We start from the raw sequence: 213,218 nt of genomic DNA on the forward strand, positions 1-213,218 counted from the left end.
TGTTATTTATTATACTTTTTGTTGGCAACACTGAAAATGTGCAGAGTGACCAACATCAAAAGGACACAACCACTATAAAAATTAAAAATGGCGGCTATTAGGCAGCCGTCATTTTTGTGTATGGTGGCTAAATGCATTAGCAGTCCAGGTATATCTATTAAGTTCGTGGCTGTCAGGTTCAGCAAGCAAGCGCGCGCAACTGGTAGCACGCTGAACGAGTTCCCTCTTATGCGCAGGATTGCAAGATGGCTGCCAGTAGAAATCAAATAAACTGCGACCCAATGAAAAAATTTCCAAAAATTGTCGTGTTTGTAGCCGAAACCATCCAAATAAATGATGATATGCCAACTAAAGAGGTAAGGGATGTGGTGAAGTTTGGCATCTGAAAGCGGTTTGTAAGAAGTATTATATTTCAATAGATATTTTATTGCCGCCTTTTGGTGCAGTTGGATTTAATCGTGAATTCAATTTAAAAAAAATTCAATGTAATTTTATAAATTGTACCCCTTTTCTTGATATCGCATGAAAATAGAGGAACATTTTATATCTAAAATGATTTTTTTTTAATTTTATGACAACTGAACAGGCGAAATTAGAGCTAAATTTTAAAAAACTGCTTAGAAACACTAAATTTAAATTCTAGATATACTTACTCTAAGTTGTGAGCAATTGCCGTGCTCATCTCGATCAATTCAATCTATGGCAAAAGTATTTGTAACCCTGTAAATTTGACCTTAATGTCAAATTTAAAGACCATTTCAGATTAGGGTAATTTTTTACTGAATTTTCTTGTTTTATATTGATATTAAAAAAATTTCTTGTTTTATATTGATATCTTCGTTTCGGTAGAATGACAGCATATCATTCATTCCTTAATTTTCGCGATATTAAAAAAGATCGGGATGGATGTAACAAATTTTATTTCCTTTGATGTGCTTGTTTGGTACATGCACACACATTTACAATCTACGACCATCTAGCACATTCAAGTGCCCAAACTATAATATTATTAGGGAAATACTGAAAAAGTTGATTGCAAAACTTGAACTAATTCTAGTCTCCTAGTTCCACATGTAATCTTAATTTTTTTTTTAATAATTGTTTAATCCAAGAGTTCTGAATATAATTTTTAGAGAAGTTTTGAAGAAATTTTTAATTCTTAAAAACTTTCAATCATACATTAAAATTTTCTCCTGTATCGATATGTTTTTAATCTTACAATATGTGATTTCATACTGAAGAAAAACAATATTATTTAACAAAATAATCCTTGAATGGAATTGCAGTTTTCAGTCACCTTTTTGTTACTGAGTTTACGAGACATATCCATAGAAAAATCAAATTCTGGTTTTTGATATACATTCATAAAGAAGTAAGGTCTTTAAAGAAACTATATCCAGCCATTATGAAGTGTAAACTGCCCAGTTTTACTAAAAATTCAAATTATTTATAAAGCTGTTTTTTCGGACGGGTGTCTACCATATGAGTGTATATATATAGCTTTATAAATCTATATCGGAAAGATTTGAACTAAATTGTCTTTTTGACAATAAGAATCGAGAATTTTTATATTGAGTTTCGATAAAAAACCTTCATGTAACGGAATATAAGATGAACAATGAATTATTTAGGTAACCGTAGTTTCTCAATATAGGGTCGAACGGTTAGTTTTCGACCAGGTAACTGAAACGCATTCCTAAATATACTAGAAATGTATCCTTAAAAACTAAAAAAAATTACAATTTTGTTGCTTTCTACCACCATGCTGTAATTCTTGACCATTTAAATGCCAGGTCTCGACCACACATGCACAGTTTTAAATTTGCAAGGATAAAAAAGGGAAAATGGGTTTACAGATTAATAGATCGATAAAAAAAGGATGTAAACACAAATATGAAACTAAATGCATACTGAAAAGTATCAACGATAATCTATTTCCTTTCTATTCTACAACCTGAGCGGAATATAGGTCCGGACTATTCCTCCCTCCTATCAGAATTGTTCTATAGTGCATATTTAAATTGCATATAGAAAATATGCCGATATTTTTGATGGAAAACAACACAAAGTATCTATAAATCTTTTCTGATTCCATTTGGTTCTTTCTTTTTAAAAGAGACTTTGTGTTTTTTCGCCTATTTAAAATGCGTAATCTACCTTTCGGACATTGTCATTTGTTTTGAGTTCTTTACTGAAACAATTTTATTATATAGACCACGAATTTTCACCGTACTAAGAAATGCAAATTTTAAGATACTTAAATTTTAAGAACTTTATAAATCGGATTTTTGCGAAAAGAAGTCAACTACTCAGGACATGTTATAGCCATAGACGGAGTAAAACCAAATCCTAATAAAATAGAAGCTATAAAAGTATTTTTTTTACTTAAAACCCAGAAGAACATAAAAAGCTTCTTAGCTTAGGATTAGTAAGCTACTATCGAAAACTCATCAAAGATTTTATACCTATAACAAAATTAAAAAAAAAAATCAAAAAAGAATCTAAAATATTACAAGACCATATTTTATTTCCGCCTTTAATATCGGCAAAAATCTATGAATAAAAGCACTCATACTTATTGAATATCCTGATTTTGCAATCAATAATTGCTTAAGCATCAAGAACTCTCGCAACGAAAGCGAAACCAAATACAGTACAATTAAAAAAGAGTTATTAGCCATAGTTTGGACAAGTAAATATTTTAGGCCATATTTATTCCTGAAGGAAATTTACGATATAAATGAATCATCGACCATTAGCATGGATAGCCACTCTAGAATTAATGAATTCAGTAAAATGTAATTTTTCCCCATATTTACCCCAAATTGAAAGTCAATCAAGAAAATTATGTTTAATTATTAAATTAATAATCATTGAATTTTGAAGAGATTGTAAAAAAATTTTATCTATTTTTATAAAGTTCTATACGTAAAATTTAATAGTCATTTTGCAGAAAATGACCCAAGACTTGTAAAACTTGTAAGGAGTACTAAATTACTTAATGAAGGAAAAGTAAACTGTTAATTGACTATTTTTGGATACGTTTAAAAAAAAAACCGTAACTCAATATATTTATGTAAGTGATACTTGTAAAAACCCAAATTCGAAGGAAAAAGACCATATTTACAAAATCTTTTAAATGACTCCCCATGGATGCATTTTATTATGACGATAAAATCTATTTAGTTTAAGCTGGATTTTCACGGGTGCTGTATTTGGTCAATGTTTGTCAATTGCGTACACTTGTCATATTGTGTGAATGCTTTACTTATGCAATTATTTGTCACTGGTGAGGGCTGGCCGTTTTCCCGTCGTATGTCGGTAAAATTGCGGTAAGTCAAAGGAATCGCCACTGCGTACACTTGACATGTCTGTACTGGTCTATATTTCTAGCGCATTCACACGATACGTTCAAACATTGTTCATTTACTTCGCTACTACTATTATTTCCGTATTTAGGAGCCGATAGAATAGGTGCGTGTTGGAATAACAATATTTTTTATTTAATATTTTTATGATGGAGTGGTCAAACGAAGTTATAATTAAGTTTTCGGACTTACATGAAAATAAACCCATGATATAAGGTGCTAAGCACGAAGAACACAAATATAGCAACGCGGTAAATGCTGCATGGAAAAGAATTGCAGAGAAAATAAGTATAAAATGTACCGTACAAAAATTAAAGAAAAAAGGGAATGTCTAAAGGTTGCTATCCACCGTGCTTACACTGGAATGTTCAATAAACCAGTGTCCTGGCATATTTGTTTGTTGCTCAAATTGGTAATCGTAAACGTCGTGTGAACGCTTTTACTTCTAAAAGACAAAATATATTGGTCGACTTTTCAAGAACACCAGTACTTGTAAACTTGTCAAATACACCACTCGTGCGAATCCGGCTTTAAAATAGTAAACTGCCAGCTATCCAAATACCCGATAAATTCCATTAGTATATCGAATGTACTAATTAAATATTTTTCTTATTGCGGTATACTAGAAAAACTAAGGTAATGGATCAGAATTGAATATCGATGCGATCAAAGAAATCCTAAATCTGCATAAAATTATAATCCATTTTACCACCCCTTATTACCACGAATCGAACTATAATTAAACATTTATTTAAAAAATGTTTCCTCGAGATAAAGAATAGTTAATGGATTATGCAGATTATGCTATTATAGCCTACAACAGTTTAATACACAGTGCAACACAATTTACATCTTGTGAATTCACACGTGGACCCACTAATTCTAGAGAACCAAATTAAATAATATATAGGGTGAGTCGGTAGGAACGCACCAAACACCAGGTGAGTATTGTACACGTGAAAATAATCTTAAAAACCCATATGTTCTTATTTGTGTTCAAAATATAGCGTAACATCAAACAAACCAAATTTCCTAAATTAACATGGTTTTAATTATACCGATGCTTTAGCAAATGTTTAAAAATATCGACATTAACCTCTAAACACTGAGTCGATTTAAGCCTTCTAAGTGTCGACTTAAATGGTAATACATTTGCGGTCTGATATTTAGAGCAACTTCCTGTAATAATACTTTTTACTCATTTCCCAAGAAAATTATTCTTTTCTGTGGGGCGCTTTTCTAAAATGTGTGGGCCAATTAAATAGCTATTGACCATTACACACCACACATTTACCGAAAACTTGGGAGATGAGTGAGGATTTTCGCCTGACCATATATGAGAGTCTTGAGTATTATTAATGAGAATGACTAATGAGATATATGGTACAACAGGACGATTATTATTTATCCAAGTCATTGTTTTTTCAATTACAGTTGTAAACGATGTACATGGTTTGTATAGAGAGATGTTGCTTGTTGAAAGTGTTAATTACTCTTTTTTGTGAAGCTAGTCATTGCATCATCTACCAAATTCAAAATATTTTCTACTTCTCCTAAATCTTGTTAAGTGGTTCGTTCAAATGCCGAAAACAAAAACCATATTTGCATATTCTAAATTTGAATAAATTTGTGGCATTATATACGACTTTAATCATACACACTTCAAAATAAACGCGTCAAACACACTTACACTGATATTAACATATATCAGAACAACAAAACGGGCCAAACGATCGTAGCATTGGTGATAAGAAGCGGTAAACTATTTAAAACATTTTAAGTACGTTATAATTTAAAAACAAATAAGAAGCGGATTAAAATATATGAGTGTGTTAAAATTATTTTTGTGTGTACATACAATACTCACCTGGAGTTTGGTAGATTCCTGACTCATCCTGTATTTCTATCAAAAGAATTTTTAGTGATTATACAGAAATGATTTTCTGTAAAAATACTTATCATTAATACAAATACTTCCTTAATAATTACATGTATAAGATACAAATAATAGTTTTCATATTGGTCAAACTGTATGTAAGAAAAACTGATTAATAAGAAATAAAGAGAATAATAAATTTATAGGACCTTACGTTATCCCAAAAATAGTAGATAGAAAGCGTGTAGAAATCTGTATAAAAGATCATTTACCCAAAAAATAAATCATACACCTAAAAGAATTAAAACATCCAACTAATATTGTGTCAGACAGATATATGTATACATATCCTATGCATTAGGAGAACTAAAGGGACCTATATTCCATAACATGATAGACAACTCTAGATTACTACCCTTAAAATTAAGAGCCATACGCAGTAAAGTGAACTCGTGGTCTTTTCTTGAAATATTTGACCTAACTAACGTAACCAGACACTGTCATTAATTACAAGAAATATACCATCAAATCAAAAATGGTTTCGAAAATAAAATAGATATTGCATCATCCTACAAAAAAGGGTTTCACAATACATACAACCTATCATTATCGTTAGAAAGCAAAATAATAATTGTATAATCTACTTAATTAAATCCCTCATTTAAGAACAGAAATAAAAGAGTCTTTATAAACGCCTTAAGCTCATAAAAGCCATAACGGAAAATTTATACCAAGATGAAGCACTAAAATACGACAATGCATTTCAAAAGTTATCAGACAATCAGGAAAAAATTAAAACAATTGACAAAGATCAAATTGCGTTATTTGAGACCTTCATTCAAATCTTTGAAAAAAATAATGCACCTAACAAAGAATAAATTTATATTAAAAGATAAAATAACTCAAGTAGCACATACTATTTTATAATAGAAGTAAAGTATATGAATGTTCGTGTATATAGAAAGTTTACTATTCCAAATTAATTGCACAAACTCAATCATTTTTTAATATTTTTGAAAAAATAGAGCCAGTCATAACTTTTTCTAAAATAAATATATTCTATAACTCTGTGATAAAGCCGATACGATAACGAACTTTTGAAAGAAATTAAATTTCAAGATATTTTACACACAGTAAATTACTGTTTGTTGCAGTTGAAAATATTAAAGAGATACTAGAAATTAGGAGCTATAAAGAGATTAGTCAAATTATATTTATTATTGATATGTTACACATGCATACAATTATTTTCATCCTGATCTATAATGAAAAAAGATTATTCTAATTTCTAAATATTTAATACTGAATGAGCAAAATCATGCATTTTTTGAGAAGCTTTGTAAAGAAAAAATGTCGGACAAATTAATTTGCTATAAAACCAGTCCTATAGAGTCAGATGATGATTCTCCTGTCTTGTGAAATCCAATTCCTAAAGTTTTTCCAATTGCTTTGCAATTCCAGCGTGCATAAGAAAAGAAAACTGTCTCAAATTAGAAGATAATAAATGGATTGTTCTAGCCCCTTATCACATAGTAGATATCAAAGATGCATCAACAGTATCGAGAAAACCCCAGTCTAAATTTCCAGACTCAAATGTAATCTGTTATCTTTTACCTGCAAAAAAAATAATTTAATTAAAAATATTATAATCGGTTAAAAAATTTTTAAAATAATGCCATTCTTGGAGAATATTATCAAAATCACGTGTTTTGCTAACGATGTTAGCATCTTCGGAAGAAGAATACAACTAGTTGACGAAATTTACTAGCTGGTCAAGGAGACAAAAGATTTATAAATAATTTCCTCTAATCTTGAATTTTCGCAAAATGTTAGCCCGGATTATTATGTGTAATTAAAAATATTTCTTTTTACAGGGGAGTTTTCCCTGATAGATTGGGTACGGCTTTAGTGAAACCTTTTTTCGATTACCCTTTGACTCTTCCTGTTTTCAGCTGATCTCAATGCTCTCTAAGCTCTCTCAAAAGTCTATTAAAAATAATCGAAAGAATTGTCAAAATTAGAATGACTTCATTTCTTTTTCAAGGCACAATTTATTAAATAACAACCAGTTTGGTTTTCGGAAAGAGTACTGGTGATGCAGTTTTTAATCTTTTGGAAAAACTTTATTTAGGCTTAAACAGGGGAGAGATGGCTGCGCCGATATTTTTCCAAGGCCTTTGATTGTGTGGATAGTAAAATATTGCTGCAAAAGATACCTAAGACAGAAGATACTTAAGACAGGTGGTTAAAGGCCAACACAGTACTTCATCTGTGCAGAATATCTTTCTTGGTCCTTTATTGGTTTTCATTTACATCAACAATATAGCGCCTATCAGTATTAATAAATACTTTACGTTATTTGCTGATTACACTACAATTCTGTGGCTGGGAAGAAAGAACAATACATTAGAAGAAATAATAAAAAAGAATATTAAACTTTGTTATTAAAAATTGGTGTGATGCAAACAACCTTTCTTTTAATATTTCCAAAACGAATATTGTGATATTTAAGGGTATTACTACAAATCCTTCATTTAATAGAAAGCCTATAATGAATAGAGATTGCTCCAAATTTCTAGGACTTTTTATTGGCTCAAAGTTTAAATTTAAGACCCACATTGTTGCTTTGAAGGGGAAGATTGCCTCTGCTTGTTATTCTGTTAGAGTGGTCCGCATTGAGGTTGGTATATAGATGGTTAGAAGTGTGTATTTTGCCCTAGTAGAGTCCCATTTAAGATATAAAATTCAATTTTGGGGCTTCGCTGCGAAGGGTTTGGTTCAATCATTTTTTGTCTTACAGAAGCATGCTGTGAGATATTTGTGTGCTGTAGGCTTTAAAGACCACTACAGGCCGCTATTTGTTAGGGAGTGAAAACTCACATTAACTTGTATTTTCATACTAATGACAGTAGAAATTATTCATAAAAATACAAGAGTACTAATGAGCCCAATAAAAATCTGACAACATTTAATACTACCAATCTTTGTCTACGCACCCCAAAGAGTACCCTTACTTGCTACTTATAATCACTTGCCCCTGGAATGCAAAGCCATGAGTAGTAGCAAGCAGTTTAGCAGTTCTATGAAGGATTTATTAATTAAAAAAACATTTTACTGCCTAGAAGAGTTGTATAGAAATGTTTTGTAATTTTTTTGAAATTTTTTCGGATTAAATTTTTTCAAAAAATGTTTTTCAAAAAGAGCTTATTATTGTTTTTGTCTATAAAGAATGAAGGACAGTGTGGTTTCCTTGTACGTATTATTTTTAATTCTAGACAAATTCTAATGGTTTTTTTTTTCACTTGATCCTTATCCATTTATCATTTGCATTACTCCTCTTGGTGGCTCTATACAGGGTGGCCAGATAAGAATGCAAAGTACTGTATTTTGGAAACTATTCGTCGTAGAGACTTGCGGTAAAAAATGTTTTAACTAAAGTTGCCAAAAGAATACTGTGGAAAATATTTTTAGGATTTCAAGATGGTCTCCAGGGGGCGTAACCGCCATCTTAAACCTTTTAAGTGATTTTTCACTGAAATCTACCCAGTAAATGTTACGAAAAAATATATGCTTTTTAAAGCTGAGCTCTACTCGAGTAATTTTTGTTTAACACTTTGTGACGTATCTATTAAAATAAAGTGGTAGGGGATAATTCAATGTTTTTTTAAATAAACAGCTGTAACTCCTAAACGACTGAACGAATTTGAACAAACTTGGTCTCGTTGGAAAAAACATTTATTGCTCCATCAAATCCGTCTTATCTGTGATATGTCTAGTTCTTAGTAATGCCGCTAGAGCGCGCTTTTTAATCTATTAACAGAAAATTGCAAAATTCTCTAAAAAATTAAATGCAATAATATGATATTACACCGATATTTATTGTTATTTATTTGTCTTTTTTCAAGGTTCAATGATAAAATGTCTTAATTTAATAATTTTTAAATAATTAAAATATTCTTTGTTCAAAAAATAAAAAAAAAAACTCGTAGGGGCATAATAATCAATGCATATAAAGTGCAAGGTAGGCAGATTATTGAAGAGTAGGCCATGGAGGAAAAAACAAATACCTAAAATCAACTTGTCAACAAATAATAAAGTTAGGCAGTCCAATTTGTGTTTGTTGCACACATAAGTAAAGCGTTAAAACTATTAAAATCCCTTTTACAAATGATGTCGATATGATTGCGGTATATTTTGAATGTCTTTAAAATGCGGCATTGGCTTAAAGGGTATACAAATTGGCGTTTACGCGATGCGAGAATTTTTCCGCGTTTAGTGCGAAATTTGCGTAATACTGGCAGCCTTCGACCTCAGTTGCGAAGACACTCGGCTAGAACAAGGGAAGACAATATTATTAATGTCTTAGCATACGTGGAATTCAATCCCCACGTTAGTACGAGAGCAATGTCTCGCGCGTTGGGTATATCACGTACTACTATTCTAAACATTTTAAAGGATCATAGGTAAATTTTTATGTCACAAAAAATACTACTTTACATATTTCGCAGTGTGTTTCTTTCAAATATTTAGACTGCGCCCATATCATATGGTTTTACATCAAGCCTTGAATCATGGAGACTTTGACCGACGCGACGGTTAGATTATTGTCATTGGATGTTGGGCAGTATTAGGGAAAATAGAGAATTTTTATACGAAATTCTTTGGACAGACGGGGCCACTTTTAGGAGTGATGGAAACATTAATTTGCATAATATGCATTATTGCTGTGACAATAATCCTCACTGGTTGCGGGAGGTCCAACATCAAGGCAATTGGAGTCTCAATGTGTGGTGTGGCATTCTGGGCAAAACTATTATAGGTCTCTATTTCTTTGATCAACCACTAAATGGTGCCGTATTTCTTAATTTTCTGGTGAACCAATTGCCTCTTTTATTAGAAGATATACCCCTGCAATTACGACGAAATATGTTTTTGCAACTAGACGGTTGCCCAGCACATTTCTCAAGAAATGTGCGAGAACATGTATATTTAAGATTTCAACAGAGGTGGATTGGGCGAGGAAGTCTATTTCCTTGGCCACCCCGATCCCCAGATCTCACCTATTTGGACTTCTACCTATGGGGTCGGTTGAAAGATATTGTTTACCAAATTCAATCAACAACTAGAGACATGAAAATACGAATACAAGAAGCCATTTACAGCCTAAGAGCAGAAATTGAAGCTGCTGTAATGTCTATGCATAAGCGGCTCCAACAATGCATTAAGTTTGATGGAAGACAGTTCGAGCATTTAAGGAGGCATTAGTTTTATTTGAAAATCAGTAATTTTTGTTACTATGCCTATACGCGTTTTTTTTTACTTTTTGAACAAAGAATATTTTAATTATTTAAAAATTATTAAATTAAGACATTTTATCATTGAACCTTGAAAAAAGACAAATAAATATCGGTGTAATATCGTCTTATTAAAATTATATGATAACTAGATATTCTTTCTTCGATATTTCAGACTATGAATAAAATATCGAGATAGGGTTTTCACTGGCCTATTTAGCTATCGTTTCACTACATTTTTATGAAAAAAAAGTCATATTATTGCATTTAATTTTTTAGAGAATTTTGCATTTTTCTGTTATTAGATCAAAAAACGCGCTCTAGCAGCATTACTAAGAACTAGACATATCACAGATAAGACGAATTTGATGAAACAATAAATGTTTTTTCCAACGAGACCAAGTTTGTTAAAATCCGTTCAGTCGTTTATGAGTTACAGCTGTTTAATTAAAAAAACATTGAATTACCCCCTACCATTTTATTTTAATAGATACGTCACAAAGTGTTAAACAAAAATTACTCGCGTAAAACTGAGCTTTAAAAAGCATATATTTTTACGCGGTTACGCCCCCTGGCGACCATCTTGGAAATCTGAAAATATTTTCCACGGTATTCTTTTGGCCACTTTAGTCATAACATTTTTTACCGCAAGTCTCTACGACGAATAGTTTCCAAAATACAGCAATTTGCATTCTTATCTGGCCACCCTGTACATACAGAAATAGAGTCCTGCACCTAATTTGTAAGAAGTGGTGTTTTTTAAAAAGACGCGCTTTTCCTGAAAGATTTAAATTAATGCCTTTTAAGAAGTGGTCCTTCATAAATTTGCGGTGACCGTCTCTCGTGACTTATGTAATCGCAAACGACGTTGTAACGTTCATATAAACATACCCTTAAAGGACCTTCAACTTTTATCAGCTGTCTCGTCTGTCAATAGTGTCAATGTCAATGGTAATCGTGTTTTGATGTTGATTGTTGATTAATTTTTTTTCATTCTGATTTGCTTCAAAATACCAAAATAAGGAGAAAAGTGTTTTGTTTTTTATGAATTTTTAAGTGAATTTTCATGCAATTAATAGTCATCCTGATTCTTATTGCTTTGTATCCAATAGGTATGTTGAACTTTATTTTAGAAATATGTAAAGAAAACTTTCAGGATTTCCCATGTGTTTTTTTATAGATCACCATGCAACTGTTAGAACATGAAGAAACTAATGGAAAACTATAGATTAGGACGCTAACAAACAAGTTGTAATAAAAATGTCAGTTTCAGTTGTTTCCCAGTTTGTTTCTGGTCTGAAATCAAAAAATGAACAGACCAGGACCCGAGCTGTTAAGGAACTTTTCATGTATGTCAAAAATGACCTTAGAGATGCCAGCCCTGATGAAGTCAATTTATTTCTGGATGAATTTAATCATCATATTTTTGATATGGTTTCTAGCAATGATGTTAATGAGAAAAAAGGAGGCATTTTGGCAATTGGTAAATATTTAGAACTTTTTAAGTTAATAATTTTTGTATGCTCTCAAATGCATTTTTTTTGAGTTGGCTTTTAGCTTTTTTTTTAACAGGCCTTAGCTTTGAGTATTTAAAGTTTTATTTCACTGTTGAGTTTTTTCATATAACTAATTTGTCATATTTAATCAATTTTAATCAACAATTCTCACAAAAGGGGTTCTATACATATTGAAAAATATTAAATTCATTTACAAGAAGTTTTTTGAAAACCAGAAGTTACCATCTGTTTATTACAAACCTGTTTAGTACCATTTTGTTGGTCTGCATAGCTGTCCTGGGTATTTTCAGCATTCTATAGTGTAACCACATCTGGAATGCTTCTTAACAATTAACTCTAGTGGATTTAATTGCCCGGATCTCTGACCTGTACTGCAACACTGATCATATGTAGGATGTTACCGATATGACAAGAAGTCCATCAATGGGTACTGTCCAGTAGGCAGAGCATATCGTCAAGGCTATAATTCTCTGGGAACTCTGTAGTCTTCTTCTATTGATCTGTATATTAGTTGCATTACTCCCAGCTGGTGTACTGTATATTGATGGATCCTTTATATCCTGCAGTATAGCAAACAGTGCTTTAGCTGTACATTGTCCTTTAATACAAACTTCCTTAATAATTGTATTCATTGTAGGTGCCCTGTCTATGTGAAACCTTGCACTATTTTTTTGTATACTTCTTGGGTATAGTTAAAGTCAAAGTTCACCTAACAATCTATTTACTTCTTCAAATAAAAACAGTGTATGGTTCAATGTTTAGCAGGTACTTAAATATTCAACATTGACATTCAATGTCAAATATGCATTTTAATAAGAATCAAAGAAAAACATATATTAAACATTCTTGGAGTCTGTCTGCCATAAATTTTGATCCTAAATTAAATGGTGCTACTGAAAAATTACTTGGAAAATCTAAAGAGTAGGAGGCTGTTTAAGGAATAACTTTTTTTGAGGTTATTTTTCCACTTTTAACATGGGTTAATTTTTTGAATACTACATTCTTTTTCCTACAAAAAAGGTACTCTTGTTGCACCACCCAAAGCAATTATTTTAAAGAAAATTGAAGGTAAAGAGTTTGCTCTGATGGTTAATTAACATAAACTTATGAAAGTTATGGCATTTCAAAAGAAATTAAGTAGTTAATAAATAATTAATTAAAAAATCAAAATTTTATGATTTTTTAAAACATTTTATAGCCACTAAAAAGAAATTAACCAAATACCAAAATACCTTATTAGATGCATATTTATTTGATTCATTGAAGGTATATAGTGTTATCACTTTATTTAATTTTTCCTGTATGCAAAAACATTTTCTGGTTCATAAGTATTTTTGTAATTTTATTGTTGTTGAGTGTGCTTAAACATAAAATTTGACAAATTATGGAATACATTGTGAATGAGTTGCAATAGTTGACAATTGTGGACCAGGCTTTTCTTTTACTAAGGTGAGCCATGATCTTCATGATGAAGTTCTTCAGGTGATTGATGGTCGGAAAAATAGTAAAAGTACTATTCCCTTGTATCTAAACACTAGACTTATAAAAACCATAAAAAACTTAAATATAGTACCACTAACCAAGTTAACCAATTTGCCTTAAAACTGTCAACTGTTGATTTAATAACAGCCTTTGATTGTGTTGAGCATGATATTCTTCTACAAAAATTAAATTACTACAAATTTGATGGCAGTAATTTTCATTTACTTCAGTCCTATCTGAATTAAAGAGGTCAGTTTGTATTGTTTGGGGGATTGTAAGTTGCAGAGTTTACCTTTGAAATATGGAGTTCCACAACACTCCATTCTGAAGCCTATTTTATGCCTTATTTGTTTTTCAACAATCTCCCTATTTGCAATACTGGCCCTGCATTCTATCTCTATCCTTATCTGTAATTTATTGGGCTCTGTCTCAATGGACACACTCAGGATTGCTTATTTCAACTATTTTCATTCTATAATGACATACTGATTTCTGATTGCTTGTTTGGGCTATAGAGAGTGTTGTTGTTAAAATATTAGACTAATTGAAACTCCTTGTTAGCAATTAAACTAAAGTACATATATTAGGAACATTTGATGGTGATTACAGAAATAAATAAAAGATCACATTGATCATATAACAAAAGTATTCTGCTTAAATAGCAGTAATGAGGGAGCTACTACAGTACAGAAGCGTAAAAGCATGAAAACTTACAGTCCCAAATATTAAATTATAACACTATTAGCACCATCTGTTACGCGTAGCTCAAAGCCTAATATATTCACATAATTTGAATATTTAATAATCAAATACAGAGATCATAAAAGTATAATAATATTCTAGATATTTAACACTTGTACTTCAGGAAATTGAAAATTCTCACTCTACCCTGTGCGTTTATTCTAGTGTGCCTATTATATGTGACTGACTATGCGAAATATGCTGATACCCATCAGCACTTTACCAGAAATAATGACTCTTAATTCCACCTTTCCATCGACTCTCCAGATCAAAAACTGGGGTTTCGCACTATGAAGTGAAATTTTTTAATGTTCTGCCAGCCTCTGTAAGGGTTCTGCAACTTTAAATGTTCAAAAATAACATTAAAGATTTCTCAATTAAGATCTCTCAATTTCTCAACTCTTTTTACTCATTTGAGGAATTTCTTCACTCCACTATGGCGTTTTAGGAGTATTGTGTTTTTCACATTTATATTGTATTTCTGCTTTGTATTTGTTAGTTCTACTTAGTGCTTAACGGTCAATCCTTAATGTATTTTTCATTGAATCATTGAACCATGTTTTTGAGAGGCATTGGATTTGACATGCCACAAACTTGGCCAGCAAGATCACCAGATCTCAACCTACTAGATTTCCATTTCTGAGGCCACTTGAAAACTTTGGTTTACTCAGCACCAATTAATACTGAAGAGCCACTACGGCAACGCATTATTGAGTATTCCAATTAAATTCGTACAACACCAGGGATATTCCACAGGGTATGCAGAACTTTTATGAGTTTATGTTGATTAACCAGTTAGCATCAGAGCAAACTACCAACATGAACCAACCTCTTAACCTTGAAAAAAATACCCTTTCCGATTTTTCAAATAACTTCTCAGTATAACCATTTGATTTAGGGTCAAAATTTATCCTAGAGGATTTTTTTCGAAATCTTATCTTGTTTATTAGGCCTACAATTTAAAGAAAAAAAAGTTTTTTAAATTCACCTTTTCAGTGCCCCTAACTCACTTAATATGCATTTTCCGCCCTATACTTATAGGAGTACTATAACCGCCCTAATTTTAAACATCATTTAAGTGACACCCTGTATGTCCATATATATGGCATATACGGTCAGTATTTACAATTCTTTAAATGTTCCCTGACATTTCCCCCTAATTTTAAGAACGACGCGCAGCAAGGATCGCAGGTGACCTAACTAACTATTTCAGTCATCTCATTGTGTATACCACACCTCATACTCACTCTTACTTCTCTACAACTGATTGCTTTTTATCTGGCTTAGAACTGCCAAAAATGTCTGGTCATCAAGGATACATAATTTAATTCTTACACTAATAAAACATAAAAAATTAATCTTCTATATTATAATACCGGTACAGTTATGAGAGGTTACAACAGTAATAACTGCATGGCAATGCACAACATGATTTCTGCTATAATATAAAAAAGGTAGTAAAAAATTACCCTTCATGTATATATATTTTTTGATTTGAATATGCTATGGGTAAGTCTAAATTGAGTCAGTATAGGGTAAGGGAAATTCTTTTTATTTGATAGCTAATATGGCTTTATATTAAAGTTTTTGGCCTGCTAAATAGTAACATACTTTTTATAGAATTTGCTATAAAAAGAGGAATCCTCTATTGGCATTAAATGATACAAATCATATTGCATACATATCATACATCCCTTTTAAGTATATTGGAATCTTATGACTTGAAGATGCATGTTCTTTCACCCACACGTATAACATCCTCATCTGCAACTACTATTGATTATTTGTGTACAAATTTAAATGATGTGTCATGTAGAGTACCCTCATCTGGTATTTCTGACCATGAAGCCATTCTTTTAATGCAAACATTATTCTTTATCATCAGAAATATCGTAGTCTATACAGAAAGATGATAAAAGCAGCAAAGGTTAAATATAGTGACCTCTTGAATATGTCCTCAAATAGACAGAGAGAATGTTGGTCAATTATAAATGACTTCAGGCATTCTCACAAGAAAGTTTCAGAACCAGAAGTAAGACCAAATAGTTTAAATGATTATTACCGTAATATTCCTCATTTATTGCTCAAGGATGTGAATACTAATATTGATCCTTTGCATTATATTCAACAAGTGTCAGTTCAAAATTCTTTTTTCTTTTATCCAGTTAGCCTTACTGACGTTAAAGATGCAATTAAAAGCTTAAAAAACCATAAATCAGCTGGAGCTGATGTAATATCATCAAAATTACTACTCCTTTTGCCTGACTCAGCAAATGAATGCCTTAGCTTCTGCCATAAACAATTCCTTTCATAATGGCATCTTTCCAGCATGTTTAAAGGAGGCAGTGGTTATCCCTCTTTATAAGGGTGGAGATTTGAGTGAGCCTTGTAATTTCCGTCCAATTTCTATATTATCTACCCTCTCCAAGATAGTTGAAAAACTTGCAAAAATCAGAATTTTATCTTTTTTGCAACATAATTGCATTTTATCTGCAAATCAGTTTGGATTTCAAACGGGAAAAGGGACTCATGACGCTGTTTTCGGCTTTTTGGAGAGTGTCTATGTGTCCTTAAATTCTGGAGAGTCCGCGGCGGCAGTGTTTTGCGATTTATCCAAGGCATTTGATTGTGTAGATCATGGAATACTGCTGTCTAAGCTCAATAATTATGGCTGTAGAGGTGTGGCATTGCAATGGCTGGAATCCTATCTGTCTAATCGTACCCAAAGAGTTACAGTATCTGGATGTTTATCCGATTCCAGATCATTTAAAACTGGAGTACCTCAGGGTTCAGTGTTAGGACCACTATTATTTTTGCTCTATGTAAATGATTTGGGTTCATTAAAACTGCAAGGCAAAGTGGTTCAGTTTGCTGATAATACCACCATTTTATGGAATCATAGAGATTCTGATAATGTTAGAGCCCAGGTTTTTGAGGATCTTAAGATTTTATCAGAGTGGTGTGCTGCAAACAGGCTTGTATTTAATGTGGGCAAAACCTTTATCATGGGATTTAAGTGTGACGTTCAGGGCCTTATGTTTAGTGACAACTTCCCCTTGCAAAACAAAGAAAGCTGTAAGTTCCTTGGTATTACCATTGATGGTCGCCTTCGCTTCGAAGATCATATCCTAAATCTTGCATCAAAATTATCCTCTGGATGCTTTGCAGTAAGAATGGCGGGGCATGAGCTGGGAGGGGTAGTTGCACGTTCAGTGTACTTTTCTCTTATTGAGTCCCATCTTCGTTATGGCTTGCCTTTTTGGGGTTTAAGCAACAAGGGATTATTAAACATAATTTTTGTGATTCAAAAAAAGGCAGTTAGATACCTATGTTCCGCTGGGTTAAGAGATTCTTGTAAACCTCTCTTTATATCTCAAAAAATCCTAACTCTTTTTTCTCTTTTTATCTTAGAAACAGCTACTCTTATTCATAAATGTCCTAAACCTTCCTCTAACACTGGTCATATGACTCGCCAGGTTAACGATTTTCCCTTACCAATCCCTACATCCTCCCTCACCAAGAACTCACTTATATACCTTAGCAAAAAAAATTAACAACCATGTTCCTCTATGTATCAGACAAATTTTAGAAGTTAAGAAATTCAAAAAGGAATTAAAATCACTTTTATTATCCAGGGCATATTATAACCTTGACGATTTTTTTAATGATACCTTTTAACCTGTGCTCTGACATCATTTTAGTGTTTTAGTTTTGTTTCCTATTAAATAATTTAATTTACTTCCTCTAAATTCTGTCTGAGCTTTACTTATTTTTTAATGAAATTTATCAAAAAGATGCTTTTTTTTTCTCAATCTGTTTTGTTATGATTAATTTTGGTAATGTGTGTAAATTTTATGGTAAAGTATTTTAGATGTTATGTTTGTTTGAAATTTAAAATTTAAATTGAATTTGGAATTTTTTAGTTTTTAGGATGCTTGTACACAAGATTTTGTTGTCTTACGTAATATAGCACATTTTCTTTCTTTCTTTCTATTGTACCCAGTTTAAATCAATTTGCCTTATGGTTTTAGTATGCCTTATTGGAGCTGATGTTGTCAACATGACTCCCAGAATTAGTAGATTTGCATACTATCTCAGAAATCTATTAACTTCTAATGATGTAGGTGTTATGGAATTGGTAGCTAAAACTATGGCCAGTCTAGCCTTAGTATATGGTTCAAAAGCGTTTGAATATGTGGTTTTTGAGGTTAAAACAGCTATAGAGTGGCTTACTGAAGACAGAGTTGAAGTAAGTAATATTCTTATTATATTAAAATATATACTAATTTTCATTCAAATTAATTTCAATATTTTCAAATATTTTATTTTTAGTCAAAACGTCACGCGGCAGTATTAGTTCTCAAAGAACTTGCTACTGCACTTCCTACTTACTTCTACCAACAAATATCTCAGTTTTTCGAGTCAATATTCTATGCGATTCAAGACCCAAAGCAAGTTATAAGGGAAGCTGCTACTGAAGCTTTAAGGGCAGCTTTAGTGGTAACTGCTCAAAGAGAAAATGCCAAAGACAATCAAAGAGGCTCGCATTCTTGGTAAGAAAAAATTAATTATTTTTTATAACAATTCATAAGTAAAAATTTTCAGGTATAAACAATGTTATGATAATTCAGGACGACTTCTGCAAGTCGAAAGAGGAGATCGGCTAAGGGAAGATAAAGTTCATGGTTGTCTTCTCATCCTTAATGAATTATTACGCTGCTCAAATGCTCAGTGGGAGCGTAAATATGTTGCTTTGCAAGAAAATACTGATCCCAAACCCATTTCTGATATAGACCAGTTTAGTTTCAATAGACCACCCTTTATGTATCCGATACATGCAAAGAAGAAATCAAATAATATGATTATATCAGCACTTGATCCTGTTAAGCCTGTAATAATAGAGTCAGTGATTTGCCATCAGTTGGTTGAGGAGAAGTTCGAATATATTTGTTATGATGTTATAGCCCAAAGGTATGACATGTTACAGCAATTAAATTGAGCGACTTACCTAATTTAATTAATTTTTTTAGATCATTAAGAGCAAATTTCATCCAACAAACTTTACTAAATATTTTGCCCAGGCTCGCAGCCTTTAACAAAGAAAAATTTGTACAAAATCAACTGAAATCTACAATGAACTACCTTTTGAATATTTTAAAGGGTAGAGAAAAAGACAGAAATAATGCCTTTATCACTATAGGTAACAAAAACGAGACTCGAAACAAATAATATTTGTATCAATATTTTTTTCCAATCAGGTTTGATAGCTGTAGCAGTTGAGGAAGAAATTGAACCCTATATCGATAAAATTATGGAGTTCATTAAAGCGGCTCTGCCAAGAACCGATTCTACGAGTAAACGCAGAAACGCCATAGATTGTAGTGTTTTTAAATGCATTACATACTTGGCTTTAGCTTTGAAACGACATGAAAAAATGGAAATTCCTATTATTTTGGAGCAGGTACTATAGAAACATTAATTATTTTTCTGGGATGTGGTATAAATTAAAGAAAACTAATTGCAAAATTTGAATAGGAAAATTAATTTTCAACTAAACAAAAATCAGTCTTATCATTTATTGTTTGTTTCCCCTTTAACTCTTTAATTATGTTTCATTTTGATTAAATTGTATTGTGTTATTTACTTTTAGATGTTAACCACAGGTCTTAGTCAATCACTTACAGTTTGCTTAAGAGAACTTGCAAAAAAAGTGCCCATACATAAGGAGAAAATAAGTGTCGGTCTTCTCAAAATTTTATCCCATATTCTTCTGAACACTCCTTTAACTCATCCAGGACAGCCTAAAGATGAAAATGCCGAAAAAGCACCAACGGTACACTTGAGCATGGACACTCATAATACTCAACTAATTATTTTAGCATTACACACGTTAGGTAAGAGGCTGAAATTATTTATCTTATTTTTTCTCTTTTGTGATATACATACATTTCTTGTTTTAGGTACATTCGACTTTCAGGGCCAAAGGCTTTTGCCATTCGTCGAACGTTGCGCCAAATACTATTTGGTACATGATGTGACAGAGATAAGATTAGAAGCTGTAAAGACTAGCAGTCGTCTGTTACGTAACGCCATAAAAGCCCCCGATGAAAATAATAGCGAAACAGTTTCCAACGCTCTCGCCGATGTATTACGAAAATTACTGAGTAAGTCTTTACTTTATTTAAATTAATAGAGATTAGCTTAGCATTGACGTGCTCATCGTTATTAAATTTGATAATATAATAATAGTTTTGCTATTTTTTAAACAGCCCTTCATTCTTGCCATTGTAGAGGTTTAAAACTTCTTATTAAAATTCCATTGAAGTTTCAGAAGTGAGAGCTATTTTAATATTTGGGAACCAACATTTTTATTATCGACACTTACAATATATAGCGTTCTGAGTTTGGTTACTGTCAAAAATAACAGGATATTGTGTTATTATGTATATGTGATTCTTGGACTTGAAGTATATACCAGAGTGAATGAGGGTTTTGGCAAAACATGTAATTGGATTAATTATGAAAAAAAGTAGATTTTTTTTGTAACTTTTACTTGATCATCTGTAGACCAGTCAATTTCTAGTGAAATTAATATTTATAGTCAAATAATTAATCTTATTTTAGAACACATCAAATTTATTTTGAGATATTGCATTACAGTGTGGGGATATGCTTATAATAGTCAAAATTCAAAATACAGAGGAAGCATTGAAAAACTTCGGCTTAGTAACCTAAGAAAACTAACAAAAAATAATTATTATTTTGGAAAAATTGAATTATCAAGACAAACATGGAAAATGAAAAGAAAAAACCTTCAAAACAGCTTCAAGGTGATTGATAACGAGGGCAGAATTATAGAGAGGTGGCAGATGCTTTTAATTATTATTTTAGTAATGTAGGTAAAAATATGGCCAAAGAAATAAGAAATACAAAAGAAATTAAATTTAAAACAGACAAAAACTGTATGGAAAAATCTATGTACCTAAAAGTTATGAACAAAAATTTAACGATCAAATGAACTTACCTGTGAAATTCGATCGTAATTATATGAAGCGTCCAATCCGAAGATATCACTTTACCAGGTAGTACGTCGTACGTTGCTATATCGCGCACAAATTTTAAAGAATATTTTTCCCCCCATCCGTCCTCTATCATCCATCCAACATTCTATTTATTCTGTTCAAAGTGATTTTATCAATTACAATCGTTTGGGTGAGTATATTATTATAACAATAATATGTTGATTAATTTTGGGTTAGGGTGGGAGTGATATCTTTGGATTGGATGCTTCATATAATTACGATCGAATTTCACAGGTAAGTCCATTTGATCGTTGAATATATTTCAGCGTCCAATCCTCTATATCACTTTACCAGGTAGATGTTCAAAGTAGTGACGATTGTAATTGAGTAATAAGTTATAGACACATAATTTGTTAATTTTTTATATTAACATTAACTTAATACAAAACTAAAAAAGATTTTCTCCATAGTGTTTAACAAACTCGAGAAAATAACGTTATTATGCTTAGAAAGTAAAAATACATATTGATATACCTGATGTTGATAAATCAGGTTAAAAATGAAATTATAAAGTGCATTAAAAATGAAAACAACACAAATTTATAATTCTAATGAAAAGATTTGTTCAGCGAAAGTTGTATTTTTAACTGTTTTTCTCTGATAAAATCTTGTAAATGTCGTTTCTCTAGTCCAACCAGCAGCCTGCATTATAGATTCCATGGGAACTCCACTTTTTAGTGCCGCCGAAGTTGACGCATGGCGGACAGAATGAGGTTTAAAAATATCTGTATCAATACCTGCTAATTTTAGTGTATTTTTAACCCATCTGCTTACTGTTTGCTTTGTCGCTGGTTTATGGGGACTTTTAAGAGTAATAAATAAACCATCATCAGATGCAGATCTTTTTTCCCGAGTGATTTCCAAATAGTTTTTTATGGCTGTAGCTGGGCAAATAGAAGGTTTTTCTAGGAAAAACGGTATTTGAAGACATGGCTGTAGCTTATTAATGTTAGACGTCTTTATTTGATCCGTTAATATTTGTATACCCGAAGAACTTTCTCGTAAATTAGAGGTTCTAATTAGAGAAATAGTTTGGATTCGTTGTCCCGTAATAAGCGTTAGTAAAGTTGCTACTTTATAAGATAGATGCTGAGGGCTGATTTTGGAATTGTCCCACTTTCCTAAAAAGTTTATCACTTGTTGTGGGTCCCAAGTACAATTGTATTTGGGTCTTGAAGGTCTTAATTTTGATATGCCTTTCATATATCTGGATATACGAGAATCCTTTTGTATATTTTCGTCTAATATAAGTGAGAGCGCAGACCTATGCGAATTAAATGTACCAAACTGGTAATTTTTCGCATCAAATAAACTTTGAAGAAATGAGATTTATAATATGACTTACTTCCGCTTTATACATGTGTACATCTGTTGTCTGGCAGTATTGCCACCAAAGCTTGTATGTTCCCTCATACTGCTTCATTGTTGACGACGAAATTGAAGCTAATGCTGTATCAATGGAGCATTGTGGGTATCCCTTTATGAGTAGAGCTTGCCTGATAATTTGGCCGCCACCAGGGAAAGTGTCTTTGCTAGAGGATTGTGTACTCTAAAAGGTGAGGAAAGTAAATTAATGTAAGGCGAAAAAATTATTTCTTCGATTTTCATTAATGTGAATTTTGGGAACCAGGGTTGTGAAGGCCACAATGGCACCACCAAGATTCCCTCAGCCTTATCAGTGATTATTTTTTGAATGGTTCGAGTTATCATTGAAAAAGGAGGGAAAGTGAAAAAATACAAATCTTTCCAGCAAATAATAAATGCATCTGTTGATAAAACGTCTGGATCTTGTTTCCACGAAATATATGTTTCACATTTTGTGTTGGCTTTTGATGCGAATAAATCAATATTTGGCTTTCCAAATTTTTGTAGAATTTTACTAAAAGCAGTTTTGGAAAGACACCACTCAGTTTCGGGAGCAGTTAATCTAGATTGTTTGTCGGCTATTTCATTATTTTTAGAAGGAATGTAAGAAGCGAAAAGCCAGATATTTCGTTCTTCGCACCATTGCCAGATTATTTTAGTAATTTTTGCTAGATTTGTATGTTGAACGTTTAGCTAAGCATTTTAAAGCATAGTATACTGCTTTTAATTCTAAGACGTTAATATGAAATTTTTTATCATCTTCAGACCACCAGCCGTTTGCTGTTTTTGCCTCTGCATAAGCCCCGCACCCTGTAAGACTAGTGTCACTAAATATTTCTAAACAGAAAGTATCTTGTTTTATTTCATTGTATGCACTTAAAATATTTTTCTCCCACCATAATAGGTCTATTTTTGACAAAGGTGATAATTGCATCCATGCATCATATGATCCATTATTTTTATTTAAAGCTAAGCATTTATCTCTCTCCAATGCTTTGGTGTAAACCCAGCCATATTTTAATGCAGGGCAGGCAGAGCTTAGAGAGCCGATAAATTTACCTACGTCCCTAATTTTTACATTAGTTTTTCGTTTTAAAATGAGCAAGGTTTGTAAAATTTTTTTGTTTTTTATCTTGCGTAATCTCGATTGTCATTTTTATGGAATCTAAAACGAAACCTAAAAATGTTAAAATTTTTGATGGAAAAATACAACCCTTGTCATAATTGACAATAAAGCCCATAGATTGAAGAAGCGAGAGGCTAAAAAATACGCTTTTTTGCATTCTTTTGTTTTTCCCAAAATAAAAATATCGTCTAAAAAATTAACACAGATAACGCCATTTTTTCTCATATATTCCACTACGGGTCTCATTATTTTGGTGAAACAGTGGGGTGCAGTTGACAAACCAAATGGTAAACATGTAAATTCGTATAAGGTGTTATTGTGATAAAATCTTAAATATTTTCTGTTGGTTTTTTCTATGGGTATTGCGAAATACGCGTCTTTTAAATCTATTTTAGCCAAAAACGTGTTTTTCTGCATGAGCCTCAAAGCAGTCCTATAATCTTCCATTTTGAAGTGGGGAGCACTTATAAAGGAATTTAATTGTTTTAGGTTTAAGATTAGACGCTTTTTACCATTTGGTTTGTCTCTGAGAAATATTTTTGAAATAAATTGGTCATCGCTTGGCTGGCAAATTTTTATTGCATTTATAGATAAAAGTTCGTCCAGTGCAGCGTTTATTAATTTGTTCTCTTCAGGGGAAAAGTTCTGAAACTTTAATTTGAAAGGGCTTACTATCAAACGGAATTCTATAGCCACCTATATAGGATAGAATTTGTGCGTTTGTAGTTAGCTCCTTCCATTTTGACAAAAATTATTTCAGTCTTCCTGCATATTGACTTACCAATAATGCCTCCGCTTCTGGAACTGCTCTTTTTTGGGGTAGTGGCCCCTTTGTGGTTTCACCTCCCCTCGGCGAACCGGCCTTTTCCTGTTTAAAGGAATTTGGTTAATTTTGAAGTTTGGTCTAGTACTAGCTTCAATATGCGGTCGCCTGTATGAATAGTTAGTACTAGTAGAGGGCTGAGTTGTCATTGGTTCGGGTTTCAGATCTTTTTTGGCTCTTTCGATTGATTTAGCCTCTTTAATTTTTTCCCTATATCACTCCCAAAAAGAAATTGTACTGGAATAGTATTTGATACCAAATCTTTTACTGTCTTGTTTAAACTGGGCATGATAAGGTTTTTTCTCATGGTTGAAATATTGAATGACAATATACCGAAAAAATTCGGCCTGAATCTCTCAATGAAATTAATAATTGCTCTTTAATTTCTTTGGGAATATTTTCCTTATCCTCTAGAATAATATTTATGCTTTTCCCGAGAGCGCTTATGCCGACATTGTTTTTGTATGCCTAAATGAGCCTCATCCCTTTTTATGTGGGGGTTTGAAAGTACTCCTACTACTTCCGGATTTATTAATGGGGCATTTATCTCCGGGCAATTACTTGGTAAGGGATAACCCTCCGAACTTTTTAACTTTTGATTATTATCAAGGCCATGGGACATTATATGACTCCGCCGTGTACATAGGACTTTATGCAATTCAAAATTATTTTTATTTTTTATATTAGGATCCTCTCCCAAAAAAATCGAAAATTCATCTTCTTTCATATCAATTTCTAAAACCGGCGAAGCATTCTTGGATGCAGTCGACTCGCGCCCCAGCTCCGGTGAAGTTCCCGCCACCACATCGGGCTCAGCAGCGGCATCAATGATTATTGACTTCGTTTCGCGCGGAGAACGGTCCTCAAAATCTAAAAGTGTTGGACCGCGCGGGTGCCGATCAACGCTGCCTTGTGAGCCTGAACGAGACCACCACCTACAATGTTATAGGTAAATCAAGTTTGAAGGGCAAAGCTTACCGTTTTTAATAATAGGTCACTTGCACTGTCGTATCGGGAGCAAGAGCAACATGCACGCCAGACGCACAAACGACGAATGAATAGAATGTTGAATGGATGATAGAGGACGGATGGGGGGAAAAATATTCTTTAAACTTTATGCGCGATATAGCAACGTACGACGTACTACCTGGTAAAGTGATATAGAGGATTGGACGCTGAAATATAATGAACTTATACTTCAGATAAAATCGCTAAAAAATAGGGCAGCTCCGGGTAATGATGGTATATCTGTTGAAATCATAAAAAAATATTACATCTATATCATCGAGTTACTAAAATAAATTTAATATTTAAATGTGGTTATTTTCCACAAATTTTTAAACATGGCATTATTACTCCTATACATAAGTCAGGAACCAAAGAGGCCTTAAATAACTATCGACCAATAGTACTAACTAACCTCTCAAAAGTAATAGAAAAGTGCATTAAACTTAGACTGAATGAATATCTAAATGTAAATAAAATAATATCAGAGCAACAATTTTGGTTTAAACAGAAATTTACCACTGAGGATGCGGTTGCGTGTTTAACAAATTATATAAACCAAAGTTTTGTTCAGGGGAGTAAATGTATTGGAGCTTTTCTTGGTCTAGGGAAAGCGTTTCACACTGTGACACACCATATTCTTCTTGACAAGTTAAAGGAGCAAATTGGTGTACATGGAATGGTACTGAAACTTTTTCAGTCTTACCTAGGAAATAAAACTCAAAGCGTTAAAATCAACAATTCAATGAACACATAAAGTCGGTTGAATATGGTATGCCACAGGGGACGGTGCTTGGCCCCGTACTATTTACAATTTATGTAAATGGGTTATTTGAGATAATTAAAGAGGAGCAAAGACAGTTAGTATATTTTGCTGATGACACAGCACTAATTGTTAACAGGCTTGAAGCAAAAGTAAAAGCCGAAACTGCACTTAAACATATAAAAGCCTGGTTTGATCAGCATTGTTTAACACTGAATGCCAGAAAGTTAGTTTTCCTAAACTTTTCAGCTGGCAAAACTAATTCATCCCAAGTCACACAGTTAAAAGTTCATCAGTATGAATGCCAGTGCCAGTGCCAACTTGAAATTATTTCTGTTGATGAATACAAGTACCTTGGAGTGATACTGGACTCTAACCTAAAATGGCAGGCACATGTTCAGTATACATCGAACAAAATCAGGAAATTAATTTACAAGTTTTGTCAGTTGCGCAAGTTTATGAAGTTAAAAACTCTAAAAATGGTGTATTCTGCTACTGTTGAGTCTATACTTAACTATTGCATCTTGGCTTGGGGCATGGGGGGCTTCTTGTCAATATGTGTTCGAACCATTGATTATTACTCAAAAATACTTACTAAAGATCATGCATAATAAAAATAAGATGTACTCTTCAATCCAATTATTTAAAGATTCTTTTTATTTTTTTTGTCAATTTATTTAATCAATCAATTACATATTAATTTACAATTACTATGAGATGTAAGATGCATACAATGGACATAATGTGTCTGTGTGTATGCACATCAAGCTCATCAACAATTAGTTCATAATGAACTTCAACCTAACACTAATAATAGTAACACATACCTGCTTAAATAATATTATCAAATTCAGAAATATTAAATTGACTAAATACTGATTAGTTATAATTTAATGGAAGTTAATGGCGCGCTTGATGGAATTTATGTTATCTTTAATCCATGAGTACAATTTCTTCTTTACAGTTTTGTTTTTAAATTGTTCCGGCAACATATTTAATAATTTGGGAGCTATATATGTTAGACATTTTCGAGTTACACTAAAATGGGGGATGGGTATTATTAGATGTTGATGTGTATTTGCTCTAGTATTAACATTATGACAAATAAAATTTTCAAAAAGGTTACTACAAATTGAGAATCTAAGTACATTTTTAATATAAAGTTGAGTAACAGTAAATATTCCAGATTGTTCAAATAAAAGATTGGAGGGAAACAGTATGGATTTAAATAAAATAACTTTTAAAAGATATTTCTGTACAATATTAATATTCTTTAAAGTTTCATTGTAGGCAGCACCACCATAGCTTAGGCATGCTAAGATGTGTGCTTTGTACACATTTATTATTATTTTTTTACTGAGTATATTACGTAACTCATGAAATTTATATATCAGTTTTTTTAGTTTGTTTTGAATATAATCACTATGATGCTGTCATTTTAAATAATTTTCCAAATAAACACCTAAGTATTTAATTTCGTTTGTTGATTTGATGCTGCCAGAACAAGTACAGTCAATATTCATTTTACAATCTCGGGTATGAATCCTAAGAACATGCTTGCTTGGTAATCCCACTATACTCATTGAAAAACACATAAAGTTAGTTTTTTTGACATTTACTGTCAGTGAGTTAATATCCATCCCTGTTTGAACACTACATTGCACTTTCAGCCTTTAAAAAAGCTTCATCCCAACAATCCCCTTTACATAAAAGAACTGTGTCATCGGCGAAATATATTTTCAACCACTTTTACTTCTGGAACTACATGTGGAAAATCGTTAATGTAGATTAAGAGAAGTATTGGGACAAGCACTGTACCCTGTGGAACACCACAACCCACACTTACATAAGAACTTGAAACTGATTTTAGATTTACCTTTTGAGATCTGTTTGTAAGATATGACTTAAATAGGTCAAGTACAATTCCCCTAATATCGGTATTATATAATTTATTTAGAAGGATGCGATGATCCACAGTGTCAAACGCCTTGGTAAGGTCTAAAAAGACAGCCAGAGGCTTCTAACGGTTATTAAAACAGTCTGTAATAAAAGTGCAGACTTCATTCAAAGCATCATCTGAACCTACACCCTTGGTGAATCCATACTGTGATTCTGACAAGACCCTATTAGCTTTTAAAAAACTGCATAACCGTTTTTTTATATATTTCTCGATTACTTTGCAGATAGGACTAGTAAGTGCAATGGGTCTGTAATTACCCGGTTCTGTCCTATCTCCACCTTTATGCAAGGGAACAATTACCGCTCTTTTAAATATAGTAGGAAAAGCGCCACTGGTAAATATCAAATTCACAATATGTACCAAGGGCACAACCAAAAATTCTATATTTGATTTCACAAACCGGTTGGAAACACCAAAATCATCTGGAGAAGATTTCGCTTTTAAAGTTGCAACAGCATTAACAATTTCATTTTTGGTGACAGGGGACAAAAACATGGATGGAAATTCCCTTTGTAGCTCCCGGATCACACCACGAACATTATTAGGCTTATGAATCTTATTGGCTAACTTAGAACCAACAGAACTAAAATACATATTAAGTTAGATGCAGAAGTGTTAACCGTAAACCAGATTTATATTAAGTCTATTGTTAGGTTTATCCCAAAAACAAAAATTAATGAAAACTTTATTAATCATGGACTCTCAATACGGCAGGTAAACATGGCAGTAGACCAAAATGCAACACTTACAAAATGTCAAAGAAGCCTTTTATATACAGTGCCATAGACTTTTAATACATTACCAAATGAACTTTAGTATATTTGGTAATGTATATGTGTATGTAAATGTAAATGTGGAAGGATGTAATAAGGAGCAATTTAAAAATTGCTCCCTATAAAAAAATAAACAATAAATTAAACAATTGTATGTTAATAATATTGTATTTAATATATAAACATATTTATTGATAATATATCACTTTGTATTATATTATAATTATCAAAGTGATACATTTTGTAAAAAAATATATGTAGTATATAGGTTATTAAAATTTATTATATTTAAAAATATATATATATATATATATATATATATTAAAGTAATTAGATACCCTTATACACACACAGAGCTATGCTCCATTGTGTATATTGTATAATATATATTTGGTTTGAGATGTATTGTTTTTATGAATGAATAAAGTAAGTACTATTAATAAACTAAAATTAGTGGCGACCCAACCTAACCCCCTTACTTTTTTTAATAAATTAAAATTAAAAATATTAAAAAAAATATTTATATAAAAAAAAATATTTAAAATTTTTAATAAACTAAAAATAAAAAGAAACAGCTCACCGTCACATCAAGAATGACCTACATAATCAACCTCCCACCTAAGCCTAAACTCGCAGCCGCGTCCGCGTGCAGGGAGATTTATTGGAAAGTGATTTTGAGTACCTCCGCAAATCAGAGTACAAATAATGACTGGAGGTTGCCGATGTTAGTGGTAGCTAAACTTTACTTCCACAGGGTGTCGAATCAAAAGAAAACCTATGTGACGTCACACAAAGTTCGTCGGCCACGATATTAGATCTGTGGTCGTTAAAACAACGAGCAGTGTCATGCATTTGGTATCTAATTTCAATATTTTTTAGGCAGGGAATTAAAATAACATAAAGTGCTAGAAGAATGAAATAAACTTTTATTGGAATTTTAAAGAAACTTGCGAGTGTGAAAGATATTTTTTAACTTTAAAAAGAATTAAGTGTTTTTTAAGAAGTATGGAGGCTAAGGAAATACTCTATAATCTTGCTATGCTTTCACTAGAAAAAAAACTTAGTTTAACTTTATTTTAGATTTTTACAATAAAGTGATGAAAGTATTTGCTGCGTAAAAAATTAGAAGAATCTATTTTAAATATAAACAATCTGATATGTTTTTGTTGCTACACATATTCTTTAGATACATTCTTTTTTTCTACATTCGATTTCACCCGGCTTGGCATCAGCGATAAATTCTGCTTGGCTCAAAGCCAGGGTTTTTAAGAGTACTGGAATGCTCCAAAAATGTTTTCTTTTAACGAATTCCTGTCAAAAAAACAAGAGAATCATTAATTATTTAGCCTCTTTATTAAACTTAATTTTTTTAAAGATAGGGCTACTTTAGCTACAAAATAAAATTAACATATTAATAGTTTCTCTTAGTAAAAGTATTGAAAAAATTTTTAATACGGTTTACCTCCACCTCTAGGGTTTATGCAAGTTTGGAGACGCCTGCCCATATTGTCTATGAGATTGCAGATATGCTGTTGAGGAAGATTATGACATTATTCCCGAGCAACATAAACAAGATCTAGTCTTAGTAATATCACTGCCCTGGAAAGCATGTACCAAGCATGTTCTATGGGATTCATGTCGACGTTAGTGCGGGCCAGCCCAAACGATTGATGCCTTCCGTTCTCAGATACTCATTTACAAATGTGGTACGGTGGGGTCGGGCGTTATCATCCATAAAAACGAAAGGCTCACCAACAGCTCCTCGCCATAGTCTGACGTAAAGGTCTAGCATCTCCCAGATGTATCTATTATCAGTTATTGTGTCTTGAATATAAACTACTTCTGTGCAACCGTTAGACATGATACTAGCTCAGAACATAGCACTTTCTTCTGACTTGTAAAATTCTGCAGGTAGCCGTGTGCTCTTCTGGCAATTTGAAGAACTTTGTTTTTTTTTTATAGTCGGCGTCACTTTGTTGTTGCTACGCAACTCTCTTTGGATTGCCATAGTTGCGTTTCTTCGGATAGTTAAGTGATAATAACGGTTCTGTTGTTGATTAGTTACAAGCCAGTACGCGGAAACCCACCTAGGACTATACAAGAGCTTGTTCACGCTTCTTGGAAAGAATGGCACAACCTCAATAGCATATCTCCAATCTCATTCAGGCTCTTCAGTACCTTCATTAAAAAGAGCTTAATTTAATTTCAATTTGTAATAAAAAATAGGCTTATATTTAAAAAAAATCCTAACAGTAATTTTTGTTAAATTTTATTAGTTTTTTTAATTAAAACTAATCAATTAATAAATTTTTAATCTATTTTTCCCGATTAAAAAAAAAATCGAAAATTTACGGTGGTGCAAAATATTTCGATCTGTGTATTTATAGTCAAAATTTATTAAATTGGAAAGCATTCAGTTGCAGGAAGAATGTTAAGCATATTACATATCTTGTTGTCAAATTAGATTATGTTCGAGATTTTGAATGAAATTGTTAAACTCAAATCATATATATAGAACACCCTTATACTTTTTTTTTGAACCAATTCGCAATTCATCTGGACTTATCGCCGTTATGTGATTGTTTTTTCTAGTTTCTATTAATAACATTTTAATTTTGTTTATTTCAAATTATACTTTTTAACAATATTCACAGATATCATAAAAGCGTTTTGTTTAACAGCATTTAAAGACTTAAAGATTTATAGTGATGTATTGCCTACGATTATTTAAATAACACAAAACTCAAATGTTTTGATATTCTATAATATCAAAATATTTGGTGTATTGGTTAAAACAATTCTCTATTAAAAAATAAATGTTGTGTATGATAATCTTTATTTTAATTATTGATATTGGTGTCAAAATGTGTGTTGTAGTGCAACGCATGTTATTGGGCTATCTTTGAGATAATCGTCTTGTGTGAATATTTGAAATCATCAAAAACAATTATCACAATTAACTGTACCTATAAAAATCGGAACGAGTAAAAAAGGAGCCTATAACCTATATCCTTCATAGCATATAGGATTCTTTTGTATAATAGTGGAGCGGATTTTAACATTATACCGGTGGAAGATTATACGTTCCTATAGTAAATTGTGTCTAGAATCTTACCTATTTAGTGCAGCAGATTCAGGCAATACTTTTGCGTAGAATGGCTTCTCAACATTTTGTGATAAAAGTTTAGGACTGTTTTTTAACTTCCTAACCTAAAAATGCAGTGTCTAAAATTTAAAGTGAATTAAGCTAATTCAAATATGCGACAGCTGGAACAGGCCAATTCATAAGAATGTCGCCTCTGGCTTAACTTTATCTAAAATTAGGATAGTGGAACAAAGGCCAGCATACTCTTGAAATTTCTTTGTGAGGACTGCCAATCCGGTTTGTCACAAATACGTTTTTAAACAATTTTACAAGCTATTGATAATAAACTAAATGAGGAAGTTGGGCAGTTAAAAGAGGATCTTGAAAAGAAACCGCCTACACCTACACATGTCTTGAACACCACCTCTACCTCTTCTGGATTAAATAATTATTTTTTTGTTGAACTTCATGATCGCCAAACCTGTGCAAACAAAGTTATCGTTTATAACTTGCCCGAGCAAAATACGGACTTGGACAGTGTAAATATTCTCTTAATATCTCCAGTGTAGAAGTGAAAATCACAGTCCGAATGGGAAAATCTAACAAAACCGGCCACAGAGCTCTTAAAGTAATTTTTTAAAAGTAAGAGGAAGCAAAGCTTGTTATTCGCTCCAGAACCAAACTAAAAGGCAGAAATATCTACGTAGATCTAGATCTGACCAAGATGTAGGCAGAGGCGTAGGCCACAATAAGAGTTGAATTTAGGCAGATATTATCGAATGAAGAAAGAGGCTTAGGGATTCGATATATTTAAGGGGTTTCTAAAATTATTCAAAAAAATACTAAGTCGGCCGAATTCTACTTAAAGTTTTTTGGTATATTACCAGAACAGTCAAGGCTTAACTAAGTTAGATGTGCTACAAAATAACTCACCAGCCTGCCAATATGACCTTATTGTATTTACAGAAACTTGGTTGCATAATAGCATATATGATGCAGAACTTGGCGTCACTGACTTTAATATCTACCACCAGGACCATTCTAGCAGTACCAGTGTCTTCAAGAGAGGGGAAGGGGTTTTAATTGCTATACACGAATCTATACCTATAGTTTTTATGTTCCTGATAATATTAAACAAGTTTTTGTCTCAGTTGGATCTGTTAATTTGAATATTGTCATAGTATACAGGGTGTCCCGAAAAAGTGAGAAATCTCTCGAATTCAGGTAGAAAATAAAATAATAAGGTAATTATTTACAAAACGGTTTTCAGCTTTTTTACCAATAAGCGGGATATTTCTTGTTTAGGCATTTTGTGTTAATTATAAATACTTCGTTAAAACGCGCTGTTGCCATGTCTTTTCTGGAATATTTTCTCTGGGTGTATAAATAGAGTGGAGCTGATTATGTCACATTCGAAAAAAGGCAATTAAAAAAAAACTCAAAATAGTTAAAACTATCTTGAAATAAATAATTGCTGAGTGCTTTTCAAAACATAAATAATGGCTTGTGACAGTTGTACTTTTACAATGAGGGAGTTTTTAGTCATGAGTTCCAATCGCCGAAAACTGGTGAATTTTTTAGTGAACCATGGAGTGTTGATAGGATCTATCAACTCTCTAACCCAAGTTGAATCTACTTATGAAGTTTTTATTTAATTATTTCGAATAAGCTTCTTTATTTATTACATTCTTTTTTCAGGTTGTTTTTCGTTTTAAGAAAAACATAGGTTTACATTTTTTTTATACCAAGTACTTCAAAATTCATTCAAGTAAAACCGATTTCCAGCGACGTCTTTAAGGGGCCGTATCTTCGTAGGGAGGGTCTATAGGAAATTTTTTTATAAGAAAATCTCTTATTATTTTTTCATTTTCTACCTGAATCCGAGAGATTTCTCACATTTTTCAGAACACCCTGTATGTCGAACCCAATTCGTCAGCACAATCTTACATAGCTTTTTCTGAAAAATTACACCCACTCGCCCTTCATATGGCGGATTCTACCCTACATATTATGGGTGTCTTCAATTTGCCTCATGGTATATGGGAAAAAAGCAGCTTTAGCACCACAGTATCAACGTATAGAGCACGACCTGAAGAAGTGTGAGTTCACAAGTTATGTCAAATACAAGTAATTTCCATAACTTATTTCAACTTAATTTATACCTAATCTCACACAAAAGCCTTCCCAAGTTAATAATTGTTGTTAACACAAGACCCCTCAACAGATGTCAAACAAGCAGACACCTTCAAATTAAAATATCAGATATATTTACTAAACTCTTATCTTTGAATATGAACAAGGGTCCTGGACCAGATGGTGTTTAATTTTAAACTTTAATCCTAAAAAAATGTAGCTTTAATCTCTCCAAACGCTTGTACTACATATTCAATCTCTCTTTAAACTGGAGTTTTGCCAGACTACTGGAAAGAGTTTCTTAAAACCTATTCATAAGTCAGGCGACAAAATCAGTGCTACCAACTATTAGACCGGTGTACTTTTTGTTGGATGCCTTGGAGAAGGGATTTCAAGTAGATACAATATACACAGATTTTTCCAAGGGTATTGACAGGGTACCTCACAATATTTTGTTGCATAAATTAAGAATGATTGGCATTGTTATTTGAACCTTTTTGGTCCTGGTTCAAGAGCTAATTGTCTGATCGTACTTTTCTTTGTAAAACTATTCAGGTTCCATCTGGAGTTATTCAAGGCTCATCAAGCTCTCATCTCGGGCCACTTCTTTTTTAATATTTTTATTAATGATATAGATGAATGGTTCACTATCTGCCTATTTTTGTTGTTTGCCGAAGATCTCGAATTGAGCTGTATAATCGAATCATCTGGTGATTGTGACAAATTACAATACGAAAGAAATGGTATGGTACTTTATTCAGCTAAATGTAAAATGAAGGCTTTTTCTCGTTCTAGAAATACTATTAATTTAAACTACAAGATAGATCGCTATATCCTTGAAGAAGCTTCTCTTTTTAAAGATTTGGGTGTCACTTTCGATACAAGCTCACAGTTTTCTCATCACTTAGATAATGTTATCAATAAGGCTTTCCAGATGCTTGGTTTTGTTGGAAGGTGTACTCAAGACTTCACAAGCGCATGGATGTTGGTGCCACGGTCACAAGTCAGTGTCGTTCGATGGTTATTAAATTGAAATAAATCGGAAAATGTACACATGCCATTCCTTGAACTCGACGATTATGTTCTGATTATGATTTCTTTTCACGTGTCAAGCCAATAGAAAGGCCTGAGAGCGCTTGAGGATATTTAGGCCAAAGGAATTTAGCAATGACACTCAAAATTAGTATAATATGTAAATGTTTAAAACAAAATTTTATTAAGGGTTTCCAGTTTAACTGTGGCTGCCAGAGCGGGAATTGAACTCTTAGTGAACCATTAGCCACATAAAAAACATGTACTAGTTTTTGACAAAATTAGATCATTCTTGGAGGCTATTAATATTATTTTGTGAAAAGCTCTTGGTACTTTTCTAACTAATCATTTCCCTTAAGGAGAGTTTTACATTACACAAGACTTTTCCTCTATATGATAGCCCGGAGTATATGTACCTTCTGACAAAATAAATTGCTGTTTCAAATATTTCACTAGTAGTAATCGGTAGGTTACTTAAAGGTATCATTTCAGTATTGTTGATTATAAACTTCAGATATTTATATGTATATGTCGTAGTCCTATTGTGAAATCCGCCTTTTCGGGAAGATCCTAGGATCTTCATGAAGTGCCGGTGAAAAATGATCATTTTACACTATCAGCCGGAATTTTTCCACCAGATCATGTTATATCGTTATTACACAATCAGCCTAACCTAAACAGTCGCCTCTTCATGAAGTGCCGGCTTATAGTGAATAAAGCGGCTTCCTTGTTTAATTTGTTTGGGTTTGTTTACTTAGTGTGTCCAAGTCTCAGTGTAGGTGCCAAAATGGAAACAAATAATGAATTATTATTCACAAAGCACTACGAGGAGTTTTACAAAAAATTTCCTAGGAAAAAGCCATATAGTGGGGAGCAATTAAAAAAGGTAAATAATAAAATATCGAAATTGGTTTTGTTTAGAGGTTATGTTTCAAAATTAGTTTGCAGGGTTGGGTTGGGTTGGGTCAGATGCATAATATTAGGAAGATTTAAAGTGGATGAAAATAATTATAAAATATTTCATGTAAATAAGTTTAAAGCATATTTTGCACACTTCTTTTAAAAAATCTGTCAACATTTTGGATGGCACACTTAACGTAACTTCAAGAAAACATTTTTTTAGATAGTAAATACGTTTTTTTTTGCAATTTGTATAATATAATTACTCTTTACAGAAAATGTTTATATTAGAATTTATTCTTCCTATTGATTCTTTCATTTTCTACTTATTGTCAAAATTGGAACCCAAAAATTGTCATATACTTACTATTCGATAATGGAAAACTAAAAATTTAATTAGTTAAGAACAACATATTATTTATTTTCAGATTGCTGAAGAAATCATCACTGCCAAAAACAAAAGTTTTACAACTAAAACAAGAAGAGAGTATTATCTTCTAAATAAATATGATATAGTAACAATGAATGGAGAGACATGTGTGATCAAAAAGGTATCGAATCAGGGTGATCCGGTTATTTATATTATTTCGGAAGAAGACATTTATAAAAGATTAAAAGATATTCACGTTAATTGTGGCCACGGTTCTAGAGACAAAATGATTAATTTGATACAACAAAATTGTTCTATCCCAAAGCCATGCATTGAAATGTTTCTAAAAGCCTGTGAAACTTGCCAGCTAAAAAAATAAAACTGTAGCTAAAGTTGTGGTGAAGCCAATTCTAACTCATTCTTTTATGACTCAAGGACAAGTAGATTTAATCGATTTACAATCTATTGCTGATGGAGAGTTCAAGTGGATTTTGAATTTTCAAAATCACGCCACTAAGTATATATGCCTAAGACCTCTACGATCAAACATGCCACTGAAGTTGCTCAAGAACTAATAAAGATTCTTTTACAATTTGGTGCCCCTTCAATTTTGCAAAGCGAAAATGGCCGAGAGTTTGCTTGCAAAATAATAGAAGAGTTGAAATTGCTTTGGCCGCAGTTACATATAATACATGGTAGACCCCGACATCCTCAGAGTCAAGGCAGCGTCGAAAGAGCTAATCAAGATGTAGAAAATATGATTAGAGCTTGGATGAGGGATAATAATACTACAGCTTGGTCAGCAGGTTGCTACTTCGTACACTGGCAGAAAAATAATTCTTTACACCAAGTGATAGGTAGAACCCCAGTTAAAGCTGTATTTGGAAGTAATTCCAAATTAGGTCTTCAGTCTACTAGCTTTCCACCATATATAGTACCAACTATATCCACGGAAGAAGAGCTGGAAGAACTTACCAACGAGCTAAGTTCAAATCAGGAAAACCCTGAGTATAAAGCAGATTCAGATGATGGTTTAGAAAAAACTGAAAATAATACTGCTTTATATGATCAAAATAATGGGAAAAATATGAATGATATTTTATCAGAAAAAGAAAGTAATGATACTCTTAATATTACCAGTCAAGAACACACAGTTTGCGATAATATCCTTATACCCGAAGACCCGGATATTCCAATGAGAAGCGAAATTGGTGAATTGCAGAGTTCTGTTTTATGTGTAGAATGTCAAGAGCTAATTTATAATGCGCCAGCAATTGTATGTGAAATGTGTAATTTTACTGTACATTTTTCATGCGCGATAAATAAAACGATGTGTAATATATGTAATAATTCGAAAACAATCGAGGCGCAACAGTTGCAGGTACATCAGCATTTGCAGGTCAAAAGCGCCAGGCTGATCAAATGGTAGCTGCGACAAAAAAAATGTTACCTAATGTTGATGTGGGTGAATGCGTCCTTATTAACATTGATAAAGTTGATCGCAGTCCAGGGGATCCTCAAAACCTTATTGGACATTAAAAATGGAGTGTATCAGGTTGGCACTGTCGGAGGTATTATTAAATCGTGGTTTAATAGACCAGATATAAAAAAAGCAACAGCTGGGTTTATTACTTTGGATCAAATAAATAAAAATAAGTTTATATCAGTAAGGGAGGTATCTTTAGAATATCTTTTTAAAGGAAAAGGTTAGGTTAAATGTTCATGCCAACCATCTAAAACTCAATGTAAAAGCAAAAGATGTCAGTGCTTTAAAGCAAATATGCAATGTAATTCACGGTATCACAAAAGTGGTCCATGTGCGAATAAATAAGTAAATTTTGTTTAAACTTCATGTTTTACTATATTTTAGTATTATTTTGTTATTTTTTTTTAATAAATATTTTTGTTTATATTTTTGTTATAAATACATGCACGTATCTGTATCAGATTAAATAAAGTTTAATTCCAGACGGATCATCTCATTACATTAATATTTGGGCTAATTGTAATAATATATCTCATTTTTCATAATCAGCCGGCTCTTCGTGAAGTGGCGACTATTTAAGTTAGTCTGATTGCGAAGCAAGCGAAATTACACTATATGGGGGAAAAGGCCCGGCTAATTGTGTAAAATGATCATTTTTCACTATCAGCCGGTACTTCATGAAGATCCTAGGGTCTTCGCGAAAAAGGCGGACAATAGGACTACGACATTTTTACGACAGCTTTTCTATAGGATGTATTAGTCAAGCTCAGGCATTTTCTTTAGGCGGTCTTAATGGTCTTCTAGGCTGGCCACACTTTTTATTATTTTTAATGGGATTAGATTTACCTATTTTTTTGTATTCGTTTTTTAGATATCTAGTTCTTATTACTTTTTTTTATATACCCCTAACACTAGTTTAACTGAATTTGCATTTTAGGTGTTGGCTTGATTGATAATGACGCTCAAGTTCGTTACGCAGTTTTAGCTTCTCTAGATACAACTTTCGATGAGCAGTTATCGCAAGCAGAGTATCTAGATGCTTTGTTTATTGCTTTGCAAGATGAAGAGTTTAGGATTAGAGAGGTAAATTCTACATTTAATGAGGAAAATAAATTCTAATTTGTTTGGATTAAAGGTTGCAGTTGTTACAATTGGAAGATTGTGTTGTAAAAATCCAGCATATATAATGCCAAGTGTAAGAAAAGTGATAGTACAGTTATTGACGGAATTGCAGCATTCTGGTACAGGCAGGAATAAGGAACAAGGCGCTACTCTTCTTGATCACTTAGTGGTCAGAGCCCCAAGGATGATAAGGTCTTATATGGAACCCATACTCAAGGTAAATACATTTTTAAAAACAGCCGTAAAAGTAAGTAAGATTATAGTGCAATATATAAAGGGCAGGTCGAATTAGTGTTCAGGATTTTAAAATCGGATTTATTACTGTTATTATACAAGGTATTTTCACAAGTCAATAAAATACATAGGTATATACCGGGTGACAAAGAAAAAAGAGAACACTTAATAACTTTTTTACTTCTCAAGATAAATAAATAAAATTTGGTATATCTACAGAATAGTTATAAGAGCATCTGTTGACATATTCTATTGTTTTCCATTGCTTCCGGTTTAACAGGAAGTGACACTAACTTTCTTATTTTAAATGGGACACTTGGTATTTTATTACGTATTTCGATAGAAAATAATATTCTGAAAATAATGATACTCTATTTGCTATTTTTTTTATACTCATAGAAAAAATCATTTTATAAAAATGTTAAATAGCGTGCCATGAATCCGTTGAAAGTTTTAATTTTTAATCAAGTAATCACGGAAAAATAGTTTCTATTGCATTTTATGACTTAAATCTTTTAGACGCCTATTTAAAATGCCCAAACCATTAATTTTGGCATTTACTTTATTTTTTTAAATCGGTTAATAAATAAGCCCATAAGAAGAAAAAAACTAAAATAACTGAAATAAAAAAACTGTGTCATCCGGTATATAAATAAATCGATCAATAAACAAGTCGACAAATACTCAATAAATACATAGATATACAATACTAGAATAAAAATGTTATAATAACACTATAATTATAAACTAAAATAACGTCAGTAGAATTATTAAATTTTTTAAACTTCAAATACAATATATATTGACCCACCATTCGGTTTAAGAGAGTTATAGTCTAAAAATTTATCTACCAAATAATATGAGTTTTCAATGAATATCTCTTAGCTGGGCTTTAAATTGCAAGAGAGCAGGCAGTTTTGTAACTCTGAGAGGCAGTTAATTAAAGAGTGTAACAGGCAAAAATCTCACACCATCAAATAATTTTTTTTTTATAAAAGCAGCATGCCTTCATGCCAAAATGGCATATGTTGAGATTGAATATTTTTTTTAAAATCCAATTACATATATCATAGGTGTTAGTTCCAAAGCTGCGAGAAGCAGAACCTAATCCCGCCGTTGTCCTCTCAGTCCTTTATACAATAGGAGACTTAGCAGAAGTAAGTGGAGGCGATAACGAATTGCAAGTATGGATGCAGGACTTAATGGTTAGTAGAAATTTACATTTCCATTCTTTTATATTAAGGATCTTATATTTGCTAGGACATTCTTCTTGAAATTCTCGGAGACGCTTCGGCTCCAGACAAGAGATGTGCCGCTTTAATTACGTTGGGTCAACTAGTAGGTGCCACCGGTCACGTGATTAGGCCTTACAGTCAATATCCCGGTTTATTAGATGTTCTTATGAATTTTTTGAAAACCGAGCAACATCCTTATATTAGACGCGAAACTATAAGAGTCTTGGGACTTTTGGGTACGTTAATTCATCTATTACAATTTGATTCTATTAAAAATTCAAACGAAATTTAGGCGCTTTGGATCCCTGCAAACATAAAATGCACCGGGGAGAAATGGATTATTTACCTCAAGCACCCACGCTTATACAAATGCCAGACAAAAATGCTACTGAAGACAGCGATTTAACATCTAGTGAGATGCTTGTCAATATGAGTTCGAGTACTCTGGAAGAATATTATCTGGGTAAGCACATATTCCAACTATATTTTATGTAAATGAAGTTTATTTATTTAAGACAAGTGGAAAGTATAGTAGGAATTTGAATTTGATTTCATTTATCTTTATTTACGGTTTTAACCATTTTACAAATGAAGAAACGTAAATTTAAATAGCAAATTTACAGAATAAAAATAAAGAATTTAAGTAGCAAAATATAACACCAAAAATTAAAATTAATCCAGGTAGGTCTAATCCATACAAATCAAAAGAATGCTGCATTCTGGTAATTGGACTATGCAGGCTGTAAGTATTTTAATTTCTATAGAAATCAACATAGCAAGATGTTTAAGTTTTGTCCCTTTATTTGCACAAAATTTAAGCATACTCAAAAAACTACAATCAATAGTTCCATTCAGTAATTAAATAATAAAATGTTTGTAGTCTTTAGCAGCCTTAACTCAAGCATATTTATAGTTAAAATTGATTTATAGACAGTATATCCATTAATTTTGGGAAATTTTAAGTTTAAAGGAACAATTTCTTGAAAATCTATCCTGTATTTTTTCAATGGCATCAATATGAGATCTTTAACAGGGCGACAATGAATAAAACAGGACTTAAATGCAAAAAATGCAAAGAAAAATCACCACTAAACCTATATATAAAACCTAAACTTCTATATGCGCTTTGTATGGATTTTTCAATGTGTGGTAAAAATGATAATTTGCTATCCATAATAATTCTAAGATTTTTTACGTCCGTTACTCTTTTTAACACTTAGAACCATGATATAATTAAATAAAATTGGATTGCGACACCAAGAAAAATAAAGCGAATTACACTTTAATACATGTAATTTCAAGCCATTTATATTACACTGGACAAATACTTCTGCAATAGTTCACATTGATAAATGGATTTAATAGCTAAAAACAATTTATCATCAGCAAATAACAAAAAATTACAATTCTTTAGAAGTACTGGAATATCATATAAAACAGATTAAAGAGCAATGGCCCCAAATGAGATTCACAGGAAAAAACTTCAGTTTTACACGAAATTTACTTTTACGTTTTTTTACTGAAATCTCCCAAGCAAATAACTCTCAAGCCAAGAAATTATGCTTAAGCCAAAACCCAGGCGTGCAAACTTCGCAGCAATAAGAGAAAAATTAACTCTATCAAACATCAGCTTTCGCGAAGTCTGTATACACAGCGTCAACCTGCAAACCCTTTTCAAAAGCAGCCAACAGAGAGTTCTCATATAAAATGAGGTTGGTAACAGGAGAATGGCCCACTTGAAAACCGTGTTGATGTTTAATAATCTGGCCTTTACTCCGCCAAGTTAGTTCCTTTGTTATCCTTCCTATGACTCCTCGGTAATTGGTGACATCGCTAACATCATCAGCCTTAAGTATATTATGTGTCATATACGACCTCTCCCAAAAAGTAGGACAAACACCCATCTTTAATGAGATACTAAACAAATTAACACTGGTTTAGTTAAAGTACTACACCGCACCACCAGGTGTAGTATTTTTTTATATTTGAGAAGCAAAGATCAAGAAAGGTGCCCTCTGGATTTGGGTGTTAAAAAATTTGAAAACAATCCGAGCAATTAAATACATTCCCAAGCAATGACGCAATAGCGATATTAGAACACGCATATGAATATTCAGTGTGTAGGTTATGGCCGTCATTAAGACATGTTACACCATGTTGCCATGTTGACAACCAAGCAAGTTAAAGTCACCAGCTATTGCACAAATTTTTAAAGGGTCTTAGACATATATCGAGTGGGATCAACGGTGACATGTATTTCGACTATAACGCATGTAAATCATTAGATTTACGTATGAACGAAACAACTATTAGTACTAAATACGGTATCATTCAAAATGTGATAAGGTTATGATCCTATCGGGAAATTCATATACTTGCCGTTACGGTTTGACGTTGTTTAAGTTCGGTGTGGTGAATTTTATTGTATTGATAAGCAGGAGATTTTTCATTAATAATTTTGTGATGTAAGCAAACGGTATGAAAATAACTCCACTGATTCATCTTGAGACAACCAAATTCCGCATATGCATGACTAATGTTGTAATATTTTGCTTAACTTAGAGGTAAAAATCAAACAACCTTTTGGTTCGTAGGTAGAATGTATATTACTTCTCAATTCACCTAGTTACATGTTACATCCACAAAAATAAGAAAAATATGTTTAGAAGAAAATATATAATGTTTGTACGAAACTATCAACCAGTATTTTATTTTTTATACGAAAAAGCACTTTAAAGTTAAAGGTAAAAAGATAAAAGTTATGCACAGGAGTTCCACATAGTGGAAAAAACCTTTCCGCAAACTAAAATCACATATAAGAATAGATTTAAGAACATTCAAGACTAAACATAACATACCACTTAATGTAAAAGGACGTACAATATTTGAAAAAGGGGGAGACGTAGGTACCCTTCGATATTTGTGTTTACATTATGTTGAAAAGTGGGAAACACAACGTTAAAATCGGTAAGTCATCCTACTTTTAACTTCACTTCAGTCTAGAAAATATTGACCCCAAAATTGTCAGAAAAATTGGACGTTAAAATAAAATGGTCGAACAAGCTAGGCTTCAACAGTGAACTTGCGTTTGGGTGAAGAGCCTGATAATAGTTTGTAATTTATGTAACCGTGTAAAGCCTCTTTATGTAACGGAACTTAAGGTCTGTTGAGGTTTATATTTTTGTATTTTGTTTTTATTTTTTTCTGTTCTTGTATATTTAAACAAGAGGAATCTAGTCGATTGTAATTTTTAGAAGTACCTTGTTGAACGATTTTAGAATTAGGCCTTGTGCGAAAATTATGATTACTAGATATTATATGTTTACCAAATACAGAAAAAGCTTTACTTAAGTGCTCACCTATGCATGTTTTTAAGAGTCTGTGAGTACGTCCCACATATGAACCGTCACAAGAATCAGACTGTAGCCACTAAATCACTCTTTGATAATGTATCAATTTTATCCTCGCTATTAACCAAAATCGAACCTTGTTGATCTCTTTTGTTTCAACCAAAGTTGTTCTTAGCTTTATAATAAATTCGCAATTCAAGAGGAGCCCGCACTCGGCCTCTCATTTCAACGCGACAGCGCATCTGTCGCACTTGATTGGTCGCGCACAGAACTCACTCTAGCAAACCGCGCCACAACTAGCAAAACCTAATCCGTATTATTTTAATAAATTTAATAAAATAAAGCTACATATAATATAACATACATATTTCTGTATTTTTAAAAATATATTTATGAATTTGCACGTGATGTTTCATTTTATCTGCATTAATTTACATAATGTAAATCTTGGTTAAATTTAAACAATTCAAACTCGCGCCACTCGGTGTTTAACTAGTTGGATTTACGCTACACTGCAGCTTGGTGGGGATGGAGCAAATGAGTGGAAATTGCAATAAACAGAAGCGTCGCGTTGCATCTGGCGAGAGTTATAATAAATGGATGTTGCAATAAACTTAAATAAGAATTAATAAATGGTAAATAAATAAATTTATTGTCTTTTTTAACGTTTTAACCTAACGTAACGGAAAAATTTATTTTTTTTTATTTAGCTAGTTTGATTTTATTGAAAGTATTAATTAGGTTGGAGTTATATTTGTTATTATAGGCAATTTGTTTAAGAATATTTATTTCTTTTGAATGGGTTTTCTATATATCGAAAATTCTAAATTATTAGATAACTTATGTATAGTTAAATATAAAAAAATATTATAAATTATTATTAGCTTCTATTTCTAGTGTAAAAGAAATTTTAGGAAGTGTTTGGTTTCATTTGTTTAAGAGTAACTGAGACAATCGTCAACATATCTATACGAATTCAAAATCTCGTCGTCAGTTATTATAAAATTTGGTTCTAAATCATCCATGAAAACATCCGCCAAGAGTGGAGATAACCCGCTGCCAAGCCATCTTGCTATTGGTAAAACTTGTTTAAGTTTGTTAAGTTATGGTTAAATTATGTTAATAAGGAAATAAGATTATTACTATTTTTTTTATCCTTCAACATGTTTTTAATAATATTTACACTTTCAGATTTAGGTAATGTCGGAAAAAGATTAGTTAGATCAAAACAAACCAAGAGATTGGCAATTGCAAGTTTGTTTGTTCATTTACTAGATCAGTAGAATTTTCAGCTTTTTCTCAGCCCTAAACACCAAATTTAGGGCTGAGAAAAAGCTGTTAAATAAGTTATCAAATTTAGGAGAAAGTTGGATAAAAAGGAAATTGGGGTGTTTAACTTGTTAAACGTTCGATTAAACTAACCACTGTTCTTAATAGAATATCGATTTTATGTAACTTGGGTAAACCATAAAGACGTGGGGTTGTAGGGTTGGTGCATATGAGGGTATACAAAGGTATTGTGTTCTTCAAAAAAGTTTCAAGTTTGGATATATAAAGTGTTTTTTACATAATCACTAAGCAATTTCCCTTATCTGCTTAAGAGATTAAATTATTATAAAATTAAGACTAAATTTTGATTTTTTATTTTGTTATTATTAGATTTTAGGATCTTGTGTGAAGAGTATAGGTAAGATCTTGAATTTAATAAATTCGACTTCAATTTATTTAATATACTAAACAGGTCGTTACGAAGAGACGTTTTCAAATTGTGCCATTAGATATCTGCTCAATAACTGTATCAAGCTCCACTGAATATTGAAGTAAATCACTTTCGGAAATTTCTTTGTTAAGACATTTTAAGCCGAGCTTAATAAAGTCCAGTTAAGGTCTATCAAAGTAGATGTTGAAGTGAAGTAAATTCTTATGGCTGATGAGATTATCCAATTTTTAATTAATTATAATAAAGTTTTAAGTTAACTCTAGCATACTGTTTGCAGACTTATTTAATTAATTTCTCAGATTTAATTAAGTTCTAGAGAGGATTTATGTTTAACAGAAACATTTTTAGAAGTACTGCCTTGGCAAAACTGGAGTAACTTGTTCTTTAGTCCAGTTGAGAAACCAAATGTCCACATCTATGGTTGCTCTTTGGATAGAGAGCCTCCTGTACTGCAGTCCTGTCCGCTGGCTCTGTTGCTCCAAGGAGCGCAGCGTACAAAACAATCAAACCAGATATGTTCGGAGGGAAATGTTAATTATTAGCTTAGCGATATAAATTGATAGTAATAGTCGCCATTTTTTTTGGACAGATCTGCATGACTAAATTATTTACATTGAGTATAGTCTATAGTCTCTATGAAATTATAATTATTAGTGAATGATCAGGTCAGTCAAAATCAACAGTATCGAGATGGATTTGCTTTTTTTATATAAAATAAATCCATCACGCTTATTTAATTGACTGGTTTGACTGGTTATTTAATTGACAAATAAATACCCAATTATTTCAGTAATTTTCCTTACAAATTAATTTGTGCATCATACCTTATTAAGTTATGCATTTCTGATAATGAAATTACATGAAAAGATATTAGAACAGCTTATATATGGTAGAACACTACCAAAATATTTTCTTATATGCATGAGATTAAGTTACAATGCAGAATTGTATACCCTAGGTTAGAAATGTCTCGACTATATTAACAGATTTATTTAATACAAACTCAATAAATTTAGATTACAGAAATTATAATAAAATAAAAATATTACCAATGCTTGTTTGATAGACATGTTGTTTGCTTTTGTTCTGACTATGCTGAAATACGATCACAATATATTTGATGTAAAGTAAAGCCTAAGATTTTTATTTATTAATTAACTCACAAATATTTGTTTTACATTGGGAGACCACACAACAGATGTGCTACTCTTTTATGTCTAAAGAAGTCTAGCATTGTGCTTTAAAATTTGGTATCTCAAATATTCGTTCATGGAATAAACAATAAAATTGCATAAAAGAAACTTTGCTATTTAAGTTTTTAATTTTAAAAGAATTTAGGAGGCATAGAATAAATTAGAAGTAATAAGTTCTGATTTAGTAACGTTGGCGGCTGCGATATTAGTAATTTAATTTTGATTGATATTTTCAATTTCGAAAACGAGAAAAAATCTTTTGGAAAATGATTTTATGACTTATTTTTTAAACAGTTACCAAAAAGTTAATAAAACTTTTAAACCGTTACAAAACTGTAGTTTTCATGGTGTAATTTTTAGATTTGACATTCTACGTTAATATTATTGAAGTTTATATATTTTGAATATTCCTTTTACTTATAGTAATCTTTGATAAGGGCGACATACGGGTGTCTCAAAAAAGTTTACTACTACTAAACTTAATAAAGTTTAGTTCTTACAGCGCTTTACCAAATATAGTTAGGTCTCAAAATAAGGCATTTTAAGTAAATTCGTCATTTTCTAAAAGATAATGCGGAGCGGTAAACGTGCTCTCAGAAGTACACATTTTTCTTTATCTTTTAAACGAGTTATTGGATTTTTTAAATCAATATTTTTAAAAAGATTGGATTTTAGTATAATGTATTCTTAATGTTATATCTCTGAAATGTGTTCTGATTTAAAATCTTTAACGTGTTGTGGGTTACAAACAATATACATCAAATTAGTTAAAAATGTTTAAAGTATTATATTTTACTATCAGTATTTATATATAAATTTCATATATTTTAGCAATGGCAATAGCAACATTATTAAAAATCATAAAGGATCCGGCTCTGAACCAGTACCATACCATGGTAGTGCAGGCAATAACTTTTACATTTAAAAGTCTAGGAATCAAATGTGTGCCTTATATTTCTCAGGTAATATTTAGAATTTTTTTTGCTTTTCAGGATATTAAAAAACTATTTCAGGTCTTGCCAAGTCTATTAAATGTTTTACGCACCGCTGACGTAAACTTGAGAGAATTTTTATTCCAGCAATTAGCCCAGCTAATATCCGTCGTGAAACAGCATATCAGAAATTACATTGACGATATTTGTGATTTGATTAAGGAGTTTTGGACCCCCAATTGCGCTATACAAGGTAATAACTTTAAAATATCTCATTTTTGTAAAGTTAACGTATTCGATTGTTTGGGAGCAAACGTTAAATAAAATGTATAATGTTTTGGCGAATTCATAATAAAAATCTTTTTAAATAAATATTACATTTAGAATTATACTTCGTTTATTGTATTTAGAAAATTTATTTCATTACAAGAATCTATTGGGTTAGTAAATACAAAATGTAAAGTATTTTTGTTACAAAATTTAAAGAACTAACCTAAAAGTATATAAATAATAATATGCAAAAAAATTAGTATCAAAAATTAATTAGATCTGCCAAATGTTAAGGATCTGTCCAAAGTGGTGGTCTTAAGTATTGGTATAGTGGACATTCAGAAAATAAGTGTACATTTGTTTCCTTTACATGAGAATTACACACCAAACATAGGTCGCCTATGTTTGGTGTGTAATTCTCTCTCTCTCTCTATGTTTTTAATTGTCAATTGTAAAATTCAAATATTTTGCTGGTGTAAGCATTTTTACATTGAGTTATGGGTGAAACAAGTATAGATTGCATTTCTAAAAAAATTAAGCTTAGCTTTGCAACATCTTTCTTAAAATAATTCCAATAATTCTGATTTATTTTGTTTATATATTATATCGTTATTGGCACAATAGGCAAATTTTTCGAAGTCTTTCGACATCCATTTCAAGTATTAAAAAAAAATGAATAGCTGATTTAAAAATAACGAACTTAGTATATTATGCGAGCTTTAAGCCTGACAAGAGCTGAACTTGTATTTCGAGAAAGTTGTAACAGCGCTTTGAAAAAGCTGGTTTTTATTTTTTCTAAATTCTCGGCATATCTTAGTCATCAGATTGGTAAGCACTTAAGCAGTTAGTAAATGAGTTAAGAATAGTTCTTTGAAATATCTTTTTGCTACATGCAAATGATCCCATTTTCACTCTTGATGGTAATTACTGAAGCAGCTCGCGGCGGAAAACAGGACACCTAAATAATTGTATGCACTCGCAATTTCTAGCTCTTTATCTCTTCCACAAAAACGGAACAAAAACGGATAGCAGGTTTTATTCCAGATCTGTTAAAACATAAGACCTTTGACTTAGATTCATTTATTTTAAGTTAGTATTTTAAGCACTTATTCCAGAGAAGGGAATGAGGAATTGAGTCAAAAGCGCGACGAAAGTCTATAAAGGCAGCTATTTTACTTTTCGTTTTTTCTTCTGAACCCTGATTGGGACTCGGGTATTACTAGGGTTATAGATTATATTTTTATTTAGGATTAGGTAATGAGCAATTATCAATAATCTTTGTAAATAAAAATAAAGATATAAATAATCTCCAATTCTATGGTTTACAAAAATTGATATGATATACCGTCAGAGCCTAGAGTTTTTCAATTTTACAGCCAGCCAAAACAGAGTCCAACTCGTTTAGTTCAACGGAAGTATTGAGTCAGCCACTCCAATATACAGAACATTTTCAGGAACTACACCAGTATGGATATTTGAAAAGAACTGTCCCCAAACCTCCTCACTACTCCTTACTCCAAATTAAAGCGAAAAGAGATATTCCCTTGAGAGGTTTTATTACAGTCCAAAAAGTTTTTTGGTCATTACAATTAGAGAGAAATTCTGACAGCTGCACATCATAGTTAAGCTTTTTTTGTGTGAGCAATTTTTTATATTGTTTCCTATATTCAAGAAATTTAAGTTTCAAAAGTAAATTTCGACTTCCCATATTCGTTAAAGTATTTTTTAACGTTAGGTTTGAACTCCCAACATTCCCTATTAAATCAAAGCTTATTTTTTGCTATAAAAGATTACTTATTAATGTTAGTTTTTAACATATTCGAGCTACCTGCTCCAATGAACTTATAGCCTCGCAAAAATTACCAAGATATTCGTCCACACTAACTATGCGAGAATTAGAGTTTATTTGGCCTGCCCTTCCTGATTGAACAGAGCCGGTGAAACCCTACTTGAATGGTACATGCTTTCGTAAAATGTTTGACGCTTGGTTTCGTTCCAGGCGAGGGAGCAGACTGCAAGAAAGGATTTAAATTGCCGAGAGTATGATCCGGTGTTATTTGCAATAAGCTGTTCAGTTCTATACAGACAGGAAAGTGTGATGTAAGGCAAATATTGTACATAACGTACAAGTCACTAATATGACAAAATTCAATAACACTGAGTTGCAATTAACTTGTGTTCTGTTGTAGTCACCGTACAGTACTAATGCGTCGAACAGTAGTACGTAAATAAATACCGATTTTGTTGAGTTGTGCATTCACTCTAATGGTAATTTTTAGTATCAGTAATTCAGCTGACTATTCAAATTCATTTTTTGGTGCCAACATACAAAGCATTTCCACAAGCCAACAAAACAAAAAATACATATATTATACATTAATTAATTATAAATACTGCATTAAAAATATCAAGTAACACAATAATAATTACAAAATGTGATTCAAAAAAAAATTAAACCTTAACTACAGATACACTATATAGGACCACGCTGGAAACTTTAAAAATTCATCTTTTGAATAAAATGAGTCCGAATAGTGTATTTCTCAATTGGAATTCTATAAGTCTGCCAGGTAGCTTATTAAAAAGCTTAACAGCCAAAAACCCCACACCACTCCGACATCTAGTCAAGCCTTGATATATGGGGACTAGTCTGTTCGCACTCTATATTGTGATTAATTTCTGTGTACCCATAACAGATTTTCAAATAAACAGATGGTAGGGTAAGTATGCCTAGATTGGTAAAAACATGTCTACAGTCATCCCTAAAACTCAGTTTACCCAGGATTCTAAAAGCCTTTCTCTGTAGAGCAAATAATCTCTTTATACGAGAAGTATACCCCCATGCTAAAATGCTGTAAGTTAAAACAGGATGGAAGGTTCCAAAATAGGCTGTTCTTAAGAGCCGTGGGTGAAGAGCCGCCAGAAAGACAGCGGCCATTGAAGGAGAGGCTCCAAATGTTGTTTCAAATGGGTCCCACTGTTGAAGTGCTGTCCACCTCCGACTGTCTCATAGTGAAAATGGCCTTATTTGTCTTTTCTGCGTTTAAAGTGTAGACTAGTTAGGGTTATAAGCTTATAGCTATCATCCGCAATAAATAAAGTAAATTACCACAGTATTCTTAACAACAATTTATCAACAATGGCACTCCCCACTTGCATCGTCTTGGGCAGGAAGCAGGCTGCGTTAATTTTTCAGTATGTTTCTTGAGCGCACCCGAAACTTGCGCTTGTAGCTCTCCTTAGACGAGGCGTTCCAACATTATCATTGCTAATTTTAATGAGGGCCGTAATAATATATGTGAAGCAAATCTAATACTTTCAGAAATTCATACTGTGGATGCTTTAGCTGAGACTAGGTTTGTGGGAGTTTTGCGTTCCCTACCTCAGGTCTTACCGAATTCCAAAGTCGGATCTAGTAGTGCTAAACGCGAGACATCACGTGGTAGAGCTTAGAAATTATTAGATAAATAAGTTATTTATATAATATAATTAAGTTATTTAGAATTAAATATCCTTAAATTTAGCATTAAATATCATGTATGCTCAATTATTAAACCGAAGAACGAAATAGCCTTTGACGATATTTTTTGATACTTAGTTCGATGCAAGTCCAATAATTCTTAAATACAATTTTAAAAAATCTTTAATTGAATAATTTAGAAAAAACAAAGACTTAAAATTGGTAATGTTTGTTGCAAAATCTGCAGGGAGGGAATATTAGAAATGCCTTAACGAATCACTAAGAGTGCAAAGTCAGAATCTGCTTAAAGAAATTCATATTGTGTTCAGATTGCGCAGTTGGAAACATGTGCTAATCAGGTTAAAGAAATAATGAAATCCAAATACTGAAAATTATGTTTTTTCTGCAGATTGGCTAATGAGACAATCTTACATACTGTACTTTACAAAAGTTGGTTATATAATCGGGGAAAAATAAAGGTAATCTTGAAGTTAATTTTCAAGGTGATTAAAAGTGTAGATTATATTTAAAACAATTTTTGTCACCTTAACAATGTCAAATGCTTACAAAACTACTAGGTATTTGAAGTTGAAGAAGTAGTTCATTCTTGCAGTGGAGTTAATAAATCAATGGATAACTAAAAGTAATTTGGTCATCTTCCACTAAATTTATTTAAAAAATATAAATCCGACATGTTTCGTACATATAACATGTCCATGATCAGGGACAACAAATTAAGGGGTTCTGTCAATACATCTTATAGTTCTACTGCCTAAGACAACGTTAAAAGGTTAAAACGACTAAAAATGGCATATTAAGATACATGAGAATGGGACAAAACTTGGATTTACAAAAACTTTAACTATAAGATGTATTGCCAGAACCCCTTAATTTCCTATCCCTGATAGTGGACATGTTATATGTCCGAAATATGTTGGATTACACCAAGGTTTGGCTTGGTTTCACCAAGAAAAAACTCAAAACTGGATATTAAGCAGGCTTTAAAGCATTCTACAAGGTCAAATTTTTTATTTCCTTTTGAGCGTAGAATTTTTTGCATTTTGTGAAAGCGGAATCAAAAATAAGATGTTTTAATTAAGAAACTGTTATTATTTAATTATTATGTATTTTATTATTTCTTCAATGTATTTCCCCTTCGTCCCAACTTTCTACAGGTCATTTTTTTATATTATTTGTTTTTACAGAATTACTTGCGTGGAAAATTAATTATTATATTTAAGAGTTATGCGATGAGAGTATTTTCTTAATTTAATATTTATTTAAATAGTGCCGTAATCGCCAATAAAAATAATAGCTAGCCAAATTTGCCCTTGTCAGAATGTAATGTAGTATTTCTTTTTTTTTTCAGGAACGATTATTACCCTTTTAGAAAACATAGCAGAAGCTTTAGGAGCTGAATTTAAAGTATACCTGCCCCAATTAATTCCTCAAATATTAAAAGTTTTAAACCACGATAGTTCCAAAGATAAACAACACACAATTAAGCTTCTTAAGGCCTTGCATAGATTTGACAATAATTTGGACGACTACATGCATTTGGTATTGCCACCAATTGTCAGGTTGGTAAATATTAAAATTAATTCGGATTTGGCACTTATTTACTTCTATTTAAAGATTAATCGACGCCTCTGACTATCCTACAGCAGTATCTAAACAAGCATTAGAAACAATAGATCAATTAGCTGAGTTAATTGATCTTTCAGACTACACTTCTCGTATAACTCATCCTTTAGTACGAGTTATAGATAAAAATCCCGAACTGAGGGATACCGCAATGGACACATTATGTTCTTTAGTTATGCAGTTGGGAAAGAAATTTCGTATATTTGTACCAATGGTGCAAAAAGTGGTTATCAAGCATAAAATTTGTAATAGGAGGTATGTATATTAAGATATTAAGCTTACAATTCCAAAAGGAGGATGTCTTTAGTTTTAGTAAAATATTTTTGTCTAATACTCTTGGCTTAAAAAGGTGAAACTTCTATAGCGAATATAAGAAAACTGGAGGTCGCAAGATTTTGCCAAATTATAAATAATGGCCAATCCTAATATTCAACAAATTTCGTTTGTAATATCTGCTAATGTAAAGCATTGGGAGACGATTAAATTTGCTTAATTCTTATTAACTGGGGATTAGATAATCAAACTAAACAAGCTAGGGCCAAGATTTCTGGCAACATTTTCTGTCAATTTTAAATTATTTTGCACAAAATATATATGTTTGAGTTTATATTCAGCATTACGCAAAAAAAAACGCTGCATGGTTTTGTTGTGCAATGAAACTTCATCAAATGACAATTTTTGATGAAGTATCTGTAAAAAGATAATTAATAAAATTGAGGTTAGGTTATATTTATTATTTACGTTACATTAAGTGGATGACTGAAATTAGTATTCTTATTGTTATTATTAAATCTTATAATTATTATGCCTACATTGCTCTTGGAATGGTAATCTTTAATTTTGGGTTAACGGGATACGGTTTTCGCGACAGTATGCTACTTTTTCGTAAAGCTCAAGCTGACGATAATAAATTTATTCATAAGTTTTTTAGTTTTTAAGATACAGATCATTTTTGCACAAATGTTCTATGTTAGGACCCTCCTTGTGTCTCTGTTATCCTTCAACTTATCGAAAATGAAAAACAATATTTTTATAGATTTGTTTTCCATAGAATACAATGTTGTGGGTAATTTGTGTTACATATTTACTGTTTTTGAATTATAAACCGAGCTTATAAAAAGAACACGATGTATCTTTATAAACTATAAAATTTGTAGTTCTTTTACCGTTTCAAAAATATATAATAGAATGCAGTTTTTATCATAAACACGCAAATAAATGACAAATTTCTAAAATTAAATAACTTAATTTTGTAATAAGTGAACCTTTTTTGTTGTGGTATTACGATAAAAAAATAATTTTTGGTCAATTTTTGTAGACGGGATAGCACAAAAAAGTTATGATAAGTTATTAACCGAAATAGTGTGGTAAGTGGTATCCTCTAGAAGTTTGGCCATAAAAAATAATGGAGTCTTGTTTCTCATACCAGAAAAATCTTTCTATACTGAGTTTTATGCCAAAATTTGGAACGCTTCTCAAGCAATAAAAAAAATAGAAAATATAATTCTAACCCTGTATCTCGCAACTATCAACTTTTGGGTTAAGGTATGTTTTGGATCAATTCACATTTTTTGGCCTGTAGTATCTCCGAGTTCGAGATTTCCCAACCTTTCGCAGATACCCTGTATACTTCATTTTGTATATAGCCCCACAAAAAAAACGTAAAATTAAGAGATCTGCAGATTGTGTAGGCCATATAACAGGTCCGTTGCTAGGTATACGTCTTTGAGGAAAGTTATTATCAAGAAATGCCCATGTTGCTGTAGATGAACAGCAGGTTGGGCTAATGGAATATTTTCGAGCAGTTCTGGAATAACTTCCTCAACGATTTCTAGGTGTCTATCGTACTGTAAACCCTAAAAAAATTTATAAACTATTTGACTGCCTAAAATAAAACATGATGCTTTAACTCCGAAGCGTCGTTCTTGTGCCCTCTAAATCCTTAAATATTAATTTTCTGAGAAATTCCGCAATACGATTTAGTGCCTGAAACCCCTAAAGTATATAAGCTACATTTTCTAAGATACTATTGTTTGGTATATTTCAGAGCAGGATCCCAAAACAGCTAAATATATTACAATAAATTTTTAAAAAAACCGATTGGAGGAAAATTCAATTTGAAGTATTTTTCAAATTGCTTATTTTTTGAATAAAAAACCTGTTCACAAAGATAAAAAATAAGAGGACTATGAGTTACTTCTTTGGCACTTTTTTAGAATCTTCAGAATAGCAAAAAAACTTAAAGTATTTTTTAGTATCAAATTCAGATATTTTAAGTTTGGATGAATTAAGAAGTTTGATTAATACCATACCCTAGGATGACGTCAACTCCCTTAAGTTTTAATACTGAATCTTAAAGTAGCTTACCAACGACTGACAATAAAATATTTCAACCACTAAGCAAGTCAAATTCATACGAAGGGGAGCATTGTGCTTATTCTGACAGTGGCAAAACTAAAAATATTAAATACATTATTATAGATATCATTTTACGTTTAAAAGGCTCTGATATTTTAATGCAAAACTTACAATTTGCTTCAAAATAGTTCAAGAAGGGAAAGATATAGATATTCACCCACCATAATCTATGTTCATGTTTATTTACTTTTATCAGTTCTCAGTCTCATTCAGTATCAGCTTATCAGCCTCACTCTAATAAATATTAATTTTTACTTCTATTATAGTCACTATTATCATCATTACTTTTTGTTGCAATTCATATTAAGCACTGTTTAAATTATAATGAAGAAAATAGAGAAACAGGAGACAGTATCAACATCAGTACAATACTATTGCATCATCCGCAGTGTCTTTGCTGTAAATTTTCTCAAGTCTAAGAGAAATTTTGGAAATGTTATACCTGTTTATAAAACCCATAATAGAAAACTGACTACTTGGTATTTTGTACTGCAATGAGTAATGTTTCATCTTTTAATAAACCGAGCATATTTTATCCTCCCAGCAAGTCCCCTTTTTTATCTTTTTGACACAGTTCATTCATTAAATTGTACTTTTAATAACTTGCCAATCATATATAATTTAACATAGAATTTTATTGGTAAGGTTAATAATTTAAAACCAGATCAAATATGTTCTTATCCTGATTTTGAGACAGGTCAAAAAAAAAGGTCAGGCATAATATATATTAGCTGCTAATGTTATTTTACCAAAATAACATTAGCAGCCTTTAATGATAATCCAAAATTTGTATTCACGCAGCAAATGAGTTCAGTTAATTTTTTTTCCTAGAATAACTAGCGCTTATTATGAGAAATATTCCACAAATTCAATGTGGGGTTTCTGCTTTGAAATATTGTTTTTACAAAATAGGTCGCACGACGAAGAGAATCAGTTTATTCTCTGGTAATTCTGTTTAAATTGAAGGTCTTTAACGTTATGAAAATTAATACTGCTAAATCCCATGCTGCAATTACTGCCTCTTAAAAAGGAACAAACAATAATAATGCATTTCACAGACACCAGGGAAGCTGTTTTACAATTTAACAAGCGCACGATTTTTCGAAGATTTTTAATGCAACGTGTAATTTTAATAGAAATAAAAGCAAATAAGGATAAAAGTTAAAAAGTAGTAAAAATCGCTTCTTGGTATCTATACACCGTGTTGGCAAAAATATCGGGAACATTTTTATAACTTTATATTTTTTTATGTGTTATGCCAACTATAACTTTTTAGGCAGAAAGTATTAGACAAAAATAATTACAATAAATTTTGTTCATAAAACCAAAAACGTGTTCTGTTTGATTCTAGCTAATTAATTTCTTACCTATTGTGCCAAGAAAATTTAAAATAGTTTTAAAAACTACTCAATTTTCTTTGTACTATTTATATTTTTTCAAATATTAGGTGGGAAACACTCGTTTCGACAATCGAAGCTCAGACCACAATGGCAGATGAACTCGACTTACCCATTCCTAGAAATCAGTAAGTGACCTTTGCAAAATTTTCAAATTTAATTTTATTTAATAAAATTTTCCTTAGGCAAAAACGTAGTCAACAAGACAAGAAAGAAGTTGTACTTTCCGGCGATACCTCAGTCATGTCTCAGAGATTAAAAGTGTTAGAGAAAAATCTGCAACAGACTTGGGTGCAAGTTAGACAAGTTTCTAAAGTTAGTTTTTTCTAAGGAAAAATACAAAAAAATAAATGTATTTATTTACTTTAAAATTTTAGGATGATTGGCTAGAATGGCTTAGAGGGCTCAGTTTAGAACTTTTAAAACAATCTCCTATACCCGCCCTCAGGTCTTGCTTACCTTTGGCACAGACTTACTCTCAACTTCCCAGAGATTTATTTAACGCCGCTTTTGTCAGCTGTTGGACGGACTTAAGTGAAAGTATGCAAAAGGAATTGATTGGTAAGTATAAATAAAAAGGTTGTTATAATTATAACGCATTTAATTATTATCACAATTATTTTAAACACGGAGTTGTCTCGTCAATTTTTCGAGGGGAAAGAGATAAGGGTCGGTTTGTAGGTTGTTTATATTAACTTGATTCAGAGGCAAATGGTGAGCAAATAGTGTGCATCATATAGTTTAGGGCATGCATGTCCAACTTCAGATTCGGACTTTCATTATGACTTCATAGATTAAATTTAGTTCCAAATTTTTTTTCTTAAAAATTTCCAAACTTGTACAAATAGATATACAAATGCTACATTGGATATTTTTTAAAAATAATTTTCACTGAGGTACAACTTCTTTAACTTTATAAAGAAAAATAATCAAATTACTCGCCTATTGCTTAATTTCACACGATTTCTTAGGTTGTTTTGAGAAAGCTCTTAATGTACCTGATGTCCCCGAAATTACACAAACAATTCTAAATCTAGCAGAGTTTATGGAGCATTGCGACAAGGGACCTTTGCCGTTGGATGGTCACATTTTAGGCGAACATGCCATGCATTGCAGGTATTTTTATAATTTTTAATTAATATAATTTTTTTTTAAACTGCCTATACAAGATTAGAGGCAGTGTTTTGTAAAACAAAATTTAAAAGTTAATTTTGTAACAAACTTTATTATCTTTTTTTTTAGGGCTTATGCAAAAGCACTGCATTATAAAGAAGAAGAGTTCTTAAGATCCAATAGCAAAAATCATCAAGTTATTGAGTCTTTGATTTCCATAAATAACAAATTGCAACAAAAAGAAGCTGCCGAGGGTCTGTTACAGTACGTTATGAGGCAAGGAAATGACGTTCAAGTGCAGGTAATGTAACAAATTGATGTCAGTATGTTGATTACAAATTTTAAATTTATATTTTAGGTGCGATGGTATGAGAAACTTCATAACTGGGATAAAGCTTTGGGTCTGTACCAGGAAAAACTGGCTGTTGATTCTTCAGATCAGGAAGCTTGCCTAGGACAGATGAGGTAGCATAATTTAACTATTTTACTTTTTGTTTTTTTTAATATTATAATAATAAATTAGGTGCCTGGAAGCTTTAGGCGAATGGAGTCAGCTGCATAATTTAGCAATAAACAAATATGAGCTATTGACTGGGGATAATAAGCAGAAGGCAGGCAGGTTGGCTCTGGCCTCTGCTTTTGGATTACATCATTATAAATCCATGGAGAGGTAAGAAAATTGTGGTACAATTTAAAATCATGCTGATCAGTCTTTAACAAATCTCCTTTAGGGAGTCAGCAGACAGACCTCACTTTGCTGTGTTACTGCACGTTGCATTAATGATTTGTGAGCGTTATTTTCGTGTTTTTTTCACTATGGCTGTTTATACCTCTTCCGAAAGAGTTCAACTAATTAAATGGTTTTATGGAGGCAATTCGGCAGTACAATGTAGAGATTTGTTTTCAGTGACATTTGAGAATAGATAGATAGCACGATTCCTTGTGCAAAAACGGTTTTAAATGTGGTTACAAATTTTGAGACATCTTTTTGTCTTCAAAATTGTAAAAAATGCCACACAAAACGTCAAGAACCACTTGTTGAAGTGGTCCAGGATATAGAACGGCGGGAAGAAATGGTTTGCAGTACCCTAGAACTTGATTGGACACGGTCCACCAGAAGTGTTGGAGAGGAACTGGGAATGAGCAATAAAACTGTTGCTCGTATCTGGAAAAAATATGGGTACAAATGTTTCAAGTATTCAAAAACTCAGGAAATATTTCCTGAAGACCAGTGGCGAAGAATGGAATTTTGTGAAACCATGATGGAAAAGACAAATGAAAACGAATATTTTTTAAAAAATATTTTGTTTTCCGATGAATCTTCTCTTCCATTACATGGCAAACACAATCCTTCCATTTTTCGTTATTGGTCTCAGGAAAACGAGTACAGAAGTTTTCAGTTTCGTACCCAGTATCCTCAGAAATTGGGCAGGTATTTTGGGCGACAATGTTATAGGGCCATTTTTTATTGATGGCACTTTAAACGCCCAAAAGTACCTTGAGTTGCTGCAGAACCAAGTTCTTCCTGCCATTCAAATCTACCTGATGTAGACATCGGATCGGTTTATTTTCAGCAAGATGGGTGTCCTGCTCATAACGCGGCTAGAGTAAAAGAATTTTAAACAAATATTTTTCCTAACCGCCTTATTAGTGGGACTGGCGATATTAAATGGCCTCCTAGTTCTCCAGATTTGTCTCCAAATGACTTTTATCTGTGGGGTTACCTTAAGCAGACCATTTACAAGCATGAATTTAGTAGACCAACAAATTTAGAGGAGTTGCGAAATAAAATTGTCGAAGGTGCCAATTACATTTTACTTGAAATTCTTTTGGAGGTGCGAAATAGCTTTTACGATAGGTTAAGTTTTTGTTTAGCGAAAGAAGGCGGTTTTGTTCATTGTCATGTCTGTAAAACCCGCATTAGAATAAATATTTTAAAAATGCCTGGATTTTCGCGTAATATTTTGGGACATTTTGTCGCCAAACGACGCAGCTCCCACGAAAGTCAGATGTTTACTAATCCCGTCCTCGGGACGGCCGGGGCGGTGCTCTGTCGCAGGCACTCGTACACGCGCGACGTTGCAAAATTTCGCCTCTGTGCGGTTTCCTATAAGTAACGAACGAAAACACGATCTGTATAAAAAGACTTGTCCTGACTGATAATCAACGTACAGCGCAAACGGGAAAACCTAGAAGTATGAAATTTGGAGACAACATTCCTATGGTTATGTAGGCGTCCACTAAGAAGGGATTTTTTGAAATTCCATCGAGAAGGGGTTGGAACCACCCCTTATGTATCATAGCTTTAAAACTATGTACTTTTTTAAAAAAAAATGGTGATGAATGAACATAATGTTTATTTTATTTTTTTAGGTAATTTTCATCTTTTGGTTTTTTTTTAAAGGGTTAAAACCACCCTTTAACATTTTAACATCTTTTTTTATCCTTAAATTCATTGCTTTTGAAAACAACAGATTCTCGACAATTCCGCCACCCTGAAGTGGTTAAATGGGGTGAAAACTTCTTGTACGAAAATTCTTTAATTTTAAACTTATAGCGTTGAAAATTAATATTTTTACATATTACAAGAAGGCAAAACAAAAAATTTTGTGTGCAAAGAAGTCTTTCAGTAAAACTTTTATTTACAAATTCCACGCGAGCAACGCCGCGGGCATTCAGCTAGTAGTATTATAAATAAATGCCAATTAATCCTAAATTCAGCATCCATTGTATTAAGTTGAGCATAGACATTATCTAAATATCTTTGAAATTCAGTCTCGACGCGCGGTTTGAAAACTTCCTCTGATTGGTCTGACGTAAAAATTAGTTCGGCTTCGGAATAACTTTTGACGTAATCCGATCCACGCAAACTATACATAGATGGCGTTTGTATTAGTCGCTTTTTAGTGGTTATGTTGTTGTTCCATGTATATCTTGTGATTTATTTGATTCCGATTTTGTTAATTCATTCTAAATACTACCATGACTGTTTAAAACGTAGATTCCGATTCGTATTGTGTCAACCTCGCCTTCGTAGCAAGCGAGAAAAATTGCGACGAAATCTGTCTAATCAGATAACCTTCCGAAAGAAGATTGGATAGTGATGTGCAGAGTTTTTCATGCGCAATATTTTTTACTATACACAAGCCTCTATAACATATAGTATTTGGCATTGGCTAATTTAATATCAAAAACTTCCTTCGAGTCGAAGGACTGGAACCAACTTTTTAAATTTTTGTTTCAACTTTCTTAGTTATAGTAGTGAAGGGGAAGCCCAGAATAAGAGGAAGACTATGTAACTTCTTTACGTACACGTTTATGTACAGGGTGGTAATTTTATTAGCGGCTGATCCGACTTTAACATCAGCATTTTAAAGGGGACTCCCCGTACATTTTTAAATTTTTAGGTTCCCTGGGAGAAATAAAGGTAACTTTCATAAGAACTACCTATCCGAGTTTTGTGTAGCTTAGATAGAAATTAAGGTTTTGTATTTTTTTTAGCAAATTATAAATTATAGTGTTTTGTAATGCCGGCAACTAAGACTTTTTAATAAAATGCCTACCACGATTTAAGAAGACCTCCTATCCTCTATTATCTAGTATTTTTAAAAAGAGCAAAAAAAGCTATTCATCGATATATACCGGGTGACACAGAAAAAAGGGAACACTAAATAACTTTTTATTTTTCAACATAAACAAATGAAATTTGATATATCGATAGAATAGTTATAAGAGCATCTTTTGACATATTCTATTGTGTACCATCACTTCCGGTTTAACAGGAAGAGACACTAACTTTCTTATTTTAAATGGAACACTTGGTATATTATTACGTATTTCGATAGAAAATGACATTCTGAAAACAATGATACTCTATTTGCTACTTTTTATTTTATACCCATAGAAATTTTTTTTTTTTTTAAATTTTAAAATAGGGTGCTATGAATCCGTTGAAAGTTTTAATTTTTAATCAAGTAATCACGGAAAAATAGTTTTCATTGCATTTTCTGACTTAAATCGTTTTTTTTTTTAGTTAAATTGTTTTAACACGCCTATTTAAAATGTTCAAACTATTAATTTTGGCATTTACTTTATTTTTTTTAATAGCACATAAGTGGGAACAACCGCTTTTGAAATGCGGTTTCTTTTTTCCCAATAATTTGATATGATTATTTTTTAAATCGGTCGATAAATAAGTTCATATGAAAAAAAAATCACATTAATAAACGCATTTAATTAATAACAATAGCATAGAAGGATTTGATTTCTTGAATAGGCTGGGTTTTGACGCGTTCTGCAATATTTTTCAATTGACATAATACATGACATCTTGTTAGGCGCAATTATTATTTGTTATTTAAATATATTTGCTAATATTTGAAATGTTTACCAATGAAGAAAAAGTTGATATGCCGTACGATATATTCCCGCGCATACGTAATTTCATTAGACAAGAAGGTGGTTGTTTCGAACAATACATATAAAAAGTTTATATTAAAATAATATATAAACCTCATATTTTTTCTGTTTATTGACCTCTTGTGTGTTCCTTTGTTATGTTAGGTAAATGTTAAATAAAATATGTAGTATTAAGATACTGTAAAAAATATTGCATTGAAAAATTTGTTCTTTTATTCTCAAATAGTAATATGACGTTTGACAAAATATGATGTGTTATGTCAGTTGAAAAAAATAAGCAGGCGTGTCATTACATATTGCTTCCTGTTCGTTCATTTTTGTTAATTAGTTTTTTTCTTCTTATGGGCTTATTTATCAACCGATTTAAAAAATAATCATATCAAATTATTGGGAAAAAGAAACCGTATTTCAAAAGTGGTTGTTTCCAATAATTTGCTATTTAAAAAAATAAAGTAAATGCCAAAATTAATAGTTTGGACATTTTAAACAGGCGTGTTAACGATTTAACGAGGATATACCTGAAACCTCCACCAGGCAAACCGCTTTGGAGTTAAATATCACAAGAAGCCTGATTAAATTGTTTAAGAATTAATACCCGTAGATAATTTAAATTTTTACCTGTTCAACATTTAGAAGAAAGAGACTATGATGGAAGATTAAACTTTTCAGGGTAATCAACATAAATTTTGATGAAAATATCTTTACTAAGATTATTTGTACTGATGAGTCAATTTTTCACGCACCAACACTAATTTTCAATAGCAAAAATATGCATTAGTGGAGTGATAAAAATATGAAAAAGATTTTGAAAGTTATTGTCGCATTGTTGAAAAAGCAGGGAAGACAATCCGTAAACATATGCTGCGGAATTTATCGACCAAAAATTATGGGAACAATTTTCTTTAAGAAAATTTTGAATTCAACAAGATATTTAGATATGGTAAGGAATGAAATACAACCGCTAATAGAAAAAGAAATATCGGTTTACCAACATGATGAATTAATATGGCAACAAGATGGTGCTCCATATCCTAGGACCCACAATATAAGTAACTTCCTTAGAACATTGAAAGGCTAGAAGTAGCACGCCGTGCAACTATGGGCAGGTTTGTTTGCTTGCAACATCTCTGATGCAATGATGCCACATGCTTATATAGAAATGGCGAAAATCACTTTATAATATCATAAACATTTTCAGTTGTTTCCGAAGGCACAAAACAATACTACGGCTCTCCTTTAATAAAATATTAAGCATTTTTTTAAATAAAATATGATAAGATACTCTGTATCGAAGTCAATGTACAACATAACGTTAAATAAATGTAAATAAAGTATATTAAGCCGCGTACTCATTGACGAACTGTAACTGCAACTGTTGCAGCAACCAAATTCAGTAATGTGGACGTGTACCGAACAGAGTTTGCGAGCACGCGCAGAACCGCTTGCCGCGAGCCAAATTTTGTCGGTTTTTAGGACGAACACAAGGGAATTCTCAGTTGGTTCGTGGACGTTGTTTTGCGAGGTTCGCGTGTGCCGTGCAACGCTGCAACTAAAAAAGTTTGATTACGTGGGATAAAGAAAACGTTTTGGCCTTAATTGAAAATTATAAAAAGATGCCTGTGATATGGGATCAAAAGCATAAGGATTATTATAAAAGGCGAAAATTTGAAAGAAGATGCTTGGGCTGAAATTGGTTCCGTAATAGGCACAACTGCAGATATATGCAAGAAAAAAATAATTACGATATTGGCGTCGTGGAGAAGAAAAAAAGCCAAAGAAAAAAAAGTCGTGGAACTGGACAAGGTAATTTTTTTACAAGCTTTTATACACTATTTGTACAGCGGCAGCGTGTCAATTTAAAACTTCCCACCTTGATTGTAGAAAAACGGTTCATTCAATTAATGCATCTATTAAAATAAAAGCAGCACTGGCTATCATTTCTGGTTGCGACATGGCGGCTTGAGCTCACGGCGAACAATGCGGATCGAGAGGGTCGCGAGAGCAAAGAACGTGGTTACAGTAGTTCCTTTGATACAGTAACTGTTGCAGTTACAGTTACAAGTTCGTTAATGAGTACGCGGCTTTAGAGAAAACGGTAATGGCCGCTCGATCGCATTGTTGATGCCACCGATACAAGCACTCTCTACCAGTGACTCGTCAACAAATATTTACATGATAAATATTTATTAATTATTATAGAGTTTCAGTATAAGTAATATTACAATTTATAAGCTATTTATATTTTTTTTTTAACGGAATTCATTAGAGGAAGGTGCAAATAAAAAGCATTTTTATGGAAATTAAATATTTTAATATTATAGATTTCTTCAATATATCATGTTTTAATACATAAATTTTCAACATTTTCCAAAAATTTTCTGTTATTGTTATATTAAACAAAACTCAGTTTTACATCACTTACTTTATATCACATAATATATACTTCTATGGTAAAGAGTTAAAACTACAAATTCTGAAGGAGTTGCAGGTTCTTTATAGGTTATAAGACTGTTATTATGGGTAATTAGGCTGTACAATTTGTTTTAAGACATTTAATTCTGACCTATATAATACCTAATACCAATTATATCATATTAATTTATACTAAAAAACAAAGCTTGTTGCGTTTTCTTATTTTTATTTGTAATAACCGTTCCACTTAATTCTGGGTGGCAACGTCGCATATAATGTGTTGCGTCATTATTACGTCTTGACATGCCAGACAAGAAGCATGCAATAAATTAATTATTATTTTCTATACCTTTTATAGAATTTTTGTATCTTTGAGTTTAGTAAGAAGTATCTATATATTACCGGTTATCATCATTTTGAACTAGCAATATAAAACTACAGGGAAACGGAAAGCTCCAAAGTAATGTGTCAGTAACGTAATCCCAACAAAGCTTTTTTTAAAAATAAAGACTATGTACAATAGATTAGTTTAGACAGTTTATTAGTAGTAATATACAAACAAGTACTTTTACAAGTCAAATGAAATATGTAGTATGTTGGGCTTTTTCGTAGTATTTTAATAATGACTTGAGACATCTAATTCGATTTCTTTGGTGCAAATTTGTTTGTTGCAATCTTCGAATTTTAATGTTTTGTTCTTTTTTTCCCCATAATTTGGCAACTAACTTTAGCTTTTGAAACGGTGGAATCATCAGTGCTCAGGTCCCCAGGATATCATTTTGATTTTACCCTAGAATAATGTACATAAAAATATAGTACATATTACCAACATCGAAAATGTGTATTTTTTTTAAATTACATATGAATTTATATAAAAAAAAAACTTACTTTTTGTGTGGTGGTGATATTAATGTTATTAAATTAATATCTTTCTCTAAGTATATGTCTACATCTAAAAACAAAAATTAAACGAAAAAAAAATAAAAAAGTGTATTATGATATTCCTTATCTATCTATCCTTATTAAAATGTGTGATATTATAAAGAATCTTTATAATATCACACATTTTAATGATTAATTGCATTTAATTAAACACACTTAAATTCACTTCTAAATAAGATATATAGAATAAGATGATACATGGCATAAAACTCTTATTTGTACTTAGAGAAGGAATTAAACAATAATTTTTAAATGTGCTATATTCGTGTCTATTTTGAGTGTATTTTTACCTTTTCCTTAGTGGAGTTAGGGAATGTGTAGCAGTTAAACTAAAATGGCTTAGATGAGAAATAGTAATTGTTGATCTAGACCCCAGGGTTACTGTAGAACTATTAATTTCAGATGCAGTTATTGTTGAGGATGAAATGATGAATGATCAGATCTGTAATTATACAAAATTTGGTGTATTAGGAATATTAATCTATTTTAATTATCCATACTTGTCTATATTAGCTTTACTGTTTGTACTATATACCGTTTTGGAAGCTAAAGAAGTTTTTGCACTCTTCAGGAAAACTACCCCTGCAGATTTGAGGGTAAATTAACTGAATTATCGGCCGCTATATTTTTAACCAGTGCATCAGAAATCCTAGTAAAAAAGTACTTTTACACACATACCTAATTTAATAAGTATTAGGTATAAATAAAGCTTATATGATTAAAACTAATACCTTTTGTGACGAAGCTGTTTGTTTTACAACACAGCCCAAGCACAAGTTTTAAAAGGTTGTTTTTTTGGCTTACATAATGTAGTAAATAAAAGCATTCAAACCTTTATCAATAATTCTAAGGTAAAATATAGTCATACGCTATAAATATACTAAAAAAATATATTTAAGAAAAACTACCTTTGAGGTAGAGCTGATTTTTTTAATAAAGTCTGGCTACTGATAATATCATCTCCCTCATATAAGATATCACTTCTAAGGATGTGATCTGAACAAACAAATATGTTCTTTTTAATCGTGTTGATTTCCATTAATGAAATTCATTGTTCCCTTTGGGCATGGTCATTAGGCAATCTATAATAAGTATTTTATATTTAATAAATGTACATAGGTATTATGCCTTTTTTCTGTCAAAACAACAAAAAAAAACTTAAATTCCTGTAATAAAACCATGGACAAAACTCTGGTTTTATATTTTTTATAGTCTATTAATGATAAATATTGAATTAATGTAAATTGATGAATATTTTCAAAATAAAAAATTTTAAAAAAAATATTTTTGTATTTTACGCACACTTTCACATTCAAGTTTTTGTTAGGTTTATTTCTATAAGATCCCCTATTCTACGTTTATGATGATGGTAGCCCCATAATATGATCTTATGACAGTATCTGTACTTACTTGTGAAAAGGTCGGCTTGAATCGCCTTTTTATCATGATGCGGCACAAATTACACAAGTTTTTGCCATCCTAGCAATTTAAAAAAAAAAACACTAAAATATGACCCTTTTCCTTTTTAAACCAAAAATGAAAAAAATACACAAATCCCGAATATAAACAAAAAGCCGGTTGACAGATGACACTACGCGTATGGCTCGGGCGCTTAAGCTTAGGGTGTTGTCGCTTCACATTTTTTAAAAGCAGTCTTAGGAATAAGAATGTTCATAATTTTTTTTTTGCTTAAGGATAATATATTTATTCTTAAAATAGGTTAGTTGTAGTATTTATACTTTTTATTTTAAATTTTCCTGTAAAATACAACGCAAATAAGTTAAATTAACGTTATAATGGTTGATAATATAAGTATAGCTAAAAATTTCCTCCATGGGAAATTTGTGTCGACTTGACAACAGACAATCGGCAAATATGTATATGTAAACAAAACACCTCTCTTGCCTCTGTGCACATCTTGGACTCAAACAAAGTTGTTGTTCTAAGTTGTTGTTTAAACAATGTTCTAAGGTAAAACAATAATACAACCAACAGTACAACCGTTGGACAGGACAAAATGAAACAATCCCTTGGTCAGTCTGAAGTCCAGATCTTATTCCGTTAGATTTGTTCCTGTGGGGAACATTAAAGGAAACTGTATACAAGCAAAGGCTTACTACGGTAAATGAAGGGCAAAGAAGTATTAGAGAGGCTGTAGCCTACTTAAATCAAACAGATGTTGTATCCAATGCAGAACATTTAGAAGTTGTTTATACTACTTGTATTATTCAAAATGAAGGGCATATTGAAAACTTACTTTATACTTTACTTAGCGTTATGTTGCTATTTTTTTAAGGCTGTTATGATTTACAATTATAATAAATTTATGTGACACAAGTGGTTTAAATATTATTCTGTAGCTATGGATACGACAAGCGCGGATATTAATTATTTTATTTCACATCCTACTACGGTGAAATACTAAATTAGCAAAATTTGTTAATTACCAGCATTATAAAACACTGTATGTTCAGGACATCAATTTGCTGAAAAAAATACAAAACCTTAATTTCTATCTAAACTACACAAAATTCGGATAGAAAAAGTTCTTATGACAGTTATCTTTATTCCTCAAATAATTTAAAAAATCGCTTAAAACGAAAACTGTAATCTTAGAACATTGAAAGGCCTTTCAATAAAAAAATAAATTATAAAGTCTGTAATAATTTTTTTTGTAGACCCTGTAGATTCTGAGAAAAGGTATAGGCTCCTAATGAAATGGCCGCCCTACATTACATAAATGCGCATTTTTTTATGTTTTCCGTCACGTGCGCTTTTGAATAATAAACTTACATATAATATCATTTGTTTGGCTTAAACTGCAAAGAAGATATTAAACGTTTTTTTTACTTTTTTCGTTCATAATAAACTAAACAAATTTTTATTTTGCTGATAATTTTGCCAAATTATAAATTAAATGCCTAATAAATGTCAGATTTACACTATGCACTAGTGAGTGGTAGTCCTAGAGAGTGTTTTCAATTTCAGATTCGTTGAGAGCATACCTGAAGAGTGCCAAGAGGGCTCCTTTTATAGAGCAATTCTAGCCATACATAAAGAGCAATACAAAAATGCCCAAGAATTTATAAATATTGCTAGGGATATGATAGATACGGAGCTGACAGCTATGGCTGGAGAAAGTTACCAAAGAGCATACGGAGCTATGGTACAAGTACAAATGTTAAGCGAGTTAGAAGAGGTAAGTATATACAATCTTAAATAGGAGGGGTCAGGTGATATCTTAAAGGTAATTGAATTCTCTTTTCAATGATTCTTTTTTTTTAATTGTATGCAGCCATTTCTGAGAAAATAGAAAAAAAGAATAAGTAAAAAAACAAATTAAACGAACCAATAAAATTTAAAATAAATTATATTTGGGTAAAATTTTACCAGCACCAAGATTTAAAGTCCCCTTGGAGTCGGCATAACGTAGGTCCTACATTTTAATAATAACAATAAGTAATTAAGGAGACTTACTAATAATTGGAGGTGTAAGCAAAATCGAATAAAAAATAATTCGACTAATCTAAAATCGAGTTTTTGCCTTAGATTTTTCTAAGCAACGAAAAGTAATCAACCACGAGAACGAATTAGACCAACAAGTCGAAATAAAATAATTGATTTATTTCTATTACTTATTCTTCGGAATTTATCGGGCTTAATCGCTAATATTTTTTGGCATTCTGAAGGTCTCTCATTTAAGAAATACTTTTTTTTTTAATTGAAGTTGCCTTTTTTTACATATTTTATATGTTATTTTAAACAGCGAATTTTTAGAGCCGTAATTTTTATAAAAGACAAAAAACATGAAACGTTTTTTTATCGAAAATTATATTTTATGAAAGAGCATCATTAATTTATGCAATTAAAAAATTGATTATGAAGCTGCAGTGAGTTTAAATTTGGCTATATTGATTTTTTTTAGTTGTGCTTTAGAGGGCGTATGTACCCTAGGTTTTGCCAATAGTTTAATTGCAACGATATAAAAATAGATAAAGGAGACAGTAAAGTTAAAAGCATATAGCCTGTTCTATATTATATCTCCTTCCAATAAATATAGTTCTTTGAAAAAACTTGCTGGATAATCACGTTAGTGATGCAAAAATATGGCTAAAAATGTGTTAATATATGCTTTCTGAAACTAGCCGCTTTTCCGACGTCTAATCCGCTCTCGTGATTGGTCACTTTTAGCATCTTAAAAAAGTACTTAAAAAAAACCTCACATCAGAATGAGTTGAAAATTGGTCAAAGTGTTTCTTATTCGATTCCGCTTAGATTTACTATTTTGTTTGGCGATCCGTTATAATTTACATTTTGTGATTTGCTATTATTGGCTTCCCTCGTCAGCTGTTCAGGCTGGCTTGCATCTTGGTCGGGCGTTTTCACGTCGTTGCCAGTTTTACCGATGGTATTTTATTTACATTTTATTAAATTTTAAGATAACCAGATCGAATATCACAAAACAAAATAGTGAATCTGTGCGGAATCGAATAAGAAACACTTTGACCAATTTTCAACTCATTCTGATATGAGGTTTTTTTTTTAAGTACTTTTCTAAGATGCTAAGAGTGACCAATCACGAGAGCGGATTAGATGTCGGAAAAGCGGCAAATGAGCAGGACTACGACGCCTTATTAAGTTACATCCGAGCACTTTAGAAAATATGAAAGAGCATAGCATTTGTAAAGTATTACTTTACAAATGCTATCTAAACTCCCTGTAAATTTTGAAAAGAGGGTGCGTTGATGTTGCAGGTAGATTGCATGCTGTAATCAATTATAATCGCGTGTTTAATTTAACATATCATACCTCAAAAGCCATAACTATTTAAACCTAAACTTAATTACCCGCCATAAATGAATAATAAATAGTTACTTTTAATTTTTTAATAATCATCCTTAAATAAATAATCATTCCTCCGAGAATGTTGAGACGAAAGTATCCGAAATAAATTATGTAAAACGAATACATTAAATTACTTTAAATAATGATAAATACACAATTATTTTACTTGATCGCTAATTTTTATTTTTCATTTATTGTATAAATTACAAGAAATATTTTTGTCACTAGCTTTACGATTTTACCTGAATCTCTAAAAAATGTAATTAAAATCTGTACGCTCTAAAACTAAATTGGAACTTTTTCGTTGTTGTGCTGTTTTTTTGTCGTTGGTTACTGCATTGATTGAAAGATTTATCTAAAAAATAAAACCTCATCTTTAAGTACTTGCTGAACTCTTTGCAATGATCTTTGCATCCAACGATTGGCAATTCTGTGAAATTATTCAATTTTTGCATTATTTGCAAAATTTGTATTTTAACGAGTTTTTTTATGTATCTGATGATTAGATAATTGATTGAAATGCAATAAGTTGTCTTTAAATATACCGTTAGCAATTCAAAATTTCTAATAGGTGAATTATTTCTAAGGTAATGCAATATAAATTAGTTCCGGAACGCAGAGAGTCCTTGAAGCAGATGTGGTGGCAGAGGTTGCAAGCTGGCCAAAGGCTTGTCGAAGACTGGCAGAAAATAATACAAGTTCATTCATTGGTCTTGGAACCTCAGGAAGATGTCAGGACTTGGCTAAAATATGCATCCCTATGTAGAAAAAATGGATCTTTGGTAAGAAAATGTTTATCAATTCTCTTCTTTCAATATATATAAATAATTATTATGCATAATATTGTAGACTCGTAAAGATGAATTAGATATATATGGGAATATTGGCTAGAAACAAATAATTTCTTTTAGCATTATACCAATTTATTTACAAAACAGCACCTCTGGTCACTAACAATAATAATTTTATTTTTAATGTAACATGTACACTACGGCTAATTTAATTTATCCATTTAGTGTTTTCAAATAGAATAAATATGAAAAATTATTTCAGAAATTATCGCATAAAACCCTCGTAAAGCTACTTGGATATGATCCGGAGTTAAGTCCTGAAAAACCTCTTCCAATTTCTCAACCACAAGTGACTTTCGCTTACTGTAAACATTTGTGGCAAATGGATCAAAGACAGAGAGCCTATGACCAATTACAGACATTTTTAACTAATTACGTTCAGATGGAGGGAGTAGATACTAGTTTTGAGGAAAGACAAAGACTGTTAGCTAGGTATTTTAAATCTAACAAACGTTCAAATTTCAATATAATTTTACAATGCTTTTTTAAAGGTGTTATCTAAAATTAGGAACTTGGCAAGAAAACCTGGAAGGCATCAACGCGACAACGATCCGGTCTGTGCTTAAATGCTACGAAAAAGCAACAGAATTCGACAAGGATTGGTACAAAGCGTGGCATTCTTGGGCATATATCAACTTTGAAACTGTTCTATTTTATAAGAACAAGCAAGAAAAGGCAAATGAGAATGGCCAACAGATTAGCCGAGCCGAAGAGATCGATATCAATGAGCACACAGTATTGGCCGTAAGAGGATTTTTCAAGTAAGTTGATTTCGAAAATAAAAGGTTCTGTTATCAGAAATATAAGTTGAAATAATTTATTTTACAATAAATCGTGAAAATAGAGGTCCAGTCTTGAATATTAAGAGTTTTTTAAAGTCGAAATATAAGTACTATAATTTTAACAGAAACAAATTTGATTACTTCATACTATGAATCACAAACTCTCGACCTTTTTCTTGACCATTCCTCAAAATATTTTAATGTCATCCTATCAATTTTTAGATCTATATACTTATCAAAAGGCAGTTCACTACAAGACACTCTCCGTCTTCTAACTCTTTGGTTTGACCATGGCTTATCCTCGCAAGTGTCTGAGGCAATATCAGACGGCATTCGATATGTGGATAAAAATACATGGCTGCAAGTTATTCCGCAATTAATCGCGAGGATAGATACGAACAGAATATTGGTGGCAAAGAATATTCATCATTTATTAGTTGATATTGGGAAAATACATCCACAGGTAAGAAAGGTTCTTATTGATTTAATGGAACAAAAATTGCTTTGAATGGTATGTAATATTAGGAAAACAACAAGCCCATGTTATAACTAGTTTAGAAGTCTAATAAAATATATATTGTCATTATTAATTGTTAATTTTGCACGGTAATCCTCATTCATTTGATCATTTTCGTTCAATGAGATGCTGTTTTTTGGAGCAGTAAATTCAAGCCTCCCAAACTAGGAAAAAAGTGCTAAATTTGAGATTAATAAAGTAGTATTACTTATTCTTTTTCAATGTCATATCATATCTTAACATTTTTATTATTTTTGACATAAAGTATACAGGATGGGCAAATAAGCGGCTGTATGTCAGGACCTGTAGAAAAACCATGAGAAAATTCTGGAAATTGTTTTCTTGTTCCGTGTTTCACCGCTAGAGGGCGTAACTAAAAATTAAATAAGGAATACTTCTTTTTTTCCGAAAACAAGTTTTCAGCAAGTTTCAACCAGTTTCGCTAACTTTTTTAAATTCAGGATAAAAAATTAATCAAAGATAATCTGATATTACCTCGAACCGTTTCGAAAATAATATTACAAAGCTTCAGGAGCTTCCACTTTACAAGGCTGCAGCTTTTTACCATTTAATTCCCTATGTATATGTTACCGCTAATATCCAAAATCCGCTAATATGCATAATAACTACACATATTGGAAATTATGCGTAAATACTAAAACCGTCGGTGACTATGCAAAATAACGGCGCATATCAGAAATTATCGATAACTACTAAAATCATCAGTAATTATGCAAAGTATCGCCATATTTTTAGTAAATATTGATAATAACCCCGTCACAGCTAAAGTCAAGGGAGTGTCGAACGGGCAAACGCTGATATTGAGACAATGATAGCTACCTGGATGTCCGACAATAAAATTAGAGGTCGAAAGGTTTATCTACGATGCAATTTATGAAAAATAGGTCTTTCCATGTTGGAGTGAAAATGTCGCCATATAAAGCTTTATTTGGCTGTGAACCGAGAGTTGGCCTTGCAACTGAAAATCTACCCGCAGAAAGTATTCAAGAAATTGTTACTGAGGAGTATTTGGATGCTCTTTTGCAAAGTTATGACTATGAGATAGATATACAGGAAATAGATAATAACCAAAAATAGCCTAAAGAATATTCCCCGAGTACTAGAGAATCAAAATACAAAAATTTTAGAAATAAGAAGTGAAGCATCACAAAAATCTTCAACAGCAAGCACTTAAAATGCTTAAGACATCCAATTCAAAATATTCACAATGTTTAGAAGGTATTAATGTAACTGTTCCTATTCCGGATGTCGACCGTACTCGTCGATCTTTCCGCAATGTAATTGCTGTTGTGATGGAAGTAGATGAAGATAATGGAAATTATTAATTTGGAACAAAGGATGGGATATTACAGCAAATATATGTGCGCTCGCACTTTGAACCTTAGACTTACTCTTCCGTTAGAAAAGCAGCTGCAATTGCTTCTGGTACTAATCAAGGTGATCAACGACGCAATTGCACACAATTTTGCCGAAATAGTACCTGCCGCTGTAAAAAAAATCTATTATGCAATAGTAAGTGCCATCAAAGCTCTATTTGTTCTTATAAATAAATACTATTTTTATTATCATTTTTATGTAGTCGTTTGAAATGTTACTGTTATGTTTTTGTTCTGTTTTGATTTCTATATCTATGCATAGCATACATGTATTTATGTTATGCCAGCCATTCATGTTCCAAATTCCTTCTTCTTTATATCTACAAACCTAAACGAACTCGAGGATATTTTGCATACTGAAAAAAATAGAAATTCAACTGGAGAAGACACGTTCAGCTAAGATTTTTCTCAACCTTCCAGAAGCGGCGCTAAAGGCACTAGTTGACGCAATTAACCTTTCTTGGAGCAAGGGGATATTTCCATCTTGCCTAAAATCAGCTAAAGTTATCCCAATTCACAAGGGTGGAGCTCTTGATAATCCTTCCAACTTTCGTCCCACCTCTCTCTTGTCTACGCTATCAAAGGTAATCGAAAAACTGGTTAAAAATCGAATAATGTCCGTTTTAAAGTCCAAAAACATCCTCACCAGACTTCAATTTGGCTTCCATAAAAATACCAGGACCAATGATGCCATGTTTAATTTTTTTCATGAGCTTTACTCCCAGATAAATGCTGGTGGAGTTTCGGCGGCAGTTTTTTGTGATTTGTCGAAGGCTTTTGATTGTGTCTGCCACAGGATTCTGCTGCGGAAGCTTCATCATTATGGTTTTTGGGGGAGTTTCATCTTCTTGGTTTGCTTCCTATCTGCAAGATCGGCAACAACGAGTGCTTGTAGGATCTAAGTACTCTGATTACCATCCTATCACACACAGACACAGATACTCTGCAAACTACATTAGCAACTGATCTTCAGGCAGTAAATCTCTGGTTTGAATCAAACTTGCTGTCACTAAATCCTCAAAAAACCAAATTATTGTGTTTTAAGTGTGCTCTAGACCACGTGCCTTTTTCTAATTCAGTAGTTCAGCAGTTTGATAATACAAAATTTTTGGGTATATTCATTGACAGAGAATTCAGATTTGAAGAGCTTATCCTCGGTACTTGCAAAAATATGTCTGCAAGTTGTTTTGCAGTCAGAGCGGCTACCCTGGAGCTTGGCATGGAGTTTGGAAGATCTGTATATTTTTCATTAATTGAATCCCACCTTAGGTATGCCATTTGCTTCTGGGGTAATGCAGCTGGCCACCTTCTACAAATGCTGCTTGTTTTACCGAAGCGTACTGTACGTTACATCTGTGGGGCTAAATCAAGAGATTCCTGTCGCCCATAATTTGTTAGGCTGGGCATACACACTGTCTTCTCCCCCTACATTCAGGAAGTGGCCTGCTTACTTTTTGCAAATCGCTTTAAATTTATAACCCCAAATCCAAGATACTTAACGCGTCAAGTGAGCGATCTAAATCTTCCAATCCCCTCCTCCACATTAACTAAAAAATCTATTTTCTACGAGGGAATCAAAATTTTCAATCGTTTACCAGGTGGAATCAGGGAGGCAACATGTATTGACACAATTTTTAACGTAAATTGAAAATACTTTTGACCGAAAAATGTTACTATTCACTGGATGAATACTACGTCGACACATTCTAATTTTCCCTAAGTGTAAGTTTACAGTATTTGAATTTCATTTGATTTGTTTGTATGGTTTGAATTCTTTGCTGTCTTATACTTGAGGGGATAATTATGGAATTTAATTTACTTTTTATGTATTTTTTTTCTGCTGTTCTTATGTATTGTTTTCTGATGTTTGTTTTAGAACTCGAGTGTGTATGGCGTGTAGTGGTTAAGTTTAGTGGTAGTAATTTAAGGTAGCTTTGTTTAGAACAATTTTTCTTTGTTAATAACAATAAAGCATGTTTTTTTTATGTAGAACTATATATTGAATGTTATGTAATATATAATGTTATATATACTTACTTATATTATATTTCTATTTTATCGTAACTTAGTTAATGACATTACATGATATTATGCTTAATCACTAAACATAAGATAGTTATTGATAGTTTCAGTATCTACGCATGATTTCAAATTTGGACAGTGAATATGCATAGTATTATTAGCGGATTTTGGATATTAGCGGTAACATATATATAAACTTTTTATTTTTATCCCTAAAAACTACTGGTAAAGTATTGCATACCATTCTCGGGTAACCAAATTGTGCTTAAACAGGGTGTGTATAAGCACAGTTTCAGCAGGTTCCAAAGATCCGTAAAGTTAACTTATTTTTTCTTTACTAAAATTCGAAAATAAATTGTCCGTTTTTCTCCACTAAATAATAGTTGTGGGTCAAATTATGTAGCCAACTAACTTAATCTAAATTTAGTACTTTTAAAATATTGAAAGACTAGAATTAGCATTGCCGTAGAACTATGGAAAGTGTGTTTGCTTGCAACATCTCTGATGTAATGATGCCAAATGCTTTTGTAGAAATAACAGAAAAAACACGTTATAATATATATACAGAGGCATATATTATCCTAATCTTCTATCTTGTATTTCGAAAGCTTCCTTGCATATTTACCCGCGTGTAAGTACGTTCCAGTTTTGCATCAACAGATGTGTAGGCCCGTTTAGGATTAATTCAGGATGTAATTCTAGCATATTCAGGACTATAAAAACATTATTTTAAATAATAATCTAAGACTCCTGTCACCACCATTTACTATACAGGGTGACCCATAACGAAATGTCAATACTTAGGACTCAAAAATAAACATAAAAATGTATACAAATATGGCTCCGCAATCGTAGGTCTTCGTTTCTGAAATACAGGGTATTAAAGTTCTAAAAGTTGAAAAGTTAACCTGGGGATTTTAAAATTACATAATTTAAAACTTTCTGCACATTTGCGTTTGCTACCAACACGAGTTATAATAAATAAGCTCAAATTTTAATACTGTCAAATTCTGTTCAACATGTATTATCATTTAAGAAACATTAGATATAAGTACTTAAGACTGCAAAATTCATATATCGTAAATATATTCGGCTATGGCTTCTGCAATGGGGTCTCAATTCAAGCAGTCCCAGACTAGCAGCGCGGTGTCGGGTAGAAGAGTTTTTCAACAAGTTAAGCAATCGTTTGTTGGGAGAAATCTTCACGTCAATTGTTTACATAATGTCATTTAATTTACATAATCCATTATTTGCAGGAGGATGATTTTGAGTTCAGAATGCAGTTCTGTAATTGGATTAATAAATATCGAAGGTTGTATAGGTATGTTTTATTCACTGATGAAGTGCAGTTCACGCGTAATGGTAATAAATCTATCTAAAAAATAATAAATCTTCACATGAACACCGGAGGGATTATGTAAACCGTCACAATACAGTAGAAAATAATTTTCAACATAAATTTAGCATTAATATGTGGTGTGAAATGTTAAATGGTAATTTAATTTACTCTTTTATAAGCTACGGTAGTCTTAAAGGAGAAAAATATTTAGACTTTCTTGAAAATCATTTGGGAATATAATATAAGACGAAATATTTATTTTCAGCATAATGAACCCCCTGTACATAGTTTACGTGTAAGAGATTTTCCAAACCAATGGATTGGTTATTTGTGGTCTGTATAATTGGCTACCTAGATTGCCAGACTTTAATCCTTCGGATTATCGTCTTTGGGAGGTGGTTCAAATCACTGGTATATTCCTATAATATTATATGAATGAAAGTTCTGTACACAGATTAATCTGAGCTATTCGCCACAGAGGTAACATGTGCTTAAAAGTAAATGTTGGGATTATTGAAAATTATAGAACCTATGCTTAATGTTTTGTTAGAAAATAATTTACGACCAATAATTTCATTAAAAATTAAAATACATTTTAATTTTGCTAAAATAAAATGAGGTGCGTTCAAATATCTCGAAAACGTTGCTCATATAAACTTTTAACAGTATACCTTTTTGACGTAAAAGTGGCAAAAGAATTATTTAACTTACTTAAAACTGTAATAAAGGGCCGTACCATTATTATGATCGTTCAAAATAGTAAAAAGACGTGTAGGTGGAGCCCTCTACAAGTAAGAGCCATACTAAGTTTAGATTCCAATTCGTCATACCAAAAAACTCCCGGATACCATTTTTTAATGCAACATTATAATATATATATTATAATAACAATACCTACATTATCATAGATTTTATTTAAAAAATAGAAAAAATAAATAAAAACTTTAATACCCATATTTGTATAGACTTTTATTTTATTTTTGGGACCGGTATACATACCCGAAGTATTGACATTTCCTCATAAATCACCATGTATTTACGTAAATATTTTAAAGACACAACAACAAGTTTAATAATTTATAGGCCCTAGTATACCCGTTAACAGTAGCTTCGAAGAGTAATTCACCAATCAGACGTAGCGCAGCCAATAAAATATTAAAATCAATGAGTGAACATTCTCCCACTTTGGTCAGACAAGCTCTGATGGCTTCTGAGGAGCTGATCCGGGTTGCCATCCTATGGCATGAAATTTGGCACGAGGGATTGGAAGAAGCATCGAGGTAAACAACCCCTGTTCGTATTATTTAAATAACATCGTACGACTTATATTTTTTATGTTAGATTGTTCTTTGGTGAAAGGAACGTGGAGGGTATGTTAAGGATCTTAGACCCCCTCCATCAGATGATGCAGAGAGGGCCTCAAACTTTAAAAGAGACCAGTTTTACGCAGGCGTACGGTCGTGATTTGGCTGATGCTCATGAGTGGTGTCAGAGATACAGGCTTTCAAGTAAGTTATTTCTCTTAGTACGATAGTTCTTTTTAAATACTTTAAAATAGTAATTGCATTAAAAAATTCCTCTATATGCATAATTTTTAGGTAAGTTTGTATTTTTTTAATGGCATTTTATAGTGAAGGTTAAATCATATACAGGGTGTCTCTCAAAGTCTGAACAAAATCCTAGGACATATTCCTGAGGTCAAAACAGGAAGGATTTAGAGCAACTTACCTTAGTCCAAAGTTACTTCGTTTCTTAGTTATATGGTGTTACATTAAAAAAATAAAAATCGATTATATTTAATTTTTTTAACATTTTGCGACATATTGCGGCATCTTTTTACTGTGGCTTATATAGAGGGCGCTCCATACTACACTGTTGATAGTGTAAAATGGCCATAACTTTTTTGCAAGTGTGGTTTTTATTTTGTAAAGGAAACAATTTCTCTAACGCTTTTGAGTTCAAAAGGTACTCTTGTTAAAACCCGCTAAAATTAACCGTTACCAAAGTATTTCGTATTTTAGTATTTGATGCCGCATCGGAATAATAAAAAATTGGAATGAAATTTTTTGTGTTGTTACTTTCAACCTAGTTGCAATTCTCGTAATTGTCGTAATGGCAATTCTTCTGATAAATCTGGCAGCGTATTTTGTAAATGTTCTGAATAATTCACATCAGTTAGCCTTGGTAGTAACATTACAGGACCATTATAAAATTGCCAATGATTTCCGCCCACACATTGACCCTAAACTAATAAAAATTAGTTTAGTGGCATTGAGATTCTCATCAGCATAAACATGTTCATTATGAGTTACACCACTTCTCGTAAAGCATGCGTCATCTGTAAACAAAATTGTCTTAGCAAAATTTAAATTTTGTTGTCTGTTTTCATTGACAAATTGACAGAAGTCCAAACGTTATTCAAAATCCGTAGGCACCGCTCAAAAGTATTTGCCCACCATGTATTCTTTTTAATATTTTAAATTAGATACAAAAATCTTATCTTTATACCTATATTTAGATTGTATCTCTTTTGTAAATTGCATATATGCTTAAACAACATACCCATCAACTATGGTTCGTTAAAAAACCCTGAGTATTTAAAAATAGTCTTGCAAGTAACAAACAATGTAGTGAAAATATGCACTTCTTCTACAAAACTAATCTGTTTACAGCTCGTTTCCGATGAAATTTGAAACATTTAAAGGTGTTTAGTCTTCAAGAATTGATTTTGTGTAACATTGGTAAATAATTTCGCTTGCTTATTGACGATTGTCACCGTTTCTTTGCTGGTTTTTCAACAATCTTTTAAAGGGCTAAAACAAAAGAGTTATCGGTAGAAACAAAAGGTATTATCATTGGACTTCATAACGCTGGAAAGACTAACCGTCAAATTTAGACGGATTTGGGAATTTTAAGGCGGACTGTCGATTATAATGTTAGGAAAAAGCAACAAACCTCGATCGGGAAGGGCAAAGGCAACAAGTTCAAAGGAGGATTGAAATATTATAATTACAAGCAAAAGCAATAGACGCCTTACCGCACCTGAAATCACAGCAAAAATCAACAAGGAGCGTAAAAAAGCTGTGTTTCGACAGTAAAACGGCGACTTTATAATGCTGGTCTTAAAGGACGTTTAGCTGTATCAAAACCGCTACTGAAGGATGTTAATAAGAAGAAAAGACTTGAATGGGCCCAATAACACAAAGAATGGACCATTGATGACTGGAAGAAAGTTCTCTGGAGTGACGAGTCGAAATTCGAGGTTTTTGGAATGAAGAGGCGAGTTTTTGTTCGCCGTTATGCCAATGAAAGGGTCGTTGAGAACTGTACGGTGGCCTCAGTTAAACACGTGTGGGGTTGTTTCGGAGGATCTGCAGTGGGCGATCTAATTAGAATAGAGGGAATTCTTCGAAAAGAGGGTTACAAAACAATTTTAAGTGACAATGTACTTCCTTCTGGTACTCGAATAATTGGGAAAAACTTCATCTTTCAACATGACAATGACCTCAAGCACACGTCGAAATTATGCAAGCAATATTTAGGTCAATTACAAAGGCAACATCTGAAAGTTATGGTATGGCCCCCACAATCACCGGACCTCAATCCTATCGAATTACTGTGGGATGAACTGGATAGACAAGTGCCAAAATCATGCCCCACATCAAAAGAAGACTTGTGGAGGATCATCCAAGAAGAGTGGCACAAGATACCTCGGGAAACTTTGGACAAATTAATTAGAAGACTACCGAAACTCTGTGAAGCTGTTATTAAAAATCGAGGCGGACATGTAGATGAATCCAAAATTTGATTTTCTTAAATTTAATTAATTTAAAAATGTATTGTTTATATTCATTTTGTTATAAATAAACCGTTTCATAAGAATAACTGATGGGTTTATTATTTTTAGTTATAACTTTAAAACAGTCATGTGGACAAATACTTTTGAGCGTTGTGTATTTAAGCCAATAAACTGGATTTAAATATAAATAGGTCCGTACACGAAATAAAACTTTTTAAATACACGGATCCGATTTATTTGTCAGTACACTACCAGTTTTAGCCGGGAGCGGTGTTTTCTCTTAATGTAGGCTATGAGCGGGAAGTGTGAAGTAAGTAATTGCTTTCCAAACCCTGGAAGTTCCAGTACTTCTAGTCATATTAGTCACTTAGTGCCAGAATCGAGAAAGTGGCGGCCAAGTTTACAATGGATAAATTTTTATTATCTCCTTAATTGTTCCTAAATTAGTACGAGTATTTCTTGCTAAATTCTCTAATTTATTTAACTTCGTCTACCTATCATCCTTTATAATATTTTTTCTAGTCGTATATATTACTAGGTAGGGTAGCTTATGATGAGTAATGTTATAATTTTTGTTTCATTCAAAAAACATTCGCCCTACCATTTTTTTTTGAAAATCCTCTAATGACCAAAAATTAACAATACATAAAGTTTTTAAAGTAATATCAAATCAGTGCTTGAAACCCCTGCTTCGGCAAATAAAAACTTACATTAACAGTCTGCATCACAAACAATAAGCCATTGTAGTAATATATTTATCAGATTATTGCTTATAATTACACTTAGCAAAAATAAAATACAGTTTCTAAAATATTAATAATAATAATATCTAAATATTAATAGTCTACATAATTTAACACTTTACCTCAAAAAAAATTATATCTCATTTACATACGCTTTTAAATTCTATTTTAATATACAGTCAATAAATTTTAATATTTTAATAAACACTGTAATAGACTGTACAGAAATAAAGAATTTTCACACAGGAATAATTAAATTTTATTAAAATAATATTACCAGCCTCTCAACACTTATAAGCCCAAGATACCTTATATGTTGGACCTGTTCTTAACTTTTATTTCTTATTTAAATGTAAAAATTTTATTTTATTTTATTTTTTGTCTAAAAGAGTTTAATTTAACTTTTAATATGTTAAAAAGTTACCGATTTACTTTAAAAGTTTTATTAATTTAAAAAGTTTTATTTTTTTAAGGTTAAGATTGTTATTAATAAAACAAATTAAGTATATCTACATTAACAAAGCCAAAAGCTTTCTTAAGGCTTATGAGTACTACTATAACAGTTTTTTCTCATCTTGAACTTCTGAAATTTAATTTAAAAAATCAAATGTAGCGCCCAGTGTACTACTGTTTGTCATAAAACACTTATTAAGAAAAAAACACCTATTATAGAAAATTATCTGTAATTACTCATAATTTTTTATATCTCCGCTTTTAGATATTGGGTGTTATTCTACTTTTGTTTAACCCTTGTAGTTACACCATTATGAAAAACTCGTTTTTATAGCTTTAAAATATTATGATTTATTCGTGTTATTTTTTTTTATTTATTTCAATAAGTAAGCAAATTAATAGCTATAATTTTCTTAGAAAGATCGACCAAGGGGTAGAGGAGTTGGAGACTGAACCTACAAGTTCAGATTGTGAGCATTGATCTTTTTACTGAAAGATTCATGTGTGTATGTATATAGTTGTATTGTTCTCACACCACTTACTTAGTTTAAAAGATTATGAGAAACACAGAATAAGCGATTTTGGATTACTGGAAAAAAGTTGAATACTGTACATTCTACTAATTTCTTCTAATTTAAATGATGCTAATACATTTAATTCCTCTTGACTCCTTTACCTATTGTCATAATTCCATGATAGTACTTCAAATGTCCTCATTCATTTTTATCGTAATAATATTCAATTGATTTTCTTTAAGCAATTTGCGCGATCTGCAGCTCTGAGGAAGAGCATTTTAGGACACATGTATACGACCTTTATAGGAAAAAAAGTCTAATTTTGACTTCACCAATAAAATCATTTTTTCTTTCATATCTCTTTTTTTGTACACAATTTAATGATTATCCAAATAACATTTCATAACGTTGTGATTTTCATTATTGAAGATTCTGAACACAATCTTCCTCCCCAATTCAGGTGAGAGTGAGACGCCGTTTGGCATCTAATCTGAATAATAATTATGATAATAGAAAAAAAATTCTGGTGAAGTAGAAAGTGCGTAATACACGCCGGTATCGGTGCGGCTATAAGAACTTCTGCTCTCCTGGTACGCTAGCCTGGGACTGCTTTACACATAACTTCGAGGTAGCTTTATACTAACCTTTTTTGCTCCGCCATTAGGGCTTTTCTTTTCGGGGGTATCAGCAAATCAGGAGTGGCGGAAAAGTGCAAAGAGATAGGGGTGCCATTTTTTTTATTTCATGCTGATCCATGATAATGTTGGTGGTACAGACAATCCGAGCTGGCGACCTTTCCTATTTTGTGTAAATAGGTTCGAAAAACATATGTCACGAGACAAACTGGGTAACGAAATCAGCTCCACCAACAAATTGAACGTCTTTCTACCCACGTTCGATTGCTCGCAATAAGTAAGGCTACCGACATTGAGTATAAGCCTGACTAGAGCAGCAAATGTCTCGGCTCGGTCAATAGCTTTGTTGGAAGTGCGCTGAATCTGCATGCCGAAGGACAGCTTGTTGTCGATCATGATTCCAAGATATTTTGCTTCAGGCTTTGTTTCCATCTGTCGCCACACATATGAACCTGGATAACGGTTAGGATCCTGTTCTTAGGACAACGATCTCAATATTATTCATATATTATCAGCAGAGACCAGCCATTATCAAATCAAGCTTTGGTGTTCCCTGTTGAGTGTTACACGTAGCAATTAGGGCTGCCACGACATTAGCGTAACCAACCAGGTGGAACACATCTAGCATGTCGACTCTTAGTACGCTGACTTGAGATATATTCTAACATAATGGTAATCTTCAGTGCTGTCGTACCAGGTCTATCAGATATGCCTCCATTATTCGCAGCAGATAAGCAAAAATATTTTAAAAAAATTCTTTGATACCTTTAAGCATAAACTTTTTCCTTTGGGGATCGTTTAAGAAGGTATCTACAAATCGTTAGGCAACCCGAAAACAGGATTCGCTAGCAAGCCCATTATGGTTTTGCGCCGCTAATGATGCAGGCCCAATAATTTATATGAATGAACTTAAGTTGATAGCGGCTACCCGAAACGACTTAGACCAAACTTTATTTGGGGATAAATTCCAACCACATAATTTTCAGATGGAGAATGGCAGATCATCGAAGCAATGGACTCGGAAGAAATCTATAGATATTTCAAAATAATACAAACCCCAAAACAAAAACTTCTTTAAGGACATAAATAGTTGTGGTATTATAAAACAACTTTCAATAATATCGTTATCTCTAACAACATCAACAACCACTTGGTTAAATATAGAGATTTAAGAAACCAGACTAGAAATCAATGGGAAAGGAGATAAGTGCAGATTCAGCATTATATCAACAACAGGAATAATTCCGAGAAATCCGATCGAAAATGTTACAAGGCTTTTACAAATTAATACAAAAATCAGGACTGCTTTCCACATCACTTGTCGTCTGAAACTTTATCGGAGCAGCTTAGCTTTAAGTTTATTGTTAGTGAAGTTATATTATGTTATTTTGATAAAAGTAAAAAATCCCCTACGAAGGATCCCTTACAATAAATTTAATAGCAATTTCTTTTAAATAATGTATTACACTGATGATAGGGACAACATGATAGGGCTCATATCCCAGCCAAAATTAAGTCGGCATTTGAATGGCCACAAAACTGATACTGAAAATAATTTACCTGTGTAAAAAAATAGTCTTTTATAAGTTTAAATTACACATAGTAATATAATTTTGTTATATATCGTTATGATGCGACAAAAGTTACTGGGGAAAATGTGAATGTTCGTTTTGTGAAGGATTGTCAGAAGAATTTGGTAGCTGTACTTTGTAAGGTGATATACAGAGTAACTATGTAACAAAATAAAATGGAAATTCTTGGCGTTCGTGGTATTCGAAACTTTTGGTATCAGAACTATCTCAGTACACTATCTTGGGTTTAACCCTGTTTCTCAATTAAGTGAACTTGATTTCAAATCGAGTGTAAAAAATTAGATATGCTGATCTAATACATGTTAAATATCTGAAATTTTTGTTTGTTTTTGGTTTGAGCAATACATTGATGTTTTAAAGAATAAACTATACACCAGCACGTAGGTATATTAAAACGACTTTCATATACAGTTCTTCAGTATGTACTAAGATATTTGTATTTTGTTATTGTCAGTGTCAAATTCAATGTCTACTCTTTGGTTTCTAACAGATTAGTTATTAATACAACTAATCATAATATCCAGAATACTATTTATTATTGAAATGGAGAACACTTTGATTGAAGTTCAGAGATACTTAGAAATAGCATTTAATAAAATAGATCAAATTATGAATCTCTATGAATTGTAATCTGTATTTTTATAAACAAATAAACGTGATATTTTTTTAACTGAATCTTTAAGTATTTTTTGTCTTTGTTCAACTAGCATGAATCGAAAAAGGAAACAAAAAACAACTCAAAAAGTAATTTTTATCTGTTTAAACTTAGCGTTTCTAATAAATTTAAGTGTACTATATAAAAGTTAGTTAAAATTTGAATTTTTATAAAGTCAAAGAATCAGGATTTATTATACCATTCCTTTTCTTTTTTTTATATAATTTTGTTTAGACGTGAATACAATAATTCATTGTTCGACGATTTTGCTGCATTTTTATCTGAATTAAAAAGTTAGTTTATATGTGAGCGAATATTTCGAAAATATCTTGAAAAAACCCAATACATTTGTCTGTAAACTTTTAGTTTCATTTGTAAGTTTTTAAAATTGCTTTTTTAATTATTCACGATATATATTTACAGGTAACATAAGAGATTTAAATCAAGCTTGGGATCTCTACTATCACGTGTTCAGAAGAATTTCCCGACAGTTACCCCAACTGACCTCGCTGGAACTACATTATGTGTCGCCCAATCTATTGAAATGTCAAGATCTTGAACTGGCTGTACCTGGTAGTTATGTACCTGGCCAACCACCTGTTAGAATAGCGTATTTCCATCGTTCATTAGAGGTATGTTATTATTTTGTTAAATAATTTAGTACAAGCTGGAAAAATATTATGTGCCGAGTATAATTTTTTTTTAGTATAATTATATCACGCGCTTTTTTCTTACTTATTAAACCATAAATATTTATAACTTAACTTAAGACAACAACAACTTTTTTACTAACCTGTATTAAATTTTCATTTTCTTATTAATAACAACCTTATAATCACATACTTCTTAAGTCTTTAGATTACTGGTCCCCTAATTTCACGAATGTTTGCATTAAGTGTTTTTATTATGATAAGAAAGTTTATTGAGGATATAGTTGTAGTTTATAGTATCATTCAAGTTTCCGTTAAAATATGTTTAAAATGTTCTTTTCCGCCACGGTTTTTATATATTTTATGTTTTACCTATCTATTATTGATTTATAATACCTTAGAAACGGAATATGTTATGGTAGCAATAATACCTGCTATCACACCTAGGGCATTATAAGCGGGCATTATGATAATGCCCGGAAATTTTATTGCTTATCCAATTTTATTTCTCTCATAATAAAGAATAAACATCCATTTTATACAAAAAATAATGTTTCTTTAAATACTAAAAATTTCCAAAATAAAAATTACAATTTTGAAATGTCCTGGAAAATGTAGCTGATCCCACTATAGAATGGTCGGTGTTTTTTGTGATGGTAGAGGTGGCAGCACTAACGCTATTTTGTATAGTTTGTAAATTGTCCATTAAAGAATTTTCAATAGTCGATACGGAATTAACCTCGGACATGGGCGGAGTTAGGGGGGGGCTTGGGGGGGCTTAGCCCCCTTTAAAATGAAATTAGCCCCCCCAAAAAAATTGTTCAAAACGTAAAAAAACAGAAAGTATAAGACTTAAAGAATATGTGCTTGAAGCTTCCACTTCCGCAGTACACGAAGAAACGTTCTTAAATTCACCTTTGATAAAAAATGAGGCACAAAAGTTTTGGCTAATTTCAATTTATTATAGGTCTCTCGACAATATAATAAATTATCTAAAAATAAGATTTTCCTCCGAAAGTCAGAAATTAGCTAAATCTGTCTTCAATTTTTTGCAGATGGATTTTGATGGTAGTTTGGAATTCATTAAATTGTATGGATATACCTTTTTAATCGATAAGGAGCTATTAAAAGCTGAAATGACCGTTATTGGGAATTGCATAAATAAAAGCCAGAGCCACAACATTACTATTTCTGATATTAAAGATGTATTAAGAAAAGAGACTTTTCCAAATGCATATAACCTTATGCAAATAGCATTAGTTTTGCCAATTTCTTTAGCGTCTTGCGAACGCTCTTTCTCAATAATGAGAAGAATTAAAAATTGGTTTAGGTCAACGATGGGTCAGGATCGATTTAGTTCTTTAGCACTAACCACTCTTAGTATTGAAAGTGGTCTAACAAAGTCATTGTCGCCAGATGAAATTTTAAAAGAGTTTTTAAAAAAAGGAAATCGAAAACTTTTATTAGAGTAGTTATAAGATAATTTTATTGGATTTCATTTTATTTAAGGACATTTTAAATAAATTTTGCTTTTACTATTTTTGAAGAATTATTGCGTTTTATTAAAATGATATTGGTTTTGAAGATGGCAGACAATGGAAAAGTAATATCTAATTGTCGGAGTTGCATTGTCTTAATTAATTTAAACAAAGTTAAACACGACGTTTTGGTTGGTAACTGCTGTTTTGGTTAAACTGCTAGTTTACACTTAATATAACATTTTAATATAATAATGGTTGGAGATACTTACCAACCGAAACGTCGTGTTTAACTTTGTCTAAATTAATTAAGTCCGACAATTAGATATTAAAATGATATTATTTTGAACTTTGAAATTTTTCTTGAAAGTTTAAAATTTTTTTTAAAACTAGCGACTTTTGACGTGTATGCAATATACTCCAATACATATACAGAATGGTTCATACATTATGGATATTGCAATAAAATTCAGAAACGTGTTCCTTGGATGAAATCTAATATGAAAATAAAAGTAAAACAAATTCATGATATTATGTATATAGTACAGCAAATTAGAATAGAAGCTGTTTAAGACTATTCTTTTTTTTTTAATAATTTTAACGGCTTATAAGTGAAAATGAAGGTGCCCACCAAAAAATTTGTTACCTCCGGATGCGCCTGCGGCGGACTTTTCTTTGATGGCCACCCCCTCACCTCTTCGTGTAACTCTGGCCCTGGATGGGGGCTTTAGCCCCCCCATTTTTGAGGCTCTAACTTCGCCCATGACCTCGGAATTAACTGAATTGGCAATCATTTTGGCTACTTTATTTTTGGATGAAATACTTTCTTCTATATATCCTTCAGCTACTGAAGAGCTTTTCCATTTCCCATGTTGTTTTAGCATTTCAAACGAAGCACCTGCCTCAACAAGTAAAGTTGACGATGTGCGACGCAAACAGTGGCCGGTATAAGCTTCTGCATTATCCAGTTTTAAAAATTTTGCGATCAATGTTGGGACGCTTCCTATGGTATTTTTTCCAACAGGTTGTACTGTATAGCGACTCTTTCTATAGGTAAGAAAGAATCTTCGCTCCTTTATTCCAGCTGGTCTTAATGCTGCGTACTTTTTTATCAAATTTAAAGCGCCTAAATCTTCTTCAATGATAGTAAAACTTTTTGAAGTTAAAGTTTTAGTTTCTGGTACCTTTATAACCAAGACCGTTCCTCTATCTTCAATATCATCAATGGTCATTGTGACCAACTCATCTCGTCTTAAACCTCCAACTCCCATTACCAATATGAATTTGTGTACCAAGTAGATATTATCATCAGGAGCCTTCTTAATAAATTTTATTATTTGTTCTCCTTCCAAAACTTTAGACTTCTTCGGAACATATCCTTTCGACTTAACTTTTAAAAAAGATATGAGACGATGGTATTGCGAGATGTCTATATTTTTATAGACCATTAACGTAGACCTTAGGGTAGAATACTTGGTCCAGAGAGAGTTCGGACTGTATTTTTCCGACTAAAAATATTAAAATTTGTTAAACATATGTACCTATTAAAATAAAATCAATAACTTACCAGTTCCTGAAAATATGCCATTAGAACGGTTTCGGTTATTTGAACAATTGCGTTGGCATCTTTCCAAATACCAAATATGCTATACTTCCGATCATACTGTTGCCTTGATTTAACTGGAAAAAGATTTTCGGTCGCTTTTATGGCATTTTTTCTTATATTTTGTGGATTTCTTCCATTTTAAGCAAATATTTAAACAAAAAATGCCAACTGACTAACTGACAGAAACATCAAAGTCAAACTTAAATAATCACTGCAAGTCACTTGATAAATTTCTGTAGGTAGGTATGTACGTATACCTTGTTATATACATGTACATATTACCTGTACAGATAGATCCTATTTTTTAATTAATATTAAAATTATATTTGTTCATAAAAATCAATTTTTAGGTAAAACAAAGTATTGTATGCACCACGGGCATTGTTAGACTTTAATGCCCATCACGCGGAAACCCGAGGGCCTTTGGCCCGAGGGCTACTATTTCCACCTTCCGGGCATTATCGTCCTTACAATGCCCTTGATACATAAATAGCTATTCTATCCGTTCTTTTGCATAAGAAAGGTATGCATTATTAGTGTCGTAATAACAGAATCTTTCAAATAATTAACAATGTTTTTAAAAAATCCTATTTAAATTGAAAAAATATATATATACAAGCAATAAGCCCTGAAATTTTCTTTTGTTGGTTACCATGTTCGTTTTAAATTTTTTAGGTCTGATGATGATGCTTTGTTTAAGGCGAAACATAAACTTTTTTAATTTTTACTTTTTATTATACCTTTTCTTGAGACCGAGACTTCGTTTTTGATTTTTATTTTAATTATAATAAAGGTCTTTTTAAGAATCATAAATGACTCTTTCAACTTTATCTAGCTTTTCGTCTATTATCTTATACATCTCCCAAACAAAAATACAGGGTGTGTCACCATGCAGGGTAGAGCAAAAATTTCTTTAGCCAAGTTGTAGGATTGGCAAAAATCTAAAAATTATGATAAAATATGTTTCTTTTATCAAATGAAATATCCTGTGTATTAGTTCACAAAATGATTAGGCATGAAGAGAGCTTTAGTTTGATAAAACACTATAAAATTTGCATGCGGTGTTGCCAGAAATTTTCCTTCTTATTTTTTTGCCTTTTGAGAGTTCCTTTAAAAATTTTTTAACTTAAAACCAATTCAGACTAGACTTGCGAAATTTGTACCACAATTAGTCTAAATACCGGCAATGATATATTGTCATTTTTGTATTATAGTGTGTTTGTTAAAAATGTTCGTATTTACCAAAATTGAATAATATTTAGTTTTTCTTATATTTTCACTTTTGTGTAAGTTAAGCATGAAAGCGTATTTTTAAATCCTTTTATTAAGATTTATTATTAGAGATTTACATTAAATACTATTGCTACAATTAAGTATTGTTATTGCTATTACACACTTAAAAAAGTAAGTAGCTAAATAACCTAATTTACCTTAAATACTAAAATTAAACGTTATAATTTATACTATTTTTTAATAGGTATTACATTACAAATTGTGTATTATATGATTTCCCAAATTTTGTGCGCAAGCATTAATTCTTTTTGAAAATGAGTCACTAACCTTTCTCAACTTAATTGGCATAACTGTTTGATCGCTGTACGCTAGATGTGCTACATACATCTCCCGAATTTTGATTTTCATATTTTCACTCGTGGTAGGAGTCGTTTGGTATATTTTTTCCATCACATATCCGAACAAGAAAAAATCCATTTTGGTCAAATCGGGAAACCTTCCTGGTCTAGGTAACGGTCCACCTCTACGGTTGATACTATCTATCGATTATCGAAATGCTCATTGATTAAAAAATTCCAATGACATAAAGCGATCCTATTTTCATAATCCTGTGATTGTAATTTTTGTAATATTTCGGTCGGTTAAGGATGAAATGTTTTGCTTCGAAGCGGGAAAGTGATGTGTGAACTGTCTAGTGCTTTTTTGAGGATCCTTAATAACACTTAAAATTTCTTGCCATCTTATTCTCTTCATTTGTAACTGGCTTCACGTATTCATGTTTTTCATACAGTTCATTTTCCTGTTGTTTCGAATTTTTCATTTAGATTTTAAAACACTTATGGTTGGGGATAATTTCTTTTATGATACAGTTGATCATACATATTTACACACTAAAAGAGTATTTCTTTCAGCAGCCCCCAGTAGGGTTAATGTCATATCAATAAGTTCCTCTCGTGGAAAATTCAGCACAAATAACTAAAATTAAAAACTTAACTAATTTAATAAAAATTTATAATAGATCGATTAATTAGAGGAGAAAAAAAGACTTAGTCGTAAAAATGGCTATTAAAACGATTGTCAACGATAGTTTTTAACACAACTGCACACCAACAATGTTTTTTTTTTCTAAGCAATAAATGGTTTAGGGCATATTTAACAAAAAAAAATTAATAACATAAATATACATCGGGTGTTTCATTTAAAATTTTTGGATATTGCTTATTTAATTTTGGTAAATTCGAACATTTTTAACGAACGTTCTGTAGTACAAAATGATAAAATGTCACTGCCAGTCTTACAGGTATCTTAGAATAACTGTAGTACAAATTTCGTAAGTTTAAGCTTAATCCGTAAGTAAGTAAGTTCTAATTTTTTAAGCAAATCCTCTAAAAGACAAAAAAAAATCACAAAAAAATATCTGGCAACGCCGAATACAAATTTTAAAAATGTTGTATAAAAGAAAAGCTGGTTTTATGCATAATTATTTTGTGAGAAATCTCTAACTTTGCTATAGAACTTTTTGCTCTATGTCGTATAGTTTAGACGCTATCTTAGCCGTACGCCTTTGTTGACGAACGCTGTATAAATGACATAAATATAAATATTTGTAATATGCAGTGCTTTCATTGCAATACAAACCACCTTTAATAACTTATTTAAAAAAAAAAAAACAAGTCAATCTAGATATACATGGGGACGTTTAGTTTTATATTTGACAAAGTTTTGTCAATCACCTCACGTGACATATCCCAGTCAAATGGGACCATCCATCGTGTGACACATCATTGTAAGCAGAATTAAAATTTAATTCAACAGTGCCAAAAAAAATGTAATTGGTTCGCGTACCAGCGAATAGTGAGCTAAAATGTTTGGTAATAATGAATATTTTATCGACGTCATATCATGATTCTACATCATTTTAAAGGGCATACAATCTACTACCCAACGCTGTATAAAAGATGTAAGTCTGTGGACTTACAGTCCAAATACCAATACAACTGGTACAATGTACTTGGACAATACAATATAAGTCCAAGTACAATAAACAGTAAGGGTGTAAAAAGGTATTTAAAAAATAATTTAATCAGTTCACAGATTTTATTTTATTTTTTAAGGTCTCAAAATTATTTTTTAGTTATATTTAAAAAAAAATATTTAGGCCTAATAAACCGTTTATTACCATACGTTTTTACTGGTAAATCGCTTGCACCAATTTGTTTGGCGAAGAAGGATTGAAGATTGTTTGCGCTTTAAAATAATGGGTGACACTATGAGTGACTTTTATTACCACACATTTTTCTTACTCTTCGCTTACATGTCAACAAATTTTGTTTTTTCGGTATGATTAGATAGGAGATTGCATGCCTTTTAAAACGATGTAGAATCATGATATGACGTCGATAAAATATTCATTATTACCAGACATTTTTGGTAACTATTCGCTGGTACGTTAACCGATTTAATTTTTTAGCACTGTTGAATAGACATTTTAATGTGTGAAAAATAATACTCCTTAGTTGGACTATACCATTTTTTTGTGTGTATCTTAATATATGAATCATTTTAAGTAGAATTATTATGTTTACTTTCTATTTTTTGTTACTATATACTTATTTTTTTACTTAATTTTATATTTGTCAGTTGTTAAAAATTTTAATATAATAATTATTACATTACTATGAATACATACATTATTATTAATTTAATAATTAGCAACAATCACCTCTTGTAAAAACATGTTCTCTGTTAGGAATCTCTAAAAGGTACAAAAGGTTTTTTTCTACTGCAGCTTTCTAACCTTATCTAATCATTAATTCACGCTGGTGCCACAGCGTCCTGTATTGACAATTTTATTTATACTGTTCATATGAACCTTTTCTTTTTATGTCTTATCTCATATAATTTTTTTACGAAATATTGTTTCCTACTTTAAAATTTTACGACTTACCTTAGGTAATAACTTCTAAACAACGCCCAAGAAAACTAGTAATCCGCGGTAGCAACGGCAAAGACTACATGTTCCTGTTAAAGGGTCACGAAGACCTTCGACAAGATGAAAGAGTCATGCAACTGTTCGGATTAGTCAATACTCTCTTGCAAAAAGATCCTGATACTTTCAGGAGAAACTTGACCATACAGCGATACGTTGTCATACCTTTAAACACAAAAAGCGGACTGATTGGTTGGGTGCCGCATTGTGATACGCTACACACACTCATCCGAGACTATAGAGATAAGAAAAAGATTCTGTTAAATATTGAACACAGGATTATGCTGAGGATGGCTTCCGATTACGATCACTTGACAGTGATGCAAAAGGTTAATATGGATATTTTTGCACTTGGATTTTTTAAATTTTTTTCTATCAGGTGGAAGTGTTTGAACATGCTTTGGAACATACGCACGGCGATGATTTGGCAAGGCTGCTGTGGCTTAAGAGTCCTTCCTCTGAGGTGTGGTTCGAACGCAGAACGAATTACACCAGGTCTTTGGCTGTGATGTCCATGGTTGGATATATTTTAGGTTTAGGGGATAGACATCCCTCCAATATTATGTTGGACAGACTGAGTGGCAAGATTTTGCACATTGATTTTGGAGACTGTTTTGAGGTAAGTTTAATCTCTTTTAGACCTTTACCAATCTAAAGTATAGTTTCGTTTTTTTATCTTAATGTAATTATCTTTATATAGAGGGTGAATGATGATCAATGGGACATTAGGCATATATGGAAAAAAAAAATTTTCAAAAATTTGTTTCTATGGTACATCGTTCTAAATTATTTTTTTTTTGATTCTCTACTAAGAAATCATATTAGAAATATTTTTATAATATGACTTTTTATCCCTATTTGCAGTCGTTTCAAGATCTATCGAATTACTGATGCGCAAGGTGCCCGACCTTACTGAATGTGCTCAGCGAATGAGAGTTGACACCTAAATATATGCATTGCATCGTGATTAAAATTTAGCTTTCAATATTAAACTCATACATACGCGGTTACAGGCAGTCAGGGAATGGGAAAATCGAACTTACTCAATAGTTTAGTCTGAAATCAAAAACTCAAATTGATTTCGTTTTCGGATGAGTTATTTGTGTACTTTGTGTAAGATTTTCCGAAAGATTAAAATCCCACAAAATGGCGGCAAAATCAAAATTTCGAATTATACATAAAAAAGTGTGACATTGTCGTTTTTAAAGAGGAAGCTCGTACTTGATTCAATCAAAAAATCCTTCGACCAAGTACACAAGAATTATGTAAGGAATAATTCCGATAAATTGAAGTCGATCGGTGCAATAGTTTTTGAGTTGTTTGTCACCTATTTGAAATGCGTCGTTTCTAGAAAAAAGCGTTTAAAGATTGAGGAGGATGTTTGACTAAGAAAAAAAAACTTTTTTTTTAACTTCTATTCCTAACCTCTATATAGAGATCCTTCTAAAGTGGAGGACTTTTCGAAAATATCCTTTTTCAGCGGTCTGCGGAGCATTCTATGCTCGCGAATATTTTGTTGAGCTCTTGTCTCGGCAACTTGGACGCGCTTCTTGTCTTGTCGGTTCAAGAAGTTGTGTGTATACCATTTAATACTCACACCCATACCATGCACCATTCATAACATTGATGACAGACCCTCATTGTAGATGGATGTTGCAATTAATGCAGCCAAGTCTACTATTATGGAGCCACTTGCAATTATTTTTGGGCTTATTTTTCAAATGAGCTGATTTTAGGATTGATTGGTATTTTGTGTGACCTACCAACACCAATGGTAAATAACCATGTTTGAATAACTAACTCGTTTGCTGTATAAACTCGCTTTCGAATGCACCACGAGTCAGCTCTAGGTTGACAAATGCTATGACGAGGATTTTCTTCGGTCAAACTATAGGGATCATATGTAGATCATATCCCATTACGTATATTTTCGAGTGGGTCACTATTTCGTCTTATTAGCAATTCATAATATAGTGTCAGCTTGTCTTTATCGCCAAGAGTCGTTGTCCACTTGCCTTCTTTTTGACCCTCTATTTCCACGTGTTTTTTTTACATTTTCGTAGAGGAGTTTAACATACTCGACACCATATTTTTCTTCTGGACGTTGAAATTCTGATGATTCCAGGCACCTCGATGTTACCAGCAAATCCCTTCGTGAAATCGTGATTTGCACAACACTCTTTGTGGTGATTGTTTAACTATTATTCGAGCTTAGTAGTGTTTTTCTTCTCTTTCCAGTATTCATACTGTTTGCAGTAAGCACTTTTCAACATAATATCGACCACTTTATCTGTATGGTGTCGACGACGAGACGACATAGAGGGAGTTGAATCCACGTTTCGTCCACGTTCCATGGCCTGAAAGGTTCAGTTCGGTGATTGTTTCCAATTTTGGGACTGAGAAGTCTGCGGGATTTCTATCATCACAGCACGTTTAAAAATATTATGAGCCACAACTTTCACACAGTCGTGTATTTGCTTGAGAAATTATTTGATACGTATTTTGGTCTAAGAATTGCGGCATATTCAACGGGCAACAAAAGACGCTAAAGCGGAAAAATCGCTTTAGCGGCTATAATATACATTCTGAGTGTTTCTTAATTCGCGAGATATTTTGACCCATGATAACCAAAAAACACGGAGTAACAAAATTAAAGCGAACGCCTTGAAGTATGTAACAATACTGAAATAGCTGTTGAATCTCTTCTTCAAAACGGTTGTCAGCTGTCCAAGGATATACTAATCGTCCTGCCACTGACTATGAAATACACAAAATAAGATATTACGAAGGGTCATGGATAATGAAAGAAATCTGTTTGGAGGTAATGGTGCGTCATTCTTCGGCGCGACTTGTTACCGCTTGGACGCGCCGGTCTATAAATACTGATAACTCTGTCAATGATCATCGTATCATATTAAAATTTTCAGATAATATTCTTAAAACATCATACTTTAAAAATATATAATTTAAGAAAAATCGAAAATTTCAAATTTTCGGACTGCATGTAACCCTTTACAGGAGTCTTTTTCCTGCAGACATCACTGAACTCTTACAAAATATACAAGACATTTTATTTATCAGTTCAAATAAAGCTTTTATCTAAAACTCATCCTTTTATGATTTCAGTACATACCCTTGAATTATTAATAGTAATTTTTTGATGTAGAAGTTTTAACTAGTTACGTCTGTACACGGTGTGTAATAGATATATTTTTTAAATATAAGATCGCCTTTTATTATAAGACTAATTTAGTTGCTTCACTTTTTCTTGTACTACATGCGATTTTTGCTTAAAAAAAAGCAAAAAACGTTTTTTCGCATGAATTATTCACATCCTGTAGGTATGCATCTTTTTCTGATCTAGAGGTACATGACTAAGACTTGCCACTAATTTTTTTCACTGTCCACGCATTGTTCCAAATGACTGTGTCACTAAAGAAATAAGTGGGGTTTTTGCTATCGAAAATTGTACTATTAAATTAAAATTTTCATTGCACATACGAATTAAATGAATTTTGTAGGTTGCTATGGACAGAGAAAAGTTCCCGGAAAAAATTCCGTTCAGACTGACGCGGATGCTCATCAATGCTATGGAAGTTACTGGTATAGAGGGTACTTATAGACGAACATGCGAGAGTGTGATGTCGGTGCTTCATAGAAATAAAGATAGTCTTATGGCTGTGTTAGAGGCGTTTGTATATGATCCCTTATTGAATTGGCGGTTGATCGAAACGAATTATAGAAATAGGTATTGTTTAAAATTCTAAGTGTAATTATCTATATTGACTGATTTGATTGTTAAGAACTTTCCAAAAAATTTTAAACTGGAATATTTTTTATCAGGTCTAACACGGGTGAAGTGGGCAGCTTTTCGACCGGAACCTCTCAAGATAACGAAATAACGGAGTCATTGAGTGTGGTTCATAGAAGGTCATTATTAGCAGAGATTTCCAATGATGGTTCTCAGCCAGAGACTGTTAGCAAGAAGGCTGTGAATATTATAAATAGGTAAATGTTTATATGTGTTATTTAAAATTTTATTCAATAATATGAGAATATACATTAACAATTTAATTTAGGATAATATAGTAACCAGAAAATTTAAGATTATATTAGGGAAAAAGTCAATTCTGAAGTTGAGTCAACATAATATTGAAAAGTTAGTAAGGGAAGTGGAGAAAAGTTCACCGTAACTGTATATAATCTAAAGAGAACTGCACAAAGCCTCGATCTCAAAAGTATTTATTAATTCTAACAGTAGGTTACACCAGTCCTGGATTTACACAAGGGGCAGTCGGGGCAAGTGCCCAGGGCGGCAGAATTTTGAGGGGCGGAAAATCTCAAGAAAGAAAAGAAAATATTTTCAACGGTTATACTTATAAATTACCATGGGGAATGTTTACATGTCAAATATTAAGAGTAAAATTTGCTATGATTAAGTAATTGCGAAGATATCATCGAACAGTTCGCAACACAAAAAGTCAGACGCGTCTTTCAATGAAAACGACACGCTCATATACATCTTTAGATTTCCATAGCTGTCAGATCGTTTTTCGAAACAGTTAATATTTTCCTTGTCTACATCATCAAACAAGTCTGTAATTAAAAATTCATCTCCATTTTGCAATTGTATTAAATGACAGAACATTTTACGTCTTTCAATTCTTAATAAAAAGTATTTTCCGCCTGTTATTTTATATATTTTTTGTCTTAACCTCCTCTATTATTATTTTGTCTAATCTCCTCTCCCCTTCGTAATAAAAAAAGACGAAAGGAAATCATATTTAATTGGATACAAATTAATTTCTAAAATAAGGATTTTACTAGTATTTCAATATGACAGTTTTAGATAATATGCAATCTAATATTCAAATTGATCTAGCAACCACACTCGTCAGGACAATAAAACATATATAAACACCTTAAAAAAAGAATGATAAACTAGGATGTTGTATTACCATAGAGGTCAGATACAGAGTGTTCCTTCAACTATAGTAGTACGGCACGTTATTATGTAGTGTTACAGATTTGTGAGTTCTTCTTTCAAGTTCTTCAAAATTTATGTTAGTTTTTTCTCAAAGTTATCTTAGGTTAAAAAGGAACGTTTGAGTCTTAAAAGTGTAAAAAAAAGATGGAATAAAAAAATTATTTATTCAGCTTATTACAGATCGTATGAAGCAAAAGATAGATCGAACAATAAAATATAAGTTTATTTTCATAAAAGTATTTTTATCTGTAGAAACTTGAATAGAATTTGCTACTTCTAGATCGTTATTGATAAGGCACAGTTCACAGACCACAAATATAATCTTGTTACTGTTTATTTTGCTATTCCTGTTTTGCAGAAAACACAATAATATGTACATCTGTGATATAAACGTAAATGTACAAAATAAATCAGTTGACCAGCAACAAATAACAGACCTCAGCATACGATTTTACATATCGTAACTTTGCAAGCTAAAATCACCTCAAAAAAAAAGGGCGGCATTTTTCACAGTGCCCAGGGCGGCATTTTTTGTAAATCCGGGCCTGGGTTGCACGTGTTCATATTAAGAGCATTAATAATACGATATGGTTTTTTCTCAATTGTTGCGAAGGTGTAAATTATTTGACACGAATAAAGTGCTAATAGAAATGCTTAACAATCAACATGAAAATCGACATCCAACAATCGACAAGTCCATTAAAAGTTTATTTTGGAATTAGCCCAACAATTTCGAGAAACAGAGTTATTAGCTAACAAAAAAAGTGAAATAGAAAATATATTAGTAAATAAAGCTACAGGTGGCGATTTTAGATCATGTTATTAGAGAACCCACAGTGAGTACAAGATTGGCGACAATATCTTATGTTAAGAGAAGCAGCGTTCAGATGAGTAAAATCATAAGTTCCATCCTTACAATAACTTAATGAAGATGATGATCGGCGATTATAAATATGTGAAAATATGTCTGGACGGTCAATAAATAATCAGCACTTCCTTTTCAGCGTATTTTTCTGATAAATGTACATTTTTTCTAAATGGTACGATAACATCGTCATTCTATAATATATTCTCATAATACTATAGCTATTAGGTCCATTAAAATCAAAAAAAAAAAAAAAAAATTCACAAAGTGCGCTTACGCACACCCGGAAAAACTGAACGTTTGGTCTAGCATTTTTGATAAATGTTTAATTGGCTCCTTCTTTTTTTACCTTGAAATGTAACAATGGAAATGTATGTGAAATTATTAGAAAACTCCATTTGTCTAATCCGCACTTAAGATTTCTAAAATCTGAGGGCCATTTAAAACATTTTAATTATACTATAAAAAAATCAGATAAGAACATATGAGTTTTTTTAAGTTATTTTCCCGTGTATAATACTCACCTGGAGTTTGGTGCGTTCCTCTCGACTAACCCTGTATATACCTTCAAGCTGTTGACCGAAACTCTGGAATTGAGACTCAACGCTACCCCAAATTAGGTCTCCATGAATTTCGGATGTAGTATTTTTTTTAACATTCAGATTTGGTAATAAGTTTTTCGGTAGATTAGATTGTTTTGAAAGTCAAAGTTTTGGTTTATAACTTTAATTATGATATGAATATGTTGAAGATTTTGGTTATTTCAATTATTTATTTTATTTTATTACAAATTAGTGTTTTATTATATTATTGCATAGAATCATAGATTAAAACTTATTTAAAAGTTATTTTGGGAATTTTATCTTGTACTTTAATTGGGAATTATTTGTCCACTGATAAATAAATCTTAATTACATCTGCCCATGATACACAGTTTGCGGATGATTTTTGGTGGTGAAAAGCGTTTTGTGAATTTAGTTAAAGTTGCCAGAGCACAAAAGTCTTGAAACTTCTTCATCTGCCAGCCAACATGCAACTATAATTTAATACCATGAAAGATTCAAACTATTTTAACTATTGAAAAATACTCTTGCACAAATGTTATTATATCGTGGATGCGAAAATAAACTGCTCCACAAAAGTTAAGGATATTAGTGTTTTTTATTTGGGGAAAAAATTATATATATAAAATATATAAAAAAGAAAATAATTATTTTTCATGTAAATATAAATTTAATTTCTTATAACTATCCTGGAATCTTATGTATTATAATTAAAAATAAAAAATACTTTTTTTTAACAAGAAATTTTTAATATATTTTTTTACATTTTAAATATAAGTTTAATATGTAATATAGCCCCCATGTGAATCGATAACAGCTTGGCAATGCGTCTGCATGCTGTCAATCAGGTTGTTAAGCATTTCTGGAAGAATTTTATTTCAAAGTTGTGGTATAGTGTTCCCAAACTTACTTGAAGCAGCAAAAAATATATTTCTCAGACAATTCCGTTGTGGTCACCGCCGTACCGAAATAATTTATAATCAACTTAAATTTAATAAATATAATATTAATTAATTCACCTTATGATTAAATATTTTTTCGGTATTTTTTTTTGAAATATGCAAAAATATATAAAATAATATTATAATAAATTAATAAAGTGGTAATCGGAATAATAAATCGAGTAAAAGTCTGCGGAACTGGAATCGACAGGTCAATTATCACTGAAGGTATCGGTGGCAAAACTAAATATTAATGAATATTGCTAAAAAAAGGAAAATGTTCCTTTTTATCACATGTTCACACAATTTCTCCAACATACATATTTGTCTGGTTCACTAATGAGTTTACGAATACTGTCGCACTTAACGTTGGAGTACTATTGCACTTTCTTAAGCGTTTTTTAATAGGTCCCACACCATTTCAATTGGACTGAATACGCAGTAATACGGCGGCAATCTTAATACTGTAAGCCAATGTGATCTGCCAATATTGTCAACTACGTCTCTTAATAATGGTTAATAAATCTTTATTTATGGGTATCTTTTCTGGGATTTCCATATTTTTAATTCTCGTAAAATTTAGTATATCCTTTTTTTTAGTCGCTGTATTATGAATTTTGTTCAGGATTCTGGAGTGGTATGATGCGTTATCCATTACAATGATTGAATTTTCTGGAATATTAGGCAGAAGTTGTTCAAAAAACCCCTTTTCAAACAAATGTGTCATGTGTTCCTGGTAATCGGCAGATGACTGAGAAATATTTTTGGCTGATACAATAAGTGCATTTTGTATAAAACCATCTTTACTACCAGCGTGCAAAAAAAAATGACTCTTTTCCCTGGAACATACGGAGTATCTAACACGCATTTTTTTTAATTATCTACCCAACCATATTTTACCACATCATGGATATCAAAACAAAAGTCTCATCCAAATAAATAATGTTTTGACTTGATTCTCTCTATGATTTTATACTCCTTAAATGTCTCAAATCAACTATACGCCAATATTCCATAATTACCATTCTACCTCCAACTTTTTGTGTCTAAATCCACACTCTATTAAAATGCCTCGAAGTGTCTCCAAACTTTTGTATGAATAGTCGGGGTACATACTTAATTTTTCACGAATCATTTTTGATTTTGGCACTAAATTTGCTTTGTAAAAATCGTAAAAGATTCGCCAAATAACATCTTTAGTTGAATCGTCAACTTTACGGAACTTTTGATTCACTTTTTTCTATTTTAAGGATCCGCTATAATAATACGATATATTGTTGACATCGAAATTAAAGTTAATTGTTCAATACGCTTTAAGATAAATCTCTCTGACTGATCAGAATTTTCTCGTTTTAGATATTAAAGTTTAAAATTATTCTTTGGCATTGCACATGAAGATCTTTATGTTCAAACTAAAAATCTCCGCAATTTCAATACTGCAACTGTTCAATCCAGTCCCCCTCTGGCGAAGTTTTATCGACCCTCTTCCTCCACCTCAAACGGTCGCCAAAAAGCCATTATAATAAGTCAATACAATTAATAACAACAACAAACACATATTAAACTTCTAAAACGAACTATAACCAAATAACAACAAGAACAAGTAACAATTAGCAACGAAGTAATAAGAAACACTACGAGAAAAATCGGGAAACAAATCTAGCCGGTTTAATAATTTCGCCAGAAATGCGACTGCCACTGTTTCGGTATTAAAAATCAAAAATGCCCACATGCCACTTGCGCCCCAAACATTAATTTTTTGACATTCCGGCTTAAAGAAGATTTTTTTTTATGGCGACCGATGCCGCCGTAAGCCCTCGCACTTTAAAGATATATTGGTGTACTAATAAACACCAAAATTAAAAAAATATATTATTATATCTCACTCTATTCCCACTGCTTTGGCATTCGACCCGGTATATCGGCTTTCGGGCGCTGCCTTTTATGGTTTGTTTTTTGCTGCTTCAAGTAAGTTTGGGAAAACTATAAAAGGGTCCTTAGCTCAGCCATTGTTTTGACAGCGGGTCTGTGTTCATCTAGCCTTTGCTGCAACATGTCCCAAGCGTCTTCGATGCAATTCAGATTTGGAGATAATGGCGGTAGTGAAAGATGCGGAATTCGATTCATTTCTATCGCATCAATAAGAGCTTTAGCCCTGTGAGGTCTCGCATTATTATCTAAAAAATGAAAGTATGGACCGATAGCAGCATGAAATTGTGGTAGAATGTTATTAATGACATTCCGCCTGTATTGTTCAGGGTTCATGTTTCCATCGCAAATGAAAAGGTCAGTACGACCCTTAAAACATATGCGATCCCACACCATTATTGAACCTCCTCGAAAGGGGTAGACACGTTGAACAGGTCGTCGATTTCTTGGGGTTCTAGGTAGGATAACTCTTCGACTATCCAAAAATCTGGCATATTTGGATTCATCTGTGAAAACCACAGACCTCCATCCATTGACTCAACTTACGTGATCTCTTGCCCACTGTAACCTTTGCTGCATATGGTCTTGGGTTAGTAGAATCCGCCTTAATAGACGGCGGGATCTTAAATTTACACCATTTAATCGCCGCCTTATTCTTTTAATTCAAACACTTGTTCCTGTAGCATTAAAAAGGCGCCGCGAAAGTTGTCTACGCGTAGATAATGGCTCTCTCCGCGCACTTAATTAACGTAATGCGCACTTGTTTAATGTAACAAATATGTTTAATTAAATCGATTATTTGATCTACTTATGACACTTTGCGATACATTTAAGCAATTAGTAACTTCTTGTTGAACATGACTACTTTTGATCATGCCAATAGCCTGATTTGCTTCTTTAATTGTTAGTTTTATATTTAATTGTCGCACCATTACATTGAAGAGATATGCACACTACAATATTACCAAAGACATAATAAACCATAAATCCTTGACTTGTTTCATTTTAATAAAATAGCAAAAATGCATTGTTTACCAAAATGCATAAAAAATTGTTTACCAGAATACCAATGGAGTGTATTCTGTAAATGTATGGGTCTATTTTGTGTTACACTGATCGCCAAAAATTTATTTTATTGGAATTTATTTACAATTTTCAGCAATATCCTTAACACTTCTGGAGCAGTTTATATGCCTAGGAATGTAGTTTTTTTATCATTTATTGCTTTTTTTAAACTATTTTTTTAAATTTTTAAACAATTGTATATTGCTCTTAGACGACCACATCGGATTATACTACCTTAAGTGGAATAAATACATTTTAATTTGAACATTAGCTATGGAGATCCTATATAATATGCTTGATTAGATACAGATATAAAACAAGGAGCTCAATTTGGTTTTTTTCTAAATTAATTGTTTTTCACTTTTTTTGTAAACTATCTATTATAAATTATTAAAAAAAACTATTCATTATTACTTAAAAAAAATATCTTCATTTTTAGGGTAAGGGATAAACTGACTGGCAAAGATTTCCACTCCGAGGAAATGTTGACGTTCCAGAAGCAAGTGGACTTGCTTATTCAACAAGCCACAAGCAATGAAAACCTATGCCAGTGTTACATTGGGTGGTGTCCTTTCTGGTAGATGTCCTCTGAACTTTTCTTCTAAATCGCAATTCGCTAGATATTCAGCAACCATCAGCCTTTTGTGTCAGAAAAGAAGTGATATAGCATTAGATAGCGAGTTCTCCTGACTATATCATATTTCCTCAAATTAAAATATGTCATATAATTCACCCTTAAGCCCCAGATTTTACCTAAACGGTTAAAAAAGAATGAAGGGAACAGTAAAAGTCAAGTTAATTATTTACTTATGATTTCTCTGCTAACTTAGCAGATCATATTTTCAAGGTGTTAAATTTGTATTTTACACTAATGCTAGCCATTTGCTTACTAATTTTAGTGTTCAGTGAGTACTGAAATAAGCGCAAATAGTTTTTAATTAAACGCGTTGCGTTCTGGCCACTTTTAAAACAACATGCACATTATTCTTATAGCAAGATTTTTTAATCGCTATCATTATTACATGTGTATCATGTTTGACATATAATATCTATATAGATATTATATGTTAAACATGATACCTACGATATCGGGCGTGCATTTAGCAATTAATTATGATTAAAATAAGGCGCAAATGCTATGCTTTTTATTTAATGAAATACTCGTTAAATCCATTTATTAATGAGGTTTTTAGGTTTGAATCAAGCTTAGCAGTGGGATAAAAAACCATTTTGCAATTCACAAGCTTTATTTATGAGAATAATAAATTCTCAACGCGTTACTCCTTTTGACTCATTTTTAGGAATTCTGTAAATAGGAAAGTTCAGTATTATGGACAAGAAATAAAGATTTTGACACCAAATAAAATGAGTTAAATCTTTCATAAAGGTATATTGATAACGGTAAGTTAGTTTTATGTAGAAAATAGGATGTAACTTTTTTTCTGAAAATTTGGTTGCTGTGGTAATATAAACGAAATAATAAGATGGAAAATCGTTACAGATCTATAATGAAAAAGTATCATACAAAAATTGCTAAATAAACAACTAACCACAAAAAATAAACCACCTTGTTAGTGGTAAAAACTAAATATTAAAAAAACATTATTCAGAACAAGGTAAATTCTGAACTCCTCCCATTTCAAACCAAAATATCATAGCTAAGAAAGAGGATATTCTGTAAGTGCTGAGTAGCGAATTTTATCATCAATTTTAACATCGAATATTAACAAATTAAGAAGAGAATCAAATCAAATTAAAAAGGGAGTAGAAGACCAAATGGCATGAAAACTTTTTCGTTGTGTTAATTTAAAGTTATACTATTGAAAAAAAAATTAGTCTGATTCTGACGCGTTGCTTTTAGATATAAGTGTGGCTTTTATACTCTTTTATACTTTAAGGCAAAATAAATAATTTCACTCGTGGAATAAGTCACTAGAATCGTCAGATTACATATTCCAACGCTAATGCAGAATTTAGCTTAATTAAGAATAAAATGTTGAAACTAGCTTGAAAAAGGCATCCTCTATCGACACGCTTTTTCTGAACCGAAACTGATTTTAAGAATGTACTTTATGCTTTATCTCTAATATTGGATTTGTAACAGTTAATTTTGCAGCCTCTATTAATTTATTAAGCATATTTCGATATGCCCTAAATCCATTGGCCAGCACATTGTTATTTGGAGATTTATTTTTTGATTTATTTATCCAAGGCTTTTTATTAACTTTATTGCACATATACGTTTTGTACTTGTATTTATATCAATTAGGTTTTAAATAGACTATATAAAATTTTCTGTTGCAATGTCAAGGTTCATGATACCAGTTGAAAAAATGGTGGTGAAGCCAGATTTTTCAGAAATTTCATTAAATTTTCTTATTATCATTTGAACATATTGCTCACAAAGAATGCATCGTTTTGTTCACACCAAAAACCTCGTTTGAGTAGTTATTTTCTTCCATTTTTGATTTTTTAAGCAATTTCTTTTTAAATACTGTAATTAAAGCTATTCATCATTTTTTAATCACGGTGATTTAATTTTTATAATATTCCTAAAATAATCTGATGATCCGTTCGGGAATATGCTTTTACTTGAGAAATGTTGACAAAATATTGAATAAAATACGGGGTGTCATTTATATAATATAAACGATTATGAATAAATAAATGTACAGGGGTTTTTAAGCAGTAATTGAAATTTTAACTAGTGGTTGACTTTAAAAATTCAACTATGGCTGATAAATATTTATTTGAAATTCTTTGAGTAAAAAATAGATTATTTTATTTAAAACCATTATACAAAAAGATTCAAGAGGTCTTTTGTCTTAAAATAGAACAAATGTGGTGAACAGTGACAATATCTTAAGTCATATATCAGTGATAGGTATATGGCTTAATGCAAAACAAATTGGTTTTGAGTACATACAATTTCTGAACGGAAATTATATTAAATACATATTTGTTTTATTTATTTTTTTTAACTTCCCGTATCTGGGAATGTAGTATTTTTTTATTGTCGACTGGGGTTCAACTATAACTAAGCATATTTTTACGTACATTTAGTATTACGTAGCTTTTTGACTTTTTCTTCTTAAGGATAGATAAAAGTATTTGTATGTGTATGAAATAATATGATATTGTATTATATGCATATTTTCTTTATTTTAAGACAAGATTGCTAATTTTCAGTCATCCTTGTGTTTCATAAAAGGTGCTAATGATCTCAGCAGGTTTCTTAGCATATTAAGGACTATTCTTATACGCTCTTGCAAAGCGGGCCGCGTGCCAGTCAGGAATATTCAACAATTTGTTCGTTGTCTAAAATCCCATTTTTAAGTGGTTAACCCACTATTATGCAAGACATTCGCCAAATTTTCAGAAAATAACTTAATTCCATAAATAAATTCTAATTTTGTGAATAAATAAATCTTTTTGAATTTAATTCATTTTGCAAGGAAAATCGTTTTGTTTACTTTTATGAATTTTATTACGCAGTAACAATTCTTTTTAAAGGTTGGTAATTATAGTACTTATTTATTTAAAATATCATATATTAGAATAAATCTTGACCATTTTTCAATATAATAAAATTTTGCGTTTAACGATTAGATTTTTAAAATTTTGTCATTTCATTTATAGTTAGTAGTACTAAATAAAATATAATTTTAGTAAACCAGAACTGTATCAAGAAGGAGGGAATGCATAACTTGTAGACATTATTTTATCATTGATAGGCTCGTTTTTGTATTTGGAATAATGAATTTAATAAAAACAGACAAAGGTCTTTTGATCTTTAGGCTACTTGAGTAACATCTAAAAAATTAGATTAGGATGAAAATTTTAGTTTAATTTAGTTTGATTTACTAAAATCAATAGAAAAAGTTAATTATAAATTATATTATATATTATTAAAAATCGCGCGAGTAAATTTTATTTAAATTTGCTTCTAATAAATCAAACTATAATTATGTTTTCATTCTAATCTTATTTTTTAGTTGGCACTAAAGATGGTCCAAAGGATTTTGTCTGTTTTAATTACTCGAAATACGAAATCCAGGATATTAGGATTTTTTTTTATCGAAATTAGATTTTTTTTTATCGAAATTAGGATTTTTTTTTATCGAAATTAGATTGTTTACCTAAAAACCACTTTATTAATCCAACGTCTGCATTGAAATTTCTACCGCAGGTTTAGAACTATTTACTTTACGTAAATGCGAAAACCTACCTTAAACAAGGCTGAATATTTTTGTTGCTATTTAACCTACATTGTGTTTAGTGTTTAAGTTATAATGTAATTTGTTAAGTTGCTATTAGAATTATATGTACATATTTAGTTTAGAACAAGTGCCCAAATATAGAGTATTTGTAATTTGTTTTAATAAGTTGTATTATTTAAAGAAACGCAATAATATATTGAAAGCAATATATTTCTATAAAGGTTTTAGAAAAAAAAACTAAACTTTTCATTATTGTCTTAAGCTTGGGGAGTTAAGGTTAGTTCCTCCGTACTTGAAATAACCCTTTCGACCACTTTCTCCTTATTACTTGAGGACCCAGTCATAAGAGGCAGTTCCCCTGATTGCGCTTTCTCCCACGCAGTCTCGAATTCAAAGGAAGACTCAATACCGGGTTTGTCAATTAAATGAGGCTTCATTTTGAAGGATTCTTGGAGGGCCATTAGGGCTATTTTGTCTGCAAACGGATGACCGACGATTTGTTCAAACAGTTCTTCTGGCGTAAGAATCTTTGACACATTTTTTTTTGTGAAGAACTGGAAAATTAAAAAAAGGTAACATTAAAACAAATACATTTATATTGCATATATTTAATTTAATTAGACAGGGTGGTTGTAGTATGATACCTGACAGAACAATAAAGCGTTTCAACTTAATATGGCTTGGAATATTTTGGGCAGAAAAAATGTGGAACACTTAAATAATAATTTAGGACCAGGAGAGCGAAGATAATACTTATTTTACCATTTGTATTAGATAAAGCCACACACACACATTTATTGAGTAAAACAGTCTTAAATTTATAGGCGCATTCACAAAAGAGTAGATCTTTCCTTAATAAATTTTCATACCTTTCTCCATCACAATTCGCAAAGATACTAAGACATGCGTTGATTGAAAAGGCATGTTAAAAATAGTATCTTGGAAAGCTATCCCCGCACTTTTCACGTAACTCCTGGTAAACGTGATTTTATACGTAAATAAAATGTTATTGCATAAGATAATCATTCAGTTTGCGTTCTTTGAAAAATTGACTAAACTAAAGTTTTGCGTAAGATTCCGAACTAGTAATTTAAGCTCAAACTCTTTATTTTCATGTCAGGTATCATACATCAAACTAAGAGTTAAAGGTTTTTAGATCCAAATTCCGATTCAATATTGCAGTTTCCCTACTGATATAGTTGTTTCTTTGTCTAGAATTTTTGCGGGGAAAAAATACAATAATTTTACAACGTCCAATTCTTAAGGAACCAGATCAAATATAAAATATATGCATAATAGTCTTTCTCCTACATCCCCTCCACTTATTAGAGTTCGACCTGAATTGAAGATTGAGAAGGTCGTAACTTCTGATCTAGTTTTGTTATGTTCGGCGATCACTACGTTGTGTTTCTCATCGATGACAAAAACTAATTAAAACTCAAGATAAATCACCTTTCACACGTGTTTATGAAATTTATATATTATGAAAGTCTTGATGTCTAAAACTAAAAACTTGATATGCTGTAAACAATGGGGATTGGATATCCTATGTAAATGAAAAATTTACATTCGAGAGCTATCTAGTATTTAACAACGTAAGTTATTAGTCTTAATTTATTAAGTTAACTAGCGTAAAAAGTTTTTTGATGAGTTCTCCGCTGTAAAATTATATTTTCCCGATATTTTAAAAGTTACTTATAGGTCTGATAACTGGCGCGAAACGGCACCCAAGAAATAAATTAAGCAGCCGTGTAGATACATTTATTATAAGTTTTTATTTGATTTTCTACAACGAAGGTTAATATATCTGTTCTTTAATACTTTATATAGGGTGTCCCAAAAATCAACGAGAAGCGGAAAACGGCCAATAGACCAGAAGCTCAGGAATTAAAAAACATATATTAAAAATATCTATCTTAAGTAGTTTTAAAATTATAGGCATTCATAGAAAACCGAACAAAATTGGCACCCACTGTTGATCTTTTTAGTACTGTGGGTACAAATTTTTGAATTTCTTTACAATTTTTTTATGTAACCCTGAATAACTCTTAAAACTACCCGATAAATTGCAAAACTAAATTCAAACAACTGTTCACATTTTTAAGAAATTATCAGATTTTTGCTAAACTTGTGTTGAAAATCACGTCTTTTGACCATAATTTCTCAACTTAACTGTCCTGGAAAAGAAAATTACTTCACTCTTTGGCAAGTGATTTCGAAAGTTGACGTATCTAATCTAGATTTCAAAATGGTAAGATACTTTCTAGATTATTGGTTAAATAGGGTTGTATTTTTTTTAGTACATAGTCAGATGTACGCCGCTACTCTATGCTACGTTAATAATTGTACAGTCAAAATGAAAAAAAAAAAATATATCGAAATAAATAAAATAAAACTATATTAGTCACAACAAATGCTCAAATTGGCTGACCTCATTCTTAATACACATTCTCCAGCTTTTTAGAAAAGATCGCGTTATTAGTCGGGCGAATATTCTATTGTAGATCTGTTCAGCGGTTGCCTGGGAACTTTTGAAATCACTTGTCAAACTAAAATAATTTTCATTTTTAGGACAGTTAATTAAAGTTGGGAAATGATGATCAAAAGACAATTTTCAACACAAGTTTAGCAAAAATCTGAAAATTTCTTAAAATGTAACAGTTGTGTTTGAATTTACTTTTGTAATTTATCGACAGGTTATTTAGGGATACATAAAAAAAATTGTAAAGAAATTCAAAAATTTGTAGCCACTGTACTAAAAAGATCGACAGGGAGTGTCAATTTTTTTCGGTTTTCTATGAATGCCTATAATTTTAAAAGTGCTGAAGATAGATTTTTTTATGCCGGAGCACCTGGTCTATTGTCCGTTTTCCGCTTATCGTTGATTTTTGGGATACCCTATATTTACAAACTGCGTTATCACCATTCTCTCGGATATATAAATTTCTACATCACATCTGATGTTATCAATGTTATATCTAACATTATTATTTTGTCATGATATGACAACCTGTTTGGAGTTTGTAGTGATTTCTTCCTCTATTTTTTTCTACTCTCTTCCAAAATAGAAATCCGTTTCCAACCGGTTTGAGAGCAAATTCTTTAAGTTTCATAAATTTTCAAAAAGTTGGTAATATTTATAATTTTATAGCCATTATATATTTCATATTTTAACCAAAGATTTATAACAAAAAGATTCGATAATCTCTTCGTTCTTTTTTAAAAAATATAAATCTAATTTTTAATATTTTTTCGATTTTTCAAACCTAACAATTTCGACTACTTAAATGTAATACAACTGCGATAAGGCATCAAAAGTTCTTTTCTTTTAAAATTGGGTAAGAAAACTTACATTGATGACGTTGCAGCAATCCCTGTATAAAAAGTGAAAGGCATTTTCATGGCTCGGTTCCACAGACTGGCTGACGTCTATGAAGTAACACATATCGTTATGCCATAAAATATTGTACTCTGACAGATCGGCGTGGATAAGGTTAGCTTCAAGATATAAGGTCTTCATTGAGCCTATCACCTAAAAGATATGATATCTTAACAACAAACTTTAATGTAAGCTATTGATTACAAAAAATAACGGAAAAAAAGAACTAAAACGTTCAGCGTTTTCTTTGTTGGGTGTTTTAACAAGAATAGTATTACAATAAGCAGAGAGGTAGGGTGTAATAATTCATACTTTATTTTAAACCGAGTGTTATTTATATTTTAATATAAAGCTGCAATTCATCGTGAAAAATAATATCTAGTAAATAACCGCCTCGACTTAAATACGTAAGTATTAAAAGACTCCTATTCGTTTCGAGAAATATTCAATTACGTTTCGACAGAACTGTGGTCGATCCTACAGGCCAGTTCTGGTGTCCATTTTATGAAAAGACACGACAGAGACTTTGCTTGCAACAACTGAGTAGCGTCGCGTGTAGCGTGACTTTTCGCACCATCCTGTTAATACCACATACCTTCCGTATCCATACCATCTAATCGAGGCAATAAAAATTTAATAAGCATGTTACGATAGCGCTCACTGTTCACGGTACCTGCCTCGTTCTCGAATACGTACAGTCCAACTACTGCACCTGTCTTAAGTCCGCACCTATTAATCCAGCAGTGACTCTTAATGGATGCATTTTCTTCTCATAAATAACTAGGATTTTCTTCGCCCCAAATCCGGCAATTTGGTTTATTAACAAAGTTATTAAGATGAAAGTGTGCCTCATCGGCAAACAATATTTACAAGTAGATAATAAACTAAAATGTCAACAACATATTGAACAACTGGATAGAAAACTTTTATCAAACTGCTTTGCAATTCCAGGATAATTTCCAATGAATTAGATAAAGGTACGACTAAACAGGCATAGTTTGCCTTAACTGAATCCCATTTACAGTATGGCATGTTTTTGGGCTTCTTGTTCCAAACACTTGATGCATACATTATTTGTGTTGCAAAAAACGGTAATTAGGCACATGAATAAAACTAAATCTACAGATTCATGTAAGACTTTCTTTGATGAGGACAAAATTTTAACATTGCCCTGTTTCTTTATACTTGAAACAGTATCTTTGATACACATGTAATATGAGTCAGGATTTGTCTTTTTTCTTCACACGGAAGACACATAGGGTGCTATTGCCCATTCCCAGATCGTCCCTGGTGCATGACTGTTGGGCACTTTTTAACCATAGCCTATCAGAATAAGACAGATTTCTCAGACTCATAGATTTAAAAAGGAAGTCAGGAAATTACTTGTTGTAAGACCTTATTATGATATGGAAGAAAATTATAATGATACCTTTCAACGTATTTAGTTCCTACTGGTAGTATTATACATTTTATTCAAATATCACAAGTATAAAAATTCATATAACAACATTAACACTTTAACGACACTGCCCGCGCATCCTTCCCCTTACGGCTTAAAATTCAAAAGGTAGTCCCTCAACTGGTGGGGCAAATTCCATTTATTAATGTTCAACCCCGGTCTGTGTTTTTTTTTGAGGTTTTATCAGCACTTTATTTTATTTCATTTTTTTTTGTGTCATACAGTTTTGTTCACAACAACAAATGTTTAGAACAATAAAGCATATTTTGAATTTGAAGTAGGCAAAGTCTTCAACAAAGCGAATAATACGGTGACGCCCTTGTTTTTTTATAATACACAACCATTTTGCTCAAATTTGTACTATATGGATTATGAAGTTCAAGAATTGAAAATTATCTGTGATTCCGCATGCGGATTGAATAAAAACTACACGATATTTAGATTCATTCATTACATAACGAGCAATCAAATTCATGGTCTCACAGATGTTAAAATTATAATCCCTATACATGGACAGTCATACTTGTAGTGTGTTAAAAATTATGGGTTATAGAACATAAAGGTACCAATAGGATATACCAAAAGACATGGTGAAATTATCATGATTGAAACCGTCCCCTTTTACTGTGGTCATTGTTACTAAAAGAATTGTATTGAATTGGAATGTTGCTAACAAAGTATTCCGCTAAATGTCCTTTTGAAACACAGCCTATCAAAGTCACACAAGCTTTTATTTTAAGTTATCACAATATCGCACGACGTATGTTGGAGAAATACTGAGAAGCATTATTAAAGCACTGCAGCAAAGTCAATCATTGGCAAAGGGGTTATTTGAATTTCCCTCTCCAGCTTACAATGGTATTTACAAGTAAATAATATATTTTTTAAATAAAAATATTAAAATAGAAAAGTAGCTAGATGAATAAGTATTACTCAGTTTTAACAAAATCTTCTTCTGCCAATTTCCAGAGTCAAATTCAATTATTTGCAACGTGTAATGAAGTTCTCTCTCTTTCTTTGACAATCTACCCCATGACTAACCTAATATAGGTGAAATAATTTAATATAAACATCTTGCATGACTTTTCTAGATTAATGAGACTGACAAATTTTAAATTAAATATTTTTTGAAAAAATAGTGTTAATTTTTATCACTAGCACGTAACCATTGTATTAGAAAAGAAAATTTTCAATTTTAATCCTTTAATGCGTAAAAAACGTTTTTTGATTTTTTTTTGTATTTATAAGCCCACTGAACATAAAAAATAGATGTAACTTTCCAATCTTACTTGTTCATAAGCATCAATATAATCGGCATCACTCATAAAGGCATCTTTCAATTTGGGGGCTGGAACATGATTCTGACCAATAAATGACATCACTAAGACGTGCTTTTTTAAATTAATAACTTCAGGACAGTTTAAGCCAGCCCGTTTCAGCCTCATTAGATTTGCCATTTCCTTTTCCGCCCATAAGTGAATGGTCTTTTTCGATGTTTGCTTACCTACAAGTAGATTAGGAATTTCAAATGTGATGTTACAAGTCATCTTAAAAATATCAGCCTACCAACTCTATCTTTAAATCTATGATCATCTTTGATATATTTATCCCGCTGCTTGTATTCAGATAAGGTGGTTTTAAATACTTTAATTGCACATTCCTTTGGCAGTGAGATTTTAGCATCTGGGAAATCTTCATCTGTGTCTGCGTGCAAAATGACTGCTTCTTTTCCTTCAAATTTATGTTAATGTTGATTTAAGTTGAGTTTACAAAAAGAATTAAAATATTTAAAATTACTTACCTATACTGATCACACCATTAACCTGTTTTAAAAGTTGAGCATTAATCATCTTATAAATATAAAGTCGAGTTGCTGCATCCATGCCAAACTCTGCCGTTGCCTGATCTTCTTTTTTATCTTGTACTTTATGTCTTCTTATTTGTTCCTTATTCGAGTGCCTTTTTAAGCTTTAAAAATATATTTATTTTGTGATATAAGAGTTGAATATGTTTTAATATAGTTCACCTATTAAAAACTTTGTTGGAAAGTTTTAAATCAAAATTTTCACCATCGCCTGTTTGAAACTCTGGTGGAAATGACAACAGCTTACAGGCATTCTTCCTACCACTATTATCTAAATCATGCTTGGTAACCATTTCACCATTTTGCTTTACCTTAAATTTTGTTGCAATTATATACATAACATAAATATCCACTTATTTGGATACATTTTTACCTTGTATCCGCACATTGGCATTGAGCCTATATCCCTCATTAAAGCATCAAACCGATCCCAATCTTTTCGGTCAAGGATATCCTCAATTTCGTCTTCTTCCAGATCACTTTCAAAATCTACAAAATGTACTTTTAAGGCAATTCCACTATTTATTTTCTTTACTAATTTTTTAATTTACTAACTCATTTATTAGAATAGCATTCATATTTATTACTTTCTCACCAAAATTTTGTGGTGCCCGTCGATAATTTTCAAATGATACAGAAACTTTAGATGACCCATTATATTTTTGCTCAGTTTTCGTCAACATATTATCATATTCTTTGTCAAACTGCATTTGTAACATTTGAGCAATAAGGGCATCGCTTTCCAAGGAATCATTTGATATAGCTTTTAACACATCTTCTGGAATATCGTCTATTACTTGAATATCATGCACAATGGGAGAGCATGCAGCTTCTTGTAAAACTAAAATAAATATATTTTTAAAATATTTTGCTTAGAACAATATAATTATTTGCAATTATTAACGATAAAATTACCACTCAATATAAAAAAATCACACAAAAAAAAATTATAAAAAATGGTTACAGTATTTGTCTCAATGAGAATTCACATTGGGAAAAAAATCACAGAAATTGCTAATTCATTTTACAAAAATATGATAACTTACAATAATACCTGTAGTTTAATTATTATACTCCAGATGGTGCAACAACTAAATTAATGCCTTCCTGCCAATATGTTCTCTCAAAAAAACTAAAAATTCAGCAAGCCTACAATGAGTTGCAGCAAACTCTTCATGAAAAATGTACTGAAGTCGGTTGACTGCATTTTGACCAAGTTTTGTAATTTTAATTTTAAGTTTTATTTTCCTTCATTTTGTTACTATTGTTGAAAGTCACTTCTTTTAATACATTTTTTTATTTTCGTTTTTGTTTTACAAAAAAAACCATAAAGGAGATTCTAGAAATAATTTTTGATAATAGAAAAACCAGTGGCACACCATTTCTTTTATTAAATTTTTTTCAAAGATGTGTCCATACACTCACTACTGGTTGAAATAAAATAATATTTTTTTCCATAAAAAGATGTATCCTTGCAACTTATCCAACCAAATTTCAAAGTCAAAGTCAAAAATGCTTTATTGTTCAAGAAAAACCAGTTTCTCCTTACAAAGCAACATGTACATTTATATATTGCAATATATATTTAATTAATTGATTGATTATATATTTAATTAATTTTCCTGTAACTGGGTATTTGTAACTTGTTGGAAATAAAGCTTGTTATTATTATTATTAAAGAGTACTGTAGCAGATTAAGTTTAGTATATATATAGTTATCACTAACATTATGTACAAGGTAAGTTATGTATAAGCTTAAATGTAATAAAAGACTAGGTACAAGTAAAAGACAAAATAAACAATAATAAGATCATAAAATGGCATAAAAACAACTCTTAAAAAAAAAAAAAGATCTGATTTTTTGCTTTAAGAGAGAGAAAAGCTTCGTTTTGTCTTTAAGCTGGTTAATGGCATGGTTAATGCTCCTGACCTTCTATCTAAAGTGGGTCTCAATGTTCCAAATAGAACTCTACGCAATTTTGACCTTTATCATGTTCCTATGCACAGAACTGAATATGGCCGTCATTCTCCTATCGATAGATCTCTGAGTGTCTTAAAAGCTCATAACATTGATTTATGTAGTAGTTCACTGTCCGTTTTTAAGAATAGCCTGAGCAGACTATGCCTGTAATGGTGTCAACTCAGTTCTTAGATTATTATTATGTTTCACTAAGTAAAAGTTTTTTTAGGATATTTCTAAACTGCTAATTAACATTGAAGTTAATACTGATTTTATTGAATTTGAGAGATGATTAAAAATCTTTATACCACCATATTATATAATATTTCTTTTATTAAAGTTTTTTCAAAGATGTGTCCGTACACTTGCTACTAGTTGAAATAAAATAATATTTTTTTCAATAAAAAGATGTATCATTGCAACTTATCCAACCAAATGTCAAAGTCAAAAATGCTGTATTGTTCAAGAAAAACCAGTTTTTCCTTACAAAGCAACATGTACATTTATATATTTAATTAATTGATTGATTATATATTTAATTGATTTTCCTGTAACTGGGTATTTGTAACTTGGAAATAAAGCTTATTATTATTATTATTAAAGAGTACTGTAGCAGATTAAGTTTAGTATATATATAGTTATCACTAACATTATGTACAAGGTAAGTTATGTATAAGCTTAAATGTAATAAAAGACTAGGTACAAGTAAAAGTAAAAATAAACAATAATAAGATCATAAAATGGCATAAAAACAACTCTTAAAAAAAAAAAGATCTGATTTTTTGCTTTGAGAGAGAGAAGAGCTTTGTTTTGTCTTTAAGCTGGTTAATGCTCCTGACCTTCTATCTAAAGTGGGTCTCAATGTTCCAAATAGAACTCTATGCAATTTTGACCTTTATCATGTCCCTATGCACAGAACTGAATATGGCCGTCATTCTCCTATCGATAGATCTCTAAGTGTCTTAAAAGCTCATAACATTGATTTATGTAGTAGTTCACTGTCCGTTTTTAAGAATAGCCTGAGCAGACTATGGCTGTAATGGTGTCAACTCAGTTCTTAGATTATTATTATGTTTCACAAAGTAAAAGTTTTTTTAGGATATTTCTAAACTGCTTCAAATACTGATTTTATTGAATTTGAGAGATGATTAAAAATCTTTATACCACCATATTATATAATATATCTCCTAATGAATTCTCTTGCTAATGTAGGTAAGAGGAGATTGTCAATTTGTCACTCTTGCTGGTTGATAGTTTTGGGAACCAGACCCATTCTTAAAAATGAATGAGGCAGCTTCCAGGATATAAAGGTATAAGGGACAAATATAAAGGGTGAGAATATTAAGATCTAAAAAGAATTGGCTACAAGAGGTTCTTTGCTCAATATTTATACTTTTGGAGATATTGTGAGCTTGAATTTCCCCAAAAGGAAAGTCCATTTCATAGATGGGATTCAATGAGTGAGTAGTAGACCATTCTGGTTAACTGGTGGCCAAGCTCCTGCCGCATCACTCACAGCATTACTCATCATAAATTCATTCAGAAGACAATTTTTTACTCAATTCCAACAAATGATTTTCAAAATGAAGCTGTTTGTCAACCAAAATCTCTAGAAACTTAGTAACCTCTGATGACTGTATAATACCATTATTCAAATATAGGTTGCCTAAGTCACAGTTAATCTCTAAAAAACTTATCTTCTCAGCATTGAAAACTAGTCTATTGGCAATGCACAATTTTTTTATGATATTCAGATCACCTACAATAATAGTGCTTACATTTCTGATAAACTGTAATGGTATTGATATTTTTAATTTATTTTTAATTTATTATATTTTTAATTTCTGAACTAATTTAAAAACATAATTAGTGGTATATTCTAAATTCTGTAAATGTGAATTATTATAAAATCATATTTTTTATTTGTTTTGGTAATTATTATTATTATGATAGTTTAATATTACCATCTTTATAGTAGTTCAATTTGTTCACATGTCCAACAAATCTTATATCTCTTGAATATTAAGATACCAACGAAGTAAAATAAATATTTGGGTACAAAAAATCATGCCAGAACAGCATTTTTTGGTACTTGCACATTTTGTTGAAATAATGCAGATTATAATTTTTAAATTCTAACGCAATATCGCATTTTCTGTGGTTCCAACCGAACAATTGTGATTTAGTTTTTATTCAATAAAAATGGAAAGATGACATTTAACTCAAGAGGAAATGCTAAGATCAGTCGGAATGCTTGAGGCAGGAACAAGTCAAAGAGATGTTGCAAGAGCTTTGGATACATCTCTCAGTGTAATTAACCATTTGTGGACAAGATATAGAGAGACAAATGATGTTATAGAACGGCATCAAGGCCCGTCGCGAGTTACCACACCTGCCCAAGACCGTTTTATAACTTTGCAAGCTCAAAGAAATTCCACAGTAACAGCCTCTGTTTTGGTTCAGCAGCTCTCGAGTGCATAACGTCGAGGTTTCAGGTCAAGCTATTAGAAACTGTTTGCATGAGAGAGGACTTCATGCCAGAAGACCCCTAAGGGTACCTCGGTTAACTTTAGGAAATCGAGGTGCAAGATTAATGTGGTACCAAGAACATGTTAATTGGAATCAAGAAAGATGGGCCACAGTTATTTTTACGGATGAGTCTCGATTTTCATTTTATCTGATTCTGGTAGAATTCGTGTCTGGAGAGAGGAAGGAAATTAAAGGCGTTTGCGTCATGCCCGGAAAGTAGTAAGGCAATGTGGTGGATCACTAATGTTTTGGGGTGGCATTAGACTTGACGAAAAAACGAACTTCATTTTTGTGGAAAATACAATGACTGGAATAAGTTATAGGGATAATATACTACTGCCTGTAATTGTTCCATATTTATGCAAAATGAGCCCAAATTCGTTGTTGCATCAAGATAATGCCCCACCACATCGAGCACAGCTTGTACGCATCGCTATTGAGGAAAATCAAATCAATCTTCTACCCTGGACCTCTACCTCACCGGACCTTAATCCAATTGAGCATGTTTCGGATTGGTTAAAAAGGCAACTTCTTCAACGATTTGACATTTTTCAAAGCACTCTGGAGCTTCATCTTGCTGTGACACATGTTTGGGAGGAGTTGCCCCAAGAATTTATTAATAATTTAATTTTAAATATGCCTAGGCGATGCCAAAATGTTATTAATAAGAGAGATGGACCATCTGGCTACTAGTTTAATTTGTATTTGGTAAATTTTTATTTTTGTAATTTTTTTTAATAAATGGTAATAAATGTGCTTCGTTCTTTATTTTTATTTAACTCCTTAATTATGAGTAAATTATAATCTACAAAAAAAAGTTAATAATTATATTGTTATTTTATTCGAATAATGTAAAAAAATTGCAATAATTAACTTTTTTCCAATCTTCTCAAAAATATTAACATATTTGTATGTGTTCCCTAGACCATTTTGATGTGTGTATGTACACAAAGAATATTGTGTTAAAATTACATTAAGATATTAAATTTGTTACCAACTTTTATTTTTCTTTTGTTACCAAAAGTATAAAGACTTATTTTATTTTATAAATTGATCCCAATATATTCATATTCTTTTATTTTCTTATACAGGGTGTTATTTAGGAATCTACTTCAAGCTAACTTCAAGAGATGACTCTTTGAGCAAATATAATATAAATAGTTTTTATTATAAGTTTGTATGTGATATCAAAGTTCAAAAAAATAAACTTCTGCAAAAAATTCAATGCATATAACGTTGGCATTTAAACTTTTCTTAACTTAACTTTAAAATCACTCAAAGAATCATCCCTTGAAGTTTGGCCATATCCTACTCAACACCCATTATATTATAAATCCTACATTGATTAAGTAATGAAAACATATGATACCTATCTAGTCAAAAAGAAAGTACAAGGAAGTTACCTGAATTTAAAGTTCCCTGGACTTTTTTGTTCTCTTTTTCCTGAAGGTCCTTCGCCACCTCTTCAGACATTATTTCAGCAAAATCGACAGGTTGCGGCTTGTCTATTTTTGCCCAAGGACACGACATGTTGTCTAATGTTTGATATATTAACTAATACTTATAACAAAAGTAAAATAGTATATTTATTTGAAAATAACTAATTTAGAAAATGTTGTGAAATGTTTGGTAATGATGGTCAATCCTGACAAAAAATAAAAGGCAACAGCTGATTACTTTACAGATTTCAACGTTGCCAGGCTTCTTCTTCCTTAATTAGAAATAGCGAAATCGTTAAAAATAGGGTGCGTCAATACTTGCAACAAATCAACGAATTGCACGTCTCTACATTTTTTTATATTTATATTAAGATCGTTTACCTATTTTTAATATTATTATTGAGCGGCGTGTATTTTGAAAAAAAATTTATCTACACTCAATGCAACAGTAAATATTTATAACATAAATATTGTTTTTCGATGCTGATGGGGATTAGGAAAATGTCTTGTTACATTGTTCATATTGTACGGGGTCGAACTCATAATGAGATTATCAATTGATTAACAAGACATAAAGTCCAGTTCAGAGATCTATTAGAATCTTTGATGTGTCGCAGATGCCGCACTAACTAGTCTGTGCGCCTATGTCGTATTAATTGTCGCATGATATATTTTTAATTTTTCTTTCGAAAATGTCCATTTTTAGAATGAAAATAATATCAAAAAAATGACCGCGGACTAAAATCCAAGCATCTTGCACCATATTTTAAACACTTCCAGCACTCACAAACTTCTCACCTCTTTCTAGCCAGTCTATTAAACAAAGATAAAACACCTGCGTTCTGGCGATTCCTACCTCAGACTGTGCAAGTGATGTGTGTATCTCTCTCTATACCACTGATTTTGAGGATTACGGGGTCGTACCCAGATACATTTTTGGGCTGTTTTTGTAATATTTTCGTCGCGTTTTTAAAGAGATATTTAAGATCCCTTTAAAAACGCGACGTTAGTGTTAAAAACCAGAATCTGCCTTGGCAGAATTCTGAATTTGTCGGCCTTTTATTTGCATAAAATAATAAATGTGTATTTCTTTCTCTTTTTTTATGTACTTATGTTGAGTTTGCAAATAAAAAATATTTATTATTATTATTATTATTAAGAATGGGTCTATCGCCTTTACAATAGTGTTGTTGGATGGGCCTATCACCTTTAATAGTTGGGAGGAGAGCAGATGTTGGTACTAAATATAGAGATGGGGTTTTCATGGGTAAGTTATTATAATAATATATCATAATATGTATAAATTTAAAAAAAAAACAATAATAAAGGACATTGAATGTGGTAGCCAAAATCCCCTAATAATATACCTACCAAATAAAAATAAATCTCAACTCTCAAAAAAAGGAAATATATAAAATTTGAAGACAAACCAATACATTTTACCCTTTTATGTCAAAAAGTAAATCTTTAATGCCTTAATCCACAGAATAAATGGGCCTAAGTAATTTGTACCACCTACTCTCTCATCACTTATTATAAACATCCCACGTCGCTAAAAACTAAACTTATTAAATAAAAATTTTTGGTTAAACTGATTTTACGTACTTAAATCTTACAGTTAAATTAAATATTATCTTGCCATCAACTATCCTGAATTTTTAGCTTTATAAAACTAAACCCAAAAAACCCGAAAAAATTTTAAATACAAACAAGGCCGGACCTGTGCAACTTTTCACGCTTAAGTGGCCGGAACTGAGGTCAGATGTCTAACAAAATAGTACGTGGGCGTCGGAAGTCAAATTTTATGAACCAAATGTATAAATTTAAAAAATATGTTTAAAACATTTATTTATTTAATGGATTCATTAAATATCGCTTAGAATCTTACTTTATGACTGTTTCCATGTAAAAGTTTGCGATTTAAACATGCATGCCAATTGCCATGTGACAATACAGGCAACACCGGTACACGGACTATTCGCGGCACATCAAAGATTCTAAAAGATCCCTGAATTGAACTTTACATATTTCAACTACAACTCTTTAACGGAGCGGCCTTAAGCTTCACTTTTTGGTAATAATCGAAAGACAAATAGGATGGAATTGCTTGTGATACATCTTTTAAAAGAGCCATTAATTTTCTTTAAAATTTATTTGTGTTTTCTTATTAGGTATTTAAAATATCTACTATTGGCTTCTCAATAATAGTTCAACCACTGATCAAAGTATTTTACAAAATTTCAGGTGTCATTCGTTGCTACTCCTTGGCAATGAGGCTATGTAAATTTAGCACTTTTCACAATTCATCTCACAAAACGTTTAAAAAAATCGATTTTTCTTCAGCCTTAGGTTGACATAAGATTCTCCAATCTTATTAATTATCCCTACTCCTAATTTTTATGGAAAAAACACATTGTTTGCAAGTGACACCACAGTACTCTGACATGACCCCAACATTGGTTTTCTGCACTTGATCAGGGCGCTCATTTTCAAGACTGTAAATCACTGTTAGTCAAACTTACAAGCCTTATGCACCCTTGATATTATTACTATTGGCTCTCGTAATTTTACCCTTAGCACCAAAGTCTAACACAGAGTTTTTTGGAATAGTCATTATCAATCAACTCAAGGATTTTTTAAACATTTTTTGCGTATACTAATGGTCTCGCATGATCATCGAACAAAAATATAATTTGAATCAAACTTTACAGGTAACTTGAAACTTCGTTTGATCCTGGAATTGTAGTCCGACGCCTCGTCTCAAGAAATCATATTTTAAGTAAAAGGGAAGCTGAAAAATGGAGATACGTACTTAGACCTTGTCGAGAATGCCGTTAACCCAGCATTGATTGAAATTATGGAAAACGACCAACGCTACTATGAAGAAAATGCGATATTTCAGCAAGACGGGGCTCCTCCCCATTATGCTTTATGCCACCCAATCTGAATCGTTAGATTTACGAAACCGCATCATTCATGAATGCCAACAAATCACACCCGATATTCTTCACAATGTCCGGGAACATTTTAAACAGTTACTGTACTATTGTATGGAGATAAACGGTGGACATTTTCAACATTTTATGAGATAATGCATAAGTACTAATCAATAAAATTAAATTAGATTTCTCTGAAACCCGCAGCTCAAATTTAAAAAAAAAGCGCTATTGTAAAGAAAATTTAATGCCCTTTGAAAAGATGTACGACAACACACCTTGTCCCATTTAAAAAATAAGGGTGAGTGTCGCTCCTGCTAAGGGGTTGAAGTTGTGGGGTTCAAAATTTAAAATCGTTTTTCTAAAATCAAAAATCGATGGGTGCAAGCGTTTTTGTTTTGTAAATCAAGAACCTCTAAAAACTACCGCTAAAAGTATTAAACAATGGTATTGTTTCAAAATCTTTGAAAGCTGTCATACTGCGAAAAGTCAAGTTAGCAATTTCCAGCTTGGCAGCTGTAACTAGAATAAAAAGGCCTTCAAATAAGCTATCACTTAACCCCCACTCCTATTTAAGATTTTGAGGGTGGTTGCAACCCCCGCCAAGGGATTGATATTAAGGGGTTGAAAGTATTTTAAAAAATTGTCTCCCTAAAATAAAAAATCGACGGGTCCGAGGATTTTTCTAAAAAGGGCCCGAAACCTTGCTGGACTGTTTTCGATGGGAACTACACCCTATGTAGTTCTCTTTGCTGATGCATTTTGTTGGTACAGCTGTCGTCTTTTGTGTACTTCTGTGTTTACACGGTTTTGCTTTAATATTGGAATAGTTTTCTTGATTGTATTAATATTGTGGTTCTTCCGTTCTTTTTGTTTTATTCTTAGGCTCATAATTCTTTCGTATTCGAGTTCCTGCCTCATACGAAATATTTTCAAAAGCCTTCAGTTTTACAGGCATGATGACCGCGTGTTAATGCATGAGCTTGTTTGCAGTATACACAGGTGTAGTTTTTACTTCTGCATGTGTTCTCTGTATACCTGTATCTCAGGTAGTTGAAGACAGGTGCTACATAGATATTGACTTCATTAATTCATTCAGTTTGACTGCTTTTGGAATGCCTCTTATGACTCCTTTGCTGGTGACTAAGCTAGTAGGAATAAATGATTTGAGGTTATGTTTAGTAAGGAACTCTTTATTGTCTATGAAATCGTTTGCGATTTTTACAGAAAAAAATATCTAACCTTAATTTACATTTTCGGGTTATTTTATTGATTCCTTATTGGACCTTAGGTTTTTTTAGCTCTCTGCCTAATCTAAATGGGTGGATATTTTGTTCATTATTGCCTCACTTGAGTTGCTTTCGATTTATGCTAAGAATAGATCTGTGTTTCCATAGGTTCATTTTTAATAACTAGTCTATGGCTGTAGATGCTACTAGAGCCTTCTTCATGTCTGGAACCCAGGCAATTAAAAAATTAGCCAATTATGTTGGTGATTAGAGGCAGTGGTAAAGGGAAATTGAAAAATGGCAGTTACCAAAGTAGTAGGAGGAATGTTAAAAGCGTAGCATATGCCGCAATTTGCGTCGGGGATATTTATGTAATGTTAAATAAAACCATGAGGTGGTGTTGCCAACATTATGCGTCTTTGTCCTTGCATTTTTTTGTCACAAGTAGGTGCGCAGCATCAAAAATGAAATATATAAGCGATTCCAAGCGGTCTATCGGTAATTACCGTTGCTAAATGGTATTAACCAAACACGTCCAAGCGGTTATAGTTATAACCGTGTTGAGATACGTGACGTCACCAGTTAGCCCTTTATACGTCATCAATTTGGAAAAAGTCATGACGTCACCGTATAAGGCGCTTTAAGCGTCGATATGTCAGAAGGAAAGATATACAAACAAAAGTAAACAATAAATTGATGTTTTCAATATTTTTTTGAGTTGAAAAACATTACATTCTTTAGTTTATTCCTCTGTGTTATAAAGTTTATTTGCCTTGAAAAGCTTATTGAGAATGAGAAATTTGGGGTAATTATTAATTACTGCGATTATTGTTTTTCCCTTAGTAAAAGTAGTACTAAAAGTTAATTAATTAAAGAAAGTAGGTAAAAGATATATTTTGTGAAATTTCGGTTTAAAAATCAGTGACTAATTTTCCCAGGTATTTATTGCAATTGTTTATGCATTTTGAAAAATAGTCGGAATGAGGCAAACTAATTTGAATCTCGTTAGGATCTAGATCCGACCTTAAAAAATTTATGGATATGAGGTTGGATTTAACTTCAAAATGTTTTGAAAACTGATACAAATGTTTTCATGGTTTAATTCTGTTTTCAAACAAATTCAATACCAACGAAAACGTAGTAACAGTTTAGACTCTGACAGCTGTTAGACATGACGTCATTCGAGCGAAAAAATATTATGACGTAACGCTTAAGACATCGTAAGGCAACCGAGTAAGGCGCTTAATCGCTAAAATATGGCTTAATTACCTACGTCCGGAGCTGTTTTATAAACGTCAAATGTCAAAGATATTGAAATAAGTGCGGGAAAAAGTAAAAACAACAACAAATTATTTCCTTGTTAAAGATGACACAAAATTTATTAGGGCTAATAAGTTTTCTTTTTTGATATTTTGTTTAAGAACTAATTACATATAACATTACTGGCGTCTGGGGTATTATTTACAAACAAACAAAATGATGACAGCGACAGCTGACAAGTTACGATGTTACTTCAACCAAACACGTCCAAGCGGACACGATTGGTTATGTTATAAAGGGACTGTTCAAGGTCAACGGAATCAAGTCAGGAATCGGTTTTAATAAATCCATACTTGCTGACATTTTATAAGACTGGCAACATGGGTAATTGCCGGTGAAATTCAGATTTTTTTCTAATTTATTTAATTTCCAGAATTGTTCTGCATGTATTCAAAAACCGTGGTCAAAACAGGGATTTTCTTGTGTGCATTACCTCACAACTTATATTATTAATATTTATATTTGACACCAATATACTAATATTATATTAACCATTATCACTTTTTATTAACTTAAGGTCAACAATAAAAATCTTAAATTTTATTGCACATTTTACTAGCTAATAAGAATCTTAATTATGTAATTATTAAAATTATTTTTCCTTCTTGTGTGGTTTTAGTTTCATCTCACTCCCACCCACAACCCATCCTTTACCTGTTTCCCTCTATAGGAATTTCATGGAGCACGTGGGTGGTCGCACATTTCTCTTTCTTTCTATAGTATTTCTCTATGCAGCTATTGCTCTCTTACATTTTCTGCCATGTTTTGTAAACACTGAAAAGTTTGTGCTTTCAAGATGTGATTCGAGCTACGACAAACTGGAATTATCTTGTCTTTGTCCGAGTTATCAAAGAAAGATTAAGAAAAAAGTCTGAGTGTTGTAGATAGGTGCAGTTTGAGGTGAAAATAATAGCCAACAAAACTCAAATTGCATATTGTGAAGTGATTTCTTGAGTGTTTCTTTTGTTTGTTTAAGTTTTCTTTGAAATTTTCTTATTTTTAAATATGCAGGAATAAAAAGGATTGAGTTGTTAGTTACGCCGAAACTTTTGACACAATAAAAGCTCCCAAACTGTCTCCAAGCTCAATCATGAAGCTATTAACTACTTTAAAATCGTTTTTATACTATATTATTTTATTGCTATTACAATCAGCTGCTTGTGAAGAACATTATAAAAAAATATCTGTTCAAATTTATTCAGATGATGTATCAAATAATAATAATAGTCTATCAATATTAAACCAGCTTACAGATACACCCTACATCCGCCATAAAGAACCTTATAAACCAAAAGGGGAAAGGTATTTAGACAATTCCCTGTTTGATATAAATCCAAAATACTGTAGAAGAAATGCCAGTTGTGAAACTCTGCAATATGGGAATTGTATGGGAGCCAAACTGCCTTATCACACTACAACATTGGACCTTACTGATTTAAACAGTCAGGCCATGGTACAGGAAAAACTTCAAATGTATGAGCAGTATTTACGTTACATACCAAAATGCTGGGCAGTTATACAACCATTTTTGTGTGCTTTATATATGCCAAAATGTGATAATGGTACTGTTGACCTACCTTCACGGGAAATGTGCAAAATTACATTGCAGCCATGCAAGATCATTTATAACAGTACAGTATTCCCTGAGTTTTTTAACTGTGAAGATGAAAGGTTATTTCCATCAAAATGTAGGAATGAAATACATGATATGAAGTTTAATATTACAGGATATTGCATGGATCCTTTGACAAAAACTGATAAGCCAGATTGGTGGTTTAAAGGTAGGAAATAATTATGTGCTTTCTTTAATTATTTTAGAGTTACATTATTTGACAAAATGATCTAAAAGTTTTAGATAAGTGTTTGTTCCACATTAGTTGTTTTTGGTTTCACATACATTTTTATCATCTTGGACAAGTGCTTTTTATAACATCAATAGATACAGGGCCGAGCCTAGGGTATTTGCCGCCCGGGTGCAAGAGCTAATTTTGCCACCCCTGCAGTGATTTTTATAAAAGTGTTTTAAAAAATGCTCTTACCAAAAAAAATCATATTGAATTAAATTCCAAACACACATATATTAATCAATATATCAGTATTATCTATACAAAAAATATACATAAAAGCATATATTATTTACTTATATAAGTATTTCTATATTAAGTAATTTCTATATAATGTAATTACATCGATATAAACACCTAAAGAAAATATATTTTACTTACATACTAATTTAAAGAAATTAAAAAAAAGTAATTAGAACTCTGGTTTAAATGCTAACATTTACTTTTCTTGCCTTTTTATATGCAAATTCCCTAATTAGGTCGGTAACATCTAGATTAGAAACAATGTCTTCCTCAATACTTATTATTGATAAATTTGATAGTCTTGATTGGCTCATTGTGGATCTTAAGTAGTTTTTTATTAATTTTAGTTTGGAAAATGAGTGTTCCCTATGAGCTACAGTGACTGGCATTGTTAAAAATATTCTTACGAATAAATTTGGAAATATGCCTTTCAAATCCTTAGCAACCAGATATATTAATATTTCTTTGGCCGAGAAAATATTTCTATCATTAATGTAAATTGATAATATGTCGATTTCATTATAGAGGGCCAATCCATTTATGTCCATATTTTTTGTTTCAGGGTCAGTTAATTTAGCTTCTAAATTCTTACAATAGGTCATTATTTCGGGTTTGGAAAATGCTTTCAAATTGTTTAAAAAACCAAATAATTCAATATGTTTTTGTAAATTGTGAAATCTCTCATCCAATTTTGAGGTTGAAATATCGAGAATATTAAAAAAAAAATTACTTTAAAATTTATTTCTGGAGATTGGATTGGCTCAACCTTGTGTTCATCATCAAAAAACGTTTTTTTTTCCTTGGTCTTATTAAGTGAATGGCTGGAAAGGAAATTTCGGCGTCTACTTCTTCCGCAATTTTCTTAGATTCATTTATCATGTCTAAAAACCCGTTTTCCGATCTCATTTGTGTCAAAAATAATTTGATTTCTTTTAGCCTCTGTACAGCTTCTGGTCAAATAACATTAGACTTTTGCAGTGTTTTGCTTACTATATTAATTTTTTCCAAAATGTTGTACCAAATAACTAACAAACAAATAAATTTAATTGATTTTATTTTATTTATTAGGGACATTGCAATATTCTTTGTTTCATTATCTCTGCTTTCATCATTAAAAACCGTAAACAGAGCATCATATACTTTTTCTAACTCAAATCTAAGAGTTTTTATTGCCTCAATATGGCTTTCCCAGCGGGTATCCGATAAGGGCTTTAGTGTTAGCCTGGGCAGCTCTTTTAAGAGAGCATTCCATCTGTAAGTTGAGGCCAAAAAAAAGACATATATTTCCTGAATAGTGCTAAAAAGTTAGTTACTTCTAGAGAGCTTTTTGCTGCATCATTAACTACTAAATTTAAACTATGGGCGGCACAGGGTACAAAAAAGGCTCTAGGATTTATATTTAAAATTTTTATTTGTAGGCCATTGTGCTTGCCTTTCATGTCTGCTCCGTTGTAATAGCCCTGACCTCTCATATTGGCAATATCAATATCCAGTTCTTTTAAATAATTTAGTAAAAAATCTGTTAACCCTTGACCAGTAGTGTTTGTAACTTTACAAAATCCTAAAAAATGTTCTCGAATTTCTATACTTTTAGAACAATCATCAATAAAAACGAATCTAACAATAATGGTAATTTGTTCTTGGTGACTAACGTCAGGTGTACAGTCAAGAATAATTGAGAAATATTTGCATAATTTTGAACATTCAACAATACACTTTTTTACTTTTTCTCCTATTAAAAAAATCAATTCATTTTGTGTTTTATCTCCCAAATAATGCGGCATTTTGTTCCCATCTTTTTCGACTCTATCAATATGTTCAGCCATTACAGAATCAAATTTTACAATCGTCTCAATTAGTTTCAGAAAATTACCGTTACCCTTATCAAATAGTTTTTGACTATAACCCCTAAAAGTTAAATTTTGTCCAGCTAAAAACTGGATAACAGATATTATTCTCTCTAAAATCGAAGTCCATTTTTTTTTCCATTTGAAATAAATTTTGATTGATAGAGTCCACAGTTAAACCTTTTTCTATTGATTTTTTTTATTTCAAGCCATTTCCTAACACTTTCAAAATGCCCCTTACTGGTTTCGTTTCTTTCTAAAGTCCGAGATAAACGTCGCCAGTCACTATAGCCATTCCCCTCATTAAAACTATTATCAGAAACTTTAAATAATTTACAAGGAAAACAGTACACTGAATCTTTAGATTTTGAGTAAATAAGCCAGGTTCTAGGAACTTTTTTATTGTTAGTTAATTTCTTTTTCAAAGTAAGCAGCGCTAAAACATCTATTTAAATTATTAATAGGATAATTAATATTTTTAATTTGGACAGGTCCTATTCCTAAAATCAATAATCTAATATTATCCGTTAATATTTTGGGCCAATATGCTTGATCTTTAAATCGTTCTTCATTTACCTGAATAGCTTCAATGTTCTCAGTTTGCGTATTTGCTGGCGTATTCATCGAGTGATCATCTTGTTTCAGTTAATCTCCTGATGGTTGTTGATCTCCATCATTTGGTTGTTCTACATCGGCATCGGCTTCAGTTGACGTCAAAGGTTGAACATTCGTCCTTTGACTTGTTGAAGGTTGAGGTTGTGCCGGTTGTGGGTTCATTGATGACGCAAAAAACTTTTTTAACGAACCTGCTAACCGCCTGTCATCTTCCTCCTTTTCTAACTTCCTTTTTCGGTATTGGGAACCAGAAAGCCTCTTTCGACCATCAGTCACCTAAATCAACAAATATTTTTTTTAGAATTGGCACAAAAATCAGACATTACTTTTTTCAATGAAAAATTGCATGAAGTTCTAAATATTTGGAAGATATTAATAAAATATTTTAAACTTATTACCGTTAACAACACAAACACAATTTTTATATAAAATGTATTAAAAATAAACACTTTTTCAAGCTCGCTTTAAAACTCGCAAATTAAAATAAATTAAAAACAAAAGGGTGGAAATTTCTAAACATTACACCCCCGCTTATTTCTGCAGTTCCAAAATACATATTATTTATTACCCAAAAGTATTGAAATTCCGCAAGAAATAAATTTCGATGAATTATTGGTGGTACTTTACGCGGCTCTTTTAATTACGCCGCCCTTATAACATCATCAGCGCCGCCCTGGCTGAACCCACCATAATTGCGGTGCTATTGTTTTTATTACCTGGTCCTGGTACCTATTTATTTATCTATATAGATTATTATTATTATAGCAACGATTCGGGGAACAATGCTCGGTTTCAGTAAACATTGTATTCTGTTGGCGCTTTAATTATAAGTTTTAAATTTTATAAATTTTTGTTATTCATAATTTTTTTTTCATTACTTGGCGCTTTTTTATTTTATTTTTCGGATATTTTGCCGCCCCAAATGAGCGGCGCACCCCTTGCACCCCCGACACGGCTCGGCCCTGAATAGATAAATCTAAAAAAATCTAGAAAATATCAGGATGCAGTATGCACACATCAGTCTTCAGTCAGTGCAATCCCAAATATGTTTAGTAAATTTGTTACTATATGAATTTCTTTTAATTATCTTAAATACATTATCATTCTTCAACAATATGAATTTATCAAATGCTTAAATAAAATTGGTTAAAATGAAATTAAGGAAAGTGGTGAATGTTAATAGTATCAGCCTTGATTACATAAACGTCTTTTTGCAGATGATATCAAAAAGTACAGGAAAATTCTAAAATGATCTAATATGATTATAAATAAATAATAAATGTATAAATATTCTATAGCCACTATTTGTCATATCTTAAACTGTGATAAACTCAAACCTTATAATGTAAATCACATGATATTAGACAGACAGTCAATGAAAGACCCAACCTCGGAATATTCTTTGAGTCTAAATTAGAAGATTATATCTTTTTCTTAAAGAGTTTAAAATAATTGTTAAATGTTTATTAAACTGTAACTTGTAAATGTGGTTTTATTTAGTAATGTAATCTATGAACTAAAAAAAATGGGAAAAATTAGGCAAGGTTCATTATTGTTCAGTTTATCAATTCTTCAATATTACAATTATTACCAACCATTTAAATAGAAAAGAACAGAAAGCTTAGAATACAGTTAGTTTTAAAACTTATGACTCCTGTTGCTTAAAAAATAGTCAATTCTAAAATAAATGCATCTTAAAAGTGCAACAAAGAAGTAGATTGAAATGTTTTATAAAATGGACATATCTTTACAAAATAAATGTGAAAAAAAAATATATCAAATAAAGATCTATAGTACAACATCTAAAAACATCCTTAAAAAGAAAAAGGTTTTGCTTAAGGATTAAAAACAAATCATTAAAAACATGGATCTCAAAAAAAGTCATTCAAATCAAAAATTCTTACCAAGAAACAAGTAAAAAAATTAAACTGGAAAAAGAGTAAAAATTGTTTTTTTATGGAAATACCCAAATTTTAAAAAATTATCACACTTGCCGATAATTTGTAATCTTAACTTAAAAGTTTAGCAATTGTACATATTTAAAATGTGAAATTAATATTCTGTGCTGACTGTGCTAAAACTTGACTTGACCATCTTTGTGTTAGATACAACTTTTTTTACATGATATTAAGAATAGTTTAAAAAATACAAATAATTCACTTTAATGTAATTTACTTTAACATCCTTTTTTTTTCAGATATTGAAGGATGTGGTCTGCATTGTAAAGACACTAAATATACAGAAAATGAGCATTACCAAATTCATAAATTGATTACATATTGTGTACTACTTTGCATTATCTTAAATATCTTTACAGTAACAACTTTCTTAATTGATTGGAAGACTGCAAATAGATATCCAGCCAAAGGAATATTTTATGTTAATATCTGTTTTGCTATTTCTTATGGAGGCTATTTGATGCAGTTTTTAGGTAAATTAGGTTTATTTATCATTTTTATGAATTTATTTATTTGTTAATTAAAAATGATATTTGTATGCTTTTCATGACTTGAATAATAATATTTTAGGTTATGACACCAGAGAAGATATTGTATGCAAAAAAGATGGTACTTTAAGAAAATCAGAACCAAGTGCCACAGAAAACTTATCCTGTGTCATTGTTTTTTTTATGGTTTATTATTTTTTAATAGCTGGGCTGGTTTGGTTTATGATTTTTAGCTATGCTTGGTACATGAGTTCTTTGCAAGCTCTTGGTAAGAAAAGCAAAGTTATACAGATACAAATAAGACACATCCTAATAATATTTTAGGTAAAATTCAGGATAGGGTTGATAAGAAACATGCCTATTTCCATTTAGCAGCTTGGAGTTTACCTTTAATGCTAACCATTACAACAATGGCTATAGGGGAAATAGATGGAGATTACATAACAGGCATCTGCTTTGTTGGCTTTGCTAATATGGCTGCTAGAGCTGGATTATTCTTAGCTCCTTTAGTTGCCACCATGTTAGTTTCTATTTATATTATTGTCAGGGGTAAATCACTTTACTACCAAAAGTACTTCATATTAAATGTTTGCACATATTTTTCTAGGTTTGATGCTTTTAATAAAAGTGAAAATAGAAAGCCGGGAGGTAATTTCTCAGCATTCAGCCCGGAAAATACAGTCAAATATTGTTAGAATGACTGTTTTCACCATTTTTATGGTGGTGTTCTGTATAGTTACCATTGGTTACCATATTTATGTAGCATCAAATAATGACTTGTGGGTCCTAAGTTTGGAGAAATATATTTTGTAAGATTTTTTTATAAAATCCCTTTTCTTAATTGAATTAAGGCTCAAATATTGAAACATTAGATAGCATTGGATATTTTTAAATTCTACTCTACTAACAAATTATTTGACAAAAATTGTAGATTGGTAGCTAACTCCAATTAACATTTAATGCATGAGTTTTGGGATTTTAGGTTTTATCTGGTGGATTCTATACAGTATGTTCGCACTTCTAGCATGCTATAAATTGAACTTAAGGTATGTCCAAAATATTTAATATAGTCTTAACTGTAGCATACTAACATTGATTTTTATTATATACCACAAGAACTATAAATTTAACCGACCGACATGCTATCCAACATAATTGAAGTATTGTAAAACTAAGATAAAAATGTAGATGTTTATTTCTATTTTTAAGTTTTGATATTACATGTGTTTGTGTGTTCATTAATTCTACCTTGAATCAACTTAATTTTTATTAAAATGGATTAATTTTATAAGTATGAATTTCTGATTCGTTAAAAATTACTGCAAAGTAATAACTTTTGAACTTTTAACGTATTTTTATCTTATGCCTTTATTTATTTCTATACAAATTCTCTGGAAATGGCAATGTAATGCTTAATTCACTGTGGTCCAATTCCAACAATAAATGAATGGTAAATCGCAAAATGAAATTCAAATTGGAGGACAATATTTTAACATCAGCTCAGATCTTCAGATGTAAAACCCTAAAATTTTTAATTAAATAATTTTCTTTTCTCAAAATGGCAGCATCTAATTAGTTTATTTCATAATGAAAACAGTAGTTATAAATTCTCTGTGAAATCTGTTAATTATCTCACATACAGTATTTAACCAACAGTTTTTTCTTTAGGTGTAAACTTACAAGTTTCAGCACAGACTACTCTCATTGCAAGCAAACCGAACGACCTAGCGTTGCAATGCTACAATTGCAACTATTAGCAGTTTTTGGTAAAGGAATAGCGATGGCATCCTGGGTTTGGTGTGATGCCACCCTACATGCATGGGGAAGATACATCAGAAAGTAAGGACTGCTATCTATATTTTACTTACTACTTAGGGATGAAATTATTGAAATTATATATACAAACAAAAAAATGTTCTTCCTTATACTAGAGGTTAAGACCAATGTCACACTAGAATATTCTGTTTCTCAGGATATTTTGGATGTCTAGTTTGGATTAGTGTTTGTATCATTTCAACACAAAATTACCACCAGACATATCAGAAAATATTTTTAATGTTGATGCTCCATTAATACCTTACTCTTTAGCTGACAAATTGAAATTTATTTCTTTATTTATTTTGGCTTATATAATAAAATACTTAATAACAATAACTGACAAAACAATAATCAGTTATATTAAAATGAGCAAGACTATAGCAAAAATGAAAAATAAAAAAAACACAAAACATGACCCTATAGATAATTTTAGCACTTTTTAAGTCTTAATTTAAATGAATTAACAGACTACGAAGGGGTCAAGATTAAGCTCAGTGAATGCTTTCCTTAGCATGATAGAAAGGCAAAAGAAACATAGGGATTCTGACATCTATTATTCATATTGACAATGAATGTATATCTTTCAAAATATCAGGGCAATAAAAAAATCACTTTAATATTTTATAAAATGTGAGCAAATCTGAACGAGTCCTTCTTGCTTTAAGACTATAGATGTTAAATTTATCCTCTATTATCTTATAATTTGTCAATTGCTGCCATATGCTTAGAATAAAAAGGTGATCATACAGGGGAGGTATATTGAAGCCCAGAACAAGAATAGTAGAGCATCTTGCAACAAAAGATAGATAATTTACCAGAGTTACACATAACAAAACCAAGATTACGCATACCATTGATGACCCTAAGGTCAATTTACTATCTAGTAACACACCCTATTTTTTAACAGTAGTAGTAGATTTGAGAATTAAGCATTTATTGTGTTTAATGATGTTCATTTAAATCACGTATTCTCAAAGAACGAACCAAAAGAAATGCTAACGTATTTTTTAATATTAAGCGCCAAACCATTATTTACTGATGTGTGGCCATAGTTATAGCAACAAGTACATTTTTCCTTCAAATTATATGATGTGGTAGATTAGAAAAAAAAACTGGTATATATTATGATGTATTTTTTACAAAGCTTTTTATTTATGTTTATTTTTTTGTTACTTTATAAAAGAAATAAAAAATGGGAATTTTTTTTAGGAAACGGGTTGGACAAAATTATAGCAACACATTTTAGAAAAATCAATTTATTTATTCTCCAAAGTCAAAATAAGATTACAATACACTAATATTCTTCAGTATTTAGTATAGTACCCTTTAGCCCTTATAACGGCAATGCATCTTTTTGGCATGGATAAAATAAGTTTGTTTATAACATCATGATCGATTGACAACCAAGTATCCTGAAGAGCTTCGAAAAGTTCTCCAGCATTTTTGAAATTCCTGGTTCTACACCTGTTATCCACAATTTCCCAAAGATTTTCTATTTGATTTAAATCCGGAGATTGGGAGGGCCACTTCATAACATTAATTTTTTCATCATGGAGAAACTCTTTTATTAGCCTTAAAGAATGTTTTGGATTATTGTCATGTTGAAATTGATATAACAGCGGCATATTTTCTTCAGAATAGGGTAACATAACATTCTTTAATATATCCTTGTACATAAATCGATCCATAATCCCTTCTATTCTGTGAAGAGGTCCCATACCATACCCCGAAAAACAGCCCCACACTAAAACTGAACCACCACCATGCTTAACTCTAGGAGAAGTGTACCGAGGATTAAATCTTTTGCCTACAGGACGTCGAACGTATGCAGCACCATCACTTTTAAATAAATTGAATTTTGATTCATCGCTAAAAATAACTCTGCGCCACTGATCAATAGTCCAGCCCTGGTGTTCTCGAGCAAATTCAAGTCGGGCCTTCACGTTCTTCTTGGAAAGAAGAGGCTTTTTTGCTGGTCTGCGTCCAAACAACTTATTTTCAAATAGACGCCGCCTTATGGATCGTTCACTAAGATCGGAACACCCACTGCCATCCAAAAGCCCTTTAATTTTTGAAGAGGACAAAAATGGGTTTTGCCTGGAAATCCGAACAATCATTTTGTCACTTTTTTTTAAAGTTTTCCGGGGACGTCCCGAATTTTTTTTGGGTACTACCAGCCCTGTGTTATTGTATCTTTTCACTATACGTGATACAACTGATCTGTGAAGAGCAAAATTTTTTGCAATGGATGACTGTTTGATGCCTGACTTATACTGATTAATTATAAGTTGCCTCACTTCAACAGACACGGTTTTACCACGACTCATACTGTTATTTAAATAAGTTAATAACTACCAAGAAATCACAATATAAATTGTTTCAATATTGCACTTCAACAGATTGAAAGAGCACTAAATTTTAAATGTTGATATAATTATGACCAGGTGAAATATTTGCAATTACAAATATTTATTGTCAGCAAAAAAACAGGTAGGCTTTTTTTTATTTGAATGAGAAATTTTGTTTAAATATTAAGAGGCCATCTAAACCAGTAGCGTACTTTTACGATTAAAACATACATATAATAGTTATTATTAAATATTAGTAAAATTCAGATTTGTTGCTATAATTTTGGCCACTACTGTATATAATTTATGATATACGGAGTGTTCCGTGGATCATGTTACAAACTTCTAGGATAAATAGAAAACGGCAACAAAAAGACAAGTTCATATGAACATGGGCCCGGAAATGCTTACTTAGGGAGCTACTTTGAAGATAACCTTTAAAAACTATTTTTTCGTTTTATAGCTTTGGAATTACTTTAGCTACCGCAACCAATTTTGGGACATACATTATTGTTAGTATCCTTTTTAACCTATTAAAAAAAAATTATTTTAACCAGGGACGTGCGAACCAAGAGGGGTATTGTGTAAATTTAACCTCATTTCTCTAAGCATTTATTTTCTGTCCGTTTGGGCATCAGATTATGATGTTCTTATGCATTTTGCATAAAAAAGGTGCTCTCAGTAAAAACCGTTAATATCACCGTTCTTGTGAAAATTGGCTAAAAGCAAGTAATAAGATACAAAATCAATTATACTTAAAAAATTAAATCTGTGTCGTAAATAAAAAAGAACTGTCTTAAAAAAGTTAAGGTAGCACTTGGTTAATTTGGTAATAAATTAATTTAAGGCATTTTTAAATGATTTTAAGTGTAATAAAAAAAAAACAAAAATCAACAATTTTATAAACTTAAAGAAATAATAATTGGAATTACAAAAAAATTTAAAGTAATAATTGCTCAAAATTCCGGCCACCATGCTTGATACATTTATTGTATCTACGCAGAAGATTGAGGTTGACCTGGTTAAAAACATCAGGCATGTTTTGTATTACTTCAGCAGCTGCGGAAATTCTAGCCACCGAATCTTCCTCTGATTCGACTGGAGTTTCATAATCGAGACTTTTCATATGCGCCCAAAGAAAAGAATCTAACGGTGTTGAATTTGGGGAGGGCGCTGGCCAGGTGACAGGGCCTCCGCGGCCAATCCAGCCCCTTCCAAAATTTTCATGTATAAACTCGCGAATAAGTGAAAAATGACCAGCTGCTCCATCATGTTGTAGCCTTAAGCTTTGTCGTATATTTACTTATTTATCTTCCAATAAGCAGTTGCCCAATTTACAACAATATAAAACATTTTACAAGAGAAAAAAAACCTAACCCACACTACACATTGCACAAAAATCATAATAATACCTGATAAAAACCTTAAAAATAGATAGGGTGCAATTTGACTAAAATATTTTCATATCACAGAATAAATTCACAGAACATTGGCTTTCAACAGTCTTAAAAATTCTATTCTATTAGTAAAACAATCCAACTGATCCGAGTACTGGTTAGCAAGTTTGCCTGCCCTGGTAACAAAGGAATTATTTCCATAATTGGTTCAGTGGGATGGAATATGGAATGAGGGTGTCTGACGGGTCTGCTTATAAGGAACATGTAGACCAATTTTACTGAGTAAATCTGGGCAGCAAGATCCAGAATGGAGAATGTCATAGAAGACTGGCAGGTCACGATGTTTACGACGGGTTTGGAGAGTATGGATATTAAGTTCAGACTCAAACTCGTGGTAGATGATAGGAAGTGGAACATTCCTTTTGAACGCAATGTATCTTAAAAATGTGTGCTGAACCTGTTCAATCATCTGAATGTGATTGTTATAATGAGGTGACCAAATACATAAACCATACTCTAGGTGAGGACGAACTAGTGCACAGTACAGAAGCTTAATAAAAGCAGTGTCCTGGAAATCTCTGGTGCACCTCTTAATAAAACTTAGCATTTGCATAGTCTTTAATACAGTTGTTGTGACATGAAGAGAAAAATTTAACTGGGAGTCCAAAGTTATGCCAAGGACTTTTACACTAGATAACACTCCCAGACGAGTGCCATTAATAGTATAATATGATTAAGATGGCCTGTTGCGGTTAACCTTAAGGTTATCCGCAAATTTTAGATAGTTGCTATTCATGAAACAACTTCCAATATCATTGATGAAGATGTTAAAATGCAATGGCCGCCAGAATGGAGTCTGTACTTCATTTTCAAAATTGCGCAGTTTAACAATCTGCCTACGGTTAGATAAGTAGCTTTTTAGCCACATATATAGGGGACCGGTAAGGTCGTACTTGCTTAACAAAATTGCATGGTTGACGAGGTCAAAAGCTTTACTGAAGTCCGTATACATTGCATGTCAACCTTCCTTAAAAGATTGGATAACAAACTCAGTAAAAGTTAGAACATTCAGCTCAGTAGACCGCTCTGACATAAAACCAAATTGTCTGTCATTAATTACAAAACTCTCAAACAGCTTTGGGATAGAACTAAGGATACTTATTGGTCTATAATTCTTGACCTGAGTGCTGTCACCAGACTTTAAGATAGGCGTCACAAAGCTTGATTTTCAAAAGTCAGGGAAAACATCTGTCTTTTGAATTTTGAAATCGAATAATACAAACAAAGGTCTTGAGATAATAAAGCTGCAATGCTTTAAGAAGATAGGAGGGAACCCATCGGGGCCAGGACCGTTGCAAGCATCCAATGTACTCAGCTCAGAATAAATTTCAGAGATTGTTATGCTTAACTTAGAAACATTCAAATTATTTGTAACTTGACTTACAGATACTGAATCGTTCCAGTTAGGTGGTGCATTGCTATACATTTAAGAAAAATACTTAGAGAACAGAGTGACTATATCAATGCCAGAAGAGCATTTAATGTTTTCGTAAAATATCTCTTGAGGGACTGCACTGTTGCCTTTTTTATTGTTTACAAATTTCCAAAAATTTCGCAGATTATTCCTAAGAGATTGCTCTGTAAGAAACACATATTTATCATAGGAGTGTTTTTTTTTTTAATTTTACATCTTAGCCGTAGAACCGAAAAAGCACGATAATTGTGATCCAATTGTGAATTTAAAAATCTCTTGTGGCCCTCTTCTTTGCAATCATTAACTCTGTCAACTCTGATGAAAACCAATATGGAAATTTTTTAGTGGAATATTTCTTTAAAGGAACAAAGCAGTGAGTACAATAATTTCAAAGAATACCTTTAACATATCGTTTAAAGCTAAATTCGTTAACTGTGTCAGTCAAACTGCGATAGAAAATCCAAAATGGTATTCCAGTCGACCGAATGAAAGTCCCTATAGGAACCACAGCCAGTCAGTTCACTTGAATTTCTGTTAAGACCACACTCCACGCAACAGTACACTGGAGGGTGGTGATTGTCTGTTGGAAGCAATGCAAAATCTGCCATGGAACCAACTACATCCGAGGAAGGTGCCAATACAAAGTCCAGAATTGAGCCAGTATCGTTTGAAATATGGTTGACCTGAAATAAATTATATAGAGCACAAAGGCCAGGCACCATCTGGACAGACTCGACTTCACCAGGTGATGCTGAGGCCAGAGAAACAGCAGTTGATCCGAGCTCCTTATCCGACCAACGGCAGTGAGGTAGATTAAAATCGCCGTCCACCAGTCCCTCTAAAACATCCACAAAAATAGCATACTTGTTAGAGTGGCTTCTGGGCGAAAAATATGAATTAGCCACGAATAGCTGATGGCTTCCTGAACCTACACAAACAAACAGTGCCTCCATTTCCTTACTTAACGATAAAACCCGACTGGTTACCCTCTTATGCACTGCAATTAGCACTCCCCCGCCACGAGAACATTCACTAGTAAAAGCCTATCTATCCTTTCGGTATACAGTATAATCGTATAATTGGAATTCATTATCAAAGTACTCAATGGTTAATCAGGTCTCATTTAAGACAATTATGTGATATTGAGAGTTGTAGGACACATACAGGTGCAACAGGTCCAGCTTGGTTCGTAAACCCCTCACGTTTTGATAATTTGATTTCTTTTGCTTCTCAAAATGCTTACTACTTCCTCGTTGCTACTTAATTCAACTCTAAGGGACCTATGCCCCTATTCTAATTTTTTTACCAAATCTGGTCACACTACGAATCTGTGTTGGACATTTAGGGGCAGATCATCTAACAGTTCTGGCAGTATATGTCTTAAAAAAATGAGATAATTGTTACTGGTTAGACGAGGAGGCAACCAACATAACTGGACCAATAAATCATTCTCCAACAATGCCGGCCAACATATTAACCGAGAACCTATGTTGATATCCCCTTAAATAAATACCATGTAGGTTTTCCTCAGCCCACATATTATTATTTTTAGAATTAAAAATACCTTCTTTCGTAAACATTAAGTAATTTTTAATTCGTCAGTAAAACGGAGATATTTTGGAAATTGAGATTCTTCTATACACCGGTCAAGAAACCACTGGCAAAAATTTACGCGGGGCATGAAATCATTTGGTCCCAATGATTGTACTTTTCGCAGGTGGTATCGCCGAAGAAGCTGTTCATCAACAACGTTGCATACTCTAACATTATTTACATTCACGGCATCAGCTACTGCTCGAGTACTTACAGATGGGTTATCTTCAAATCGTTAAAGAGAACGAATCGTCGATGAATCTTCTTCCTCGAAACCCGGGGTCCGGATATTCCTTTGCGCACCATTATCTGGCCGTTTTATTTTTACGGAGCCAGTCTCCCTGAGCCGTTGATTGACCCTTTTAGAAGTGTGTGAGCTGGAACTCGCCTTTGGGGAAACCGCTCATCACATAATAGACAAGCAGCTCTAACATTGCATCGAACTTCCCCATAATCGGTATATTCAGCCACAGTATAATCTTCCATTGCTTAACCCTGATAAAAAGGGAATTAATACCGTATAGAACCGGTTACTGAAAATGATAAATTATAACAATGAATGTTATTCCTTTGCCGAAAAGCGGTAGTAATAGGATGCGTCCTAAAATACAAATCTTTTTACGGGTTGTAGCTTGTTTCTACTTTAGAACTGTATTAAGAAAATTTAATTGAATCTATTTATATTTAAAACATGAAATTTTATTAAATTTTAAACATAAAATAATTTTATAGGGGTTGAAAGAATTTTTGATGGGGTAAATATAAATTTATGTAATTTTGAGAATTACTTGATTGCACTGTATTGTGGGACGTCCAGCAAAAAGTTAGGGAGTTCAGTCCTGATATTAATTATTCACCTGATTCGAGAATTATCTCGAATCTTGTAAACATGCACTATCTCTTTTGAACTTTAGCATTATTAATGAAATAATTAATTCTGGTATTGTATCCTAATTTACTTTTAATCAATGTTTTTACGATACCAAATTGGGCAGAAATTGAAGTCTTAGAGAAATGTGGTTAAATTTACAAAATATCCATCCCCCTGGTTTCCACGCCCCTGGTTAAAATTGTTTTTGTTTAGTAGGTTCAAAAGAATAGACGTACTAACAATAATTTATGTCCCAAAATTGGTTGCGGTAGTTCCGAAGCTATAAAACGAAAACTCGTTTTTAAAGGTTATCTTCAAAGAGCTCTAGCTCCCTGAGGAAGCATTTCCGGATTCATGTTGAACACCTTGTATACAACAAAGGCCATTAATAAACAGAATGAATAAAATAGGCCATGTACATACACCGGCAAAGACTTGAATTTCTGCAGAAATTATGTTCTTTATACGCACCAATTGAATTCGATTCGATATCGAACGATCTTCTATTAATCTATCATCCTTAAAAATTTCTCTTTTGATTCCTAAGCTTTTGTCTTCTCTGTTCTTATATTTGCATTTGCATTTATTGATCTGACATAAATAATTGTAGGTCAGCTTGGCGTAATAGTTTTGAGTAGATTGATTATCATTGGTTGAATTTTATATGACTCCAGCAAAGTCAAATGCTTTTTGATCGTCAATGAAGCAGCTAAAAAGCTTTTATTATTTGCGTTATTAAGAATAACCGAATTTATAATTAACTGTTCCTTACATCTTTTCATCCTTTTTCTGCAGCGTTTTTGTTCTGCTATCATAATGTACTAAAATTCAATATGTCTATATGAGTGCTACACGATGTCAAGATCTTATAGAGAGTTGGCAAACAAGTTATGGGATGGCATCAGCAAGGATCAAATTTCAAACATTGATTTTAATATTTTTTTGTTTAGAAAATTTCACTGTGAAGTAGAAGAACCAATGAAGATTCAGAAACACAAGATAATAGCTCGTGCTTTTGCGGGGAGGCAGAAGTTTAATGCAGGCGATAAAGTGTCGGTTTTTAGTCAGAACCATACTGATCCCGTAGGGCTGCGATTTGAGTTAAATAGTGCCGCTAGCAATGAACTGAGTACCACCTGGGCAAAAAACTTGCCCAGATTAGTGAATAGGCGCCTGGCTGTTCCCAATGACGTTGGAGTGGATAACAGTTATAATCAGAGCATTGATAGTGATTATAGTGTCAATTATAGGTGAGTATATCAAATATTATTTTTATAAAAGTTAGTTAAAATAACGTATTTCAAATTAAAAAAACGTTATATTCCCAATCAAAAAATATTTAAATCTTGAATCATTATACGATTTGGTGACCTAATCCAAGTATTTCTAATAATATTATATTCTAGCATTTCTAATATTTTTGTATATTCTAATATTAATGTCGTATACTCGAATTTGGCTTTAAGTTGTGACCAATAATTATTTTATTAATTTGGATGAATGTTAGAGATATATCAAAAATCCAAATTTTTTAGTAAGCTATAGATTCTCCTTTCCAAATTTTGGTTAATTTCTCTTTGGTCCTATTATTAACCAGATAGAGTCCTATAATCAGCAAGCTTTGTAACAAATGTTTTGGACAATATTTATGAATAGTGTTCGCCTTTATACTGCACCTCACACTACACTGTACTTGCTGCTTTATTCATGGAACACTAAGTTTCCTATCCTAACCCTGATGTGGAACACTAACCCTGTTCTTTGCTTTGTAAATATCTCTCAAAGACTTCGAATAAAGTATCATATCAAATCTTTTAAAAATATCTTCAAAATTAGAATGGGAAACAATATTGAAAGCCTTCGTCATACCACAAGGTTTTTCATAGATTATTGATAAATTTGAGGTAACACTAGTGGGTTTATAATTTTAAATATCACCCTTACAGCCAGCCTTATCTATAGGAGTTACAACAGTGATTTCCAAAGGTGATGGCTTTGCTACATTAAAAAATTCATTTAATGCACACTAGGACTTGAGAATTTTTAAAATTTTCTATTTTTGTTACCTGATTAGTAATTGTTTCTAAAATTGCCCATATAACGATATATCTGTTTCAATTTGACAGAATGGCGTTAAAAATATAATAATTGAAACGCTGGCTCAGATTTTTTAAAGGAAGGTTTTTTGTGTCTTGTGACCCACTTAACCTTCTCATAACTTAATACAAGAAATATGTGAGGCAAACCACCACCCAAACCTTCGCAAACAAAGGTGTATTTGTTGGTCATAAAAAAATATTTTGATAAAATGGCATCCGATAAAGTTAAATAACCGAATTAGGTACCTCGGAGACCAAATGAGGACACTTTAGATATACTTAGCTCACTTCTTAGTAAATATCAATTTCATCATGAAACTGTTGTCAAACATTTTCGCAGTCACATCCTTTTTTATGTGGCATAGACCAAACGCTCTTTAACTTAAATTATTATTAGAATATTAAACTGATATATGAATAAATGAGGCTTAACAATAGCGCCTATGGTTAAATAATAATAATGACTTTATTTGGACTTCAGATTACTTATTGTCAAACTAAATTAAAAAAAAACATAAGTGAATATTCAAACAGGCTAGGATCAGTTTGTCAACCATTCACTAATCCAAACTTAAACCTCATTCGTAAAATATAATTATTATTAATATAGTAGACTGTACAAAAAATAATAATGAACTCTTTAATTTATTTAATTTTTATTATACAATAAAAGGAAAGAAAAAAATATATGCATAATTACAGATTACCATTTATAAACTCTCTTAAATATCTATACATTTTGCTCGTAACTTGTTAATTACGTATTTTAAAATTAACTGGAGGCTTACCAACTACAACTGCAGGAAAATCATTTAGACTTTTCGCAATAAGATATATAAAAAGGATCATTCAAACAGTGTACTAGAGTGCAATGGGATTTGACTTTCTACTACTTAAACCTATTTTATTAATAATAATAATAATAATACTACATTTAGTACAAAACAAGTACATTAAAAACAGTGCTAAAATTAAATAATTATATGGTAGAAACGAAATATGTACTATAAACGATTAATTCAGACTTTCAGGACCATTTAACAAAATAGTATTTAAATTCTGTTGAAGCCTAAGAATTACTTTAAAATACTACGGATTATATATAGTTGATAATAAATAATACTAACATCAATAATAAGTTGGAACTTGGTGTGGAACTTGTGACAAAAAGAAACTACAAAACTAATTCGGCATTAGAGTTGCATTATAAGTACGGCGCAGATTTAAGCAATAACACATTATGATATAAAGAAACCATAAGGTGGTCGAAAGCCTGACTAATATGTTCATATTTGCGAATTCCATATATTAAGCGAACACAGTAATTTTGCGCTTTCTGTATTTGGTTCGATACCGGTGCAGCTATGCAGGGTCCATAAACGGTATGACGGTAGTTTAAGTTCTTCATAACTGTTTTTATTTCGAAGCTGCTATTTCCTAATTTCATTGACCTAATAAAATTATGTAGAAAATTTAGTTTATTATTAGATTTACCAAAAATCATATCCAACGATTTTGTAGGAATAATTATGAGGTTGTGATTTTTTGCTTTGTTACAAAATTCACTTAAGTCAAAATTAACTACTCTGTCCGGATTACATTCTTGGATCTTGGAAGAATGCCGGATTCTTGGAAGGAAAGGCAAACATATTTGTTAATTCAAATTTGTTGACAAGTATATTTGAACATTGTTTTATTATTAATTTTTATAGATTTTGAGCTAATTTTTAATGATGTGCAATTTCTAAAACTTGTATTACTTTGAATAACGGAATTATTGAATTTCGAAGTTTGCTATTTCCCACTGTCTTTCAACGTATCGCTACAAAGCGATCTCTTTCCCCCTTCCACTTAAGTCTCCTGTGCATGTTCCATCTATGTCTCGTGTGCGTATACGGCCGGTTTCTTCCGGTATGCCCATTCGAGAAATTATGTGACCTTTTCACGGTCGTCCTGTAAAACTTCTGTGGATGCTTAGGTGTGTTTCTTCGTGCGGCGTCACGTATGCTTACAAGACAAAGGCTTCAGGGAGTTACATATAAGTTAAATAGATGTAGACCATTTATGGCTCCTTTAAAATACCGCTCGTTGATACGTTTTTCGAACATATTGAAAAATAAATTTGCATTGTAGAAAGCTGATAGAAATAATCTTAATCTTAATCTGAAGAAAGAACCTAACCCTTAGGTTATTCCAAACCCTTGTCTTCAGTTAAGTTCATCAATTTTTGGTTTCTGTTAAGCAGAACTCTATATTTTAATTAAACAGAAAATGAATTAATTTAAGCCACTTTTTTTTTCCTAATGGAAAATTCATAAGCTCAATATTAATGAGTTCTATTACTATAGTGGTGAACTTCATTTTCAGGCATGTAAGTATTGAATCCAGAAGAAATTCAGGAGACAGCCAAGTATCTGTCCAAATAGCCGAGTTAAAGGCTACCAAACGTGTAAAAGGCAGAAGAACAAGACGAAATGAAAAACATCAGTTTAGAAGAAACTCAAGACATATTGGTATGTTAAAGCATTTTCAAATTTTGTTTATCTTAATTTATTACCTATTTACAGGTACAAAACAAATATTTTTAAATTTTATCTATTGTTTTATATTTTGATATGTTTAAGTATTGAGAGGTATTTTTGTTCTTTAGGTATCTCACCCTTAGCGTGAACTTAAGCTTAAGTGTTTTCTTATAATAAACTAATAAATGATTATTATAAGATTATTATATTATTAAAATGGTAATTTAATGTGCAGTGCATCTGTGAATTTATTCGCTACATAAATTTAATAAAAATGAAATGGATCGTTTCTAAAAAAATGCCCGAACCCGTCGATTTTAATATTTGGTTTGGGTTTTTTCTACGTAGAAATTAAATATACAGGGTACTGGGACTCAAAAAAAAGATATGATGTCATCAATATGTTTTTTTTTAATGGAAACCACCATTGTTTAATGCAGAATGAGAAAGAATGCATTTTTTACAAAGGATGTGGTACAAATGAATAGTAGTTACATACGCAATTTTAAACGAAAAATTATGATAAAATGTAAAATTAAAGAAATATCTATCTAAATTAAATGTTCGAATTGAGCACCGTTAACAATCTGACAACCAAGGCGATTTAAAAATTCTTTTTGAACGTGGTCAATGATATCTGAAGTACTATTTCTAATTTCCTGGCGTATTTGTTCTTTTAAATCTTCTAAATTCACTGGTTTAGTGACATTCACTTTACTTTTTAAGTATCCCTATAAAAAGTAATCGAGGGGAGTTAAATCTGGCGATCTGGGTGGCCATTCAATAAACTCTCGTCTATCTATTCAACGATTTGGAAGAACTTCATTTAGATAATTGCGAACGGGTAAAGCATAGTCTGGTGGGACTCCATCTTGCTGAAAAAAAGATCACGTAGGTGCATGTCGGGTTTTTTCCAAATCCGGATACTAAGTTATCGGAGCGGGGATAAGATCATTTTGAAGAAAGTCGAAATACCTCTCACTAGTGAGAGTGTCATCAAACAAGTATGGTCCTAAAACTCTTCGTTCCACTATACCGCACCACACATTCACTTTTTGAGGGTTTTGTTTAATGACATTCTGTGAATCGATGAGGGTTTTCAGTCGCCCAGTATCGACAATTCTGTCTGTTTACATCGCCGTTTAAAGAAACGTTGCTTCGTCAGAAAATATTATCTGTCTTACAAAATTATTGTTATCATTACATTATTGCCGCATTTGCTCACAAAATTCATTTCGGCGATCATAATCATCTTCCGATAGCTCTTGAAGTAAGAATATTTTAGAAGAGTGGAACTTTGCTTTTGCGATATACTATGCACAGTATATCGCAATAAATTAACATTAGAAGTCGTGCCTGTGATTGTGGCTTTGGGATTATCTTGGACCGTTAAGCTCATCTTCTTCAGTTATTGAACCCCGACCCGCTTTTTGAGTATCCCGAACATACCCGAATTCACGAAACTTTGCTCCATCTCTGCTTACCATGCTTTGGCTAATAGGCGACCGATCAGGATGAGTTGCATTAAACAACTGAATTATTATAGTAGTGTAGTAAGTGTAGTTACTAATAAAACGCCGGATGACACTGCTTTCGCCTCTCAAAAGAATAAGCCGCACTTGCAAATGTAAACATACTTCAAATAGTTGCACCAAAATATACTCACTTTTTGACAATGACAACAACAACGACAAAATACCAACATTTAATTTAGATAGGTATTTGTTTAATCAGAAACGGTCCATTTCATTTTTATTAAATTTATGCGCTACTTTACGGATGCATTATATACCGGGTGACACAGGAAAAAAGGAACACTTAGTAACTTTTTTACTTTTCAAGATAAAGAAATTAATTTTGGTGTATCGATAAAACAGTTATAAGAGCATCTTTTGACATATTCTGTTATTTTTCGTTACTTCTGTTTTTTTTTAAATAGCAACTTATTACGAACAACGACTATTGAAATGCAGTTTTGCAGAAATATAGTCAGTAAACATACGAAATATGAGGAAACACTAAAACTGCAATTGACGAGATAATAATAATAATAATAATATAATAATATTTCCTTTATTGCCAACAAAATCAAAATAAATTTGACAAAGCAACGTCAAGCAGAAATGGTGAATTCCCTAAAATAGATTCACGATGAATATTGCATATAATAAGTAACATGATACAATCAAATACATATAGAATAAAATGAGATAGACTAACAAACAGTAAAAGTTAAAACAGCAACTACAAAGTTAAAATTACAATATCAATAAATGAAGTTCAAAATATATAGAATATGTACATATGTGTAACAGGTTCACAGGTCTGGCACATCAAAATCTAAATTTAAAATCATAAAAGCACTTATCTAAAAGAAACTGACTAGTGGCTTTCCTAAATTTAACACTATTATTAATGGATTTTATTTCTGGTGGTAATAACTCATATGCTTTAACTGCCATATAATAAGGACCCCTTTCAAAAAGCTGAACCATGGGCTGGTGCCCGAAGATCTTCCCTCCCCCTTGTGATTACTGCAATATCAGTGCCATAATGGTCACTGTTTACTGAAAAAAGGTGTGGGTGCCTTTTGACAAACATCACTAAGGACATAAAGTAGATTGAAGGCACAGTCATTATGTTCAGTGATTCAAAATGTGGTTTGCATGATGTTCCAGGGCGCAACCCCAGCATAGCTCTAATGATCCTTTTCTGAACTACAAAAATTTGAGGAGCCACAGAGGATGTTCCCCAAAACATCACACTATAGGCAATCAATGACTGCACCCCTGCAAAATAAAACTGTCTTATGGAATTTACTGTTAATGAATATTTTAGTCTTCGCACTAATGCACAAAAGATATTTAGTTTAGATTGGAGCACCCTCACATGTTCCTCCCAGCCAAGAGCAGTGTCCAAGGTGACCCCTAAAAATTTAACTGTGTTTTCCACAGGCACTGATTTGCCTCGCATTTTCAAATAAACAGACTCTGTTAATTTGGGATTTTTCTGAAATAGCATTAGACCAGTCTTTTCGCAGTTCTTAATTAACCCTGCCTCATCACACCAATCCTGCATTGTCCCCGCTGCACATGAGCACTCGTTAGCCAGGCTCCCAAAATCCTGCCCCACCACGACAGCCGATGTATCATCAGCATACTGACAGAGGAGTCCCGCAGCCACCTCATCTGAAAGTGAATTCACATACAATAGAAACAGCACAGGACCGAGAATCAAGCCCTGAGGTACACCTTGCGAAACAATAACTGGCTTAGAATAATAATTTCTATTGTCCTTTGAGATACACACAATTTGTTTTCTTTCCTCCAGATAAGACCCCAGTAAAGCACCAGACAATCCTCTCAAACCATAGTGTTCCAATCTATGCAACAACATCCTATGATCAATGGTGTCAAAGGCCTTAGAAAGATCAAAAAAAAGCCCAGCCACCCTCCTGTTACAGTCAACATTGTTTATTATATGATTTATTGTTGTGAATATTGCCAATTGTGTTGATCAATTAGGTCTAAAGCCATACTGTTTATCAGAAAGTATATTATACTGATCTAAGAAGGTCATTAATCGGCTATATATAGCTCTTTCAAAAACCTTGGACAAGGAAGACAGAAGAGATACAGGTCTGTAATTCTCTAGTACCTGGGCATCTCCCTTTTTATGTACCGGCACAATTCTTGCAGCCTTAAGGGCAGAGGGAAATGTACCTGTTTGAAAACAAAGGTTTACTATGCTTGATATTGGTTTAGCTATGAATTTGGCTGAATGTTTCAAAATTATAGTTGGAATTTCATCTAGACCTACAGAAAATTTATTTGGCAAGTTGATTATGATACGAAAAATTTCCAAGCTATCTACAGGATCTAAAAATATGGTTTGAGTTATGGGGTTTTTTAAAGGTTTATGACTTGAAGGGTAGACAGTTGGGATATCAAATTGATTTATAAACAAATCCGCGATTGTTTGTGGATCTTCAGTTATATTTCCATTATGAGATATTTTAATTGTTTTATTGTTTTTTATGTTTTTATTGCACTCTTGATTAAAAATGGTGCAAGCAACTTTTGTTTTATTATCAGAAATTGCAATTTTATTTTCATTTATTGTGGTTTTATAATTTTGTAGATATTTGCGATAATTTTTCTTTTCAGTTTTAAATAATTGTTTATGCCTTTCACAATTTGTCATTTTTGACCATACATATAGATCTTTAATATACTTGGGGAGAATGATACTGGAGGAAATGATTTATCAAAGTAGTAATAGAGTGTATTATAAAAACTTTCATATTTCCTGTTTGGATCGTTTATAGTTAGGATATCGTCCCATTTTTCCTCTTTGAGATAACCTACAAAACTTTGTATATTAGAAGGTGTAAAAAATCGTTTTTTAATATATAAAGCCTTTGTAATAGGCTTATCATATTGATATGACATGATTTGCCCATAGTGATCTGAGACGTGAGTTACAAAAATTTCAGATACTGACTGATCCAAATTACTAAAAATATTATCGAGCTGTGTACCTGAGTTAGGCCTAGTTACCCCATGAACTTGCGATTTAAGCCCAAAGCTCAGCATTAATTGTGATAGCAAAAAAGAATTTTCATTATTTACCAAAAAGTTTACATTAAAATCACCACAAATTATATAATGTTTCTTTGCTGAGTATGTTACTGTCAAAAGATCATTTAGTTTAGACAAAAAAACTTCAAAATTACCATTTGGAAATCTATAGATACATATAATTATAAAAAACTTATCCTTAATTAAGACCTGTGAACCTGTGTACTCAAAATCTTTTTCTACAATATTTATTTCCGTTTGAATTTTGCTTATGTTTAAGACAGGAGATAATTTATTTCTAATAAAAATTGCAGTTCCTCCTCCCCTAGACTCAGTCCTTGAAGAGTAATTTAGCATCAAATAATTATTTAGGCTAAACAGTTCCATAAAGTTATGCTGGAGCCAGTGTTCAGAAATACAAAATAAATCTGGCTTTACCTCATCTAAGATCACCTCAACTTCCAGTACTTTATTATTTATACTTTGGGTATTTAAATGCATAACTTTTAATGTAGATATAGGGGTATTTGAGCCTCCATTTTTTTTTATTGAGGGTCCACTTGATTTATTTGTGGCACCCTCCTCTTCATAAAAAATCTCGATATAATGGCTCCATTCGGCCAGATCTCCTTATTCCATGCCTTTTTAAAGTTATCTTGATTTATTGTGACTTTCATTGATGTATAAATACCTGGGTGTTTTGACTGTACTGGTTCGCAAACCACCTCGGGAAATTTATCTATTAAGATGGTTTTTAAATCCTCTGGCTTAGTATTTGGGGCAAGTCTGGTAACATGCAATGCCGCGTATTTTGGTATTGTTTTTATGGCAGTTGTATCCCCCGGCCAACTACAAATTTTCTATTTCTGTTGCGATTTTGTTTATGATCAACCACTGTCCAATCGTTATCATATTGGTCCTTTCCAAGTTGCCGAATTTCCTCCATATAATTGATTTGCTGTGCTTGGATCACAGCATTTCCCACGGCTTTTCTATCAAAAATTACTTTGTTATTGTTTACAATGTATTCTTGGCGGGAATTTGATGATGTTGACGTTTCGCCTAACCTCATATTGCCATTGTTGACGTCTAATGTCACGCTAGAGCTGGGCATGGGCAATTTTGAAGTTTTACTGTTGGTACCAATGGCGGTAGATTTGGCAACACTCACAAAGCTTTTTTGCTGGCCTCGGAGAAGTTGGTTTTCTTACTGTGGCACCATTGCTTACCACACTCGATGTTGACTGCGTCACTGCATCGCTGCCGCCGGCAACCTCGGAGGAAAGCGGTGGGCGCGGGGTAATGTTTTGATTGTGGTACCGCCTGGGGCCTGTTTCATAAAAAATATTAGTCCAATATTATTGGCAAAAATCTAGTAATATTAGTTTACATTATCAATTTATGTTTCATAAACTTATTAGATAATATTATTAATTATTAGCGTATTGGTTAATAAATTAGTACATTTTATTAGGATAATTTGAGAACTGTTTCATAAATACCTAGACTTCATAAATTTTACTAATAAAATTGATGTATTTTTATGAGTGTTTTTAGCATAATAATGTGAGTTAGAATAATAGAGTTAATTTGCAAAAGTTTACAAAATGGGCGATTCTGAATCAAGTGACGAGGAAGAGAGAGTTTTTGTGAGAAGACCAAGAATATTTAGGGAACGAATTTCCTATTTTTATATAGAAGATACTTATGAATTTAATGAACGATTTAGGTTACCTAGTGCGAAGTTCTACGTAATTTTAAACAGAATAGAACAACAACTAGCCCACGATACAAGGCGAAATTACGCGTTAACGCCGAAACAGCAACTAATGGTTGCTTTACATTGGCTTGGAAGTGGCATGCAGTATCACAGTGCAGGAGATATGCATGGCATCTCAAAAGCTACAGTATGCCGTATAGTTCACAAAGTTGTTCTATCTATTAACAGAACCATGCTTAGAGAAACCGTTTGTTGGCCCGATGATATTGGAAGAGTTATGTATCAATTTAAACAAATTGCTGGTATGCCGCTTGTTTGTGGAGCAGTTGATGGAACACTTATTAAAGTTGATGCCCCTAGTTTACATGAACCAGCTTTTGTTGATCGCCATGGAAACCACTCTTTAAATATTATGCTTGTTTGTGGTCCTTCGTTAAAATTTTACTACGTTTCCGCTAACTGGCCTGGTAGCGTAAGTGATGCGAGAGTTCTGCGAACTAGTTCATTATTCCAAAGAATGGAAAACGGTTGGCGACCATTTCCAGGATCTGTATTGCTGGGACTGGACTCCATTTATCCACTTAAATCATGGCTTATTCCACCTGTTTTACGAAATGACGGTGACGCTTCGCAAATGCGATTTCTAAGAGCTCATAAAACGACTCGCAGAGTAGTTGAATGTGCTATAGGCATTTTAAAAGAAAAATTTCCTTGCCTCAATTATGTTCGACTGAGAAATACAGTGTTTGCTTGCGAAATGATAAAATGTTGCGTCACTCTTTGCAACATATCAAAAGCAGATAACGAACAATATAACATAGAGGAGGAAGAAAATGCCAATGATGACAACATAGATGCAGAAGAACAAGATGAAATAGATATAGGAGCTGAGGAGAAACTTAACTATTTTTACAATTATTTTCGTAATAATTAATTAAAATATAGGACAATAAAAGAAAGGTTAGGACGTATAAAAGAAACTACAATATATTTTTTTAAATGCAAAATTGTTCTTTATTTACCTTTTTTATTTAGATAGATAAAATTTTTTTTTAAATCAGTCATAGTTTTTCATTAATACCGATTACATCACCTTCTTCATTTAAAATATATTCAGTAATATTTTGTGTGTCCTTTTGCTCTTCAATATGGCTTGTAAGGTTACAGTGACTTACATTAAGTGACCTTTCTTTATCCCACACTTCCAACTCCAATTTTCGGACTTCTAGTTCAAGTTTTTTTCTCTTGAGGTCCTCGAGGTATTTTGTTTCATTGGAATTTTGGACAATGATTTTTCTCTTAAGACATCCTGCAACCGAAAACAATTAATTTTAGTAAAAAGGTCAAATCAAATGATGGAAAAAGGACAGTGTAGGGAATGATAAATACACGCTTGGAAAACTTACTTGGAAAGGTTACTTTCTATGCACAAAAATAAACGAGTTTTTTGGTGGAAAAATAAAAAATATAAGTAATAATCTTTTTATGAGGACAGTCTTTATCGAGGTCTTTATCTAATGGAAATGTATTTTTGTCCAGCTGTAGCCTTCTATCCAAAGCCAGCTGGAATTGAAAATTAATTTAGGAACTATCGATAATAACCTCTTGTTAACTTTTGGGACTTCAGCGGTGGGCTTACGACATCTTCAAATGTATTTCCCACATCCTCTTTTATCTCTGTTACATCAGGTAATGTCTCAGTATTAGTCGGTAGAGTTTGGGTTACAACCTCTTCCTCCATTGAATCCGCGACCCCGATTCCTTCTATAACTGGAGAGTTTTTTCCAATTATTTCAATTACTAGCTTGTCGGTGTCATCAAGTTTCGAATCGGGGCCGCCATCTGATCCAGTTTTTTTTGCGTTATCAAGTTTGATCTAAAAAATATCTTCAATTAAAATACAAAGTATATTAGTTTTTATTTTAAATTAGAGCGTTAGCACTGCATTGTAGCGTAATAAAACAATTGCATGAATATTTTTTTAATAAAATTGCTGAGCAAGAGTAATAAAGTTCTATTTTTTTAAGTGCCTACATTGAAAAAAAACGGATGCTAATGAAATTAATACCATCATGCGATCCCTTCAAAATAAGAAAATAAAAAAATATACAAAATTGTCCAAAAATAACTTAAAAATTGTTTTTTTCCCGTTTTTTTGGACCAAAAAACAATTTTTTTTTGTTTTGGGTAAAAATGGTATTATCACTTTCGTTATTTATCATGAATAAAATAAAATTTTCCTCTCTTCCTCTTAAAGCCCAATTCATAAACTTTGCGCCTTGCGTTTAGTACGTAAAGCTCATGAACTGGATCTGATTCGACTCACCCCACTTTTGAGATTTTACTCATAGGCAACGCAAAATATTAAGCCGTTTAAAAGTTATTACTTAACACGCACATACTAGATTTTTAGAAAAAAACAGACACGATTTTTTTCCTCTAAACCGACTTTTACGACGTTTTAGGACTTTGTGAGATATCTAAACCACTTATATGGTTACGGATTATTATAGTGTATCTTAATACACTATAATAATCCGTTTGTATACAAACGGATTATAATGCGGAAGTAATAAGTTACTTACCATTGTTCGGTTCCGAATATTAGGCCAAGTAGCATCACGCACGTAGGTGTAGTCTTTCTCGCATGTAATCAATCCAATAGAAACCGCATAGTCCCTAACTTCCATCCATGCGGATCTTTTTGTTTCCTTGGTCAGTGTGGTAGAAAACTGTCCAAATAGACTATCTTTCATGTCTTTAATTTTTCGGAGAAAGTTTTGTTGCTTAACTTGCTTTTCCGATCTTTTACTTCTTATTTTAGACATTATGCAAATTTAACGCCACTTAATGGAACCGCACCGCAAATTATGACATAACCTCACTAACTTGTAAACAGCTGACTAGTAAAATAATATTATTAGTCTTCACTTTTATTAGTCTAATATATATTTTTATGAAACAGAAAAAAGCATACTAATATTATTAATTTATGAGACTAATATTAATAGCTAATATTATCAGTATGGTTTATGAAACAGGTCCCTGGTTTCACCTTCTTTACCTTGTTTATTTGAATGATTTAATCGATCTTCTTGCAAATAAATAATATCTTTTTGAAGAGACACTGTGTATTCTAATCCCTCTAATAGCTTTTTAGTCAGCTCTCTTTCTCTTTGTAAGCACTCAATCTCCTTTATTAGCAGGTTATTTTCACTGCAAGCACTAACGGTTGATGACCACTTCCCGTTGCACTTATCGCAGATCCAGTGAAGATTTGTGTTTTCGGTAATTATTTTTAGCCACGCGTCTTTAATACTAGCACACATCAAATGATTTTTAACTTCACATAGATTACATTTAATAAATCTTGAGTTAACGATAAAATTGTCGGAGCACTTCGAACACACGCCTGTATCGGACGCCATCTTGATTGAGATGTAATAATAATAATAATAATGTCATGTATTATGTCAATTGGAAAATAATTAAAGAACGCGTAAAGAGCAGCCTCCTATCCAAAAAATAAAAGCCTTCTATGCTATTTTTAATTAATAAATGCGTTTATGTATGTGACTTAGTTTTTTTCTTATTTATCAATCAATTTAAAAACTAATTATATCAAATTATACAAAGAAAAAAATGCATTTCAAAAGTGGTTGTTCCCAATAATGTGATATTTAAAAAAATAAAGTAAATGCCAAAATTGCTGCTTTGGACATTTTAAATAGACGTGTAAAATTATTGACAATGATAACACACTCTTATTATTTTATTGACAATGATAGTAGTTGCAGAGAAGTTCATGTTTTGGAAAAGTTAGTAAAGACAAAAAACTGAATAAATTATGAGGATAAAAAAATTGGAGTTATTAGAGGTCTTCGAAATCATTCGAACAATCAAATCATTAATTCACACAGTCCTAGAGAATATAATTTTTCACACTTTCGTTTATCAAATAAATATGTAGAAACCTATTATGGCCTTCCATCTTTGGAGCAGATATTCGTTTTTTGCACTTCTATTTACATTTTTTTAAATAATCTTCATGTTATATTTTTATAGGCAATTATAATTCAAGAGGTCCTTCTCGCGCCAACACAAAACGGGGTAGCAGCACTAGTCTCGATTCTCATTTACAAATGTTAACTGCACTGACCAATGGTACGGACGTACCCAACTTTGCTCCAAATCTTAACAGAAGGACCGCAACTGCTGGATTGGACGGAACTAATATTGGTCAACTAATTGCTAAGGGAAAATTCGGTAAGTATTTCATTATTTTAATGTATTCCTAAGTAAACTATAAATAACTTTTTACGATTATATTATGAATAACTTTATACGGTTAAAATGTATTATGATCCAATATTTTTCTAGTCGAAATGGCTTATTTGTCGGGCTTAGGAATCGATGAATACAGATTCAAATTTGTTTAAAATGGCTGTCTTAGCCAACTATGTTGGCTTTCTCAGGATATTATATAATACATATTACAGTGTAATTATAAAATTTTTGTAGTTTTTTATACAGGTGTTTCAGAACTATGGGATCAAACTTGTAGGGGTTATTCAGTGCAACAGTAGAAAAAATTTGAGTATAGGACCCCATGTCCGGAAAATGGTCATTACGGTATTACGGCCCTAAGACTCTTTAAAATTTAAAAAGACGATAAATTGTGTAAAAACAGAATGTTATTTGAATCTATTTTCTTATATAATTAGATTAAAAATTAAGTACTTAAAAGAATTATCCGAAAACAGTTTTAACTGGCCCCAAAAAGTTGACATTAATTATGTGAATCAAAAATATGTGTTATATATTAACCAACTAATCTGATCGGCAATGGACCGTTTTCTATTCAGTCTTAAGACAAATTAAAATTCCAAAAAATTTAAAATAGAAAATCCAACATCGTAGGAAATTTAGATGTAAGATCTTTAAATGTTTCTGTAGTTTTTTAACTAAATAGTTAAAAAAACACTGACTAAAAAGTTTTTTTTCTAAATAAAATTATGTAAAAATAACTATTGGCAATTATTTTGGCAACTATTTGAATTATTCCAAATGCTGCTATAATTTCGTCTAATTAGGTAAGCCTTGTTCTGTTTCTACTGGGGTTTCGTAGACCAAAAACTTTACATTTCCCCACAGGAAAAAATCTAGCGACATTAAATCGGGTGACCTAGGAGGCCAAGAAACTGATTCACTGTTATAGTTTTTAAAGATAACAACACACAAGCGCTGGTAAATTGCTTAAAATCTCCAGCTATAAAATTTTTAAACATTGACATTGACGTTCACATTTTAAACAATTGTTATGGTAATATCATGTACAAAGGGCAGAAATTAAATGGATTAAATCCTCTTTAAGCAATTAATTGTCTTTCTAAATTTTAACGCGTCTTAGGGCCATAGTGCCGTAGTGACACTTTTCCGGAAATGGGTCTCTATACTCAAATATTTTCTACTGTTGCACTGAATAACCCCTACAAGTTTGATCCCATAGTTCTTAAACACCCTGTATAAAATTATCTATAAATAACATTAGATATATCTTATGTGCTTGGAAAATTAAATTACTAAATAGTCATCATAGTCATCCGTTGACGTTTTTTTCAAATGATACGTGGATGACGCAATTCCAGTTAATCAAGATCAAACTGTTTTAACTATTTCAAAAATTCAATAGCTCGAAAATTCAGGTTGTAGAAGGAACTTAATAAATTATCACTTATTAGGATTGTCTAATAAAATTATGGTGACGCTTTACATATATTACGTAATTAAAAAAATATTTTTTTTAAAGTTACCAAACAGAAAAACTAAAAGCATCAATTCAAAAACACACCACTTTAGACCAGATTCTCGAGTGAACAAATTATTTTTCTGAACTAAAAGCAAAAACTCAAATCCTCTTAAAAGCAAACATTATTTATCGAATTACATGTAATATATGCGGCAAATGTTACGTAGGACACACATCAAGATATTACAAATCAATTATAAAAAAAATCTAATTTAAATCAAACACCCAGTGCACAGATACAATACTGAAGAAATTAACATTAATAAAAGAGGAGACAACGATTTACTGATTTCCACCGCAGTGAGTAGGAAATTTGGAAGGGAAGTGCTCACCCACCGCAAGAGCACGAGCGAAAATATCTGTGTACATACTGCCTGCTGTTCTCTTAATTCCAATTATATTTGTCTATATTTTTCCAAACATTAGGAAAAATATTCGTGTTAAATACATTTTAACTATGCCTGAATGGATTGACGAAAACTAAGAAAACAGATAGTTACGGTCTCACAACATATAATAAATGGCTACACGTGTTTTGCTCTAGCTAACATCATCAGGTTTAAAATCAATAATATCAGTATAAACGAAATGAAATTTAAATAAGATACACATTTGCAATGTTAACATTTTGTAAATAAATAAAAATTAAAAAAGTAGAACTTAATAATAACATAGACTCATCCAGAGTCCAACCCGGTACCACAAGATTAGACGTATGAGTATAAAACCTTTGGACTATCTAAATACTAATATTAAATTACTTATATGTCAATATAATTATCGAACATAAGGTGAAGATTTCGACTTTATGTAATGGGAGGGACAATGATAAAAAATATTAAATTAAATTGTAAAACGTGAGAATTAGCGCGAAAGTAAATACACGGATTAAATATAATTGTATGCATTTTATCTGTGGTAAATACGTCATTTAAATACACGAGAACAGGATTCTTTTCGCAATTTCTATTTTCTCCAGAAGATTAAGCTTTTTATAAAAAATTATGTAAGTAGTGCATATGGTTAGCAAACGCTGATTTTGTATCACTGACCTCGGAATTTTTATATTTTTTTTAAACAACACTTCCTGCTCTTGAATGTTTGTAGACATTTTTCTACCAGATTGGACACTGTATACTGTTTACAATCCCCACACCTTAATCATTAATAATCTAATTAATAATTAAACCAAAAAAAGGACGGGAATCTTTTTGCGTTTTTATTATGAACTACATTCTATGTCAATTTATATTTATTTAAAATTTTGTAATATAATCTATTTATTAAGTGTAGGGGAAATCCGTTGTTTAAAGCCACATGTTTTATTACAATTATTTTGCGAATGCTTCTTTAGACAGTGGTCTAGAAAAGGCAGAGTACCATCTTGTTCTTCTACCATGGTGAGAAAAATATTTGGATTTAAGGAATTTATAAAGCTAAGAAAATTTGGTAAGTCTTCCTCCCTGCCATTCCAGACTATAAAAATGTCATCCACATACCTTTTATATACCGTGAGACAATCCCCAAACCTACGGATTGTCTCTCATTTAAACTATTTTACCTTCTAGGTGACTGAAGAAACTCTCGCTCAGAAGAGGGGAGAGACAAACCGGAGATTTTATTGTCACACTGGAAAAAAACTGGTTGATTACTATTTCCAGCAAGTCTAAAAATCCATCAATGACCATTCAACTAAGAGATGTTTTTAATAAAAGAATTCTTATTTACTTTAAATAGTCTATAGGCCGGATGCTGGGAAAAAGATTTTTTACATCCAAAGAAATAAATTTAGATCCTCACGGGTTATTAAGACTTTTTAGACTGATCAAAAATTCTTAGTCGAATGAACCCTGTTAAATTATTAAGCCTTCTGTAGAAAATGGAAATTTCGAAGGCTAAAGAGAGTCCTGTTCTAGTGTGTGTAAATGACTTATTTATTTTCGAGACAAATCTCATTTTTAACAATTTAATATTTTTACGATTGTCCCTAATATTAAATAAAGATTAAATCTTTAGCTTAGGGTTGATAACTATATTGACATTTAAGTAATTTAGTATTGGTGTCTAGATAATCCAAAGGTTTTTTAATCATACCTTTAATCTTATGGTGCCCGGTTCGATTCTCGGTGAGTCTATGTTTTAGCCTAGAATTTTTTGTTTATTTACTTAGTGGGGATGTTGTAAAATAGGTTTTAAAGGCATTTAAGTTTCATTTTGTTTAGACTGATATTTTTGATTTTATGCCTGATGATACTCTAACTATAGCGAAACAGTGTGTGTAGCTATTTTTTATATGTTGTGAGACCGTGACGTATGTTATCTTTGTTTTCGTCAATTTTAAGGGCTGGCTCTTTTGCGAAAATTGGGTGAGATTTTTTTAATATGGATGAATAGAGCTATGGCCATTCTCGAACTTTAAACAAAAAGATAATTAAAAGCAGTTATTAAGGCATGGCAGTAGGCAGCGCGAGTAGCAGGGGTTGCATGTAAAGGGAGTATTAGAATAATATAATCCATGTATCTGTCATTCTATATATACCTAATATATAATAATATACCTAAATATTTATCTATCTTTTTGTTAAGCTGATAACTGATTTCCCAATTTCAATTTGTATCTTTTGTTTATGATTTGCAGTTCTATAATTTTTTTACCAAATTTTAGTATTTTTTAACCAATTTTAATGCTTTATTTCTAATGTATAAATAAATAAAAATCTTGCATAATCACACTGTATTTTAGTGCGCTGATGCCAACATATTGGTAAAAACGTCTCCAAATTTAAATAAATATGGACTTTTATTTATTGATTCCTAAACCCATTGATTCATTGGGTTTAGGAATCAATAAATCAAGAAAAAGGAATCACTTCGGCTAAAATATATTAATTTACAGTTTTGCCATCATCTCCTCTTACGTGTTCAGAAGACGAGAATGTTTCTGTTACGATCTCAGAAAGGGCCGTTAATATGAGACTCGCAAATCAAAACCTCGACCTGAACGATCAAATTACTATTAAGCAATTGCGAAGAGGCTTAAATATTCGACAAGTGAGTTCCTCCGAGAGTGAGGAGGAGAAGATGAGCAATAAAGACTATGAGCAGGAAAAGCGTTATTCGAGAAGTGGAAGGGATTCTCATTCTAGTAAAAAGTCGAAGCGGTCTAGGAGATCTCGGTAAGTTAAAAGATATGAAAATCAGTTGCACTGTTTAGTTAATCACAGAATAGCCCGTCTAGGACCACCTTATCCAAAAATATTTGGTTCAGTTTATACTCAAAAATACACAGAGAAAAATACTTTTGTACAGAACATTTTTGGCTTGAAACAAAGTTTTATTTTATTATATTTATTACATTTATATTAATATAGAAGTTAAGGAATTGAACCGCTAGAGACGTGATTAAAGGCGAAATAAATTTGCACGTATGCATTTCCTGCGCTGCGCTGCTCCCTCGCTACGTTGTTGTCTTTCCGTATGACGCTAGTCAGCGTCTTACTTTGATGCGGGTAACTGTATTACTTGCAATAAATTTTTGCAAATATTACACGAAAGTTCGGCATTTCCAAAATATTTTTCTGACGCGACCTTTACATACATACATCAATATACAACCCACATAGAATCGTAATCTCAAAATGTTTTATTATGCTCTATGTTGCATGTTATTTGGGGACAAATCTGGAGATCTAGGAGGCCATTTAATAAATTAATTAGCCGATTAGGAAAAATCTTGTTAAAAATAGACCGATCCCAGGTCTAAATCAGGAAAGATTTGATGGCTGGAACTACTTACTTTTGCAATAACTAAAGGATTTTGGCGCTAAATGTACCATCAATAAAAAATGGCCCTATAATATGGTCGCCCATAATACCAGCCCAAGCATTCAATTTTTGAGGATACTGAATACGGAATTGAAAACTTCTGTGCTCATTTTCCCGAGACTAATATCGAACAACGCAAGGATTTTGTTTCCCATGTGAGGGAAAAGAAAATTCATCTGAAAATAAAATATTTCGTAAAAAATATTCATTTTCATTTGCCTTTTCCGTCATAGTTTCACAAAATTCCATTCTTCGCCACTGATCTTCGGGAAATTAGAGTTTTAGAACATTTGAAGCATTTGTACCCATGTTTTTTAAAATAGTGGTAACAGTTTTATGATCCCAGTTCCTCTCCAATACTGCTATTTGATCGTGAGTTGAATCTACTGCTAGAACTCTACAAATAATTTATTCCAGTTCTTTCTCCTAGACCCTTTCAATAGAAGGTTCTTGCATCGTACTGCCAAATGGCCTTCATATAAAACCATTAAACAATTTGAACTCTTTTGGAAGGTGTATAGCAGCCCTAATAAGTTGAGAAAAAAATCATAGCGCTGTAAATTCAAGAATCCAGCGTGATGGTAAGATAAGACATGCTGCTATTATTATTGTTCTTCGATAAAAATAAAAACAGCAAATTTCTATCAGGAGTCGGTCGCTCATCGACGAGAGAAAGGAATGTTGCGATTATTTTGGATAGTGCGTAATCTTTAATTTCTTAGCCTATATATGAATGTTATACCACAGATTAAATATAACCAGATGCGAAAGAGCGGCGATTTGGCGATTCAATTTGTTTTGGCTTTGGTTCTTTGTCTTTGGGCTACTTGCACCAATGCATTTACCGATTCAAGTCTTATAAAAAAGATTGCGAGCACCAATTTTTAAATTTTTTGTATAAAATAGTGTGGAACTTTTTAAATAGAAGACTTGATGAAAATATCAAATTTTGTGAAAGTACAATATTTTTCTACAGTTTTACAGCAAAATTGTCGTTCTCTGCGTTCTTATTAAGAATGAATATGAACATTCCTATTTTGCAACTAAATATGCTCAATTTGCTTCTAAATGTATGTTTTCTATTACCGTGCGAAACCAAAAGTACTCACTTTAAGCACGCTTTTGGATCCGTAAAGTTTACCTGTTGAATACAGTGAACTAAACCTATATTTGACACTGACAAGTAGTGGATTATTTTACGCAAAAATTAGAGGCTGCCCATAAACCAACACGGTGAGCTACGTATGGGGAGGAGGAGGGTGTCTTGGCCTGGGCTACGTCGTTTTTTTTTTCTGGAGAATGAACATTTTTTTAATACAGTTTTCTAGTTTTAAGTCAGAAAAAATTTAGATTTATGTATTGAAGCTTTTAAAAATGATTAAGAGGCGTCGGGAGCGACCCGCATTTACACATTTCGTGATGTTCTCTTTCGGACTGTTCTGGGGCTGGCCGATATAAAGATTCTCTCGAGCGCATCATGCTACCGAGATACAGTGGCGTAGTTTATTAACTAATAGAAATAGGCTTTTTTGGGGTTATTGTTTTTGGAATTTTTAAAGTAACAATTTTGTAACAAAGTAACAAGGTTTGAACGAAATTTTTTCCTATTATATATGTACAGCAAATTCCTGATTATGTTATTTCTTAGTTTCTAGTAAAGGCAAATTAAACCACCAATAAATTATAACATATCCTTTAAATTTTACTAACTAATAAAAATGGAATGTGAATGAATTATATAGTGCATCCGTAAAGTAGCCGATAAATTTAATAAAAATGTAATGGACATTTTCGGAAAAAATGCCCGAACCCATCGAGTTTAATATTTGGTTTAGGGTTTTTCTACGTGGAAATTAAATATACAGGTTGACTCAAAGAAAAGATCTGACCTCATTAATATGTTTTTAAATGGAAATCACCATTTTTCAATGCAGAATCAGAAAGAACGCATTTTTTTACAAAGGATATGGTACAAATAAATAGTGGTTACGTAAGCGATTTTGAACGAAAAATTATGATAAAATGTAAAATTAAAGAAATCACTATCTAAATTAAATGTTCGAGCACCGATAATAACCTGACAATAACTAAGGCGATTTAAAAATTCTTTTTGAATGTTGTCAGTGACATTAAGTTCTTTTAAATCTTCTAAACTCGCAGGTTTAGTGACATACATTTATAAAGTAATAAGTATCCTCATAAAAAGTAATCGAGGGCAGTTAAATCTGGCGATCTGGGTGTCCATTCAATGAACCCTCGTCTACCTGTCCAACGATTTGGAAGAACTTTATCTAGATAATTGAGAACGGGTAAAGCACAGTATGGCCGGGCTCCATCTTGCTGAAAAAAAGATCACGTTGGTGCATGTCGGGTTCTTCCAAATCCGGATACAAAATTTTCAGAACGGGGATAAGAGCATTTTGAAGAAAGTCCAAATACCTCTCACCAGTGAGAGTGTCATCAAAAAAGTAAGGTCCTAAAACTCTTCCTTCCCTTATACCGGCACCACACATTAACTTTTTGAGGGTGTTGTGTATGACATTCTGTGAACCAATGAGTTTCCGGTGGCCCAGAATCGACAATTCTGTCTGTTCACATGGCTGGTTAGAGTAAACGTTGCTTCATCAGTAAATATTATCCGTTTTTCAAAATTATTGTTATCATTATATAATTGCTGCATTTGCTCACAAAATTCATTTCGGCGATCAAAATCATCTTCCGATAGCTCTTAAAGTAAGAATATTTTAGGTAGGAAGAGTGAAACTTTACTTTTTTTAATACTTTATACACAGTAGATCGCGATAAATTAACATTAAAATGTGATTGTGGCTTTGGGATTATCTTGGACCCTTAACAGAACGTTAAGCTCATCTTCTTCAGTTTATCAGAGTATCCCGAACATGCCCGAATTCACGAAATTTTGCTTCAACTCTGCTTACTATGCTTTAGCTAATAGGCGACCAATCAGGATGAGTTGTATTAAACAACTAAACGACCTCCTTTTGAGTACGCGACATATCTCCGAAACCAATCATGCACAAGATTTCGATTCTTTCACGGTTAATTTTGTCATATTTCATACAATTACAGTAGGTAATAAAGTGTATTTACTAATAAAATGCAGGATGACACTGCTTTCGCCTCTCAAAAAGAATAAACACCTTTTGCAAATGTAAAAATACTTTAAATAGTTGCACCCAATACATTGACTTTTTGACACTGACAACAACAAAGACAACAACTAAAAAACCAAAATACCAGCATTTAATTTGAATAGGTATTTCTTTAATTTTACATTTTATCATAATTTTTCGTTGAAAATTGCTTATGTAACCCTCTATTCATTTGTACCATGTCCTTTGTAAAAAAATGCGTTCTTTCCGATTCTGCATTAAAAAATGGTGGTTTCCATTTAAAAAACATATTGATGACGTCATATCTTTTTTTTAGTCACCCTGTATATTTAATTTCCACGTAGAAAAACCCTAAACCCAATATTAAAATCGACGGGTTTGGAATTTTTTTTTAGAAACGGTCCATTTAATTTTTATTGAATTTATCCGCTACTTTGATGCACTGTATAATTACATAAGACGCGGATCGGTCAACAAAACGAATATATCAAGGAAACACCGACCGCGATAATTCACACTTTTGAGCTTCTTTGATGATTAAAATTAGCAAACTTTATAAGCCCTATACCTTTTGTAAAAAAAAAAGAAAATGTCGATGAATAAAAGGAATTTCCCAAAATTAAGATTTAAAAAATGGCTATTTTTGCTTAATTTTACCCTACATTTATACTATATACATAAATAAATTAGAAATATCACAGACTGAATCGTAATTCTAATATATATTTCTTAAAATTACATATGCATTTAATTTAATTCGTAAAAATCAACATGGCGGAAATAAACCTAAATAAATGTCATTAAAACATGGCGTCATTAGATAAATAATAAATTTGGGGTTTGTACATTAATTAATTTTACATAAAGCGTATATAAATTTAAATCAACTTTATTAACATCGCCAAATCCTATCAAAAAAACTTAAAACAATGTTGTGTGAAGCCTTTTTTTGGTCTCAGGTAAACCCCTGCGATATAGTTTATGGACTATGCTGCGGCAAGCCGATGCCGACCAACACGAAATCAGAAAATATGATTCTATTTCTCACACTCTTATACTCACCAATTGGTTGAATATGCATCATAGGCGATCCCAACATTCTGTTACTCTTTTTCTTTAATATTTACCTTTCAGACTTCACCCTACTTAAATGAAAAGGTATGTTCTAGGACAGATGTTCATAATTTAAATTGAAGATTTATGGGTTTGTTTACCCCTACCAAACATTCATTGGAACTTTTTAAATGCTAAATTTTTACTTTACACAAATCATCATGGGTATAATAATTGCTGCCCTAATTACAGCCAATGAGGAATATCCCATTCCTGATAATATATCCCCGAATGTTATAGCAGGATTAGTAGACATTTTTTTAAACATTAATCTTTTCAGAGAAGAATTCCTAGCTAACTAATCCCATTCGTTTCTCTTTTACAAGTTCCATATCCGCAATCGAGCATCCAAAAGAAAGATGTTTATTGTCGAATATTTAAGAGAACAAGTGTTGAAAGTCAGATAATATCTGACTTTCTGAAAAATATTATTCTTCTTCCCAATACGGTATTTTCTATCTGAATCGCTAAAACGATTTTTTTATTCAGAAACATATGCATACCCAAGTTTGTAAAATTACACCTTTTATTTAGAATTTCGTTACCAAATTTGATATGCTCCAGAATTATATCAGGCAAGGGCGTACCCAGGATTTAAGCTGGGTGGGGAGGGAGGGGGGGCTCATACCTGTTTTGAGAAGATGGTTGGTCGGGTATATTAAAACAAATAATCATGAAAATTGACTTTTATTAATTAGTTTGATTGACACATAACAAAATATTATATACAGGGTGTTCATTTGAAAACTTCCCACCACGCATTTATCGAAAACCGCTGTTTAAAAAAAAAACGCCGAAATACGTCAAAAGGTTTGTCAAGGGGGACAACTTTCTAACCTAAAATTACTTCATCCTCTGCCCCTCAGGGTCATCACCTTAAAAATTTTAAATGGCAAGGAGTATCGAGTAATAGCTTGTTTAAAAGGTCTGTCGAAGTCTTTTATTTTGACGTTTGATTTTTTTAAATCGGTCGATTCGTTTTCGAGAAAATTAGAAAAATCTTTGTTTATCTTAATTTGTTCAGATAGAAAGCAAAAACATGAAAATATCAGTTTTTATTTCAATAAGTGTTCAAAATGTTGCCCGTTTTTGGCCAAACAATGATATAGGCGATGTTCAAATTCCTGACGGACATTTTCAAAAACATGTTGTGGGATATCATGGCTGTCGATGATGCGTTGACGAAGTTCATCCAAACTTTCAGGTTGGGGAGTAAACACAATAGATTTCAAATGACCCCATAGAAAAAAGTCTAACGGCGTTATATCAGGACATCTAGCAGGTCATTCTATAGGCCCTCTTCGCCCTATCCATTTATCTGGAAACTCGTCGTTTTTTCTAAATCAGACATAAACCTGTAAGCCTTTCTTCATCCATGGTGCTTCTAAGCCACGTTTTAACTCTTCGCAGCGTACTGTAGGATTGTTCTACGGTTGGTGTGGTGCATGGGATTATGCTTAAAATAATCAATGTCTTTCTGACAGCAGAATAAAAAATGTTGACTTCATTGAACAGATCAACTACTTCTATGTCCCTTAATTGATCATCTGATAAAGCCTTCTTGACCCATAAATTATGGCAAAGGTTCAGTTCTCCGGTGATATCCAGGTTATAAAATTCTTGGAATGATTGTGTAAGTCTGTAATGCTGGTTTTGGTCTTGGTGATATATAAGGGATGTAGCTTACTTAAAGCAAACGCTGAAGTATTTTTTTTAGGAGATTCAAATATTCAATGATGAAATGAGTGAATCAATGTATGGTATTATCAGGGAACGCCACCAATATTTTCGTTATCATTGTCTGATGGCAAATTACTTCTATGTGTCTGCTTGTGCTGCTGCTATAATTTCAGGATCGACGTTGATGTTGACGTTGAGTTTGTTGGGACGTCGATGGAGAAGTATAGTCGGCAACAGATATATTTACAGGTTCTGCTGGAGAATGTGACGCTTGTCCAATGTTAGCATGCAATGATCTTCGCATTACATGAGTAGTTTTATCATGGTTGTCATTTTCATCGCTTCCACTACTACTTTCGCAACCTTTTTTTCTTTTTTCGCGTGTTGTCCCTAAAAAATGGATACACAAAAGTACTCTTACAGTGTTTGCGCATAGGACGAAAATACAGAAAATAAAGATCAAGATACCTATAATACATCATCATCATCTATATGATACATCACATTTAAATATCATTTTCTTCGGACTTCCTATCAGTAAAAGTAAAATTGCGATATTCAGAATTCGTTAACTTAGTAGTTTGAACAAAGAAATCAAATAATCATATTTGATTTCATTCATTTGGTTTTGTTTTGACTCACCTCTTTCAAAGAATTTCCTGATATCCATTTGACAGAGTAATATTTCCAGTCTCCAATTGTTGCGCAGTAAACGTAAATTAAATCTCGTGTCGCCGCAACTAAACTATAAGACCCTATGGCGCCTGAAATATTCGCTCGTATTAAACTCCGAACTGAATTGAATTGTATTCGTTGTCTCGTCGAACTGAATTGCCTTGCTCTGCCTCACGATCCCGCTTATATATTCAAATATTCCATTCTCCCGAAATACGTAGAAAATACGCGACTCTCGACTCTATTTCCATCCTTGTCTCATACTTGCTATCACTGCCTTTCCTTCCCAGCTAGAACGTTCTTCGTTGTATTGCTATTCAATAGAAATTGTCGCTATTGACCGCATAAATTGATGCTATTGCAGATTTCTCTTATTCTCTTTACTGGAAAAAGTACTGTCGTCCGTAACTAGATGTTGTTTTCTTCCAATTATATTCGGTTTTAATCCTAGATGGCTCTGATTGTCTCGTCGGGAGCGGAAACTACGAGATGCGACGGTTTCGCGGGAGATTTCAATTGTATTGAGTCGCTAACAGTATACTATATCGAATGTTGTAGAATATTTAATTATAGATAAAAAATTATTAAATCAAAATATCTGACTGAAAATATATTTTGTTTGTAACACTTCATTTTGCGCAGAGTAGGTATCACTTTTTAATTCACACATCTGCCAGGAAAATTGACGTTTATTTTGTCTTCTAGGGGGGGAGCCCTACCTTGGTATTGCCCTATCAGGTGATATGGTTTTAATGCTCATCACTATAAAACAAAGTACATTTATTAAAAATATATAAATTTAAAAAAAAACGTCTCCATGTACTAAAAGAAAGGTATAAAGAATGTCTAATATCTATAATATTTTTAACATAACTACAACGTTATAAAAATATAAATTTACTTTAAAATTTGCTCCTGATTATAAAAAGTTTTAGATTGAATTATATTTGTCAACATTAGCTAAATGATGTTACAAATATACTTTAATAATATAATATACCAAGTAAATATAATAGTTCTGAACCAATCAATCAATCACATGTTGTCAAAAAATTACAAAATTTTGTAGACAAAGCTAATAAAAAAAACATATAAGAACAAAACAAAATACACAAATTAAAAATAAATATAAAAACAAAATAAATACATGCAAAACCAACTACATATTTAACCAAGTTACATATATCTAATTGGTTTTGCTAATAAAAATAGCTATAAAAAACTGTAACTGAATAATAATATTAACTCGTACCTACCTTAAAAATAAATTTTTAACGGATTCAAACAGCAGCAAGCAGTTTTTTGTAAAATACCCTGCATACTCTTATATGTCATTTAAAACAGGACAAATATTTGTATTTAAAAAAATGGTTGGTGACTCATTTGAAATCATTTTAAAATATACAGATTGCCACTCTAGGCCGAAGACTTTTAAAAAAACATTGATATAAAATCTTTTTTAATGACACCTGTCATGGTTAATATACAAAACTGATCTTTGTTATAATATAGTATATGTAAGAGAAAAAAGGTCGATGAAATGATATCACACGACACTACTCCTTGTTGTAATATAATTTTTCTAATATTTAGGGGTTGGATATTTCGTTTAATTAAAGCCACAAAGGTAAAAAACGGCGTGCAAAAAAAATCTTCCTCAAAATAAAAAATTACACTTTCAAGCTTTTTTCAGATATTTTTTTAGGGACTGCAGTATTTATTTATTGTAACCCTGATGTATGAATAGGTAAATATAAAACAAAACCTACAATAAAGCTATAATTATATTGAAAAGTAAAAATTATTTAATACCTATTTATCTTGATTGCAATCGAGCACGTCTTCTGCTCTTTTGTCTTTGTGAGGCATACTTTATCTTGCCACTACTGACAATTTTCAAATATCTGTCCAAAATAATATTTAAATAATAAAATTTAAATAATAAGAATAAGAAATATATTACATTTAAATAATAAGTATCGTGGAAAATAAAGTAATAGGGCCATACTTTTTCGAAGAAAACTTAACAGGACAACGCTATTTGAATTTTCTTCAAGAAGATCTTATCCCTCCTTTGGCTGCCCCATACTCAGACGAACAAGACCAGACAGTGTTCCCAGGAAGATAAATAGAACGAAGAGGGCCAATAGCGTGGCCGGCCAGGTCACCAGACCTAAATCCTTGCGACTATTTTCTATGAGGGTACCTGAAAAGTAGTAAGTTTATATTGAGAAGCCAAACAACGTAGAAGATTTGAAAAGTAGAATTAGATATGAAATTAGACGTATATCACCCGAAATATTTGATAGTGTTTTACATGAGTTTGTAAACCGTCTTGCTTTCTGCCAAGAAGTAAATGATCCCCAGCTTGAACATTTGATACATTAATAAGAGTTTTCACAGTTTATAACATTTTATCCTCCATTTTATCTTAATTTGTAAATAGACGTATTTACTTGCTTTCTTGTTGGTTAAATGTAAATATTTCTGAAACTCTCTTTCTGAGAGTTGAGTTTTGAGATAAGGTGTGTTATACGAAACTTGCTTGGAATTTAGCCTATATTTCATAAATGCAATAAAAAATATTGCATTCCATTTAAAAAAAATGACCGATGACATCATATCTTTTTTTGTTCCACCCTGTATACAAAAATGTATGTGAAATAATGCCCAACTTAAAATAAAAATCGACGGATCCGAGCGTTTTCTCAAAAAATTATGTCTCTAATTTTTATCGAATTTATGCGGAACTTTAGGCGGTCACTGTATAAGGACTAACAACAATAACAATATATAAATATATATAGGAAAAACCACGGTAATAAAGCTGGCTCACTGGAGAAAAAACATTCATTAACCCACTAATTGCAAAAAAGAAGATAGCATGATGGTTCATTGTCTTTATTATTAATTTTATACTGAAAGATTAAATAAACGTTAAGAATTTAAAGCTTATTATTTTAATAAGCAATAAGAGATTTAATAATAATACTTAATTAATAATTTATTAGTTTAAACGCTCGAAAGCACATCTTAAAACCCAATGTTTCTATTTTCTTTTTATTCGGTCCGACTTACCGGAGATTTTCAAAATTTGATCCGGGTTATTTTTCGTAAACACTCTCGTGGTAGCCTTTGGTTTTATATTAAAATAATATGAAATGTATTATTTCTTAACTTACTTTGTCTTTTGCCTAATTTCTTAAAAATCCAAAAAGTGACTTTCGTTTATCAGTTTTATTGGAACCTTAAATACATTTATGCACAATCATTTTGATAAAATAGCTACATGCCTACGCACAAATGTGCGATTTGAAATTAGACGCAATACACACTCGCGAGGACTGGCTCCTGTACTCTGCGACAAGACGCCGGCGGCTTCTGGAGAGGCGTGACTAAAAGATGTTTTGAAATCGGCGATCTCGCTTTACTTTCGTATCTGTTAATATTTAATCTGTGGTAATACTAAAACATAATAAATTTGTCATTAAACATTATCTTTACTTTTCGAAACTATGAGCCAAAACTTCACTTTTCTCTATTAAATTTATTTACAGAAAAAAATACAGCTCCGATTCGGGTTCGTGCGAGGCTCGCCATCAAAAAGGCCACCACAGCGACAGTTCCAGCTGCCCGGAGATCAAACAGTTGCAAAATGCCCAGAGCTCTCTCAATTCGACTGTAAGCGTCGGATTTGAAAAAAATCGCGGTTCACGACAGTCCAAAACTTCCATGGATGTAGCCGTCCAGGCGAACGCGCATGATCTCGATCTAGAGATGAACAATAAAGCCAATGAGGAGGAGAAAATCTCTAAGAGTAAACAAGCGAAGACGAGGGAGAACAAGAAGTACCGCAGAGCAAGCAAATATGGCAGCGATGTGGATTCGAGTAAAAATTTAGAGAAAATATCCAGGTCGAAGGAGAAATATAAGTATGATGGGACTGGTGAGGAGAAATATAGACTGTTAAGAGATAATAGAAAGTGTTCAGAAAACAGCGAAGAGGAAACGCTTATTGTAGAAAAGAATAAGGTTGTTATGAAGAAACATAGAGAGGCTGGAGTCAAGTACTGATGTGCAATTTTTACAGGTAATTTTTAAGGTACTTAATTCATTTGCCAGTAAGTACCCTTGATAAATGGCAATCAATATGTGGAAAAGTAAAAACAATTTAAAAGTGATAAACATATTTTTTAAGGGATTGTAATATTTGGATGAGGTATAAAAGTTATAGAACATGACGAAAAAAAATAGCAATATATCAAAAAATTCTATCTCACACAGAGAAGTAGACTATGTAGTAGATAAAGTACAATAGAGTTTGTAAACTTTAAGCTCAGTTACCATCAGGGCGCAAAAAATACAAGCCAAGTTTGTAACTTAAGCCAAAATCAAAATACTTCTTGTTAACAACAATTAATTTTTCTTCTTTGCAAAAAAACACCACTTCTTTGTAAAAAGAACCATATCCTGATATGGTCTTTGCAAATTAAAATAAAGATAAATCATTTCCGTTTAATCAGGGAGCAAAATCTGATACAATAAGAACTAACCCCATAAAAAATATGTCAATAAAAATATATGAAATCTATAATCAGTAATTTACACAATAATGCATATAAAAACTAATCATCAATATTAATAACAATGTTGATAAACTAATAAATGCAAGTAATTATGGATGTCTCTTTACTGATATTCTGGTAAAAATATTATTTAATTATTTAAATTAATGCTAAAAAATCTTCTCACCTTAGTGCGAACACGAGTTGAATGCTTTTGGGGGAAGGCCATTTTAGAGTGTGGTGTTCGTTTTTACCTATCAGGCTGCTTATGTAACATGGTTATAGAAATTCTATAATAATATAATAATATAAAATAATACAAAACTCCGAGTCCAAGAAATCATTTGTACCCATATTAATTACAGAGAACTTTCGAGAGCTAATTCTTACAAGTTGCCCTTGGAGTGGTTATCTATCAAAAGCAGCTTCCTTTTTTTGCCTCTCAATTAATACAATGTCAGTATCTGCTTTAAGATGTATGTGCCCTCTTAGTAGGTGTTTATGGTTGATGATTTTAAGCTTTGGGCAAATAGAAACAATGTAAAGATAACACATCACAGTCATTAAATTCCTATTCTGGGAAGGACAGTTGTCTGATCATATTGCCAACTCTTCAATTTGATTATCTAGAGGGGAAATTAATAGTCATTTTAAAATAAAATTAAAGACGAAATTTCGTTTCCACATCTAGCAGAAACAGTCTCATCCCACATCATACAAAGGGTGTTATTAATGGTTGAGCTATGAATTGTAAGGTTCAATGTTTAAGGGAGTAGAAGCTTTGTGCATTTTTGAGGAATGAAATTGGCAAACATTTTTCATGATCAATCGTAATAACTTTTTTGTTTTTCGTATTTTTAGCAGCTCTTTGTTACTAATAGGCATCACAGGTGTTTTAAATATTAGGCTAAACTGAGAATATATAATTCTATAAAGCCACAACTTTCCAATTTGGCCAAGCGGGAATTTTTCCGCTATACACTGGTCAGAGTAAAGTGGGTGTATTTTAATCACATTTAGGTCACATTCATGTTATTTTGTCGAATTTCATCCGGTACTTTATTCTGAGACCTATGACCTTTCCAACCTGCAATGGTTTTTCGAAGGGATAATCTGCAAAATTTTGAGATATGTCCAAAATTTCAGGGATTTTTTTTAAATTCTTCTAAATGGGGTTTCAAGTTAAAGAATAGAAGTATGTAGCAGCTCTTTTACCTTCTCTAGCTCCATTTCGGACCGCTGTCACTGACTGTACCTGGGTTTCTTCTATACAAGCTGCTATAAACGGTCTCTTTCTATCGTAAACAATATCGTTATTCCAAAATTACTTTTAAAATATTATACGCTCTTTCTCGAAAATAACTTCGAAAATAACCCAAACATTTAAGCTTACGGGTTTCTTTGCATTTTGCCTTTAGTTGTCTAGCACGAACTGATGTTTTTCTACTAGAGATATATACTTTTCCACAAGTTCCTGCTTGTTGTCTTACATTTGTTTTTATATTCTGAATCATTCTTTACTCTCTTTTTTCCCTTTTTAATGTTTATGCTGCTCCGATTTTCATTGAAAACATCATGAATATTTTCGTTCTGATTCTTAATATAATTATCTTCAGCATCTGACTCAGAAAGAGATCATTTTCTATGTCACTATGGTCAGTACAAAGTCCTACGTCGGCATAATTTTTGGTCTGCATTTCATTTACTGGTTGCAGGGATTCTGTAGTAAAAGCATGCTCAACGGGGATGTCTAATACTTCGTAGGGTTTTTGCAGAATATTCATTAAATGTCATGAATATTTGGCACTTGACCATCAGTAGCTTCTGCAAAAATAAACTTTATTAATGGGCAGACAGTAAAAAAGTTTTCTTAGTTACTTTCTTCACAAGAAGTAGAAGTCATCGTAGGTTTCGCACTCGATAATTGATCTGTAGTATCTCCCATCATAAAGGTCATCAACAATATCTATCGGCATATCAAGAATAGGAATTTCTTCTCAATTGCCTGTAAAAACAAAACATGGACTCTCTAATTGCAAAGATACTTTTTATTAACTTAATATTATCTATTATTTTGAACTTGGCTTATGAATGTATGTTAAGACCTTGCTAAAATGAATAATTTATACTTACTTAATGTAGTAGAGTAACCTAAATCGGTGACAGTACTGATATCCAGAAATTTTGTTGAAGTAATGCAGGTCACAACTGGAAAAATCAAATGTTTCTATATCTGAAAATTATTATGTAACAATAAAATTTATTTCAAATAGATATAGTGATTTGTTGGGTATTTTACTATAGTTGTTTTATAATTACCTTAATTCGATGGTGAAATTCATATTGTAGATTTCTTGCTTATTTGTATTTAATTACTATTTAAAACAAAATTATTTAAAGAATTAGGATTTTCCAAAATAGAATTTTGTTTATATATGCATATATAGGTATATATATATATATATGTGTAAAAGAAAAAAATCTATATTCCCTATTTGTTTCGTTAAAAAAAGGCAACTTTTCGCATTTATTATATAAATTACTATTTTAGTTACTTATTTATAATACAAGTGTTACATAAAGGAAAACTTACATTTTCATAAAAAACAGATGCCCTGGTTCCTATTGATCAATAAATATTGAAAGCAATAATAATTAGCATGCTTATGTCTACTTCTTGTAGGCAAGGAAATTCTTAGAAAGGTATTTGGACTTTTGTTTACACATTAGGTGTAAGTTTTGGGATAGGTTAATGAAATCTGAATAGGCTATAGAATAATATAATAAGAGGCTTTTGAATAATTATAACAAACTTTTCTGTAGTAACGTTTTGAGGTTATACTACAAATTACCTTTTTGCTCACTACTTAGTTTATTATTTACTTCATCTTCATTCTTATTTATTGTCCTATTTGACGCCAAATTGTCTATATGAATAATTCTTAACGATCTGTGAGACATTGTCAATCTATAATTTTAAATATTTTGCGTAATAATAATTTTAAAAGTTTTACGTAGCACCAAAGCCGCATCTAACCACAACGAACAATAAAAAAAACTGCAGATTATAGATGCTATGTATTGTTTTTTTTTGGGGAGTTTTTCATAAGGGCAGTAAATGCATATCTGGGCGATGCTCTATGGTACTTAACCAGAAGGGTTTAACGCCATTTAGACCAGATGACACTTGTAGAGTATTTATTTCTTAATTTGTAATGTAAATAACAAAAGGCTATTTTATCTTTTAGGAAAGTATTTTTAATATTATTGGATTATTTAAAGAGTTCCTTTAGCGTAATATGTAAGTATGCTACTTAATATCTAAATAAGTTTTTGAAATGTAAGCTTAAAATACTTTCCAGTGTTTATTTTATGAACCTCATAATACTCCATAGCTTTAGAATGACATATAATCTAAATTAATAGCATATATTTATTGTAATACCTATTTTTATATTTTTACACCAATTTTATATAGTTACAGGTTGTACAGGTTGTATATATAATTTTGTAAATCGACAGTTTTGATAAAAAATAAAATTTACTGTTGTGTAAAATTGATTTAGTAGTTTTCTTTACGCAAGTGTATTTTAATTTATGGTTAATCGAGAAAAGTATTAAGTTTGAAATTAGTTGTGTAGTTTGAATAATTCAAAACACTTAGCAAAAACCTTTACCACCATTAACGTAGCCAGCATCCTTTTACGATTAATATTGATAAAATTTATTTGCCTATTGGTGGATATACAGCGCATCCGTAAACTAGCGGATAAATTCAATAAAAATGAAATGAACCGTTTCTAGAAAAAAATGCCCGAACCCATCGATTTTATTATTGGGTTTAGTGTTTTTTTTTTAATGTGGAAATTAAGTATACAGGGTGACTCAAAAAAAAGATATGACGTCATCAATAAGTTTTTTAAATGGAAACCACAATTTTTTAATGCAGAATCGGAGAGAACGCATTTTTTTACAAAGGATATGGTACGAATGAATAGTGTTTACATCTAAGTACCTATCTAAATTAAATGTTGGTATTTTGGTTTTTTAGTTGTTGTTGTCAGTATCAAAAAGTGAATGAATTTTGGTGCAAGTATTTAAAGTATTTTTACATTTGCAAGTGGTGTTTATTCTTTTTCAGAGGCGAAAGCAGTGTCCTGCGTTTTATTAGTAACTACACTTTATTACCTACTGTTATTGTATGAAATATGAGAAAATTAACCGAACCGAGATATGTCGCGTATTTAAAAGGAGGTGGTTCAGTTGTTAAATGCAACTTATCCTAATCGGTCGCCTGACAGCCTAAGCATGGTAAGCAGAGTTGGAGCAAAGTTTCGTGAATTCGGGTATGTTCGGGATACTCAATAAGCTGGTCGGGGTTCAATAACTGAAGAAGATGAGCTTAACGGTCCAAGATAATCCCAAAGCCACAAGCACGGCTTCTAATGTTAATTTATCGTGATCTACTTACGAAAAAAGCAAAGTTCCACCTTTATAAAATATTCATACTTCAAGAGCTATCGGAAAATGATTTTGATCGCCGAAATGAATTTTGTGAGCAAATGCAGCAATTATATAATAATAATAATAATTTTGTAAAACGGGTAATATTTTCTGACGAAGCAACGTTTACTCTAAACGGCCATGTGAACAGACAGAATTGTCGATACTGGGCCATCGAAAACCCTCATTGATTCACAGAACGTCATAGACAACAGCCTCAAAAAATCAATGTGTAGTGCGTTATGGTGGAAGGAAGAGTTTTAGTAGCTTACTTTTTTGATGACACTCTCACTGGTAATGATCTTATCCTCGCCCTGATAACTTTGTATCCGGATTTGGAAGAACTCGACATGCACCAACGTGATCGTTTTGTTCAGCAAGATGGAGCCCCAGCACACTATGCTTATCCGTTCGCAATTATCTAGATGAAGTTTTTCCAAATCAATGGATAGGCAGACGAGGGTTCAATGAAACTCCCCTCGATTACTTTTTATGGGTATACTTAAAGAGTAAAGTGTATGTCACTAAACCAGCGAGTTTAAAAGATTTAAAAGAACAAATACGCCAGGAAATTAGAAATATTACTCCAGATGTCATTGACAACGTTCAAAAAGAATTTTTAAATCGCCTTGGTTATTTTCAGATTGTTAGCGGTGCTCAATTCGTCTTTTCTCAACATTTAAATTAGATAGGTATTTCATTACATTTTATCATAATTTTTCGTTCAAACTTGCTTATGTAACCACTATTCATTTGTACCATATCCTTTGTAAAAAAATACGTTCTTTCTGATTCTGCATTAAAAACTGGTGGTTGCCATTTAAAAAACATATTGATGTCACAGCATAAAGAAACCAGCAGTCGCACTTCAATAAAAATACATTGGCTTGAATAAGCGAGTTCGGTGCATGTGTACTAACGCAGGCGCGGCATATTTGCTGATAGTAGGGATGCCGCTGACACTCGCTACAGTCCACGCGGCTTTTGCCTTGGCTAGAGCCGGACTTAAACATTTTTTTAGATATTATTATCTTGTAAAATAAAAATACCTACATAGTACAAATATTGATTTTTTAATATTAATAAAGTTCATACATTAACAAAATATTTAAACAAAAATAAACATCGCATTTCTACATCTAACAACGACGATATAGAAGAATACGTGCAGAAAGTTAATTAGGTATGTAAAATATACCACGATATAAAATATACCACGATACACTCACGACGGTATGTTCCTCGTTTTACACACATACAACACCAATTGGTTCATTTCGCGCAATGACGTAGTCTGGCAGGCAGCGTCTAATTACCGTCCAATTCCTATCACTTTCTCGGTTTATTTTATGGCGTTGTTTGTATAGCTTTTCTGAAATTTTTGGAAGCTGGCGAGTTTTATTTATTTACGTGTTACGTAGTTATTGTGTATTATTATTTATTTATATTAGAAGTGAATTTAAAATTAGATAAGCATTATTTTATTAAGTTGTTTTTTGTTTTATCAAAATGTCTAGTTGTGCCGTGGCTACATGTAAAAACTACAGTCGAGTTACAAAAGGAACCAATATAAAATATTTTAGATTTCCTAATTTTTTGCAATAAAAACTTTGTCTCATGTAGCCGTGGTCAATACCAACTTTCTTATTTTAAATAGAGTACCCTGTATGTGATAACATTTTTGGATTCTACACAATATTATAAACATTTTGGTGCATCACATGCCCTAGTTGTATTCAACTGTTTTTAAATACAGGGTGTTGAAAAAAATACTTTTTGACTTTAAGAAGCTCTAAAACCAATACCCTTAAAAATAGAGAAAAACGGATTTCTCTTTCCCATCTTAACTTTTTGATATCTATCTTTTGAGATATATGTCAAATATGAAACTTGTCAGCAAAATCTGTCAAAAATATTGAGAGGTGTCATATTTAGCATGTATCTCAAGAGATAGGTATTAAAATGTTAAGATAGGAAAGTAAAAGCTTTTTTCTCTATCTTTAATGGTATTGGTAGTAGAGTCTCTTAAAATTATAAAAAGTGTTTCTTTCCACACCCTGTATTTAAAAACAGTTAAATAAAACTAGGGCATGTGATACACCAAAATGTTTATAATTTTGTGTAGAATCCAAACATTTTATTACATATAGGGTGTTCTGTTTAAAATAAGAAAGTTGGTATTGACCACGGCTACATGAGACACCCTGTATACAAAGTTTTTATTGCAAATAATGCTCAACCAAAAACAAAAATCGACGTGTCCGAGCGTTTTTTTTTTCGTACACAATCCTGAATTTTAAATGAATTTAGACATAACTTTTTGGACGCACTGTTTACTCTTAAATTAATATTTAATTTAACATTTTAGCACGAATATGTTCAGTCCATTTTAAAGAAGACTGCTTTGAAATACCTCTGAGAGAAAAGCTATTAAATTACACACCCAAAAATGCACACCATTTAAAGTACAATTCCGTGCCAACATTAAATAAAGGCAACTAAAATAAAGGCAAAAATTTTGACCTGATTTCCCTGTTATTAATTCAACTAAAACAATAAACTAAATATATCTGTGGTATATACTTATTTCTCATTAATATAAAAGCACAAGGCGTTTGAACTTGTATAATTGGCAAACAATAAATAATGTGTACCTACTAATTAATAATATTATGTATTAATTAATTTAATAACTATTAAATACTAATTATTATGTACCAAAAATATCTAGTATCCTTCAAAAAATTGCAGAAATATCAAATATACCATCTAATTATGCATCGCGCCTGAGAACCTTGTCTGCCGCATTACGTCACGCGACGGCCGGGCGGATGCGCAAGAACATACCGTTGTGAGTGTATCGTGGTATGTACCATAAATTTAAGAGACCATTCTTTGAGTAATTTTAATCAAAATCACAAAACAAACACACAAAAGTTTTTATAGAAAACGCTACGCTTTGTAAAAACGCTATCAAAATAGTCACTAAGTACGGCGCTGAACTAGGCGATACACCTATGAACACAGTTCGATAAACAGTGAGCTCGGCATCCGGAGAACATGGCTGCGGCATGGCTAAGGATGCTATTAGTTCGCTTACATTTTCGAGCGGAGTGCGACTGCTGGTTTCTTTATGCTGTGTTGATGTCATATCTTTTTTTTTGAGTCACCCTGTATATCTCATTTCCACGTAGAAAAACACTAAACCAAATATTAAAATCGACGGGTTCGGGAATTTTTTCCAGAAACCATCCATTTAATTTTTATTGAATTTATCCGCTACTTTACGGATGCACTGTATGTAAATATCACACACCGAAAACTTAAAAACTACAATATGGAATGAAAAAACGGGATATGAATAATCCTAAAAAATAAATACATATTTTGAACCTATCTTGAGACAAATTAAAAATGCAATGCACTTATTATTACATTGCATTTTACAAATAAATTAAGATCCTTTATAAAAAATAATATATTTTTTTTCAATATAAATATACAGTACTTTCATTTCAAAACGAATCACTAATAAATTCTTTAAAAAAAAATATTTAAAAAAAAACACGTCAATCTAGATGTACAGGTCACGAACTTATAAATATACCTGGACTGCTAATGCATATGGCCCACGAACTTAAAAATATACCTGGACTGCCAATTCAATGAAAGGTAAATGACCACTACTAGGGGGCCGCCATTTTGCGTGATTGTGTCCTTTCGATGTTGGTCACTCTGACAAATTTTAATTGTGCCAACTGTAGGGAAACAAAACAATTAAAGTTTTTGAGAGGTTATGTTTACAAAAATACAAAATAGAAAGTTACATATAGGTAAGAATTTAAGATAGTTGCGTTAGATCTGTGATTTTCCTGGTACTTCTTTAAGAATTTCGTTAAAATTTATGAAAGAAAGTAATCCTAACCTAAAATGAGAATAAATCCTAATACCATGAAAATCATGATATTCATTTAAATTTTTGCTTGTATTTACTTAACAAATTCAGTTAAAAATACTTATTTTCTTTCTATTTTTACTATTACTAAGTATACTTTCCTTAGTTTTCTAAGTTTTACTTTCCTTCCTTGTACAGTGTTTCCACATTAATAGGTACAACCATATATTATTATAAGAATCAAAATATAGATGATTTTATGAGGGTTTGTAATTATAAAGGGTTTATATAGAAAAAATATATTATTCTGTCAACAACTCAATAATATTATTCTATTATAAACAACACAGACGGACAATTCACAATAATTCGGTTTTGAGAAACTGAACCAAATACCTTTAAATAAAGATGGTGATACATTATTTACGTATTAAATAAGGAGAAAGATACATCGCCTGTTCCAGACGATATACCCAAGCGTCGTTTACAAATCGTCAAAAACTAGGCAATCCGCTATACTCACACGTCAAATATCAACTTCATTACCGTTATTTAATATATTTAGTGTTGCCAACCGTGTTTTTCATTTTTGGGTATCGTAATACCCAAAAATGACCACTGCATGGTGGCCGCCATTTTTATAGTGGTTGTGTCTTTTTAATGTTGGTCACTCTGAAAATTTTTAGTGTTGCCAACACAAAATATATTAAATAACGGTAATGAAGTTGACGATGCTGACGTTTGACGTGTGAGTATAGCGGATTGCCTAGTTTTCGGCGATTTGTAAACGACGCTTGGGTATATCGTCTGAAGCAGGAGATCTATTTTTCTCCTTATTTAATACGTAAATAATGTATCACCATCTTTATTTAAAGGTATTTGGTTCAGTTTCTCGAAACCGAATTATTTTGATTTGTCCGTCTGTGTTGTTTATAATCGAATAATATATTGAGTTGTTGACAGAATAATATATTTTTACTATATAAACCCTTTATAATTACAAACCCTCATAAAATCATCTATATTTTAATTTTTATAGATGGTTGTACACACCTATTAATGTGGAAACACTGTACATGGAAGAAAACTAAAACTCGTAATAGTAAAAATAGAAAAAAATATGTGTTTTTAACGGAATTTGTTAAGTAAATACAAGCAAAAATTTAAATGAATATCATGATTTTCATGGTATTAGGATTTATAAGATTCAAGATTATCAGAATAATAAAACAAATTTAATATTTTAAAGTGCATGCATCTATTCCAAGTTGATTGAAACTTTGTCTCATTTTAGGTCAGGATTACTTTCTTTTATAAATTTTAACGAAATGATTAAAGAAGTACTAGAAAAATCACAGATCTTACGCAACTATCTTAAATTCTTACCTATATGTAACTTTCTATTTTGTATTTTTGTAAACATAACCTCTAAAAAACTTTAATTGTTTTGTTTCCCTACAGTTGGCACAACTAAAATTTTTCAGAGTGACCAACATCGAAGGGATACAATCACACAAAATGGCGGCCGCCTAGTAGTGGTCATCACCATCATAAGGTTAGCATCTTCTCACAGCAGTAAGAAAGAAGTTTTCGACAAATACACATGCGCAATAGAGTAAAATGCGTTCGCACAGGAACTTCTGATCGGTTTCAAATGAAAAGTTTGATGTTCTTACACAAATTTCTGATCGTCATCTGATAGTCAGACTTGTTTTCGGATTTATTTCAAGCAAAGTGTCAGAGAATTCGTGTAGCCAGTCAACGCCGATCTTCGGAATATGAACATAACCTCTAAATTGTTGTTTGTATTTTGTCGTTTTGTATAGTCCTTGATATTCGTTTTGAAAATTGTATTTTATATTTTTGGATTAGTGTAAACATAAACATTAAGGAAACAAGTGCTTTTGAATCGTCGGAAGAATCTGATCAGAATTATGTTGATTCCGACACAAACTTTTAAAGAAGATTTAATTGAAGAACGGATAAAGCCCAAAAGTCAAAACTATTTTCATGAAACTGTCTCCCAATTTAATAGAATAGAATTTCTCGAGCATTTTAGAGTAAGTCTTGAAGTAGCAAATAATCACACAATCTTAAACTCTATTAATAATATACAGCTATTTCAAGGTTGTAGTATAATTTTTGTTTTGTTTATGTTTTATGTATTTTCCCATTTCCCACTGGGATAAAAAAGTGAGGTTATTTTTCTTCTCCACTCAACCCGTATTTGATGTTCGCACAAACGGTTTCAAATCGATCAGAAGTTGTAATACAATGGTAGAAGTTGTTTTACATATGCGCATCAAGAATAGTTTGGAAACAGTTTCAAACTTGTAAGAAATTTGCAGTGAGAACAAACCTATAGTGGTTTCCCCTTATTATATTGTTCTATGGTGGTCATTTACTTTTCATTGAATTGGCAGTCCAGGTATATTTATAAGTTCGTGACAGAGGTACGTTTAATTTTATATTTGACAAAGTTGCTGCTTGCTTGCTTGCTAGGTTATTGGCTCTGCTACTAGGCAATCTGCCAGTACGATTTGGAGATTCGGCAAAACCGTCGGGTAAGTACCCTGTTTTCCGAATCGATAACTTTCACAAAATTTAATACTTAAATGCACGTTATAGAAAACGGCTAGGGGTAGAAAAGGGTTCAGGAAAGGAATCTGAAGGATAGGAAAGGAAAATGAACGACCACGTGTCGACTGGGTGAAGGATGACTCGGAAGTATTTGACAAAGTTTTGTCTCCTCACCTTCAGTTAAGGCGTCGTAGTCCTGCTCATTTGCCGCTTTTCCGACATCTAATCCGCTCTCGTGATTGGTCACTTTTAGCATCTTAAAAAAGTACTTAATAAACTGTAAATAAAATACCATCGGTAAAACTGGCAACGACGTAAAAACGCCCGACCAAGATGCAAGCCAGCCTGAACAGCTGACGAGTGAAGCCAATAATAGCAAATCACAAAATGTAAATTATAACGGATCGCCAAACAAAATAGTGAATCTGAGCGGAATCGAATAAGAAACACTTTGACCAATTTTCAACTCATTCTGATGTGAGGTTTTTGTTTTAAGTACTTTTCTAAGATGCTAAAAGTGACCAATCACGAGAGCGGATTAGACATCGGAAAAGCGGCAAATGAGCAGGACTACGCCGCCCCTCACTTTGATACAAAACACAAATATAATTATAGAGAAGTGGTGGTTGCATACAAACTGATACAAATTCTTCTGACAAATCAGCTACCGTCCTCTCGCTTGGCAACGGAAACTCTTGGAACTAACCTGACGGTTTGACGTGCCCAATTGGATCAATCAAAATGGTAGAAAGGTGTAGCCAAATTAAGGCGGGAAATCATTTGTCAGATTAAATTTCATTTAACCATTAAAATGTCTGTTCAACAGTGTCAAAAAAATTTAATCGGTTGACGTACCAGCAATGATGTACAATTTTTACGTATAGTTATTATTCTTACATCAATACTTACTTTTGATGTGTTTTCTTGGATATTTATTCATATCCAAGTGGCCGATAATATGCACTGACGAAAAAATAAGAGTCTCAATGTGCAACATGGACATAAGCTATAAACTTGATACAATTTTGTTTAATTCCCATGTGTTTACTGAGTATACCCTCGGCCTCTTTTAGCCCTAAAATTTACAAATTTGCGTAACTGCTAGTTAACTTTTAGCATCCTAAAATAAATATAAGATTAAACTAGATAAATTAGACTAGATAAAACTAGTAAATAAAATTCAATTATATTAGCTTATTTTTGAATTGCTTAGCATTACATTTTTAATATAAAATAAAGGTGTTCTATGCATTATTGTAATTTCATGTTGAACTCAAAAGAAAATAAAGGTTTTATAATATTTATTCTTTTTGAAAATCCTAATTTTTTAGGCGTCAAGAAAAAAGACAAGAAATGCTAAAAATAAGAACTTTCTATATAAATTTTTTTTAATCTCAGAGTTTTAAAAAACCGGCTCTGTAACATTTCATTCACTATCACCTCCATCTACATTATTAAAAAGCGGATCCAAAATAATATCGAACGATTGTTCTTTTAAACTATATTCTTGTTTAATTTTTTGTATGTTCACAATGAGATTTCCATTTATAGGGTGTTCTTTAAGAAAAGAATACAACTTGATTAAAATTAAACTTTATGTTTTTATATGCGACACATTCCTTTAATTAGTGATGTAAACTAACATGCCTCTACGATCGAAGATCTCTAAATGAGCTATGGTCTTCGTCAAATGGTTTTGCCACTGCACATCCATCGGCTATTTTCCTATTCAAAACAATAGCTTATATCTGCTAAGTCTGCCGAATAGTGTTTTAGAAAAGAAAATAGAAAACGGCATCCAAAACTAAACACCAATCCGGTGATTAAACGGCCCTTGGGATCTGGCTTAAAAGCCTTTTTCGGTAAATAAATAGCTCTCGAGTCAATTAGCAGATACGGTACAAAAAAAAAGCCAAACCACCTCTTTTAAATAGTTAATTTTTTTAAACTAGTATATTCAATTTAGGTTAAGACAAGTCCTTATCATTCTACTACAAAATAGGTTACTCATTTACAATAAATATTGTACTCATGTATACTCATTTACAATAAATATTGTAAATGATTTGCTGCGAGTCGTTTACTATAGTTATTATATTTTTGAGCTATATAGTGCATTCACGACGAACAGAAGTTTCATTTAAAATTCAGGCGTTTTCTTTTTATTTTATTTTTCGGACGCGTCGATTAGCATTGTCACTTGAGTTATACCCTCTGTATATAATAAATACTTTGTATAAACCAGACGTAGGCGGATGCATTGGTTGCACAGATAAGATTTAGTTATTAAGCACTTTTTAATTATAAATTAGAATATCTTTAAGTTTAACCAGCTCATTTGTTAACGTACTTGCTGTCAGTCGAAAAAAAAATATTTTTTTTTTAATTTGTTTTGAACCTCACGAACAAAACTCTTCCGCGTTTTTTGCAATAAAAAGTTTCTATACAGGATAAAATTCAGTATACTACTACCGCTGATTTTATTTGTGAATCTGGCGTAGGACAACATAACTTTTTGATTTCAACTTTTTTTTCAAGGGACGATGGTATATTTTCTAAAATATATTTAATAGTATTCATTTATAATATTATTTACATTTAATGCAAAAAAATAAATCCAATCGAAAGGATCATACGAGATCCGCAATAAACAGATCGCTTATGCTTCCTTACTGTGGTTGCTATATTTTTGCTTCAAAACCGAAGTTCATAGAGCTGAATACACAAATTGGTTGTTTACTCCTGTTCGTAATCTCGTATATTTTTGTTGCTTTTTCCTTTGGTTTTATGGTTGCCCTGCCCTGAAAAAGCCAATAAAAAGCACGTGTCGGCAGGTACCACCCTTACTAGTTCTGCTTCGTAACAGGGAATCTCCCGATTCGATAAAGCTCTTAAAGCCTTATAAGTTGACATTTGTAAGTATAATTTATTTTATTGGACGGACTGGACTATAATTTTAAGCTGGCTTCACTCTTCTAGTTTGAAATGTTTTATAGCAAATCGTGTTGCAGAGGTTTAACAGTTGACAAACGTTGAATAATGGCGTCATGTCAGATCCCACGACAATCCTGCTGATATTGTTTCCAGAGGGACAACAGCATGTGCTCTCTTAGATAATAAGCTTTGGTGGGAGGGACCCCATTGGCCAGTTTTAAAATCTGACAAGTATTCATCTTCTACCAAACTATAAAGAATTTGTGCTTTTTTAATGCGTTTTATTCACAATTTATCTTGAAAAAGATAAAATAACAAAGCGACATGCACTTTGGGCAATTAGGGATTCAAGAATATAAAAGGGTGTTCTTAAAATTAACATTAATTAATTAAGGTCAAATGTTTGCTAAGAATATTCAAGAATTAAGCAAAATAATAAAACATTAAGTAAGGATAGTGGAATTTTAAGTTTAAATAATCCTTATTTGGATAAATCTGGTTTGTCGCGAGTGGGGGGGGGGGGGAGATTAAAATATTCAAATCTTGGTCATGATCATAAACACCCTCTTCTTATTAATAGCAAGCATTTATTTTCCTCATTTGTCATTGAGTATGAACGACATTTTCACGCGGGAGTTCAAGCAACTTTGTGCCCTATTAGGCAAGGGTTTTGGCTAATTAATGCCAGAAATGCAGTTCGAGCATTTATACAAAGTTGTGTTGCTTCAAGGCAAATCCCGTACCTAACGTGATAAATGAAATGGAAGATTTGCCTCAGCACAGCGTTATTTCTGTCCGTGCTTTTTTTAAAAGCGGCGTGGACTTTGCAGGGCCATTGCTTATAAAAGATAATAAAAATTAAAATAGGTAAATGATAAAGGACTACTTATGCGTTTTTATTTATCTAGTTACAAGGGCAGTACATCTTGAGATCTGTACGGATCTTACTATAGTCGTTGCGGCAAACAAATAGAGTAATAAAAGTCTGTATTTGGATCCACCGGGTTTCGGCCTGGTTAGACAAGAGAAGTTCCTAAATAAAAATTAAAGAGTAATGGTGGCATACAAAAGTTTTTGTTGACTTAAAAATACCTTTATATTTTCGGCCTCAGATAAACAGTTAGTTGATTAAATTGATAATAACAGATAAAAATGTATTTTGGTTTTAAAACAGAAGGTACCTAACAAAGAATTTTTCCGATCTCTCGTAATACGATTACCTAAAATTAAAGCATATAGGGTGGCTTTTTTCACATGTTTTATATTTATAATACTTTGCTTTTCCGCAGCACTAAAATATTTATGAGGTCGCTTTCTAGGAGTGATAGCGTAGTATTGCAAGGAACTTTAGCCGTACTTTATTTCAAAATAATTTTTTTCAAATCACTCACATACGTACCTATGCTGCTCTCAAATTACCTGCAAAGTTATGAACTGAAATAATAACCCATTCCGCTCGACTAAATAAATAAGAATCTTTGGCCAAAAGGTAGAACCGCCCTTTGCACATAAAGCGGGCGTGAGCACTCTATCTTCGGCTAGGCGACTATAGTGAGACATGTCTTGCAGCAAGATTTGTGTCGCGAAGGGGTATTTGTAAATTTTTGTTATCAGACAATGGTAGTAATTTCGTTGGTGCTCGTGGCGAGTTGCGTGAAACCTATCAATCTTTGCAAAAATTGCACAAGAATGCACGTATTTTACATTTTTTAAGAGAAAAATATATCAATTGGGAAATAATTCTGCCAAGAGCACATTTCAATGGCATCTGGAAAAGTGCGGTAAAATGTGCCAAATATCATTTAAAAAGAGCAGCAGCAGCGCATTTAACCTTTGAATTGTTTTATACTTTAATTATTGAAATAGAAGCCATTCTTAATTCCCGACCAATAATTCATTTGTCCTCATGACGTAAATGATTTCCAAGTCCTAATTAGAGTCACCAGTTCCTTATTATGGAGACTCGTTAAAGATTATTCTTGATCAAAACTATATTGAGACTTATTTGTTTTTGAACCAGCAGTTATTATTTTGTCACAGTAATGTGACGGGCCAAGTCATTAAGGCCCAAACAAGATTATTTTGTTGAAATTACAGCAAATTTAATTGCATTAAGCTTTTTATTAAAAGACTTATTAAATTGTCAAAACAAATGTAAAAATCATGTTTCTTTTCAGATCTTTTTTGTTATTCGTAATCCCCTGACACCATATAATATTGTATTATGCCATACAATAGATACCGTCCAAACCATTAATAAAATATTATAAATAAATTACTAATGTGTAATAGTGCCGTACTTCGCAACCTACCGGGATCGACAGAATAACCATTTTCCCGCATACACCCAATTACATCATGCTTTTTCAAATTTCAGACACATTATTTGTCAAACTAAAACCGTTGTAAAAATGTCATCACCTTCTACGCAAAGACATATTTTCTCTGATTCAGAAAAGAACTTTGCTATTCTTGTAGAAAAACCTTTATTGATATATTTTAACAGTCATAAGAAACAACTTATAGGTTAGAAAATTAACGTTTAATGAAACAAAAAATTCCTGGTATACAAAAATGCTTTCTATTTAAGAAAGCTTTTTGAATAATAACGTTAATTATAAAGACGCAGGAAATTAGTTTCATTGCCATTATAAAAATTCTTTTTACCTTAGCCAAAGTATGAGAAAGAACTCTGCTAGGATTTTCTCAGTGCACATGAGGTTCTTTTTCTAGATGGTGTGTAATTTGCTGACCAAGAATAAAAATGTGCTACCAAAGCTATTTAGAGACAGAAACTATTCAAACTTAATATTTAATAGCAGTATATGTATGACAGCCTGCTACCAAAAAACAACTTGAAGTATCACCCCTCTAAGGGGTAGTTTATTCTTGACAATTTCTGATAAAAACGTGCTACCAAAACTATTTACCGTCGAAAACTATTTAAAATCGATAACTGATGTTACTATACATATAAGTGCTTGCTACCAAACAATAATTAAAATAGCACCCCTCTAAGGGGTAGTTTGTATTTGTCAATTTCTAATAAAAACGTGCTACCAAAGCTATTTACCGTCGAAAACTATTCAGAATCGATAACTGATGTTACTATATATATAAGTGCTTGCTACCAAAAAATAATTGAAATAGCACCCCTCTAAGGGGTAGTTTGTATTTGTCAATGTCTAATAAAAACGTGCTACCAAAGCTATTTACCGCCGGAAACTATTCAAAATCGATAACTGATGTTACTATACATATAAGTGCTTGCTACCAAAAAATAATTGAAATAGCAACATAGGAAACTACTGCCTAAATGAAAACTTTAATCATTTATATCGAGATCCAAAAGATATAGTTTTTCCGAAGCAACATTTACCTACTTACCATAGATAAAATACCATATATTTTTCAAAATAAAGATTTCATACCAAAACCATCTTTGGAAGACGATAGTGAATACTCAATACTAAATATACAGCTGCCAAAATGATAATTCTACAAGGCAGCATAACTCTCGTACCCGAAGAGCAAGTTTTTGTAATTTCCACAATAAACAATAAGAAACATATGGTGACTTTGTTTCCCCAAGAAACTTATAAGTACCTATAAGGGAAAGAGAAACTGCCACCACATTGAGGCAGCCTCTCTGTCTGTTGGTAACATAACTAATTCTCAGAAAAATATAAAATTATCTACAATCATCAGGAGGAACAGAGGACACAAGTACGTACCTATAATAAGAAATTATCTCTTAACACTTAACTTTGTTTATTGTTCCAGGTCAGGAAGAAAAAGAGCTCCCCAGAAGGTGACAGTGGTTGAAACTGCTAAAGATGCTGAAATAAACTATGCAAATTCAGACAGTACTCTTGGAACTACCATCCTCATTCCAACGGTAACACCAACGGGTGTTTCTAAAAAACGTTCTTTCAAAATTTGTAAAACGCTTTTATAAGAACAAAATGACTATATTTAGAGAAGCTTCTTCCATCAGTCCCATCCCAGAAGAACGATCGATGGAGAGGCAAACATCTTTTCCCAGCGACGGTGACGAGTCAGATTTTGAGGAAATGGCTTCAGATTTGAATGTTACAAAAACATTTAAATTTGAGAATAATAAACAGTGCATAATCTATGGTAGGCAGATATATCCTAAGGATTTAGAATGTCTTGTGAAAGATGAAGGAGGTGTAAACTTCAAAGACCTTTATTTGTCAGATGTGATAATTGATGTTTATTTAGCTTTTCTAGTAAACGAAAAAAAGATAAAAGCATCGGTTGATATCTTTCCAGTGGAAGGATATTTAGTTAATTTCTTAGAATCAGATAATAATAGTTAAAAAACGCAATATTTTTATAAAACTTTGGTTTTTATTAAAAATAAGAACAAATGACAAAAGTTTACCTCTTTGTGTGTCAATATGTTAACATAAAACGTAATTATAGTTTACCTAAAAACAGTAGGAAAACTTCAAAAAAAAATCAGGGTTGAGCGTCAATGCCCCTGGCTATGGGTAATACCGCTCAGCCATAGGGGTAATGACGCTCAAATCTACTTTTTTAAAAAATAACCGTATACACATATTTTGAACAAATAAAAAAAACAACCTTAAATAACTAAAATAAAGTATTTAGTCAAAGTTGAGCATCACTAAACATCATCATTGTAGTTTTAGTTACAGAAATCACAGATGTATCCATCTGGAGAATCCCATCCGGTGCACATGGCATGAGTCCAGAACCCACATATGGTACAGCGATACCACATTTCATTTCTTCCAAATTCTTCGCAAATATTGCATTTATTATATTCATTTCCTTCCACACTCAATTCATCATCACTGTCATCGTCACAGACATTTTCAATTTGTTCATCGTCATCTGATGAACTGTCCTGCAAAACTTTGCGTTTGCAAGATGTTCCACTTTTATTTTTATTTCTATTATTTCCTGTGACTTTACTTCTTGTTTGATCTTTTCTTCCGGTCTTATTGAGTTTTTTTTTCTTGTTCGTTTCTTTCTCTTCTAATATATTTTTCATTGGAGTCGATGTTAATATGGTAGAATGTTGTTTTCTCTTCCTTTGAGCTGGCTTTGAAGTTGACGCAATAGTTGGTGGTGTTGTTGCTATCTTAGAAAAAAAAACATAAGTTTGTTTTTGTTCACCCAAAAGTGCCTGGTTAGATGGACCAGAATTGGGTGATTTATTTTTGATAGACTGGGACTTAGATGCAGCATGTACAGAAGCTTCAAGATTTTGATTTGGCGCTTCCATCAGTGGATCAGGAGCAGGAGATTCATGATCTTGGTGGTTTGACATATCAAGCGATGAACCAGTAACTGGAGATGCAGGTGCTTGATTGATCGTCATGTGATGAGTTTGCGCAGCTCCAAGATTATCGCCAGTTTCATTTTCGTTTTGAGTGGGTTGTTCTGAGTTTTGAGCCATCAGAGATGCTGCCAAGAAGTCTTGTTCAGTAAAAACATTTGGATTTAAAGGGTAGATTCCAGTGGCTCGGAATCCTGCTTCTCGTTTGCTTATGTTTGCAACTTGTGCATATGCCTTGTTAAATAAACAGGCGACGTCATATGGAGTTATTTTAGCCATTAAGTGTGTCTTCATATGCATGTTGCATTCGTGTTTATAAGCAGCTTTCAGGGGACCATAAAAAGACACATCGAGAGGTTGTGTTCTGTGAGAGCTGTGTGGTGGAATGGAAAGCATGGCGATGTGATTTTTTTTGCAATAGTTAAAAGCTCGAAGGGAGATGTGGCTGCTATGGTTATCGAGTATTACGAGTACAGGAGAATCTTCTGTAGGCTTGACATATGCTGCAAAATGTTTAAGCCACTCTACAAACAATTCCTCATTTATCCAGCCATTCTTGGAGTGGGTGTAAAATGCACCAGGCGGTCCATCCTTTTCTAGTAACGGTGTCATCCTCTGCCTGGGAAAAATAAACATTGGTGGTACGAAGTTCCCAGCCGCACTCATGGCACACATGACTGATATATTTCTGCCGCGTTCGCCGCTCGTAACTGCGCCTACTCTTCGTTGCCCTTTTTCTGCAAGCACTTTTCCCGGATCTGTGACGGTTGTGATCCCTGTTTCGTCAGCATTGTATATATTATTAGGAGGAAACCTATACTTTTCCATTAGGTCACCAAGCATTTGGTAGAAGTGAGTAATCTCTTCTTTGTTAAAAGCAGAAACCCTATTTAAACTTGTTGCTTCAGCTTTACGTAGAGCACCAGAAGGGTTGCGTCGCATAAAACCTTGTACCCAATCTAACCCAGCCATTTTGCTGTTCTTATCAAAATTATTTTTGATACTGTTAATCTGTGCATACTTGTAAACGGATTTACGCAAATCTGTAACGCTTAATCCATAGTATATTGATCCCAGCAGCTTAACCTGTTCAGCTATTTCACTTTCTTGTTGTTGATTAAAAACTGGTTTACGACCCAGTCGTGGATGGCCTATGTTTTGATTCTTTAGCCTATCTCTTAATGTAGTAAATGGAATTTTATATGTTCTTGCTGCTAGTCTTTTCGACATCCCCCTTTCAATCGCAGTTCTGGCATGCAGTAGGTCTTCTTCGGTCCAAGCCGCTTTGGCAGTGGTCCTTTCACGTTTTCTGGGCATATTCTGAAAAAAAAACCTTTACTAATGGGGTAATGACGCTCACTTGAGCGCCATAACCCCAAATGACCGTTTTATATTTGATTTAAAATATAAAATATATACAAATACAATTGCACAACAATGTTTACATTATCACAAAACAGAATGTCTTAGTACTTTAGATAATAATACATGTGATTAAAAGTGTTGAAAATCTTGACTTACCGCTAAAAATTCCGAGCTAAAAATTAGATGAAAGCTGCCGAAAAGAAACAAACGCACTTCACTCTTACGGCTACGGAAGCAAACTGCTATTATGGCGCTGGGCGGCACCGACATCACCCCCTCGCGTCTCAGCCCATGTGCTGTGTTTCTATGCAACGTATGTGTCAAGTAAATAGGGTGAGCGGCATTACCCCCTGAGCGCAATTACCCCTGCTTACCCTATGTATAGTAACATTAGCTATCGATTTTGAATAGTTTCCGGCGGTAAATAGTTTTGGTAGCACATTTTTATTAGAAATTGACAAGAACAAACTACCCCTTAGAGGGGTGCTATTTCGATTATTTTTTGGTAGCAAGCACTTATATGTATAGTAACATCAGTTATCGATTTTGAATAGTTTCCGGCGGTAAATAGCTTTGGTAGCACGTTTTTATTAGAAATTGACAAATACAAACTACCCCTTAGAGGGGTGCTATTTTGATTATTTTCTGGTAGCAAGCACTAATATGTATAGTAACATCATTTATCGATTTCGCATAGTTTTTGATGATAAATAGCTTTGGTAGCACATTTTGATTTTTGGTCAGCAAATTATTTTTACCCCTTTTTCTAAACTAAAAAAAGTTATCAATATACTTCTATATAGAATATACTGTATGTTTATTCATTTGTTAATTAATATGTGGGCAAGAAATGATTGAAATCCCTTGAAAGTTTTAGGAGACAGGGGTATTAAAACGATTAAATAACTATACTAAACGACTATAAATAGTTTGCTGGCAAATGTGAAATGACATATGCTGCGTTCTCGATTTCGTTTCTTGCACTCAAAGGTTCTTGCACACACACACACACACACGCACACATACATGTCAGTTGTCACTCAACAACATAACCTTTGAACCTTAGGCGTCAATTTTTTTTAAACATTTCTGTTTTTGAATTTAAAATTTGATTTTTATCTCTCATCCCTGAATAGTGATTTTTTACATAATAGAGGCCGTATACTTTCAATAGGCTTTAGATAAAGTTCAGGTAAGAGACACCATTATGCTTATTTAAAATTCTGAAAAATACCATTCACTAATATTTCACCAAAAGTTTAACCAGAAAAACCTTAAAAAAAACTATATTATTGCTAATTCTGACACGAATAATACAGTACAAAGGTTAATGAAGCATTATCATTAAAATTCGTTAAAAATCATTAATATATCATTAAAATATTGTTAGTAATTTTTATTAATAAGAGTATTACTCTGGCAGTCACTTCAGTCCACAATGCCGCACCCATCTGAAATTATTTCAGTACTCCGTAACTCCTTTAATAATGGGAAAACCAAACCTATATCGTTCCGTATTAAGCAGCTTAAAAGTCTCTATAAAATGTATGTGGAAAATGAAGATAAAATTTTATCTGCCTTATGGACTGACTTAAGAAAAAGCAAATCTGAGAGCAATGTAATGGAGATAGGTTTCCTCTATAATGATATAAAGAATTTGGTGTATAATTTAGAAGAATGGGCAAAACCGGAATATGTTAAGAAGGATTTGGCAAATATATTGGACACCGCTTATATTCAAAGAGAACCTTTTGGAGTAGTTTTATCAATAGGTCAGTATGTTGTATGTGTAGTTAATGTCTTTTTGAATTATTCAGGCATTTAAAGCCTTTTTGTTGTAAACATTTTTTTTTGAGATTGAGGTCATAGCTATTTTTCTTGAAAATGAAACCTGTTTGATTTATCTGTCTTGAACAGAGACCTTATAATACAAGCAAATATTTAAACAACTGATTAAAGTAAAATGTTCAAACTATGTTAATATGTTATTAACCTGATATTAATAACCCTGATTTATAGTGGTAGGCATATGAAACATTTTTGCCCAATATACACTTACATGTTTATATTTATAGGAGCATGGAATTACCCAGTAAATCTGACTTTATTACCTGTCCATGGAGCCATAGCAGCAGGAAACTGTGTGATTATCAAACCTTCAGAAGTAGCTGAGGCCACCAGCAATGTTATAAGTGAACTAATACCCAAATACCTTGATACTGATTGTTATAGGGTAAACTATAGATTCACCATTCCGTTTCAAACTTTAACATTATTTTTTAAAGGTTTACACAGGTGGAGTGGCAGAAACAACTGAATTATTAAAAGAAAAGTTTGACTATATATTTTATACAGGAAATTCTACTGTGGGGAAAATCATTCATGCAGCAGCTAACAAATATTTAACCCCAGTTACTTTAGAACTTGGAGGTATACACTAAAATGGGATACAATATTTTATGTTAAGTTAGAAAGTTTTTAGGCAAAAGTCCTTGCTACTTAGACAGCTCGGCAAACCTCAAAACGGCAGCCAAAAGAATTCTTTGGGGCAAATATGCAAATGTTGGTCAAACTTGTGTGGCCCCAGATTATCTCTTATGCACCAAAGAAATAGAAGAGAAATTTATTCCTATTGCCAGAGAAGTATTAAAAGAGTTTTATGGGGAAAACCCTAAGGAAAGCCCAGACTATGGTAGAATTATTGCTGACAGGCATTTTCAAAGAATAAAGAAACTATTGGAAACTGGAAAAGTCATTGTTGGGGGAGATTGTGATCCTAAGGAGAGATATATTGCACCAACCATTATGACTGGTATAATGGAAATTTCTATTTTATACTGTTTTTTTTAATTGACTTTTCTTACAGACGTGAAACAAGGTGATCCAATCCTCCAAGAGGAAATTTTTGGACCCATTTTACCAATTGTCAATGTGGCAAATGCCCATGAGGCCATCAAGTTTATTAATGCAAACGAAAAACCACTTGCCTTGTATGTATTTTCAAATAACACCAATGAAGTGAAGTTGATTTTAAACAACACCAGCTCAGGTAAATTGGATTATTTTTAGTTTTCCCTATTCTTTAAACAATTAGAAGAAAGTTATAAATTACTATATATAATTAACACACATTTAGAAACATTTTAAACAAAAATTGAATTAATTATCCTGTATACTTTTTGTTAAAGTGATAATATTGAATGATAACTACATCCTTTATGTATGAGCTTAAATCCAGTATATCTTCTTATAATAATGCCTAAAGTAAAACTGGTGTATTTTATTTTATGTATTTTAGGAACTGTGTGCATAAACGACACCTTAATGCAACTAACTGTGGACACTCTACCTTTCGGTGGGGTTGGTCAGAGTGGCATGGGTTCCTACCATGGAAAATATTCCTTCGACACATTTTCACATAAAAAATCAGTGCTGTGGAAAGATTTGGGTTTATTGGGAGAAAAGTTGGGAGCTGCCAAGTATCCTCCTTTCACCAGGGCGAAAATGAATTATTTGATGTTTATGTTGGCCAAAAGGCCTTGGCTTAGGTGCAATAAGAAGATTTGTAATGTTTTGGTGTTTTTCAGCGGCATCTTGACCTACTATATTTTTAATAATTATATGAGCCTATATTACTCTTAATTGTGAATTTTTTTGCAGTAATATTTACAGTTTTGGATGAAACTATTAGAATAATTAAATATCTGTATGATGAGTTGAAACATGGTTATGGTAATAGTAATTTTTGGCCTTTATTATATTTTATTAGTTATAATTTTAATAAAAAGCACTGCATTCAAATTCAGTCAATAAGGCTTTAATAGAAAAAGATAAAATTAATAAAGTGTCTGATGTAATGAAAAAACCTTGTTATATAACTTGATGATAACAAGTAGGTATTTTAAGGCAAAAAAAGAATCTTTGAATACTCATCATTTAAATAAAGAGCCACTGTATTCAATTTTAACTAATAGTCAATCTCTGTTAGGCCTTCTTGGGATCAATAACCCTGTCTACAATTTCTATTTTTATTTCTACGTTCATTGCTAACCAACTTTTGACAACTAATTTTAAACTTGCTACTGAGTTTGGGACTGAGATGTTTATACAAGGTGTTGCTGCTTCTAATTTTTTTTTGAATAGCAATGATTTTTTAGAGTAACCGGCGATGATTCTGATAATGTTAAAGAGTCTGCTCGGCCAGGTTAAACGTTTGTTACTTAACATACAGTATGTGAGAAACACAATTGACGAATTAAAATATGCTAAGATAGAGCTAAAAATTTATTAATGTTTTGCTTTTCCTAATTATTCTGTGTTGTCTATATTTTCAGGAACTAATTCTATACATGGTGGTACGATGATTCTTCTGCATAATGAGCTTATCAAGGATGTCGGTTTTATAAAGTCTGATTTTCTAGATTTAAATGTTGAAAAGGAATTCGAAACATGTTTTATTGTTTACTTGAAGATTAACATTTACATAGTCTGCTTATATAGATCTCCTCATGGCAATAATGACTCATTTTTTTGTAGACTGGAGCAAATTGTTAACAAGTATTCCGTTTTTTTGAATTTTTGAACCTTTTAAAGAGATTTTTAAGTTTTTTGTTCATGGTATTTGAAGTGATTTCCTATATCTTCTCGGTTATTTTTTCTATTTGATTATATCCTCCTACCAACCTATTAAACATATTTTTATACACTATTAATATAAATAATCTTCAATTCTATAACATACTGTACCAGAAATAAACTTCAAAAGAAAAAAAAAAGAAATAAGGAGGGGATTTCCCAATTCTCTTTAATTGGGAAATTTGCTTTCGGTGTTATAAAAAAATCCTTTAATTCTCCCTTTTCTTGGAGTATTTTGTGGTTCTGCACCCCTAAAACATCCAAAAACTTATAGTTAACAATTTTTATTTCAAATAATTCCTTTATAGCACTGTAAGCAGTTTTATATTTTACGCACATCCCTAAAAATTATTGAGAAAAACGATCACAGAAAGTAAATGATGGTTTTTCATAGCATCTTCCAGGAATCTGAATTAATATTCTATTATTAGGAATTTTTACTTAAAAATAATGTAGCACACATACTTACATATTGTGACATCCTACGAATATTAACTAAAAACTTCAGTAGAAAAGGTTGAAGTATCTGCTGTAGTCGAAAAAGTTTTTGATTATTCTTGATGATGAGAAAAGGGCGTTCCAAGAAAAAAGTATTTTTTGCATTGATTCATTTTTTATTGAAATAAATACGCTTAACAATGATGTTTTTATTGTTATTATCTGTGCACGCTAATTTAGGGTCATGATTTGTTCTTTTGTATTGAGTAAGTTATTTTTTTATATTAATTATTTTGATCTAATTGAATTAAAAAGAGTTATCTACGAAGGGGTCAAGATTAAGCGCAGTAAATACGCTCATAATTTTGGTGATTGGAGCGAAGAAACCGAAATTGCAGCATGATGAAAAGAGAAACGAAACAGCAGGATTCTGACATCTATTAATATTGACATTGAATGGTCTATTTTCCAAAATACGAGGGAAATAATAAATTTCATTTAATATTTTATAAAATGGGAATAAATCCGATCGACTTTTCTGCACTTTAAGATTATCGACATTAAATACATCTCTTATTATCTTATAATTAATATGAAAATTCTGGTAAATTTCAATGTCGACGCCTTGAAAGCTCGAGAACAAAGAAATTCGTTATTACGGCTTCAACTGTTTCTAAGTTGGTAGAATAAAAAGGTGAACAGGCGTATTCAATCTCAGAACGAACAAATAATAAATAGAGCATCTTGAAACAAAAGACAGACAATTTATCAGCGTTACGGATAACAAAACCATGAATACTCTTATGGACAATTTTATTATAGTGAGGCACAAATGTTAATTTACTGATAAGTTATACATCTAAGTTTCTAATGGTGGTAACAAATTCGAGATCTAAGCCATTTATTGCGTCATATACAGAAAAAAATGAAATGCATTAAGTATTTTTTAATATTATGCCCTAAACCATAAAAAAATACTAATATCATTAATAAATAGAATCTATGTATAATCCCCGGAAAAGACCTGAATTTCTTTAACAATTATGTTATACGCACCAATTGAATAAGATTCGATATCAAACCACTTCATTAGACCATCAGCCCACTAAGACTTACCTAGACCCATCGGTCACAACTTCTGACAGAGATCCATAGAATCCATCCACTGTGAATACCGAGTCAGTGTAAATACTGAAAACCCAACTATGGTTCTCAAAGGTTTTCAACACTACTGCTGATATTTACGCAAATTAGTTAAGGTAGATTTACCTTCAAAAAACTGTTGTTAATATTTTCAGACTGCGCTATGAGAACTCTTGGGCAAACTCTCAGATTGTATGCTTTATCAGACACCTGTTAGTTGGTAATGTCCTGGAAGATTTCTGGAAAACAAGTTTCGGGACCCAGTTATATAAAAGTGGGAATAGGACATACCAATTATCCAGATTCAAAGGAGAGACAAAATAGATAATGTAGGAGTTTGGTTAGGGAATGAGTACTATTTTTAATAGACTGATGGTATGTCAGGTCCATGAGAATATTTTGTTTGAGGCCACTAATTGCTTAGAGGACATCAGTTAGAGAGATATTATGAGAATCAAAACAAAATTATAATTGGGAATTGTACGTTGACGTTTTTTGTAGGTTGCTGAAAATAGGCAAACACATTTAGCTGCATACTATTGGGATAGGAGTTTGATCTTCGTAAGTTATTAACATGTTTCCTAAAGTTATTTAAATTTTAAATTAGGTTCAAACTGGCCAAGAGTGCAGGGATGCCAACAGAGTGGAGGGCAATAAGCGGGCGGACGAGTGCGCCAGGCTCGGCTCATCTCTCCCACCGATCAGCCCTGAACCTTGCAGGTCACTGTAGACTCAACCGACTTTTGCATATCGTAGGCGTGATGCCTCGCCCGCTGTGCCCTAGTTGTGGCGTAGTGGAAGAAACTGCATATCATTTATCACATGCGAAGGATAGGTTAGGAACAGGAGAGAAACTGGGAAGGTCTGCTAGAAGACTAGGTAGGGTGGCTAGCGGTAATGCCGGAATTTCAGGACTTAGCGGCAGGCTCACCTAGAGGGGAGGGAAGAATGGGGGTAATCCCCGGACCCGAGGTTTTTAGAGGGGCCCGGAATTTTGAGGTGGTGATTTTTTCTTTTTTTGAAATAAAGTGTTTAGAATTTTGTTTGTAAGTGTAAGTTGATAATTGAATTATTTGCGGATTAATAGTTACTTATAAAAATTATTAAAATGTAATATTCAATATACAACGTCATTAAATACAGGGTGTCCCATAACATAGTGGACATAACAGGATATGATTTGACTAGTCCAAAAATTGATAATAACCGAGATACAGGATGTTAAAATTTTAATTTTATTTTCATTTTTTCTTAATAATTAATAAAAAATTTGGTAATAGGGGGTTTTTGGTGTCGAGAAATTCGAATTCAATTTTAATTTATGTATAAATCCTAAAGGGCGCTCTCGGCGATACTCTTTACTGTGCCTTAGTGTGTATGTATTTTTCATAGAAATCTTAAAATTTCAATCAATATTACTCAAGAATATTATAATATTACGTTTGTCGAGTCGAGACGAACCATTTTTGAGATAAAAATTTTGAATGCTTCAATTTTTGATTTTGTTTAATTAATGAATAGTATGGAAATAAAGTGTCATAATTATAGCCCTGTATTTTGTAAAGACATACTTTATTTAGTTGTTAAATATGTGCATACAATTATTTATTACAAAAAAATAATATTATTTATTGTAATAATGATATTAATAATATTTAACAAGAATAAAACGGTAATATCAACAGCAATGGAGTTTTTTCTGTTATCCAACAAATGCTGAAGATTCTCGGTCTCTGTTAACTTCTATACCCCTAACTACCCGTTTATCGAAAGACTGTGATAAATAATACGTGGTTGTCTCGAAATAATTCTGCTGCATTCTGGTTTATCTCCCACATGTCCTCTCGAGTATTGATTGTGTAAAATAACTGATTAGTTGAACTTGATAAATAACTGATTTCATGTATTCCCATATGGCCAAGTAGGAAGGGTTAAAATTAGGGCTTCGAGACGGCTAAGGCATTTAGCTCTCATGACCGATCCAGCGGTTAGGATAAACGTGAGAAGATCGTGATACTCCCTGACAGGTCTGGAAGAGTGAGTAGGAGCACAATCCTACATGAAAACCATGTGTCTCCGTAATTTTTTAGCTTATTCCGTAAAAGATCTAAATATAGTTCGCCGTTTAAATTCGGTGGTAACTGTTGGTTCCCGAAAATAATTACCAATAATAGCACACTAAATATTTATTTTCTTTTTTAAAGTAGGATGCCTTCTATTTGGAAACATATCGGCGTGCTCTTCCTACGCTAAAATTTTCTTCGCATATCATGTCTTGCATTACTAAGTTAGAAAAAGCGTCGTATTGTGGCATTATTTACTTTCAATAGAAGTTCTTGCTTAGAAATTTTTTTTAATAGGTCTAATGATTCTAATTAAGCCTTAAACTTCTAATAGAAATAATATTTAATATCACCATAACGCGGTCCCTACATTAATTTATTTCTATTAAAGATTGATATAAAAACATTGAAAAATTTACGTGTATCCAAAAATCAGGGTTTCAATAACGCAGGATGTGGCGTTTTCTTATTTTTTTATCTGGGTTAGTCTCGATTAGTACTGCTTAGCTTTGTGTGCATTTTCGAATAATTTACCCCTCGACAAATGAAAAACTGAATTTCCCTAGAAAAAAATGCAAATCATAAATGACAATTTTTTTACTTAGGCCGCATTCAAAATTAAAAATTCAGTGATAACGTAAACTCTAAGGTTATAACTTTTTAGAGTAATATTACTTAAAAAGTTCCCTCTAGGATGTGCACAAAAATTACCATTGAGTTCGAATTTCTCGCCCCAAAAACCCCTTACCAAATTTTGTGCTGATATGCTACTTTTTGAAGGACTTAAAAAAAATAATGACAATAAAAATAAAATTAAAAGTTCAACACCCTGTTTCTTGGTTATTTTCGTTTTTCGGATTAGAAGAAGTTGATCAAATCGTCATATTTTTAAGCGAAGAATATCCGTTGCTCTGTGTCGACTAAATTATGGGACACCAATACACATAATTTTTATGATAAGTTTTATTTACTTATAAATTATGGATGTTTGTATAGCGGCCCGTAAATTTTTAGACCCAGGCTCGCTTTATCTTTTGGCGGGAAGGGATTTTTAGGCCTATCCGCTAGGCAATATCCTTTACCATTACTACTGCTACTACCTTTAAATTACCTCTTTATACATATTACAAGAATTACAGTTCAGGTAATTTAAGCAACCTTATAAATAACCTAGCAAATGAAGACTGGACCTAGCATGAGAATAACAATATGCACCTAAGTTGGACCTCCTCCAGGAAAATTTGTCTATATTATTTTAATTACCATTTTCCTTTAAAGAAATTTTACACGCATAGAAGAAAAACCGACTGGGGAGATAGAGTGTTGTAAGAAACAATTAGATTTATAGTATATTCTATGACATTTCAATAACAAATCAGTAGGCTCAGGTGAAAATTCAGTACACAATTTGTTACAAACAGGTCAAAGTAATTTGATTAAGTAACGTTTAACTCTATAACAGCTCTAAAGTCTATAATAAATGAACTAACAAATAGTAAAACAAAAATCGGTACTTACCAAATAATGACTTGAGGAAGGCAAACTCGCCAATGACTTAAACATTTGTTTTGTGAACCGTTCTCCATTTAGCAATTAACCTTTAGTATCAAATAAAATTTTAACAACCTCGTGTCGACAAAATAAAATTCTTTTTTCTTAACACAATAAAAAATAATCAAGCGGAATTAATATTCTATTTTTGTACTTAAGAAATGTATTCGTAATTTATCTATATTAATTAGATGGTAAATTACGAATCAATTTTTTTAGAATATGTGAAGTCTCAGTTTTCAAAAAAGCAGACAAAGAACTCTAATGCATCAAACCAATAATAATGCATCCTCGATCTGGATCTTTCCAAAGTTTCTGTCAGATATAAGAGGCAAGGCTTATTTATTAACTTAAATCTTTTTTAAAAAGCAGGATTCAGGTCGTTAAAATTAAAAGCAATAGAAAAGAAGTTTTCTTTTTTCCTTAATATACAATTTTGCGGATTAGGTATTTCTTAAGGAAGCATCCTTAAGAAATACCTAGCAAGTTTCGTTGCTTTGGTGCTCACAAAAGTTGGATCCTTTCCCTGGCTAGCCACCACTAATCCATCTCATGCAATACAGTCAGATAAAATAATCCCTCTAGGATTCTGTTTATTGGACCCTATCATCGGCGTTGTTGCATTCAGATCGCCCGCAATAATTACTTCTTTGTAATTTCTCCTTTTATAGACGCTTATATCATGTAGAAGTCTCTCTAGGTTTTCATCTTCCGTATTTGGTGATAGGTAAACGGAAAAAACAACAAAATCATCCAACTCGATCGCTGCAAAGCCATGTCCCTTAAAGACTTCTCGGAATTTCATTTTATGATTTATGTGTATAAAAATGTCGTAGTCACATATAAAGTTTGTACTTAGGGCCTTATTCGGTTCCTGACCCAAAACTATGTCGAGATTTCTTTTTATTATCTCATGAAATAGTCATGCGCTACTCGACCTCAATGATTAATAGTCTGAAAGTGTGAAATTGGAAATTATACAGTCGACATAAATGTTATTTTGCACTGAGAGTCTATTCTTAAATAAACCGTATTTCAAGTATCATTTCAAATGGAAAACTGGTTCACTAGTAATAGATTGAGCTTAAATGTTCAGAAAAAGACAAATTACAATGATATGCCTATTGACATTGCCATAAGTGCCATATTCTTGCTAGCAATGTACATGATTTGCATGCCTAGCAGGTACACTACTAGTCATGCAAATCATGTACTTTATTTACCAAAAAAGGTTTAAGCTCAAAATTCTAATATTAATACTTAAAAGACAGCCTACTATGACATATTTTCCTCAAACTTTATATATGGAATCATATTTAAATCTAAACAGAATGTTGAAAAGTCAAAAACTGGCTATCAGTAAAATAACAAAAATTAAGCCACTGAGTAGCTGCAGAGGCAAGTTTAAGTTAAACCAAACATATTCAATATTTGTCTATTTTGTTTTACCGGTTTCCTTGGCCATATCTTGGGAACCGTTCGTCATATGACTTCTTCTTGGTCAATGAGGCATTTAATTTTACTCTTACTGTTGTGTGAGTCAGACAGTTACAACACAAAGTAGGGTTTTATAGTAGATAAGATGGTTCAAGAAGTAATTTTTTTGGGATATTAGGTCCTCTGCCGATATTAGCTAAAGTATCTGCACAGTGCACGTTCATTACCTGACAAGTTGGAATGTCCAGGAATCTATCCAATTTTAAAATTCAGACTAAACGTCTAACTTGTATCAATATTTTCTTAGTCTTCAGGTTAATTTCATCGTTGTCTGGATCTATTTTTTTCTTAAGTTTTTCTATTACATCTTACATCTTATTACATCGTTAATTATAACAATTTCTGCAGTACAAATATCTGCTTCAACGATAATTCTCTCTGAATAATTGTAGTTTTTAATTATATGGCCTTCTTAGATCCATCTCTGTAATTTTGCGTCAATTTATCATATTTTACGGTGCCGATGCTATCTATAAATTTTCTGTTGATATTAAAATCATTATTTTTGAAATTAAGGTTAATACAGGGCATACTTTCACTTTGAATTTTTTTTCCATCTCAAAACAAGCAAAAATTTCTCTTTTTTTATTTTATCATCAAAAGGACCAAAATAGTTCATAGCCTGCACCTAATATGGTATATCTGATACTTTCCAATAATCCTGATTATGCATTTTATGTTCTTTGATACTCCTGAGATTAAGTAGAAGTGGATAATCTGTAATGTTCCAAATTTTTGAGATATACTTCACAGTAAGCCATTTTCTTCGTATGTTCCAAATTAATAAACCCTGCCTCTAATGCTGGAGTTGCGGTAATCGCATGCATCTCAATATAATTCTTAAATAAGTCCTTGGTATTAAACTGAATTAATCTTTCATTTTTTAGTGAAATGGGTGACTGAAAGTCCTTTAACACTCTTTTTTACTTTAGTGTACTTTGCACTCCACCACACTCTACATAAGAATTTGATCATATTTAGGCCCTTCTTCGCTTTTTGTGTAGTATTTTATACATATCTGCTATAATTCAAGTTTTTGTCTAGATATACTCCTAAATACTTAACTTGATTTTTGTATGGAATATTAATGTTGTTTATGGTTATGGGAGGGATCTCAGTCCCTCTATTTCCCTTCACAAAATGAATTGATTCACATTTAGAGAGTGCCATACTATTTTCCTTTGACAAAAAGCATCAGATCGTTAGTATAGGCACATATGTAAATAGCTCTTAGTGCTATTTACATCCTGGAGCTATTTACATCTGTGGTATAGGCTAAAATTCTAATTCATTTGGAAGTAATACGGAATAGTTTCTATAAATATATATATTAAATAGGCATGAGTTGATTGGAGAATCCTGAGGGAGGCCTGTAGTTCCTCTGATGAAAAATTGTTTGTTTTCTAAATTTTAAATCATGTTATTAAGTTTATAATGGAAACTCCGATAGCTTTTAATAAAGGTTGAATATGTTGACGTTATTATATCACGTTATCATCAGGCAGATTTAATATCAATAAACACGGCTATGATCGACTTTTTTTCATTAAATGACAACGTAACATCCGATGTTAAATAAGCCAGAGCATTCAAGACACTCATAGGATTTTTTACTAAAAAAGATTACTGGGTAAATCGGTTATGAAAAATCGCTGGAAAATATTTTGAAGTTTTAAAAATAGCCACTAGAGGGGCGTAACTGCCATTTTAAATTATAAAAATTTCATTTTCTTTAAATTTTGCATAATAAATTATTTCTCTAAATTTTTTAAAGAGACCCAGCTTATCTATCATTTTCGTGAAAAAAAATCAGTTATTTTAAAAATAAAGATGATGAGGGACGTTCAATTATTTTTGCGATAATCTGCTTTAAATTCTTAATGGTGTGACCGATTTTACCAAATAGTATCGTTGAAAAGAGAATTCCTTGCGGAAAAAGAACAAACCAAAATATGGAAAGTCTAGTTGAATCCTTCCCCGCTAGGTGCTAGTTTTGACACCATGACCCACAATCTTAAAAACTCAAGGGGAATGATATGACTTTCTTTTATGAAAAAGTAATATCGTAGCCAAGTAACATCCAAAGAAGCCAGTGAAAATCGTTTTTCAAAATCTCGCTCCTGACCTCAAATATTGGAAAAACGATTTTTCAAAATTCCATTAATCCCATAATGGATTTTTGAAAAATCGTGCAATAAATTTCCTAAAACTAAATAATTTAGCTACAAAATGAATGAGATGTTAAAGAGGTAATGGTGAGTCTAAAAAATATAAAACATTAGAAAATATATATCAACAGAACATTCATGTTGCTACAAAGGGACTAGAAGCATCCTGAACTTATTTAGTCACTTCAATATTACTGGTATAATCGAGGATATTTTATAGTTAGTTTACTGAATTCTTGTTATATTAACATGGTCTGTAGCTCTCATAGAACACAAATGTAGGTGGCTCTAAGAAGAACTGTTTTTTAATAAAGCCCATGAAAAGAAAAAGAAAGTGATCTAATGGCAACCCAAATGTTCAAAATCGCCTCCGTTATTTTGGATGCCCATCTAAAAACACTAATGCGTTGAAAGAACTCGGAATTTCAGCTCTTGAGATGTGCCAGGTGGCATTCCTGATTCTTGAAAGTTGACCTTGTTGCAAAGACTATATCCCTTATCCTTCCCCAGAGATTCAAATCAAGGCAGGTTAAATCGAGAGACCTAGAAATTTAAGTTTTAATATGTGCGCCATTATAAACCAAATTATTCTAAACAGCAACATGTATAAAGATTCTTGTGTTAAATATTTGCCTTGGAGGCCAAGCCAATTGTTCGCAGTGGTTTCAGAACTGATTAATATTAGGACAGTTATTTTTCTTCAGAACTGATTAATATAAGTACCAGTGTGGACATTAATGATTATTTAAAATATTTTTATTTAAATTATTGATATTCCTGAGCTATTCTTACGTCATAAACAAAAGTTTTAATGGTTTTTTCAAGATCAAAGGATGGTTGGGTAGGCTATGATTTTGTGAGGTAATATTTTATTGTTTTACTAACTTTTCTATCATTGGTGTGATTTAATCAAAATTTAGTGTTTAGGGCTTATTTAAGATACAGTTAATGAATTCTGATACAATTTTGACATAACCAGAGTTTATGTTTGTGGTTATAGGTTATATTTCTATTAAATGATAGTAGTTATAATAGGTTGTGAATTTAGGGGAGTAAATAATGAGTAAAATTGTGTCGTATTTTTTTATGAGCTTAGAACAAGATCAAACCTATTGGGTATTTTCAAGAATATGATTCTACATATGAAACCAAAAAATATAACCTTTTTTTGCGGTTACGACTTTTTTTATTTTCAAAAAACTGTGAAAACTTCCCTTTTTTAAAAATCGTGTTTTTTTATACATCCCCTCTAATATCTACTTAGCTAATTGAGCTACTGACATGATTTTTTTTTATTTTATTTTAACGCACACACTTAGGCGCTTCTTTCAAAGTATAAAATGATTGGATTTTTTTGTTTTAAATATGCCCAAAACATGGATGACCTTGGCAGTTCAGAAATTATGCAGGCAAATTTTGACTAATCGAAAAAAAAAATTGTTTTTGGGCATTTCATATAACATGCTGCGAAGAAAATGTGCACAAATGATTAAGAAAGTTTTTAGTACCATAATCATTCTTGTCACTTTTGTAGTTTATGCCCTATGATTTTTTATAGCGCGCGGAATTTAAACTTGGCGCCTTGCAGAAACTGATAAAGCAATCAAGCGATGTTTAATTGTTTATCTTGCTTAATATAAACCGATTCCAAGCGGTCTATCGGTAAATACCGTTCCTAAATGGTATTAACCAAACACGTCCAAGCGGTTATAGTTATAACCGTGTTGAGATACGTGACGTCACTAATTAGCCCTTTATACGTCATCAATTTGGAACAGTAATTACCCACGTCCGGAGCTGTTTTCTAAACGTCAAAGATATTGAAAAAAGTGCGGGAAAAAATAAAAACAAACAACAAATTATTTGCTTTTTAAAGATGACACAAAAGTTATTATGGCTAATAAGTTTTTTTCTTGATATTTATGCTTAAGAACTAATTACATATATAACATTTTTGGCGTCTGGGGTATTATTTACAAGCAAACAAAATGATAACAGCGACAGCTGACAAGTTACGAAGTTACTTCAACCAAACACGTCTCAGCGGACACGATTGGTTATAACCGATTCCAAGCGATCTATCGGTTTTAACCGCGGTTAAGCCTTTGGTTGACCTTGAACAGTCCCTTTATAACATAACCAATCGGGTCCGCTTGGACGTGTTTGGTTGAAGTAACTTCGTAAATTGTCAGCTGTCGCTCTCATCATTTTGTTTGTTTGTAAATAATACCCCAGACGCCAGTAATGTTATATGTAATTAATGTTAATGTTAATGTTCTTAAACATAAATATCAAAAAATAAAACTAGTCATAATAAATTTTGTGTCATCTTTAAAAAGAAAATAATTTGTTGTTTGTTTTTAATTTTTCCCGCACTTATTCAATATTTTTGACATTTGACGTTTAGAAAATAGCTCCGGACGTGGGTAATTACTGTTCCAAATTGATGACGTATAAAGGGCTAATTGGTGACGTCACGTATCTCAACACGGTTATAACTATAACCGCTTGGACGTGTTTGGTTAATACTATTTAGGAGCGGTAATTACCGAGAAACCGCTTGGAATCGGTTTATGTTATAAAGGGACTGTTCAAGGTCAACCAAGGGCTTAACCGCGGTTAAAACCGATAGATCGCTTGGAATCGGCTATAGTTATACTCACTACGTTTTTGAGCATTTTCATTTTATACGTATAAAAGGTTGCAAAAAAAAAATTAAAAGAAAAGTATGAAAAAAATCATAATATTAGGCTTCTTCGTTTTCTGATTCTGAAATATCGTCATTAAAACTTGAACTATTATTGCATAATCTGCATTTACATTCTATCATACATTTTAATCCCTGTTTTACGCAAACACATCTAGTACTATTGCAATTTTTGTCTGAACATTTTATGGATAAAAGTTTTCTTAGTTCTACTGGCACTGGGTCAACTGGGCAACATTACCAACCAAACAGTTTATAAATATATGCACAGGAGAAGTTGCAAGTGACGAAGTAAAAAAAGTCTAAGTAGTTTCTTGGAAACAGCTACAGTAAAAGTTAAAACATTATTGGAAAAACCTCCTGAAGTTAGTTTTTGTAAACCAATGAAAAGAGATAAAGTCTTAACGTTCAAAAATACAAAAGCAAAACCGAAAACTGCCTTCACAAAAATGACTTATCGGCACTGAATTTATGTTTTGGAGGATCATATTATTGTGTGCCGCTCGAACGAATCTTATGAACTTGCGCCTGTTCCGGCTTCTATATTCCATGAAGATGGTGCAATGTGCAAATCAACAAAATCTGATCTTTCGAAAAAGTTAGAAACATTTACTAATCCGTTATTCGTCTGCCCACCAATAGATTCATATGTTATTGATGGCATGGTACTTATTCAGGAGTTAAAGTCATCTATATTTTCAACTTTTAACAATTTGGGGCACTTTGCTAATAGCAAAAATTGTGAGCAATGGAATAAAACACGGTGCAAAAAAATGTACAGTGATTTTTGATACATACACTCACAATACTCATTCCCTAAAAAATGCTGAAACGTCCAACCGTGGTGACTCAAATGTGGTTGAGTTTAAAGTGAGTAGCACGCGAAAAATTCCTAATTTTAACGAGTTTCTTAAATCATCTGCAAACAAAAGAGCGTTATTAGTTTATTTAAGCGACTACTTTCTTCAAAAGGGTTCCGATTCATTAAATAGTCATGAAAAATAAGTAATAGCTGGAGGATTCGAAAATACAAAGCAAGCGTTTTAAATTACGTGCGATGGAGAACCCGAAAACTTGATATCATTGAACAGCAGTCAAGACGAAGCAGACTAGGATCATTCTTCACGTTTTGTCGGAAACTTCACATAGCAAATCCATTTTAGTAAAATCGGTAGATACTGATGTGTTGCTATTACTCTTACACTTTTATAGTATAACACCAGAACTTGAAAAATGTAAATTGTTTATGGAGCTGGGACACAGCAAGAATAGACGCTTCGTTGCCATCCACGATATAGTTAAGAAACTTGGCCCTCTAGTAACCAAAAACCTATTAGCTATCCATTGCTTAACTGGTTGCG

At 32.0% G+C, this 213,218-nt stretch overlaps 6 protein-coding genes and 2 long non-coding RNA genes across 11 annotated transcripts; 3 read left to right on the forward strand and 5 right to left on the reverse strand.

Moving 5' to 3' along the window:
• The first annotated feature begins 11,503 nt into the window (after positions 1 to 11,503).
• Positions 11,504 to 108,882, forward strand: LOC126738051 (serine/threonine-protein kinase Tor). Its single transcript, XM_050443220.1, has 38 exons — positions 11,504 to 11,650; positions 11,719 to 12,021; positions 18,310 to 18,527; positions 18,611 to 18,831; positions 18,884 to 19,249; positions 19,309 to 19,478; positions 19,537 to 19,739; positions 19,929 to 20,172; positions 20,239 to 20,442; positions 39,119 to 39,264; positions 39,317 to 39,520; positions 40,611 to 40,742; positions 40,798 to 41,008; positions 41,065 to 41,235; positions 47,867 to 47,997; positions 48,049 to 48,220; positions 53,067 to 53,277; positions 53,333 to 53,596; positions 57,207 to 57,284; positions 57,342 to 57,471; positions 57,534 to 57,717; positions 58,128 to 58,272; positions 58,399 to 58,570; positions 58,628 to 58,734; positions 58,793 to 58,939; positions 69,031 to 69,241; positions 71,475 to 71,669; positions 71,941 to 72,170; positions 72,230 to 72,499; positions 72,743 to 72,983; positions 78,879 to 79,075; positions 79,137 to 79,303; positions 86,611 to 86,819; positions 94,107 to 94,472; positions 94,523 to 94,762; positions 97,665 to 97,891; positions 97,987 to 98,151; positions 104,933 to 108,882. Exons 2-38 carry the CDS (start codon positions 11,799 to 11,801, stop codon positions 105,072 to 105,074), a joined length of 7,314 nt encoding a protein of 2,437 aa, XP_050299177.1. The 5' UTR covers positions 11,504 to 11,650; positions 11,719 to 11,798; the 3' UTR covers positions 105,075 to 108,882.
• LOC126738053 (uncharacterized) lies at positions 87,388 to 90,047 on the reverse strand. 2 transcript variants are annotated; one of them, XM_050443224.1, is made up of 3 exons: positions 89,883 to 90,047; positions 89,095 to 89,823; positions 87,388 to 87,576 (listed from the first exon to the last, which is right to left on the reverse strand). In XM_050443224.1, exons 1-3 carry the CDS (start codon positions 89,901 to 89,903, stop codon positions 87,403 to 87,405), a joined length of 924 nt encoding a protein of 307 aa, XP_050299181.1. In that variant the 5' UTR covers positions 89,904 to 90,047; the 3' UTR covers positions 87,388 to 87,402. The 2 variants fall into 2 exon arrangements, with proteins under 2 accessions (XP_050299181.1, XP_050299179.1); XM_050443222.1 differs by having other exon boundaries at positions 89,083 to 89,823; positions 89,883 to 90,038.
• Positions 108,883 to 108,905: 23 nt separating the features above from the next.
• LOC126738052 (serine/threonine-protein kinase RIO3) lies at positions 108,906 to 121,567 on the reverse strand. Its single transcript, XM_050443221.1, has 9 exons — positions 121,308 to 121,567; positions 116,011 to 116,256; positions 115,789 to 115,904; positions 115,578 to 115,726; positions 115,353 to 115,519; positions 115,118 to 115,282; positions 114,841 to 115,055; positions 112,066 to 112,245; positions 108,906 to 109,267 (listed from the first exon to the last, which is right to left on the reverse strand). Exons 1-9 carry the CDS (start codon positions 121,432 to 121,434, stop codon positions 108,971 to 108,973), a joined length of 1,662 nt encoding a protein of 553 aa, XP_050299178.1. The 5' UTR covers positions 121,435 to 121,567; the 3' UTR covers positions 108,906 to 108,970.
• A 5,989-nt stretch (positions 121,568 to 127,556) lies between these two features.
• Positions 127,557 to 178,607, forward strand: LOC126737092 (protein smoothened). 2 transcript variants are annotated; one of them, XM_050441806.1, is made up of 12 exons: positions 128,424 to 128,499; positions 128,556 to 128,609; positions 133,575 to 133,808; positions 133,906 to 134,091; positions 134,148 to 134,372; positions 134,431 to 134,632; positions 135,492 to 135,662; positions 144,275 to 144,574; positions 147,791 to 147,936; positions 158,311 to 158,511; positions 162,951 to 163,230; positions 174,039 to 178,607. In XM_050441806.1, exons 1-12 carry the CDS (start codon positions 128,493 to 128,495, stop codon positions 174,553 to 174,555), a joined length of 2,523 nt encoding a protein of 840 aa, XP_050297763.1. In that variant the 5' UTR covers positions 128,424 to 128,492; the 3' UTR covers positions 174,556 to 178,607. The 2 variants fall into 2 exon arrangements, with proteins under 2 accessions (XP_050297762.1, XP_050297763.1); XM_050441805.1 differs by having other exon boundaries at positions 127,557 to 128,609.
• Positions 155,317 to 157,288, reverse strand: LOC126737094 (uncharacterized). Its single transcript, XM_050441807.1, has 2 exons — positions 156,831 to 157,288; positions 155,317 to 156,121 (listed from the first exon to the last, which is right to left on the reverse strand). The coding sequence occupies exons 1-2, from the start codon at positions 157,071 to 157,073 to the stop codon at positions 155,834 to 155,836; spliced, it is 531 nt and encodes a 176-aa protein (XP_050297764.1). The 5' UTR covers positions 157,074 to 157,288; the 3' UTR covers positions 155,317 to 155,833.
• Positions 172,421 to 187,216, reverse strand: LOC126737095 (uncharacterized). Of its 2 annotated transcripts, none has more exons than XR_007660877.1 (4): positions 186,934 to 187,216; positions 177,180 to 177,279; positions 173,664 to 177,051; positions 172,421 to 172,687 (listed from the first exon to the last, which is right to left on the reverse strand). It is a non-coding gene; the product is annotated as an uncharacterized LOC126737095 (long non-coding RNA). The 2 variants fall into 2 exon arrangements; XR_007660878.1 differs by lacking the exon at positions 186,934 to 187,216 and having other exon boundaries at positions 173,664 to 174,252; positions 175,234 to 177,051.
• Positions 187,217 to 196,694: 9,478 nt separating this feature from the next.
• On the forward strand, positions 196,695 to 199,397 carry LOC126737458 (aldehyde dehydrogenase, dimeric NADP-preferring-like). Its single transcript, XM_050442371.1, has 7 exons — positions 196,695 to 196,847; positions 197,079 to 197,427; positions 197,731 to 197,888; positions 197,941 to 198,085; positions 198,138 to 198,467; positions 198,522 to 198,704; positions 198,954 to 199,397. Exons 2-7 carry the CDS (start codon positions 197,094 to 197,096, stop codon positions 199,295 to 199,297), a joined length of 1,494 nt encoding a protein of 497 aa, XP_050298328.1. The 5' UTR covers positions 196,695 to 196,847; positions 197,079 to 197,093; the 3' UTR covers positions 199,298 to 199,397.
• Positions 199,398 to 200,068: 671 nt separating this feature from the next.
• LOC126737460 (uncharacterized) lies at positions 200,069 to 200,688 on the reverse strand. Its single transcript, XR_007661027.1, has 2 exons — positions 200,402 to 200,688; positions 200,069 to 200,338 (listed from the first exon to the last, which is right to left on the reverse strand). It is a non-coding gene; the product is annotated as an uncharacterized LOC126737460 (long non-coding RNA).
• Between the last annotated feature and the right edge of the window lie 12,530 nt (positions 200,689 to 213,218).

This window comes from Anthonomus grandis, chromosome 6 (genome assembly GCF_022605725.1).
Source record: "Anthonomus grandis grandis chromosome 6, icAntGran1.3, whole genome shotgun sequence".
Taxonomy (NCBI): domain Eukaryota; kingdom Metazoa; phylum Arthropoda; class Insecta; order Coleoptera; family Curculionidae; genus Anthonomus; species Anthonomus grandis.

Excerpts from the sequence above, each read along its gene's own strand:
- LOC126737092 (XM_050441805.1), top strand. The coding sequence starts at position 127,919 with ATGAAGCTATTAACTACTTTAAAATCGTTTTTATACTATATTATTTTA. Across the intron at positions 134,373-134,430 it reads TATTTATATTATTGTCAGGG|GTTTGATGCTTTTAATAAAA; the intron begins GTAAATCACTTT and ends ATATTTTTCTAG. Across the intron at positions 147,937-158,310 it reads AAGAAACTCAAGACATATTG|GCAATTATAATTCAAGAGGT; the intron begins GTATGTTAAAGC and ends ATATTTTTATAG.
- LOC126737094 (XM_050441807.1), bottom strand. The coding sequence starts at position 157,073 with ATGTCTAAAATAAGAAGTAAAAGATCGGAAAAGCAAGTTAAGCAACAA. Across the intron at positions 156,122-156,830 it reads ATATTCGGAACCGAACAATG|ATCAAACTTGATAACGCAAA; the intron begins GTAAGTAACTTA and ends GATATTTTTTAG.
- LOC126737458 (XM_050442371.1), top strand. The coding sequence starts at position 197,094 with ATGCCGCACCCATCTGAAATTATTTCAGTACTCCGTAACTCCTTTAAT. Across the intron at positions 197,889-197,940 it reads TTGATACTGATTGTTATAGG|GTTTACACAGGTGGAGTGGC; the intron begins GTAAACTATAGA and ends TATTTTTTAAAG. Across the intron at positions 198,705-198,953 it reads TTTAAACAACACCAGCTCAG|GAACTGTGTGCATAAACGAC; the intron begins GTAAATTGGATT and ends TATGTATTTTAG.
- LOC126738051 (XM_050443220.1), top strand. The coding sequence starts at position 11,799 with ATGTCAGTTTCAGTTGTTTCCCAGTTTGTTTCTGGTCTGAAATCAAAA. Across the intron at positions 41,236-47,866 it reads TCTGGAAGAATATTATCTGG|CAATGGCAATAGCAACATTA; the intron begins GTAAGCACATAT and ends CATATATTTTAG. Across the intron at positions 57,718-58,127 it reads TATGCAAAAGGAATTGATTG|GTTGTTTTGAGAAAGCTCTT; the intron begins GTAAGTATAAAT and ends ACGATTTCTTAG.
- LOC126738052 (XM_050443221.1), bottom strand. The coding sequence starts at position 121,434 with ATGTCGTGTCCTTGGGCAAAAATAGACAAGCCGCAACCTGTCGATTTT. Across the intron at positions 115,727-115,788 it reads TGCCAATGTGCGGATACAAG|GTAAAGCAAAATGGTGAAAT; the intron begins GTAAAAATGTAT and ends ACAAAATTTAAG. Across the intron at positions 115,283-115,352 it reads TAATGGTGTGATCAGTATAG|GAAAAGAAGCAGTCATTTTG; the intron begins GTAAGTAATTTT and ends ATAAATTTGAAG.
- LOC126738053 (XM_050443222.1), bottom strand. The coding sequence starts at position 89,903 with ATGGCATATTTTCAGGAACTG. Across the intron at positions 89,824-89,882 it reads TGGCATATTTTCAGGAACTG|TCGGAAAAATACAGTCCGAA; the intron begins GTAAGTTATTGA and ends TAATATTTTTAG. Across the intron at positions 87,577-89,082 it reads CCAATTCAGTTAATTCCGAG|GTTAATTCCGTATCGACTAT; the intron begins GTCATGGGCGAA and ends CCCATGTCCGAG.